The sequence below is a fragment of the Ursus americanus genome, unplaced genomic scaffold (assembly GCF_024610735.1).
Source record: "Ursus americanus isolate L20-20 unplaced genomic scaffold, mUrsAme1.1.p SCAF_93, whole genome shotgun sequence".
NCBI classification, from domain to species: domain Eukaryota; kingdom Metazoa; phylum Chordata; class Mammalia; order Carnivora; family Ursidae; genus Ursus; species Ursus americanus.
In genome coordinates this window covers 375,906-656,584 of record NW_028273675.1, presented here as the reverse complement: position 1 = coordinate 656,584, position 280,679 = coordinate 375,906, and positions in this window count along the sequence as shown.

The following is a 280,679-nucleotide window of genomic DNA, read 5'->3' as shown; positions in this document are numbered from 1 at the left end:
GGTAACAGCACTGCATGAAAAATTCTAGCTTTTTGTTTTTTTTAAGCTTGAGTTCATGCATGATTGCATACCAACTGGAAACATTATGCAGAACTAGTACTGCAAATACAGCCTAGGCCCTGCATATGGTCTTTTGACATGCTACCTTCTGTTATTCTGCTGAATTCATGACTCTGGAAGGCCCTAGATGCACTTTTAAGGAATTAGTGATCATAATGAAAATCACAGCCCTTATTCTCTGCTGCATGGGTTGAAATAAGCATGTATGGCCAAATGTAACAGGGCTGGGAGGAAAAATAATGCTTTGCCCTCAGGAATTTGACCCTATTTGAATTTTACTCATGCTTTAGAGGTCTATGGACTTTCCTACTGTTGAAAGAGTACAAATTCTAAATGATGGCTTCAGATAGAAAAACAGAAAAGCAGGCACTGCTTGGGTCAGCATTTTGAATGAACACTTGTTCTCTTCTTTGATTATTGAGAAGCTCAGCATCTTCTAAGTTCACAGGCAGAAGCTGTCATAATAATACATGAAGTGACTATAACCAATTAACCAGCACACAGTATGTATGTTTCCTATCAGGGTTTCATGCTTTACTAGCTATCCGTTTTCCTCTCCAATTTAAAAATCTATTTATGATTATAAGTAATCCTAAATCATGTGATCATGTGATTATTTTTCTTCTAGAAATCTGTACAAATCTTAATGAACTAAATATATGGCCTAAATACACACACAAACACACACACACACACACACACACACACACACACACACACAGTCTCCTGGAAGAATAAAATATTTATATCTTCTCTGATATCCCTTATGTAAGCAAAAGTAATTTAAAGAAACAGACAAGAAAATCTATTAAAAAATAATCTTGGAGATGTTATAAGAATATCTTCCAAATACAAGGGCATCTAGCTAAATTAAAGAAGTACAATGAGCAAAAACATTACCTTCCAGACCCTGAGAAGAATTTCTCTAAGAATTACAATGTCCTGAGAGCCTAAAGAAAAATCTCTAATTAGACGAGCGAGGTCTAGGGAGTATTTGAATGTCCTGGGAGAAGTGGAGAACATCCCTTTTGAAAACTCAGCTCCTCAAGGGTTTATTTCTGGGCCGTCTATTCTGTTCTATTAATCTATATGTCTTTTTTTGTATCAGTACCATACTGTTTTGATTACTACAACTTTGTAGTAGATCTTGAAATCTGGGATTGTGATGCCTCTAGGTTGTCATTCTTTTTCAAGATCTCTTTAGTTATTCTGGATCTTTTGTGGTTCCATACAAATTTTAGGATTATTTGTTCTAGTGAGAAATACTGTTGCTATTTTGATGGGGATTGCATTAAATATGTAGATTGCTTTGGGTAGTATGGATTTTTTAACAATATTTATTCTTCCAGTCCAAGAGAATGGAGTATCTTTCCATTTGTGTTGTCTGTGACTTTTTTCATCAAAATTGTATGATTTTCAGTCAGGTCTTTCACTTTGTTTACATTTATTCCTAGGTATTTTATTATTTTTGGTGCACGTGTAAATGGGATTTTTGTCTTAATTTCTCTTTCTGCTACTTCATTATCAGTATAGAAAAATGCCACAGATTTCTGTACTTTTTTTTTTTTTTGTATCCTGCAACCTTTCTGAATCTGTTTATCAGTATTAGTAGTATTTTGGTAGCATCTTAGGTTTTCTATACATAATATGCCATCTACAAATAGTGAAAGTTTTACTTCTTCCTTACCAATCTGGAAGTTTTTTTATTTCTTGCCTGATTGTTGTGGCTAAGACTTCCAATACTAGAATGAATAAAAATGGTGAGAGTGGACATTCTCATCTTGTTCCTGAACTAGGGGGAAAGCTCTCACCATTTTTCACCATTGAGTATGATATTAGCAGTGGGGTTTTCATGTCTAGCCTTTATTATGTTGAAATATATTTCCACTAAACTTAGTTTGTTTGAGGATTTTTATCATGAAGGGGGCTTTTTTTTTCATTCAGTATTTCTCTATTCTGTTCAAGAATATTTCCAGCACTCAATTCTCTTTATATTTCATGTTCTTAAAAAATTTTGAGAAGGCATCATTAAAAATTGTCATCTTTCACATTCATAATTTTTAATCTGATGTCAAACGTTGATTAAACAAGGATATATTAATATTTAGATCACTTACTTCTATTTAAAAAGCAGATGTGACTTAATTTGGTTAATATGTAAGTAATAAAAGTGATAAATCTTACCATTTTTAGATGACAACATTCTTTCACTTGAAATATTTTACTAAAAAAATAACTTAACAGATAAATTTATATTTCTTATAATCTGTGAATTTGGAGCCAATTATAAACCTGTTTCCTTATTTTCCCAGGGTAGAAATGCCCAAAACAAACAAAAATACAGAGCTAGACCAGTATTTGAATCTTAGTATAATAATGTTGAGTATCTATGAAATCATATAATTTCAATAGAAATTAATTCATGAAAAAGTACTGTTTCAAATTAAAATATGTGGTTTTATTATTCATATTACTATTATTACTTTGTAATAATGTTCCGTGCAGCGCTGTGAGTTGGCAACAGAAGGGAATCACATGAACGTCCTGCATCTGTGAAGGGCTCAATGGGCCTTCTGGAATGTTGTGCAGCACAAGGAGGCGCCTGCTCCAGACCCTGGAGGGGCCCCAGGGATGTGTTCCTTCACAACCAAAGGGCAGAGCAATAGGCATAGTACCATAAGCCCCATGCCCCTTTGGGGAAAAGTCTCCCAGCTCACCAGGATTTCGAGCAATGGATGAGAGGTGGTTTAAGGTCGCTTTTCTGATATTCATACAGATATGTGGATAAGGACTGTGCATCGGGCCAAGGCCGTTGGCAGGGCTCTGAGGGCAGTTTTGGGGAGGAGATGGGGATCCAGGTTCACATGGGAGCAGGAGTCTAGGAGGGAGCCCCGAGGAGCCCAGAGGCTGGTTTCTGGGATCTGGGTCCCTTTGTGCCACATCGGTGCCCTGGGTGCTGGGTCCCTGTGGCACCTGCGCTCACCCTGAGACAGCGCTGGACTTTGTTGGCAGTAGGGAACTCCTTCCTGTCCTTCAAGGAGGTGGGGCAGGGGATCCCATCGTTCAGCTCCTGCCCTGTCTCCCATGTGGAGCTCTGTAAAGACAGTGCCTGGCAGCCAGGCGGGAGGCCTCAGAGGTCTGTCTGGCTGCCTTTGCTGATCCTCAGACCCAGGGGACACCCTTGCAGACACACCACAGGCCAGGATGCACGCAGCTCCACCATGGAGAGAAAAGTGACCCAGCTCAAGGGCCTTGGATTCACTCTGGCCCTGGTGAGAGGCACCTCAGGAATCGTCTTTCCACCCTGCCCACCGTGGCATCGGTGTGAACATGAAGGCATCCCCAGGGTATCCACTGCCCTGCAACCTCCTCCAGCCCAGGGCGGGACCTCCCCCACATATCCCTCTTTCCCTGAAACTGGGGGAATGGGGCTGTCCAGGGATGGCTCGGAGAGGTGGCCTGGCCTGGCCTAGGTCGCTCGGTATTACCTTCCGGCCCCTCCTGGCAAAGGCCCTGCGGCGTCGGGGGCGCGGGTTGAGCCAGTGTCTGCAGCATGTGAAAAGTCCCTCACCCTGGGGTTTCTGGAAGCCAGAGCCCCGGACAATGGGCACGCAGCAAGAGAACATCTTTCACTATCGACTGTCTCCAGCCAAGTGAGCCTGATACGGGACTGCACTATGATGTGGTTGCCTGGTGACCGGGGTTCCAAGTTCTGTTGGGGTCAGTTATCAGGGAAGTGACTTCACTTCCTGGGGTCCCCTCCCTGAGTCCACACCTGGACTAGCACCTACACAAACAGTGCTCTGGGCTGCCGACTGCTCATCCCCTTTCTGCATGCCATGCCACATGCGTACCCAGTGACACCAACACACCCCTCTCCACAAGCCCCACGGAAGGTCTGGGTGCAGCAGGGCCCCAGCTTAGAAACACCCCGGGCTCTGACGCAAGTCTCCATCTTCCCTGTTTTGGATCCCAGAGAAGGCGTTGTGCCTGTCAGGGATGGTCTGTGTCTTGCCTGTGCGATAGGGATTATTCCAGCATGTACTTCTTGCAGAAGTCCACAGGCATAGGTGGGATACCATCTAAGAAATTGGGGGAGTGGTGTCGTACGTAGGGAATAACTGCCACCACATTTTCTTCCTTTCTCACCTTCTCTGAGTCTGTAGCTCTTCCGATCCCACCCACAGTCCCTATTGTGTTGTGTGTGTAACTGTGCACATGTGTGTGCCCCAATACTCCTATTGTGCAGGCCCAGAAGATGACACCCTAGGTGGGCCTAGGGTTTATGGGAAATAGCTTTCCCAGGTCTTAGGCTTTCTGATTTCCAAGGCCAATCCTGCAGAAGGCATTGGAACCTTGGCTTAGAGGGGCTGAGCCCACCCTTACCCCTAGACGCTGCCAGTTGTGTGTCACGAGCCATCCCTTCTTTCCTCTGGGTGTCATGCGGGCAGGGGTGCCGTCAGTGGGTTGCCCTGGCCTGGGCTCCTCCTCAGACAGGTACATGCTGGGAAGCCTCCTGCCTGGGATGTCGATGTTTCTTCTCACCCCCATACCACCTCCAGGTCTACAGCCAGTTCCAAAACACAACTTCTTCCCGAGCTCCCAGTGAGTAGCTAGGTTCAGCCAGGGCCCCAACGTTGAGGACACTCGGAGAGCTGGGTTCAGGCCTGGTTCTGCCTTCTTACCAGTCTGTGATTCTGGGCAAGGCACGGACCCTGCTGGGGTCTTCCCCTCGTTGCAGAGGCTGCCTGTTACGTAACTGATTTTATTTCATTTGAAAGATTTTCTATGTTGGTTTGAGAGACAGAATGTGGGGGGTGGGGAGGATAGAGGGAGAGGGGAGACAGAATCTCAAGCCGACTCTGTGCTGAGTGTGATGCCCAATGCTGGTCTTGATCCCAAGACCCTGAGTTCGTGACCTGAGTCCAGATCACGAGTAGGAGGCTTAAGCAACTGAGCCACCCAGGCACCCTGGCAAAAGAACACTGTCGATATATTTCCAGGCAATGCAGGGAAGTGACTAGTGCAAGAGGGAAGACAAACATGGGGGACTCTGTATTTCCCTAACTTACTGCCTAAAGAGATTTCATTTCTAGTCTACGGGTCAGGGATGAAGAATACAGGTGAAGCTTAGCCATTTCCATGAGTTGGAGACAGAAAGATGGAAGTTTGGAGAAGTCAATATAGCTGTGGTTTACAGTACAGAATACTGAGGAGAGCTGCACAGAGAAAGAGGACTTCAGAAAGCCATCTAGGATCACTTTTGAGTTTTCATGGAATTCCTCAGTAGGGCACGTGTGTGAGGAACCTATGTGGTGTGGGGAAAATCATAGCCCAGGGGAAGCAGAGAGGAAAATGTCACTAGCCTTCACACACAATCAGGAAAAGTCTGTGCTACCAGCAGCAGGCAGAGTGGAAAACCTCGTAATTCGTGGGACATTGCAAAGAGAGCTCAGAATACCAACAGAACAATAGCAAAATACATTGAAGACTACTGTGATACCACCTAACAAACCTTTGGAAAGTTAGTCTGGAAGGATAAAATCGTCTTCCAGGAACCTACCTCACCATCAGAACAATCCTCAAGAGTATGTGTAGAAATATAAGCCATAGTTAATATCTAACAATTAAAATTCACAATACCTGTCTTCCAACAAAAGATTACCAGGATGCAAAGAAGGAGAAGAGTTCACTTCGTACTGAGGAGAAAGATTAAACAATAGAAACCTACCCAGAAATGAAAAAGACGATGGAAGTATTGCACATGGACATTCAAACAACTGTTAGAAAGACGTTTTATATACGTAAGAATGTACACAAAGGATGAAGTGAAACAGAGATATAGGAAATATGAAAACAAGGAAAACCCAACTTCTGGAGCTGAACAGTGGCACGTCTAAGATGAAAAATGTAGTAGATGGGCTTTCTTTCCCGTTAGACACTAAATAGCAAAAAGAGAGCGAGAGACAGAGAGAGAGAGAGAACTTGAATGTATGATCATAGCAGTTGTCCAGAATAAAGCAGAGAAAAGGAAGGGTGCAAACCACGCCCTGCACACAAACACTAGAGTATGTGTGAGCTTTGTAGCAATTTCAAGTGGCCTGGTAGATACGAAATTGGCTGAGGTACAGAAAAAAACTGTTTGAAGAAGTAATTCTGATTGTTATCTGAATTGTATGAACCCTCTACACCCATATTTTTAAGAATTCAGGAATCCAGGCAACAAAAACCCCAAACATAAGGATCATGAAAAAAAACCTCCTTATCAACCTACATCCCAATAAAATTGCTTAAGACCAATGATAAAGAAAAAATCTAAAAAGCAGATGGAGATGAGTCCATTGCATTACCTGTCACGTCCCTAATTCTGTAGATGGTCTCTGTTTCTTTCTGGTCTGTGTTACTCTTGGAGTCTGTCTTCAATTACAGGATCCCCCTTCCTATTCTTGCAGGGTGGTTTAGCGGCCAAATCCTTTGAGTTTCTTTCTGTCCTGGAAGCTCTTTATCTCTGCTCCTATTCGGAATGACTCCTTGCTGGGTAAAGCGTTCTTGGCTGCATGTTTTTCTCACTTAGTACCATGACTCAATCACACCAGCCCTTTCTGGTGTGCCAGGACTCTGTGGATAGGTATGTGGCTAGTCTAACGTGCTTACCCCTGTCGGTGAAGATCCTCTTGTCTCAAACTGCTTTCAGGATTTTCTCTTTCTGTCTGAAATTGCAAACGTCACTAGTATATGTTAGGGTATTCCTCTATTCTTATGGATTTGGGGAAGAGTCCTCTCTACCTCTTGGACTTGAATGCCTGTTTCCCTCCCAGATTAGGGAAGTTCTCAGCTATGATCTACACAGATAGATCTTCTGTCCCTCTGTGTCTTCTCCCTCGGGGCCAGAAGTAATTCCAATATTGTTTCCTTTTGTGGCATCACTGATTTTTTGACTCCTCCACCCATGGTCCATTCGTTGGCTTTCTCTCTTTTCCTCAGCTTCCTTCCTTTCCATCAGCTTGTCTTTGGTGTCACTGACTCTGTCTTCTCCTCATTGACCCTAGCCGTTAGAGCATGCACATCCAATGTAGACTGCATCTCAGTTAGAGCCTTTGGAATTTGGGCCTGATTCGATTTCATTTCTGCACTATGAGAGTCTCTCGTGTCATTTATACTTTTTTCAAGCCCAGCTAGCAACTTTGTAATTGTCATCCTGAGTTCCAGCTGTGACTTCTTACTTAAAACCCTATGCATTAGATCAGTGGCAGAGAGTGTTACCTCTGGCTCTTTTTTTTTTTTTTTTTTGCTGTGAATCCCTCCCTCTAGTCACTTTTCCCAGAGAAGAATGGATGGGGGAGAGAGAGATTAGGATCTCACGGGGTGGACAAAACAGGGTGAGCCACATGGTCCCGAGTATCTTTTGGTCTGTGTGTTGGAAGTCACTAAATCCCAAAATTGTAAAGAAAGCCAAACTCATATTATACAGAAATCAAATTGAATGTAGCGACAGGAATCCAAAAATGAAGAAAATATGTATAAAATGTCAATGTAAAAAATGAAAGTTAAGAAAAGATTGAAAATTGAAGTGTTGCTAAAATTAAAAAAGGTAGTTGGAAAGGGAAAAAAGAAAAAAAAACGAAATGGAAAATTTTGAATGGAGAGAGAAATGAATCATGAGAAAAAGCCTCGAGCTCTAGGTGCTATTTTCCCCTAGCGCTGGAGTTTGGCCGTCCTCTTTGGTCTGTAAACTTGCTGTTCACTTGTTCTTTCACCTCGTTTTCGGGGGGCAGGGGCCCAGTGCGCTGATTCTCAGGTGGTTTTGCCTGGACGGGGATGCACTGCCCCCGTCAGGGGGCCCGGTGGGGCTCAGGGTCAGCTGGTTGTTCTGTGTGCCTTGTGTGCCCAGAGGGCTTTCCTCACCTCTTGAGAGGGTGAGAATAAAAACGGCTGCCCGCATCTGTAGGCGTGGAGGTGTGATGCTGTTGTGCGCCAAGTTCTGTAGACTTCTGCGGTGCTCCCCACACCAAAGCTCCTTGGAGAAGGCGGAGGGTCACAGCATTCCTGTCCTTTGCAGGGCTCCCAGATGGAGAGCTTCTGATCAAGTGGACTCCCCGTCAAGTGACTTCGTGCAAGGAGAGGGATCTCTCCCTTCTCCTCACTTGTGTCTGCAGCAGGAAGCGTAGGCACTGCTGTCACAACAACTGAACTGGAGGGTTATTAAGAATTGGGGCTGGCAGGGGCAGGGGGTCACTGCTGGAGGAGCCTGAGTGGTGTGGAGGGGCTATGCCCAGTGCCAAAGCCGCCGGTTGAGGCTCTGTCCATCCTGCAGCTTCCATGAGCACCCAGTGTGCTTTGGAAATGAGGAGGTTGTGGAATATAGGTGAGGTTCAGTGGGGTGGAATCCGCAGCCGACGACCAGGAAGGAATTCTCGAGACGTCTTTGGTGCAAAATTGGTGGTTTATGACAGGACAGGTGGCAGAAAGAGCTGCTGCCCTGGCTTGTGAGGGCTGGCTGATGATAGACTATGGGGTTGGGGGAAGGTAAGGAAAAAGGGAGGTTGAGATAATACTTGCATATGTTAAAGAAGACTCACAAGGTACAGAGGCCCTGCCATTGTCTAGGGAAGGTGGTTTTGCCCTCTAGCAAGGCATGAACATTAAGACGGTTGGGAACTTCCTGGAGGCTGCAGATTATAAGGACATTTCGTTGTATCTGCTTTCCCTTCAGGAAGCTAAGTTATTGATAGAAATGCTTGGTTCTTGTAAACTGCTAAGACATTGGGAAACTGAGGGAGACTTAAGTCTTGCAGGATTGTGGTGTCTATAGGTTAACTCTTTCTTTGTCCTTTAGGGCAGCCAGGAGTGCCTGAGGAATGTCACGTACACCCCATGGTGGGGGGTGGGGGTGGGGTGTCAGTTCCAGCTTTTTCCTCAGCTAGCCTTCTCTTCCCTCCTCAGTAAAGGTCCCTCCTGTTCACAGAGGTTCAAGCAGTTCTTGCTGTTGCCACCTAGTGGACATATGGATGAACACATTCAGGTCATGTCTGTGACTCACTGACCTGAGCTGCCATGAGAGGTTGGTTCCTTCCTGGGAGGAGAGGGCCCAAAAAGGATGGACCCGGAGCAAGCAGACAAGTGTGGCCCGGCCGACGCCCCTCTGCTGGCCTGGAAGCAGGACCTGGTTGCTCTACTTAGAAGCTGAGTTCTAGAGCAGGAGGGGCTGGAGTGGCTGGGGTGTGTCCTGGGACGGGGTCTGGATGAGGGGTGTTCCAGGGCGGGGTGTGTGTGTGTGTGTGTGTGTGTGTGTGTGTGTGTGTGTGTGGTGGGGCAGGGATGCTTGTGGAGGGAGGATCCATGAGGGCGGTATGGACAGGCTCTTCCCTGCTTCACGGGTCCCGCCCAGGTAGCCTGATGGCCTCACTGCTGGCTTGTCTTCCTCATGATTTCAGGGTTCCTCTCTAGTCTCCGGGGACCCTCCTTTCCCGAGCAAGACTCCACGGAAAGAAAGAGAGTATAGATAGAGGACCCTGCAGCCAATACTGCAACAATGGGACTAAAGTGTGTTCCAGAAATTGTGCTTTTAGGAAACAGTCCTAAAGCCAAAGAGATTTACGGCACATTGTACCCTTCACTTTAAGGATGAGACTCAAAGAATTGGAGAGGTCTCAATTGTTCGGCAGGTGGTGCTGCTGAGTAAATGATGTGTAGCCCCTGAAAATGCAGAAGGGGACAGGAGAGGAGTAGCAGTGCCTGTCCACTGTGGGGACCTCAGGCCGAACAAGAGCCCAGCTGTGAAACCCTCCCTGCCCCACCCTGTCCCACACACAGGCAAACCCCTCCCCCGCACACACTCACCCATACACTCCGAGAGAAAGGACTGGAAGAGGGACGCCATGCGTTATGGGCTATCATGGTAGAAGGTAGAAGGAATGTGTCTTCCTTTCTTCATATTTACATCACTATTTTACTAACAAAACGTAATCTGGCTAAAACCTTAGAGAACCTTTTAATTACCTGATATGTTTGTAATAAAGAGGAAGATTTAATATGCAGTCTCAATATTTTTATAATATGCACATTAGAATCATTGAAACCTGGCCTATCCTGGAAAATGAAAGATTTTGCAGGTGTCTCATGGACCCAGGTATTTCTGGCTCTTGGGTCACACTTACAAAAGGGAAGCCTATCCCAGATCATGAAAACATTTCATTTTGGGGCTTCACCTGCGCAGTATTGTATCAGGAATATTCCTTTGTAGTAAAATGGTGGGGTTTTTTTTGTTTCTGTTTTTGTGTGTTTGTTTGTTTGTTAAGAGAAAGAAACCTGAAAAAAAATAAATGAATCACTCATAGGTTACGTAGCTAGATAGAAAAAGGCCACACTGTCTGATCCCACACACATGAAAACCCAGAAGAAGTAACTCACAGAGGCAGAGAGGGGAGCTGTGGCTGCAGGGACTGTGCTGAGAGAATGAGCAGTATCTGACGAGTGGCACGGGAGTCTCCTGGAGGGAAATATTGTAGAAGGACAAGGTTGTGAAACACTCTGTATCGAATGACACCTGGATGTACAATTTAAAAGGATCAGAGTAAAATTCCATGAAAACTCAATTTATCTTTATTTATAGACCAGAATATATTAAGCTATGAAATAGGTGCATGAACAACGCAAAAATTAGAAACACTGGAATGACAGGGGAGGGAAAGCCATCCTTTGGGGATTCAGCGAGCAGGAACTGCTGCTCCGGGGCCGAGGCCAGTTGCTCCACTGAGAGAAATGGTTGCCAGCACCCTCCGGCAACCCCGATAATTGGTGCTGTAGCCTGCTTGGACTCCGGGGCTGCCAAAGGTGCAGGTGGCTCTTGAAGCTGCTGACAGGGAGTGAGAGCTCTGTGTATATCCTCCGCTGGCTCTGACAGGGCAAGGGGCATCAGGGGCCCTTCAGGGACCTCCATAGCTAGTGCTGCAGCATGCGCGGGCGCCCAGGCTGCCATAGATGCCAGTGGCTCTTGCAGCGCATGACCGTTCATCAGGGCTGTGAGTGTAACCTCCGTTGGCTCTGACAGGGCAGGTGGCATCAGGGGCCCTTCAGGGACCTCCATAGCTAGTGCTGCAGCGTGCGCGGGCGCCCAGGCTGCCATAGATGCCAGTGGCTCTTGCAGCTCATGACCGTTCGTCAGAGCTGTGAGTGTAACCTCCATTGGCTCTGACAGGACAGGTGGCATCAGGGGCCCTTCAGGGACCTCCATAGCTAGTGTTGCAGTGTGCGCGGGCACCGAGGCTGCACAAGGTGCAGGGGGGTCTTCAAGCTCCCGACAGGGAGTCAGAGCTGTGAGTATATCCTGCCGTGGCTCTGAAATGGGAGGTGTCATCACGGGTTCTTCAGGGACCTCCATGGCTGGTGCTGGGGCCTGCTGAGGCTCCTGGCTTTCCAAAGGCGCAGGTGACTCTTGCACGTCCTCACGGTGGATCAGAGCTCTGACCACCAGCTGCACTGGGCCCGACATGGCAGGTGACGTCCCTGCTCTTTTGAGTTGCTGAGCTCCAGCAACAGTGTTGGGATTTTCCAGCTCAGGCTCTGAAGCTGCAGCAGGCACCACAGTGGGAGCTGGGACTAGCTTTCGGCGCGGTTCCGGATCTCGCTCTGGAGCTGCTGCTGTTGCTCCAAGAAGAGAAAGTATGGTCATCATGATTGTCTTTCCATGTCCCTTCCAAATGAAGGCAACTTTGCCCACCACTCAATATTGTTTGAGTCTAAGAACCCGTCCCTGGGTGGTCTCCCCAAACTGTAGCCCATGGGGACAGTGATCTGAGACCACTCCTTGCTCCCAGCCACACTGTAGTCTGTGGAGGCTTGCTCTGTGTGGCCCACTCTCTCCCCTCCACAGCCCTCCATCAGTCACCCCCAGTCCTCCTCACCCCCAGCCTCCGGCTCAGCGGGCTCGAGGTGTCGCAGCCGAGAGAGGAGGAGCCAGGCACGTTGCTCCAGGTCTGAGCCTGGCACGTTGAGCCCTACGTATGCCAGTAGTGTCTTTAGGCAGGGAAATTCTGGGGGCTGGAAGAAATCTTCAGGGTAGTGGCCCAGCCAGGTGCCCAGGATGGAGGAGATGGCCCTGGGGACAGACAGGTGGGCAGAGGAGTCAGAGGACAGGGCACCTCCCACACGGATGCCCCAGGGAACCCCTGTGGGAACCTGGGCCCCTGGGTCCCCGGCTCCTGGCTGTCAGAGCCCATTCCTACTCCATGTCCACCTTTGGGCTGACCCAAAGCCTCTGTGAGTGGGAGCCCTTGACCCCTGGTGTGACCATTTTTGTCCTCCAAGCGGAAGCTGGACGCCCTGCTCAGTCTCCCTGCCCACTTGCCGTGTGACTTCCACTGCATGTGGGCAGGGAGGGGTGGCGTGTCTGCCGTGGTGTTTGCCCTCAGGGCACACTAGTGCTCTGTGACTGTCCAACCAAGGAGGGAACAAAGGGACTCTGTCCCATCCCTGGCCTTCCCAGGACCCTCCCGATACCTCCCACTTCCCCTCCCGTGCCTACGTGCTGCCTCGTTCAGTAGGTGCCGGGAGAGGGTGTCCTTCCGTGGACGCTAATCTCCCACTGGGTGGGGGACGTCCAGTTCCCGAGCTCTCCCTGGGTCTCCTGAGTACCTGCTGAGCACCCAGTGTCGACGTTCCACCAGATGTGTGGAAGCCATGCCCTTTGTTCTGGGTCCCAGGATTGGGGTAGAGACAGGGCTGGGAGGCGGCGGGGATGGGGAATGACTCTGTTAGGGGCTGAGGCTGCCCTCCAGCCCCCTCTGCTCTCCCACAGTGCCCACAGCCCACCCAGGGCTCCTCAGGACCCCTTTCCTCTTCTGCAGAAGCAGCCCTCAGACCTGGACCCTCTCACAGGAATTGCAGATGTGTGGGATGAGGGTCCAGCAGCCCCCAGAACACAGTCCCCTCACTGCCCTCTCGAAGAAGGAAGGGCCCTCTGCATTAGCCAAAGCTCACTCACATGCCCCGCTGCTCGCGGGCTCCGCCGATCTCGTCCCAGTAAGAGAGGACGCATCCGTAGCTAGAGGAGGCCAGAGGGGTGGGGGGGCGATCAGATGAAATGCCGTTACCCCCTCCCTCTCATCATACCTAGGGGTCACTGTCTGCCGACTAGAATGGAGCGCTAACCGTAACCCTAGATCGGCCACCAAGGGGCCCCTCCCAAGGGGTCTGGCGCCGCAACGCCAGGGATTGGGGACCCCCGAGCCCCATTGCCGCACTCACACTGCCACCCCGCCACCACCTGGGCCGCTAGGGGCGCCACCGGTCATTCAGGGCGGGAGAAGGGGCAGGGCCCTCCGAGCCCCCTTCGACCTTCGAAGGCCCCTCTCCCCAAAACGCTTGGGCCCATGCTCCCGCTCACCAGCGCCCTCACCTCGGCCCGCTCCTCCGCTCACCGTGCAGCTGGAGAAGCAGGAATGCTGGCCTCCTGGGGGCTAACCCTAACCCTAGGTAGGCCCTCGAGGGGCCTATTCAAGGGGCCTGGCGCCGCAACACCGGGGATTGGGGACCCCCGAGCCCCAGCGCCGGACTCACCCTGCTGCCCCACCGCCACTTGGGCCGCTAGGGGTGTGGCTGGTCATTCAGGGCGGGAGAACGGGCAGGGTCCTCCGAGCCCCCGATTACCTTCGAAGGCCCCCTGGGCCAAAACGCTTGGGCTCACGCTCCGCCTCGACAGTGCCCTCACCTCGACCCGCCCCTCCACTCGACGCAGAGCAGGCGGATCAGGCCTGCTGGCCTCCTTGGTGCTAACCCTCACTCTAGGTCGGCCCCCGGGGGGCCCCTCCCAAGGGGCCTGGCGCCCAAATGCCTACGATTGAAGACCCCCGAGCCCCAGCGCCGAGCTCTCCGTGCCGCCCCGCCGCCACCCGGGCCACTAGTGGTACCGCTGGTCATTCAGGGCCGGAGAACGGGCAGGGCCCTCCGAGCCTCCTGGGACCTTCGAAGGCCCCTGGAGCCAAAACGCTAGGGCCCACGCTCCCCCTCGTGAGCGCAAGCACCTCGGCCCGCCCCTCCGCTCGCCGCACCGCTGGCGGATCGTGCCTGCCGGCCTCCTTGGGGCTAACACTAACCCTAGGTCGGTCCCCGAGGGGCACCTCACAACTGGTCTGGCGTAGCAACACCGGGGATTGGGGACCCCGGAGCTCCAGCGCCGGAATCACGCTGCTGCCCCGCCGCCACCCTGCGCTCGGGGCCCCGCCGCCACCCTGCGCTCGGGGCGCCGCCGGTCATTCAGGGCGGGAGTACGGGCAGGGCCCTCCGAGCCCCCGAAGACCTTCGAAGGCCCCCCCCCCCGCGCCAAAACGCTTGGGCCCACGCTCCCGCTCTCCAGAGCCCTCACCTCGGCCCACCCCTCCACTCACTGCACAGCCGGCGGATCAGGGCTGCCGGCCTCATAGGGGCTAACCCTAACCCTAGGTTGGCCCCGGAGGGTCCTATCCCAAGGGGTTTCGCACCAAAACGCCAGGGATTGGGGACCCTTGAGCTCCAGCGCCAGATTCACCGTGCCGCCCCGCCGCCACCCGGGCTGCTAGGGGCGCCCCCGGTCATTCAGGGCGGGAGAACGGGCAGGGCCCTCTGAGCCCACAGCAAACTTCGAAGGCCCCCCGCGCAAAAACGCTTGGGCCCAAGCTCGCTCGCCAGCACCTTCAGGTCGGCCCGCCCCTCTGCTTGCGGCACACCCGGCGGATCCGGCCTGCCGTCCTCCTGGGGCTAACCCTCACTCTAGGTCGGCCCCCGGGGGGCCCCTCCCAAGGGGCCTGGCGCCCAAACGCCAGGGATTGGGGAACCGAGACGGAGCGCCGGACTTTACCCGCAGCCCCATGGGGTCTTGGGCCGCCATGCCGGGGATCCTGGATGTCGTAGCCGCAGGGCCAGACTCACCCTGCAGCCCCCTGGCACCCGGGCTGCTAGGGGCGCCGCCGGTCATTCAGGCAGGAGAAGGGGCAGGGCCCTCTGAGCCCCCGACCTCCTTCGAAGGCCCCCGCGCCAAAACCTGTGGGCCCGCGGTCCCGCTCGCCAGCTCCGTCCCCTCAGCCCGCCCCACTGCGCACCAAACAGCTAGGGGATTGGGCCTGACGGCCTCCTGGGGGCTAACGCAAACCCTAGGTGGGTCCCCAAGGGGCCCATCCCAAGGGGCTTGGCGCCCCAACGCCGGGGATTGGGAGCCTCCAAAGCCCAGCGCTGGACTCACCCTGCAGCCCCCCGCCACCCGGGCCGCTTGGGGCGCCGCCGGTCATTCAGGGCGGGAGAACAGGTAGGGCCCTCCGAGGCCCCAGCGAGCTTCAAAGGCCCCCTGCGCCAAAACACATGGGCCCACGCTCCCGCTCTCCAGCGCCCTCCCCTCGGCCCGCCCCCCTGCTCCCCACAGCGCCGATGGATCCTGCCTGCCGGCCTCCTGGGGGCTAATCCTAACCCTAGTTCGGCCCCCAAGGGGCCCCTCCCAAGGGGCCTGGCACCGCAACCCCGGGGATTGGGACCCCCGAGCCCCAGCGCTGGACTCACCCTCCGCCCCACCGCCTCCCAGGCCGTTATTGGCGCTGCCGACCATTCAGAGCGGGAGAACGTGCAGGGCACTCCGAGCCCATGACGACATTCGAAGGCCCCCCGCACCAAAATGCTTGGGCCCACGCTCCAACTCCTCAGCGCCCTCAGCTAGGCCTGCCCCTCCGCTCGCCTCACATCCAGCAGATAGGGCTTGCCGGCCTCCTGGGGGCTAACCCTAACTCTAGGTAGGCTCCTTAGGGGCCCCTCTCAAGGGGCCTGGCGCCCCAACGCCTGGGATTGGGGACCCAAGACCCAGCGCTGGACTCACCCTCCGCCCCACCGCCACCCGGGCCCTTATTGGCGCTGCCGGTCATTCAGGCGGTAAAAGGGGCAGGGCCCTACAAGCCCCTGACGACCTTCGAAGGCCCCTCCCGCGCCAAAACCTGTGGGCCCACGGTCCTGCTTGCCAGCTCCCTCCCCTGGCCCGCCGCAACAGGCGCTACACAGCCAGGGGATTGGGCCTGATGTCCTCCTGGGGGCTAACCCAAACCCTAGGTGGGTCCCCGAGGGGCCCATCCCAAGGTGCTTGGCATCCCAACGCCAGGGACTGGGGACCCGAGACCCAGCGCCGGATTCACCCTGCAGCCCCCCACCCCCTGGGCCGTTAGGGGGCCCGCCGGTTATTCAGGGGGGGAGAACGGGCAGGGCCCTCTGAGCCCCCAGCGACCTTCGAAGGCCCCCTGCGCCAAAATGTTTGGGCCCAGGCTTCTGCTCGCCAGCGCCCTCACTCCGCCCGCCCCTCCACACGCCGCACAGCCGGCATTTCGGGCCTGCCGGCATCCTGCTTGCTAACCCTAACCCTAGGTCAGTCCCCGAGAGGCCCCTGACAAGGGGCCTGGGGCTGCAACGCTGGGGATTGGGGACCCACGAGCCCCAGGGCCAAACTAACACTGCTGCCCCTCCACCACCTGGGCCACTAGGGGCGCTGCCGCTCATTCAGGGCAGGAAAACTTACAGGGCACTCCCAGCCCCCCCGACTGTCCATGCACCCGCTCCCCAAAGCGCTTGGGCCCACGTTGCCACTAGTCAGCGCCCTCACCTCAACCCGCCCCTCCGCTCGAAACACAGCAGGCGGATCGGACCTGCCTTACTCCTGGAGGCTAATCCTAACCCTAGGTCGGTCTCCGAAGGGCCCATCCCAAGGGGCTTGGCGCCCCAACGCTGGGGATTGGGAACCTCCGAACCCCAGCGCTGGACTCACCCTGCAGCCCCCGCCACCTGGACCGCTAGGGGCGCCGCTAGTCATTCAGGCTCGAGAATGGGTAGGGCCCTCCAAGCCTCTGGCGAGCTTCGAAGGCTCCCTGCGCCAAAACACTTGTGCCCACGCTCCCACTCACCAGCGCCCTCCCCTCGGCCCTCCCCTCCCCCGCCACACCTCCCATGGATCCTCCCTGCCCGCCTCGTCAGGGCTAATCCTAACCCTAGGTCGGCCCCCAAGGGGCTCCTCCCAAGGGGCCTGGCACCACAATGCCAGAGATTGGGGACCCCCGCCCCAGCGCTGGACTCACCCTCCGCCACACCGCCACCCGGGCCTTTATTGGCGCCGCTGCTCATTCAGGGCAGGAGAATGTGCAGGGCACACCGAGCCCCTGGCGCATTTCGAAGGCCCACGCGCCAAACTCTGGGGCCCCCGCTCCCACTCCTCAACGCCCTCAGCTCGGCCTGCCCCTCCGCTCAAAACACAGCAGGTGGATCGGACCTGCCGGGCTCCTGGGGGCTAACCCTAATCTTAGGTCGGTCCCCGAGGGGCCCCTCCCAAGGGGCCTTGCGCAGCCACGCCCCGGGATCCTGGACGTCCTAGCCCCAGGGCCGGACACACCCTGCAGCCCCCGCCACCGGGGTCGCTAGGGGCGCCGCCGGTCATTCAGGTGGGAGAAGAGGCAGGGCCCTACTAGCCCCTGAGGATCTTCGAAGGCCCCCACGCAAAAACCTGTGGGCCCACGGTCCCGCTCGCCAGCTCTGTCCCCTCGGCCCTCCCCACCGCGTGTCACTAGGCCAGGGGATTGGGCCTGACCGGCTCCTGGGGGCTAACGTAATCCCTAGGTGGGTCCCCGAGGGGCCCATCCCAAGGGGCTTGGCGCCCCAACGCCAGGGATTGGGAACCTGCAAACCCCAGCGCTGGACTCACCCTGCAGCCCCCTGCCACCCGGGCCGCTTCAGCCGCCGCCGGTCATTCAGGGGGGGAGACCGGACAGGGCCCTCTGAGCCCCCAGCGACCTTCGAAGGCCGCCCACGCCAAAATGTTTGGGCCCAGGCTTCTGCTTGCCAGCGCCCTCACTCCGCCCGCCACTCCATTCGCCGCACAGCCGGCATTTCGGGCCTGCTGGCATCCTGCTTGCTAACCCTAACCCTAGGTCAGTCCCCGAGAGTCCACTGACAAGGGGCCTGGGGCTGCAACGCTGGGGATTGGGGACCCCCGAACCCCAGGGCCAAACTAACACTGCTGCCGTCCACCACCTGGGCCACTAGGGGCGCTGTCTCTCATTCAGGGCTGGAGAAGGGGCAGGGCCTTCCAAGCCCCCTTCGACATTCGATGGACCCCTGCCCTAAAGCGCTTGGGCCCACGTTCCCACTAGTCAGCGCCCTCACCTCAACCCGCCCCCCTGCTCGAAACACAGCAGCCGGATCGAACCTGCCGGCCTCCTGGAGGCTAATCCTAAACTAGGTTGGTCCCCGAAGGGCCCATCCCAAGGGGCTTGGTGCCCCAAAGCTGGGGATTGGGAACCTAAGAACCCCAGCGCTTGACTCACCCTGCAGACCCCCGCCACCCAGGCCGCTAGGGGCGCCGCCAGTCATTCAGGTTCGAGAACGGGTAGGGCCCTCCGAGCCCCTGGCGAGTTTCGAAGGCCGCTTGCGCCAAAACACTTGTGCCCACGCTCCCACTCACCAGCGCCCTCCCCTCGGCCCGCCCACCCCCCTCGCCACACCGCCCATGGATCCTGCCTGCCGGCCTCCTCGGGGCTAATCCTAACCCTAGGTCGGCCACCAAGGGGCTCCTCCCAAGGGGCCTGGCACCGCAATGCCAGGGATTGGGGACCCCCGCCCCAGCGCTGGACTCACCCTCCACCCCACCGCCACCCGGGCCTTTATTGGCGCCACTGGTCATTCAGGGCGGGAGAATGTGCAGGGCACACCGAGCCCCTGGCGCATTTTGAAGGCCCCCGCGCCAAACTCTTGGGCCCCCGCTCCCACTCCTCAACGCCCTCAGCTCGGCCTGCCCCTCCGCTCGCTGCACATCCAGCAGATCGGGCTTGCAGGCCTCCTGGGGGCTAACCCTAACCCTAGGTGGGCTCCTTAGGGGCCCCTCGCAAGGGGCCTGGCGCCCCAACGCCTGAGATTGGGGACCCGAGACCCAGCGCTGGACTCACCCTCCGCCCCACCGCCACCCGGGCCTTATTGGCGCCGCCTGTCATCAGGGCGGCAGAACGGGCAGGGCCCTCTGAGCCACCAGCGACCTTGGAAGGCCCCAGGCGCCAAAATGTTTGGGCCCAGGCTCCTGCTCGCCAGTGCCCTCACTCAGCCCGCCCCTCCACTCGCCACAGAGCAGGCATTTTGGGCCTGCCGGCATCCTGCTTGCTAACCCTAACCCTAGGTCAGTCCCTGAGAGCCCCCTGACAAGGGGCCTGGGGCTGCAACGCTGGGGATTGGGGACACCAGTGCCCGAGGGCCAAACTAACACTGCTGCCCCTCCACCACCTGGGCCACTAGGTACGCTGCCGCTCATTCAGGGCTGGAGAAAGGGCAGGGCCCTCCCAGCCCCCCCGACCCTCGATGCACCCGCTCCCCCAAGCTCTTGGGCCCACGTTCCCACTAGTCAGCGCCCTCACCTCAACCCGCCCCTCCGCTCGAAACACAGCAGGCAGATCGGACCTGCCGTACTCCTGGAGGCTAATCCTAACCCTAGGTCGGTCCCCGAAGGGCCCATCCCAAGGGGCTTGGCGCCCCAAAGCTGGGGATTGGGAACCTCCGAACCCCAGCGCTGGACTCACCCTGCAGACCCCCGCCACCCAGGCCGCTAGGGGCGCCGCCAGTCATTCAGGTTCGAGAACGGGTAGGGCCCTCCGAGCCCCTGGCGAGTTTCGAAGGCCGCTTGCGCCAAAACACTTGTGCCCACGCTCCCACTCACCAGCGCCCTCCCCTCGGCCCGCCCACCCCCCTCGCCACACCGCCCATGGATCCTGCCTGCCGGCCTCCTCGGGGCTAATCCTAACCCTAGGTCGGCCACCAAGGGGCTCCTCCCAAGGGGCCTGGCACCGCAATGCCAGGGATTGGGGACCCCCGCCCCAGCGCTGGACTCACCCTCCACCCCACCGCCACCCGGGCCTTTATTGGCGCCACTGGTCATTCAGGGCGGGAGAATGTGCAGGGCACACCGAGCCCCTGGCGCATTTTGAAGGCCCCCGCGCCAAACTCTTGGGCCCCCGCTCCCACTCCTCAACGCCCTCAGCTCGGCCTGCCCCTCCGCTCGCTGCACATCCAGCAGATCGGGCTTGCAGGCCTCCTGGGGGCTAACCCTAACTCTAGGTGGGCTCCTTAGGGGCCCCTCGCAAGGGGCCTGGCGCCCCAACGCCTGAGATTGGGGACCCGAGACCCAGCGCTGGACTCACCCTCCGCCCCACCGCCACCCGGGCCGTTATTAACGCCGCCTGTCATCAGGGCGGCAGAACGGGCAGGGCCCTCTGAGACCCCAGCGACCTTGGAAGGCCCCAGGCGCCAAAATGTTTGGGCCCAGGCTGCTTTTCGCCAGCGCCCTCACTCCGCCCGCCCCTCCACTCGCCGCACAGCCGGCATTTCGGGCCTGCCGGCATCCTGCTTGCTAACCCTAACCCTAGGTCAGTCCTCGAGAGGCCCCTGACAAGGGGCCCGGGGATGCAACGGTGGGGATTGGGGACCCCAGTGCCCCAGGGCCGGACTAACACTGTTACCCCTCCACCACCTGGGCCACTAGGGGTGCTGCCGCTCATTCCCAGCAGGAGAACGGGCAGGGCCCTCCAAGCCCCCTTCGACATTCGATGGCCCCCTGCCCCACAGCGATTGGGCCCACGTTCCCACTAGTCAGCGCCCTCACCTCAACCCGCCCCTCCGCTCGAAACACAGCAGCCGGATCGGACCTGCCGGCCTCCTGGGGGCTAACCATACCCCTTGGTCGGTTCCCGAGGGGCCCCTCCCAAGGGGCCATGCGCCGCCATGCCTGGGATCCTAGACGTCCTACCCCAGGGCCGGACTCACCCTGCAGCCACCCGCCACCCGGGCCGCTAGGAGCGCCGCCGGTCATTCAGGCGGTAGAAGGGGCAGGGCCCTACAAGCCCCTGACGACCTTCGAAGGCCCCCCCGCGCCAAAACCTGTGGGCCCACGGTCCCGCTCGCCAGCTCCCTCCCCAGGCCCGAAGGAATGCGCGCTACACAGCCAGGAGATTGGGCCTGATGGCCTCCTGGGGGCTAAGCCAAATCCTAGGTGGGTCCCCGAGGGGCCCATCCCAAGGTGCCTGGCGTCCCAACGCCAGGGACTGGGGACCCGAGACCCAGCGCCGGATTCACCCTGCAGCCCCCCACCCCCTGGGCCGCTAGGGGGCCCGCCGGTTATTCAGGGGGGGAGAACGGGCAGGGCCCTCTGAGCCCCCAGCGACCTTTGAAGACCCCCGTGCCAAAATGTTTGGGCCCAGGCTTCTGCTCGCCAGCGCCCTCACTCCGCCCGCCCCTCCACTCGCCGCACAGCCGGCATTTCGGGCCTGCCGGCATCCTGCTTGCTAACCCTAACCCTAGGTCAGTCCCCAAGAGGCCCCTTACAAGGGGCCTGGGGCTGCAACGCTGGGGATTGGGGACCCCCAAGCCCCAGGGCCAAACTAACACTGCTGCCCCTCCACCACCTGGGCCACTAGGGGCGCTGCCGCTCATTCGGGGCAGGAGAACTCACAGGGCCCTCCCAGCCCCCCCGACCGTCCATGCACCCGCTCCCCAAAGCGCCTGTGCCCACGTTGCCACTAGTCAGCGCCCTCACCTCAACCCGCCCCTCCGCTCGAAACACAGCAGGCGGATCGGACCTGCCATACTCCTGGAGGCTAATCCTAACCCTAGGTCGGTCTCCGAAGGGCCCATCCCAAGGGGCTTGGCGCCCCAACGCTGGGGATTGGGAACCTCCGAACCCCAGCACTGGACTCACCCTGCAGCCCCCCGCCACCCGGGCCGCTAGCGGCACCGCCAGTCATTCAGGGTCAAACGGGTAGGGCCCTCCGAGCCCCTGATGACATTCGAAGGCCCCCAGCACCAAAACGCTTGTGCCCACGCTCCCACTCCTCAGCGCCCTCAGCTCGGCCTGCCCCTCAGTTCGCCGCACATCCTGCAGATCGGGCTTGCCGGCCTCCTGGGGGCTAACCCTAACTCTAGGTGGGCTCCTGAGGGGCACCTCCCAAAGGGCCTGGCGCCCAAACTCCGGGGATTGGGGACCCGAGACGGAGCGCCGGACTGTACCCGCAGCCCCCCGCCACCTGGGCCGCTAGGGGCGCCGCCGGTCATTCAGGTGGGAGAACGGGCAGGGCCCTCCGAGCCCCTGCCTACCTTCGATGCCCCCCCCCCCCGCCCCAAAGCGCTTGGGCCCAAGTTCCCACTAGTCAGCGCCCTCATCTCAACCCGCCCCTCCGCTCGAAACACAGCAAGCGGATTGGACCTGCCGGCCGCATGGGGGCTAAGCTGAACCCTAGGTGGGTCCCCGAGGGGCCCCTCCAAGGGGCTTGGAGACCCAACGCCGGGGATTGGGAACCACTGAACCCCAGCGGTGGAATCAGCCTGCAGCCCCCCGCCACTCTGGCCGCTAGGGGCGCCGCCGGTCATTCAGGCGGGAGAAGGAGCAGGGCCCTCCTAGCCCCTGATGACCTTCGAAGGCCCCCGCGCCAAAACGGTTGGGCCCACGCTCCCACTCCTCAGCGCCCTCAGCTCGGCCTACCCCTCTGCTCGCCGCACATCCAGCAGGTCGGGCTTGCCGGCCTCACGGGGGCTAACACTAAGTCTAGGTGGGCTCCTGAGGGGCCCCACCCAAGGGGCCCGGCGCCTCAGCGCCAGAGATTGGGGACCCGAGACCCAGCGCCGGACTCACCCTGCAGCCCCCCGCCACCTGAGCCTCTAGGGGGCCCACCGGTCATACACGGCGGGAGAACGGGCAGGGCCCTCCGAGCTCCCGGCTACCTTCGAAGGACCCCCCGCCAAATGTTTGAGCCCAGGCTCCCGCTCGCCAGGGCCCTGATTCGGCCCGCCCCTCCACTCGCTGCACAGCGGGCATTTCGGGCCTGCTGGCATCCTGCTTGGTAACCCTGACCCTAGGTCAGTCCCTGAGAGGCCCCTTTCAAAGGGCCTGGGGCTGCAACACTGGGGATTGGGGACCCCCGAGCCCCAGGGCCAGACTAACACTGCTGCCCCTCCACCACCTGGGCACTAGGGGCGCTGCCGCTCATTCAGGGCGGCAGAAGGGGCAGGGACCTCTGAGCCCCCGCTGCCCTCGACGGCCCCCCGCCCCAAAGCGCTTGGGCCCACGTTCCCACTAGTCAGCGCCCTCACCTCAACCTGCCCCTCCGCTCGAAACACAGCAGGCGGATCGGACCTGCCGGCCTCCTGGGTGCTAACCCTAACCCTAGGTCGGTCCTCGAGGGGCCCCTCCCAAGGGGCCTTGCGTAGCCACGCCGGGGATCCTGGACGTCCTAGCCCCAGGGCCGGACACACCCTGCAGCCACCGCCACCGGGGCCGCTAGGGGCGCCGCCGGTCATTCAGGTGGGAGAAGGGGCAGGGCCCTCCTAGCCCCTGAGGATCTTCGAAGGCCCCCATGCCAAAACCTGTGGGCCCATGGTCCCGCTCGCCAGCTCCGTCCCCTCGGCCCACCCCACCTTGCGCCACACAGCCAGGGGATTGGGCCTGACGGGCTCCTGGGGGCTAACGCAAACCCTAGGTGGGTCCCCGAGGGGCCCATCCAAAGGGGCTTGGCGCCCCAACGCCGGGGATTGGGAACCTCCAAAGCCCAGCGCTGGACTCACCCTGCAGCCACCCGCCACCCACCTGGGCCGCTTCAGGTGCCGCCGGTTATTCAGGGCGGGAGAACAGGTAGGGCCCTCCGAGCCCCCGGCGAGCTTCGAAGGCCCCCTTTGCCAAAACACTTGGGCCCTCGCTCCCGCTCTCCAGCGAACTCCCCTCGGCCAGCCCCCCTGCTCGCCACAGCGCTGGTGGATCCTGCCTGCCGGCCTCCTGGGGGCTAATCCTAACCCTAGTTCGGCCCCCAAGGGGCCCCTCCCAAGGGGCCTGGCACTGCAACACTGGGGATTGGGACCCCCGAGCCCCAGCGCTGGACTCACCCTCCGCCCCACCGCCACCCAGGCCGTTATTGGCGCCGCCGATCATTCAGAGCGGGAGAACGTGCAGGGCATTCCGAGCCCCTGACGACACTGGAAGGCCCCCCGCGCCAAAACGCTTGGGCCCACGCTCCCACTCCTCAGCACCCTCAGCTCGGCCTGCCCCTCCGCTCGCCGCACATCCAGCAGATAGGGCTTGCCGGCCTCCTGGGGGCTAACCCTAATTCTAGGTGGGCTCCTGAGGGGCCCCTCCCAAAGGGCCTGGCGCCCAAACGACGGGGATTGGGGACCCGAGACGGAGCGCCGGACTTTACCCGTAGCCCCCCGCCACCTGGGCCGCTAGGGGCGCCGCCGGTCATTCAGGCGGGAGAAGGGGCAGGGCCCTCCAAGCCCCCGCCCACCTTCGATGGCCCCCCCGCCCCAAAGCGCTGGGGCCCACGTTCCCACTTGTCAGCGCCCTCACCTCAACCCGCCCCTCCACTGGAAACACAGCAGGCGGATTGGACCTGCCGGCCGCATGGGGGCTAAGCTGAACCCTAGGTGGGTCCCCGAGGGGCCCCTCCCAAGGGGCTTGGCGACCCAACGCCCGGGATTGGGAACCACTGAACCCCAGCGGTGGAATCAGCCTGCAGCCCCCCGCCACTCTGGCCGCTAGGGGCGCCGCCGGTCATTCAGGCGGGAGAAGGAGCAGGGCCCTCCTAGCCCCTGATGACCTTCGAAGGCCCCCGCGCCAAAACGGTTGGGCCCACGCTCCCACTCCTCAGCGCCCTCAGCTCGGCCTACCCCTCTGCTCGCTGCACATCCAGCAGGTCGGGCTTGCCGGCCTCACGGGGGCTAACACTAAGTCTAGGTGGGCTCCTAAGGGGCCCCACCCAAGGGGCCCGGCGCCTCAGCGCCAGAGATTGGGGACCCGAGACCCAGCGCCGGACTCACCCTGCAGCCCCCCGCCACCTGGGCCTCTAGGGGGCCCACCGGTCATACAGGGCGGGAGAATGGGCAGGGCCCTCCGAGCTCCCGGCTACCTTCGAAGGACCCCCCGCCAAATGTTTGAGCCCAGGCTCCCGCTCGCCAGCGCCCTGATTCGGCCCGCCCCTCCACTCGCTGCACAGCGGGCATTTCGGGCCTGCCGGCATCCTGCTTGGTAACCCTGACCCTAGGTCAGTCCCTGAGAGGCCCCTTTCAAAGGGCCTGGGGCTGCAACACTGGGGATTGGGGACCCCCGAGCCCCAGGGCCAGACTAACACTGCTGCCCCTCCACCACCTGGGCACTAGGGGCGCTGCCGCTCATTCAGGGCGGCAGAAGGGGCAGGGACCTCTGAGCCCCCGCTGCCTTCGACGGCCCCCCGCCCCAAAGCGCTTGGGCCCACGTTCCCACTAGTCAGCGCCCTCACCTCAACCTGCCCCTCCGCTCGAAACACAGCAGGCGGATCGGACCTGCCGGCCTCCTGGGGGCTAACCCTAACCCTAGGTCGGTCCTCGAGGGGCCCCTCCCAAGGGGCCTTGCGCAGCCACGCCAGGGATCCTGGACGTCCTAGCCCCAGGGTCGGACAGACCCTGCAGCCCCCACAACCGGGGCCGCTAGGGGCGCCGCCGGTCATTCAGGCGGGAGAAGGGGCAGGGCCCTCCGAGCCCCCGCCTGCCTTAGATGGCCCCCCCGCCCCAAAGCGCTTGGGCCCACGTTCCCACTAGTCAGCGCCCTCACCTCAACCCGCCCCTCCGCTCGAAACACAGCAGGCGGATTGGACCTGGCGGCCTCCTGGGGGCTAAGCTGAACCCTAGGTGGGTCCCCGAGGGGCCCCTCCCAAGGGGCTTGGCGACCCAACGCCAGGGACTGGGAACCATTGAACCCCAGCGGTGGAATCAGCCTGCAGACCCCCGCCATCCGGCCGCTAGGGGCGCCGCCGGTCATTCAGGCGGGAGAAGGGACAGAGCCCTCCTAGCCCCTGAGGATCTTCGAATGCCCCCACGCCAAAACTTGTGGGTCCACGGTCCCGCTCGCCAGCTCTGTCTCATTGGCCTGCCCCACCGCGTGCCACACAGTCAGGGGATTGGGCCTGACGGCCTCCTGGGGGCTAACGCAAACCCTAGGTGGGTCCCCGAGGGGCCCATCCCAAGGGGCTTGGCGCCCCAACGTCAGGGATTGGGAACCTCCAAACCCCAGCGCTGGACTCACCCTGCAGCCCCCCGCCACCCGGGCCGCTTCAGCCGCCGCCGGTCATTCAGGGGGGGAGAATGGGCAGGGCCCTCTGAGCCCCCAGCGACCTTCGAAGGCCCCCCGCGCCAAAATGTTTGGGCCCAGGCTTCTGCTTGCCAGCGCCCTCACTCCGCCGGCCCCTCACTCGCCACACAGCAGGCGTTTCGGGCCTGCCGGCATCCTGCTTGCTAATCCTAACCCTAGGTCGGTCCCCGAGAGGCCCCTGACAAGGGGCCTGGGGCTGCAATGCTGGGGATTGGGGACCCCCGAACCCCAGGGCCAAACTAACACTACTGCCGTCCACCACCTAGGCCACTAGGGGCGCTGTCTCTCATTCAGGGCTGGAGAAGGGGCAGGGCCTTCCAATCCCCCTTCGACATTCAATGGACCCCTGCCCCACAGCGCTTGGGCCCACGTTCCCACTAGTCAGCGCCCTCACCTCAACCCGCCCCTCCGCTGGAAACACAGCAGTCGGATCGGACCTGCCGGCCTCCTGGGGGCTAACATTTACCCTAGGTCGGTTCCTGAGGGGCCCCTCCCAAGGGGCCTTGCGCTGCCATGTCCCGGATCCTGGACGTCCTAGCTCCAGGGCCGGACTCACCCTGCAGCCACCCGCCACCCGGGGGCGCTAGGAGCGCCGCCGGTCATTCAGGCGGTAGAAGGGCCAGGGTCCTACAAGCCCCTGACGACCTTCGAAGGCCGCCCCAGCGCCAAAACCTGTGGGCCCACGGTCCCGCTCGCCAGCTCCCTCCCCTGGCCCGCCGCAATGCGCGCTACACAGCCAGGGGATTGGGCCTGATGGCCTCCTGGGGACTAAGCCAAACGCTAGGTGGGTCCCCGAGGGGCCCATCCCAAGGTGCTTGGCGCCCCAACGCCAGGGATTGGGGACCCGAGACCCAGCGCCGGTTTCACCCTGCAGTCCCCCACACCTGGGCTGCTAGGGGGCCTGCCGGTTATTCAGGGGGGGAGAACAGGCAGGGCCCTCTGAGACCCCAGCGACCTTCGAAAGCCCCCCGTGCCAAAATGTTTGGGCCCAGGCTTCTGCTCGCCAGCGCCCTCACTCCGCCCGCCCCTCACTCGCCACACAGCAGGCATTTCGGGCCTGCCGGCATCCTGCTTGCTAACCCTAACCCTAGGTCGGTCCCCGAGAGGCCCCTGACAAGGGGCCTGGGGCTGCAATGCTGGGGATTGGGGACCCCAGTGCCCCAGGGCCAAACTAACACTGCTGCCCCTCCACCACCTGGGCCACTAGGGGCGCTGCCGCTCATTCAGGGCAGGAGAACATGCAGGGCCCTCCCAGCCCCCCCTGACCCTCGATGCACCCGCTCCCCAAGCGCTTGGGCCCATGTTCCCACTAGTCAGCGCCCTCACCGCAACCCGCCCCTCCGCTCGAAACACAGCAGGCGGATCGGACCTGCCGTACTCCTGGAGGCTAATCCTAACCCTAGGTCGGTCCCCGAAGGGCCCATCCCAAGGGGCTTGGCGCCCCAACGCTGGGGATTGGGAACCTCCGAACCCCAGCGCTGGACTCACCCTGCAGCCCCCCGCCACCCGGGCCGCTAGGGGCGCCGGCAGTCATTCAGGCTCGAGAACGGGTAGGGCCCTCTGAGACCCTGGCGAGCTTCGAAGGCCGCCTGAGCCAAAACACTTGGGCCCAACTCCTACTCACCAGCGCCCTCCCCTCGGCCCGCCCCCCCCCTAGCCACACCGCCCATGGATCCTGCCTGTCGGCCTCCTCGGGGCTAATCCTAACCCTAGGTCGGCCCCCAAGGGGCTCCTCCCAAGAGGCCTGGCACGGCAATGCCAGAGATTGGGGACCCCCGCCCCAGCGCTGGACTCACCCTCCGCCACACCGCCACCCGGGCCTTTATTGGCGCCGCTGCTCATTCAGGGCAGGAGAATGTGCAGGGCACACCGAGCCCCTGGCGCATTTCGAAGGCCCACGCGCCAAACTCTGGGGCCCCCGCTCCCACTCCTCAACGCCCTCAGCTCGGCCTGCCCCTCCGCTCGCTGCACATCCAGCAGATTGGGCTTGCAGGCCTCCTGGGGGCTAACCCTAACTCTAGGTGGGCTCCTTAGGGGCCCCTCGCAAGGGGCCTGGCGCCCCAACGCCTGGGATTGGGGACCCGAGACCCAGCGCTGGACTCACCCTCCGCCCCACCGCCACCCGGGCCGTTATTGGCGCCGCCTGTCATCAGGGCGGCAGAACGGGCAGGGACCTCTGAGCCACCAGCGACCTTGGAAGGCCCCAGGCACCAAAATGTTTGGGCCCAGGGTCCTGCTCGCCAGCGCCCTCACTCTGCCCGCCCCTCCACTCGCCGCACAGCCGGCATTTCAGGCCTGCCGGCATCCTGCTTGCTAACCCTAACCCTAAGTCAGTCCCCTAGAGGCCCCTGACAAGGGGCCTGGGGCTGCAACGCTGGGGATTGGGGACCCTCGAGCCCCAGGGCCAAACTTACACTACTCCCCCTCCACCACCTGGGCCACTAGGGGCGCTGCCGCTCATTCAGGGCAGGAGAACATACAGGGCCCTCCCAGCTCCCCCGACTGACGATGCACAAGCTCCCCATAGCGCTTGGGCCCACGTTCCCACTAGTCAGCGCCCTCACCTCAACCCGCCCCTCCGCTCGAAACACAGCAGCCAGATCGGACCTGTCGGCCTCCTGGGGGCTAACCATACCCCTTGGTCGGTTCCCGAGGGGCCCCTCCCATGGGGCCTTGCGCCGCCATGCCCGGGATCCTGGAAGTCCTACCCCAGGGCCGGACTCACCCTGCAGCCACCCGCCACCCGGGCCGCTAGGAGCGCCGTCGGTCATTCAGGCGGTAGAAGGGCCAGGGTCCTACAAGCCCCTGACGACCTTCGAAGGCCGCCCCAGCGCCAAAACCTGTGGGCCCACGGTCCCGCTCGCCAGCTCCCTCCCCTGGCCCGCCGCAATGCGCCCTACACAGCCAGGGGTTTGGGCCTGATGGTCTCCTGGGGGCTAAGCCTAACCCTAGGTGGGTCCCCGAGGGGCCCATCCCAAGTTGCTTGGCGCCCCAACGCCAGGGATTGGGGACCCGAGACCCAGCACCCGATTCACCCTGCAGCCCCCCACCACTGGGGCCGCTAGGGGGCCCGCCGGTTAATCAGGGGGGGAGATCGGGCAGGGCCCTCTGAGCCCCCAGCGACCTTCGAAGGCCCCCGTGCCAAAATGTTTGGGCCCAGGCTTCCGCTCGCCAGCGCCCTCACTCCGTCCACCCCTACACTCACAGCACAGCCGGCATTTCGGGCCTGCCGGCATCCTGCTTGCTAACCCTAACCCTAGGTCAGTCCACAAGAGGCCCATGACAAGGGGCCTGGGGCTGCAACGCTGGGGACTGGGGACTCCTGAGCCCCAGGACCAAACTAACACTGCTGCCCCTCCACCACCTGGGCCACTAGGGGCGCTGCAGCTCATTCAGGGCAGGAGAACATACAGGGCCCTCCCAGCCCCCCCGACTGTCCATGCACCCGCTCCCCAAAGCGCTTGGGCCCACGTTCCCACTAGTCAGCGCCCTCTCCTGAACCGGCCCCTCCGCTCAAAACACAGCAGGCGGATCGGACCTGCCGTACTCCTGGAGGCTAATCCTAACCCTAGGTCGGTCCCCGAAGGGCCCATCCCAAGGGGCTTGGCGCCCCAACGCTGGGGATTGGGAACCTCCGAACCCCAGCGCTGGACTCACCCTGCAGCCCCCCACCACCCGGGCCGCTAGGGGCGCCGCCAGTCATTCAGGCTCGAGAACGGGTAGGGCCCTCCCAGCCCCTGGCGAGTTTCGAAGGCCGCCTGCGCTAAAACACTTGGGCCCAGGCTCCAACCCACCAGCACCCTCCCATCGGCCCGCCCCCCCCTCGCCACACCGCCCATGGATCCTGCCTGCCGGCCTCCTTGGGGCTAATCCTAACCCTAGGTCGGCCCCCAAGGGGCTCCTCCTGGGGGCCTGGCACCGCAATGCCAGGGATTGGGGACCCCCGCCCCCGCGCTGGACTCACCCTCCGCCCCACCGCCACCGGGCCTTTATTGGCGGCGCTGCTCATTCAAGGCGGAAGAATGTGCAGGGCACACCGAGCCCCTGGCGCACTTCGAAGGCCCCTGCGCCAAACTCTTGGGCCCCCGCTCCCAGTCCTCAATGCCCTCAGCTCGGCCTGCCCCTCCCCTCGCTGCACATCCAGCAGATCGGGCTTGCAGGCCTCCTGGGGGCTAACCCTAACTCTAGGTGGGCTCCTTAGGGGCCCCTCGCAAGGGGCCTGGCGCCCCAACGCCTGGGATTGGGGACCCGAGACCCAGCGCTGGACTCACCCTCCGCCCCACCGCCACCCAGGCCGTTATTGGCGCCGCCTGTCATCAGGGCGGCAGAATGGGCAGGGCCCTCTGAGCCACCAGCGACCTTGGAAGGCCCCAGGCACCAAAATGTTTGGGCCCAGGCTGCTTTTCGCCAGCGCCCTCACTCCGCCCGCCCCTCCACTAGCCGCACAGACAGCATTTCAGGCCTGCCGGCATCCTGCTTGCTAACCCTAACCCTAGGTCAGTCCCGGAGAGGCCCCTGACAAAGGGCCCGGGGATGCAACGGTGGGGATTGGGGACCCCAGTGCCCCAGGGCCGGACTAACACTGTTGCCCCTCCACCACCTGGGCCCGTAGGGGCGCTGCCGCTCATTCACAGCGGGAGAAAGGGCAGGGCCCTCCAAGCCCCCTTCCACATTCGATGGCCCCCTGCCCCACAGCGCTTGGGCCCACGTTCCCACTAGTCAGCGCCCTCACCTCAACCCGCCCCTCCGCTCGAAACACAGCAGCCGGATCGGACCTGCCGGCCTCCTGGGGGCTAACCCTAACCCTAGGTCGGGTCCCAAGGGACCCTCCCAAGGGGTCATGCGCTGCCATGCCCGGGATCCTGGACGTCCTAGCCCCAGGGCCGGACTCACCCTGCAGCCCCCCGCCACCCGGGCCGCTAGGAGCGCCGCCGGTCATTCAGGCGGTAGAAGGGGCCGGGCCCTACAAGCCCCTGAGGACCTTCGAAGGCCCCCCCCCCCCCCCCGCGCCAAAACCTGTGGGCCCACGGTCCAGCTCGCCAGCTCCCTCCCCTGGCCTGCCACAATGCGGGCTACACAGCCAGAGGATTGGGCCTGATGGCCTCCTGGGGGCTAAGCCAAACCCTAGGTGGGTCCCCGAGGGGCCTATCCCAAGGTGCTTGGTGCCCCAACGCCAGGGATTGGGGACCCGAGACCCAGCGCCGGATTCACCCTGCAGCCCCCCACACCCTGGGCCGCTAGGGGCCCGCCGGTTATTCAGGGGGGGAGAACGGGCAGGGCCCTCTGAGCCCCCAGCGACTTTCGAAGGCCCCCTGCGCCAAAATGTTTGGGCCCAGGCTCCTGTTCGCCAGCGCCCTCACTCCGCCCGCCCCTCCACTCGCCGCACATCCAGCATTTCGGGCCTGCTGGCATCCTGCTTGCTAACCCTAACCCTAGGTCAGTCCCTGAGAGGCCCCTGACAAGGGGCCTGGGGCTGCAACGCTGGGGATTGGGGACCCCCAAGCCCCAGGGCCAAAGGAACACTGCTTCCCCTCCACCACCTGGGCCACTAGGGGCGCTGCCGATCATTCAGGGCTGGAGAAAGGGCAGGGCCCCTGAGCCCCCGCCAACCTTCGATGGCCCCCCGCCCCAAAGCGCTTGGGCCCACGTTGCCACTAGTCAGCGCCCTCACCTCAACCCACCCCTCCGCTCGAAACACAGCAGGCGGATTGCACCTGCCGGCCGCATGGGGGCTAACGTGAACCCTAGGTTGGTCCCCGATGGGACCCTCCCAAGGGGCTTGGCGACCCAACGCCGGGGATTGGGAACCACTGAACCCCAGCGGTGGAATCACCCTGCAGGCCCCCGCCACTCCGGCCGCTAGGGGCGCCGCCGTTCATTCAAGCGGGAGAGGGAGCAGGGCCCTCCTAGACCCTGATGACCTTCGAAGGCCCCTGCGCCAAAACGGTTGGGCCCTCGCTCCCACTCCTCAGCGCCCTCAGCTCGGCCTACCCCTCTGATCGCCGCACATCCAGCAGGTCGGGCTTGCCGGCCTCCCGGGGGCTAACACTAACTCTAGGTGAGCTCCTGAGGGGCCCCACCCAAGGGCCCGGCGCCGCAGCGGCGGAGGTTGGGGACCCGAGACCCAGCGCCGGACTCACCCTGCAGCCCCCCGCCACCTGGGTCTCTAGGGGGCCCACCGGTCATGTGGGGCGGGAGAACGGGCAGGGCCCTCTGAGCTCCTGGCTACCTTCGAAGGACCCCCCGCCAAATGTTTGGACCCAGGCTTCCGCTCGCCGGCGCCCTCATTCGGCCCGCCCCTCCACTCGCTGCACAGCGTTCATTTCGGGCCTGACGGCATCCTGCTTGCTAACCCTGACCCTAGGTAGTCCCCGAGAGGCCCCAGACAAGGGGCCTGGGGCTGCAACACTGGGGATTGGGGACCCCAGAGCCCCAGGGCCAGACTAACACTGCTGCCCCTCCACCACCTGGGCACTAGGGGCGCTGCCGCTCATTCCCGGCGGGAGAACGGGCAGGGCCCTCCGGCACCCGCCGACCTTCGATGGCCCCCCCGCCCCAAAGCGCTTGGGCCCACGTTTCCTCTAGTCAGCGCCCTCACCTCGACCTGCCCCTCCGCTCCAAACACAGCAGGCGGATCGGACCTACCGGCCTCCTGGGGGCTAACCCTAACCCCAGGTCAGTCCCCGAGGGTCCCCTCCGAAGGGGCCTTGCGCAGCCACGCCCGGGATCCTGGACGTCCTAGCCCCAGGGCCGGACACACCCTGAAGCCCCCGCCACCGGGGCCGCTAGGGGCGCCGCCGGTCATTCAGGCGGGAGAACGGGCAGGGCCCTACTAGCCCCTGAGGCTCTTCGAAGGCCCCCACGCCAAAACCTGTGGGCCCACGGTCCCGCTCGCCAGCTCCGTCCCCTCGGCCCGCCCCTCCGCGCGCCACACAGCCAGGGGATTGGGCCTGACGGCCTCCTGGGGGCTCACGCAAACCCTAGGTGGGTCCCCAAGGGGACCATCCCAAGGGTTTTGGCGCCCCAACGCCGGGAATTGGGAACCTCCAAACCCCAGCGCTGGACTCACCCTACAGCCCCACGCCACCAGGGCCACTAGGAGCGCTGCCGGTCATTAAGGGGGGGAGAACGGGTAAGGCCCTTCGAATTCCCGGGGAGCTTGGAAGGCCCCTGCGCCTAAACACTTGGGCCCAAGCTCCGCTCTCCAGCGCCCTCCCCTCCGGCCGCCCCCCCCCCCCCCGCTCGCCACACCGCCCCTGGATCCTTCCATGCCGGCCTCCTGGGGGCTAATCCTAACCCTTGTTCGGCACCCGAGGGGCCACTCCCAAGGGGCCTGGCACCGCAACGCCGGGGATTGGGACCCCCGAGCCCCAGCGCTGGACTCACCCTCTGCCCCACCGCCACCCAGGCCGTTATTGGCGCCGCCGGTCATTCAGAGTGGGAGAACGTGCAGGCACTCCGAGCCCCTGAGGACTTTCGAAGGCCCCCCGCGCCAAAATGCTTGGGCCCACGTTCCCACTCTTCAGCGCCCTCAGCTCGGCCTGCCCCTCCGTTCGCCGCACCTCCAGCAGATCGGGCTTGCGGGAGTCCTGGGGGCTAACCCTAACTCTAGGTGGGCTCCTGAGGGGCCCCACCCAAGGGGCCTGGCGCCCACACGCCGGGGATTGAGGACCTGAGACCAAGCGCCGGACTTTACCCGCAGCCCCCCGCCACCTGGGCCGCTAGGGGGCCCGCCGGTCATTCAGGGCGTGAGAACGGGCAGGGCCCTCTGTGCCCCAGGCAACCTTCGAAGGCCCCCCCACGCCAAAACGGTTGGGCCTACACTCCCACTCCTCAGCGCCCTCAGCTCGGCCTACCCCTCTGCTGGCCGCATATCCAGCAGGTCCGGCATGCCGGCCTCCCGGGGGCTAACACTAACTCTAGGTGGGCTCCTGAGGGGCCCCACACAAGGTGCCTGGCGCCGCAGCGGCCAAGGTTGGGGACCCGAGACCCAGCGCTGGACTCACCCTGCAGCCCCCCGCCACCTGGGCCTCTAGGGGGCCCACCGGTCATACGGGGTGGGAGAAGGGGCAGGGCCCTCCGAGCCCCTGAGGATCTTCGAAGTCCCCCACGCCAAAACCTGTGGGCCCACGGTCCCGCTCGCCAGCTCCGTCCCCTCGGCCCGCCCCACCGCGTGCCACACAGCCAGGGGATTGGGCCTGACGGGCTCCTGGGGGCTAACCCTAACCCTTGTTGGTCCCCGTGGGCCCCTGCCAAGGGGCCTTGCGCTGCCACGCCCGGGATCCTGGACGTCCTAGCCCCAGGGCCGGACACACCCTGAAGCCCCCGCCACCAGGGCCGCTAGGGGCGCCGCCGGATCATTCAGGCGGGAGAAGGGGCAGGGCCCTCCTAGCCCCTGAGGATCTTCGAAGGCCCCCACGACAAAACCTGTGGGCCCACGGTCCCGCTCGCCAGCTCCGTCCCCTCGGCCCGCCCCACCGCGCGCCACACAGCTAGGGGATTGGGCCTGACGGCCTCCTGGGGGCTAACGCAAACCCTAGGTGGGTCCCCGAGGGGCCCATCCCAAGGATCTTGGCACCCCAACGCTGGGGATTGGGAACCTCCAAACCCCAGCGCTGGACTCACCCTGCAGCCCCCCGCCAACCGGGCCGCTAGGGGCGCCGCCGGTCATTCAGGGGGGAGAACGGGTAGGGCCCTCCGAGCCCCCGGGGAGCTTCGAAGACCCCCTGTGCCAAAACACTTGGGCCCACGCTCCTGCTCTCCAGCGCCCTCCCCTTGGCCCGCCCCCCAGCTCGCCACACCGCCGGTGGATCCTGCCTGCCGGCGTCCTGGGGGCTAATCCTAACCCTAGGTGGGCCCCCGAGGGGCCCCTCCCAAGGGTCCTGGCACCGCAACTCCGGGCATTGGGGACCCCCGAGCCCCAGGGCAAGACTAACACTGCTGCCTCTCCACCACCTGGGCCACTAGGGGCGCTGCCGCTCATTCAGGGCTGGAGAAAGGGCAGGGCCCTCTGAGCCCCCGCCGACCTTCGATGGCCCCCCGCCCCAAAGCGCTTGGGCCCATGTTCCCACTAGTCAGCGCCCTCACCTCAACCGGCCCATCCGCTCGAAAGACAGCAGGCGGATCGGACCTGCCGGCCACCTGGGGGTAACCTTAACCTTAGGGCGGTCCCGGAGTGGCCCCTCCCAAGGGGTCTTGTGCGGCCATGCCGGGGATCCTGGACGTCCTAGCCCCAGGGCCGGACTCACCCTGCAGCCCCCTGGCACCCGGGGTGCTAGGGGCGCCGCCGGTTATTCAGGCGGGAGAAGGGGCAGGGCCCTCCGAGCCCCCGACCTCCTTAGAAGGCCCCGCTCCAAAACCTGTGGGCCCACGGTCCCGCTCACCAGCTCCCTCCCCTCGGTCCACCCCACCGCGAGCCACACAGCCAGGGGATTGGGCCTGAAGGCCTCCTGGGGGCTAACCCAAACCCTAGGTGGGTCCCCGAGGGGCCCATCCCAAGGGGCTTGGCGCCCCAACGCTGGGGATTGGGAACCTCCAAACCCCAGCGCTGGACTCACCCTGCAGCCCCCCGCCAACCGGGCCGCTAGGGGCGCCGCCGGTCATTCAGGGGGGAACGGGTAGGGCCCTCCGATCCCCGGGCGAGCTTCCAAGGCCCCCGCGCCAAAACACTTGGGCCCAAGCTCCACTCTCCAGCGCCCTCCCCTCCGCCCCCCCCCCCCCGCTAGCCACACCGCCGGTGGATCTTACCTGCCTGGCCTCCTGGGGGCTAATCCTAACCCTAGTTCGGCCCGCAAGGGGCCCCTCCCAAGTGGCCTGGCACTGCAACGCGGGGGATTGGGACCCCTGAGCCCCAGCGCTGGACTCACCCTCCGCCCCACCGCCACCCAGGCCGTTATTGGCGCCGCCGGTCATTCAGAGCGGGAGAACGTGCAGGGCATTCCGAGCCCCTGACGACATTGGAAGGCCCCCCGCGCCAAAACGCTTGGGCCCACGCTCCCACTCCTCAGCCCCCTCAGCTCAGCCTGCCCCTCCGCTCGCGGCACATCCAGCAGATAGGGCTTGCCAGCCTCCTGGGGGCTAACCCTAACTCTAGGTGGGCTCCTGAGGGGCCCATCCCCAGGGGCCTGGCGCCCCAACGCAGGGGATTGGGGACCAGAGACCCAGCGCCGGACTCACCCTGCAGCCCCCCGCCACCTGGGTCGCTAGGGAGCCCGCTGGTCATTCAGGGCGTGAGAACGGGCAGGGCCCTCTGTGCCCCAGGCAACCTTTGAAGGTCCGCCGCCCCGCTCCAAAATGTTTGGGCCCAGGCTCCAGCTTGCCAGCGTCCTCACTCTGCCCGCCCCTCCACTCGCTGCACAGCGGGCATTTCGGCCCTGCCGGCATCCTTCTTGGTAACCCTAACCCTAGATCAGTCCCCGAGAGGCCTCTGACAAGGGGCCTGGGGCTGCAACGCTGGGGATTGGGGACCCCCGAGCCCGAAGGCCAGACTAACACTGCTGCCGTCCACCACCTGGGCCACTAGGGGCGCTGTCTCTCATTCAGGGCTGGAGAAGGGGCAGGGCCCTCTGAGCCCCCGCGGACCTTCGATAGCCCCCAGCCCCAAAGCGCTTGGGCCCACGTTCCCACTCCTCAGCGCCCTCAGCTCGGCCTACCCCTCTGCTCGCCGCACATCCAGCAGATAGGGCTTGCCGGCATCCTGGGGGCTAACCCTAACTCTAGGTGGGCTACTGAGGGGCCTCTCCCAAGGGGCCTGGGGCCCCAACGCCAGGGATTGGGGACCCGAGACCCAGCGCCAGACTCACCCTGCAGCCCGCCGCCACCTGGGCCGCTAGGGGGCCCGCCGGTCATTCGGGGCGTGAGAACGGGCAGGGCCCTCTGTGCCCCAGGTAACTTTCGAAGGCCCCCCCGCTCAAAAATGTTTGGGCCAAGGCTCCAGCTCGCCAGCGCCCTCACTCCGCCCGCCCCTCCACTCGCTGCACAGCAGGCATTTCGGGCCTGCCGGCATCCTTCTTGCTAACCCTGACCCTAGGTCAGTCCCCGAGAGGCCCCTGACAAGGGGCCTGGGGCTGCAATGCTGGGGATTGGGGACCCCCGAGCCCCAGGGCCAGACTAACACTGCTGCCGTCCACCACCTGGGCCACTAGGTGCGCTGTCTCTCATTCAGGCCTGGAGAAGGGGCAGGGCCCTCCGCGCCCCCGCGGACCTTCGATGGCCCCCCGCCCCAAAGCGCTTGGGCCCACGTTCCCACTAGTCAGCGCCCTCACCTCAACCTGCCCCTCCGCTCGAAACACAGCAGGCAGATCATACCTGCCGGCCTCCTGGGGGCTAACCCTAACCCTCGATGGTTCCTGAGGGGCCCCTCCCAAGGGGCCTTGCGCTGCCACGCCCGGGATCCTGGACGTCCTAGCCCCAGGGCCGGACACACCCTGAAGCCCCCGCCACCAGGGCCGCTAGGGGCGCCGCCGGTCATTCAGGCGGGAGAAGGGGCAGGGCCCTCCTAGCCCCTGAGGATCTTCGAAGGCCCCCACGCCAAAACCTGTGGGCCCACGGTCTCGCTCGCCAGCTCCGTCCCCTCGGCCCGCCCCACCGCGCGCCACACAGCCAGGAGATTGGGCCTAACGGCCTCCTGATGGCTAACCCAAACCCTAGGTGGGTCCCCAAGGGGACCATCCCAAGGTGCTTGGCGCCCCAACGCCGGGGATTGGGAACCTCCAACCCCAGCGCTGGACTCACCCTGCAGCCCCCCGCCACCTGGGCCGCTTCAGGCGCCGCCGGTCATTCAGGGCGGGAGAACAGGTAGGGCCCTCCGAGCCCCCAGCGAGCTTCGAAGGCCCCCTGCGCCAAAACACGTGGACCCAGGCTCCTGCTCTCCAGCGCCCTCCCCTCGGCCCGCCCCCCGGCTCGCCACACCGCCGGTGGATCCTGCCTGCCGGCGTCCTGGGGGCTAATCCTAACCCTAGGTGGGCCCCCGAGGGGCCCCTCCCAAGGGTCCTGGCACCGCAACTCCGGGCATTGGGGACCCCCGAGCCCCAGGGCAAGACTAACACTGCTGCCTCTCCACCACCTGGGCCACTAGGGGCGCTGCCGCTCATTCAGGGCTGGAGAAAGGGCAGGGCCCTCTGAGCCCCCGCCGACCTTCGATGGCCCCCCGCCCCAAAGCGCTTGGGCCCATGTTCTCACTAGTCAGCGCCCTCACCTCAACCGGCCCCTCCGCTCGAAAGACAGCAGGCGGATCGAACCTGCCGGCCACCTGGGGGTAACCTTAACCCTAGGGCGGTCCCGGAGTGGCCCCTCCCAAGGGGTCTTGCGCGGCCATGCCCGGAATCCTGGACGTCCTAGCCCCAGGGCCGGACTCACCCTGCAGCCCCCTGGCACCCGGGCTGCTAGGGGCGCCGCTGGTCATTCAGGCGGGAGAAGGGGCAGGGCCCTCCGAGCCCCGACCTCCTTAGAAGGCCCCGCGCCAAAACCTGTGGGCCCACGGTCCCGCTCGCCAGCTCCCTCCCCTCGGTCCGCCCCACCGCGAGCCACACAGCCAGGGGATTGGGCCTGAAGGCCTCCTGGGGGCTAACCCAAACCCTAGGTGGGTCCCCGAGGGGCCCATCCCAAGGGGCTTGGCGCCCCAACGCCAGGGATTGGGAACCTCCAAACCCCAGCGGTGGACTCACCCTGCATCCCCCCGCCACCCAGGCTGCTAGGGGCGCCACCGGTCATTCAGCAGGGGTGAAAGGGTAGGGCCCTCGGAGCCCCCGGGGAGTTTCGAAGGCCCCCTGCGCCAAAACACTTGGGGCCACGCTCCGCTCTCCAGCGCCCTCCCCTCCGGCCGCACACACCCCCCCACCACAAACCCCCCCCCAGCCACACCGCCAGTGGATCCTTCCTGCCTGCCTCCTGGGGGCTACTCCTAACCCTTGTTCTGCCCCGAGGGGCCCCTCCCAAGGAGCCTGGCACCGCAACGCCGGGGGGATTGGGACCCCGGAGCCCCAGCGCTGGATTCACTCTTCGCCCCACCACCACACAGGCCATTATTAGCGCCGCCGGTCATTCAGAGCGGGAGAACGTGCAGGGCACTCTGAGCCCCTGAGGACTTTTGAAGGCCCCCCCACGCCAAAACGCTTGGGCCCACGCTCCCAGTCCTCAGCGCCCGCATCTTGGGCTGCCCCTCTGCTCGCTGCACATCCAGCAGGTCGGGCTTGCGGGCCTCCCTGGGGCTAACACTAACTCTAGGTGGGCTCCTGAGGGCCCCACCCAAGGTGCCTGGCACCACAGCGGCTGAGGTTGGGGACGCAAGACCCAGCGCCATACTCACCCTGCAGCCCCATGCCACCTGGGCCTCTAGGGGGCCCACCGGTCATACGGGGCAGGAGAAGGGGCAGGGCCCTCCTAGCCCCTGAGGATCTTCAAAGTCCCCCACGCCAAAACCTGTGGGCCCATGGTCCTGCTCGCCAGCTCAGTCCCCTCAGCCCGCCCCACCACGCGCCACACAGCCAGAGGATTGGGCCTAACGGCCTCCTGGGGACTAACGCAAACCCTAGGAGGGTCTGCACCTCAGGAAAACAGCTTCTGTTGGAAGCCGGCTGTTTGCCAAAGGGGTCTCAGGGCCGTGGGCCTCAGGTGTCCCTCAGGCTCCCAAAAGCACAGGGACGAGGTGAGGGGCTTAGACCATGCCTGGGCAATGTTGTCTCTTACACCTGGGTGTGTCGCATTTTGTTTACCTGGCTACCCCCACTTGGGATAGGTTTTCCACAGCAAGAGCATATTGCTCCTCCGAAGCCATTTTTGCCCCAGGGGGTCTCCGGGCTGTGTTCCTTGGGGTTAAACTCCTGCTAACAAAACCGCCAGGATGAGGGAAGGGCTCAGACGGTGCCTGGGCACTGTGGTCTCTTACAGGTCAGTGTATGGCATTTCCTTCCCCTTGCCACAGGCATCTGGGAGCATGTCTGCACGTGGAGAAAGACTTTCCCATGGGAAGCCGGTTTTTGTCAAACGGGTCCCAGTGCTCTGCTCCTCTCTTTTCACTCCTGCTGCCAGAAGCCCAGGGAAGAGGGGAGGGCTTAGAACATCCCTGGGCACTGGGGTTTCTTTCAGAGAAGGGGATGGCATTTGCTTTCCCTTGCCACCACCCCTTGGGATAGGGGCTGCACCTCAGGAAAGCTGTTTCCGTGGGAAGCCGGCTTTCTGCCCAACGGGCCTCAGGGCCGTGGGCCTCGGGGGTCCCTCCGGCTCCCCAAAGCACAGAGACGAGGTGAGGGACTTAGACCATGCCTGGGCCATGTTGTTTCTTCCGCCTGGGTGTGTGGCATTTTGTTCACCTGGCTACTCACATTTGCATATGTTTTCCAGAGCAAGCACCTATTGTTCCTCAGAAGCAGTTTTTGCCCCAGGGGTCTCCGGGCAGTGTTCCTTGGGCTTGAACTCCTGCTAGCTAAACTGCAGGGATGAGGGAAGGGCTCAGACTGTGCCTGGGCCCTGTGGTCTCTTCCAGGTCAGTGTATGGTATTTCCTTCACCTTGCCACAGGCACTGGGGAGCATGTCTGCACGTGGATAAGGACTTCCCCCTGGGAAACCGGTTTCTGTAAAATGGTCCCAATGCTGTGCTCCTCTCTTTTCACTCCTGCAGCCAGAAGTCCAGGGAGGAGGGGAGGGCTTAGAACATGGCTGGGCACTGGGGTTTCTTCCAGAGAAGGGGATGGCATTTGCTTTCATTGCCACCACCCCTTGGGATAGAGTCTGCACCTCAGGAAAGCTGTTTCCTTGGGAAGCCGGCTTTCTGCCAAACGGGCCTCAGGGCCGTGGGCTTCGGGGGTCCCTCCGGCTCCCCAAAGCACAGGGACGAGGTGAGGGGCTTTGACCATGCCTGAGCCATGTTCTTTCTTCCACCTGGGTGTATGGCATTTTGTTGACCAGGCTACCCCCACTTGGGATAGGTTTTCCACAGCAAGAGCATATTGTTCGTCGGAAGCCCTTTGGGCCCCAGGGGGTCTCCGGGCTGTGTTCCTTGTGGTGGAACTCCTGCTAGCAAAACCGCCGGGATGAGGGAAGGGCTCAGACTGTGCCTGGGCCCTGTGGTCTCTTCCAGGTCAGTGTATGGTATTTCCTTCACCTTGCCACAGGCACTGGGGAGCATGTCTGCACGTGGAGAAGGACTTCCTCGTGGAAGACGGTTTCTGTCAAAGCGTCCCAGTGCTGTCCTCCTCTCTTTTCACTCCTGTTGCTAGAAGCCCAGAGAGGAGGGGAGGGCTTAGAACATGGCTGGGCACTGGGGTTTATTGCAGAGGAGGAGATGGCATTTGCTTTCCCTTACCACCACCCCTTGGGATAAGGTCTGCAATTCAGGAAAGCTGTTTCCGTGGGAGGCCGGCTTTCTGCCAAACGGGTCTCAGGGCCGTGGGCTTCGGGGGTCCCTCCGGCTCCCCAAAGCACAGAGAGGAGGTGAGGGGTTAGACCATGCCTGGGCCTAGTTGTCTCTTCCACCTGAGTGTGTGCCATTTTGTTGACCTGGCTACCCCCTCTTGGGATAGGTTTTCCACAGCAAGAGCATATTGTTCGTCGGAAGCCGTTTGGGCGCCAGGGGGTCTCCGGGCTGTGTTCCTTGTGGTGGAACTCCTGCTAGCAAAACCGCCGGGATGAGGGAAGGGCTCAGACTGTGCCTGGGCCCTGTGGTCTCTTCCAGGTCAGTGTATGGTATTTCCTTCACCTTCCCACAGGCACTGGGGAGCATGTCTGCACGTGGAGAAGGACTTCCTCGTGGAAGCCGGTTTCTGTCAAAGCGTCCCAGTGCTGTCCTCCTCTCTTTTCACTCCTGCTGCTAGAAGCCCAGGGAGGAGGGGAGGGCTTAGAACATGGCTGGGCACTGGGGTTTCTTCCAGAGAAGGAGATGGCATTTTTTTCCCTTGCCTCCACCCCTTGGGATAGGGTCTGCACCTCAGGAAAGCTGTTTCCGTGGGAAGCCGGCTTTTTGCAAAGGGTTTTCAGGGACGTGGGCCTCGGCTGTCCCTCCGGCTCCCCAAAGCACAGGGACGAGGTGAGGGGCTTAGACCATGCCTGGGCAATGTTGTTTCTTACACCTGGGTGTGTGACATTTTATTGACCTGGCTACCCCCATTGGGATAGGTTTTCAACAGCAAGCGCCTTTGTTCCTCGGAAGCCGTTTTTGCCTCAGGGGTCTCCGGGCTGTGTTCGTTGGGGTTGAACTCCTGCTAGCAAAACCGCCGGGATGAGGGAAGGGTTCAGACTGTGCCTGGGCCCTGTGGTCTCTTCCAGGTCAGTGTATGGCATTTCCTTCCCCTTGCCACAGGCACCTGGGAGCATGTCTGCACGTGGAGAAAGACTTTCCCGTGGGAAGCCGGTTTTTGTCAAACGGGTCCCAGTGCTCTGCTCCTCTCTTTTCACTCCTGCTGCCAGAAGCCCAGGGAGGATGGGAGGGCTTAGAACATGGCTGGGCACTGTGGTTTCTTCCAGAGAAGTGGAGGGCATTTGCTTTACCTTGCCACAACCACTTGGGAGAGGGTCTGCACCTCAGGAAAACTGTTTCCGTGGGAAGCCGGCTTTTTGCAAAGGGGTCTCAGGGCCGTGGGCCTCGGCTGTCCCTCCGGCTCCCCAAAGCACAGGGACGAGGTGAGGGCCTTAGACCATGCCTGGGCCATGTTGTTTCTTCCACCTGGTTGTGTGGCATTTTGTTGACCTGGCTACCCCCACTTGGGATAGGTTTTCCACAGCAAGAGCATATTGTTTGTCGGAAGCCGTTTGGGCCCCAGGGGGTCTCTGGGCTGTGTTCGTTGGGGTTGAACTCCTGCTAGCAAAACTGCCAGGATGAGGGAAGGGCTCAGACTGTGCCTGGGCCCTGTGGTCTCTTCCAGTTCAGTGCATGGCATTTCATTCACCTTGCCACAGGCACTGGGAAACATGTCTGCACGTGGAGAAGGACTTCCTCGTGGGAAGCCCGTTTCTGTCAAAGGGTCCCAGTGCTGTGCTCCTCTCTTTTCTCTCCTGCTGCCAGAAGCCCAGGGAGGAGGGGAGGGCTTAGAACATGGCTGGGCACTGGGGTTTCTTCCAGAGAAGGGGATGGCATTTGCTTTCCCTTGCCACCACCCCTTAGGATAGGGTCTGCACCTCAGGAAAGCTGTTTCCGTGGGAAGACGGCTTTCTGCCCAACGGGCCTCAGGGCTGTGGGCCTCGGGGGTCCCTCCGGCTCCCCACAGCACAGGGACGAGGTGAGGGGCTTTGACCGTGCCTGGGCAATGTTGTTTCTTACACCTGGGTGTGTGGCATTTCGTTGACCTGGCTACCCCCACTTGGGATAGGTTTTCCACAGCAAGCACCTCTTGTTCGTCGGAAGCCGTTTTTGCCTCAGGGGTCTCCGGGCTGTGTTCGTTGGGGTTGAACTCCTGCTAGCAAAACCGCCAGGATGAGGGAAGGGTTCAGACTGTGCCTGGGCCCTGTGGTCTCTTCCAGGTCAGTGTATGGCGTTTCCTTCCCCTTGCCACAGGCACCTGGGAGCATGTCTGCACGTGGAGAAAGACTTTCCCGTGGGAAGCCGGTTTTTGTCAAACGGGTCCCATTGCTCCGCTCCGCTCTTTTCACTCCTGCTGCCAGAAGCCCAGGGAGGATGGGAGGGCTTAGAACATGGCTGGGCACTGTGGTTTCTTCCAGAGAAGTGGAGGGCATTTGCATTACCTTGCCACAACCACTTGGGATAGGGTGTGCACCTCAGGAGAACTGTTTCCGTGGGAAGCCGGCTTTTTGCAAAGGGTTTTCAGGGCCGTGGGCCTCGGCTGTCCCTCCGGCTCCCCAAAGCACAGGGACGAGGTGAGGGGCTTAGACCATGCCTGGGCAATGTTGTTTCTTACACCTGGGTGTGTGGCATTTTGTTGACCTGGCTACCCCCACTTGGGATAGGTTTTCCACAGCAAGAACCTCTTGTTCGTCGGAAGCCGTTTTTGCCTCAGGGGTCTCCGGGCTTTGTTCGTTGGGGTTGAACTCCTGCTAGCAAAACCGCCGGGATGAGGGAAGGGTTCAGACTGTGCCTGGGCCCTGTGGTCTCTTCCAGGTCAGTGTATGGCGTTTCCTTCCCCTTGCCACAGGCACCTGGGAGCATGTCTGCACGTGGAGAAAGACTTTCCCGTAGGAAGCCGGTTTTTGTCAAACGGGTCCCAGTGCTGTGCTCCTCTCTTTTCACTCCTGCTCCCAGAAGCCCAGGGAGGATGGGAGGGCTTAGAACATGGCTATGCACTGTGGTTTCTTACAGAGAAGTGGAGGGCATTTGCATTACATTGCCACAACCAGTTGGGATAGGGTCTGCACCTCAGGAAAACTCTTTTCGTCGGAAGCCGGCTTTTGCCAAAGGGGTCTCAGGGCAGTGGGCCTCGGGTGTTCCTCCGGCTCCCCAAAGCACAGGGACGAGGTGAGGGGCTTAGACCGTGCCTGGGCAATGTTTCTTACACCTGGGTGTGTGGCATTTCGTTGACCTGGCTACCCCCACTTGGGATAGGTTTTCCACAGCAAGCACCTCTTGTTCGGCGGAAGCCGTTTTTGCCCCAGGGTCTCCGGGCTGTGTTCGTTGGGGTTGAACTCCTGCTAGCAAAACTGCCGGGATGATGGAAGGGTTCAGACTGTGCCTGGGCCCTGTGGTCTCTTCCAGGTCAGTGTATGGCATTTCCTTCCCCTTGCCACAGGCACCTGGGAGCATGTCTGCACGTGGAGAAAGTCTTTCCCGTGGGAAGCCGGTTTTTGTCAAACTGTCCCAGTGCCCAGCTACTCTCTATTCACTCCAGCTGTCAGAAGCCCAGGGAGGATGGGAGGGCTTAGAACATGGCTGGGCACTGTGGTTTCTTCCAGAGAAGTGGAGGGCATTTGCTTTACCTTGCCACAACCACTTGGGAGAGGGTCTGTACCTCAGGAAAACTGTTTCCGTGGGAAGCCTGCTTTTTGCAAAGGGGTCTCAGGGCCGTGGGCCTCGGGTGTCCCTCCGGCTCCCCAAAGCACAGGGACGAGGTGAGGAGCTTAGACCGTGCCTGGGCAATGTTGTTTCTTACACCTGGGTGTGTGGCATTTTGTTGACCTGGCTACCCCCACTTGGGATAGGTTTTCCAGTCAAGCACCTCTTGTTCCTCGGAAGCCGTTTTTGCCTCAGGGTCTCCGGGCTGTGTTCGTTGGGGTTGAACTCCTGCTAGCAAACTGCCGGGATGATGGAAGGTTTCAGACTGTGCCTGGGCCCTGTGGTCTCTTCCAGGTCAGTGTATGGCATTTCCTTCCCCTTGCCACAGGCACCTGGGAGCATGTCTGCCCGTGGAGAAAGTCTTTCGCGTGGGAAGCCGGTTTTTGTCAAACTGTCCCAGTGCCCTGCTCCTCTCTTTTCACTCCTGCTGCCAGAAGCCCAGGGAGGATGGGAGGGCTTAGAACATGGCTGGGCACTGTGGTTTCTTCCAGAGAAGTGGAGGGCATTTGCTTTACCTTGCCACAACCACTTGGGAGTGGGTCTGTACCTCAGGAAAAGTGTTTCCGAGGGAAGCCGGCTTTTTGCAAAGGGGTCTCAGGGCCGTGGGGCTCGGCTGTCCCTCCGGCTCCCCAAAGCACAGGGACGAGGTGAGGGGCTTAGACCGTGCCTGGGCAATGTTGTTTCTTACACCTGGGTGTGTTGCATTTTGTTGACCTGGCTACCCCCACTTGGGATAGGTTTTCCAGTCAAGCATCTCTTGTTCGTCGGAAGCCGTTTTTGCCTCAAGGGTCTCCGGGCTGTGTTCATTGGGGTTGAACTCCTGCTAGCAAAACTACCGGGATGAGGGAAGGGATCAGACTGTGCCTGGGCCCTGTGGTCTCTTCCAGGTCAGTGTATGGCATTTCCTTCCCCTTGCCACAGGCACCTGGGAGCATGTCTGCACGTGGAGAAAGACTTTCCCGTGGGAAGCCGGTTTTTGTCAAACGGGTCCCAGTGCTCTGCTCCTCTCTTTTCACTCCTGCTGCCAGAAGCCCAGGGAGGATGGGAGGGCTTAGAACATGGCTGGGCACTGTGGTTTCTTCCAGAGAAGTGGAGGGCATTTGCTTTACCTTGCCACAACCACTTGGGAGAGGGTCTGCACCTCAGGAAAACTGTTTCCGTGGGAAGCCGGCTTTTTGCAAAGGGGTCTCAGGGACGTGGGCCTCGGCTGTCCCTCCGGCTCCCCAAAGCACAGGGACGAGGTGAGGGGCTTAGACCATGCCTGGGCCATGTTGTTTCTTCCACCTGTTGTGTGGCATTTTGTTGACCTGGCTACCCCCACTTGGGATAGGTTTTCCACAGCAAGAGCATATTGTTTGTCGGAAGCCGTTTGGGCCCCAGGGGGTCTCTGGGCTGTGTTCCTTGGGGTTGAACTCCTGCTAGCAAAACCGCTGGGATGAGGGAAGGGCTCAGACTGTGCCTCGGCCCTGTGGTCTCTTCCAGGTCAGTGCATGGCATTTCCTTCACCTTGCCACAGGCACTGGGAAGCATGTCAGCACGTGGAGAAGGACTTCCTCGTGGGAAGCCGGTTTTTGTCAAACGGGTCCCAGTGCTGTGCTCCTCTCTTTTCTCTCCTGCTGCCAGAAGCCCAGGGCGGAGGGGAGGGCTTAGAACATGGCTGGGCACTGGGGTTTCTTCCAGAGAAGGGGATGGCATTTGCTTTCCCTTGCCACCACCTCTTGGGATAGGGTCTGCACCTCAGGAAAACTGTTTCTGTGGGAAGCCGGCTTTTCGCCAAACGGGTCTCAGGCCCGTTGGCCTCGGGTGTCCCTCCGGCTCCCCAAAGCACAGGGACGAGGTGAGGTGCTTAGAACATGCCTGGGCAATGTTGTTTCTTACACCTGGGTGTGTTGCATTTTGTTTACCTGGCTACCCCTATTTGGGATAGGTTTTCCACAGCAAGAGCATACTGCTCATCGGAAGCCGTTTTTGCTCCAGGGGTCTCCGGGCTGTGTTCGTTGGGGTTGACTCCTGCTAGCAAAACCGCCGGGTTGAGGGAAGGGCTCAGACTGTGCCTGGGCACTGTGGTCTATTCCAGGTCAGTGTATGGCATTTCCTTCACCTTGCCACAGGCACTTGGGAGCATGTCTGCACGTGGAGAAAGACTTTCCCGTGGGAAGCCGGTTTTTGTCAAACGGGTCCCAGGGCTGTGCTCCTCTCTTTTCACTCCGGCTGTCAGAAGCCCAGTGAAGATGGGAGGGCTTAGAACATGGATGGGCACTGTGGTTTCTTCCAGAGACGTGGATGGCATTTTCTTTACCTTGCCACAACTACTTGGGAGAGGGTCTGCACCTCAGGAAAACTGTTTCCGTGGAAAGCCGGCTTTTGGCCAAACAGGTCTCAGGCCCGTGGGCCTCGGGTGTCCCTCCAGCTCCCGAAAGCACAGGGACGAGGTGAGGGGCTTAGACTATGCCTGGGCAATGTTGTTTCTCACCCCTGGGTGTGTGGCATTTTGTTTACCTGGCTACCCCCACTGGGATAGGTTTTCCACAGCAAGAGCATATTGCTCGACGGAAGCCGTTTTTGCCCCAGGGGTCTCCGGGCTGTGTTCGTTGGGGTTGAACTTCTGCTAGCAAAACCGCCGGGATGAGGGAAGGGCTCAGACTGTGCCTGGGCCCTGTGGTCTCTTACAGGTCAGTGTATGGCATTTCCTTCACCTTGCGACAAGCACTTGGGAGCATGTCTGCACGTGGAGAAAGACTTTCCCGTGGGAAGCCGGTTTTTGTCAAACGGGTCCCAGTGCTCTGCTCCTCTCTTTTCACTCCTGCTGCTAGAAGCCCAGGGAGGATGGGAGGGCTTAGAACATAGCTGGGCACTGTGGTTTCTTCCAGAGAAGTGGAGGGCATATGCTTTACCTTGCCACAACCACTTGTGAGAGGGTCTGCACCTCAGGAAAACTGTTTCCGTGGGAAGCCGGCTTTTTGCAAAGGGGTCTCAGGGCCGTGGGCCTCGGGTGTCCCTCCGGCTCCCCAAAGCACAGGGACGAAGTGAGGGGCTTAGACCATGCCTGGGCAATGTTGTTTCTTACACCTGGGTGTGTGGCATTTCGTTGACCTGGCTACCCCCACTTGGGAAACGTTTTCCACAGCAAGCACCTCTACTCGCCAGAAGCCGTTTTTGCCTCAAGGGTCTCCGGGCTGTGTTCGTTGGGGTTGAACTCCTGCTAGCAAAACCGCCGGGATGAGGGAAGGGTTCAGACTGTGCCTGGGCCCTGTGGTCTCTTCCAGGTCAGTGTATGGCGTTTCCTTCCCCTTGCCACAGGCACCTGGGAGCATGTCAGCACCTGGAGAAAGACTTTCCCATGGGAAGCCGGTTTTTGTCAAACGGGTCCCAGTGCTCTGCTCCTCTCTTTTCACTCCTGCTGCCAGAAGCCCAGGGAGGATGGGTGGGCTTAGAACATGGCTGGGCACTGTGGTTTCTTCCAGAGAAGTGGAGGGCATTTGCATTAACTTGCCACAACCACTTGGGATAGGGTCTGCACCTCAGGAGAACTGTTTCCGTGGGAAGCCGGCTTTTTGCAAAGGGGTCTCAGGGCCGTGGGCCTCGGCTGTCCCTCCGGCTCCCCAAAGCACAGGGACGAGGTGAGGGGCTTAGACCATGCCTGGGCAATGTTGTTTCTTACACCTGGGTGTGTGGCATTTTGTTGACTTGGCTACCCCCACTTGGGATAGGTTTTCCACAGCAAGCACCTCTTGTTTGTCGGAAGCCGTTTTTGCCTCAGGGTCTCCGGGCTGTGTTCGTTGGGGTTGAACTCCCGCTAGCAAAACCGCCGGGATGAGGGAAGGGCTCAGACTGTGACTGGGCCCTGTGGTCTCTTCCACGTCAGTGTATGGCATTTCTTTCACCTTGCCACAGGTAGTGGGGAGCATGTCTGCACGTGGAGAAGGACTTTCTCGTGGGAAGCCGGTTTCTGTCAAACGGGTCCCAGTGCTCTGCTCCTCCCTTTTCACTCCTGCTGCCAGAAGCCCAGCGAGGATGGGAGGGCTTAGAACATAGCTGGGCACTGTGGTTTCTTCCAGAGAAGTGGAGGGCATTTGCTTTACCTTGCCACAACCACTTGTGAGAGGGTCTGCACCTCAGGAATACTGTTTCCGTGGGAAGCCGGCTTTTTGCAAAGGGGTCTCAGGGCCGTGGGCCTCGGCTGTCCCTCCGGCTCCCCAAAGCACAGGGACGAGATGAGGGGCTTAGACCATGCCAGGGCAATGTTGTTTCTTACACCTGGGTGTGTGGCATTTTGTTGACCTGGCTACGCCCACTTGGGATAGGTTTTCCACAGCAAGCACCTATTGTTCGTCGGAAGCCTTTTTTGCCCCAGGGGTCTCTGGGCTGTGTTCCTTGGGGTTGAACTCCTGCTAGCAAAACCGCCGGGATGAGGGAAGGGTTCAGACTGTGCCTGGGCCCTGTGGTCTCTTCCAGGTCAGTGTATGGCATTTCCTTCCCCTTGCCACAGGCACCTGGGAGCATGTCTGCACGTGGAGAAAGACTTTCCCGAGGGAAGCCGGTTTTTGTCAAACGGGTCCTAGTGCTCTGCTCCTCTCTTTTCACTCCTGCTGCCAGAAGCCCAGGGAGGAGGGGAGGGCTTAGAACATGGCTGGGCACTGTGGTTTCTTCCACAGAAGTGGAGGGCATTTGCATTACCTTGCCACAACCACTTGGGATAGGGTCTGCACCTCAAGAAAACTGTTTCCGTGGGAAGCCGGCTTTTTGCAAAGGGGTCTCAGGGCCGTGGGCCTCGGGTGTCCCTCCGGCTCCCCAAAGCACAGGGACGAGGTGAGGGGCTTAGACCATGCCTGGGTAATGTTGTTTCTTACACCTGGGTGTGTGGCATTTTGTTGACCTGGCTACCCCCACTTGGGATAGGTTTTCCACAGCAAGCGCCTATTGTTCCTCGGAAGCCGTTTTTGCCTCAGGGGTGTCCGGGCTGTGTTCCTTGGGGTTGAACTCCTGCTAGGAAAACCGCCGGGATGAGGGAAAGGCTCAGACTGTGTCTGGGCCCTGTGGCCTCTTCCAGGTCAGTGTATGGCATTTCCTTCACCTTGCCACAGGCACTGGGGATCATGTGTGCACGTGGTGAAGGACTTCCTCGTGGGAAGCCGGTTTCTGTCAAAGGGTCCCAGTGCTGTGTTCCTCTCTTTTCACTCCTGCTGCAGAAGCCCAGGGAGGAGGGGAGGGCTTAGAACATGGCTGGGCACTGTGGTTTCTTCCAGAGAAGTGGATGGCATTTCTTTACCTTGCCACAACCACTTGTGAGAGGGTCTGCACCTCAGGAAAACTGTTTACGTGGGAAGCCGGCTTTTGGCCAAACGGGTCTCAGGCCCGTGGGCCTCGGGTGTCCCTCCGGCTCCCCAAAGCACAGGGACGAGGTGAGGGGCTTAGACCCTGCCTGAGCAATGTTGTTTCTTACCCCTGGGTGTGTGGCATTTTGTTTACCTGGCTACCCCCACTGGGATAGGTTTTCCACAGCAAGAGCATATTGTTCGTCAGAATCCGTTTTTGCCCCAGGGGTCTCCGTGCTGTGTTCGTTGGGGTTGAACTTCTGCTAGCAAAACCGCCGGGATGAGGGAAGAGCTCAGACGGTGCCTGGGCACTGTGGTCTCTTACCTGACCCGTACCCTAACTGGAACCCAAACCCTATACCCTGACCGAGACCCTTAGCCTGATCCTGACCATTACCCTGACCCTAACCCTAACCCTAACCCTAACCAGAACCCTAGCCCTAACCCGAACCCTAACACTAATCCTAACCCTAACCCGAAACCTAACCCTAACCCTAAACCTAACCCTACCACGAAAACTAACCCTAACCCTAAACCTAACCCTAAGCGTAACGTGAACTCTAACCCTAACCCTAACCCTAAACCAAACCCTTACCCTAACCCTAACCCTAACCCTAACACTAACCCGAAACCTAACCATAAACCTAACCCTAACCTTAACCCGAAACCGAACCCTAACCCGAACCCTAACCCTACCGAATCCTAACCCGAACCCTAACCCTAACCCTAACCCTAACCCCTAACCTGACCCAAACTCGAACCCCTAACCCTAACCCTAACCCTAACCCTAACCCTAACAGTAACCCTAACCCTAACCCTAACCCTAACCCTAACCTAACCCTAACCCTAACCCTAACCCTAACCCGAACCTGACCCGAACCCTAATCACGAAACCTAACCCTTACCCTGACCATGACCCTGACCCTAACCCTCACCCTAAACCCTCAAACCTGACCCTGAACCTAACCTTATACCTGACCCTGACCCTGACCCTAAACCCTAAACCCTGACACTGACCCTGACCCTCACCCTAACCCGAACCCTAACCCGAACCCTAACCCTAACCCTAACCCTAACCCTATCCGAACCCTAACCCTAACCCAAACCCTAACCGTAACCCTAACACTAATCCGAACACTAACCTTAACCCTAACCCTAACCCTAACCCTAACCCTAACCGTAACCCTAACCCTAACCCTAACCCTAACCCTAACCATAATCGGAACCCGAACACTAACCCTAACCCGAACCCTAACCCTAACCCTAACGTGAACCCGAACCCGAATCCAAAACCTCACCCTAACCCGAACCCTAACCCGAACTCTAACCCTAACCCTAACCCTAACCCTAACCTAACCCTAACCCTAACCCGAACCCTAACCCTAACCCTAACCCGAACGCTAACCCTAAACCGAATCGTAACCCTAACCCTAACCGTAACCCTAACCCTAACCCTAACCATAACCCGAACCCGAAACCTAACCCTAAACCTAACCCTAACCCTAACCCTAACGCTACCCGAACCCTAACCCTAAACCAAACCCTAACCCTAAGCCTAACCCTAACCCTAACCCTAACCCTAACTCAAACCCTAACCCGAACCCGAACCCGAACCCTAACCCTAACCCTAACTTAACCCTAACCCGAACCCGAACGCTAACCCTAACCCTAACCCTAACTCGTACCCTAACCCGAACCCGAACCCTTACCCGAACCCTAACCCTAAACTGAACCGTAACCCTAACCCGAACCCTAGTCCTAAACCGAACGCTAACCCTAACCTGAACCCTAAAAGGACCCTAAACCTAACCCTAACCCTCAGCCTAACCCAAATCCGAATTCTAACCCTAACTTAACCCTTACCCTAACCCTAACCCGAACACTAACCCTGACGTGAACTTGAACCCGAACCCTAACCTTAAACCAAACCCTAACCCTAACACTAACCGTCAGCCTAACCCGAACCCTAACCCTAACCATAACCCTAACCCTAAACCTCAGCCTAACCCTAACCCTAAACCTAACCCTAACCCGAACACAAACCCTAACCCTAAGCCTAAACCGAACCCGAACCCTAACCCTAACCCTAACCCTAATCCTAACCCTGAACCTAACCCTAACCCCAAACCCTAAAACCTGACCCTGACCCTAACCCTAACCATGACCCTCACCCTAAACCTAACGCTGACCCTGACACTGACCCTAATCCCTAAACCCTGACCCTGATCCTAACCCTAACCCGAACCCTAACCCTAACCAGAACCCTAACCCTAAGCTGAAACCTAACCCTAACCCGAACCCTAACCGTAACCCTAACCCTAACCCTAACCCTAAAACTAACCCGACCCTAACCCTAACCCTAACCCGAACCCGACCCCTAACCCGAAACCGAACCCGAACCCTAACCCGAACCCTAAACCTAACCCGAAACCTAACCCGAACCCGAACCCTAACCCGAACCCGAACCCTAACCCTAACCCGACCCCCAACCCGAAACCGAACCCGAACCCTAACCCTAACCCTAACCCGAAACCTAACCCGAACCCGAACCCTAACCCGAACCCTAACCCTAACCCTAACCCTAACCCTAACCCTAACCCAAACCGAACCCTAACCCTAACCGTAACCCGAACCCTAACCCGAACCCGAACCCGAACCCTAACCCGAACCCTTACCCTAACCCTAACCCGAAACCTAACCCGAGCCTGAACCCGAACCCGAACCCGAACCCTAATCCTAACCCGAACCCGAACCCTAATCCGAACCCGAACCCGAACCCGAATCCATACTCGAAAGCGAAACCAATACCGAACCAGAACCCGAACCCGAACCCTAACCCCTAACCCGAACCCGAACCCGAATCCATAACTGAAAGCGAAACCGATACCGAACCCGAACCGTAACTGAAACCGAACCCTACCCGAACCCGAACCCGAACCCTACCCGAACCCGAACCTGAAACCTACCCGAACCAGAACCAGAACCAGAACCCAAACCCCTAACCCGAACCCGAACCCGAAACCCATAATTGTTTGTGCCAATGTAAAGAAAATGCCATACGCTTATCTGTAAGAAACAACAGTGCCCTGGAACAGTCTGAGCCTTAATATCAGCACTGTGCTTTTGGGAGCGGGAGTTAAAGCGGAGGCAAACAGCACTAAGACACATTTGGCAAAAATCGCGTTCCAATGAATAATATTTTCTTCCCTTTCAAACCCAAACGTAAGTGGTTGTGGCCAGATAAATAAATGCCACACCCTTATGTGTAAGAAACAACAGTGCCCAGGAACGGGTTTCTACGTGAAGAAAATATTTCTCGTTGGAACTCCGCTTTTTTACTTTACCTTCCACAACCCCTTGTGATAGGGTTTCCACGTTAAGAAAATCGTTTTCATTGGAAGCCGGTTTTTCCCAAATGTGTCTAAGTGCTGTATTCCTCGGGTTTCCCTCATGCTACCAAAAGCACAGTGATGATGTTAGGGCTTAGACTGTTCCTGGGTAATGTTGTTTCTTACACATAAGGGTGTGGCATTTTCTTTACATTGCCACAACCACATATGATAGGGTTTCAACATGAACAAAATATTTTTCGTTGGAAGCGGTTTTTTGTCAAATGTGTCTCAATACCGTGTTGTTTGGGATTAACTAATGCTACCGAAATCACTATGATGATGTGAGGGCTCAGACCGATCCTGGAAACTTGTTTCTTACAGATAAGCGTATGGCATTTTCTTTACATTGGCACAAACAATTATGATAGAGTTTGCAAAAGAGAAAATTTATTTCATTGAAAGGCGGTTTTTGCCAAATTTTCTCAGCTGTTTGCCTCGGTTTTAACTCATGATACCAAAAGAACAGTGATGATCTTAGGGCTCAGACCGTCCATGGGACCAGTTATTTCTTACAAATAAGCATATGGCACATCCTTTACCTTGCCACAACAAATTAAGATAGAGTTTGCACATCAAGAAATATTTTTCATTTGAACCCGTTTCTGCCAAATATGTCTCAGTACTATGTCCTCAGCACTTGGGAGGATGTCTGCACGTGGAGAAAGGCTTTTTCGTGGGAAGCCGGCTTTTGTCAAACGGGTCCCAGTGCTGTGCTCCTCTCTTTTCACTCCTGCTGCCAGAAGCCCAGTGAGGATGGGAGGGCTTAGAACATGGCTGGGCACTGCGGTTTCTTCCAGAGTCGTGGATGGCATTTGCTTTACCTTGCCACAACCACTTGTGAGAGGGTCTGCACCTCAGGAAAACTGTTTCCGTGGGAAGCCGGCTTTTTGCAAAGGGGTCTCAGGGCCGTGGGCCTCGGCTGTCCCTCCGGCTCCCCAAAGCACAGGGACGAGGTGAGGGGCTTAGACCTTGCCTGGGCCATGTTGTTTCTTCCACCTGGTTGTGTGGCATTTTGTTGACCTGGCTACCCCCACTTGGGATAGGTTTTCCACAGCAAGAGCATATTGTTTGTCGGAAGCCGTTTGGGCCCCAGGGGGTCTCCGGGCTGTGTTCCTTGGGGTTGAACTCCTGCTAGCAAAACCACTGGGATGAGGGAAGGGCTCAGACTGTGCCTGGGCCCTGTGGTCTCTTCCAGGTCAGTGCATGGCATTTCCTTCACCTTGCCACAGGCACTGGGAAGCATGTCAGCACGTGGAGAAGGACTTCCTCGTGGGAAGCCGGTTTCTGTCAAAGAGTCCCAGTGCTGTGTTCCTCTCTTTTCACTCCTGCTGCCAGAAGCCCAGGGAGGATGGGAGGGCTTAGAACATGGCTGGGCACTGGGGTTTCTTCCAGAGAAGGGGATGGCATTGGCTTTCCCTTGCCACCACCCCTTGGGATAGGGTCTGCACCTCAGGAAAGCTGTTTCCTTGGGAAGCCGGCTTTGTGCCCAACAGGCCTCAGGGCCGTGGGCCTCGGGGGTCCCTTCGGCTCCCCACAGCACAGGGACGAGGTGAGGGGCTTAGACCATGCCTGGGCCATGTTGTTTCTTCCACCTGGGTGTGTGGCATTTTGTTGACCTTGCTACCCCCACTTGGGTTAGGTTTTCCACAGCAAGAGCATATTGTTCGTCGGAAGCCGTTTGGGCTCCAGCGGGTGTCCGGGCTGTGTTCGTTGGGGTTGAACTCCTGCTAGCAAAACCGCCGGGATGAGGGAAAGGCTCAGACTGTGCCTGGTCCCTGTGGCCTCTTCCAGGTCAGTGTATGGCATTTCCTTCACCTTGCCACAGGCACTGGGGAGCATGTCTGCCCGTGGTGAAGGACTTCCTCGTGGGAAGACGGTTTCTGTCAAACGGGTCCCAGTGCTGTGCTCCTCTCTTTTCACACCTGTTGCCAGAAGCCCAGGGAGGAGGGGAGGGCTTAGAACATGGCTGGGCACTGGGGTTTCTTCCAGAGAAGGAGATGGCATTTTTTTCCCTTGCCACCACCCCTTGGGATAGGGTCTGCACCTCAGGAACGTTTTTCCGTGGTAGGACGGCTTTCTGCCCAACGCGCCTCAGGGCCGTGTGCCTCGGGGTTCCCTCCGGCTCCCCAAAGCACAGAGATGAGGTAGGGGCTTAGACCATGCTTGGGCCATGTTGTCTCTTCCACCTTGGTGTGTGGCATTTTGTTGACCTGGCTACACCCACTTGGGATAGGTTTTCCAGAGCAAGAGCATATTGTTCGTCGGAAGCCGTTTGGGCCCCTGCGGGTCTCCGGGCTGTTTTCGTTGGGGTTGAACTCCTGCTAGCAAAACCGCCGGGATGAGGGAAAGGCTCAGACTGTGCCTGGGCCCTGTGGCCTCTTCCAGGTCAGTGTATGGCATTTCCTTCACCTTGCCACAGGCACTGGGGAGCATGCGTGCACGTGGTGAAGCACTTCCTCGTGGGAAGCCGGTTTCTGTCAAAGGGTCCCAGTGCTGTGTTCCTCTCTTTTCACTCCTGCTGCCAGAAGCCCACGGAGGAGGGGAGGGCTTAGAACATGGCTGGGCACTGTGGTTTCTTCCAGAGAAGTGGATGGCATTTCTTTACCTTGCCACAACCACTTGTGAGAGGGTCTGCACCTCAGGAAAACTGTTTCCGTGGGAAGCCAGCTTTTGGCCAAACGGGTCTCAGGCCCGTGGGCCTCGGGTGTCCCTCCGGCTCCCCAAAGCACAGGGACGAGGTGAGGGGCTTAGACCATGCCTGGGCAATGTTGTTTCTTACCCCTGGGTGTGTGGTATTTTGTTTACCTGGCCACCCCCACTGGGATAGGTTTTCCACAGCAAGAGCATACTGCTCATCGGAAGCCGTTTTTGCCCCAGGGTTCTCCGGGCTGTGTTCGTTGGGGTTGACCTTCTGCTAGCAAAACCGCCGGGATGAGGGAAGAGCTCAGACGGTGCCTGGGCACTGTGGTCTCTTACCTGACCCGTACCCTAACTGGAACCCAAACCCTATACCCTGACCCAGACACTTAGCCTGATCCTGACCATTACCCTGACCCTAACCCTAACCCTAACCCTAACCAGAACCCTAGCCCTAACCCGAACCCTAACACTAATCCTAACCCTAATCTGAAAACGAACCCTAACCCTAACCCTACCACGAAAACTAACCCTAACCCTAAACCTAACCCTAAGCGTAACGTGAACCCTAACCCTAACCCTAACCCTAAACCAAACCCTTACCCTAACCCTAACCCTAACCCTAACGCTAACCCGAAACCTAACCATAAACCTAACCCTAACCTTAACCCGAAACCGAACCCTAACCCGAACCCTAACCCTATACCGAATCCTAACCCGAACCCTAACCCTAACCCTAACCCTAACCCTAACCCTAACCCTAAACCTAACCCTAACCCGAACCCTAACCCGAACACCAATTCTAACCCTAACCCTAACCCTAACCCTAACCCTAACCCTCAGCCTAACCCGAACCCTAACACTAACCCTAACCCTAACCCTAACCCAAACCCTAACCGTAACCCTAACCCGAACACTAACCCTAACCCTAACCCTAACCCTAACCCTATCCGAACCCTAACCCTAACCCTAACCCTAACCATAACCCCAACCCGAAACCTAACCCTAACAGTAACCCTAACCCGAAACCTAACCCTAACCCGAACACTAACCCTAACCCTAATCCTCAGCCTAACCCGAACCGGAACCCTAACGCTAACCCTACCTGAAGCCTAATCCTAAACCAAACCCTAACCCTAAACCTAACCCTAACCCTAACCCGAACCTTAACCATAACCCTAACCCTAACCTTAACCCGAAACCGAACGCTAACCGAAACCTGACCCGAACCAGAACACTAAACCTGACGCGAATTTGAACCCAAAACCTAACCCGAACCCGAACCCCGAACCCGAACCCCTAACCCTAACCCTAACCCTAACCCTAACTCAAACCCTAACCCGAACCCTAACCCTAACCCGAACCCGAACCCTTCCCTAACCCTAACCCATACCCGAACCCTAACCCTAACCCTAACCCGAACCCTAACCGTAACCCTAACCCTAACCCGTACCCTCACCCTAACCCTAATCCCTAAACACTGACCTTGACCCTAACCCTAACCCTGACACTGACCCTGACCCTAACCCTAACCCGAACCCTGACCGGAATCTGAAGCCTAACCCTGACGCGAACCTGACCCCGAACCCAAACCCCGAACCTGAACCCGAAACCAAACCCCTAACCCTAAGCCTAACCCTAACCCGAACCCTTACATGAACCCAAACCCTAATGCGAACCCTCACCCGAACCCTAACCCGAACCCTATCCCTAAACCGAACCCGAACCTGACCCGAACCCTAATCACGAAACCTAACCCTGACCCTGATCATGACCCTTCCCTAACCCTCACCCTATACCCTTAAACCTGACCAAGAACCTAACCTTAAACCTGACACTGACCCTGACCCTAAACCCTAAACCCTGACACTGACCCTGACCCTCACCCTAACCCGAACCCTGACCCGAACCTGAACACTAACCCTGACGCGAACATCAACCCGAAACCTAACCCGAATCGTAACCCGAACCCTAACCCTAACCCTAACCCTAACCCTAACCCTCACCCGAACCCTAACACGAACGCTAATCCTAACCCTGACTCTAACACTAACATTAAACTTAACCCTAACCCGAATCTGAGCCCTAACTCTAACCCTAACCCTATCCGAACCCTAACCCTAACCCAAACCCTAACCGTAACCCTAATCCGAAAACTAACCCTAACCCTAACCCTAACCCTAACCCTAACCCAACCCCGAACCCAAATCGTAACCCTAACCCTAACCGTAACCCTAACCCTAACCCTAACCATAATCGGAATCCGAACCCTAACCCTAACCCGAACCCTAACCCTAACCCTAACACGAACCCGAACCCGAATCCAAACCCTAACCCTAACCCGAACCCTAACCCGAACTCTAACCCTAACCCTAACCCTAACCCTAACCCTAAACTACCCTAACCCGAACCCGAACCCTAACCCTAACCCGAATCGTAACCTTAACCCTAACCGTAACCCTAACACTAACCCTAACCCTAACCCGAACCCGAAACTTAACCCTAACCCGAACCCTAAACCTAACCCGACCCTAACCATAACCCTATCCCTAACCGGAAACCTAACCCTAACCCTAACCCGAACCCGAAACCGAACCCTAAACCTAACACTAACCCTAACCCTAGCCCGACCCTAACCATAACCCTATCCCTAACCAGAAACCTGACCCTAACCCGAACCCGAACCCGAAACCGAACCCTAACCCTAACCCTAACCCTAAACCGAACCCGAAACCTAACCCTAACCCTAACCCTAACCCTGATCCGAACCCTAACCCTAACCCTAACATGAACCCTAACTCTAAACCTAACCCGAACCCGAAGCCAAACACTAACCATAACCCAAACGATACCCGAACCCGAACCCTAAACCAAAACCGATCCCGCACCCTAACCCTAACCCGATACCTAACCCTAACCCTAACCATAACCGGAACCCTAACCCTGACTCGAACCCTAACGCTAACCCTATCCCTAACCTGAAAACTAATCGTAACCCTAACCCGAACCCTAACCCTAACCCTAACCGTACCCCTAACCCGAATGCTAACCCTAACCCGAACCCTAACCCTAAGCCGACCCTAACCCTAACCCTATCCCTAACCGGAAACCTAACCCTAACCCTAACCCGAACCCTAACCCTAACCCTAACCCTAACCCTAACCCTAATCCGAACACTAACCCTAAACCTAACCCTAACCCTAACCCTAACCCTAACCCTAACCCGAACCCGAAGCCAAACACTAACCATAACCCAAACGATACCCGAACCCGAACCCTAAACCAAAACCGATCCCGCAACCTAACCCTAACCCAAAACCTAACCCTAACCCTAACCCTAACCCTATCCCTAACCGGAAACCTAACCCTAACCCTAACCCGAACCCTAACCCTAAACCTAACACAAAACCGAACCCGAACCCTAACCCTAACCCTAACCCTAACCGTACCCCTAACCCGAATGCTAACCCTAACCCGAACACTAAACCTAACCCGACCCTAACCCTAACCCTATCCCTAACCTGAAACCTAACCCTAACCCGAACCCGAACCCGAACAATAACCCTAACCCTAACCCTAACCCTAACACGAACCCAAACCCGAACCCGAACCCAAAATCTAACCCTAACCCGAACGCTAACCCAAACCCGAACCCTAACCCAAATCCTAACCCTAAACTTAACCCTAAAACGAACCCGAACCCTAAACCGAACCCTAACCCTAACCCTAACCCTAACCCTAAACCTAACCCAAAACCGAACCCGAACCCTAACCCTAACCGTAACCCTAAGCCGAACACTAAACCTAACCCGACCTTAACCCTAACCCTATGCCTAACCTGAAACCTAACCTTAACCCTAACCCGAACCCGAACACTAAGCCTAACCCTAAAACATAACCCGAACCCTAACCCTAACCCGAACCCTAACCCTAACCCTAACCCTAATGAGAACCCGAACCTGAATCCAAACCCTAACCCTAACCCGAACCCTAACCCTAAGCCTAACCCGAACCCTAACCCGACCCGAACCCGAACCGTAACCCTAACCCTAACCCTAACCCTAACCTGAACCTAACCCTAACCCTAACTCTTACCCTAAGCCTAACCCGAACCCGAACCCTAACCCTACCCGTAACCCTAACCCGAACACTAAACCTAACCTGACCCTAACCCTAACCCTATCCCTAACCTGAAACCTAACCCTAACCCTAACCCTAACCCGAACCCGAACCCTAACCCTAACCCTAACCCTAACACGAACCCTAACCCTAACCCTAACCCGAACCCTAACCCGAAACCGAACCCGAACCCTAACCCTAACCCTAACCCTAACCAGAACCCTAACCCTAACCCTAACCCTTACCCTAACCCGAACCCGAACCCTAACCCTAACCCTAACCCTTACCCTAATCTTACCCGAACCCGAACCCGACCCCTAACCCGAAACCGAACCCGAACCCTAACCCTAACCCTAACCCGAACCCTAAACCTAACCCGAAACCTAACCCGAACCCGAACCCGAACCCTAACCCTAACCCGACCCCTAACCCGAAACCGAACCCGAACCCTAACCCTAACCCTAACCCGAAACCTAACCCGAACCCGAACCCTAACCCGAACCCTAACCCTAACCCTAACCCTAACCCTAACCCTAACCCTAAACCGAACCCTAACCCTAACCGTAACCCGAACCCTAACCCTAAACCGAACCCTAACCCGAACCCGAACCCGAACCCTAATTCGAACCCTTACCCTAACCCTAACCCGAACCCTAACCCGAGCCTGAACCCGAACCCGAACCCGAACCCTAATCCTAACCCGAACCCGAACCCTAATCCTAACCCGAACCCGAACCCGAATCCATACTCGAAAGCGAAACCAATACCGAACCAGAACCCGAACCCGAACCCTAACCCCTAACCCGAACCCGAACCCGAATCCATAACTGAAAGCGAAACCGATACCGAACCCGAACCGTAACTGAAACCGAACCCTACCCGAACCCGAACCCGAACCCTACCCGAACCCGAACCTGAAACCTACCCGAACCAGAACCAGAACCAGAACCCAAACCCCTAACCCGAACCCGAACCCGAAACCCATAATTGTTTGTGCCAATGTAAAGAAAATGCCATACGCTTATCTGTAAGAAACAACAGTGCCCTGGAACAGTCTGAGCCTTAATATCAGCACTGTGCTTTTGGGAGCGGGAGTTAAAGCGGAGGCAAACAGCACTAAGACACATTTGGCAAAAATCGCGTTCCAATGAATAATATTTTCTTCCCTTTCAAACCCAAACGTAAGTGGTTGTGGCCAGATAAATAAATGCCACACCCTTATGTGTAAGAAACAACAGTGCCCAGGAACGGGTTTCTACGTGAAGAAAATATTTCTCGTTGGAACTCCGCTTTTTTACTTTACCTTCCACAACCCCTTGTGATAGGGTTTCCACGTTAAGAAAATCGTTTTCATTGGAAGCCGGTTTTTCCCAAATGTGTCTAAGTGCTGTATTCCTCGGGTTTCCCTCATGCTACCAAAAGCACAGTGATGATGTTAGGGCTTAGACTGTTCCTGGGTAATGTTGTTTCTTACACATAAGGGTGTGGCATTTTCTTTACATTGCCACAACCACATATGATAGGGTTTCAACATGAACAAAATATTTTTCGTTGGAAGCGGTTTTTTGTCAAATGTGTCTCAATACCGTGTTGTTTGGGATTAACTAATGCTACCGAAATCACTATGATGATGTGAGGGCTCAGACCGATCCTGGAAACTTGTTTCTTACAGATAAGCGTATGGCATTTTCTTTACATTGGCACAAACAATTATGATAGAGTTTGCAAAAGAGAAAATTTATTTCATTGAAAGGCGGTTTTTGTCAAATTTTCTCAGCTGTTTGCCTCGGTTTTAACTCATGATACCAAAAGAACAGTGATGATCTTAGGGCTCAGACCGTCCATGGGACCAGTTATTTCTTACAAATAAGCATATGGCACATCCTTTACCTTGCCACAACAAATTAAGATAGAGTTTGCACATCAAGAAATATTTTTCATTTGAACCCGTTTCTGCCAAATATGTCTCAGTACTATGTCCTCAGCACTTGGGAGGATGTCTGCACGTGGAGAAAGACTTTTTCGTGGGAAGCCGGCTTTTGTCAAACGGGTCCCAGTGCTGTGCTCCTCTCTTTTCACTCCTGCTGCCAGAAGCCCAGTGAGGATGGGAGGGCTTAGAACATGGCTGGGCACTATGGTTTCTTCCAGAGTCGTGGATGGCATTTGCTTTACCTTGCCACACCACTTGTGAGAGGGTCTGCACCTCAGGAAAACTGTTTCCGTGGGAAGCCGGCTTTTGGCCAAACGGGTCTCAGGGCCATGGGCCTCGGGTGTCCCTCCGGCTCCCCAAAGCACAGAGACGAGGTGAGGGGCTTAGACCATGCCTGGGCCATGTTGTCTCTTCCACCTTGGTGTGTGGCATTTTGTTGACCTGGCTACCCCCACTTGGGATAGGTTTTCCACAGCAAGAGCATATTGTTCGTCGGAAGCCGTTTGGGCCCCAGGGGTCTCCGGGCTGTGTTCGTTGGGGTTGAACTCCTGCTAGCAAAACCGCCGGGATGAGGGAAAGGGTCAGACTGTGCCTGGGCCCTGTGGTCTCTTCCAGGTCAGTGTATGGCATTTCCTTCACCTTGCCACAGACACTGGGGAGCATGTCTGCACGTGGAGAAGGACTTCCTCGTGGAAGCCGGTTTCTGTCAAAGCGTCCCAGTGCTGTCCTCCTCTCTTTTCACTCCTGCTGCTAGAAGCCCAGGGAGGAGGGGAGGGCTTAGAACATGGCTGGGCACTGGGGTTTCTTCCAGAGAAGGAGATGGCATTTTTTTCCCTTGCCACCACCCCTTGGGATAGGGTCTGCACCTTAGGAAAGCTGTTTCCGTGGGAAGCCGGCTTTTCGCAAAGGGTTCTCAGGGCCGTGGGCCTCGGCTGTCCCTCCGGCTCCCCAAAGCACAGGGACGAGGTGAGGGGCTTAGACCATGCCTGGGCAATGTTGTTTCTTACACCTGGGTGTGTGGCATTTTATTGACCTGGCTACCCCCACTTGGGATAGGTTTTCCACAGCAAGCGCCTTCGTTCGTCGGAAGCCGTTTTTGCCTCAGGGGTCTCCGGGCTGTGTTCCTTGGGGTTGAACTCCTGCTAGCAAAACCGCTGGGATGAGGGAAGGGTTCAGACTGTGCCTGGGCCCTGTGGTCTCTTCCAGGTCAGTGTATGGCATTTCCTTCCCCTTGCCACAGGCACCTGGGAGCATGTCTGCACGTGGAGAAAGACTTTCCCGTGGGAAGCCGGTTTTTGTCAAACGGGTCCCAGTGCTCTGCTCCTCTCTTTTCACTCCTGCTGCCAGAAGCCCAGGGAGGATGGGAGGGCTTAGAACATGGCTGGGCACTGTGGTTTCTTCCAGAGAAGTGGAGGGCATTTGCTTTACCTTGCCACAACCACTTGGGAGAGGGTCTGCACCTCAGGAAAACTGTTTCCGTGGGAAGCCGGCTTTTTGCAAAGGGGTCTCAGGGCCGTGGGCCTCGGCTGTCCCTCCGGCTCCCCAAAGCACAGGGACGAGGTGAGGGGCTTAGACCATGCCTGGGCAATGTTGTTTCTTACACCTGGGTGTGTGGCATTTTATTGACCTGGCTACCCCCACTTGGGATAGGTTTTCCACAGCAAGAGCATATTGTTTGTCGGAAGCCGTTTGGGCCCCAGGGGGTCTCCGGGCTGTGTTCGTTGGGGTTGAACTCCTGCTAGCAAAACCGCCGGGATGAGGGAAGGGCTCAGACTGTGCCTGGGCCCTGTGGTCTCTTCCAGGTCAGTGCATGGCATTTCCTTCACCTTGCCACAGGCACTGGGAAGCATGTCTGCACGTGGAGAAGGACTTCCTCGTGGGAAGCCCGTTTCTGTCAAAGGGTCGCAGTGCTGTGATCCTCTCTTTTCTCTCCTGCTGCCAGAAGCCCAGGGAGGAGGGGAGGGCTTAGAACATGGCTGGGCACTGGGGTTTCTTCCAGAGAAGGGGATGGCATTTGCTTTCCCTTGCCACCAGCCCTTGGGATAGGGTCTGCACCTCAGGAAAGCTGTTTCCTTGGGAAGCCGGCTTTCTGCCCAACAGGCCACAGGGCCGTGGGCCTCGGGGGTCCCTCCGGCTCCCCAAAGCACAGGGACGAGGTGAGGGGCTTAGACCATGCCTGGGCCATGTTGTTTCTTCCACCTGGGTGTGTGGCATTTTGTTGACCTGGCTACCCCCACTTGGGATAGGTTTTCCACAGCAAGAGCATATTGTTCCTCGGAAGCCGTTTGGGCCCCAGGGTGTCTCCGGGATGTGTTCGTTGGGGTTGAACTCCTGCTAGCAAAACCACTGGGATGAGGGAAAGGCTCAGACTGTGCCTGGGCCCTGTGGTCTCTTCCAGGTCAGTGTATGGCATTTCCTTCCCCTTGCCACAGGCACTGGGGAGCATGTCTGCACGTGGAGAAGAACTTCCTCGTGGGAAGCCGGTTTCTGTCAAACGGGTCCCAGTGCTGTGCTCCTCTCTTTTCACTCCTGCTGCCAGAAGCCCAGGGAGGAGGGGAGGGCTTAGAACATGGCTGGGCACTGGGGTTTCTTCCAGAGAAGGAGAGGGCATTTTTTTCCCTTGCCACCACCCATTGGGATAGGGTCTGCACCTCAGGAAAGCTTTTCCGTGGTAGGCCGGCTTTCTGCCCAACGGGCCTCAGGGCCGTGTGCCTCGGGAGTCCCTCCTGCTCCCCAAAGCACAGAGACGAGGTAGGGGCTTAGACCATGCTTGGGCCATGTTGTCTCTTCCACCTTGGTGTGTGGCATTTTGTTGACCTGGCTACACCCACTTGGGATAGGTTTTCCACAGCAAGAGCATATTGTTCGTCGGAAGCCGTTTGGGCCCCAGCGGGTCTCCGGGCTGTGTTCGTTGGGGTTGAACTCCTGCTAGCAAAACCGCCGGGATGAGGGAAAGGCTCAGACTGTGCCTGGGCCCTGTGGCCTCTTCCAGGTCAGTGTATGGCATTTCCTTCACCTTGCCACAGGCACTGGGGAGCATGTCTGCACGTGGAGAAGGACTTCCTCGGGGGAAGCCGGTTTCTGTCAAAGGGTCCCAGTGCTGTCCTTCTCTCTTTTCACTCCTGGTGCTAGAAGCCCAGGGAGGAGGGGAGGGCTTAGAACATGGCTGGGCACTGGGGTTTCTTCCAGAGAAGGAGATGGCATTTTTTTCCCTTGCCACCACCCATTGGGATAGGGTCTGCACCTCAGGAAAGCTGTTTCCGTGGGAAGCCGGCTTTTCGCAAAGGGTTCTCAGGGCCGTGGGCCTCGGCTGTCCCTCCGGCTCCCCAAAGCACAGGGACGAGGTGAGGGGCTTAGACCATGCCTGGGCAATGTTGTTTCTTACACCTTGGTGTGTGGCATTTTGTTGACCTGGCTACCCCCACTTGGGATAGGTTTTCCACAGCAAGCGCCTTCGTTCGTCGGAAGCCGTTTTTGCCTCAGGGGTCTCCGGGCTGTGTTCCTTGGGGTTGAACTCCTGCTAGCAAAACCGCCGGGATGAGGGAAGGGTTCAGACTGTGCCTGGGCCCTGTGGTCTCTTCCAGGTCAGTGTATGGCATTTCCTTCCCCTTGCCACAGGCACCTGGGAGCATGTCTGCACGTGGAGAAAGACTTTCCCGTGGGAAGCCGGTTTTTGTCAAACGGGTCCGAGTGCTCTGCTCCTCTCTTTTCACTCCTGCTGCCAGAAGCCCAGGGAGGATGGGAGGGCTTAGAACATGGCTGGGCACTGTGGTTTCTTCCAGAGAAGTGGAGGGCATTTGCTTTACCTTGCCACAACCACTTGGGAGAGGGTCTGCACCTCAGGAAAACTGTTTCCGTGGGAAGCCGGCTTTTTGCAAAGGGGTCTCAGGGCCGTGGGCCTCGGCTGTCCCTCCGGCTCCCCAAAGCACAGGGACGAGGTGAGGGGCTTAGACCATGCCTGGGCCATGTTGTTTCTTCCACCTGGTTGTGTGGCATTTTGTTGACCTGGCTACCCCCACTTGGGATAGGTTTTCCACAGCAAGAGCATATTGTTTGTCGGAAGCCCTTTGGGCCCCAGGGGGTCTCCGGGCTGTGTTCTTTGGGGTTGAACTCCTGCTAGCAAAACCGCTGGGATGAGGGAAGGGCTCAGACTGTGCCTGGGCCCTGTGGTCTCTTCCAGGTCAGTGCATGGCATTTCCTTCACCTTGCCACAGGCACTGGGAAGCATGTCTGCACGTGGAGAAGGACTTCCTCGTGGGAAGCCCGTTTCTGTCAAAGGGTCCCAGTGCTGTGCTCCTTTCTTTTCTCTCCTGCTGCCAGAAGCCCAGGGAGGATGGGAGGGCTTAGAACATGGCTGGGCACTGTGGTTTCTTCCAGAGAAGTGGAGGGCATTTGCATTACCTTGCCACAACCACTTGGGATAGGGTCTGCACGTCAAGAAAACTGTTTCCGTGGGAAGCCGGCTTTTTGCAAAGGAGTCTCAGGGCCGTGGGCCTCGGGTGTCCCTCCGGCTCCCCAAATTACAGGGACGAGGTGACGGGCTTAGACCATGCCTGAGCAATGTTGTTTCTTACACCTGGGTGTGTGGCATTTTGTTGACCTGGCTACCCCCACTTGGGATAGGTTTTCCACAGCAAGCGCCTATTGTTTCTCGGAAGCCGTTTTTGCCCCAGGGGTCTCCGGGCTGTGTTCGTTGGGGTTGAACTCCTGCTAGCAAAACCGCCGGGATGAGGGAAGGGTTCAGACTGTGCCTGGGCCCTGTGGTCTCTTCCAGGTCAGTGTATGGCATTTCCTTCCCCTTGCCACAGGCACCTGGGGGCATGTCTGCACGTGGAGAAAGACTTTCCCGTGGGAAGCCGGTTTTTGTCAAACGGGTCCCAGTGCTCTGCTCCTCTCTTTCCACTCCTGCTGCCAGAAGCCCAGGGAGGATGGGAGGGCTTAGAACATGCCTGGGCACTGTGGTTTCTTCCAGAGAAGTGGAGGGCATTTGCATTACCTTGCCACAACCACTTGGGATAGGGTGTGCACCTCAGGAAAACTGTTTCCTTGGGAAGCCAGCTTTCTGACCAACGGGCCTCAGGTCCGTGGGCCTTGGGGGTCCCTCCGGCTCCCCAAAGCACAGGGACGAAGTGAGGGGCTTATACCATGCCTGGGCCATGTTGTTTCTTCCACCTGGGTGTGTGGCATTTTGTTGACCTGGCTACCCCCACTTGGGATAGGTTTTCCCCAGCAAGAGCATATTGTTCGTCGGAAGCCGTTTGGGCTCCAGCGGGTGTCCGCGCTGTGTTCGTTGGGGTTGAACTCCTGCTAGCAAAACCGCCGGGATGAGGGAAAGGCTCAGACTGTGCGTGGGCCCTGTGGCCTCTTCCAGGTCAGTGTATGGCATTTCCTTCACCTTGCCACAGGCACTGGGGAGCATGTCTGCCCGTGGTGAAGGACTTCCTCGTGGGAAGACGGTTTCTGTCAAACGGGTCCCAGTGCTGTGCTCCTCTCTTTTTACTCCTGCTGCCAGAAGCCCAGGGAGGAGGGGAGGGCTTAGAACATGGCTGGGCACTGGGGTTTCTTCCAGAGAAGGAGATGGCATTTTTTTCCCTTGCCACCACCCCTTGGGATAGGGTCTGCACCTCAGGAAAGATTTTCCATGGTAGGCCGGCTTTCTGCCCATCGGGCCTCAGGGCCGTGTGCCTCGGGGGTCCCTCCGGCTTCCCAAAGCACAGAGACGAGGTAGGGGCGTAGACCATGCTTGGGCAATGTTGTTTCTTACCCCTGGGTGTGTGGCATTTTGTTTACCTGGCTACCCCCACTGGGATAGGTTTTCCACAGCAAGAGCATATTGCTCGTCGGAAGCCATTTTTGCCCCAGGGGTCTCCGGGCTGTGTTCGTTGGGGTTGAACTTCTGCTAGCAAAACCGCCGGGATGAGGGAAGGGATCAGACTGTGCCTGGGCCCTGTGGTCTCTTACAGGTCAGTGTATGGCATTTCCTTCCCCTTGCCACAGGCACCTGGGAGCATGTCTGCACGTGGAGAAAGACTTTCCCGTGAGAAGCCTGTTTTTGTCAAACGGGTCCCAGTGCTGTGCTCCTCTCTTTTCATTCCTGCTGCCAGAAGCCCAGGGAGGATGGGAGGGCTTAGAACATGGTTGGGCACTGTGGTTTCTTCCAGAGAAGTGGAGGGCATTTGCATTACCTTGCCACAACCACTTGGGATAGGGTGTGCACCTCAGGAAAACTGTTTCCGTGGGAAGCCAGCTTTCTGACCAACGGGCCTCAGGTCCGTGGGCCTTGGGGGTCCCTCCGGCTCCCCAAAGCACAGGGACGAAGTGAGGGGCTTATACCATGCCTGGGCCATGTTGTTTCTTCCACCTGGGTGTGTGGCATTTTGTTGACCTGGCTACCCCCACTTGGGATAGGTTTTCCCCAGCAAGAGCATATTGTTCGTCGGAAGCCGTTTGGGCTCCAGCGGGTGTCCGCGCTGTGTTCGTTGGGGTTGAACTCCTGCTAGCAAAACCGCCGGGATGAGGGAAAGGCTCAGACTTGCGTGGGCCCTGTGGCCTCTTCCAGGTCAGTGTATGGCATTTCCTTCACCTTGCCACAGGCACTGGGGAGCATGTCTGCCCGTGGTGAAGGACTTCCTCGTGGGAAGACGGTTTCTGTCAAACGGGTCCCAGTGCTGTGCTCCTCTCTTTTTACTCCTGCTGCCAGAAGCCCAGGGAGGAGGGGAGGGCTTAGAACATGGCTGGGCACTGGGGTTTCTTCCAGAGAAGGAGATGGCATTTTTTTCCCTTGCCACCACCCCTTGGGATAGGGTCTGCACCTCAGGAAAGATTTTCCATGGTAGGCCGGCTTTCTGCCCATCGGGCCTCAGGGCCGTGTGCCTCGGGGGTCCCTCCGGCTTCCCAAAGCACAGAGACGAGGTAGGGGCGTAGACCATGCTTGGGCAATGTTGTTTCTTACCCCTGGGTGTGTGGCATTTTGTTTACCTGGCTACCCCCACTGGGATAGGTTTTCCACAGCAAGAGCATATTGCTCGTCGGAAGCCATTTTTGCCCCAGGGGTCTCCGGGCTGTGTTCGTTGGGGTTGAACTTCTGCTAGCAAAACCGCCGGGATGAGGGAAGGGATCAGACTGTGCCTGGGCCCTGTGGTCTCTTACAGGTCAGTGTATGGCATTTCCTTCCCCTTGCCACAGGCACCTGGGAGCATGTCTGCACGTGGAGAAAGACTTTCCCGTGAGAAGCCTGTTTTTGTCAAACGGGTCCCAGTGCTGTGCTCCTCTCTTTTCATTCCTGCTGCCAGAAGCCCAGGGAGGATGGGAGGGCTTAGAACATGGTTGGGCACTGTGGTTTCTTCCAGAGAAGTGGAGGGCATTTGCATTACCTTGCCACAACCACTTGGGATAGGGTCTGCACCTCAAGAAAACTGTTTCCGTGGGAAGCCGGCTTTTTGCAAAGGGGTCTCAGGGCCGTGGGCCTCGGGTGTCCCTCCAGCTCCCCAAAGCACAGGGACGAGGTGAGGGGCTTAGACCATGCCTGGGCAATGTTGTTTCTTACACCTGGGTGTGTGGCATTTTGTTGACCTGGCTACCCCCACTTGGGATAGGTTTTCCACAGCAAGCACCTCTTGTTCGTCGGAAGCCGTTTTTGCCCCAGGGGTCTCCGGGCTGTGTTCCTTGGGGTTGAACTCCTGCTAGCAAAACCGCCGGGATGAGGGAAGGGTTCAGACTGTGCCTGGGCCCTGTGGTCTCTTCCAGGTCAGTGTATGGCATTTTCTTCCCCTTGCCACAGGCACCTGGGAGCATGTCTGCACGTGGAGAAAGACTTTCTCGTGGGAAGCCGGTTTCTGTCAAACGGGTCCCAGTGCTCTGCTCCTCTCTTTTCACTGCTGCTGCCAGAAGCCCAGGGAGGATGGGAGGGCTTAGAACATGGCTGGGCACTGTGGTTTCTTCCAGAGAAGTGGAGGGCATTTGCATTACCTTGCCACAACCACTTGGGATAGGGTGTGCACCTCAGGAAAACTGTTTCCGTGGGAAGCCGGGTTTTGGTAAAGGGGTCTCAGGGCCGTGGGGCTCGGCTGTCCCTCTGGCTCCCCAAAGCACAGGGACGAGGTGAGGGGCTTAGACCGTGCCTGGGCAATGTTGTTTCTTACACCTGGGTGTGTGGCATTTCGTTGACCTGGCTACCCCCACTTGGGATAGGTTTTCCACAGCAAGCACCTCTTGTTCGGCGGAAGCCGTTTTTGCCTCAGGGTCTCCGGGCTGTGTTCGTTGGGGTTGAACTCCCGCTAGCAAAACCGTCGGGATGAGGGAAGGGTTCAGACTGTGCCTGGGCCCTGTGGTCTCTTCCAGGTCAGTGTATGGCATTTCTTTCACCTTGCCACAGGCACTGGGGAGCATGTCTACACGTGGAGAAGGACTTTCTCGTGGGAAGCCGGTTTCTGTCAAACGGGTCCCAGTGCTCTGCTCCTCTCTTTTCACTCCTACTGCCAGAAGCCCAGAGAGGATGGGAGGGCTTAGAACATGGCTGGGCACTGTGGTTTCTTCCAGAGAAGTGGAGGGCATTTGCATTATCTTGCCACAACCACTTGGGATAGGGTCTGCACCTGAAGAAAACTGTTTCCGTGGGAAGCCGGCTTTTTGCAAAGGGGTCTCAGGGCCGTGGTCCTCGGGTGTCCCTCCGGCTCCCCAAAGCTCAGGGACGAGGAGGGGGGCTTAGACCGTGCCTGGGCGCGATGTTGTTTCTTACACCTGGGTGTGTGGCATTTCGTTGACCTGGCTACTCCCACTTGGGATAGGTTTTCCATAGCAAGCACCTCTTGTTCGTCGGAAGCCGTTTTTGCCCCAGGGGTCTCCGGCTGTGTTCGTTGGGGTTGAACTCCTGCTAGCAAAACTGCTGGGATGAGGGAAGGGTTCAGACGGTGCCTGGGCCCTGTGGTCTCTTCCAGGTCAGTGTATGGCATTTCCTTCCCCTTGCCCCAGGCACCTGGGTGCATGTCTGCACGTGGAGAAAGACTTTCCCGTGGGAAGCCGGTTTTGGTCAAACGGGTCCCAGTGCTCTGCTCCTCTCTTTTCACTCCTGCTGCCAGAAGCCCAGGGAGGATGGGAGGGCTTAGAACATGGTTGGGCACTGTGGTTTCTTCCAGAGAAGTGGAGGGCATTTGCTTTACCTTGCCACAACCACTTGGGATAGGGTGTGCACCTCAGGAAAACTCTTTCCGTGGGAAGCCGGCTTTTTGCAAAGGGGTCTCAGGGCCGTGGGGCTCAGCTGCCCTCAGGCTCCCCAAAGCACAGGGACGAGGTGAGGGGCTTAGACCGAGCCTGGGCAATGTTGTTTCTTAAACCTGGGTGTGTGGCATTTCGTTCACCTGGCTACTCCCACTTGGGATAGGTTTTCCACAGAAAGCACCTCTTGTTCGACTGAAGCCGTTTTTGCCTCAGGGTCTCCGGGCTGTGTTCGTTGGGGTTGAACTCCTGCTAGCAAAACTGCCGGGATGAGGGAAGGGTTCAGACTGTGCCTGGGCCCTGTGGTGTCTTCCAGGTCAGTGTATGGCATTTCCTTCCCCTTGCCACAGGCACCTGGGAGCATGTCTGCACGTGGAGCAAGACTTTCCCGTGGGAAGCCGGTTTTTGTCAAACGGGTCCCAGTGCCCTGCTCCTCTCTTTTCACTCCTGCTGCCAGAAGCCCAGGGAGGATGGGAGGGCTTAGAACATGGCTGGGCACTGTGGTTTCTTCCAGAGAAGTGGAGGGCATTTGCTTTACCTTGCCACAACCACTTGGGAGAGGGTCTGTACCTCAGGAAAACTGTTTCCGTGGGAAGCTGCCTTTTTGCAAAGGGGTCTCAGGGCCGTGGGCCTCGGGTGTCCCTCCGGCTCCCCAAAGCACAGGGACGAGGTGAGGGGCTTAGACCGTGCCTGGGCAATGTTGTTTCTTACACCTGGGTGTGTGGCATTTTGTTGACCTGGCTACCCCCACTTGGGATAGGTTTTCCACAGCAAGCACCTCTTGTTCGTCGGAAGCCGTTTTTGCCTCAGGGTCTCCGAGCTGTGTTCGTTGGGGTTGAACTCCTGCTAGCAAAACTGCCGGGATGAGGGAAGGGTTCAGACTGTGCCTGGGCCCTGTGGTCTCTTCCAGGTCAGTGTATGGCATTTCCTTCCCCTTGCCACAGGAACCTGGGAGCATGTCTGCACGTGGAGAAAGACTTTCCCGTGGGAAGCCGGTTTTTGTCAAACGGGTCCCAGTGCTCTGCTCCTCTCTTTTCACTCCTGCTGCCAGAAGCCCAGGGAGGATGGGAGGGCTTAGAACATGCCTGGGCACTGTGGTTTTTTCCAGAGAGGTGGAGGGATTTGCTTTACCTTGCCACAACCACTTGGGATAGGGTGTGCACCTCAGGAAAACTGTTTCCGTGGGAAGCCGGCTTTTTGCAAAGGGGTCTCAGGGCCGTGGGGCTCGGCTCTCCCTCCGGCTCCCCAAAGCTCAGGGACGAGGAGGGGGGCTTAGATCGTGCCTGGGCAATGTTGTTTCTTACACCTGGGTTTGTGGCATTTCGTTGACCTGGCTACTCCCACTTGGGATAGGTTTTCCATAGCAAGCACCTCTTGTTCGTCGGAAGCCGTTTTTGCCCCAGGGGTCTCCGGCTGTGTTCGTTGGGGTTGAACTCCTGCTAGCAAAACTGCCGGGATGAGGGAAGGGTTCAGACTGTGCCTGGGCCCTGTGGTCTCTTCCAGGTCAGTGTATGGCATTTCCTTCCCCTTGCCACAGGCACCTGGGAGCATGTCTGCACGTGGAGCAAGAATTTCCCGTGGGAAGCCGGTTTTCGTCAAACGGGTCCCAGTGCTCTGCTCCTCTCTTTTCACTCCTGCTGCCAGAAGCCCAGGGAGGATGGGAGGGCTTAGAACATGGCTGGGCACTGTGGTTTCTTCCAGAGAAGTGGAGGGCATTTGCTTTACCTTGCCACAACCACTTGGGATAGGGTGTGCACCTCAGGAAAACTGTTTCCGTGGGAAGCCGGCTTTTTGCAAAGGGGTCTCAGGGCCGTGGGGCTCGGCTGCCCTCAGGCTCCCCAAAGCACAGGGACGAGGTGAGGGGCTTAGACCGAGCCTGGGCAATGTTGTTTCTTAAACCTGGGTGTGTGGCATTTCGTTGACCTGGCTACTCCCACTTGGGATAGGTTTTCCACAGAAAGCACCTCTTGCTCGACTGAAGCCGTTTTTGCCTCAGGGTCTCCGGGCTGTGTTCGTTTGGGTTGAACTCCTGCTAGCAATACCGCCGGGATGAGGAAAGGGTTCAGACTGTGCCTGGGCCCTGTGGTCTGTTCCAGGTCAGTGTATGGCATTTCCTTCCCCTTGCCACAGACACCTGGGAGCATGTCTGCACGTGGAGAAAGACTTTCCCGTGGGAAGCCGGTTTTTGTCAAACGGGTCCCAGTGCTCTGCTCCTCTCTTTTCACTCCTGCTGCCAGAAGCCCAGGGAGGATGGGTGGGCTTAGAACATGGCTGGGCACTGTGGTTTTTTCCAGAGAAGTGGAGGGCATTTGCTTTACCTTGCCACAACCACTTGGGATAGGGTGTGCACCTCAGGAAAACTCTTTCCGTGGGAAGCCGGCTTTTTGCAAAGGGGTCTCAGGGCCGTGGGGCTCGGCTCTCCCTCCGGCTCCCCAAAGCTCAGGGACGAGGAGGGGGGCTTAGATCGTGCCTGGGCAATGTTGTTTCTTACACCTGGGTGTGTGGCATTTCGTTGACCTGGCTACTCCCACTTGGGATAGGTTTTCCATAGCAAGCACCTCTTGTTCGTCGGATGCCGTTTTTGCCCCAGGGGTCTCCGGCTGTGTTCGTTGGGGTTGAACTCCTGCTAGCAAAACTGCCGGGATGAGGGAAGGGTTCAGACTGTGCCTGGGCCCTGTGGTCTCTTCCAGGTCAGTGTATGGCATTTCCTTCCCCTTGCCACAGGCACCTGGGAGCATGTCTGCACGTGGAGAAAGACTTTCCCGTGGGAAGCCGGTTTTGGTCAAACGGGTCCCAGTGCTCTGCTCCTCTCTTTTCACTCCTGCTGCCAGAAGCCCAGGGAGGATGGGAGGGCTTAGAACATGGCTGGGCACTGTGGTTTCTTCCAGAGAAGTGGAGGGCATTTGCTTTACCTTGCCACAACCACTTGGGATAGGGTGTGCACCTCAGGAAAACTGTTTCCGTGGGAAGCCGGCTTTTTGCAAAGGGGTCTCAGGGCCGTGGGGCTCGGCTGCCCTCAGGCTCCCCAAAGCACAGGGACGAGGTGAGGGGCTTAGACCGAGCCTGGGCAATGTTGTTTCTTAAACCTGGGTGTGTGGCATTTCGTTCACCTGGCTACTCCCACTTGCGATAGGTTTTCCACAGAAAGCACCTCTTGTTCGACTGAAGCCGTTTTTGCCTCAGGGTCTCCGGGCTGTGTTCGTTGGGGTTGAACTCCTGCTAGCAAAACTGCCGGGATGAGGGAAGGGTTCAGACTCTGCCTGGGCCCTGTGGTGTCTTCCAGGTCAGTGTATGGCATTTCCTTCCCCTTGTCACAGGCACCTGGGAGCATGTCTGCACGTGGAGCAAGACTTTCCCGTGGGAAGCCGGTTTTTGTCAAACGGGTCCCAGTGCCCTGCTCCTCTCTTTTCACTCCTGCTGCCAGAAGCCCAGGGAGGATGGGAGGGCTTAGAACATGGCTGGGCACTGTGGTTTCTTCCAGAGAAGTGGAGGGCATTTGCTTTACCTTGCCACAACCACTTGGGAGAGGGTCTGTACCTCAGGAAAACTGTTTCCGTGGGAAGCTGCCTTTTTGCAAAGGGGTCTCAGGGCCGTGGGCCTCGGGTGTCCCTCCGGCTCCCCAAAGCACAGGGACGAGGTGAGGGGCTTAGACCGTGCCTGGGCAATGTTGTTTCTTACACCTGGGTGTGTGGCATTTTGTTGACCTGGCTACCCCCACTTGGGATAGGTTTTCCACAGCAAGCACCTCTTGTTCGTCGGAAGCCGTTTTTGCCTCAGGGTCTCCGAGCTGTGTTCATTGGGGTTGAACTCCTGCTAGCAAAACTGCCGGGATGAGGGAAGGGTTCAGACTGTGCCTGGGCCCTGTGGTCTCTTCCAGGTCAGTGTATGGCATTTCCTTCCCCTTGCCACAGGCACCTGGGAGCATGTCTGCACGTGGAGAAAGACTTTCCCGTGGGAAGCCGGTTTTTGTCAAAGGGGTCCCAGTGCTCTGCTCCTCTCTTTTCACTCCTGCTGCCAGAAGCCCAGGGAGGATGGGAGGGCTTAGAACATGGCTGGGCACTGTGGTTTCTTCCAGAGAAGTGGAGGGCATTTGCTTTACCTTGCCACAACCACTTGTGAGAGGGTCTGCACCTCAGGAAAACTCTTTCCGTGGGAAGCCGGCTTTTTGCAAAGGGGTCTCAGGGCCGTGGGGCTCGGCTGTCCCTCCGGCTCCCCAAACACAGGGACGAGGTGAGGGGCTTAGACCGTGCCTGGGCAATGTTGTTTCTTACACCTGGGTGTGTGGCATTTTGTTGACCTGGCTACTCCCTCTTGGGATAGGTTTTCCACAGAAATCACCTCTTGTTCGAATGAAGCCGTTTTTGCCTCAGGGTCTCCGGGCTGTGTTCGTTGGGGTTGAACTCCTGCTAGCAAAACCGCAGGTGTGAGGGAAGGGTTCAGACTGTGCCTGGGCCCTGTGGTCTCTTCCAGGTCAGTGTATGGCATTTCCTTCCCCTTGCCACAGGCACCTGGGAGCATGTCTGCACATGGAGAAAGACTTTCCCGTGGGAAGCCGGTTTTTGTCAAACGGGTCCCAGTGCTCTGCTCCTCTATTTTCACTCCTGCTGCCAGAAGCCCAGGGAAGATGGGTGGGCTTAGAACATGGCTGGGCACTGTGGTTTTTTCCAGAGAGGTGGAGGGCATTTGCTTTACCTTGCCACAACCACTTGCGATAGGGTGTGCACCTCAGGAAAACTGTTTCCGTGGGAAGCCGGCTTTTTGCAAAGGGGTCTCAGGGCAGTGGGGCTCGGCTGTCCCTCCGGCTCCCCAAAGCTCAGGGACGAGGAGGGGGGCTTAGATCGTACCTGGGCAATGTTGTTTCTTACACTTGGGTGTGTGGCATTTCGTTGACCTGGCTAATCCCACTTGGGATAGGTTTTCCATAGCAAGCACCTCTTGTTCGTCGGTGGCCGTTTTTGCCCCAGGGGTCTCCGGCTGTGTTCGTTGGGGTTGAACTCCTGCTAGCAAAACTGCCGGGATGAGGGAAGGGTTCAGACTGTGCCTGGGCCCTGTGGTCTCTTCCAGGTCAGTGTATGGCATTTCCTTCCCCTTGCCACAGGCACCTGGGAGCATGTCTGCACGTGGAGAAAGACTTTCCCGTGGGAAGCCGGTTTTGGTCAAACGGGTCCCAGTGCTCTGCTCCTCTCTTTTCACTCCTGCTGCCAGAAGCCCAGGGAGGATGGGAGGGCTTAGAACATGGCTGGGCAGTGTGGTTTCTTCCAGAGAAGTGGAGGGCATTTGCTTTACCTTGCCACAACCACTTGGGATAGGGTGTGCACCTCAGGAAAACTCTTTCCGTGGGAAGCCGGCTTTTTGCAAAGGGGTCTCAGGGCCGTGGGGCTCGGCTGCCCTCCGGCTCCCCAAAGCACAGGGACGAGGTGAGGGGCTTAGACCGAGCTTGGGCAATGTTGTTTCTTAAACCTGGGTGTGTGGCATTTCGTTGACCTGGCTACTCCCACTTGCGATAGGTTTTCCACAGAAAGCACCTCTTGTTCGACTGAAGCCGTTTTTGCCTCAGGGTCTCCGGGCTGTGTTCGTTGGGGTTGAACTCCTGCTAGCAAAACTGCCAGGATGAGGGAAGGATTCAGACTGTGCCTGGGCCCTGTGGTATCTTCCAGGTCAGTGTATGGCATTTCCTTCCCCTTGCCTCAGGCACCTGGGAGCATGTCTGCACGTGGAGAAAGACTTTCCCGTGGGAAGCCGGATTTTGTCAAACGGGTCCCAGTGCTCTGCTCCTCTCTTTTCACTCCTGCTGCCAGAAGCCCAGGGAGGATGGGAGGGCTTAGAACATGGCTGGGCACTGTGGTTTCTTCCAGAGAAGTGGAGGGCATTTGCATTACATTGCCACAACCAGTTGGGATAGGGTCTGCACCTCAGGAAAACTCTTTTCGTAGGAAGCCGGCTTTTGCCAAAGGGGTCTCAGGGCAGTGGGGCTCAGCTGTCCCTCCGGCTCCCCAAAGCACAGGGACGAGGTGACGGGCTTAGACCGTGCCTGGGCAATGTTGTTTCTTACAACTGGGTGTGTGGCATTTCGTTGACCTCGCTACCCCCACTTGGGATAGGTTTTCCACAGCAAGCACCTCTTGTTCGTCGGAAGCCGTTTTTGCCCCAGTGGTCTCCGGCCTGTGTTCGTTGGGGTTGAACTCCTGCTAGCAAAACCGCCTGGATGAGGGAAGGGTTCAGACTGTGCCTGGGCCCTGTGGTCTCCTCCAGGTCAGTGTATGGCATTTCCTTCCCCTTGCCCCAGGCACCTGGGAGCATGTCTGCACGTGGAGAAAGACTTTCCCGTGGGAAGCCGGTTTTGGTCAAACGGGTCCCAGTGCTCTGCTCCTCTCTTTTCACTCCTGCTGCCAGAAGCCCAGGGAGGATGAGAGGGCTTAGAACATGCCTGGGCACTGTGGTTTTTTCCAGAGAGGTGGAGGGATTTGCTTTACCTTGCCACAACCACTTGGGATAGGGTGTGCACCTCAGGAAAACTGTTTCCGTGGGAAGCCGGCTTTTTGCAAAGGGGTCTCAGGGCCGTGGGGCTCGGCTGTCCCTCCGGCTCCCCAAAGCTCAGGGACGAGGAGGGGGGCTTAGATCGTGCCTGGGCAATGTTGTTTCTTACACCTGGGTTTGTGGCATTTCGTTGACCTGGCTACTCCCACTTGGGATAGGTTTTCCATAGCAAGCACCTCTTGTTCGTCGGAAGCCGTTTTTGCCCCAGGGGTCTCCGGCTGTGTTCGTTGGGGTTGAACTCCTGCTAGCAAAACTGCTGGGATGAGGGAAGGGTTCAGACTGTGCCTGGGCCCTGTGGTCTCTTCCAGGTCAGTGTATGGCATTTCCTTCCCCTTGCCACAGGCACCTGGGAGCATGTCTGCACGTGGAGCAAGAATTTCCCGTGGGAAGCCGGTTTTGGTCAAACGGGTCCCAGTGCTCTGCTCCTCTCTTTTCACTCCTGCTGCCAGAAGCCCAGGGAGGATGGGAGGGCTTAGAACATGGCTGGGCACTGTGGTTTCTTCCAGAGAAGTGGAGGGCATTTGCTTTACCTTGCCACAACCACTTGGGATAGGGTGTGCACCTCAGGAAAACTGTTTCCGTGGGAAGCCGGCTTTTTGCAAAGGGGTCTCAGGGCCGTGGGGCTCGGCTGCCCTCAGGCTCCCCAAAGCACAGGGACGAGGTGAGGGGCTTAGACCGAGCCTGGGCAATGTTGTTTCTTAAACCTGGGTGTGTGGCATTTCGTTGACCTGGCTACCCCCGCTTGGGATAGGTTTTCCACAGCAAGAGCATATTGTTCGTCGGAAGCCCTTTGGGCCCCAGGGGGTCTCCCGGCTGTGTTCCTTGTGGTGGAACTCCTGCTAGCAAAACCGCCGGGATGAGGGAAGGGCTCAGACTGTGCCTGGGCCCTGTGGTCTCTTCCAGGTCAGTGTATGGTATTTCCTTCACCTTGCCACAGGAACTGGGGAGCATGTCTGCACGTGGAGAAGGACTTCCTCGTGGAAGCCGGTTTCTGTCAAAGCGTCCCAGCTGTCCTCCTCTCTTTTCACTCCTGCTGCTAGAAGCCCAGGGAGGAGGGGAGGGCTTAGAACGTGGCTGGGCACTGGGGTTTCTTCCAGAGAAGGAGATGGCTTTTTTTTCCCTTGCCACCACCCCTTGGGATAGGGTCTGCACCTCAGGAAAGCTGTTTCCGTGGGAAGCCGGCTTTTTGCCAAGGGTTCTCAGGGCCGTGGGCCTTGGCTGTCCCTCCGGCTCCCCAAAGCACAGGGACGAGGTGAGGGGCTTAGACCATGCCTGGGCCATGTTGTTTCTTCCACCTGGTTGTGTGGCATTTTGTTGACCTGACTACCCCCACTTGGTATAGGTTTTCCACAGCAAGAGCATATTGTTTGTCGGAAGCCGTTTGGGCCCCAGGGGGTCTCTGGGCTGTGTTCGTTGGGGTTGTACTCCTGCTAGCAAAACCGCCGGGATGAGGGAAGGGCTCAGACTGTGCCTGGGCCCTGTGGTCTCTTCCAGTTCAGTGCATGGCCTTTCCTTCACCTTGCCACAGGCACTGGGAAGCATGTCTGCACGTGGAGAAGGACTTCCTCGTGGGAAGCCCGTTTCTGTCAAAGGGTCCCAGTGCTGTGCTCCTCTCTTTTCTCTCCTGCTGCCAGAAGCCCAGGGAGGAGGGGAGGGCTTAGAACATGGCTGGGCACTGGGGTTTCTTCCACAGAAGAGGATGGCATTTGCTTTCCCTTGCCACCACCCCTTGGGATAGGGTCTGTACCTCAGGAAAGCTGTTTCCGTGGGAAGCAGGCTTTCTGCCCAACGGGCCTCAGGGCCGTGGGCCTCGGGGGTCCGTACGGCTCCGCAGAGCACAGGGACGAAGTGAGGGGCTTAGACCATGCTTGGGCCATGTTGTTTCTTCCACCTGGGTGTGTGGTATTTTGTTGACCTGGCTACCCCCACTTGGGATAGGTTTTCCACAACAAGAGCATATTGTTCTTCCGAAGCCGTTTGGGCCCCAGGGGGTCTCCGGGCTGTGTTCCTTGTGGTGGAATTCCTGCTAACAAAACCGCCGGGATGAGGCAAGTGCTCAGACTGTGCCTGGGCCCTGTGGTCTCTTCCTGGTCAGTGTATGGCATTTCCTTCACCTTGCCACAGGCACTGGGAAGCATGTCTGCACGTGGAGAAGGACTTCCTCGTGGGAAGCCGGTTTCTGTCAAAGAGTCCCATTGCTGTGCTCCTCTCTTTTCTCTCCTGCTGCCAGAAGCCCAGTGAGGAGGGGAGGGCTTAGAACATGGCTGGGCACTGGGGTTTCTTCCAGAGAAGGGGATGGCATTTGCTTTCCCTTGCCACCACCCCTTGGGATAGGGTCTGCACCTCAGGAAAGCTGTTTCCTTGGGAAGCCGGCTTTCTGCCCAACGGGCCTCAGGGCCGTGGGCCTCGGGGGTCCCTCCAGATCCCCAAAGCACAGGGACGAGTTGAGGGGCTTAGACCATGCCTGGGCAATGTTGTTTCATCCACCTGGGTGTGTGGCATTTTGTTGACCTGGCTACCCCCACTTGGGATAGGTTTTCCACAGCAAGAGCATATTGTTTGTCGGAAGCCGTTTGGGCCCCAGGGGGTCTCCGGGCTGTGTTCCTTGGGGTTGAACTCCTGCTAGCAAAACCGCCAGGATGAGGGAAGGGCTCAGACTGTTCCTGGGCCCTGTGGTCTCTTCCAGGTCAGTGTATGGCATTTCTTTCACCTTGCCACAGGCACTGGGGAGAATTTCTGCACGTGGAGAAGGACTTCCTTGTGGGAAGCCGGTTTTTGTCAACGGGTCCCAGTGCTGTGCTCCTCTCTTTTCTCTCCTGCTGCCAGAAGCCCAGGGAGGAGGGGAGGGCTTAGAACATGGCTGGGCACTGGGGTTTCTTCCAGAGAAGGGGATGGCATTTGCTTTCCCTTGCCACCACCCCTTGGGATAGGGTCTGCACCTCAGGAAAGCTGTTTCCGTGGGAAGCCGGCTTTTTGCAAAGGGTTCTCAGGGCCGTGGGCCTCGGCTGTCCCTCCAGCTCCCCAAAGCACAGGGACGAGGTGAGGGGCTTAGACCGTGCCTGGGCAATGTTGTTTCTTACACCTGGTGGTGTGGCATTTCGTTGACCTGGCTACCCCCACTTGGGATAGGTTTTCCACAGGAAGCACCTATTGTTCGTCGGAAGCCGGTTTTGCCCCAGGGGTCTCTGGGCTGTGTTCGTTGGGGTTGAACTCCTGCTAGCAAAACCGCCGGGATGAGGGAAGTGTTCAGACTGTGCCTGGGCCCTGTGGTCTCTTCCAGGTCAGTGTATGGCATTTCTTTCACCTTGCCACAGGCACTGGGGAGAATTTCTGCACGTGGAGAAGGACTTCCTTGTGGGAAGCCGGTTTCTGTCAACGGGTCCCAGTGCTGTGCTCCTCTCTTTTCTCTCCTGCTGCCAGAAGCCCAGGGAGGAGGGGAGGGCTTAGAACATGGGTGGGCACTGGGGTTTCTTCCAGAGAAGGGGATGGCATTTGCTTTCCCTTGCCACCACCCCTTGGGATAGGGTCTGCACCTCAGGAAAGCTGTTTCCGTGGGAAGCCGGCTTTTTGCAAAGGGTTCTCAGGGCCGTGGGCCTCGGCTGTCCCTCCGGCTCCCCAAAGCATAGGGACAAGGTGAGGGGCTTAGACCATGCCTGGGCAATGTTTTTTCTTACATCTGGGTGTGTGGCATTTTATTGACCTGGCTACCCCCACTTGGGATAGGTTTTCAACAGCAAGCGCCTTTGTTCGTCGGAAGCCGTTTTTGCTTCAGGGGTCTCCGGGCTGTGTTCCTTGGGGTTGAACTCCTGCTAGCAAAACCGCGGGGATGAGGGAAGGGTTCAGACTGTGCCTGGGCCCTGTGGTCTCTTCCAGGTCAGTGTATGGCATTTCCTTCCCCTTGCCACAGGCACCTGGGAGCATGTCTGCACGTGGAGAAAGACTTTCCCGTGGGAAGCCGGTTTTTGTCAAACGGGTCCCAGTGCTCTGCTCCTCTCTTTTCACTCCTGCTGCCAGAAGCCCAGGGAGGATGGGAGGGCTTAGAACATGGCTGGGCACTGTGGTTTCTTCCAGAGAAGTGGAGGGCATTTGCTTTACCTTGCCACAACCACTTGGGAGAGGGTCTGCACCTCAGGAAAACTGTTTCCGTGGGAAGCCGGCTTTTTGCAAAGGGGTCTCAGGGCCGTGGGGCTCGGCTGTCCCTCCGGCTCCCCAAAGCACAGGGACGAGGTGAGGGGCTTAGACCATGCCTGGGCCATGTTGTTTCTTCCACCTGGTTGTGTGGCATTTTGTTGACCTGGCTACCCTCACTTGGGATAGGTTTTCTACAGCAAGAGCATATTGTTTGTCGGAAGCCATTTGGGCCCCAGGGGGTCTCCGGGCTGTGTTCGTTGTGGTAGAACTCCTGCTAGCAAAACCGCCGGGATGAGGGAAGGGCTCAGACTGTGCCTGGGCTCTGTGGTCTCTTCCAGGTCAGTGTATGGTATTTCCTTGACCTTGCCATAGGCACTGGGGAGCATGTCTGCACGTGGAGAAGGACTTCCTCGTGGAAGCCGGTGTCTGTCAAAGCGTCCCAGTGCTGTCCTCCTCTCTTTTCACCCCTGTTGCTAGAAGCCCAGGGAGGAGGGGAGGGCTTAGAACATGGCTGGGCACTGGGGTTTATTGCAGAGGAGGAGATGGAATTTGCTTTCCCTTACCACCACCCCTTGGGATAGGGTCTGCAACTCACGAAAGCTGTTCCCGTGGGACGACGGCTTTCTGCCAAACGGGTCTCAGGGCCGTGGGCTTCGGGGGTCCCTCCGGCTCCCGAAAGCACAGAGAGGAGGTGAGGGGTTAGACCATGCCTGGGCCTAGTTGTCTCTTCCACCTGGGTGTGTGCCATTTTGTTGACCTGGCTACCCCCGCTTGGGATAGGTTTTCCACAGCAAGAGCATATTGTTCGTCGGAAGCCCTTTGGGCCCCAGGGGGTCTCCCGGCTGTGTTCCTTGTGGTGGAACTCCTGCTAGCAAAACCGCCGGGATGAGGGAAGGGCTCAGACTGTGCCTGGGCCCTGTGGTCTCTTCCAGGTCAGTGTATGGTATTTCCTTCACCTTGCCACAGGAACTGGGGAGCATGTCTGCACGTGGAGAAGGACTTCCTCGTGGAAGCCGGTTTCTGTCAAAGCGTCCCAGCTGTCCTCCTCTCTTTTCACTCCTGCTGCTAGAAGCCCAGGGAGGAGGGGAGGGCTTAGAACGTGGCTGGGCACTGGGGTTTCTTCTAGAGAAGGAGATGGCATTTTTTTCCCTTGCCACCACCCCTTGGGATAGGGTCTGCACCTCAGGAAAGCTGTTTCCGTGGGAAGCCGGCTTTTTGCAAAGGGTTCTCATGGCCGTGGGCCTCGGCTGTCCCTCCGGCTCCCCAAAGCACAGGGACGAGGTGAGGGGCTTAGACCATGCCTGGGCCATGTTGTTTCTTCCACCTGGTTGTGTGGCATTTTGTTGACCTGACTACCCCCACTTGGTATAGGTTTTCCACAGCAAGAGCATATTGTTTGTCGGAAGCCGTTTGGGCCCCAGGGGGTCTCTGGGCTGTGTTCGTTGGGGTTGTACTCCTGCTAGCAAAACAGCCGGGATGAGGGAAGGGCTCAGACTGTGCCTGGGCCCTGTGGTCTCTTCCAGTTCAGTGCATGGCCTTTCCTTCACCTTGCCACAGGCACTGGGAAGCATGTCTGCACGTGGAGAAGGACTTCCTCGTGGGAAGCCCGTTTCTGTCAAAGGGTCCCAGTGCTGTGCTCCTCTCTTTTCTCTCCTGCTGCCAGAAGCCCAGGGAGGAGCGGAGGGCTTAGAACATGGCTGGGCACTGGGGTTTCTTCCAGAGAAGGGGATGGCATTTGCTTTCCCTTGCCACCACCCTTTGGGATAGGGTCTGCACCTCAGGAAAGCTGTTTCCTTGGGAAGCCGGCTTTCTGCCCAACGGGCCTCAGGGCCGTGGGCCTCGGGGGTCCCTCCGGCTCCCCACAGCACAGGGACGAGGTGAGGGGCTTTGACCGTGCCTGGGCAATGTTGTTTCTTACACCTGGGTGTGTGGCATTTCGGTCACCTGGCTACCCCCACTTGGGATAGGTTTTCCACAGCAAGCACCTCTTGTTCGTCGGAAGCCGTTTTTGCCTCAGGGGTCTCCGGGCTGTGTTCGTTGGGGTGGAACTCCTGCTAGCAAAACCGCCAGGATGAGGGAAGTGTTAAGACTGTGCCTGGCCCCTGTGGTCTCTTCCAGGTCAGTGTATGGCGTTTCCTTCCCCTTGCCACAGGCACCTGGGAGCATGTCTGCACGTGGAGAAAGACTTTCCCGTGGGAAGCCGGTTTTTGTCAAACGGGTCCGATTGCTCTGCTCCTCTCTTTTCACTCCTGCTGCCAGAAGCCCAGGGATGATGGGAGGGCTTAGAACATGGCTTGGCACTGTGGTTTCTTCCAGAGAAGTGGAGGGCGTTTGCATTACCTTGCCACAACCACTTGGGATAGGGTGTGCACCTCAGGAGAACTGTTTCCGAAGGAAGCTGGCTTTTTGCAAAGGGGTCTCAGGGCCGTGGGCCTCGGCTGTCCCTCCGGCTCCCCAAAGCACAGGGCCGAGGTGAGGGGCTTAGACCATGCCTGGGCAATGTTGTTTCTTACATCTGGTGTGTGGCATTTTGTTGACCTGGCTACCCCCACTTGGGATAGGTTTTCCACAGCAAGCACCTCTTGTTCGTCGGAAGCCGTTTTTGCCCCAGGGGTCTCCGGGCTGTGTTCGTTGGGATTGAACTCCTGCTAGCAAAACTACCGGGATGAGGGAAGGGTTCAGACTGTGCCTGGGCCCTGTGGTCTGTTCCAGGTCAGTTTATGGCATTTCCTTCCCCTTGCCACAGGCACCTGGGAGCATGTCTGCACGTGGGGAAAGACTTTCCCGTGGGAAGCTGGTTTTTGTCCAACGGGTCCCAGTGCTCTGCTCCTCTCTTTTCACTCCTGCTGCCAGAAGCCCAGGGAGGATGGGAGGGCTTAGAACATGGCTGGGCACTGTGGTTTCTTCCAGAGAAGTGGAGGGCATTTGCTTTACCTTTTCACAACTACTTGTGAGAGGGTCTGCACCTCAGGAAAACTGTTTCCGTGGGAAGGCGGCTTTTTGCAAAGGGGTCTCAGGGCCGTGGGCCTCGGGTGTCCCTCCGGTTCCCCAAAGCACAGGGACGAGGTGAGGGGCTTAGACCATGAATGGGCAATGTTGTTTCTTACACCTGGGTGTGTGGCATTTTGTTGACCTGGCTACCCCCACTTGGGATATGTTTTCCACAGCAAGCACCTATTGTTCGTCGGAAGCCGTTTTTGCCCCAGGGGTCTCCGGGCTGTGTTCGTTGGGGTTGAACTCCTGCTAGCAAAACCGCCGGGATGAGGGAAGTGTTCAGACTGTGCCTGGGCCCTGTGGTCTCTTCCATGTCAGTGTATGGCATTTCCTTCCCCTTGCCACAGGCACCTGGGGGCATGTCTGCACGTGGAGAAAGACTTTCCCGTGGGAAGCCGGTTTTTGTCAAAAGGGTCCCAGTGCTCTGCTCCTCTCTTTTCACTCCTGCTGCCAGAAGCCCAGGGAGGATGGGAGGACTTAGAACATGGCTGGGCACTGTGGTTTCTTCCAGAGAAGTGGAGGGCATTTGCATTACGTTGCCACAACCACTTGGGATAGGGTCTGCACCTCAGGAAAACTGTTTCCGTGGGAAGCCGGCTTTTTGCAAAGGGGTCTCAGGGCCGGGGGGATCGGCTTTCCCTCCGGCTCCACAAAGCACAGGGACGAGGTGAGGGGCTTAGACCGTGCCTGGGCAATGTTGTTTCTTACACCTGGGTGTGTGGCATTTTGTTGACCTGGCTACCCCCACTTGGGATAGGTTTTCCAGTCAAGCACCTCTTGTTCGTCGGAAGCTGTTTTTGCCTCAGGGTCTCCGGGCTGTGTTCGTTGGGTTTGAACTCCTGCTAGCAAAACTGCCGGGATGAGGGAAGTGTTCAGACTGTGCCTGGGCCCTGTGGTCTCTTCCATGTCAGTGTATGGCATTTACTTCCCCTTGCCACAGGCACCTGGGAGCATGTCTGCACGTGGAGAAAGACTTTCGCATGGGAAGCCGGTTTTTCTCAAACGGGTCCCAGTGCCCTACTCCTCTCTTTTCACTCCTGCTGCCAGAAGCCCAGGGAGGATGGGAGGGCTTAGAACATGGCTGGGCACTGTGGTTTCTTCCAGAGAAGTGGAGGGCATTTGCATTACGTTGCCACAACCACTTGGGATAGGGTCTGCACCTCAGGAAAACTGTTTCCGTGGGAAGCCGGCTTTTTGCAAAGGGGTCTCAGGGCCGTGGGCCTCGGGTGTCCCTCCGGCTCCCCAAAGCACAGGGACGAGGTGAGGGGCTTGGACCGTCCCTGGGCAATGTTGTTTCTTACACCTGGGTGTGTGGCATTTCGTTGACCTGGCTACTCCCACTTGGGATAGGTTTTCCACAGCAAGCACCTCTTGTTCGTCGGAAGCCGTTTTTGCCCCAGGGGTCTCCGGGCTGTGGTCGTTGGGGTTGAACTCCTGCTAGCAAAACCGCCGGGATGAGGGAAGGGTTCAGACTGTGCCTGGGCCCTGTGGTCTCTTCCAGGTGATTGTATGGCATTTCCTTCCCCTTGCCACAGGCACCTGGGAGCATGTCTGCACGTGGAGAAAGACTTTCGCATGGGAAGCCGGTTTTTGTTAAACGGGTCCCAGTGCTCTGCTCCTCTCTTTTCACTCCTGCTGCCAGAAGCCCAGGGAGGATGGGAGGGCTTAGAACATGGCTGAGCACTGTGGTTTCTTCCAGAGAAGGGGATGGCATTTGCTTTACCTTGCCACAAACACTTGTGAGAAGGTCTGCACCTCAGGAAAACTGTTTCCGTGGGAAGCCGGCTTTTGGCCAAACGGGTCTCAGGGCCGTGGGGCTCGGCTGTCCCTCCGGCTCCCCAAAGCACAGGGACGAGGTGAGTGGCTGAGACCATGCTTGGGCAATGTTGTTTCTTACACCTGAGAGTTTGGCATTTTGTTGACCTGGCTACCCCCACTTGGGATAGGTTTTCCACAGCAAGCACCTATTGTTCGTCGGAAGCCGTTTTTGCCCCAGGGGTCTCCGGGCTGTGTTCGTTGGGCTTGAACTCCTGCTAGCAAAACCGCTGGGATGAGGGAAGGGCTCAGACTGTGCCTGGGCCCTGTGGTCTCTTCCAGGTCAGTGTATGGCATTTCCTTCACCTTGCCACAGGCACTGGGAAGCATGTCTGCACGTGGAGAAGGACTTCCTCGTGGGAAGCCGGTTTCTGTCAAAGAGTCCCATTGCTGTGCTCCTCTCTTTTCTCTCCTGCTGCCAGAAGCCCAGTGAGGAGGGGAGGGCTTAGAACATGGCTGGGCACTGGGGTTTCTTCCAGAGAAGGGGATGGCATTTGCTTTCCCTTGCCACCACCCCTTGGGATAGGGTCTGCACCTCAGGAAAGCTGTTTCCTTGGGAAGCCGGCTTTCTGCCCAACGGGCCTCAGGGCCGTGGGCCTCGGGGGTCCCTCCAGATCCCCAAAGCACAGGGACGAGGTGAGGGGCTTAGACCGAGCCTGGGCAATGTTGTTTCTTAAACCTGGGTGTGTGGCATTTCGTTCACCTGGCTACTCCCACTTGGGATAGGTTTTCCACAGAAAGCACCTCTTGTTCGACTGAAGCCGTTTTTGCCTCAGGGTCTCCGGGCTGTGTTCGTTGGGGTTGAACTCCTGCTAGCAAAACTGCCGGGATGAGGGAAGGGTTCAGACTGTGCCTGGGCCCTGTGGTGTCTTCCAGGTCAGTGTATGGCATTTCCTTCCCCTTGCCACAGGCACCTGGGAGCATGTCTGCACGTGGAGCAAGACTTTCCCGTGGGAAGCCGGTTTTTGTCAAACGGGTCCCAGTGCCCTGCTCCTCTCTTTTCACTCCTGCTGCCAGAAGCCCAGGGAGGATGGGAGGGCTTAGAACATGGCTGGGCACTGTGGTTTCTTCCAGAGAAGTGGAGGGCATTTGCTTTACCTTGCCACAACCACTTGGGAGAGGGTCTGTACCTCAGGAAAACTGTTTCCGTGGGAAGCTGCCTTTTTGCAAAGGGGTCTCAGGGCCGTGGGCCTCGGGTGTCCCTCCGGCTCCCCAAAGCACAGGGACGAGGTGAGGGGCTTAGACCGTGCCTGGGCAATGTTGTTTCTTACACCTGGGTGTGTGGCATTTTGTTGACCTGGCTACCCCCACTTGGGATAGGTTTTCCACAGCAAGCACCTCTTGTTCGTCGGAAGCCGTTTTTGCCTCAGGGTCTCCGAGCTGTGTTCATTGGGGTTGAACTCCTGCTAGCAAAACTGCCGGGATGAGGGAAGGGTTCAGACTGTGCCTGGGCCCTGTGGTCTCTTCCAGGTCAGTGTATGGCATTTCCTTCCCCTTGCCACAGGCACCTGGGAGCATGTCTGCACGTGGAGAAAGACTTTCCCGTGGGAAGCCGGTTTTTGTCAAAGGGGTCCCAGTGCTCTGCTCCTCTCTTTTCACTCCTGCTGCCAGAAGCCCAGGGAGGATGGGAGGGCTTAGAACATGGCTGGGCACTGTGGTTTCTTCCAGAGAAGTGGAGGGCATTTGCTTTACCTTGCCACAACCACTTGTGAGAGGGTCTGCACCTCAGGAAAACTCTTTCCGTGGGAAGCCGGCTTTTTGCAAAGGGGTCTCAGGGCCGTGGGGCTCGGCTGTCCCTCCGGCTCCCCAAACACAGGGACGAGGTGAGGGGCTTAGACCGTGCCTGGGCAATGTTGTTTCTTACACCTGGGTGTGTGGCATTTTGTTGACCTGGCTACTCCCTCTTGGGATAGGTTTTCCACAGAAATCACCTCTTGTTCGAATGAAGCCGTTTTTGCCTCAGGGTCTCCGGGCTGTGTTCGTTGGGGTTGAACTCCTGCTAGCAAAACCGCAGGTGTGAGGGAAGGGTTCAGACTGTGCCTGGGCCCTGTGGTCTCTTCCAGGTCAGTGTATGGCATTTCCTTCCCCTTGCCACAGGCACCTGGGAGCATGTCTGCACATGGAGAAAGACTTTCCCGTGGGAAGCCGGTTTTTGTCAAACGGGTCCCAGTGCTCTGCTCCTCTATTTTCACTCCTGCTGCCAGAAGCCCAGGGAGGATGGGTGGGCTTAGAACATGGCTGGGCACTGTGGTTTTTTCCAGAGAGGTGGAGGGCATTTGCTTTACCTTGCCACAACCACTTGCGATAGGGTGTGCACCTCAGGAAAACTGTTTCCGTGGGAAGCCGGCTTTTTGCAAAGGGGTCTCAGGGCAGTGGGGCTCGGCTGTCCCTCCGGCTCCCCAAAGCTCAGGGACGAGGAGGGGGGCTTAGATCGTACCTGGGCAATGTTGTTTCTTACACTTGGGTGTGTGGCATTTCGTTGACCTGGCTAATCCCACTTGGGATAGGTTTTCCATAGCAAGCACCTCTTGTTCGTCGGTGGCCGTTTTTGCCCCAGGGGTCTCCGGCTGTGTTCGTTGGGGTTGAACTCCTGCTAGCAAAACTGCCGGGATGAGGGAAGGGTTCAGACTGTGCCTGGGCCCTGTGGTCTCTTCCAGGTCAGTGTATGGCATTTCCTTCCCCTTGCCACAGGCACCTGGGAGCATGTCTGCACGTGGAGAAAGACTTTCCCGTGGGAAGCCGGTTTTGGTCAAACGGGTCCCAGTGCTCTGCTCCTCTCTTTTCACTCCTGCTGCCAGAAGCCCAGGGAGGATGGGAGGGCTTAGAACATGGCTGGGCAGTGTGGTTTCTTCCAGAGAAGTGGAGGGCATTTGCTTTACCTTGCCACAACCACTTGGGATAGGGTGTGCACCTCAGGAAAACTCTTTCCGTGGGAAGCCGGCTTTTTGCAAAGGGGTCTCAGGGCCGTGGGGCTCGGCTGCCCTCCGGCTCCCCAAAGCACAGGGACGAGGTGAGGGGCTTAGACCGAGCTTGGGCAATGTTGTTTCTTAAACCTGGGTGTGTGGCATTTCGTTGACCTGGCTACTCCCACTTGCGATAGGTTTTCCACAGAAAGCACCTCTTGTTCGACTGAAGCCGTTTTTGCCTCAGGGTCTCCGGGCTGTGTTCGTTGGGGTTGAACTCCTGCTAGCAAAACTGCCAGGATGAGGGAAGGATTCAGACTGTGCCTGGGCCCTGTGGTATCTTCCAGGTCAGTGTATGGCATTTCCTTCCCCTTGCCTCAGGCACCTGGGAGCATGTCTGCACGTGGAGAAAGACTTTCCCGTGGGAAGCCGGATTTTGTCAAACGGGTCCCAGTGCTCTGCTCCTCTCTTTTCACTCCTGCTGCCAGAAGCCCAGGGAGGATGGGAGGGCTTAGAACATGGCTGGGCACTGTGGTTTCTTCCAGAGAAGTGGAGGGCATTTGCATTACATTGCCACAACCAGTTGGGATAGGGTCTGCACCTCAGGAAAACTCTTTTCGTAGGAAGCCGGCTTTTGCCAAAGGGGTCTCAGGGCAGTGGGGCTCAGCTGTCCCTCCGGCTCCCCAAAGCACAGGGACGAGGTGACGGGCTTAGACCGTGCCTGGGCAATGTTGTTTCTTACAACTGGGTGTGTGGCATTTCGTTGACCTCGCTACCCCCACTTGGGATAGGTTTTCCACAGCAAGCACCTCTTGTTCGTCGGAAGCCGTTTTTGCCCCAGTGGTCTCCGGCCTGTGTTCGTTGGGGTTGAACTCCTGCTAGCAAAACCGCCTGGATGAGGGAAGGGTTCAGACTGTGCCTGGGCCCTGTGGTCTCCTCCAGGTCAGTGTATGGCATTTCCTTCCCCTTGCCCCAGGCACCTGGGAGCATGTCTGCACGTGGAGAAAGACTTTCCCGTGGGAAGCCGGTTTTGGTCAAACGGGTCCCAGTGCTCTGCTCCTCTCTTTTCACTCCTGCTGCCAGAAGCCCAGGGAGGATGAGAGGGCTTAGAACATGCCTGGGCACTGTGGTTTTTTCCAGAGAGGTGGAGGGATTTGCTTTACCTTGCCACAACCACTTGGGATAGGGTGTGCACCTCAGGAAAACTGTTTCCGTGGGAAGCCGGCTTTTTGCAAAGGGGTCTCAGGGCCGTGGGGCTCGGCTGTCCCTCCGGCTCCCCAAAGCTCAGGGACGAGGAGGGGGGCTTAGATCGTGCCTGGGCAATGTTGTTTCTTACACCTGGGTTTGTGGCATTTCGTTGACCTGGCTACTCCCACTTGGGATAGGTTTTCCATAGCAAGCACCTCTTGTTCGTCGGAAGCCGTTTTTGCCCCAGGGGTCTCCGGCTGTGTTCGTTGGGGTTGAACTCCTGCTAGCAAAACTGCTGGGATGAGGGAAGGGTTCAGACTGTGCCTGGGCCCTGTGGTCTCTTCCAGGTCAGTGTATGGCATTTCCTTCCCCTTGCCACAGGCACCTGGGAGCATGTCTGCACGTGGAGCAAGAATTTCCCGTGGGAAGCCGGTTTTGGTCAAACGGGTCCCAGTGCTCTGCTCCTCTCTTTTCACTCCTGCTGCCAGAAGCCCAGGGAGGATGGGAGGGCTTAGAACATGGCTGGGCACTGTGGTTTCTTCCAGAGAAGTGGAGGGCATTTGCTTTACCTTGCCACAACCACTTGGGATAGGGTGTGCACCTCAGGAAAACTGTTTCCGTGGGAAGCCGGCTTTTTGCAAAGGGGTCTCAGGGCCGTGGGGCTCGGCTGCCCTCAGGCTCCCCAAAGCACAGGGACGAGGTGAGGGGCTTAGACCGAGCCTGGGCAATGTTGTTTCTTAAACCTGGGTGTGTGGCATTTCGTTGACCTGGCTACCCCCGCTTGGGATAGGTTTTCCACAGCAAGAGCATATTGTTCGTCGGAAGCCCTTTGGGCCCCAGGGGGTCTCCCGGCTGTGTTCCTTGTGGTGGAACTCCTGCTAGCAAAACCGCCGGGATGAGGGAAGGGCTCAGACTGTGCCTGGGCCCTGTGGTCTCTTCCAGGTCAGTGTATGGTATTTCCTTCACCTTGCCACAGGAACTGGGGAGCATGTCTGCACGTGGAGAAGGACTTCCTCGTGGAAGCCGGTTTCTGTCAAAGCGTCCCAGCTGTCCTCCTCTCTTTTCACTCCTGCTGCTAGAAGCCCAGGGAGGAGGGGAGGGCTTAGAACGTGGCTGGGCACTGGGGTTTCTTCCAGAGAAGGAGATGGCTTTTTTTTCCCTTGCCACCACCCCTTGGGATAGGGTCTGCACCTCAGGAAAGCTGTTTCCGTGGGAAGCCGGCTTTTTGCCAAGGGTTCTCAGGGCCGTGGGCCTTGGCTGTCCCTCCGGCTCCCCAAAGCACAGGGACGAGGTGAGGGGCTTAGACCATGCCTGGGCCATGTTGTTTCTTCCACCTGGTTGTGTGGCATTTTGTTGACCTGACTACCCCCACTTGGTATAGGTTTTCCACAGCAAGAGCATATTGTTTGTCGGAAGCCGTTTGGGCCCCAGGGGGTCTCTGGGCTGTGTTCGTTGGGGTTGTACTCCTGCTAGCAAAACCGCCGGGATGAGGGAAGGGCTCAGACTGTGCCTGGGCCCTGTGGTCTCTTCCAGTTCAGTGCATGGCCTTTCCTTCACCTTGCCACAGGCACTGGGAAGCATGTCTGCACGTGGAGAAGGACTTCCTCGTGGGAAGCCCGTTTCTGTCAAAGGGTCCCAGTGCTGTGCTCCTCTCTTTTCTCTCCTGCTGCCAGAAGCCCAGGGAGGAGGGGAGGGCTTAGAACATGGCTGGGCACTGGGGTTTCTTCCACAGAAGAGGATGGCATTTGCTTTCCCTTGCCACCACCCCTTGGGATAGGGTCTGTACCTCAGGAAAGCTGTTTCCGTGGGAAGCAGGCTTTCTGCCCAACGGGCCTCAGGGCCGTGGGCCTCGGGGGTCCGTACGGCTCCGCAGAGCACAGGGACGAAGTGAGGGGCTTAGACCATGCTTGGGCCATGTTGTTTCTTCCACCTGGGTGTGTGGTATTTTGTTGACCTGGCTACCCCCACTTGGGATAGGTTTTCCACAACAAGAGCATATTGTTCTTCCGAAGCCGTTTGGGCCCCAGGGGGTCTCCGGGCTGTGTTCCTTGTGGTGGAATTCCTGCTAACAAAACCGCCGGGATGAGGCAAGTGCTCAGACTGTGCCTGGGCCCTGTGGTCTCTTCCTGGTCAGTGTATGGCATTTCCTTCACCTTGCCACAGGCACTGGGAAGCATGTCTGCACGTGGAGAAGGACTTCCTCGTGGGAAGCCGGTTTCTGTCAAAGAGTCCCATTGCTGTGCTCCTCTCTTTTCTCTCCTGCTGCCAGAAGCCCAGTGAGGAGGGGAGGGCTTAGAACATGGCTGGGCACTGGGGTTTCTTCCAGAGAAGGGGATGGCATTTGCTTTCCCTTGCCACCACCCCTTGGGATAGGGTCTGCACCTCAGGAAAGCTGTTTCCTTGGGAAGCCGGCTTTCTGCCCAACGGGCCTCAGGGCCGTGGGCCTCGGGGGTCCCTCCAGATCCCCAAAGCACAGGGACGAGTTGAGGGGCTTAGACCATGCCTGGGCAATGTTGTTTCATCCACCTGGGTGTGTGGCATTTTGTTGACCTGGCTACCCCCACTTGGGATAGGTTTTCCACAGCAAGAGCATATTGTTTGTCGGAAGCCGTTTGGGCCCCAGGGGGTCTCCGGGCTGTGTTCCTTGGGGTTGAACTCCTGCTAGCAAAACCGCCAGGATGAGGGAAGGGCTCAGACTGTTCCTGGGCCCTGTGGTCTCTTCCAGGTCAGTGTATGGCATTTCTTTCACCTTGCCACAGGCACTGGGGAGAATTTCTGCACGTGGAGAAGGACTTCCTTGTGGGAAGCCGGTTTTTGTCAACGGGTCCCAGTGCTGTGCTCCTCTCTTTTCTCTCCTGCTGCCAGAAGCCCAGGGAGGAGGGGAGGGCTTAGAACATGGCTGGGCACTGGGGTTTCTTCCAGAGAAGGGGATGGCATTTGCTTTCCCTTGCCACCACCCCTTGGGATAGGGTCTGCACCTCAGGAAAGCTGTTTCCGTGGGAAGCCGGCTTTTTGCAAAGGGTTCTCAGGGCCGTGGGCCTCGGCTGTCCCTCCAGCTCCCCAAAGCACAGGGACGAGGTGAGGGGCTTAGACCGTGCCTGGGCAATGTTGTTTCTTACACCTGGTGGTGTGGCATTTCGTTGACCTGGCTACCCCCACTTGGGATAGGTTTTCCACAGGAAGCACCTATTGTTCGTCGGAAGCCGGTTTTGCCCCAGGGGTCTCTGGGCTGTGTTCGTTGGGGTTGAACTCCTGCTAGCAAAACCGCCGGGATGAGGGAAGTGTTCAGACTGTGCCTGGGCCCTGTGGTCTCTTCCAGGTCAGTGTATGGCATTTCTTTCACCTTGCCACAGGCACTGGGGAGAATTTCTGCACGTGGAGAAGGACTTCCTTGTGGGAAGCCGGTTTCTGTCAACGGGTCCCAGTGCTGTGCTCCTCTCTTTTCTCTCCTGCTGCCAGAAGCCCAGGGAGGAGGGGAGGGCTTAGAACATGGGTGGGCACTGGGGTTTCTTCCAGAGAAGGGGATGGCATTTGCTTTCCCTTGCCACCACCCCTTGGGATAGGGTCTGCACCTCAGGAAAGCTGTTTCCGTGGGAAGCCGGCTTTTTGCAAAGGGTTCTCAGGGCCGTGGGCCTCGGCTGTCCCTCCGGCTCCCCAAAGCATAGGGACAAGGTGAGGGGCTTAGACCATGCCTGGGCAATGTTTTTTCTTACATCTGGGTGTGTGGCATTTTATTGACCTGGCTACCCCCACTTGGGATAGGTTTTCAACAGCAAGCGCCTTTGTTCGTCGGAAGCCGTTTTTGCTTCAGGGGTCTCCGGGCTGTGTTCCTTGGGGTTGAACTCCTGCTAGCAAAACCGCGGGGATGAGGGAAGGGTTCAGACTGTGCCTGGGCCCTGTGGTCTCTTCCAGGTCAGTGTATGGCATTTCCTTCCCCTTGCCACAGGCACCTGGGAGCATGTCTGCACGTGGAGAAAGACTTTCCCGTGGGAAGCCGGTTTTTGTCAAACGGGTCCCAGTGCTCTGCTCCTCTCTTTTCACTCCTGCTGCCAGAAGCCCAGGGAGGATGGGAGGGCTTAGAACATGGCTGGGCACTGTGGTTTCTTCCAGAGAAGTGGAGGGCATTTGCTTTACCTTGCCACAACCACTTGGGAGAGGGTCTGCACCTCAGGAAAACTGTTTCCGTGGGAAGCCGGCTTTTTGCAAAGGGGTCTCAGGGCCGTGGGGCTCGGCTGTCCCTCCGGCTCCCCAAAGCACAGGGACGAGGTGAGGGGCTTAGACCATGCCTGGGCCATGTTGTTTCTTCCACCTGGTTGTGTGGCATTTTGTTGACCTGGCTACCCTCACTTGGGATAGGTTTTCTACAGCAAGAGCATATTGTTTGTCGGAAGCCATTTGGGCCCCAGGGGGTCTCCGGGCTGTGTTCGTTGTGGTAGAACTCCTGCTAGCAAAACCGCCGGGATGAGGGAAGGGCTCAGACTGTGCCTGGGCTCTGTGGTCTCTTCCAGGTCAGTGTATGGTATTTCCTTGACCTTGCCATAGGCACTGGGGAGCATGTCTGCACGTGGAGAAGGACTTCCTCGTGGAAGCCGGTGTCTGTCAAAGCGTCCCAGTGCTGTCCTCCTCTCTTTTCACCCCTGTTGCTAGAAGCCCAGGGAGGAGGGGAGGGCTTAGAACATGGCTGGGCACTGGGGTTTATTGCAGAGGAGGAGATGGAATTTGCTTTCCCTTACCACCACCCCTTGGGATAGGGTCTGCAACTCACGAAAGCTGTTCCCGTGGGACGACGGCTTTCTGCCAAACGGGTCTCAGGGCCGTGGGCTTCGGGGGTCCCTCCGGCTCCCGAAAGCACAGAGAGGAGGTGAGGGGTTAGACCATGCCTGGGCCTAGTTGTCTCTTCCACCTGGGTGTGTGCCATTTTGTTGACCTGGCTACCCCCGCTTGGGATAGGTTTTCCACAGCAAGAGCATATTGTTCGTCGGAAGCCCTTTGGGCCCCAGGGGGTCTCCCGGCTGTGTTCCTTGTGGTGGAACTCCTGCTAGCAAAACCGCCGGGATGAGGGAAGGGCTCAGACTGTGCCTGGGCCCTGTGGTCTCTTCCAGGTCAGTGTATGGTATTTCCTTCACCTTGCCACAGGAACTGGGGAGCATGTCTGCACGTGGAGAAGGACTTCCTCGTGGAAGCCGGTTTCTGTCAAAGCGTCCCAGCTGTCCTCCTCTCTTTTCACTCCTGCTGCTAGAAGCCCAGGGAGGAGGGGAGGGCTTAGAACGTGGCTGGGCACTGGGGTTTCTTCTAGAGAAGGAGATGGCATTTTTTTCCCTTGCCACCACCCCTTGGGATAGGGTCTGCACCTCAGGAAAGCTGTTTCCGTGGGAAGCCGGCTTTTTGCAAAGGGTTCTCATGGCCGTGGGCCTCGGCTGTCCCTCCGGCTCCCCAAAGCACAGGGACGAGGTGAGGGGCTTAGACCATGCCTGGGCCATGTTGTTTCTTCCACCTGGTTGTGTGGCATTTTGTTGACCTGACTACCCCCACTTGGTATAGGTTTTCCACAGCAAGAGCATATTGTTTGTCGGAAGCCGTTTGGGCCCCAGGGGGTCTCTGGGCTGTGTTCGTTGGGGTTGTACTCCTGCTAGCAAAACCGCCGGGATGAGGGAAGGGCTCAGACTGTGCCTGGGCCCTGTGGTCTCTTCCAGTTCAGTGCATGGCCTTTCCTTCACCTTGCCACAGGCACTGGGAAGCATGTCTGCACGTGGAGAAGGACTTCCTCGTGGGAAGCCCGTTTCTGTCAAAGGGTCCCAGTGCTGTGCTCCTCTCTTTTCTCTCCTGCTGCCAGAAGCCCAGGGAGGAGCGGAGGGCTTAGAACATGGCTGGGCACTGGGGTTTCTTCCAGAGAAGGGGATGGCATTTGCTTTCCCTTGCCACCACCCTTTGGGATAGGGTCTGCACCTCAGGAAAGCTGTTTCCTTGGGAAGCCGGCTTTCTGCCCAACGGGCCTCAGGGCCGTGGGCCTCGGGGGTCCCTCCGGCTCCCCACAGCACAGGGACGAGGTGAGGGGCTTTGACCGTGCCTGGGCAATGTTGTTTCTTACACCTGGGTGTGTGGCATTTCGGTCACCTGGCTACCCCCACTTGGGATAGGTTTTCCACAGCAAGCACCTCTTGTTCGTCGGAAGCCGTTTTTGCCTCAGGGGTCTCCGGGCTGTGTTCGTTGGGGTGGAACTCCTGCTAGCAAAACCGCCAGGATGAGGGAAGTGTTAAGACTGTGCCTGGCCCCTGTGGTCTCTTCCAGGTCAGTGTATGGCGTTTCCTTCCCCTTGCCACAGGCACCTGGGAGCATGTCTGCACGTGGAGAAAGACTTTCCCGTGGGAAGCCGGTTTTTGTCAAACGGGTCCGATTGCTCTGCTCCTCTCTTTTCACTCCTGCTGCCAGAAGCCCAGGGATGATGGGAGGGCTTAGAACATGGCTTGGCACTGTGGTTTCTTCCAGAGAAGTGGAGGGCGTTTGCATTACCTTGCCACAACCACTTGGGATAGGGTGTGCACCTCAGGAGAACTGTTTCCGAAGGAAGCTGGCTTTTTGCAAAGGGGTCTCAGGGCCGTGGGCCTCGGCTGTCCCTCCGGCTCCCCAAAGCACAGGGCCGAGGTGAGGGGCTTAGACCATGCCTGGGCAATGTTGTTTCTTACATCTGGTGTGTGGCATTTTGTTGACCTGGCTACCCCCACTTGGGATAGGTTTTCCACAGCAAGCACCTCTTGTTCGTCGGAAGCCGTTTTTGCCCCAGGGGTCTCCGGGCTGTGTTCGTTGGGATTGAACTCCTGCTAGCAAAACTACCGGGATGAGGGAAGGGTTCAGACTGTGCCTGGGCCCTGTGGTCTGTTCCAGGTCAGTGTATGGCATTTCCTTCCCCTTGCCACAGGCACCTGGGAGCATGTCTGCACGTGGGGAAAGACTTTCCCGTGGGAAGCTGGTTTTTGTCCAACGGGTCCCAGTGCTCTGCTCCTCTCTTTTCACTCCTGCTGCCAGAAGCCCAGGGAGGATGGGAGGGCTTAGAACATGGCTGGGCACTGTGGTTTCTTCCAGAGAAGTGGAGGGCATTTGCTTTACCTTTTCACAACTACTTGTGAGAGGGTCTGCACCTCAGGAAAACTGTTTCCGTGGGAAGGCGGCTTTTTGCAAAGGGGTCTCAGGGCCGTGGGCCTCGGGTGTCCCTCCGGTTCCCCAAAGCACAGGGACGAGGTGAGGGGCTTAGACCATGAATGGGCAATGTTGTTTCTTACACCTGGGTGTGTGGCATTTTGTTGACCTGGCTACCCCCACTTGGGATATGTTTTCCACAGCAAGCACCTATTGTTCGTCGGAAGCCGTTTTTGCCCCAGGGGTCTCCGGGCTGTGTTCGTTGGGGTTGAACTCCTGCTAGCAAAACCGCCGGGATGAGGGAAGTGTTCAGACTGTGCCTGGGCCCTGTGGTCTCTTCCATGTCAGTGTATGGCATTTCCTTCCCCTTGCCACAGGCACCTGGGGGCATGTCTGCACGTGGAGAAAGACTTTCGCATGGGAAGCCGGTTTTTCTCAAACGGGTCCCAGTGCCCTACTCCTCTCTTTTCACTCCTGCTGCCAGAAGCCCAGGGAGGATGGGAGGGCTTAGAACATGGCTGGGCACTGTGGTTTCTTCCAGAGAAGTGGAGGGCATTTGCATTACGTTGCCACAACCACTTGGGATAGGGTCTGCACCTCAGGAAAACTGTTTCCGTGGGAAGCCGGCTTTTTGCAAAGGGGTCTCAGGGCCGTGGGCCTCGGGTGTCCCTCCGGCTCCCCAAAGCACAGGGACGAGGTGAGGGGCTTGGACCGTCCCTGGGCAATGTTGTTTCTTACACCTGGGTGTGTGGCATTTCGTTGACCTGGCTACTCCCACTTGGGATAGGTTTTCCACAGCAAGCACCTCTTGTTCGTCGGAAGCCGTTTTTGCCCCAGGGGTCTCCGGGCTGTGGTCGTTGGGGTTGAACTCCTGCTAGCAAAACCGCCGGGATGAGGGAAGGGTTCAGACTGTGCCTGGGCCCTGTGGTCTCTTCCAGGTGATTGTATGGCATTTCCTTCCCCTTGCCACAGGCACCTGGGAGCATGTCTGCACGTGGAGAAAGACTTTCGCATGGGAAGCCGGTTTTTGTTAAACGGGTCCCAGTGCTCTGCTCCTCTCTTTTCACTCCTGCTGCCAGAAGCCCAGGGAGGATGGGAGGGCTTAGAACATGGCTGAGCACTGTGGTTTCTTCCAGAGAAGGGGATGGCATTTGCTTTACCTTGCCACAAACACTTGTGAGAAGGTCTGCACCTCAGGAAAACTGTTTCCGTGGGAAGCCGGCTTTTGGCCAAACGGGTCTCAGGGCCGTGGGGCTCGGCTGTCCCTCCGGCTCCCCAAAGCACAGGGACGAGGTGAGTGGCTGAGACCATGCTTGGGCAATGTTGTTTCTTACACCTGAGAGTTTGGCATTTTGTTGACCTGGCTACCCCCACTTGGGATAGGTTTTCCACAGCAAGCACCTATTGTTCGTCGGAAGCCGTTTTTGCCCCAGGGGTCTCCGGGCTGTGTTCGTTGGGCTTGAACTCCTGCTAGCAAAACCGCTGGGATGAGGGAAGGGCTCAGACTGTGCCTGGGCCCTGTGGTCTCTTCCAGGTCAGTGTATGGCATTTCCTTCACCTTGCCACAGGCACTGGGAAGCATGTCTGCACGTGGAGAAGGACTTCCTCGTGGGAAGCCGGTTCCTGTCAAAGAGTCCCATTGCTGTGCTCCTCTCTTTTCTCTCCTGCTGCCAGAAGCCCAGTGAGGAGGGGAGGGCTTAGAACATGGCTGGGCACTGGGGTTTCTTCCAGAGAAGGGGATGGCATTTGCTTTCCCTTGCCACCACCCCTTGGGATAGGGTCTGCACCTCAGGAAAGCTGTTTCCTTGGGAAGCCGGCTTTCTGCCCAACGGGCCTCAGGGCCGTGGGCCTCGGGGGTCCCTCCAGATCCCCAAAGCACAGGGACGAGGTGAGGGGCTTAGACCATGCCTGGGCAATGTTGTTTCATCCACCTGGGTGTGTGGCATTTTGTTGACCTGGCTACCCCCACTTGGGATAGGTTTTCACAGCAAGAGCATATTGTTTGTCGGAAGCCGTTTGGGCCCCAGGGGGTCTCCCGGCTGTGTTCCTTGGGGTTGAACTCCTGCTAGAAAACCGCCAGGATGAGGGAAGGGCTCAGACTGTGCCTGGGCCCTGTGGTCTCTTCCAGGTCAGTGTATGGCATTTCTTTCACCTTGCCACAGGCACTGGGGAGAATTTCTGCACGTGGAGAAGGACTTCCTTGTGGGAAGCCGGTTTTTGTCAACGGGTCCCAGTGCTGTGCTCCTCTCTTTTCTCTCCTGCTGCCAGAAGCCCAGGGAGGAGGGGAGGGCTTAGAACATGGCTGGGCACTGGGGTTTCTTCCAGAGAAGGGGATGGCATTTGCTTTCCCTTGCCACCACCCCTTGGGATAGGGTCTGCACCTCAGGAAAGCTGTTTCCGTGAGAAGCCGGCTTTTTGCAAAGGGTTCTCAGGGCCGTGGGCCTCGGCTGTCCCTCCGGCTCCCCAAAGCACAGGGACGAGGTGAGGGGCTTAGACCGTGCCTGGGCAATGTTGTTTCTTACACCTGGTGGTGTGGCATTTCGTTGACCTGGCTACCCCCACTTGGGATAGGTTTTCCACAGGAAGCACCTATTGTTCGTCGGAAGCCGGTTTTGCCCCAGGGGTCTCTGGGCTGTGTTCGTTGGGGTTGAACTCCTGCTAGCAAAACCGCCGGGATGAGGGAAGTGTTCAGACTGTGCCTGGGCCCTGTGGTCTCTTCCATGTCAGTGTATGGCATTTCCTTCCCATAGCCACAGGCACCTGGGAGCATGTCTGCACCTGGAGAAAGTCTTTCCCGTGGGAAGCCGGTTTTTGTCAAACGGGTCCCAGTGCCCTGCTCCTCTCTTTTCACTCCTGCAGCCAGAAGCCCAGGGAGGATGGGAGGGCTTAGAACATGGCTGGGCACTGTGGTTTCTTACAGAGAAGTGGAGGGCATTTGCATTACGTTGCCACAACCACTTGGGATAGGGTGTGCACCTCAGGAAAAGTATTTCCGTGGGAAGCCGGCTTTTTGCAAAGGGGTCTCAGGGCCGTGGGGCTCAGCTGTCCCTCCGGCTCCCCAAAGCACAGGGACGAGGTGACGGGCTTAGACCGTGCCTGGGCAATGTTGTTTCTTACAACTGGGTGTGTGGCATTTCGTTGACCTCGCTACCCCCACTTGGGATAGGTTTTCCACAGCAAGCACCTATTGTTCGTCGGAAGCCGTTTTTGCCACAGGGGTCTCTGGGCTGTGTTCGTTGGGGAACTCCTGCTAGCAAAACCGCCGAGATGAGGGAAGGGTTCAGACTGTGCCTGGGCCCTGTGGTCTCTTCCAGGTCAGTGTATGGCATTTCCTTCCCCTTGCCACAGACACCTGGGAGCATGTCTGCACGTGGAGAAAGACTTTTCCGTGGGAAGCCAGTTTTTCTCAAACGGGTCCCAGTGCTCTGCTCCTCTATTTTCACTCCTACTGCCAGAAGCCCAGGGAGGATGGGAGGGCTTACAACATGGCTGGGCACTGTGGTTTCTTCCAGAGAAGTGGAGGACATTTGCTTTACCTTTCCGCAACTACTTGAGAGAGGGTCTGCACCTCAGGAAAACTGTTTCCGTGGGAAGCCGGCTTTTTGCAAAGGGGTCTCAGGGCCGTGGGCCTCGGGTGTCCGTCCGGCTCCCCAAAGCACAGGGAGGAGGTGAGGGGCTTAGACCATGCCTGGGCAATGTTGTTTCTTACACCTGGGTGTGTGGCATTTTGTTGACCTGGCTAACCCCACTTGGGATAGGTTTTCCACAGCAAGCACCTCTTGTTCGTCGGAAGCCATTTTTGCCCCAGTGGTCTCCGGCCTGTGTTCGTTGGGGTTGAACTCCTGCTAGCAAAACCGCCTGGATGAGGGAAGGGTTCAGACTGTGCCTGGGCCCTGTGGTCTCTTCCAGGTCAGTGTATGGCATTTCCTTCCCCTTGCCACAGGCACCTTGGAGCATGTCTGTACGTGGAGAAAGACTTTCCCGTGGAAGCCGGTTTTTGTCAAACGGGTCCCAGTGCTCTGCTCCTCTCTTTTCACTCCTGCTGCCAGAAGCCCAGGGAGGATGGAAGGGCTTAGAACATGGCTGGGCACTGTGGTTTCTTCCAGAGAAGTGGAGGGCATTTGCATTACCTTGCCACAACCACTTGGGATAGGGTGTGCACCTCAGGAAAACTGTTTCCGTGGGAAGCCGGCATTTTGCAAAGGGGTCTCAGTGCCGTGGGCCTCGGGTGTCCCTCCGGCTCCCCAAAGCACAGGGACGAGGTGAGGGGCTTAGACCATGCCTGGGCAATGTTGTTTCTTACACCTTGGAGTGTGGCATTTCGTTGACCTGGCTACCCCCACTTGGGATAGGTTTTCCACAGGAAGCACCTATTGTTCGTCGGAAGCCGGTTTTGCCCCAGGGGTCTCTGGGCTGTGTTCGTTGGGGTTGAACTCCTGCTAGCAAAACCGCCGGGATGAGGGAAGGGTTCAGACTGTGCCTGGGCCCTGTGGTCTCTTCCAGGTCAGTGTATGGCATTTCCTTCCCCTTGCCACAGGCACCTGGGAGCATGTCTGCACCTGGAGAAAGACTTTCCAGTGGGAAGTCGGTTTTTGTCAAACGGGTCCCAGTGCTCTGCTCCTCTCTTTTCACTCCTGCTGCCAGAAGCCCAGGGAGGATGGGAGGGCTTAGAACATGGCTGGGCAGTGTGGTTTCTTCCAGAGAAGTGGAGGGCATTTGCTTTACCTTGCCACAACCACTTGGGATAGGGTGTGCACCTCAGGAAAACTCTTTCCGTGGGAAGCCGGCTTTTGCAAAGGGGTCTCAGGGCCGTGGGGCTCGGCTGTCCCTCCGGCTCCCCAAAGCACAGGGACGAGGTGAGGGGCTTAGACCGTGCCTGGGCAATGTTGTTTCTTACACCTGGGTGTGTGGCATTTTGTTGACCTGGCTACCCCCACTTGGGATAGGTTTTCCACAGAAAGCACCTCTTGTTCGACTGAAGCCGTTTTTGCCTCAGGGTCTCCGGGCTGTGTTCATTGGGGTGGAACTCCTGCTAGCAAAACTACCGGGATGAGGGAAGGGTTCAGACTGTGCCTGGGCCCTGTGGTCTCTTCCATGTCAGTGTATGGCATTTCCTTCCCCTTGCCACAGGCACCTGGGAGCATGTCTGCATGTGGAGAAAGACTTTCCCGTGGGAAGCCGGTTTTTGTCAAACGGGTCCCAGTGCTCTGCTCCTCTCTTTTCACTCCTGCAGCCAGAAGCCCAGGGAGGATGGGAGGGCTTAGAACATGGCTGGGCACTGTGGTTTCTTCCAGAGAAGTGAAGGGCATTTGCATTACCTTGCCACAACCACTTGGGATAGGGTCTGCACCTCAGGAAAACTGTTTCCGTGGGAAGCCGGCTTTTTGCAAAGGGGTCTCAGGGCCGTGGGCCTCGGGTGTCCCTTCGGCTCCCCAAAGCACAGGGACGAGGTGAGGGGCTTGGACCGTGCTAGGGCAATGTTGTTTGTTACACCTGGGTTTGTGGCATTTTGTTGACCCTGCTACCCCCACTTGGGATAGGTTTTCCACTGCAAGCACCTCTTGTTCGTCGGAAGCCGTTTTTGCCCCAGGGGTCTCCGGGCTGTGTTCGTTGGGGTTGAACGCCTGCTAGCAAATCCACCGGGATGAGGGAAGGGTTCATACTGTGCCTGGGCCCTGTGGTCTCTTCCAGGTCAGTGTATGGCATTTCCTTCCCCTTGCCACAGGCACCTGGGAGCATGTCTGCACGTGGAGAAAGACTTTCCCGTGGGAAGCCGGTTTTTGTCAAACGGGTCCCAGTGCTCTTCTCCTCTCTTTTCACTCCTGCTGCCAGAAGCCCAAGGAGGATGGGAGGGCTTAGAACATGGCTATGCACTGTGGTTTCTTCCAGAGAAGTGGAGGGCATTTGCATTACCTTGCCACAACCACTTGGGATAGGGTGTGCACCTCAGGAAAACTGTTTCCGTGGGAAGCCGGCTTTTTGCAAAGGGGTCTCAGGGCCGTGGGCCTCGGGTGTCCCTCCGGCTCCCCAAAGCACAGGGACGAGGTGAGGGGCTTAGACCATGCCTGGGCAATGTTGTTTCTTACACCTGGGTGTGTGGCATTTTGTTGACCTGGCTACCCCCACTTGGGATATGTTTTCCACAGCAAGCACCTATTGTTCCTCGGAAGCCGTTTTTGCCCGAGGGGTCTCCGGGCTGTGTTCGTTGGTGTTGAACTCCTGCTAGCAAAACTGCCGGGATGAGGGAAGGGTTCAGACTGTGCCTGGGCCCTGTGGTCTCTTCCAGGTCAGTGTATGGCATTTCCTTCCCCTTGCCACAGGCACCTGGGAGCATGTCTGCACGTGGAGAAAGTCTTTCCCGTGGGAAACCGGTTTTTGTCAAACGGGTCCCAGTGCCCTGCTCCTCTCTTTTCACTCCTGCTGCCAGAAGCCCAGGGAGGATGGGAGGGCTTAGAACATGGATGGGCACTGTGGTTTCTTCCAGAGAAGTGGAGGGCATTTGCATTACCTTGCCACAACCACTTGGGATAGGGTCTACACCTCAGGAAAACTGTTTCCGTGGGAAGCCGGCTTTTTGCAAAGGGGTTTCAGGGCCGTGGGGCTCGGCTGTCCCTCCGGCTCCCCAAAGCACAGGGACGAGGTGAGGGGCTTAGACCGTGCCTGGGCAATGTTGTTTCTTACAACTGGGTGTGTGGCATTTCGTTGACCTCGCTACCGCCACTTGGGATAGGTTTTCCACAGCAAGCACCTCTTGTTCGTCCGAAGCCGTTTTTGCCCCAGGGGATTCCGGGCTGTGTTCCTTGGGGAACTCCTGCTAGCAAAACCGCCGGGATGAGGGAAGGGTTCAGACTGTGCCTGGGCCCTGTGGTCTCTGTCAGGTCAGTGTATGGCATTTCCTTCCCCTTGCCACAGGCACCTGGGAGCATGTCTGCACGTGGAGAAAGACTTTCCCGTGGGAAGCCGGTTTTTGTCAAACGGGTCCGAGTGCTCTGCTCCTCTCTTTTCACTCCTGCAGCCAGAAGCCCAGGGAGGATGGGAGGTCTTAGAACATGGCTGGGCATTGTGGTTTCTTCCAGAGAAGTGGAGGGCATTTGCTTTACCTTGCCACAACCACTTGTGAGAGAGTCTGCACCTCAGGAAAACTGTTTCCGTGGGAAGCCGGCTTTTGGCCAAACGGGTCTCAGGGCCGTGGGCCTCGGGGGTCCCTCCGGCTCCCCAAAGCACAGGGACGAGGTGAGGGGCTTAGACCATACCTGGGCAATGTTGTTTCTTACACCTGGGTGTGTGGCATTTTGTTGACCTGGCTACCCCTACTTGGGATAGGTTTTCCACAACAAGCACCTATTGTTCATCGGAAGCCGTTTTTGCCCCAGGGCTCTCCGGGCGGTGTTCCTTGGGGTTGAACTCCTGCTAGCAAACCCGCCGGGATGAGGGAAGGGTTCAGACTGTGCCTGCGCCCTGTGGTCTCTTCCAGGTCAGTGTATGGCATTTCCTTCCCCTTGCCACAGGCACCTAGGAGCATGTCTGCACGTGCAGAAAGACTTTCGCGTGGGTAGCCGGTTTTTGTCAAACGGGTCCCAGTGCTCTGCTCCTTTCTTTTCACTCCTGCTGCCAGAAGCCCAGGGAGGATGGGAGGGCTTAGAACATGGCTATGCACTGTGGTTTCTTCCAGAGAAGTGGAGGGCATTTGCATTACCTTGCCACAACCACTTGGGATAGGGTGTGCACCTCAGGAAAACTGTTTCCGTGGGAAGCCGGCTTTTTGCAAAGGGGTCTCAGGGCCGTGGGGCTCGGCTGTCCGTCCGGCTCCCCAAAGCGCAGGGACGAGGTGAGGGGCTTAGACCGTGCCTGGGCAATGTTGTTTCTTACACCTGGGTGTGTGGCATTTTGTTGACCTGGCTACCCCCACTTGGGATAGGTTTTCCAGTCAAGCACCTCTTGTTCGTCGGAAGCCGTTTTTGCCTCAGGTTCTCCGGGCTGTGTTCGTTAGGGTTGAACTCCTGCTAGCAAAACTGCCGGGATGAGGGAAGGGTTCAGACTGTGCCTGGGCCCTGTGGTCTCTTCCAGGTCAGTGTATGGCATTTCCTTCCTCTTGCCACAGGCATCTTGGAGCATGTCTGCACGTGGAGAAAGACTTTCCCGTGGGAAGCCGGTTTTTGTCAAACGGGTCCCAGTGCTCTGCTCCTCTCTTTTCACTCCTGCTGCCAGAAGCCCAGGGAGGATGGACGGGCTTAGAACATGGCTGGGCACTGTGGTTTCTTCCAGAGAAGTGGATGGCATTTGCTTTCCCTTGCCACCACCCCTTGGAATAGGGGCTGCACCTCAGGACAGCTGTTTCCGTGGGAAGCCGGCTTTCTGCCCAACGGGCCTCAGGGCCGTGGGCCTCGGGGGTCCCTCCGGCTCCCCAAAGCACAGAGAGGAGGTGAGGGACTTAGACCATGCCTGGGCCATGTTGTTTCTTCCGCCTGGGTGTGTGGCATTTTGTTGACCTGGCTACTCACATTTGCATATGTTTTCCAGAGCAAGCACCTATTGTTCCTCAGAAGCAGTTTTTGCCCCAGGGGTCTCCGGGCAGTGTTCCTTGGGCTTGAACTCCTGCTAGCTAAACTGCTGGGATGAGGGAAGTGCTCAGACTGTGCCTGGGCCCTGTGGTCTCTTCCAGGTCAGTGTATGGTATTTCCTTCACCTTGCCACAGGCACTGGGGAGCATGTCTTCACGTGGATAAGGACTTCCCCCTGGGAAACCGGTTTCTGTAAAATGGTCCCAATGCTGTGCTCCTCTCTTTTCACTCCTGCAGCCAGAAGTCCAGGGAGGAGGGGAGGGCTTAGAACATGGCTGGGCACTGGGGTTTCTTCCAGAGAAGGGGATGGCATTTCCTTTCATTGCCACCACCCCTTGGGATAGAGTCTGCACCTCAGGAAATCTGTTTCCTTGGGAAGCCGGCTTTCTGCCAAACGGGCCTCAGGGCCGTGGGCTTCGGGGGTCCCTCTGGTTCCTCAAAGCACAGGGACGAGGTGAGGGGCTTTGACCATGCCTGAGCCATGTTGTTTCTTCCACCTGGGTGTGTGGCATTTTGTTGACCTGGCTACCCCCACTTGGGATAGGTTTTCCACAGCAAGAGCATATTGTTTGTCGGAAGCCGTTTGGGCCCCAGGGGGTCTCCGGGCTGTGTTCCTTGGGGTTGAACTCCTGCTAGCAAAACCGCCGGGATGAGGGAAGGGCTCAGACTGTTCCTGGGCCCTGTGGTCTCTTCCAGGTCAGTGTATGGCATTTCTTTCACCTTGCCACAGGCACTGGGGAGAATTTCTGCACGTGGAGAAGGACTTCCTTGTGGGAAGCCGGTTTTTGTCAACGGGTCCCAGTGCTGTGCTCCTCTCTTTTCTCTCCTGCTGCCAGAAGCCCAGGGATTAGGGTAGGGCTTAGAACATGGCTGGGCACTGGGGTTTCTTCCAGAGAAGGGGATGGCATTTGCTTTCCCTTGCCACCACCCCTTGGGATAGGGTCTGCACCTCAGGAAAGCTTTTTCCGTGGGAAGCCGGCTTTCTGCCCAACGGGCTTCAGGGCCGTGGGCCTCGGGTGTCCCTCCGGCTCTCCAAAGCACAGAGACGAGGTGAGGTGCTTAGACCATGCCTGGGCCATGTTGTATCTTCCACCTGGTTGTGTGGCATTTTGTTGACCTGGCTACCCCCACTTGGGATAGGTTTTCCACAGCAAGAGCATATTGTTTGTCGGAAGCCCTTTGGGCCCCAGGGGGTCTCCGGGCTGTGTTCCTTGGGGTTGAACTCCTGCTAGCAAAACCGCCGGGATGAGGGAAGGGCTCAGACTGTGCCTGGGCCCTGTGGTCTCTTCCAGGTCAGTGTATGGCATTTCCTTCCCCTTGCCACAGACACCTGGGAGCATGTCTGCACGTGGAGAAAGACTTTTCCGTGGGAAGCCAGTTTTTCTCAAACGGGTCCCAGTGCTCTGCTCCTCTATTTTCACTCCTACTGCCAGAAGCCCAGGGAGGATGGGAGGGCTTACAACATGGCTGGGCACTGTGGTTTCTTCCAGAGAAGTGGAGGACATTTGCTTTACCTTTCCGCAACTACTTGAGAGAGGGTCTGCACCTCAGGAAAACTGTTTCCGTGGGAAGCCGGCTTTTTGCAAAGGGGTCTCAGGGCCGTGGGCCTCGGGTGTCCGTCCGGCTCCCCAAAGCACAGGGAGGAGGTGAGGGGCTTAGACCATGCCTGGGCAATGTTGTTTCTTACACCTGGGTGTGTGGCATTTTGTTGACCTGGCTAACCCCACTTGGGATAGGTTTTCCACAGCAAGCACCTCTTGTTCGTCGGAAGCCATTTTTGCCCCAGTGGTCTCCGGCCTGTGTTCGTTGGGGTTGAACTCCTGCTAGCAAAACCGCCTGGATGAGGGAAGGGTTCAGACTGTGCCTGGGCCCTGTGGTCTCTTCCAGGTCAGTGTATGGCATTTCCTTCCCCTTGCCACAGGCACCTTGGAGCATGTCTGTACGTGGAGAAAGACTTTCCCGTGGAAGCCGGTTTTTGTCAAACGGGTCCCAGTGCTCTGCTCCTCTCTTTTCACTCCTGCTGCCAGAAGCCCAGGGAGGATGGAAGGGCTTAGAACATGGCTGGGCACTGTGGTTTCTTCCAGAGAAGTGGAGGGCATTTGCATTACCTTGCCACAACCACTTGGGATAGGGTGTGCACCTCAGGAAAACTGTTTCCGTGGGAAGCCGGCATCTTGCAAAGGGGTCTCAGTGCCGTGGGCCTCGGGTGTCCCTCCGGCTCCCCAAAGCACAGGGACGAGGTGAGGGGCTTAGACCATGCCTGGGCAATGTTGTTTCTTACACCTTGGAGTGTGGCATTTCGTTGACCTGGCTACCCCCACTTGGGATAGGTTTTCCACAGGAAGCACCTATTGTTCGTCCGAAGCCGGTTTTGCCCCAGGGGTCTCTGGGCTGTGTTCGTTGGGGTTGAACTCCTGCTAGCAAAACCGCCGGGATGAGGGAAGGGTTCAGACTGTGCCTGGGCCCTGTGGTCTCTTCCAGGTCAGTGTATGGCATTTCCTTCCCCTTGCCACAGGCACCTGGGAGCATGTCTGCACCTGGAGAAAGACTTTCCAGTGGGAAGTCGGTTTCTGTCAAACGGGTCCCAGTGCTCTGCTCCTCTCTTTTCACTCCTGCTGCCAGAAGCCCAGGGAGGATGGGAGGGCTTAGAACATGGCTGGGCAGTGTGGTTTCTTCCAGAGAAGTGGAGGGCATTTGCTTTACCTTGCCACAACCACTTGGGATAGGGTGTGCACCTCAGGAAAACTCTTTCCGTGGGAAGCCGGCTTTTGCAAAGGGGTCTCAGGGCCGTGGGGCTCGGCTGTCCCTCCGGCTCCCCAAAGCACAGGGACGAGGTGAGGGGCTTAGACCGTGCCTGGGCAATGTTGTTTCTTACACCTGGGTGTGTGGCATTTTGTTGACCTGGCTACCCCCACTTGGGATAGGTTTTCCACAGAAAGCACCTCTTGTTCGACTGAAGCCGTTTTTGCCTCAGGGTCTCCGGGCTGTGTTCATTGGGGTGGAACTCCTGCTAGCAAAACTACCGGGATGAGGGAAGGGTTCAGACTGTGCCTGGGCCCTGTGGTCTCTTCCATGTCAGTGTATGGCATTTCCTTCCCCTTGCCACAGGCACCTGGGAGCATGTCTGCATGTGGAGAAAGACTTTCCCGTGGGAAGCCGGTTTTTGTCAAACGGGTCCCAGTGCTCTGCTCCTCTCTTTTCACTCCTGCAGCCAGAAGCCCAGGGAGGATGGGAGGGCTTAGAACATGGCTGGGCACTGTGGTTTCTTCCAGAGAAGTGAAGGGCATTTGCATTACCTTGCCACAACCACTTGGGATAGGGTCTGCACCTCAGGAAAACTGTTTCCGTGGGAAGCCGGCTTTTTGCAAAGGGGTCTCAGGGCCGTGGGCCTCGGGTGTCCCTTCGGCTCCCCAAAGCACAGGGACGAGGTGAGGGGCTTGGACCGTGCTAGGGCAATGTTGTTTGTTACACCTGGGTTTGTGGCATTTTGTTGACCCTGCTACCCCCACTTGGGATAGGTTTTCCACTGCAAGCACCTCTTGTTCGTCGGAAGCCGTTTTTGCCCCAGGGGTCTCCGGGCTATGTTCGTTGGGGTTGAACTCCTGCTAGCAAATCCACCGGGATGAGGGAAGGGTTCAGACTGTGCCTGGGCCCTGTGGTCTCTTCCAGGTCAGTGTATGGCATTTCCTTCCCCTTGCCACAGGCACCTGGGAGCATGTCTGCACGTGGAGAAAGACTTTCCCGTGGGAAGCCGGTTTTTGTCAAACGGGTCCCAGTGCTCTGCTCCTCTCTTTTCACTCCTGCTGCCAGAAGCCCAGGGAGGATGGGAGGGCTTAGAACATGGCTATGCACTGTGGTTTCTTCCAGAGAAGTGGAGGGCATTTGCATTACCTTGCCACAACCACTTGGGATAGGGTGTGCACCTCAGGAAAACTGTTTCCGTGGGAAGCCGGCTTTTTGCAAAGGGGTCTCAGGGCCGTGGGCCTCGGGTGTCCCTCTGGCTCCCCAAAGCACAGGGACGAGGTGAGGGGCTTAGACCATGCCTGGGCAATGTTGTTTCTTACACCTGGGTGTGTGGCATTTTGTTGACCTGGCTACCCCCACTTGGGATATGTTTTCCACAGCAAGCACCTATTGTTCCTCGGAAGCCGTTTTTGCCCGAGGGGTCTCCGGGCTGTGTTCGTTGGGGTTGAACTCCTGCTAGCAAAACTGCCGGGATGAGGGAAGGGTTCAGACTGTGCCTGGGCCCTGTGGTCTCTTCCAGGTCAGTGTATGGCATTTCCTTCCCCTTGCCACAGGCACCTGGGAGCATGTCTGCACGTGGAGAAAGTCTTTCCCGTGGGAAACCGGTTTTTGTCAAACGGGTCCCAGTGCCCTGCTCCTCTCTTTTCACTCCTGCTGCCAGAAGCCCAGGGAGGATGGGAGGGCTTAGAACATGGATGGGCACTGTGGTTTCTTCCAGAGAAGTGGAGGGCATTTGCATTACCTTGCCACAACCACTTGGGATAGGGTCTGCACCTCAGGAAAACTGTTTCCGTGGGAAGCCGGCTTTTTGCAAAGGGGTTTCAGGGCCGTGGATCTCGGCTGTCCCTCCGGCTCCCCAAAGCACAGGGACGAGGTGAGGGGCTTAGACCGTGCCTGGGCAATGTTGTTTCTTACAACTGGGTGTGTGGCATTTCGTTGACCTCGCTACCGCCACTTGGGATAGGTTTTCCACAGCAAGCACCTCTTGTTCGTCGGAAGCCGTTTTTGCCCCAGGGGATTCCGGGCTGTGTTCCTTGGGGAACTCCTGCTAGCAAAACCGCCGAGATGAGGGAAGGGTTCAGACTGTGCCTGGGCCCTGTGGTCTCTGTCAGGTCAGTGTATGGCATTTCCTTCCCCTTGCCACAGGCACCTGGGAGCATGTCTGCACGTGGAGAAAGACTTTCCCGTGGGAAGCCGGTTTTTGTCAAACGGGTCCGAGTGCTCTGCTCCTCTCTTTTCACTCCTGCAGCCAGAAGCCCAGGGAGGATGGGAGGTCTTAGAACATGGCTGGGCATTGTGGTTTCTTCCAGAGAAGTGGAGGGCATTTGCTTTACCTTGCCACAACCACTTGTGAGAGAGTCTGCACCTCAGGAAAACTGTTTCCGTGGGAAGCCGGCTTTTGGCCAAACGGGTCACAGGGCCGTGGGCCTCGGGGGTCCCTCCGGCTCCCCAAAGCACAGGGACGAGGTGAGGGGCTTAGACCATACCTGGGCAATGTTGTTTCTTACACCTGGGTGTGTGGCATTTTGTTGACCTGGCTACCCCTACTTGGGATAGGTTTTCCACAACAAGCACCTATTGTTCATCGGAAGCCGTTTTTGCCCCAGGGCTCTCCGGGCGGTGTTCCTTGGGGTTGAACTCCTGCTAGCAAACCCGCCGGGATGAGGGAAGGGTTCAGACTGTGCCTGCGCCCTGTGGTCTCTTCCAGGTCAGTGTATGGCATTTCCTTCCCCTTGCCACAGGCACCTAGGAGCATGTCTGCACGTGCAGAAAGACTTTCGCGTGGGTAGCCGGTTTTTGTCAAACGGGTCCCAGTGCTCTGCTCCTTTCTTTTCACTCCTGCTGCCAGAAGCCCAGGGAGGATGGGAGGGCTTAGAACATGGCTATGCACTGTGGTTTCTTACAGAGAAGTGGAGGGCATTTGCATTACCTTGCCACAACCACTTGGGATAGGGTGTGCACCTCAGGAAAACTGTTTCCGTGGGAAGCCGGCTTTTTGCAAAGGGGTCTCAGGGCCGTGGGGCTCGGCTGTCCGTCCGGCTCCCCAAAGCGCAGGGACGAGGTGAGGGGCTTAGACCGTGCCTGGGCAATGTTGTTTCTTACACCTGGGTGTGTGGCATTTTGTTGACCTGGCTACCCCCACTTGGGATAGGTTTTCCAGTCAAGCACCTCTTGTTCGTCGGAAGCCGTTTTTGCCTCAGGTTCTCCGGGCTGTGTTCGTTAGGGTTGAACTCCTGCTAGCAAAACTGCCGGGATGAGGGAAGGGTTCAGACTGTGCCTGGGCCCTGTGGTCTCTTCCAGGTCAGTGTATGGCATTTCCTTCCTCTTGCCACAGGCATCTTGGAGCATGTCTGCACGTGGAGAAAGACTTTCCCGTGGGAAGCCGGTTTTTGTCAAACGGGTCCCAGTGCTCTGCTCCTCTCTTTTCACTCCTGCTGCCAGAAGGCCAGGGAAGAGGGAAGGGCTTAGAACATGGCTGGGCACTGTGGTTTCTTCCAGAGAAGTGGATGGCATTTGCTTTCCCTTGCCACCACCCCTTGGAATAGGGGCTGCACCTCAGGACAGCTGTTTCCGTGGGAAGCCGGCTTTCTGCCCAACGGGCCTCAGGGCCGTGGGCCTCGGGGGTCCCTCCGGCTCCCCAAAGCACAGAGAGGAGGTGAGGGACTTAGACCATGCCTGGGCCATGTTGTTTCTTCCGCCTGGGTGTGTGGCATTTTGTTGACCTGGCTACTCACATTTGCATATGTTTTCCAGAGCAAGCACCTATTGTTCCTCAGAAGCAGTTTTTGCCCCAGGGGTCTCCGGGCAGTGTTCCTTGGGCTTGAACTCCTGCTAGCTAAACTGCTGGGATGAGGGAAGTGCTCAGACTGTGCCTGGGCCCTGTGGTCTCTTCCAGGTCAGTGTATGGTATTTCCTTCACCTTGCCACAGGCACTGGGGAGCATGTCTTCACGTGGATAAGGACTTCCCCCTGGGAAACCGGTTTCTGTAAAATGGTCCCAATGCTGTGCTCCTCTCTTTTCACTCCTGCAGCCAGAAGTCCAGGGAGGAGGGGAGGGCTTAGAACATGGCTGGGCACTGGGGTTTCTTCCAGAGAAGGGGATGGCATTTCCTTTCATTGCCACCACCCCTTGGGATAGAGTCTGCACCTCAGGAAATCTGTTTCCTTGGGAAGCCGGCTTTCTGCCAAACGGGCCTCAGGGCCGTGGGCTTCGGGGGTCCCTCTGGCTCCTCAAAGCACAGGGACGAGGTGAGGGGCTTTGACCATGCCTGAGCCATGTTGTTTCTTCCACCTGGGTGTGTGGCATTTTGTTGACCTGGCTACCCCCACTTGGGATAGGTTTTCCACAGCAAGAGCATATTGTTTGTCGGAAGCCGTTTGGGCCCCAGGGGGTCTCCGGGCTGTGTTCCTTGGGGTTGAACTCCTGCTAGCAAAACCGCCGGGATGAGGGAAGGGCTCAGACTGTTCCTGGGCCCTGTGGTCTCTTCCAGGTCAGTGTATGGCATTTCTTTCACCTTGCCACAGGCACTGGGGAGAATTTCTGCACGTGGAGAAGGACTTCCTTGTGGGAAGCCGGTTTTTGTCAACGGGTCCCAGTGCTGTGCTCCTCTCTTTTCTCTCCTGCTGCCAGAAGCCCAGGGATTAGGGTAGGGCTTAGAACATGGCTGGGCACTGGGGTTTCTTCCAGAGAAGGGGATGGCATTTGCTTTCCCTTGCCACCACCCCTTGGGATAGGGTCTGCACCTCAGGAAAGCTTTTTCCGTGGGAAGCCGGCTTTCTGCCCAACGGGCTTCAGGGCCGTGGGCCTCGGGTGTCCCTCCGGCTCTCCAAAGCACAGAGACGAGGTGAGGTGCTTAGACCATGCCTGGGCCATGTTGTATCTTCCACCTGGTTGTGTGGCATTTTGTTGACCTGGCTACCCCCACTTGGGATAGGTTTTCCACAGCAAGAGCATATTGTTTGTCGGAAGCCCTTTGGGCCCCAGGGGGTCTCCGGGCTGTGTTCCTTGGGGTTGAACTCCTGCTAGCAAAACCGCCGGGATGAGGGAAGGGCTCAGACTGTGCCTGGGCCCTGTGGTCTCTTCCAGGTCAGTGTATGGCATTTCCTTCCCCTTGCCACAGGCACCTGGGAGCATGTCTACACGTGGGGAAGGACTTCCCCCTGGGAAGCCGGTTTCTGTCAAACGGATCCCAGTACTGTGCTCCTCTCTTTTCACTCCTGCTGCCAGAAGCCCAGGGAGGATGGGAGGGCTTAGAACATGGCTGGGCACTGGGGTTTCTTCCAGAGAAGGGGATGGCATTGGCTTTCCCTTGCCACCACCCCTTGGAATAGGGTCTGCACCTCAGGAATGCTGTTTCCGTGGGAAGCCGGCTTTCTGCCCAACGGGCCTCAGGGCCGTGGGCCTCGGGGGTCCCTCCGGCTCCCCAAAGCACAGGGACGAGGTGAGGGGCTTAGACCATGCCTGGGCCATGTTGTTTCTTCCACCTGGGTGTGTGGCATTTTGTTGACCTTGCTACCCCCACTTGGGTTAGGTTTTCCACAGCAAGCACCTATTGTTCGTCGGAAGCCGTTTTTGCCACAGGGGTCTCTGGGCTGTGTTCGTTGGGGAACTCCTGCTAGCAAAACCGCCGAGATGAGGGAAGGGTTCAGACTGTGCCTGGGCCCTGTGGTCTCTTCCAGGTCAGTGTATGGCATTTCCTTCCCCTTGCCACAGACACCTGGGAGCATGTCTGCACGTGGAGAAAGACTTTTCCGTGGGAAGCCAGTTTTTCTCAAACGGGTCCCAGTGCTCTGCTCCTCTATTTTCACTCCTACTGCCAGAAGCCCAGGGAGGATGGGAGGGCTTACAACATGGCTGGGCACTGTGGTTTCTTCCAGAGAAGTGGAGGACATTTGCTTTACCTTTCCGCAACTACTTGAGAGAGGGTCTGCACCTCAGGAAAACTGTTTCCGTGGGAAGCCGGCTTTTTGCAAAGGGGTCTCAGGGCCGTGGGCCTCGGGTGTCCGTCCGGCTCCCCAAAGCACAGGGAGGAGGTGAGGGGCTTAGACCATGCCTGGGCAATGTTGTTTCTTACACCTGGGTGTGTGGCATTTTGTTGACCTGGCTAACCCCACTTGGGATAGGTTTTCCACAGCAAGCACCTCTTGTTCGTCGGAAGCCATTTTTGCCCCAGTGGTCTCCGGCCTGTGTTCGTTGGGGTTGAACTCCTGCTAGCAAAACCGCCTGGATGAGGGAAGGGTTCAGACTGTGCCTGGGCCCTGTGGTCTCTTCCAGGTCAGTGTATGGCATTTCCTTCCCCTTGCCACAGGCACCTTGGAGCATGTCTGTACGTGGAGAAAGACTTTCCCGTGGAAGCCGGTTTTTGTCAAACGGGTCCCAGTGCTCTGCTCCTCTCTTTTCACTCCTGCTGCCAGAAGCCCAGGGAGGATGGAAGGGCTTAGAACATGGCTGGGCACTGTGGTTTCTTCCAGAGAAGTGGAGGGCATTTGCATTACCTTGCCACAACCACTTGGGATAGGGTGTGCACCTCAGGAAAACTGTTTCCGTGGGAAGCCGGCATTTTGCAAAGGGGTCTCAGTGCCGTGGGCCTCGGGTGTCCCTCCGGCTCCCCAAAGCACAGGGACGAGGTGAGGGGCTTAGACCATGCCTGGGCAATGTTGTTTCTTACACCTTGGAGTGTGGCATTTCGTTGACCTGGCTACCCCCACTTGGGATAGGTTTTCCACAGGAAGCACCTATTGTTCGTCGGAAGCCTGTTTTGCCCCAGGGGTCTCTGGGCTGTGTTCGTTGGGGTTGAACTCCTGCTAGCAAAACCGCCGGGATGAGGGAAGGGTTCAGACTGTGCCTGGGCCCTGTGGTCTCTTCCAGGTCAGTGTATGGCATTTCCTTCCCCTTGCCACAGGCACCTGGGAGCATGTCTGCACCTGGAGAAAGACTTTCCAGTGGGAAGTCGGTTTTTGTCAAACGGGTCCCAGTGCTCTGCTCCTCTCTTTTCACTCCTGCTGCCAGAAGCCCAGGGAGGATGGGAGGGCTTAGAACATGGCTGGGCAGTGTGGTTTCTTCCAGAGAAGTGGAGGGCATTTGCTTTACCTTGCCACAACCACTTGGGATAGGGTGTGCACCTCAGGAAAACTCTTTCCGTGGGAAGCCGGCTTTTGCAAAGGGGTCTCAGGGCCGTGGGGCTCGGCTGTCCCTCCGGCTCCCCAAAGCACAGGGACGAGGTGAGGGGCTTAGACCGTGCCTGGGCAATGTTGTTTCTTACACCTGGGTGTGTGGCATTTTGTTGACCTGGCTACCCCCACTTGGGATAGGTTTTCCACAGAAAGCACCTCTTGTTCGACTGAAGCCGTTTTTGCCTCAGGGTCTCCGGGCTGTGTTCATTGGGGTGGAACTCCTGCTAGCAAAACTACCGGGATGAGGGAAGGGTTCAGACTGTGCCTGGGCCCTGTGGTCTCTTCCATGTCAGTGTATGGCATTTCCTTCCCCTTGCCACAGGCACCTGGGAGCATGTCTGCATGTGGAGAAAGACTTTCCCGTGGGAAGCCGGTTTTTGTCAAACGGGTCCCAGTGCTCTGCTCCTCTCTTTTCACTCCTGCAGCCAGAAGCCCAGGGAGGATGGGAGGGCTTAGAACATGGCTGGGCACTGTGGTTTCTTCCAGAGAAGTGAAGGGCATTTGCATTACCTTGCCACAACCACTTGGGATAGGGTCTGCACCTCAGGAAAACTGTTTCCGTGGGAAGCCGGCTTTTTGCAAAGGGGTCTCAGGGCCGTGGGCCTCGGGTGTCCCTTCGGCTCCCCAAAGCACAGGGACGAGGTGAGGGGCTTGGACCGTGCTAGGGCAATGTTGTTTGTTACACCTGGGTTTGTGGCATTTTGTTGACCCTGCTACCCCCACTTGGGATAGGTTTTCCACTGCAAGCACCTCTTGTTCGTCGGAAGCCGTTTTTGCCCCAGGGGTCTCCGGGCTGTGTTCGTTGGGGTTGAACTCCTGCTAGCAAATCCACCGGGATGAGGGAAGGGTTCAGACTGTGCCTGGGCCCTGTGGTCTCTTCCAGGTCAGTGTATGGCATTTCCTTCCCCTTGCCACAGGCACCTGGGAGCATGTCTGCACGTGGAGAAAGACTTTCCCGTGGGAAGCCGGTTTTTGTCAAACGGGTCCCAGTGCTCTGCTCCTCTCTTTTCACTCCTGCTGCCAGAAGCCCAGGGAGGATGGGAGGGCTTAGAACATGGCTATGCACTTTGGTTTCTTCCAGAGAAGTGGAGGGCATTTGCATTACCTTGCCACAACCACTTGGGATAGGGTGTGCACCTCAGGAAAACTGTTTCCGTGGGAAGCCGGCTTTTTGCAAAGGGGTCTCAGGGCCGTGGGCCTCGGGTGTCCCTCCGGCTCCCCAAAGCACAGGGACGAGGTGAGGGGCTTAGACCATGCCTGGGCAATGTTGTTTCTTACACCTGGGTGTGTGGCATTTTGTTGACCTGGCTACCCCCACTTGGGATATGTTTTCCACAGCAAGCACCTATTGTTCCTCGGAAGCCGTTTTTGCCCGAGGGGTCTCCGGGCTGTGTTCGTTGGTGTTGAACTCCTGCTAGCAAAACTGCCGGGATGAGGGAAGGGTTCAGACTGTGCCTGGGCCCTGTGGTCTCTTCCAGGTCAGTGTATGGCATTTCCTTCCCCTTGCCACAGGCACCTGGGAGCATGTCTGCACGTGGAGAAAGTCTTTCCCGTGGGAAACCGGTTTTTGTCAAACGGGTCCCAGTGCCCTGCTCCTCTCTTTTCACTCCTGCTGCCAGAAGCCCAGGGAGGATGGGAGGGCTTAGAACATGGATGGGCACTGTGGTTTCTTCCAGAGAAGTGGAGGGCATTTGCATTACCTTGCCACAACCACTTGGGATAGGGTCTGCACCTCAGGAAAACTGTTTCCGTGGGAAGCCGGCTTTTTGCAAAGGGGTCTCAGGGCCGTGGGGCTCGGCTGTCCCTCCGGCTCCCCAAAGCACAGGGACGAGGTGAGGGGCTTAGACCGTGCCTGGGCAATGTTGTTTCTTACAACTGGGTGTGTGGCATTTCGTTGACCTCGCTACCGCCACTTGGGATAGGTTTTCCACAGCAAGCACCTCTTGTTCGTCGGAAGCCGTTTTTGCCCCAGGGGATTCCGGGCTGTGTTCCTTGGGGAACTCCTGCTAGCAAAACCGCCGGGATGAGGGAAGGGTTCAGACTGTGCCTGGGCCCTGTGGTCTCTGTCAGGTCAGTGTATGGCATTTCCTTCCCCTTGCCACAGGCACCTGGGAGCATGTCTGCACGTGGAGAAAGACTTTCCCGTGGGAAGCCGGTTTTTGTCAAACGGGTCCGAGTGCTCTGCTCCTCTCTTTTCACTCCTGCAGCCAGAAGCCCAGGGAGGATGGGAGGTCTTAGAACATGGCTGGGCATTGTGGTTTCTTCCAGAGAAGTGGAGGGCATTTGCTTTACCTTGCCACAACCACTTGTGAGAGAGTCTGCACCTCAGGAAAACTGTTTCCGTGGGAAGCCAGCTTTTTGCAAAGGGGTCTCAGGGCCGTGGGCCTCGGGGGTCCCTCCGGCTCCCCAAAGCACAGGGACGAGGTGAGGGGCTTAGACCATACCTGGGCAATGTTGTTTCTTACACCTGGGTGTGTGGCATTTTGTTGACCTGGCTACCCCTACTTGGGATAGGTTTTCCACAACAAGCACCTATTGTTCATCGGAAGCCGTTTTTGCCCCAGGGCTCTCCGGGCTGTGTTCCTTGGGGTTGAACTCCTGCTAGCAAACCCGCCGGGATGAGGGAAGGGTTCAGACTGTGCCTGCGCCCTGTGGTCTCTTCCAGGTCAGTGTATGGCATTTCCTTCCCCTTGCCACAGGCACCTAGGAGCATGTCTGCACGTGGAGAAAGACTTTCGCGTGGGTAGCCGGTTTTTGTCAAACGGGTCCCAGTGCTCTGCTCCTTTCTTTTCACTCCTGCTGCCAGAAGCCCAGGGAGGATGGGAGGGCTTAGAACATGGCTATGCACTGTGGTTTCTTCCAGAGAAGTGGAGGGCATTTGCATTACCTTGCCACAACCACTTGGGATAGGGTGTGCACCTCAGGAAAACTGTTTCCGTGGGAAGCCGGCTTTTTGCAAAGGGGTCTCAGGGCCGTGGGGCTCGGCTGTCCGTCCGGCTCCCCAAAGCGCAGGGACGAGGTGAGGGGCTTAGACCGTGCCTGGGCAATGTTGTTTCTTACACCTGGGTGTGTGGCATTTTGTTGACCTGGCTACCCCCACTTGGGATAGGTTTTCCAGTCAAGCACCTCTTGTTCGTCGGAAGCCGTTTTTGCCTCAGGTTCTCCGGGCTGTGTTCGTTAGGGTTGAACTCCTGCTAGCAAAACTGCCGGGATGAGGGAAGGGTTCAGACTGTGCCTGGGCCCTGTGGTCTCTTCCAGGTCAGTGTATGGCATTTACTTCCTCTTGCCACAGGCACCTTGGAGCATGTCTGCACGTGGAGAAAGACTTTCCCGTGGGAAGCCGGTTTTTGTCAAACGGGTCCCAGTGCTCTGCTCCTGTCTTTTCACTCCTGCTGCCAGAAGGCCAGGGAAGAGGGAAGGGCTTAGAACATGGCTGGGCACTGTGGTTTCTTCCAGAGAAGTGGATGGCATTTGCTTTCCCTTGCCACCACCCCTTGAAATAGGGGCTGCACCTCAGGACAGCTGTTTCCGTGGGAAGCCGGCTTTCTGCCCAACGGGCCTCAGGGCCGTGGGCCTCGGGGGTCCCTCCGGCTCCCCAAAGCACAGAGAGGAGGTGAGGGACTTAGACCATGCCTGGGCCATGTTGTTTCTTCCGCCTGGGTGTGTGGCATTTTGTTGACCTGGCTACTCACATTTGCATATGTTTTCCAGAGCAAGCACCTATTGTTCCTCAGAAGCAGTTTTTGCCCCAGGGGTCTCCGGGCAGTGTTCCTTGGGCTTGAACTCCTGCTAGCTAAACTGCTGGGATGAGGGAAGTGCTCAGACTGTGCCTGGGCCCTGTGGTCTCTTCCAGGTCAGTGTATGGTATTTCCTTCACCTTGCCACAGGCACTGGGGAGCATGTCTTCACGTGGATAAGGACTTCCCCCTGGGAAACCGGTTTCTGGAAAATGGTCCCAATGCTGTGCTCCTCTCTTTTCACTCCTGCAGCCAGAAGTCCAGGGAGGAGGGGAGGGCTTAGAACATGGCTGGGCACTGGGGTTTCTTCCAGAGAAGGGGATGGCATTTCCTTTCATTGCCACCACCCCTTGGGATAGAGTCTGCACCTCAGGAAATCTGTTTCCTTGGGAAGCCGGCTTTCTGCCAAACGGGCCTCAGGGCCGTGGGCTTCGGGGGTCCCTCTGGCTCCTCAAAGCACAGGGACGAGGTGAGGGGCTTTGACCATGCCTGAGCCATGTTGTTTCTTCCACCTGGGTGTATGGCATTTTGTTGACCAGGCTACCCACTGTTGAGATAGGTTTTCCACAGCAAGAGCATATTGTTCATCGGAAGCCGTTTGGGCCCCAGGGGGTCTCCGGGCTGTGTTCCTTGGGGTTGAACTACTGCTAGCAAAACCGCCCGGATGAGGGAAGGGCTCAGACTGTGCCTGGGCCCTGTGGTCTCTTCCAGGTCAGTGTATGGCATTTCCTTCCCCTTGCCACAGGCACTGGGGAGCATGTCTGCACGTGGAGAAGGACTTCCTCGTGGGAAGCCGGTTTCCCGTCAAAGGATCCCAGTGCTGTGGTCCTCTCTTTTCACTCCTGCTGCCAGAAGCCCAGGGAGGAGGGGAGGGCTTAGAACATGGCTGGGCACTGGGGTTTATTGCAGAGGAGGAGATGACATTTGCTTTCCCTTGCCACCAGCCCTTGGGATAGGGTCTGCACCTCAGGAAAGCTGTTTCCGTGGGAAGCCGGCTTTCTGCCTAACGGGCCTCAGGGCCGTGGGCTTCGGGGGTCCCTCCGGCTCCCCAAAAACAGAGAGGAGGTGAGGGGTTAGACCATGCATGGGCCAAGTTGTCTCTTCCACCTGGGTGTGTGGCATTTTGTTGACCTGGCTACCCCCTCTTGGGATAGGTTTTCCACAGCAAGAGCATATTGTTCGTCGGTAGCCCTTTGGGCCCCAGGGGGTCTCCGCGCTCTGTTCCTTGTGGTGGAACTCCTGCTAGCAAAACCGCCGGGATGAGGGAAGGGCTCAGACTGTGCCTGGGCCCTGTGGTCTCTTCCAGGTCAGTGTATGGTATTTCCTTCACCTTGCCACAGGCACTGGGGAGCTTGTCTGCATGTGGAGAAGGACTTCCTCGTGGAAGCCGGTTTCTGTCAAAGCGTCCCAGTGCTGTCCTCCTCTCTTTTCACTCCTGTTGCTAGAAGCCCAGGGAGGAGGGGAGGGCTTAGAACATGGCTGGGCACTGGGGTTTATTGCAGAGGAGGAGATGGCATTTGCTTTCCCTTACCACCACCCCTTGGGATAGTGTCTGCAACTCAGGAAAGCTGTTTCCGTGGGAGGCCGGCTTTCTGCCAAACGGGTCTCAGGGCCGTGGGCTTCGGGGGTCCCTCCGGCTCCCCAAAGCACAGAGAGGAGGTCAGGGGTTAGACCATGCCTGGGCCTGTTGTCTCTTCCACCTGGGTGTGTGCCATTTTGTTGACCTGGCTACCCCCTCTTGGGATAGGTTTTCCACAGCAAGAGCATATTGTTCGTCGGAAGCCGTTTGGGCGCCAGGGGGTCTCCGGGCTGTGTTCCTTGTGGTGGAACTCCTGCTAGCAAAACCGCCTGGATGAGGGAAGGGCTCAGACTGTGCCTGGGCCCTGTGGTCTCTTCCAGGTCAGTGTATGGTATTTCCTTCACCTTGCCACAGGCACTGGGGAGCATGTCTGCATGTGGAGAAGGACTTCCTCGTGGAAGCCGGTTTCTGTCAAAGCGTCCCAGTGCTGTCCTCCTCTCTTTTCGGTCCTGCTACTAGAAGCCCAGGGAGGAGGGGAGGGCTTAGAACATGGCTGGGCACTGGGGTTCCTTCCAGAGAAGGAGATGGCATTTTTTTCCCTTGCCTCCACCCCTTGGGATAGGGTCTGCACCTCAGGAAAGCTGTTTCTGTGGGAAGCCAGCTTTTTGCAAAGGGTTCTCAGGGCCGTGGGCCTCGGGTGTCCCTCCGGTTCCCCAAAGCACAGGGACGAGGTGAGGGGCTTACACCATGCCTGGGCAATGTTGTTTCTTACACCTGGCTGTGTGGCATTTTATTGACCTGGCTACCCCCACTTGGGATAGGTTTTCAACAGCAAGCGCCTTTGTTCGTCGGAAGCCGTTTTTGCCTCAGGGGTCTCCGGGCTGTGTTCCTTGGGGTTGAACTCCTGCTAGCAAAACTACCGGGATGAGGGAAGGGTTTAGACTGTGCCTGGGCCCTGTGGTCTCTTCCAGGTCAGTGTATGGCATTTCCTTCCCCTTGCCACAGGCACCTGGGAGCATGTCTGCACGTGGAGAAAGACTTTCCCGTGGGAAGCCGGTTTTTGTCAAACAGGTCCCAGTGCTCTGCTCTTCTCTTTTCACTCCTGCTGCCAGAAGCCCAGGGAGGATCGGAAGTCTTAGAACATGGCTGGGCATTCTGGTTTCTTCCAGAGAAGTGGAGGGCATTTGCTTTACCTTGCCACAACCACTTGTGAGAGAGTCTGCACCTCAGGAAAACTGTTTCCGTGGGAAGCCGGATTTTTGCAAAGGGGTCTCAGGGCCGTGGGCCTCGGGAGTCCCTCCGGCTCCCCAAAGCACAGGGACGAGGTGAGGGGCTTAGACCATACCTGGGCAATGTTGTTTCTTACACCTGGGTGTGTGGCAGTTTGTTGACCTGGCTACCCCCACTTGGGATAGGTTTTCCACAGCAAGCACCTATTGTTCGTCGGAAGCCGTTTTTGCCCCAGGGGTCTCCGGGCTGTGTTCCTGGGGTTGAACTCCTGCTAGCAAAACCGCCGGGATGAGGGAAGGGTTCAGACTGTGCCTGGGCCCTGTGGTCTCTTCCAGGTCAGTGTATGGCATTTCCTTCCCCTTGCCACAGGCACCTGGGAGCATGTCTGCACGTGGAGAAAGACTTTCCCGTGCGAAGCCGGTTTTTGTCAAATGGGTTCCATTGCTCCGCTCCTCTCTTTTCACTCCTGCTGCCGGAAGCCCAGGGCGGATGGGAGGGCTTAGAACATGGCTGGGCACTGTGGTTTCTTCCAGAGAAGTGGAGGGCATTTGCTTTACCTTGCCACAACCACTTGGGATAGGGTGTGCACCTCAGGAAAACTGTTTCCGTGGGAAGCCAGCTTTTTGCAAAGGGGTGTCAGGGCCGTGGGCCTCGGGTGTCCCTCCGGCTCCCCAAAGCACAGGGAGGAGGTGAGGGGCTTAGACCATGCCTGGGCAATGTTGTTTCTTACACCTGGGTGTGTGGCATTTTGTTGACCTGGCTAACCCCACTTGGGATAGGTTTTCCACAGCAAGCACCTCTTGTTCGTCAGAAGCTGTTTTTGCCCCAGTGGTCTCCGGACTGTGTTCGTTGGGGTTGAACTCCTGCTAGCAAAACCGCCTGGATGAGGGAAGGGTTCAGACTGTGCCTGGGCCCTGTGGTCTCTTCCAGGTCAGTGTATGGCATTTCCTTCCCCTTGCCACAGGCACCTGGGAGCATGTCTGCACGTGGAGAAAGACTTTCCCGTGGGAAACCGGTTTTTGTCAAACGGGTCCCAGTGCTCTGCTCCTCTCTTTTCACTCCTGCTGCCAGAAGCCCAGGGAGGATGGAAGGGCTTAGAACATGGCTGGGCACTGTGGTTTCTTCCAGAGAAGTGGAGGGCATTTGCATTACCTTGCCACAACGACTTGGGATAGGGTGTGCACCTCAGGAAAACTGTTTCCGTGGGAAGCCGGCTTTTTGCAAAGGGGTCTCAGTGCCGTGGGCCTCGGGTGTCCCTCCGGCTCCCCAAAGCACAGGGACGAGGTGAGGGGCTTAGACCATGCCTGGGCAATGCTGTTTCTTACATTTGGAGTGTTGCATTTCGTTGACCTGGCTACCCCCACTTGGGATAGGTTTTCCACAGGAAGCACCTATTGTTCCTCGGAAGCCGGTTTTGCCCCAGGGGTCTCTGGGCTGTGTTCGTTGGGGTTGAACTCCTGCTAGCAAAACTGCCGGGATGAGGGAAGTGTTCCGACTGTGCCTGGGCCCTGTGGTCTCTTCCATGTCAGTGTATGGCATTTCCTTCCCCTTCCCACAGGCACCTGGGAGCATGTCTGCACCTGGAGAAAGACTTTCCCGAGGGAAGTCGGTTTTTGTTAAACGGGTCCCAGTGCTCTGCTCCTCTCTTTTCACTCCTGCTGCCAGAAGCCCAGGGAGGATGGGAGGGCTTAGAACATGGCTGGGCAGTGTGGTTTCTTCCAGAGAAGTGGAGGGCATTTGCTTTACCTTGCCACAACCACTTGGGATAGGGTGTGCACCTCAGGAAAACTCTTTCCGTGGGAAGCCGGCTTTTTGCAAAGGGGTCTCAGGGCCGTGGGGCTCGGCTGTCCCTCCGGCTGCCCAAAGCACAGGGACGAGGTGAGGGGCTTAGACCGTGCCTGGGCAATGTTGTTTCTTACACCTGGGTGTGTGGCATTTTGTTGACCTGGCTACCCCCACTTGGGATAGGTTTTCCACAGAAAGCACCTCTTGTTCCCCTGAAGCCGTTTTTGCCTCAGGGTCTCCGGGCTGTGTTCTTTGGGGTTGAACTCCTGCTAGCAAATCTACCGGGATGAGGGAAGGGTTTAGACTGTGCCGGGGCCCTGTGGTCTCTTCCAGTTCAGTGCATGGCATTTCCTTCACCTTGCCACAGGCACTGGGAAGCATGTCTGCACGTGGAGAAGTACTTCCTCGTGGGAAGCCCGTTTCTGTCAAAGGGTTCCAGTGCTGTGCTCCTCTCTTTTCTCTCCTGCTGCCAGAAGCCCAGGGAGGAGGGGAGGGCTTAGAACATGGCTGGGCACTGGGGTTTCTTCCAGAGAAGGGGATGGCATTTGCTTTCCCTTGCCACCACCCCTTAGGATAGGGTCTGCACCTCAGGAAAGCTGTTTCCGTGGGAGGCCGGCTTTCTGCCCAACGGGCCTCAGGGCCGTGGGCCTCGGGCGTCCCTCCGGCTCCCCACAGCACAGGGACGAGGTGAGGGGCTTTGACCGTTCCTGGGCAATGTTGTTTCTTACACCTGGGACTGTGGCATTTCGTTGACCTGGCTACCCCCACTTGGGATAGGTTTTCCACAGCAAGCACCTCTTGTTCGTCGGAAGACGTTTTTGCCTCAGGGGTCTCCGGGCTGTGTTCGTTGGGGTTGAACTCCTGCTAGCAAAACCGCCAGGATGAGGGAAGGGTTCAGACTGTGCCTGGGCCCTGTGGTCTCTTCCAGGTCAGTGTATGGCGTTTCCTTCCCCTTGCCACAGGCACCTGGGAGCATGTCTGCACGTGGAGAAAGTCTTTCCCGTGGGAAACCGGTTTTTGTCAAACGGGTCCCAGTGCCCTGCTCCTCTCTTTTCACTCCTGCTGCCAGAAGCCCAGGGAGGATGGGAGGGCTTAGAACATGGATGGGCACTGTGCTTTCTTCCAGAGAAGTGGAGGGCATTTGCATTACCTTGCCACAACCACTTGGGATAGGGTCTGCACCTCAGGAAAACTGTTTCCGTGGGAAGCCGGCTTTTTGCAAAGGGGTCTCAGGGCCGTGGGGCTCGGCTGTCCCTCCGGCTCCCCAAAGCACAGGGACGAGGTGAGGGGCTTAGACAGTGCCTGGGCAATGTTGTTTCTTACAACTGGGTGTGTGGCATTTCGTTGACCTCGCTACTCCCACTTGGGATAGGTTTTCCACAGCAAGCACCTATTGTTCATCGGAAGCCGTTTTTGCCCCAGGGGACTCCGGGGTGTGTTCGTTGCAGAACTCCTGCTAGCAAAACCGCCGGGATGAGGGAAGGGTTCAGACTGTGCCTGGGCCCTGTGGTCTCTTCCAGGTCAGTGTATGGCGTTTCCTTCCCCTTGCCACAGGCACCTGGGAGCATGTCTGCACGTGGAGAAAGACTTTCCCGTAGGAAGCCGGTTTTTGTCAAACGGGTCCCAGTGCTATGCTCCTCTCTTTTCACTCCTGCTGCCACAAGTCCAGGCAGGATGGGAGGGCTTAGAATATGGCTGGGCACTGTGGTTTCTTCCAGAGAAGTGGAGGGCATTTGCTTTACCTTGCCACAACCACTTGGGATAGGGTCTCCACCTCAGGAAAACTGTTTTGGTGGGAAGCCTGCTTTTTGCAAAGGGGTCTCAGTGCCGTGGGGCTCGGCTGTCCCTCCAGCTCCCCAAAGCACAGGGACGAGGTGAGGGGCTTAGACCATGCCTGGGCAATGTTGTTTCTTACACCTTGGTGTGTGGCATTTCGTTGACCTGGCTACCCCCACTTGGGATAGGTTTTCCACAGCAAGCACCTCTTGTTCGTCGGAAGCCGTTTTTGCCCCAGGGGTCTCCGGGCTGTGTTCGTTGGGGTTGAACTCCTGCTAGCAAAACTACCGGGATGAGGGAAGGGTTCAGACTGTGCCTGGGCCCTGTGTTCTCTTCCAGGTCAGTGTATGGCATTTCCTTCCCCTTGCCACAGGCACCTGGGAGCATGTCTGCACGTGGGGAAAGACTTTCCCGTGGGAAGCTGGTTTTTGTCAAACGGGTCCCAGTGCTCTGCTCCTCTCTTTTCACTCCTGCTGCCAGAAGCCCAGGGAGGATGGGAGGGCTTAGAACATGGCTGGGCACTGTGGTTTCTTCCAGAGAAGTGGAGGGCATTTGCTTTACCTTGTCACAACTACTTGTGAGAGGGTCTGCACCTCAGGAAAATTGTTTCCGTGGGAAGGCGGCTTTTTGCAAAGGGGTCTCAGGGCCGTGGGCCTCGGGTGTCCCTCCGGTTCCCCAAAGCACAGGGACGAGGTGAGGGGCTTAGACCATGAATGGGCAATGTTGTTTCTTACACCTGGGTGTGTGGCATTTTGTTGACCTGGCTACCCCCACTTGGGATATGTTTTCCACAGCAAGCACCTATTGTTCGTCGGAAGCCGTTTTTGCCCCAGGGGTCTCCGGGCTGTGTTCGTTGGGGTTGAACTCCTGCTAGCAAAACTGCCGGGATGAGGGAAGTGTTCAGACTGTGCCTGGGCCCTGTGGTCTCTTCCATGTCAGTGTATGGCATTTCCTTCCCCTTGCCACAGGCACCTGGGAGCATGTCTGCACGTGGAGAAAGACTTTCGCGTGGGAAGCCGGTTTTTCTCAAACGGGTCCCAGTGCCCTACTCCTCTCTTTTCACTCCTGCTGCCAGAAGCCCAGGGAGGATGGGAGGGCTTAGAACATGGCTGGGCACTGTGGTTTCTTCCAGAGAAGTGGAGGGCTTTTGCATTACGTTGCCACAACCACTTGGGATAGGGTCTGCACCTCAGGAAAACTGTTTCCGTGGGAAGCCGGCTTTTTGCAAAGGGGTCTCAGGGCCGTGGGCCTCGGGTGTCCCTCCGGCTCCCCAAAGCACAGGGACGAGGTGAGGGGCTTGGACCGTGCCTGGGCAATGTTGTTTCTTACACGTGGGTGTGTGGCATTTCGTTGACCTGGCTACTCCCACTTGGGATAGGTTTTCCACAGCAAGCACCTCTTGTTCGTCGGAAGCCGTTTTTGCCCCAGGGGTCTCCGGGCTGTGTTCGTTGGGGTTGAATTCCTGCTAGCAAAACCGCCGGGATGAGGGAAGGGTTCAGACTGTGCCTGGGCCCTGTGGTCTCTTCCAGGTGAGTGTATGGCATTTCCTTCCCCTTGCCACAGGCACCTGGGAGCATGTCTGCACGTGGAGAAAGACTTTCGCATGGGAAGCCGGTTTTTGTTAAACGGGTCCCAGTGCTCTGCTCCTCTCTTTTCACTCCTGCTGCCAGAAGCCCAGAGAGGATGGGAGGGCTTAGAACATGGCTGAGCACTGTGGTTTCTTCCAGAGAAGGGGATGGCATTTGCTTGACCTTGCCACAAACACTTGTGAGAAGGTCTGCACCTCAGGAAAACTGTTTCCGTGGGAAGCCGGCTTTTGGCCAAACGGGTCTCAGGGCCGTGGGGCTCGGCTGTCCCTCCGGCTCCCCAAAGCACAGGGACGAGGTGAGTGGCTTAGACCATGCTTGGGCAATGTTGTTTCTTCACCTGGGTGTTTGGCATTTTGTTGACCTGGCTACCCCCACTTGGGATAGGTTTTCCACAGCAAGCACCTATTGTTCGTCGGAAGCCGTTTTTGCCCCAGGGGTCTCCGGGCTGTGTTCCTTGGGGTTGAACTCCTGCTAGCAAAGCCGCCGGGATGAGGGAAGGGCTCAGACTGTTCCTGGGCCCTGTGGTCTCTTCCAGGTCAGTGTATGGCATTTCTTTCACCTTGCCACAGGCACTGGGGAGAATTTCTGCACGTGGAGAAGGACTTCCTTGTGGGAAGCCGGTTTTTGTCAACGGGTCCCAGTGCTGTGCTCCTCTCTTTTCTCTCCTGCTGCCAGAAGCCCAGGGAGGAGGGGAGGGCTTAGAACATGGCTGGGCACTGGGGTTTCTTCCAGAGAAGGGGATGGCATTTGCTTTCCTTTGCCACCACCCCTTGGGATAGGGTCTGCACCTCAGGAAAGCTTTTTCCGTGGGAAGCCGGCTTTCTGCCCAACGGGCTTCAGGGCCGTGGGCCTCGGGTGTCCCTCCGGCTCTCCAAAGCACAGAGACGAGGTGAGGTGCTTAGACCATGCCTGGGCCATGTTGTATCTTCCACCTGGTTGTGTGGCATTTTGTTGACCTGGCTACCCCCACTTGGGATAGGTTTTCCACAGCAAGAGCATATTGTTTGTCGGAAGCCGTTTGGGCCCCAGGGGGTCTCCGGGCTGTGTTCGTTGGGGTTGAACTCCTGCTAGCAAAACCGCCGGGATGAGGGAAGGGCTCAGACTGTGCCTGGGCCCTGTGGTCTCTTCCAGGTCAGTGTATGTCATTTCCTTCCCCTTGCCACAGGCACCTGGGAGCATGTCTACACGTGGGGAAGGACTTCCCCCTGGGAAGCCGGTTTCTGTCAAACGGATCCCAGTACTGTGCTCCTCTCTTTTCACTCCTGCTGCCAGAAGCCCAGGGAGGATGGGAGGGCTTAGAACATGGCTGGGCACTGGGGTTTCTTCCAGAGAAGGGGATGGCATTGGCTTTCCCTTGCCACCACCCCTTGGAATAGGGTCTGCACCTCAGGAATGCTGTTTCCGTGGGAAGCCGGCTTTCTGCCCAACGGGCCTCAGGGCCGTGGGCCTCGGGGGTCCCTCCGGCTCCCCAAAGCACAGGGACGAGGTGAGGGGCTTAGACCATGCTTGGGCCATGTTGTTTCTTCCACCTGGGTGTGTGGCATTTTGTTGACCTTGCTACCCCCACTTGGGTTAGGTTTTCCACAGCAAGAGCACATTGTTCGTCGGAAGCCGTTTGGGCCCCGGGGGGTGTCCGGGCTGTGTTCCTTCGGGTTGAACTCCTGCTAGCAAAACCGCCGGGATGAGGGAAGGGCTCAGACTGTGCCTGGGCCCTGTGGTCTCTTCCAGGTCAGTGTATGGCATTTCCTTCACCTTGCCACAGGCACTGGGGAGCATGTCTGCACGTGGAGAAGGACTTCCTCGTGGGAAGCCCGTTTCTCTCAAAGGGTCCCAGTGCTGTGCTCCTCTCTTTTTGCTCCTGCTCCCAGAAGCCCAGGGAGGATGGGAGAGCTTAGAACATGGCTGGGCACTGGGGTTTCTTCCAGAGAAGGGGATGGCATTTGCTTTCCCTTGCCACCACCCCTTAGGATAGTGTCTGCACCTCAGGAAAGCTGTTTCCGTGGGAAGCCGGCTTTCTGCCCAACGGGCCTCAGGGCCGTGGGCCTCGGGCGTCCCTCCGGCTCCCCACAGCACAGGGACGAGGTGAGGGGCTTTGACCGTGCCTGGGCAATGTTGTTTCTTACACCTGGGTCTGTGGCATTTCGTTGACCTGGCTACCCCCACTTGGGATAGGTTTTCCACAGCAAGCACCTCTTGTTCGTCGGAAGCCGTTTTTGCCTCAGGGGTCTCCGGGCTGTGTTCGTTGGGGTTGAACTCCTGCTAGCAAAACCGCCAGGATGAGGGAAGGGTTCAGACTGTGCCTGGGCCCTGTGGTCTCTTCCAGGTCAGTGTATGGCGTTTCCTTCCCCTTGCCACAGGCACCTGGGAGCATGTCTGCACGTGGAGAAAGTCTTTCCCGTGGGAAACCGGTTTTTGTCAAACGGGTCCCAGTGCCCTGCTCCTCTCTTTTCACTCCTGCTGCCAGAAGCCCAGGGAGGATGGGAGGGCTTAGAACATGGATGGGCACTGTGCTTTCTTCCAGAGAAGTGGAGGGCATTTGCATTACCTTGCCACAACCACTTGGGATAGGGTCTGCACCTCAGGAAAACTGTTTCCGTGGGAAGCCGGCTTTTTGCAAAGGGGTCTCAGGGCCGTGGGGCTCGGCTGTCCCTCCGGCTCCCCAAAGCACAGGGACGAGGTGAGGGGCTTAGACCGTGCCTGGGCAATGTTGTTTCTTACAACTGGGTGTGTGGCATTTCGTTGACCTCGCTACTCCCACTTGGGATAGGTTTTCCACAGCAAGCACCTATTGTTCATCGGAAGCCGTTTTTGCCCCAGGGGACTCCGGGGTGTGTTTGTTGGGGAACTCCTGCTAGCAAAACCGCCAGGATGAGGGAAGGTTTCAGACTGTGCCTGGGCCCTGTGGTCTCTTCCAGGTCAGTGTATGGCATTTCCTTTCCCTTGCCACAGGCACCTGGGAGCATGTCTGCACGTGGAGAAAGACTTTCCTGTGGGAAGCCGGTTTTTGTCAAACGGGTCCCAGTGCTCTGCTCCTCTCTTTTCACTCCTGCTGCCAGAAGCCCAGGGAGGATGGGAGGGCTTAGAACATGGCTGGGCACTGTAGTTTCTTCCAGAGAAGTGGAGGGCATTTGCATTACCTTGCCACAACCACTTGGGATAGGGTGTGCACCTCAGGAAAACTGTTTCCTTGGGAAGCCGGCTTTTTGCAAAGGGGTCTCAGGGCCGTGGGCCTCGGGTGTCCCTCCAGCTCCCCAAAGCACAGGGACGAGGTGAGGGGCTTAGACCATGCCTGGGCAATGTTGTTTCTTACACCTTGGTGTGTGGCATTTCGTTGACCTGGCTACCCCCACTTGGGATAGGTTTTCCACAGGAAGCACCTATTGTTCGTCGGAATCCGGTTTTGCCCCAGGGGTCTCTGGGCTGTGTTCGTTGGGGTTGAACTCCTGCTAGCAAAACCGCCGGGATGAGGGAAGTGTTCAGACTGTGCCTGGGCCCTGTGGTCTCTTCCATGTCAGTGTATGGCATTTCCTTCCCCTTGCCACAGGCACCTGGGAGCATGTCTGCACCTGGAGAAAGACTTTCCCGTGGGAAGCCGGTTTTTGTCAAACGGGTCCCAGTGCTCTGCTCCTCTCTTTTCACTCCTGCTGCCAGAAGCCCAGGGAGGATGGGAGGGCTTAGAACATGGCTGGGCACTGTGGTTTCTTCCAGAGAAGTGGAGGGCATTTGCATTACGTTGCCACAACCACTTGGGATAGGGTCTGCACCTCAGGAAAACTGTTTCCTTGGGAAGCCGGCTTTTTGCAAAGGGGTCTCAGGGCCGGGGGGATAGGCTTTCCCTCCGTCTCCACAAAGCACAGGGACGAGGTGAGGGGCTTAGACCGTGCCTGGGCAATGTTGTTTCTTACACCTGGGTGTGTGGTATTTTGTTGACCTGGCTACCCCCATTTGGGATAGGTTTTCCAGTCAAGCACCTCTTGTTCGTCGGAAGCTGTTTTTGCCCCAGGGGTCTCCGGGCTGTGTTCCTTGGGGTTGAACTCCTGCTAGCAAAACCGCCGGAATGAGGGAAGGGTTCAGACTGTGCCTGGGCCCTGTGGTCTCTTCCAGGTCAGTGTATGGCATTTCCTTCCCCTTGCCACAGGCACCTGGGAGCAGGTCTGCACGTGGAGAAAGTCTTTTCCGTGGGAAACCGGTTTTTGTCAAACGGGTCCCAGTGCCCTGCTCCTCTCTTTTCACTCCTGCTGCCAGAAGCCAAGGGAGGATGGGAGGGCTTAGAACATGGATGGGCACTGTGGTTTCTTCCAGAGAAGTGGAGGGCATTTGCATTACCTTGCCACAACCACTTGGGATAGGGTGTGCACCTCAGGAAAACTGTTTCCTTGGGAAGCCGGCTTTTTGCAAAGGGGTCTCAGTGCCGTGGGCCTCGGGTGTCCCTCCGGCTCCCCAAAGCACAGGGACGAGGTGAGGGGCTTAGACCATGCCTGGGCAATGTTGTTTCTTACACCTTGGTGTGTGGCATTTCGTTGACCTGGCTACCCCCACTTGGGATAGGTTTTCCAGTCAAGCACCTCTTGTTCCTCGGAAGCCGTTTTTGCCTCAGGGTCTCCGGGCTGTGTTCGTTGGGGTTGAACTCCTGCTAGCAAAACTGCCGGGAAGAGGGAAGGGTTCAGACTGTGCCTGGGCGCTGTGGTCTCTTCCAGGTCAGTGTATGGCATTTCCTTCCCCTTGCCACAGGCACCTGGGAGCATGTCTGCACGTGGGGAAAGACTTTCCCGTGGGAAGTTGGTTTTTGTCAAACGGGTCCCAGTGCTCTGCTCCTCTCTTTTCACTCCTGCTGCCAGAAGCCCAGGGAGGATGGGAGGGCTTAGAACATGGCTGGGCACTGTGGTTTCTTCCAGAGAAGTGGAGGGCATTTGCTTTACCTTGCCACAACCACTTGTGAGAGGGTCTGCACCTCAGGAAAACTGTTTCCGTGGGAAGCTGGCTTTTTGCAAAGGGGTCTCAGGGCCGTGGGCCTCGGGTGTCCCTCCGGCTCCCCAAAGCACAGGGACGAGGTGAGGGGCTTAGACCATGCCTGGGCCATGTTGTTTCTTCCGCCTGGGTGTGTGGCATTTTGTTGACCTGGCTACTCACATTTGCATATGTTTTCCAGAGCAAGCACCTATTGTTCCTCAGAAGCAGTTTTTGCCCCAGGGGTCTCCGGGCAGTGTTCCTTGGGCTTGAACTCCTGCTAGCTAAAGTGCTGGAATGAGGGAAGGGCTCAGACTGTGCCTGGGCCCTGTGGTCTCTTCCAGGTCAGTGTATGGTATTTCCTTCATCTTGCCACAGGCACTGGGGAGCATGTCTGCACGTGGATAAGGACTTCACCCTGGGAAACCGGTTTCTGTAAAATGGTCCCAATGCTGTGCTCCTCTCTTTTTACTCCTGCAGCCAGAAGTCCAGGGAGGAGGGGAGGGCTTAGAACATGGCTGGGCACTGGGGTTTCTTCCAGAGAAGGGGATGGCATTTGCTTTCATTGCCACCACCCCTTGGGATAGAGTCTGCACCTCAGGAAATCTGTTTCCTTGGGAAGCCGGCTTTCTGCCAAACGGGCCTCAGGGCCGTGGGCTTCGGGGGTCCCTCCGGCTCCCCAAAGCACAGGCACGAGGTGAGGGGCTTTGACCATGCCTGAGCCATGTTCTTTCTTCCACCTGGGTGTATGGCATTTTGTTGACCAGGCTACCCCCAGTTGGGATAGGTTTTCAACAGCAAGCGCCTTTGTTCGTCGGAAGCCGTTTTTGCCCCAGGGGTCTCCGGGCTGTGTTCCTTGCGGTTGAACTCCTGCTAGCAAAACCGCCGGGATGAGGGAAGGGTTCAGACTGTGCCTGGGCCCTGTGGTCTCTTCCAGGTCAGTGTATGGCATTTCCTTCCCCTTGCCACAGGCACCTGGGAGCATGTCTGCACGTGGGGAAAGACTTTCCCGTGGGAAGCTGGTTTTTGTCAAACGGGTCCCAGTGCTCTGCTCCTCTCTTTTCACTCCTGCTGCCAGAAGCCCAGGGAGGATGGGAGGGCTTAGAACATGGCTGGGCACTGTGGTTTCTTCCAGAGAAGTGGAGGGCATTTGCTTTACCTTGTCACAACTACTTGTGAGAGGGTCTGCACCTCAGGAAAACTGTTTCCGTGGGAAGGCGGCTTTTTGCAAAGGGGTCTCAGGGCCGTGGGCCTCGGGTGTCCCTCCGGTTCCCCAAAGCACAGGGACGAGGTGAGGGGCTTAGACCATGAATGGGCAATGTTGTTTCTTACACCTGGGTGTGTGGCATTTTGTTGACCTGGCTACCCCCACTTGGGATATGTTTTCCACAGCAAGCACCTATTGTTCGTCGGAAGCCGTTTTTGCCCCAGGGGTCTCCGGGCTGTGTTCGTTGGGGTTGAACTCCTGCTAGCAAAACTGCCGGGATGAGGGAAGTGTTCAGACTGTGCCTGGGCCCTGTGGTCTCTTCCATGTCAGTGTATGGCATTTCCTTCCCCTTGCCACAGGCACCTGGGAGCATGTCTGCACGTGGAGAAAGACTTTCGCGTGGGAAGCCGGTTTTTCTCAAACGGGTCCCAGTGCCCTACTCCTCTCTTTTCACTCCTGCTGCCAGAAGCCCAGGGAGGATGGGAGGGCTTAGAACATGGCTGGGCACTGTGGTTTCTTCCAGAGAAGTGGAGGGCTTTTGCATTACGTTGCCACAACCACTTGGGATAGGGTCTGCACCTCAGGAAAACTTTCCGTGGGAAGCCGGCTTTTTGCAAAGGGGTCTCAGGGCCGTGGGCCTCGGGTGTCCGTACGGCTCCCCAAAGCACAGGGACGAGGTGAGGGGCTTAGACCATGGCTGGTCAATGTTGTTTCTTACACCTGGGTGTGTGGCATTTTGTTGACCTGGCTACCCCCACTTGGGATATGTTTTCCACAGCAAGCACCTATTGTTCGTCGGAAGCCGTTTTTGCCCCAGGGGTCTCCGGGCTGTGTTCGTTGGGCTTGAACTCCTGCTAGCAAAACCGCTGGGATGAGGGAAGGGCTCAGACTGTGCCTGGGCCCTGTGGTCTCTTCCAGGTCAGTGTATGGCATTTCCTTCACCTTGACACAGGCATTGGGAAGCATGTCTGCACGTGGAGAAGGACTTCCTCGTGGGAAGCCGGTTTCTGTCAAAGGGTCCCAGTGCTGTGCTCCTCTCTTTTCTCTCCTGCTGCCAGAAGCCCAGGGAGGAGGGGAGGGCTTAGAACATGGCTGGGCACTGGGGTTTCTTCCACAGAAGAGGATGGCATTTGCTTTCCCTTGCCACCAGCCCTTGGGATAGGGTCTGTACCTCAGGAAAGCTGTTTCCGTGGGAAGCAGGCTTTCTGCCCAACGGGCCTCAGGGCCGTGGGCCTCGGGGGTCCGTACGGCTCCCCAGAGCACAGGGACGAAGTGAGGGGCTTAGACCATGCCTGGGCCATGTTGTTTCTTCCACCTGGGTGTGTGGTATTTTGTTGACCTGGCTACCCCCACTTGGGATAGGTTTTCCACAACAAGAGCATATTGTTCTTCCGAAGCCGTTTGGGCCCCAGGGGGTCTCCGGGCTGTGTTCCTTGTGGTGGAATTCCTGCTAACAAAACCGCCGGGATGAGGCAAGTGCTCAGACTGTGCCTGGGCCCTGTGGTCTCTTCCTGGTCAGTGTATGGCATTTCCTTCACCTTGCCACAGGCACTGGGAAGCATGTCTGCACGTGGAGAAGGACTTCCTCGTGGGAAGCCGGTTTCTGTCAAAGAGTCCCATTGCTGTGCTCCTCTCTTTTCTCTCCTGCTGCCAGAAGCCCAGTGAGGAGGGGAGGGCTTAGAACATGGCTGGGCACTGGGGTTTCTTCCAGAGAAGGGGATGGCATTTGCTTTCCCTTGCCACCACCCCTTGGGATAGGGTCTGCACCTCAGGAAAGCTTTTTCCGTGGGAAGCCGGCTTTCTGCCCAACGGGCTTCAGGGCCGTGGGCCTCGGGTGTCCCTCCGGCTCTCCAAAGCACAGAGACGAGGTGAGGTGCTTAGACCATGCCTGGGCCATGTTGTATCTTCCACCTGGTTGTGTGGCATTTTGTTGACCTGGCTACCCCCACTTGGGATAGGTTTTCCACAGCAAGAGCATATTGTTTGTCGGAAGCCCTTTGGGCCCCAGGGGGTCTCCGGGCTGTGTTCCTTGGGGTTGAACTCCTGCTAGCAAAACCGCCGGGATGAGGGAAGGGCTCAGACTGTGCCTGGGCCCTGTGGTCTCTTCCAGGTCAGTGTATGGCATTTCCTTCCCCTTGCCACAGGCACCTGGGAGCATGTCTACACGTGGGGAAGGACTTCCCCCTGGGAAGCCGGTTTCTGTCAAACGGATCCCAGTACTGTGCTCCTCTCTTTTCACTCCTGCTGCCAGAAGCCCAGGGAGGATGGGAGGGCTTAGAACATGGCTGGGCACTGGGGTTTCTTCCAGAGAAGGGGATGGCATTGGCTTTCCCTTGCCACCACCCCTTGGAATAGGGTCTGCACCTCAGGAATGCTGTTTCCGTGGGAAGCCGGCTTTCTGCCCAACGGGCCTCAGGGCCGTGGGCCTCGGGGGTCCCTCCGGCTCCCCAAAGCACAGGGACGAGGTGAGGGGCTTAGACCATGCTTGGGCCATGTTGTTTCTTCCACCTGGGTGTGTGGCATTTTGTTGACCTTGCTACCCCCACTTGGGTTAGGTTTTCCACAGCAAGAGCACATTGTTCGTCGGAAGCCGTTTGGGCCCCGGGGGGTGTCCGGGCTGTGTTCCTTCGGGTTGAACTCCTGCTAGCAAAACCGCCGGGATGAGGGAAGGGCTCAGACTGTGCCTGGGCCCTGTGGTCTCTTCCAGGTCAGTGTATGGCATTTCCTTCACCTTGCCACAGGCACTGGGGAGCATGTCTGCACGTGGAGAAGGACTTCCTCGTGGGAAGCCCGTTTCTCTCAAAGGGTCCCAGTGCTGTGCTCCTCTCTTTTTGCTCCTGCTCCCAGAAGCCCAGGGAGGATGGGAGGGCTTAGAACATGGCTGGGCACTGGGGTTTCTTCCAGAGAAGTGGAGGGCATTTGCATTACCTTGCCACAACCACTTGGGATAGGGTCTGCACCTCAGGAAAACTGTTTCCGTGGGAAGCCGGGTTTTTGCAAAGGCGTCTCAGGGCCGTGGGGCTCGGCTGTCCCTCCGGCTCCGCAAAGCACAGGGACGAGGTGAGGGGCTTAGACCGTGCCTGGGCAATGTTGTTTCTTACAACTGGGTGTGTGGCATTTCGTTGACCTCGCTACTCCCACTTGGGATAGGTTTTCCACAGCAAACACCTATTGTTCATCGGAAGCCGTTTTTGCCCCAGGGGACTCCGGGGTGTGTTCGTTGGGGAACTCCTGCTAGCAAAACCGCCAGGATGAGGGAAGGTTTCAGACTGTGCCTGGGCCCTGTGGTCTCTTCCAGGTCAATGTATGGCATTTCCTTTCCCTTGCCACAGGCACCTGGGAGCATGTCTGCACGTGGAGAAAGACTTTCCTGTGGGAAGCCGGTTTTTGTCAAACGGGTCCCAGTGCTCTGCTCCTCTCTTTTCACTCCTGCTGCCAGAAGCCCAGGGAGGATGGGAGGGCTTAGAACATGGCTGGGCACTGTGGTTTCTTCCAGAGAAGTGGAGGGCATTTGCATTACCTTGCCACAACCACTTGGGATAGGGTGTGCACCTCAGGAAAACTGTTTCCTTGGGAAGCCGGCTTTTTGCAAAGGGGTCTCAGGGCCGTGGGCCTCGGGTGTCCCTCCAGCTCCCCAAAGCACAGGGACGAGGTGAGGGGCTTAGACCATGCCTGGGCAATGTTGTTTCTTACACCTTGGTGTGTGGCATTTCGTTGACCTGGCTACCCCCACTTGGGATAGGTTTTCCACAGGAAGCACCTATTGTTCGTCGGAATCCGGTTTTGCCCCAGGGGTCTCTGGGCTGTGTTCGTTGGGGTTGAACTCCTGCTAGCAAAACCGCCGGGATGAGGGAAGTGTTCAGACTGTGCCTGGGCCCTGTGGTCTCTTCCATGTCAGTGTATGGCATTTCCTTCCCCTTGCCACAGGCACCTGGGAGCATGTCTGCACCTGGAGAAAGACTTTCCCGGGGGAAGCCAGTTTTTGTCAAACGGGTCCCAGTGCTCTGCTCCTCTCTTTTCACTCCTGCTGCCAGAAGCCCAGGGAGGATGGGAGGGCTTAGAACATGGCTGGGCACTGTGGTTTCTTCCAGAGAAGTGGAGGGCATTTGCATTACGTTGCCACAACCACTTGGGATAGGGTCTGCACCTCAGGAAAACTGTTTCCTTGGGAAGCTGGCTTTTTGCAAAGGGGTCTCAGGGCCGGGGGGATCGGCTTTCCCTCCGTCTCCACAAAGCACAGGGACGAGGTGAGGGGCTTAGACCGTGCCTGGGCAATGTTGTTTCTTACACCTGGGTGTGTGGTATTTTGTTGACCTGGCTACCCCCATTTGGGATAGGTTTTCCAGTCAAGCACCTCTTGTTCGTCGGAAGCTGTTTTTGCCTCAGGGTCTCTGGGCTGTGTTCCTTGGGGTTGAACTCCTGCTAGCAAAACTGCCGGGATGAGGGAAGTGTTCAGACTGTGCCTGGGCCCTGTGGTCTCTTCCATGTCAGTGTATGGCATTTCCTTCCCCTTGCCACAGGCACCTGGGAGCATGTCTGCACGTGGAGAAAGACTTTCCCGTGGGAAGCCGGTTTTTGTCAAACGGGTCCCAGTGCCCTGCTCCTCATTTTCACTCCTGCTGCCAGAAGCCCAGGGAGGATGGGAGGGCTTAGAACATGGCTATGCACTGTGGTTTCTTCCAGAGAAGTGGAGGGCATTTGCATTACCTTGCCACAACCACTTGGGATAGGGTGTGCACCTCAGGAAAACTGTTTCCGTGGGAAGCCGGCTTTTTGCAAAGGGGTCTCAGGGCCGTGGGGCTCGGCTGTCCGTCCGGCTCCCCAAAGCACAGGGACGAGGTGAGGGGCTTAGACCGTGCCTGGGCAATGTTGTTTCTTACACCTGGGTGTGTGGCATTTTGTTGACCTGGCTACCCCCACTTGGGATATGTTTTCCACAGCAAGCACCTCTTGTTCGTCGGAAGCCGTTTTTGCCCCAGGGGTCTCCGGGCTGTGTTCCTTGGGGTTGAACTCCTGCTAGCAAAACCGCCGGAATGAGGGAAGGGTTCAGACTGTGCCTGGGCCCTGTGGTCTCTTCCAGGTCAGTGTATGGCATTTCCTTCCCCTTGCCACAGGCACCTGGGAGCAGGTCTGCACGTGGAGAAAGTCTTTTCCGTGGGAAACCGGTTTTTGTCAAACGGGTCCCAGTGCCCTGCTCCTCTCTTTTCACTCCTGCTGCCAGAAGCCCAGGGAGGATGGGAGGGCTTAGAACATGGCTGGGCACTGTGGTTTCTTCCAGAGAAGTGGAGGGCATTTGCTTTACCTTGCCACAACCACTTGTGAGAGGGTCTGCACCTCAGGAAAACTGTTTCCGTGGGAAGCCGGCTTTTTGCAAAGGGGTCTCAGGGCCGTGGGCCTCGGGTGTCCCTCCGGCTCCCCAAAGCACAGGGACGAGGTGAGGGGCTTAGACCATGCCTGGGCCATGTTGTTTCTTCCGCCTGGGTGTGTGGCATTTTGTTGACCTGGCTACTCACATTTGCATATGTTTTCCAGAGCAAGCACCTATTGTTCCTCAGAAGCAGTTTTTGCCCCAGGGGTCTCCGGGCAGTGTTCCTTGGGCTTGAATTCCTGCTAGCTAAACTGCTGGGATGAGGGAAGGGCTCAGACTGTGCCTGGGCCCTGTGGTCTCTTCCAGGTCAGTGTATGGTATTTCCTTCATCTTGCCACAGGCACTGGGGAGCATGTCTGCACGTGGATAAGGACTTCCCCCTGGGAAACCGGTTTCTGTAAAATGGTCCCAATGCTGTGCTCCTCTCTTTTCACTCCTGCAGCCAGAAGTCCAGGGAGGAGGGGAGGGCTTAGAACATGGCTGGGCACTGGGGTTTCTTCCAGAGAAGGGGATGGCATTTGCTTTCATTGCCACCACCCCTTGGGATAGAGTCTGCACCTCAGGAAATCTGTTTCCTTGGGAAGCCGGCTTTCTGCCAAACGGGCCTCAGGGCCGTGGGCTTCGGGGGTCCCTCCGGCTCCCCAAAGCACAGGGACGAGGTGAGGGGCTTTGACCATGCCTGAGCCATGTTCTTTCTTCCACCTGGGTGTATGGCATTTTGTTGACCAGGCTACCCCCAGTTGGGATAGGTTTTCAACAGCAAGCGCCTTTGTTTGTCGGAAGCCGTTTTTGCCTCAGGGGTCTCCGGGCTGTGTTCGTTATGGTTGAACTCCTGCTAGCAAAACCGCCGGGATGAGGGAAGGGTTCAGACTGTGCCTGGGCCCTGTGGTCTCTTCCAGGTCAGTGTATGGCATTTCCTTCCCCTTGCCACAGGCACCTGGGAGCATGTCTGCACGTGGAGAAAGACTTTCCCGTGGGAAGCCGGTTTTTGTCAAACGGGTCCCAGTGCTCTGCTCCTCTCTTTTCACTCCTGCTGCCAGAAGCCCAGGGAGGATGGGAGGGCTTAGAACATGGCTGGGCACTGTGGTTTCTTCCAGAGGACTGGATGGCATTTGCTTTACATTGCCACAACCACTTGGGAGAGGGTCTGCACCTCAGGAAAACTGTTTCCGTGGGAAGCCGGCCTTTTGCAAAGGGGTCTCAGGGCCGTGAGCCTCGGCTGTCCCTCCGGCTCCCCAAAGCACAGGGACGAGGTGAGGGGCTTAGACCATGCCTGGGCCATGTTGTTTCTTCCACCTGGTTGTGTGGCATTTTGTTGACCTGGCTACCCCCGCTTGGGATAGGTTTTCCACAGCAAGAGCATATTGTTTGTCGGAAGCCGTTTGGGCCCCAGGGGGTCTCTGGGCTTTCCTTGGGGTTGAACTCCTGCTAGCAAAACCGCCGGGATGAGGGAAGGGCTCAGACTGTGCCTGGGCCCTGTGGTCTCTTCCAGTTCAGTTCATGGCATTTCCTTCACCTTGCCACAGGCTCTGGGAAGCATGTCTGCACGTGGAGAAGGACTTCTTCGTGGGAAGCCCGTTTTTGTCAAAGGGTCCCAGTGCTGTGCTCCTCTCTTTTCTCTCCTGCTGCCAGAAGCCCAGGGAGGAGGGGAGGGCTTAGAACATGGCTGGGCACTGTGGTTTCTTCCAGAGAAGTGGAGGGCATTTGCTTTACCTTGCCACAACCACTTGGGATAGGGTGTGCACCTCAGGAAAACTGTTTCCGTGGGAAGCCGGCTTTTTGCAAAGGGTTCTCAGGGCCGTGGGGCTCAGCTGTCCCTCCGGCTCCCCAAAGCACAGGGACGAGGTGAGGGGCTTAGACCGTGCCTGGGCAATGTTGTTTCTTACAACTGGGTGTGTGGCATTTCGTTGACCTCGCTACCCCCACTTGGGATAGGTTTTCCACAGCAAGCACCTATTGTTCGTCGGAAGCCGTTTTTGCCCCAGGGGTCTCCGGGCTGTGTTCCTTGGGGAACTCCTGCTAGCAAAACCGCCGGGATGAGGGAAGGGTTCAGACTGTGCCTGGGCCCTGTGGTCTCTTCCAGGTCAGTGTATGGCATTTCCTTCCCCTTGCCACAGGCACCTGGGAGCATGTCTGCACGTGGAGAAAGACTTTCGCGTGGGAAGCCGGTTTTCCTCAAACGGGTCCCAGTGCCCTACTCCTCTCTTTTCACTCCTGCTGCCAGAAGCCCAGGGAGGATGGGAGGGCTTAGAACATGGCTGGGCACTCTGGTTTATTCCAGAGAAGGGAGGGCTTTTGCATTACGTTGCCACAACCACTTGGGATAGGGTCTGCACCTCAGGAAAACTGTTTCCGTGGGAAGCCGGCTTTTTGCAAAGGGGTCTCAGGGCCGTGGGCCTCGGGTGTCCCTCCGGCTCCCCAAAGCACAGGGACGAGGTGAGGGGCTTGGACCGTGCCTGGGCAATGTTGTTTCTTACACCTGGGTGTTTGGCATTTTGTTGACCTGGCTAACCCCACTTAGGATAGGTTTTCCACAGCAAGCACCTATTGTTCGTCGGAAGCCGTTTTTGCCCCAGGGGTCTCCGGGCTGTGTTCGTTGGGCTTGAACTCCTGCTAGCAAAACCGCTGGGATAGGGAAGGGCTCAGACTGTGCCTGGGCCCTGTGGTCTCTTCCAGGTCAGTGTATGGCATTTCCTTCACCTTGCCACAGGCACTGGGAAGCATGTCTGCACGTGGAGAAGGACTTCCTCGTGGGAAGCCGGTTTCTGTCAAAGAGTCCCATTGCTGTGCTCCTCTCTTTTCTCTCCTGCTGCCAGAAGCCCAGTGAGGAGGGGAGGGCTTAGAACATGGCTGGGCACTGGGGTTTCTTCCAGAGAAGGGGATGGCATTTGCTTTCCCTTGCCACCACCCCTTGGGATAGGGTCTGCACCTCAGGAAAGCTGTTTCCTTGGGAAGCCGGCTTTCTGCCCAACGGGCCTCAGGCCCGTGGGCCTCGGGGGTCCCTCCAGATCCCCAAAGCACAGGGACGAGGTGAGGGGCTTAGACCATGCCTGGGCAATGTTGTTTCATCCACCTGGGTGTGTGGCATTTTGTTGACCTGGCTACCCGCACTTCGGATAGGTTTTCCACAGCAAGAGCATATTGTTTGTTGGAAGCCGTTTGGGCCCCAGGGGGTCTCCGGGCTGTGTTCCTTGGGGTTGAACTCCTGCTAGCAAAACCACCGGGATGAGGGAAGGGCTCAGACTGTGCCTGGGCCCTGTGGTCTCTTCCAGGTCAGTGTATGGCATTTCTTTCACCTTGCCACAGGCACTGGGGAGAATTTCTGCACGTGGAGAAGGACTTCCTTGTGGGAAGCCGGTTTCTGTCAACGGGTCCCAGTGCTGTGCTCCTCTCTTTTCTCTCCTGCTGCCAGAAGCCCAGGGAGGAGGGGAGGGCTTAGAACATGGCTGGGCACTGGGGTTTCTTCCAGAGAAGGGGATGGCATTTGCTTTCCCTTGCCACCACCCCTTGGGATAGGGTCTGCACCTCAGGAAAGCTGTTTCCGTGGGAAGCCGGCTTTTTGCAAAGGGTTCTCAGGGCCGTGGGCCTCGGCTGTCCCTCCGGCTCCCCAAAGCACAGGGACGAGGTGAGGGGCTTAGACCGTGCCTGGGCAATGTTGTTTCTTACAACTGGGTGTGTGGCATTTCGTTGACCTCGCTACCCCCACTTGGGATAGGTTTTCCACAGCAAGCACCTATTGTTCGTCGGAAGCCGTTTTTGCCCCAGGGGTCTCCGGGCTGTGGTCGTTGGGGTTGAACTCCTGCTAGCAAAACCACCGGGATGAGGGAAGGGTTCAGACTGTGCCTGGGCCCTGTGGTCTCTTCCAGGTGAGTGTATGGCATTTCCTTCCCCTTGCCACAGGCACCTGGGAGCATGTCTGCACGTGGAGAAAGACTTTCCCGTGGGAAGCCGGTTTTTGTTAAACGGGTCCCAGTGCTCTGCTCCTCTCTTTTCACTCCTGCTGCCAGAAGCCCAGAGAGGATGGGAGGGCTTAGAACATGGCTGAGCACTGTGGTTTCTTCCAGAGAAGGGGATGGCATTTGCTTGACCTTGCCACAAACACTTGTGAGAAGGTCTGCACCTCAGGAAAACTGTTTCCGTGGGAAGCCGGCTTTTGGCCAAACGGGTCTCAGGGCCGTGGGGCTCGGCTGTCCCTCCGGCTCCCCAAAGCACAGGGACGAGGTGAGTGGCTTAGACCATGCTTGGGCAATGTTGTTTCTTACACCTGGGTGTTTGGCATTTTGTTGACCTGGCTACCCCCACTTGGGATAGGTTTTCCAAAGCAAGCACCTATTGTTCGTCGGAAGCCGTTTTTGCCCCAGGGGTCTCCGGGTTGTGTTCGTTGGGCTTGAACTCCTGCTAGCAAAACCGCTGGGATGAGGGAAGGGCTCAGACTGTGCCTGGGCCCTGTGGTCTCTTCCAGGTCAGTGTATGGCATTTCCTTCACCTTGACACAGGCATTGGGAAGCATGTCTGCACGTGCAGAAGGACTTCCTCGTGGGAAGCCGGTTTCTGTCAAAGGGTCCCAGTGCTGTGCTCCTCTCTTTTCTCTCCTGTTGCCAGAAGCCCAGGGAGGAGGGGAGGGCTTAGAACATGTCTGGGCACTGGGGTTTCTTCCAGAGAAGAGGATGGCATTTGCTTTCCCTTGCCACCACCCCTTGGGATAGGGTCTGTACCTCAGGAAAGCTGTTTCCGTGGGAAGCAGGCTTTCTGCCCAACGGGCCTCAGGGCCGTGGGCCTCGGGGGTCCGTACGGCTCCCCAGAGCACAGGGACGAAGTGAGGGGCTTAGACCATGCTTGGGCCATGTTGTTTCTTCCACCTGGGTGTGTGGTATTTTGTTGACCTGGCTACCCCCACTTGGGATAGGTTTTCCACAGCAAGAGCATATTGTTCTTCCGAAGCCGTTTGGGCCCCAGGGGGTCTCCGGGCTGTGTTTCTTGTGGTGGAATTCCTGCTAACAAAACCGCCGGGATGAGGCAACTGCTCAGACTGTGCCTGGGCCCTGTGGTCTCTTCCAGGTCAGTGTATGGCATTTCCTTCACCTTGCCACAGGCACTGGGAAGCATGTCTGCACGTGGAGAAGGACTTCCTCGTGGGAAGCCGGTTTCTGTCAAAGAGTCCCATTGCTGTGCTCCTCTCTTTTCTCTCCTGCTGCCAGAAGCCCAGTGAGGAGTGGAGGGCTTAGAACACGGCTGGGCACTGGGGTTTCTTCCAGAGAAGGGGATGGCATTTGCTTTCCCTTGCCACCACCCCTTGGGATAGGGTCTGCACCTCAGGAAAGCTGTTTCCTTGGAAAGCCGGCTTTCTGCCCAACGGGCCTCAGGGCCGTGGGCCTAGGGGTCCCTCCAGATCCCCAAAGCACAGGGACGAGGTGAGGGGCTCAGACCATGCCTGGGCAATGTTGTTTCATCCACCTGGGTGTGTGGCATTTTGTTGACCTGGCTACCCCCACTTGGGATAGGTTTTCCACAGCAAGAGCATATTGTTTGTCGGAAGCCGTTTGGGCCCCAGGGGGTCTCCGGGCTGTGTTCCTTGGGGTTGAACTCCTGCTAGCAAAACCGCCGGGATGAGGGAAGGGCTCAGACTGTGCCTGGGCCCTGTGGTCTCTTCCAGGTCAGTGTATGGCATTTCTTTCACCTTGCCACAGGCACTGGGGAGAATTTCTGCACGTGGAGAAGGACTTCCTTGTGGGAAGCCGGTTTTTGTCAACGGGTCCCAGTGCTGTGCTCCTCTCTTTTCTCTCCTGCTGCCAGAAGCCCAGGGAGGAGGGGAGGGCTTAGAACATGGCTGGGCACTGGGGTTTCTTCCAGAGAAGGGGATGGCATTTGCTTTCCCTTGCCACCACCCCTTGGGATAGGGTCTGCACCTCAGGAAAACTGTTTCTGTGGGAAGCCGGCTTTTTACAAAGGGGTCTCAGGGCCGGGGGGATCGGCTTTCCCTCCGGCTCCCCAAAGCACAGGGACGAGGTGAGGGGCTTAGACCGTGCCTGGGCAATGTTGTTTCTTACACCTGGGTGTGTGGCATTTTGTTGACCTGGCTACCCCCACTTGGGATAGGTTTTCCAGTCAAGCACCTCTTGTTCGTCGGAAGCCGTTTTTGCCTCAGGGTCTCCGGGCTGTGTTCCTTGGGGTTGAAGTCCTGCTAGCAAAACTGCCGGGATGATGGAAGGGTTCAGACTGTGCCTGGGCCCTGTGGTCTCTTCCAGGTCAGTGTATGGCATTTCCTTCCCCTTGCCACAGACACCTGGGAGCATGTCTGCACGTGGAGAAAGACTTTCCCGTGGGAAGCCAGTTTTTCTCAAACGGGTCCCAGTGCTCTGCTCCTCTCTTTTCACTCCTGCTGCCAGAAGTCCAGGGAGGATGGGAGGGCTTACAACATGGCTGGGCACTGTGGTTTCTTCCAGAGAAGTGGAGGGCATTTGCTTTACCTTTCCGCAACTACTTGAGAGAGGGTCTGCACCTCAGGGAAACTGTTTCCGTGGGAAGCCGGCTTTTTGCAAAGGGGTCTCAGGGCCGTGGGCCTCGGCTGTCCCTCCGGCTCCCCAAAGCACAGGGAGGAGGTGAGGGGCTTAGACCATGCCTGGGCAATGTTGTTTCTTACACCTGGGTGTGTGGCTTTTGTTGACCTGGCTAACCCCACTTGGGATAGGTTTTCCACAGCAAGCACCTCTTGTTCGTCAGAAGCCGTTTTTGCCCCAGTGGTCTCCGGACTGTGTTCGTTGGGGTTGAACTCCTGCTAGCCAAACCGCCGGGATGAGGGAAGGGTTCAGACTGTGCCTGGGCCCTGTGGTCTCTTCCAGGTCAGTGTATGGCATTTCCTTCCCCTTGCCACAGGCACTGGGGAGCATGTCTGCACGTGGAGAAGGACTTTCTCGTGGGAAGCCGGTTTCTGTCAAACGGGTCCCAGTGCTCTGCTCCTCTCTTTTCACTCCTGCTGCCAGAAGCCCAGGGAGGATGGGAGGGCTTAGAACATGGCTGGGCACTGTGGTTTCTTCCAGAGAAGTGGAGGGCATTTGCTTTACCTTTCCACAACCACTTGGGAGAGGGTGTGCACCTCAGGAAAACTGTTTCCGTGGGAAGCCGGCTTTTTGCAAAGGGGTCTCAGGGCCGTGGGCCTCGGGTGTCCCTCCGGCTCCCCAAAGCACAGGGACGAGGTGAGGGGCTTAGACCATGCCTGGGCAATGTTGTTTCTTACACCTGGGTGTGTGGCATTTTGTTGACCTGGCTACCCCCACTTGGGATAGGTTTTCCGCAGCAAGAGCATATTGTTCGTCGGAAGCCGTTTCGGCCCCAGGGGGTCTCCGGGCTCTGTTCGTTGCGGTGGACCTCCTGCAAGCAAAACCGCCGGGATGAGGGAAGGGCTCAGATTGTGCCTGGGCCCTGTGGTCTCTTCCAGGTCAGTGTATGGCATTTCCTTCACCTTGCAACAGGCACTGGGGAGCATGTCTGCACGTGGAGAAGGACTTCCTCGGGGGAAGCCGGTTTCTGTCAAACGGGTCCCAGTGCTGTGCTCCTCTCTTTTCACTCCTGCTGCCAGAAGCCCAGGGAGGAGGGGAGGGCTTAGAACATGGCTGGGCACTGGGGTTTCTTCCAGAGAAGGAGATGGCATTTTTTTCCCTTGCCACCACCCCTTGGGATAGGGTCTGCACCTCCGGAAAGTTTTTCCATGGTAGGCCGGCTCTCTGCCCAACCCGCCTCAGGGCCGTGTGCCTCGGGGGTCCCTTCGGCTCCCCAAAGCACAGAGACGAGGTAGGGTTTAGACCATGCTTGGGCCATGTTGTCTCTTCCACCTTGGTGTGTGGCATTTTGTTGACCTGGCTACACCCACTTGGGATAGGTTTTCCACAGCAAGAGCATATTGTTCGTCGGAAGCCGTTTGGGCCCCTGCGGGTCTCCGGGCTGTTTTCGTTGGGGTTGAACTCCTGCTAGGAAAACCGCCGGGATGAGGGAAGAGCTCAGACGGTGCCTGGGCACTGTGGTCTCTTACCTGACCCGTACCCTAACTGGAACCCAAACCCTACACCCTGACCCAGACACTTAGCCTGAACCTGACCATTACCCTGACCCTAACCCTAACCCTAACCCTAACCAGAACCCTAGCCCTAACCCGAACCCTAACACTAATCCTAACCCTAACCCGAAACCGAACCCTAACCCTAACCCTACCTCGAAAACTAACCCTAACCCTAAACCTAACCCTAAGCGTAACGTGAACCCTAACCCTAACCCTAATCCGAAACCAAACCCTTACCCTAACCCTAACCCTAACCCTAACGCTAACCCGAAACCTAACCATAAACCCTACCCTAACCTTAACCCGAAACCGAACCCTAACCCGAACCCTAACCCTATACCGAATCCTAACCCGAACCCTAACCCTAACCCTAACCCTAACCCTAACCCCTAACCTGACCCCAAACTCGAACCCCTAACCCTAACCCTAACCCTAAACCTAACCCTAACCCGAACCCTAACCCGAACACCAATTCTAACCCTAACCCTAACCCTAACCCTAACCCTCAGCCTAATCCGAACCCTAACACTAACCATAACCCTAACCCTAAACCTCAGCCTAACCGTAACCCTACCCGAACCCTAACCCTAAAACAAACCCTAACCGTAAACCTAACCCTAACCTGAAGCCGAACCCTAACCCTAACCCTACCCGAACCCTAACCCTAAACCAAACCCTAAACCTAACCCTAACCCTACCCGAACCCTAACCCTAAACCAAACCCTAACCCTAACCCTAACCCTAACAATAACGTGAACCCTAACCCTAACCCTAACCCTAACCCTAACCCTAACCGAACCCGAACCTGACCCGAACCCTAATCACGAAACCTAACCCTGACCCTGACCTAGACCCTGACCCTAACCCTCACCCTAAACCCTCAAACCTGACCCTGAACCTAACCTTAAACCTGACCCTGACCCTGACCCTAAACCCTAAACCCTGACACTGACCCTGACCCTCACCCTAACCCGAACCCTGACCCGAACCTGAACACTAACCCTGACGCGAACATCAACCCGAAACCTAACCCGAACCCTAACCCTAACCCTAACCCTCACCCGAACCCTAACACGAACGCTAACCCTAACCCTGACTCTAACACTAACATTAAACTTAACCCTAACCCGAATCTGAGCCCTAACTCTAACCCTAACCCTATCCGAACCCTAACCCTAACCCAAACCCTAACCGTAACCCTAACCGTAACCCTAACCCTAACCCTAACCCTAACCGTAACCCTAACCCGAACACTAACCCTAATCCTAACCCTAACCCTAACCCTAACCTATCCGAACCCTAACCCTAACCCAAACCCTAACCCTAACCCTAACCCTAACCCTAACCCTAACCCTAACCCGAACACTAACCCTAACCCTAACCCTAACCCTAACCCTAACCCCTAACCCTAACCCTAACCCTAACCCTAACCCTAACCATAATCGGAACCCGAACACTAACCCTAACCCGAACCCTAACCCTAACCCTAACATGAACCCGAACCCGAATCCAAAACCTAGCCCTAACCCGAACCCTAACCCGAACTCTAACCCTAACCCTAACCCTAACCCTAACCTAACCCTAACCCTAACCCGAACCCTAACCCTAACCCTAACCCTAACCCTACCCGAACCCTAACCCTAAACCAAACCCTAAACCTAACCCTAACCCTACCCGAACCCTAACCCTAAACCAAACCCTAAACCTAAACCTAACCCGAACCCTAACCCTAACCCTCACCCGAATCCTAACCTAAACCCTAACCCTAACCCTAACCCTAACATGAACAGAAACCCGAAACCTAACCCTAACCCTAACCCTAACACGAACACTAAACCTAACCCTAACCCTAACCATAACGTGAAACCTAACCCTAACCCTAACCCTAACCCGAACCCTAACCCTAAGCCAAACCCTCACCCTAACCCGAACTCTAACCCTAACCATAACCCCAACCCAAAACCTAACCCTAACAGTAACCCTAACCCGAAACCTAACCCTAACCCGAACACTAACCCTAACCCTAATCTTCAGCCTAACCCGAACCCGAACCCTAACGCTAACCCTCCTCGAACCCTAATCCTAAACCAAACCCTAACCCTAAACCTAACCCTAACCCTAACCCGAACCGTAACCATAACCCTAACCCTAACCTTAACCCGAAACCGAACGCTAACCGAAACCTGACCCGAACCAGAACACTAAACCTGACGCGAATTTGAACCCAAAACCTAACCCGAACCCGAACCCCGAACCCGAACCCTAACCCTAACCCTACAAGAACCCTAACCCTAACCCTAAAACTAACCCGAACCCTGGCCCTAACTCAAACCCTAACCCGAACCCTAACCCTAACCCTAACCCTAACTCAAACCCTAACCCGAACCCTAACCCTAACCCGAACCCGAACCCTTCCCTAACCCTAACCCATACCCGAACCCTAACCCTAACCCTCCCCGAACCCTAACCCTAACCCAAACCCTAACCCTAACCCGAACCCTAACCGTAACCCTAACCCTAACCCGTACCCTCACCCTAACCCTAATCCCTAAACACTGACCTTGACCCTAACCCTAACCCTGACACTGACCCTGACCCTAACCCTAACCCGAACCCTGACCGGAACCTGAAGCCTAACCCTGACGCGAACCTGAACCCGAACCCAAACCCCGAACCTGAACCCGAAACCAAACCCCTAACCCTAAGCCTAACCCTAACCCGAACCCTTACATGAACCCAAACCCTAATGCGAACCCTCACCCGAACCCTAACCTGAACCCTATCCCTAAACCGAACCCGAACCTGACCCGAACCCTAATCACGAAACCTAACCCTGACCCTGACCATGACCCTGACCCTAACCCTCACCCTAAACCCTCAAACCTGACCCTGAACCTAACCTTAAACCTGACCCTGACCCTGACCCTAAACCCTAAACCCTGACACTGACCCTGACCCTCACCCTAACCCGAACCCTGACCCGAACCTGAACACTAACCCTGACGCGAACATCAACCCGAAACCTAACCCGAACCCTAACCCGAACCCTAACCCTAACCCTAACCCTCACCCGAACCCTAACATGAACGCTAACCCTAACCCTGACTCTAACACTAACATTAAACTTAACCCTAACCCGAATCTGAGCCCTAACTCTAACCCTAACCCTATCCGAACCCTAACCCTAACCCAAACCCTAACCGTAACCCTAACCCGAACACTAACCCTAACCCTAACCCTAACCCTAACCCTATCCGAACCCTAACCCTAACCCAAACCCTAACCGTAACCCTAACCCTAACCCGAACACTAACCCTTATCCTAACCCTAACCCTAACCCTAACCGTAACCCTAACCCTAACCCTAACCCTAACCCTAACCATAATCAGAACCCGAACACTAACCCTAACCCGAACCCTAACCCTAACCCTAACGTGAACCCGAACCCGAATCCAAAACCTAACCCTAACCCGAACCTTAACCCGAACTCTAACCCTAACCCTAACCCTAACCCTAACCTAACCCTAACTCTAACCCGAACCCTAACCCTAACCCTAACCGTAACCCTAACCCGAACGCTAACCCTAAACCGAATCGTAACCCTAACCCTAACCGTAACCCTAACCCTAACCCTACCCATAACCCGAACCCGAAACCTAACCCTAACCCTAACCCTAACCCTAACCCTAACGCTACCCGAACCCTAACCCTAAACCAAACCCTAACCCTAAGCCTAACCCTAACCCTAACCCTGACCCTAACCCTAACTCAAACCCTAACCCGAACCCTAACCCGAACCCTAACCCTAACCATAACCCTAACTTAACCCTAACCCGAACCCGAACGCTAACCCTAAACCTAACCCTAACCCGTACCCTAACCCGAACCCGAACCCTTACCCGAACCCTAACCCTATACTGAACCGTAACCCTAACCCGAACCCTAGTCCTAAACCGAACGCTAACCCTAACCTGAACCCTAAAAGGACCCTAAACCTAACCCTAACCCTCAGCCTAACCCGAATCCGAATTCTAACCCTAACTTAACCCTTACCCTAACCCTAACCCGAACACTAACCCTGAAGTGAACTTGAACCCGAACCCTAACCTTAAACCAAACCCTAACCCTAACACTAACCATCAGCCTAACCCGAACCCTAACCCTAACCATAACCCTAACCCTAAACCTCAGCCTAACCCTAACCCTAAACCTAACCCTAACCCGAACACAAACCCTAACCCTAAGCCTAAACCGAATCCGAACCCTAACCCTAACCCTAACCCTAACCCTAATCCTAACCCTGAACCTAACCCTAACCCCAAACCCTAAAACCTGACCCTGACCCTAACCCTAACCATGACCCTCACCCTAAACCTAACGCTGACCCTGACACTGACCCTAAACCCTAAACCCTGACCCTGATCCTAACCCTAACCCGAACCCTAACCCTAACCAGAACCCTAACCCTAAGCTGAAACCTAACCCTAACCCGAACCCTAACCGTAACCCTAACCCTAACCCTAACCCTAAAACTAACCCGACCCTAACCCTAACCCTAACCCGAACCCTAACCATAACCCGTACCGTAACCCGAACCCGAACCCGAACCCTTACCCGAAACCTAACCGTAAGTCAAACCCTAACCCTAACCCGAACACTAACCCTAACCCCATCCCTAACCCGAACCGGAACCCGACGCGAACTGTCAACCGAACACGAACCCTAACCCTGACACTGACCCTGACCCTGATCCTGACCATGACCCTGACCCTAATCCTAACCCTAAACCCTAATACCTGACCCTGACCCCAAACCTAACCCTGACCCTGACCCTGACTCTAAACCCTAAACCCTGACCCTGACCCTGACCCTACCCTAACCCGAACCCTGACCGGAACCCGAACCCTAACCCTGACATGAATCTGAACCCGAACCCTAACCCTAACCCGAACCCGAATCCCTAACACGAACCCAAACCCGAACCCCTAACCCGAACCCTAACCCTAACCCGAACCCTAGCCCTAACCCGAACCCTAACCCGAACCCGAATCCTAACCAGAACTCTAACCCTAACCCTAACCATACCCGAAATATAACCCTAAACCTAACCCTAACCCGAACCCTAACCCTAACCCGTACCCTAACACGAACCCTAACCCAAAACCTAACCCTAACAGTAACCCTAACCCTAACCCTCTCCTAATCCTAACCCTTACCCTAACCCTTACTCGAACCCGAACCTGAAACGTAACCCGAACCCTAAACCTAACACTAACCCTAACCCTCAGCCTAACACGAACCTGAACCCGAATCCTAACCGTAACCCTACCCGAAACAGAACCCTAACCCAAACCCTAACCCTAAACCGAACCATAACCCTAACCAGAACCCTAGCCCTAACCCGAACCCTAACCTTAATCCTAACCCTAACACGAAACCTAACCCTAACCCTAACCCGAACCCTAACCTTAACATGAACCTGAACCCGAAACCTAACCCTAACCCTAACCCTAACACGAAAACTAACCCTAACCCTAAACCTAACCCTAAAGTGAACCCTAACCCTAACCCTAACCCTAAACCAAACCCTAACCCTAACCCTAACCCTAACCCTAACGCTAACGCGAACCCTAAGCATAACCCTAACCCTAACCTTAACCCGAAACCGAACCCTAACCCGAACCCTAACCCTAACCCGAACCCTAACCCGAACCATGACCCTAACCCTAACCCTAAACCTGACCCTGACCCTTACCCTGACCCTAAACCCTAAACCCTGACCCTGACCCTGACCCTAACCCTAAACCGAACCCTGACCCGAACCTGAACACTAACCGTGATGCGAACTTGAACCCGAACCTGAACGCGAACCCCTAACTTGACCCCAAACCCGAACCCCTAACCCTAACCCTAACCCTAAACCTAACCCTAACCCGAACCCTAACCCGAACACCAATTCTAACCCTAACACTAACCCTAACACTAACCGAAAACGAACCCGAACCCGAACCATAACCCAAACGCGAACCCTAACCCTAACCCGAACCCGAACCCTATCCCTAACCCTAAACTTAAACCCTAAAACCTCACCGTGACCCTAACACTAACCCTGATCCTGACCATGAACCTGACCCTGACCCTAGACCCTAAACCCTGATGCTGACCCTGACCCTAACCCAAACCCAAAACCTGACCTGAACCCTAACCCTAACCCTAACCCTAACCCTACCCGAACCCTAACCCTAAAACAAACCCTAACCGTAAACCTAACCCTAACCTGAAGCCGAACCCTAACCCTAACACTACCCGAACCCTAACCCTAAACCAAACCCTAAACCTAACCCTAACCCTACCCGAACCCTAACCCTAAACCAAACCCTAACCCTAAACCTAACCCGAACCCTAACCCTAACCCTCACCCGAATCCTAACCTAAACCCTAACCCTAACCCTAACCCTAACATGAACAGAAACCCAAAACCTAACCCTAACCCTAACCGTAACACGAACACTAAACCTAACCCTAACCCTAACCATAACGTGAACCCTAACCCTAACCCTAACCCTAACCCGAACCCTAACCCTAAGCCAAACCCTCACCCTAACCCGAACTCTAACCCTAACCCTAACCCCAACCCAAAACCTAACCCTAAAAGTAACCCTAACCCGAAACCTAACCCTAACCCGAACACTAACCCTAACCCTAATCTTCAGCGTAACCCGACCCGAACCCTAACGCTAACCCTCCCCGAACCCTAATCCTAAACCAAACCCTAACCCTAAACCTAACCCTAACCCTAACCCGAACCGTAACCATAACCCTAACCCTAACCTTAACCCGAAACCGAACGCTAACCGAAACCTGACCCGAACCAGAACACTAAACCTGACGCGAATTTGAACCCAAAACCTAACCCGAACCCGAACCCCGAACCCAAACCCTAACCCTAACCCTACAAGAACCCTAACCCTAACCCTAAAACTAACCCGAACCCTGGCCCTAACTCAAACCCTAACCCGAACCCTAACCCTAACCCTAACTCAAACCCTAACCCGAACCCTAACCCTAACCCTAACCCTAACCCTTCCCTAAACCTAACCCATACCCGAACCCTAACCCTAACCCTACCCGAACCCTAACCCTAACCCAAACCCTAACCCTAACCCTAACCCGAACCCTAACCGTAACCCTAACCCTAACCCGTACCCTCACCCTAACCCTAATCCCTAAACACTGACCTTGACCCTAACCCTAACCATGACACTGACCCTGACCCTAACCCTAACCCGAACCCTGACCGGAACCTGAAGCCTAACCCTGACGCGAACCTGAACCCGAACCCAAACCCCGAACCTGAACCCGAAACCAAACCCCTAACCCTAAGCCTAACCCTAACCCGAACCCTTACATGAACCCAAACCCTAATGCGAACCCTCACCCGAACCCTAACCCGAACCCTATCCCAAAACCGAACCCGAACCTGACCCGAACCCTAATCACGAAACCTAACCCTGACCCTGACCATGACCCAGACCCTAACCCTCACCCTAAACCATCAAACCTGACCCTGAACCTAACCTTAAACCTGACCCTGACCCTGACCCTAAACCCTAAACCCTGACACTGACCCTGACCCTCACCCTAACCTGAACCCTGACCCGAACCTGAACACTAACCCTGACGCGAACATCAACCCGAAACCTAACCCGAACCCTAACCCTAACCCTAACCCTAACCCTAACCCTCACCCGAACCCTAACACGAACGCTAACCCTAACCCTGACTCTAACACTAACATTAAACTTAACCCTAACCCGAATCTGAGCCCTAACTCTATCCCTAACCCTATCCGAACCCTAACCCTAACCCAAACCCTAACCGCAACCCTAACCCGAACACTAACCCTAATCCTAACCCTAACCCTAACCCTAACCCTAACCCTAACCCTAACCCTATCCGAACCCTAACCCTAACCCAAACCCTAACCGTAACCCTAACCCTAACCCGAACACTAACCCTAACCCTAACCCTAACCCTAACCCTAACCATAATCGGAACCCGAACACTAACCCTAACCCGAACCCTACCCTAACCCTAACGTGAACCCGAACCAGAATCCAAAACCTAACCCTAACCCGAACCCTAACCCGAACTCTAACCCTAACACTAACCCTAACCCTAACCCTAACCCTAACCTAACGCTAACTCTAACCCGAACCCTAACCCTAACCCTAACCGTAACCCTAACCCGAACGCTAACCCTAAACCGAATCGTAACCCTAACCCTAACCGTAACCCTAACCCTAACACTAACCATAACCCGAACCCGAAACCTAACCCTAACCCTAACCCTAACCCTAACCCTAACCCTAACGCTACCTGAACCCTAACCCTAAACCAAACCCTAACCCTAAGCCTAACCCTAACCCTAACCCTAACCCTAACTCAAACCCTAACCCAAACCCTAACCCTAACCCTAACCCTAACCCTAACCCTAACTTAACCCTAACCCGAACCCTAACCCTAACCCTAACCCTAACCCGTACCCTAACCCGAACCCGAACCCTTACCCGAACCCTAACCCTAAACTGAACCGTAACCCTAACCCGAACCCTAGTCCTAAACCGAACGCTAACCCTAACCTGAACCCTAAAAGGACCCTAAACCTAACCCTAACCCTCAGCCTAACCCGAATCCGAATTCTAACCCTAACTTAACCCTTACCCTAACCCTAACCCGAACACTAACCCTGAAGTGAACTTGAACCCGAACCCTAACCTTAAACCAAACCCTAACCCTAACACTAACCCTCAGCCTAACCCGAACCCTAACCCTAACCATAACCCTAACCCTAAACCTCAGCCTAACCCTAACCCTAAACCTAACCCTAACCCGAACACAAACCCTAACCCTAAGCCTAAACCGAACCCGAACCCTAACCCTAACCCTAATCCTAACCCTGAACCTAACCCTAACCCCAAACCCTAAAACCTGACCCTGACCCTAACCCTAACCATGACCCTCACCCTAAACCTAACGCTGACCCTGACACTGACCCTAATCCCTAAACCCTGACCCTGATCCTAACCCTAACCCGAACCCTAACCCTAACCAGAACCCTAACCCTAAGCTGAAACCTAACCCTAACCCGAACCCTAACCGTAACCCTAACCCTAACCCTAACCCTAAAACTAACCCGACCCTAACCCTAACCCTAACCCGAACCCTAACCATAACCCGTACCGTAACCCGAACCCGAACCCGAACCCTTACCCGAAACCTAACCGTAAGTCAAACCCTAACCCTAACCCGAACACTAACCCTAACCCCATCCCTAACCCGAACCGGAACCCGACGCGAACTGTCAACCGAACACGAACCCTAACCCTAACCCTGACACTGACCCTGACCCTGATCCTGACCATGACCCTGACCCTAATCCTAACCCTAAACCCTAATACCTGACCCTGATCCAAACCTAACCCTGACCCTGACCCTGACTCTAAACCCTAAACCCTGACCCTGACCCTGACCCTACCCTAACCCGAACCCTGACCGGAACCCGAACCCTAACCCTGACATGAATCTGAACCCGAACCCTAACCCTAACCCGAACCCGAATCCCTAACACGAACCCAAACCCGAACCCCTAACCCGAACCCTAACCCTAACCCGAACCCTAGCCCTAACCCGAACCCTAACCCGAACCCGAATCCTAACCAGAACTCTAACCCTAACCCTAACCATACCCGAAATATAACCCTAAACCTAACCCTAACCCGAACCCTAACCCTAACCCGTACCCTAACACGAACCCTAACCCAAAACCTAACCCTAACAGTAACCCTAACCCTAACCCTCTCCTAATCCTAACCCTTACCCTAACCCTTACTCGAACCCGAACCTGAAACGTAACCCGAACCCTAAACCTAACACTAACCCTAACCCTCAGCCTAACACGAACCTGAACCCGAATCCTAACCGTAACCCTACCCGAAACAGAACCCTAACCCAAACCCTAACCCTAAACCGAACCATAACCCTAACCAGAACCCTAGCCCTAACCCGAACCCTAACCTTAATCCTAACCCTAACACGAAACCTAACCCTAACCCTAACCCGAACCCTAACCTTAACATGAACCTGAACCCGAAACCTAACCCTAACCCTAACCCTAACACGAAAACTAACCCTAACCCTAACCCTAACGCTAACGCGAACCCTAACCATAACCCTAACCCTAACCTTAACCCGAAACCGAACCCTAACCCGAACCCTAACCCTAACCCGAACCCTAACCCGAACCATAACCCTAACCCTAACCCTAAACCTGACCCTGACCCTTACCCTGACCCTAAACCCTAAACCCTGACCCTGACCCTGACCCTAACCCTAAACCGAACCCTGACCCGAACCTGAACACTAACCGTGATGCGAACTTGAACCCGAACCTGAACGCGAACCCCTAACCTGACCCCAAACCCGAACCTCTAACCCTAACCCTAACCCTAAACCTAACCCTAACCCGAACCCTAACCCGAACACCAATTCTAACCCTAACCCTAACCCTAACCCTAACCGAAAACGAACCCGAACCCGAACCATAACCCAAACGCGAACCCTAACCCTAACCCGAACCCGAACCCTATCCCTAACCCTAAACTTAAACCCTAAAACCTCACCGTGAACCAAACACTAACCCTGATCCTGACCATAAACCTGACCCTGACCCTAGACCCTAAACCCTGACGCTGACCCTGACCCTAACCCAAACCCAAAACCTGACCTGAACCCTAACCCTAACCCTAACCCTAACCCTACCCGAACCCTAACCCTAAAACAAACCCTAACCGTAAACCTAACCCTAACCTGAAGCCGAACCCTAACCCTAACCCTACCCGAACCCTAACCCTAAACCAAACCCTAAACCTAACCCTAAACCTACCCGAACCCTAACCCTAAACCAAACCCTAACCCTAAACCTAACCCGAACCCTAACCCTAACCCTCACCCGAATCCTAACCTAAACCCTAACCCTAACCCTAACCCTAACATGAACAGAAACCCGAAACCTAACCCTAACCCTAACCCTAACACGAACACTAAACCTAACCCTAACCCTAACCCTAACCCTAACCCTAACCCGAACCCTAACACTAACCCAAACCCTCACCCTAACCGAACTCTAACCCTAACCATAACCCCAACCCGAAACCTAACCCTAACCCGAACACTAACCCTAACCCTAATCTTCAGCCTAACCCGAACCCGAACCCTAACGCTAACCCTACCTGAAGCCTAATCCTAAACCAAACCCTAACCCTAAACATAACCCTAACCCTAACCCGAACCGTAACCATAACCCTAACCCTAACCTTAACCCGAAACCGAACGCTAACCGAAACCTGACCCGAACCAGAACACTAAACCTGACGCGAATTTGAACCCAAAACCTAACCCGAACCCGAACCCCGAACCCGAACCCCTAACCCTAACCCTAACCCTAACCCTACAAGAACCCTAACCCTAACCCTAAAACTAACCCGAACCCTGGCCCTAACTCAAACCCTAACCCGAACCCTAACCCTAACCCTAACCCTAACTCAAACCCTAACCCGAACCCTAACCCTAACCCGAACCCGAACCCTTCCCTAACCCTAACCCATACCCGAACCCTAACCCTAACCCTCCCCGAACCCTAACCCTAACCCAAACCCTAACCCTAACCCGAACCCTAACCGTAACCCTAACCCTAACCCGTACCTCACCCTAACCCTAATCTCTAAACACTGACCTTGACCCTAACCCTAACCCTGACACTGACCCTGACCCTAACCCTAACCCGAACCCTGACCGGAACCTGAAGCCTAACCCTGACGCGAACCTGAACCCGAACCCAAACCCCGAACCTGAACCCGAAACCAAACCCCTAACCCTAAGCCTAACCCTAACCCGAACCCTTACATGAACCCAAACCCTAATGTGAACCCTCACCCGAAACCTAACCCGAACCCTATCCCTAAACCGAACCCGAACCTGACCCGAACCCTAATCACGAAACCTAACACTGACCCTGATCATGACCCTTCCCTAACCCTCACCCTAAACCCTTAAACCTGACCCTGAACCTAACCTTAAACCTGACCCTGACCCTGACCCTAAAACCTAAACCCTGACACTGACCCTGACCCTCACCCTAACCCGAACCCTGACCCGAACCTGAACACTAACCCTGACGCGAACATCAACCCGAAACCTAACCCGAATCCTAACACGAACCCTAACCCTAACCCTAACCCTAACCCTAACCCTAACCCTAACACGAACGCTAACCCTAACCCTGACTCTAACACTAACATTAAACTTAACCCTAACCCGAATCTGAGCCCTAACTCTAACCCTAACCCTATCCGAACCCTAACCCTAACCCAAACCCTAACCGTAACCCTAACCCGAAAACTAACCCTAACCCTAACCCTAACCCTAACCCTAACCCAACCAGGAACCCAAATCGTAACCCTAACACTAACCGTAACCCTAACCCTAACCCTAACCATAATCGGAATCCGAACCCTAACCCTAACCCGAACCCTAACCCTAACCCTAACACAAACCCGAACCCGAATCCAAACCCTAACCCTAACCCGAACCCTAACCCGAACTCTAATCCTAACCCTAACCCTAACCCTAACCCTAAACTACCCTAACCCTAACCCGAACCCTAACCCTAACCCTAACCGTAACCCTAACCCAAACGCTAACCCTAAGCCGAATCGTAACCTTAACCCTAACCGTAACCCTAACCCTAACCCTAACCCGACCCTAACCATAACCCTATCCCTAACCAGAAACCTAACCCTAACCCTAACCCGAACCCGAAACCGAACCCTAACCCTAACCCTAACCCTAACCCTAAACCGAACCCGAAACCTAACCGTAACCCTAACCCTAACCCTGATCCGAACCCTAACCCTAACCCTAACCCTAACCCTAACCCGAACCCTAAACCAAAACCGATCCCGCAACCTAACCCTAACCCGAAACCTAACCCTAACCCTAACCCTAACCCTAAGCCGACCCTAACCCTAACCCTATCCCTAACCGGAAACCTAACCCTAACCCTAACCCGAACCCTAACCCTAACCCTAACCCTAACCCTAACCCTAATCCGAACACTAACCCTAAATCTAACCCTAACCCTAACTCTAAACCTAACCCGAACCCGAAGCCAAACACTAACCATAACCCAAACGATACCCGAACCCGAACCCTAAACCAAAACCGATCCCGCAACCTAACCCTAACCCGAAACCTAACCCTAACCCTAACCCTAACCCTATCCCTAACCCTAACCCTAACCCTAACCCTAACCCTAACCCGAACCCAAAATCTAACCCTAACCCGAACGCTAACCCAAACCCGAACCCTAACCCAAATCCTAACCCTAAACTTAACCCTAAAACGAACCCGAACCCTAAACCGAACCCTAACCCTAACCCTAACCCTAACCCTAACCCTAAACCTAACCCAAAACCGAACCCGAACCCTAACCCTAACCGTAACCCTAAGCCGAACACTAAACCTAACCCGACCCTAACCCTAACCCTATGCCTAACCTGAAACCTAACCCTAACCCTAACCCGAACCCGAACACTAATCCTAACCCTAAAACATAACCCGAACCCTAACCCTAACCCGAACCCTAACCCTAACCCTAACCCTAATGAGAACCCGAACCTGAATCCAAACCCTAACCCTAACCCAAACCCTAACCCGAACCGTAACCCTAACCCTAACCCTAACGCTAACCTGAACCCTAACCCTAACCCTAACTCTTACCCTAAGCCTAACCCGAACCCGAACCCTAACCCTAACCTAACCCAAAACCGAACCCGAACCCTAACCCTAACCGTAACCCTACGCCGAACACTAAACCTAACCCGACCCTAACCCTAACCCTATGCCTAACCTGAAACCTAACCCTAACCCTAACCCGAACCCGAACACTAATCCTAACCCTAAACCATAACCCGAACCCTAACCCTAACCCGAACCCTAACCCTAACCCTAACCCTAATGAGAACCCGAACCTGAATCCAAACCCTAACCCTAACCCAAACCCTAACCCGAACCCTAACCCTAAGCCTAACCCGAACCCTAACCCGACCCGAACCAGAACCGTAACCCTAACCCTAACCCTAACCCTAACCTGAACCCTAACCCTAACCCTAACTCTTACCCTAAGCCTAACCCGAACCCGAACCCTAACCCTACCCGTAACCCTAACCCAAAACCGAACCCGAACCCTAACCCTAACCCTAACTCTTACCCTAAGCCTAACCCTAACCCTAACCCTAACCCGAACCCTAACCCGAAACCGAACCCGAACCCTAACCCTAACCCTAACCCGAACCCTAAACCTAAACCGAAACCTAACCCGAACCCGAACCCGAACCCTAACCCTAACCCTAACCCGAACACTAACCCTAACCTGACCCAAACCCTAACCCTATCCCTAACCTGAAACCTAACCCGAACCCTAACCCGAAACCGAACCCGAATCCTAACCCTAACCCGAACCCGAACCCTAACCCTAACCCGAACCCTAACACGAACCCTAACCCTAACCCGAACCCTTACCCTAACCCTAACCCGAACCCGAACCCGACCCCTAACCCGAAACCGAACCCGAACCCTAACCCTAACCCTAACCCGAACCCTAAACCTAACCCGAAACCTAACCCGAACCCGAACCCTAACCCGAACCCGAACCCTAACCCTAACCCGACCCCTAACCCGAAACCGAACCCGAACCCTAACCCTAACCCTAACCCGAAACCTAACCCGAACCTGAACCCTAACCCGAACCCTAACCCTAACCCTAACCCTAATCCTAACCCTAACCCTAAACCGAACCCGAACCCTAACCCTAACCCGAACCCTAACCCTAAACCGAACCCTAACCCAAACCCGAACCCGAACCCTAACCCGAACCCTTACCCTAACCCTAACCCGAGCCTGAACCCGAACCCGAACCCGAACCCTAATCCTAACCCGAACCCGAACCCTAATCCTAACCCGAACCCGAACCCGAATCCATACTCGAAAGCGAAACCAATATCGAACCAGAACCCGAACCCGAACCCTAACCCCTAACCCGAACCCGAACCCGAATCCATAACTGAAAGCGAAACCGATACCGAACCCGAACCGTAACTGAAACCGAACCCTACCCGAACCCGAACCCGAACCCTACCCGACCCGAACCTGAAACCTACCCGAACCAGAACCAGAACCAGAACCCAAACCCCTAACCCGAACCCGAACCCGAAACCCATAATTGTTTGTGCCAATGTAAAGAAAATGCCATACGCTTATCTGTAAGAAACAACAGTGCCCTGGAACAGTCTGAGCCTTAATATCAGCACTGTGCTTTTGGGAGCGGGAGTTAAAGCGGAGGCAAACAGCACTAAGACACATTTGGCAAAAATCGCGTTCCAATGAATAATATTTTCTTCCCTTTCAAACCCAAACGTAAGTGGTTGTGGCCAGATAAATAAATGCCACACCCTTATGTGTAAGAAACAACAGTGCCCAGGAACGGGTTTCTACGTGAAGAAAATATTTCTCGTTGGAACTCCGCTTTTTTACTTTACCTTCCACAACCCCTTGTGATAGGGTTTCCACGTTAAGAAAATCGTTTTCATTGGAAGCCGGTTTTTCCCAAATGTGTCTAAGTGCTGTATTCCTCGGGTTTCCCTCATGCTACCAAAAGCACAGTGATGATGTTAGGGCTTAGACTGTTCCTGGGTAATGTTGTTTCTTACACATAAGGGTGTGGCATTTTCTTTACATTGCCACAACCACATATGATAGGGTTTCAACATGAACAAAATATTTTTCGTTGGAAGCGGTTTTTTGTCAAATGTGTCTCAATACCGTGTTGTTTGGGATTAACTAATGCTACCGAAATCACTATGATGATGTGAGGGCTCAGACCGATCCTGGAAACTTGTTTCTTACAGATAAGCGTATGGCATTTTCTTTACATTGGCACAAACAATTATGATAGAGTTTGCAAAAGAGAAAATTTATTTCATTGAAAGGCGGTTTTTGCCAAATTTTCTCAGCTGTTTGCCTCGGTTTTAACTCATGATACCAAAAGAACAGTGATGATCTTAGGGCTCAGACCGTCCATGGGACCAGTTATTTCTTACAAATAAGCATATGGCACATCCTTTACCTTGCCGCAACAAATTAAGATAGAGTTTGCACATCAAGAAATATTTTTCATTTGAACCCGTTTCTGCCAAATATGTCTCAGTACTATGTCCTCAGCACTTGGGAGGATGTCTGCACGTGGAGAAAGGCTTTTTCGTGGGAAGCCGGCTTTTGTCAAACGGGTCCCAGTGCTGTGCTCCTCTCTTTTCACTCCTGCTGCCAGAAGCCCAGTGAGGATGGGAGGGCTTAGAACATGGCTGGGCACTACGGTTTCTTCCAGAGTCGTGGATGGCATTTGCTTTACCTTGCCACAACCACTTGTGAGAGGGTCTGCACCTCAGGAAAACTGTTTCCGTGGGAAGCCGGCTTTTGGCCAAACGGGTCTCAGGGCCGTGGGCCTCGGGTGTCCCTCCGGCTCCCCAAAGCACAGAGACGAGGTGAGGGGCTAAGACCATGCCTGGGCCATGTTGTCTCTTCCACCTTGGTGTGTGGCATTTTGTTGACCTGGCTACCCCCACTTGGGATAGGTTTTCCACAGCAAGAGCATATTGTTCGTCGGAAGCCGTTTGGGCCCCAGGGGTCTCCGGGCTGTGTTCGTTGGGGTTGAACTCCTGCTAGCAAAACCGCCGGGATGAGGGAAGGGCTCAGACTGTGCCTGGGCCCTGTGGTCTCTTCCAGGTCAGTGTATGGCATTTCCTTCACCTTGCCACAGGCACTGGGGAGCATGTCTGGACGGGGAGAAGGACTTCCTCGTTGGAAGCCGGTTTCTGTCAAAGAGTCCCAGTGCTGTGTTCCTCTCTTTTCACTCCTGCTGCCAGAAGCCCAGGGAGGATGGGAGGGCTTAGAACATGGCTGGGCACTGGGGTTTCTTCCAGAGAAGGAGATGGCATTGGCTTTCCCTTGCCACCACCCCTTGGGATAGGGTCTGCACCTCAGGAAAACTGTTTCCGTGGGAAGCCGGCTTTCTGCCCAACGGGCCTCAGGGCCGTGGGCCTCGGGGGTCCCTCCGGCTCCCCAAAGCACAGGGACGAGGTGAGGGGCTTAGACCATGCCTGGGCCATGTTGTTTCTTCTACCTGGGTGTGTGGCATTTTGTTGACCTTGCTACCCCCACTTGGGTTAGGTTTTCCACAGCAAGAGCACATTGTTCGTCGGAAGCCGTTTGGGCCCCGGGGGGTGTCCGGGCTGTGTTCCTTGGGGTTGAACTCCTGCTAGCAAAACCGCCGGGATGAGGGAAGGGCTCAGACTGTGCCTGGGCCCTGTGGTCTCTTCCAGGTCAGTGTATGGCATTTCCTTCACCTTGCCACAGGCACTAGGGAGCATGTCTGCACGTGGAGAAGGACTTCCTCATGGGAAGCCGGTTTCTCTCAAAGGGTCCCAGTGCTGTGCTCCTCTCTTTTCGCTCCTGCTGCCAGAAGCCCAGGGAGGATGGGAGGGCTTAGAACATGGCTGGGCACTGGGGTTTCTTCCAGAGAAGGGGATGGCATTTGCTTTCCCTTGCCACCACCCCTTGGGATAGGGTCTGCACCTCAGGAAAGCTTTTTCCGTGGGAAGCCGGCTTTCTGCCCAACGGGCTTCAGGGCCGTGGGCCTCGGGTGTCCCTCCGGCTCTCCAAAGCACAGAGACGAGGTGAGTTGCTTAGACCATGCCTGGGCCATGTTGTATCTTCCACCTGGTTGTGTGGCATTTTGTTGACCTGGCTACCCCCACTTGGGATAGGTTTTCCACAGCAAGAGCATATTGTTTGTCGGAAGCCGTTTGGGCCCCAGGGGGTCTCCGGGCTGTGTTCGTTGGGGTTGAACTCCTGCTAGCAAAACCGCCGGGATGAGGGAAGGGCTCAGACTGTGCCTGGGCCCTGTGGTCTCTTCCAGGTCAGTGTATGGCATTTCCTTCCCCTTGCCACAGGCACCTGGGAGCATGTCTACACGTGGGGAAGGACTTCCCCCTGGGAAGCCGGTTTCTGTCAAACGGATCCCAGTACTGTGCTCCTCTCTTTTCACTCCTGCTGCCAGAAGCCCAGGGAGGATGGGAGGGCTTAGAACATGGCTGGGCACTGGGGTTTCTTCCAGAGAAGGGGATGGCATTGGCTTTCCCTTGCCACCACCCCTTGGGATAGGGTCTGCACCTCAGGAATGCTGTTTCCGTGGGAAGCCGGCTTTCTGCCCAACGGGCCTCAGGGCCGTGGGCCTCGGGGGTCCCTCCGGCTCCCCAAAGCACAGGGACGAGGTGAGGGGATTAGACCATGCCTGGGCCATGTTGTTTCTTCCACCTGGGTGTGTGGCATTTTGTTGACCTTGCTACCCCCACTTGGGTTAGGTTTTCCACAGCAAGAGCACATTGTTCGTCGGAAGCCGTTTGGGCCCCGGGGGGTGTCCGGGCTGTGTTCCTTCGGGTTGAACTCCTGCTAGCAAAACCGCCGGGATGAGGGAAGGGCTCAGACTGTGCCTGGGCCCTGTGGTCTCTTCCAGGTCAGTGTATGGCATTTCCTTCACCTTGCCACAGGCACTGGGGAGCATGTCTGCACGTGGAGAAGGACTTCCTCGTGGGAAGCCGGTTTCTCTCAAAGGGTCCCAGTGCTGTGCTCCTCTCTTTTTGCTCCTGCTCCCAGAAGCCCAGGGAGGATGGGAGGGCTTAGAACATGGCTGGGCACTGGGGTTTCTTCCAGAGAAGGGGATGGCATTTGCTTTCCCTTGCCACCACCCCTTGGGATAGGGTCTGCACCTCAGGAAAGCTGTTTCCTTGGGAAGCCGGCTTTCTGCCCAACGGGCCTCAGGGCCGTGGGCCTCGGGGGTCCCTCCAGATCCCCAAAGCACAGGGACGAGGTGAGGGGCTTAGACCATGCCTGGGCAATGTTGTTTCATCCACCTGGGTGTGTGTCATTTTGTTGACCTGGCTACCCCCACTTGGGATAGGTTTTCCACAGCAAGAGCATATTGTTTGTCGGAAGCCGTTTGGGCCCCAGGGGGTCTCCGGGCTGTGTTCGTTGGGGTTGAACTCCTGCTAGAAAACCGCCGGGATGAGGGAAGGGCTCAGACTGTGCCTGGGCCCTGTGGTCTCTTCCAGGTCAGTGTATGGCATTTCTTTCACCTTGCCACAGGCACTGGGGAGAATTTCTGCACGTGGAGAAGGACTTCCTTGTGGGAAGCCGGTTTTTGTCAACGGGTCCCAGTGCTGTGCTCCTCTCTTTTCTCTCCTGCTGCCAGAAGCCCAGGGAGGAGGGGAGGGCTTAGAACATGGCTGGGCACTGGGGTTTCTTCCAGAGAAGGGGATGGCATTTGCTTTCCCTTGCCACCACCCCTTGGGATAGGGTCTGCACCTCAGGAAAGCTGTTTCCGTGGGAAGCCGGCTTTTTGCAAAGGGTTCTCAGGGCCGTGGGCCTCGGCTGTCCCTCCGGCTCCCCAAAGCACAGGGACGAGGTGAGGGGCTTAGACCGTGCCTGGGCAATGTTGTTTCTTACACCTGGTGGTGTGGCATTTCGTTGACCTGGCTACCCCCACTTGGGATAGGTTTTCCACAGGAAGCACCTATTGTTCGTCGGAAGCCGGTTTTGCCCCAGGGGTCTCTGGGCTGTGTTCGTTGGGGTTGAACTCCTGCTAGCAAAACCGCCGGGATGAGGGAAGTGTTCAGACTGTGCCTGGGCCCTGTGGTCTCTTCCATGTCAGTGTATGGCATTTCCTTCCCATAGCCACAGGCACCTGGGAGCATGTCTGCACGTGGAGAAAGACTTTCCCGTGGGAAGCCGGTTTTTGTCAAACGGGTCCCAGTGCTCTGCTCCTCTCTTTTCACTCCTGCTGCCAGAAGCCCAGGGAGGATGGGAGGGCTTAGAACATGGCTGGGCACTGTGGTTTCTTCCAGAGAAGTGGAGGGCATTTGCATTACGTTGCCACAACCACTTGGGATAGGGTCTGCACCTCAGGAAAACTGTTTCTGTGGGAAGCCGGCTTTTTGCAAAGGGGTCTCAGGGCCGGGGGGATCGGCTTTCCCTCCGGCTCCCCAAAGCACAGGGACGAGGTGAGGGGCTTAGACCGTGCCTGGGCAATGTTGTTTCTTACACCTGTGTGTGTGGCATTTTGTTGACCTGGCTACCCCCACTTGGGATAGGTTTTCCAGTCAAGCACCTCTTGTTCGTCGGAAGCCGTTTTTGCCTCAGGGTCTCCGGGCTGTGTTCGTTGGGGTTGAACTCCTGCTAGAAAACTGCCGGGATGATGGAAGGGTTCAGACTGTGCCTGGGCCCTGTGGTCTCTTCCAGGTCAGTGTATGGCATTTCCTTCCTCTTGCCACAGGCACCTGGGAGCATGTCTGCACGTGGAGAAAGTCTTTCCCGTGGGAAGCCGGTTTTTGTCAAACGGGTCCCAGTGCCCTGCTCCTCTCTTTTCACTCCTGCAGCCAGAAGTCCAGGGAGGATGGGAGGGCTTAGAACATGGCTGGGCACTGTGGTTTCTTACAGAGAAGTGGAGGGCATTTGCATTACGTTGCCACAACCACTTGGGATAGGGTGTGCACCTCAGGAAAAGTGTTTCCGTGGGAAGCCGGCTTTTTGCAAAGGGGTCTCAGGGCCGTGGGGCTCAGCTGTCCCTCCGGCTCCCCAAAGCACAGGGACGAGGTGACGGGCTTAGACCGTGCCTGGGCAATGTTGTTTCTTACAACTGGGTGTGTGGCATTTCGTTGACCTCGCTACCCCCACTTGGGATAGGTTTTCCACAGCAAGCACCTATTGTTCGTCGGAAGCCGTTTTTGCCACAGGGGTCTCTGGGCTGTGTTCGTTGGGGAACTCCTGCTAGCAAAACCGCCGAGATGAGGGAAGGGTTCAGACTGTGCCTGGGCCCTGTGGTCTCTTCCAGGTCAGTGTATGGCATTTCCTTCCCCTTGCCACAGACACCTGGGAGCATGTCTGCACGTGGAGAAAGACTTTTCCGTGGGAAGCCAGTTTTTCTCAAACGGGTCCCAGTGCTCTGCTCCTCTATTTTCACTCCTACTGCCAGAAGCCCAGGGAGGATGGGAGGGCTTACAACATGGCTGGGCACTGTGGTTTCTTCCAGAGAAGTGGAGGACATTTGCTTTACCTTTCCGCAACTACTTGAGAGAGGGTCTGCACCTCAGGAAAACTGTTTCCGTGGGAAGCCGGCTTTTTGCAAAGGGGTCTCAGGGCCGTGGGCCTCGGCTGTCCCCCCGGCTCCCCAAAGCACAGGGACGAGGTGAGGGGCTTAGACCATGCCTGGGCAATGTTGTTTCTTACACCTGGGTGTGTGGCATTTTGTTGAGCTGGCAACCCCCACTTGGGATTGGTTTTCCACAGCAAGCGCCTATTGTTCCTCGGAAGCCGTTTTTGCCTCAAAGGTCTCCGGGCTGTGTTCGTTGGGGTTGAACTCCTGCTAGCAAAACCGCCGGGTTGAGGGAAAGGTTCAGTCTGTGCTTGGGCCTTGTGGTCTCTTCCAGGTCAGTGTATGGCATTTCCTTCCCCTTGCCACAGGCACCTGGGAGTATGTCTGCACGTGGAGAAAGACTTTCCCGTGGGAAGCCGGGTTTTCTCAAACGGGCCCCAGTGCTCTGCTCCTCTCTTTTCACTCCTGCTGCCAGAAGCCCAGGGAGGATGGGAGGGCTTAGAACATGGCTGGGCACTGTGGTTTCTTCCAGAGAAGTGGAGGGCATTTGCTTTACCTTGCCACAACCACTTGGGATAGGGTCTGCACCTCAGGAAAACTGTTTCCGTGGGAAGCCGGCTTTTTGCAAAGGGGTCTCAGGGCCGTGGGCCTCGGCTGTCCCTCCGGCTCCCCAAAGCACAGGGACGAGGTGAGGGGCTTAGACCATGCCTGGGCAATGTTGTTTCTTACTCCTGGGTGTGTGGCATTTTGTTGAGCTGGCTACCCCCACTTGGGATAGGTGTTCCACAGCAAGCACCTATTGTTCGTGGAAGCCGTTTTTGCCCCAGGGGTCTCCAGGCTGTGTTCGTTGGGGTTGAACTCCTGCTAGCAAAACCGCCGGGTTGAGGGAAGGGTTCAGACTGTGCCTGGGCCCTGTGGTCTCTTCCAGGTCAGTGTATGGCATTTCCTTCCCCTTCCACAGGCACCTGGGAGCATGTCTGCACGTGGAGAAAGACTTTCCCATGGGAAGCCGGGTTTTGTCAAACGGGCCCCAGTGCTCTGCTCCTCTCTTTTCACTCCTGCTGCCAGAAGCCCAGGGAGGATGGGAGGGCTTAGAACATGGCTGGGCACTGTAGTTTCTTCCAGAGAAGTGGAGGGCATTTGCTTTACCTTGCCACAACCACTTGGGATAGGGTCTGCACCTCAGGAAAACTGTTTCCGTGGGAAGCCGGCTTTTTGCAAAGGGGTCTCAGGGCCGTGGGCCTCGGCTCTCCCTCCGGCTCCCCAAAGCACAGGGACGAGGTGAGGGGCTTAGACCATGGCTGGACAATGTTGTTTCTTACACCTGGGTGTGTGGCATCTTGTTGAGCTGGCTACCCCCACTTGGGATAGGTGTTCCACAGCAAGCGCCTATTGTTCGTCGGAAGCCGTTTTTGCCCCAGGGGTCTCCGGGCTGTGTTCGTTGGGGTTGAACTCCTGCTAGCAAAACCGCCGGGTTGAGGGAAGGGTTCAGACTGTGCTTGGGCTCTGTGGTCTCTTCCAGGTCAGTGTATGGCATTTCCTTCCCCTTGCCACAGGCACCTGGGAGCATGTCTGCACGTGGAGAAAGACTTTCCCGTGGGAAGCCGGGTTTTGTCCAACGGGTCCCAGTGCTCTGCTCCTCTCTTTTCACTCCTGCTGCCAGAAGCCCGGGGAGGATGGGAGGGCTTAGAACATGGCTGGGCACTGTGGTTTCTTCCAGAGAAGTGGAGGGCATTTGCTTTACCTTGCCACAACCACTTGGGATAGGGTCTGCACCTCAGGAAAACTGTTTCCGTGGGAAGCCGGCTTTTTGCAAAGGGGTCTCAGGGCCGTGGGCCTCGGCTGTCCCTCCGGCTCCCCAAAGCACAGGGACGAGGTGAGGGGCTTAGACCATGCCTGGGCAATGTTGTTTCTTACTCCTGGGTGTGTGGCATTTTGTTGAGCTGGCTACCCCCGCTTGGGATAGGTGTTCCACAGCAAGCACCTATTTTTCCTCGGCAGCCGTTTTTTGCCCCAGGGGTCTCCGGGCTATGTTCCTTGGGGTTGAACTCCTGCTAGCAAAACCGCCGGGTTGAGGAAAGGGTTCAGACTGTGCTTGGGCCCTGTGGTCTCTTCCAGGTCAGTGTATGGCATTTCCTTCCCCTTGCCCCAGGCACCTGGGAGCATGTCTGCACGTGGAGAAAGACTTTCCCGTGGGAAGCTGGTTTTTGTCAAACGGTCCCAGTGCTCTGCTCCTCTCTTTTCACTCCTGCTGCCAGAAGCCCAGGGAGGATGGGAGGGCTTAGAACATGGCTGGGCACTTTGGTTTCTTCCAGAGAAGTGGAGGGCATTTGCTTTACCTTGCCACAACCACTTGGGATGTGGTCTGCACCTCAGGAAAACTGTTTCCGTGGGAAGCTGGCTTTTTGCAAAGGGGTCTCAGGGCCGTGTGCCTCGGCTGTCCCTCCGGCTCCCCAAAGCACAGGGACGAGGTGAGGGGCTTAGACCATGCCTGGGCAATGTTGTTTCTTACACCTGGGTGTGTGGCATTTTGTTGAGCTGGCTACCCCCACTTGGGATAGGTGTTCCACAGCAAGCACCTATTGTTCGTCGGAAGCCGTTTTTGCCCCAGGGGTCTCCGGGCTGTGTTCGTTGGGGTTGAACTCCTGCTAGCAAAACCGCCGGGTTGAGGGAAGGGTTCAGACTGTGCCTGGGCCCTGTGGTCTCTTCCAGGTCAGTGTATGGCATTTCCTTCCCCTTGCCACAGGCACCTGGGAGCATGTCTGCACGTGGAGAAAGACTTTCCCGTGGGAAGCCGGGTTTTGTCCAACGGGTCCCAGTGCTCTGCTCCTCTCTTTTCACTCCTGCTGCCAGAAGCCCAGGGAGGATGGGAGGGCTTAGAACATGTCTGGGCAATGTGGTTTCTTCCAGAAAAGTGGAGGGCATTTGCTTTACCTTGCCACAACCACTTGGGATAGGGTCTGCACCTCAGGAAAACTGTTTCCGTGGGAAGCCGGCTTTTTGCAAAGGGGTCTCAGGGCCGTGGGCCTCGGCTGTCCCTCCGGCTCCCCAAAGCACAGGGACGAGGTGAGGGGCTTAGACCATGGCTGGGCAATGTTGTTTCTTACACCTGGGTGTGTGGCATTTTGTTGAGCTGGCTACCCCCACTTGGGATAGGTGTTCCACAGCAAGCCCCTATTGTTCGTCGGAAGCCGTTTTTGCCCCAGGGGTCTCCGGGCTGTGTTCGTTGGGGTTGAACTCCTGCTAGCAAAACCGCCGGGTTGAGGGAAGGGTTCAGACTGTGCCTGGGCCCTGTGGTCTCTTCCAGGTCAGTGTATGGCATTTCCTTCCCCTTGCCCCAGGCACCTGGGAGCATGTCTGCACGTGGAGAAAGACTTTCCCGTGGGAAGCCGGTTTTTGTCCAACGGGTCCCAGTGCTCTGCTCCTCTCTTTTCACTCCTGCTGCCAGAAGCCCAGGGAGGATGGGAGGGCTTAGAACATGGCTGGGCACTGTGGTTTCTTCCAGAGAAGTGGAGGGCATTTGCTTTACCTTGCCACAACCACTTGGGATAGGGTCTGCACCTCAGGAAAACTGTTTCCGTGTGAAGCCGGCTTTTTGCAAAGGGGTCTCAGGGCCATGTGCCTCGGGTGTCCCTCCGGCTCCCCAAAGCACAGGGACGAGGTGAGGGGCTTAGACCATGCCTCGGCAATGTTGTTTCTTACACCTGGGTGTGTGGCATTTTGTTGAGCTGGCTACCCCCAGTTGGGATAGGTGTTCCACAGCAAGCACCTATTGTTCGTGGAAGCCGTTTTTGCCCCAGGGGTCTCCAGGCTGTGTTCGTTGGGGTTGAACTCCTGCTAGCAAAACCGCCGGGTTGAGGGAAGGGTTCAGACTGTGCCTGGGCCCTGTGGTCTCTTCCAGGTCAGTGTATGGCATTTCCTTCCCCTTGCCACAGGCACCTGGGAGCATGTCTGCACGTGGAGAAAGACTTTCCCGTGGGAAGCCGGTTTTTGTCAAACGGGTCCCAGTGCTCTGCTCCTCTCTTTTCACTCCTGCTGCCAGAAGCCCAGGGAGGATGGGAGGGCTTAGAACATGTCTGGGCACTGTGGTTTCTTCCAGAGAAGTGGAGGGCATTTGCTATACCTTGCCACAACCACTTGGGATAGGGTCTGCACCTCAGGAAAACTGTTTCCGTGGGAAGCCGGCTTTTTGCAAAGGGGTCTCAGGGCCGTGGGCCTCGGCTGTCCCTCCGGCTCCCCAAAGCACAGGAACGAGGTGAGGGGCTTAGACCATGCCTGGGCAATGTTGTTTCTTACACCTGGGTGTGTGGCATTTTGTTGAGCTGGCTACCCCCACTTGGGATAGGTGTTCGACAGCAAGCACTTATTGTTCGTCGGAAGCCGTTTTTGCCCCAGGGGTCTCCGGGCTGTGTTCGTTGGGGTTGAACTCCTGCTAGCAAAACCGCCGGGTTGAGGGAAGGGTTCAGACTGTGCCTGGGCCCTGTGGTCTCTTCCAGGTCAGTGTATGGCATTTCCTTCCCTTTGCCCCAGGCACCTGGGAGCATGTCTGCAGGTGGAGAAAGACTTTCCCGTGGGAAGCCGGGTTTTGTCAAACGGGTCCCAGTGCTCTGCTCCTCTCTTTTCACTCCTGCTGCCAGAAGCCCAGGGAGTATGGGAGGGCTTAGAACATGGCTGGGCACTGTGGTTTCTTCCAGAGAAGTGGAGGGCATTTGCTTTACCTTGCCACAACCACTTGGGATAGGGTCTGCACCTCAGGAAAACTGTTTCCGTGGGAAGCCGGCTTTTTGCAAAGGGGTCTCAGGGCCGTGGGCCTCGGCTGTCCCTCCGGCTCCCCAAAGCACAGGGACGAGGTGAGGGGCTTAGACCATGGCTGGACAATGTTGTTTCTTACACCTGGGTGTGTGGCATCTTGTTGAGCTGGCTACCCCCACTTGGGATAGGTGTTCCACAGCAAGCGCCTATTGTTCGTCGGAAGCCGTTTTTGCCCCAGGGGTCTCCGGGCTGTGTTCTTTGGGGTTGAACTCCTCCTAGCAAAACCGCCGGGTTGAGGGAAGGGTTCAGACTGTGCTTGGGCTCTGTGGTCTCTTCCAGGTCAGTGTATGGCATTTCCTTCCCCTTGCCACAGGCACCTGGGAGCATGTCTGCACGTGGAGAAAGACTTTCCCGTGGGAAGCCGGGTTTTGTCAAACGGGCCCCAGTGCTCTGCTCCTCTCTTTTCACTCCTGCTGCCAGAAGCCCAGGGAGGATGGGAGGGCTTAGAACATGGCTGGGCACTGTGGTTTCTTCCAGAGAAGTGGAGGGCATTTGCTTTACCTTGCCACAACCACTTGTGAGAGGGTCTGCACCTCAGGAAAACTGTTTCCGTGGGAAGCCGGCTTTTTGCAAAGGGGTCTCAGGGCCGTGGGCCTCGGCTGTCCCTCCGGCTCCCCAAAGCACAGGGACGAGGTGAGGGGCTTAGACCATGCCTGGGCAATGTTGTTTCTTACACCTGGGTGTGTGGCATTTTGTTGAGCTGGCTACCCCCACTTGGGATAGGTGTTCCACAGCAAGCACCTATTGTTCGTCGGAAGCCGTTTTTGCCCCAGGGGTCTCCGGGCTGTGTTCGTTGGGGTTGAACTCCTGCTAGCAAAACCTCCGGGTTGAGGGAAGGGTTCAGACTGTGCCTGGGCCCTGTGGTCTCTTCCAGGACAATGTATGGCATTTCCTTCCCCTTGCCCCAGGCACCTGGGAGCATGTCTGCACGTGGAGAAAGACTTTCCCGTGGGAAGCCGGGTTTTGTCAAACGGGTCCCAGTGCTCTGCTCCTCTCTTTTCACTCCTGCTCTCAGAAGCCCAGGGAGGATGGGAGGGCTTAGAACATGGCTGGGCACTGTGGTTTCTTCCAGAGAAGTGGAGGGCATTTGCTTTACCTTGCCACAACCACTTGTGAGAGGGTCTGCACCTCAGGAAAACTGTTTCCGTGGGAAGCCGGCTTTTTGCAAAGGGGTCTCAGGGCCGTGGGCCTCGGCTGTCCCTCCGGCTCCCCAAAGCACAGGGACGAGGTGAGGGGCTTAGACCATGCCTGGGCAATGTTGTTTCTTACACCTGGGTGTGTGGCATTTTGTTGAGCTGGCTACCCCCACTTGGGATAGGTGTTCCACAGCAAGCACCTATTGTTCCTCCGAAGCCGTTTTTGCCCCAGGGGTCTCCGGGCTGTGTTCGTTGGGGTTGAACTCCTGCTAGCAAAACCGCCGGGTTGAGGGAAGGGTTCAGACTGTGCCTGGGCCCTGTGGTCTCTTCCAGGTCAGTGTATGGCATTTCCTTCCCCTTGCCACAGGCACCTGGGAGCATGTCTGCACGTGGAGAAAGACTTTCCCGTGGGAAGCCGGGTTTTGTCAAACGGGCCCCAGTGCTCTGCTCCTCTCTTTTCACTCCTGCTGCCAGAAGCCCAGGGAGGATGGGAGGGCTTAGAACATGTCTGGGCACTGTGGTTTCTTCCAGAGAAGTGGAGGGCATTTGCTTTACCTTGCCACAACCACTTGGGATAGGGTCTGCACCTCAGGAAAACTGTTTCCGTGGGAAGCCGGCTTTTTGCAAAGGGGTCTCAGGGCCGTGGGCCTCGGCTGTCCCTCCGGCTCCCCAAAGCACAGGGACGAGGTGAGGGGCTTAGACCATGGCTGGGCAATGTTGTTTCTTACACCTGGGTGTGTGGCATTTTGTTGAGCTGGCTACCCCCACTTGGGATAGGTGTTCCACAGCAAGCACCTATTGTTCGTCGGAAGCCGTTTTTGCCCCAGGGGTCTCCGGGCTGTGTTCGTTGGGGTTGAACTCCTGCTAGCAAAACCGCCGGGTTAAGGAAGGGTTCAGACTGTGCCTGGCCCCTGTGGTCTCTTCCAGGTCAGTGTATGGCATTTCCTTCCCCTTGCCCCAGGCACCTGGGAGCATGTCTGCACGTGGAGAAAGACTTTCCCGTGGGAAGCCGGGTTTTGTCAAACGGGTCCCAGTGCTCTGCTCCTCTCTTTTCACTCCTGCTGCCAGAAGCCCAGGGAGGATGGGAGGGCTTAGAACATGGCTGGGCACTGTGGTTTCTTCCAGAGAAGTGGAGGGCATTTGCTTTACCTTGCCACAACCACTTGGGACAGGGTCTGCACCTCAGGAAAACTGTTTCCGTGGGAAGCCGGCTTTTTACAAACGGGTCTCAGGGCCGTGGGCCTCGGGTGTCCGTCCGGCTCCCCAAAGCACAGGGACGAGGTGAGGGGCTTAGACCATGCCTGGGCAATGTTGTTTCTTACACCTGGGTGTGTGGCATTTCGTTGAGCTGGCTACCCCCGCTTGGGATAGGTGTTCCACAGCAAGCACCTATTGTTCCTCGGAAGCCGTTTTTTACCCCAGAGGTCTCCGGGCTATGTTCGTTGGGGTTGAACTCCTGCTAGCAAAACCGCCGGGTTGAGGAAAGGGTTCAGACTGTGCTTGGGCCCTGTGGTCTCTTCCAGGTCAGTGTATGGCATTTCCTTCCCCTTGCCACAGGCACCTGGGAGCATGTCTGCACGTGGAGAAAGACTTTCCCGTGGGAAGCTGGTTTTTGTCAAACGGTCCCAGTGCTCTGCTCCTCTCTTTTCACTCCTGCTGCCAGAAGCCCAGGGAGGATGGGAGGGCTTAGAACATGGCTGGGCACTTTGGTTTCTTCCAGAGAAGTGGAGGGCATTTGCTTTACCTTGCCACAACCACTTGGGATGTGGTCTGCACCTCAGGAAAACTGTTTCCGTGGGAAGCCGGCTTTTTGCAAAGGGGTCTCAGGGCCGTGTGCCTCGGCTGTCCCTCCGGCTCCCCAAAGCACAGGGACGAGGTGAGGGGCTTAGACCATGCCTGGGCAATGTTGTTTCTTACACCTGGGTGTCTGGCATTTTGTTGAGCTGGCTACCTCCACTTGGGATAGGTGTTCCACAGCAAGCACCTATTGTTCGTAGGAAGCCGTTTTTGCCCCAGGGGTCTCCGGACTGTGTTCGTTGGGGTTGAACTCCTGCTAGCAAAACCGCCGGGATGAGGGAAGGGTTCAGACTGTGCCTGGGCCCTGTGGTCTCTTCCAGGTCAGTGTATGGCATTTCCTTCCCCTTGCCACAGGCACCTGGGAGCATGTCTGCACGTGGAGAAAGACTTTCCCGTGGGAAGCCGGGTTTTGTCAAACGGGTCCCAGTGCTCTGCTCCTCTCTTTTCACTCCTGCTCTCAGAAGCCCAGGGAGGATGGGAGGGCTTAGAACATGTCTGGGCAATGTGGTTTCTTCCAGAAAAGTGGAGGGCATTTGCTTTACCTTGCCACAACCACTTGGGATAGGGTCTGCACCTCAGGAAAACTGTTTCCGTGGGAAGCCGGCTTTTTGCAAAGGGGTCTCAGGGCCATGTGCCTCGGGTGTCCCTCCGGCTCCCCAAAGCACAGGGACGAGGTGAGGGGCTTAGACCATGGCTGGGCAATGTTGTTTCTTACACCTGGGTGTGTGGCATTTTGTTGAGCTGGCTACCCCCACTTGGGATAGGTGTTCCACAGCAAGCACCTATTGTTCGTCGGAAGCCGTTTTTGCCCCAGGGGTCTCCGGGCTGTGTTCGTTGGGGTTGAACTCCTGCTAGCAAAACCGCCGGGTTGAGGGAAGGGTTCAGACTGTGCCTGGGCCCTGTGGTCTCTTCCAGGTCAGTGTATGGCATTTCCTTCCCCTTGCCCCAGGCACCTGGGAGCATGTCTGCACGTGGAGAAAGACTTTCCCGTGGGAAGCCGGTTTTTGTCCAACGGGTCCCAGTGCTCTGCTCCTCTCTTTTCACTCCTGCTGCCAGAAGCCCAGGGAGGATGGGAGGGCTTAGAGCATGGCTGGGCACTGTGGTTTCTTCCAGAGAAGTGGAGGGCATTTGCTTTACCTTGCCACAACCACTTGGGATAGGGTCTGCACCTCAGGAAAACTGTATCCGTGGGAAGCCGGCTTTTTGCAAAGGGGTCTCAGGGCCATGTGCCTCGGGTGTCCCTCCGGCTCCCCAAAGCACAGGGACGAGGTGAGGGGCTTAGACCATGCCTGGGCAATGTTGTTTCTTACACCTGGGTGTGTGGCATTTTGTTGAGCTGGCTACCCCCAGTTGGGATAGGTGTTCCACAGCAAGCACCTATTGTTCGTCCGAAGCCGTTTTTGCCCCAGGGGTCTCCAGGCTGTGTTCGTTGGGGTTGAACTCCTGCTAGCAAAACCGCCGGGTTGAGGGAAGGGTTCAGACTGTGCCTGGGCCCTGTGGTCTCTTCCAGGTCAGTGTATGGCATTTCCTTCCCCTTGCCACAGGCACCTGGGAGCATGTCTGCACGTGGAGAAAGACTTTCCCGTGGGAAGCCGGGTTTTGTCAAACGGGTCCCAGTGCTCTGCTCCTCTCTTTTCACTCCTGCTGCCAGAAGCCCAGGGAGGATGGGAGGGCTTAGAATATGTCTGGGCACTGTGGTTTCTTCCAGAGAAGTGGAGGGCATTTGCTTTACCTTGCCACAACCACTTGGGATAGGGTCTGCACCTCAGGAAAACTGTTTCCGTGGGAAGCCGGCTTTTTGCAAAGGGGTCTCAGGGCCGTGGGCCTCGGCTGTCCCTCCGGCTCCCCAAAGCACAGGAACGAGGTGAGGGGCTTAGACCATGGCTGGGCAATGTTGTTTCTTACACCTGGGTGTGTGGCATTTTGTTGAGCTGGCTACCCCCACTTGGGATAGGTGTTCCACAGCAAGCACTTATTGTTCGTCGGAAGCCGTTTTTGCCCCAGGGGTCTCCGGGCTGTGTTCGTTGGGGCTGAACTCCTGCTAGCAAAACCGCCGGGTTGAGGGAAGGGTTCAGACTGTGCCTGGGCCCTGTGGTCTCTTCCAGGTCAGTGTATGGCATTTCCTTCCCCTTGCCACAGGCACCTGGGAGCATGTCTGCACGTGGAGAAAGACTTTCCCGTGGGAAGCCGGGTTTTGTCAAACGGGTCCCAGTGCTCTGCTCCTCTCTTTTCACTCCTGCTGCCAGAAGCCCAGGGAGGATGGGAGGGCTTAGAACATGGCTGGGCACTGTGGTTTCTTCCAGAGAAGTGGAGGGTATTTGCTTTACCTTGCCACAACCACTTGGGATAGGGTCTGCACCTCAGGAAAACTGTTTCCGTGGGAAGCCGGCTTTTTGCAAAGGGGTCTCAGGGCCGTGGGCCTCGGCTGTCCCTCCGGCTCCCCAAAGCAGAGGGACGAGGTGAGGGGCTTAGACCATGCCTGGGCAATGTTGTTTCTTACACCTGGGTGTGTGGCATTTTGTTGAGCTGGCTACCCCCACTTGGGATAGGTGTTCCACAGCAAGCACCTATTGTTCGTGGAAGCCGTTTTTGCCCCAGGGGTCTCCAGGCTGTGTTCGTTGGGGTTGAACTCCTGCTAGCAAAACCGCCGGGTTGAGGGAAGGGTTCAGACTGTGCCTGGGCCCTGTGGTCTCTTCCAGGTCAGTGTATGGCATTTCCTTCCCCTTGCCACAGGCACCTGGGAGCATGTCTGCACGTGGAGAAAGACTTTCCCGTGGGAAGCCGGGTTTTGTCAAACGGGCCCCAGTGCTCTGCTCCTCTCTTTTCACTCCTGCTGCCAGAAGCCCAGGGAGGATGGGAGGGCTTAGAACATGGCTGGGCACTGTGGTTTCTTCCAGAGAAGTGGAGGGCATTTGCTTTACCTTGCCACAACCACTTGTGAGAGGGTCTGCACCTCAGGAAAACTCTTTCCGTGGGAAGCCGGCTTTTTGCAAAGGGGTCTCAGGGCCGTGGGCCTCGGCTCTCCCTCCGGCTCCCCAAAGCACAGGGACGAGGTGAGGGGCTTAGACCATGCCTGGGCAATGTTGTTTCTTACTCCTGGGTGTGTGGCATTCTGTTGAGCTGGGTACCCCCACTTGGGATAGGTGTTCCACAGCAAGCACCTATTGTTCGTCGGAAGCCGTTTTTGCCCCAGGGGTCTCCGGACTGTGTTCGTTGGGGTTGAACTCCTGCTAGCAAAACCGCCGGGTTGAGGGAAGGGTTCAGACTGTGCCTGGGCCCTGTGGTCTCTTCCAGGTCAGTGTATGGCATTTCCTTCCCCTTGCCACAGGCACCTGGGAGCATGTCTGCACGTGGAGAAAGACTTTCCCGTGGGAAGCCGGGTTTTGTCAAACGGGTCCCAGTGCTCTGCTCCTCTCTTTTCACTCCTGCTGCCAGAAGCCCAGGGAGGATGGGAGGGCTTCGAACATGGCTGGGCACTGTGGTTTCTTCCAGAGAAGTGGAGAGCATTTGCTTTACCTTGCCACAACCACTTGGGATAGGGTCTGCACCTCAGGAAAACTGTTTCCGTGGGAAGCCGGCTTTTTGCAAAGGGGTCTCAGGGCCGTGGGCCTCGGCTGTCCCTCCGGCTCCCCAAAGCACAGGGACGAGGTGAGGGGCTTAGACCATGCCTGGGCAATGTTGTTTCTTACACCTGGGTGTGTGGCATTTTGTTGAGCTGGCTACCCCCACTTGGGATAGGTGTTCCACAGCAAGCGCCTATTGTTCGTGGGAAGTCGTTTTTGCCACAGGGGTCTCCGGGCTATGTTCGTTGGGGTTGAACTCCTGCTAGGAAAACCGCCGGTTTGAGGGAAGGGTTCAGACTGTGCTTGGGCCCTGTGGTCTCTTCCAGGTCAGTGTATGGCATTTCCTTCCCCTTGCCACAGGCACCTGGGAGCATGTCTGCACGTGGAGAAAGACTTTCCTGTGGGAAGCCGGGTTTTGTCAAACGGGCCCCAGTGCTCTGCTCCTCTCTTTTCATTCCTGCTGCCAGAAGCCCAGGGAGGATGGGAGGGCTTAGAACATGGCTGGGCACTGTGGTTTCTTCCAGAGAAGTGGAGGGCATTTGCTTTACCTTGCCACAACCACTTGTGTGAGGGTCTGCACCTCAGGAAAACTGTATCCGTGGGAAGCCGGCTTTTTGCAAAGGGGTCTCAGGGCCGTGGGCCTCGGGTGTCCCTCCGGCTCCCCAAAGCACAGGGACGAGGTGAGGGGCTTAGACCATGCCTGGGCAATGTTGTTTCTTACTCCTGGGTGTGTGGCATTTTGTTGAGCTGGCTACCCCCAGTTGGGATAGGTGTTCCACAGCAAGCACCTATTGTTCGTGGAAGCCGTTTTTGCCCCAGGGGTCTCCAGGCTGTGTTCGTTGGGGTTGAACTCCTGCTAGCAAAACCGCCGGGTTGAGGGAAGGGTTCAGACTGTGCCTGGGCCCTGTGGTCTCTTCCAGGTCAGTGTATGGCATTTCCTTCCCCTTGCCACAGGCACCTGGGAGCATGTCTGCACGTGGAGAAAGACTTTCCCGTGGGAAGCCGGTTTTTGTCAAACGGGTCCCAGTGCTCTGCTCCTCTCTTTTCACTCCTGCTGCCAGAAGCCCAGGGAGGATGGGAGGGCTTAGAACATGTCTGGGCACTGTGGTTTCTTCCAGAGAAGTGGAGGGCATTTGCTTTACCTTGCCACAACCACTTGGGATAGGGTCTGCACCTCAGGAAAACTGTTTCCGTGGGAAGCCGGCTTTTTGCAAAGGGGTCTCAGTGCCGTGGGCCTCGGCTGTCCCTCCGGCTCCCCAAAGCACAGGGACGAGGTGAGGGGCTTAGACCATGCCTGGGCAATGTTGTTTCTTACACCTGGGTGTGTGGCATTTTGTTGAGCTGGCTACCCCCACTTGGGATAGGTGTTCCACAGCAAGCACCTATTGTTCGTCGGAAGCCGTTTTTGCCCCAGGGGTCTCCGGGCTATGTTCGTTGGGGTTGAACTCCTGCTAGCAAAACCGCCGGGTTGAGGGAAGGGTTCAGACTGTGCTTGGGCCCTGTGGTCTCTTCCAGGTCAGTGTATGGCATTTCCTTCCCCTTGCCACAGGCACCTGGGAGCATGTCTGCACGTGGAGAAAGACTTTCCCGTGGGAAGCCGGGTTTTGTCAAACGGGCCCCAGTGCTCTGCTCCTCTCTTTTCACTCCTGCTGCCAGAAGCCCAGGGAGGATGGGAGGGCTTAGAACATGGCTGGGCACTGTGGTTTCTTCCAGAGAAGTGGAGGGCATTTGCTTTACCTTGCCACAACCACTTGGGATAGGGTCTGCACCTCAGGAAAACTGTTTCCGTGGGAAGCCGGCTTTTTGCAAAGGGGTCTCAGGGCCGTGGGCCTCGGCTGTCCCTCCGGCTCCCCAAAGCACAGGGACGAGGTGAGGGGCTTAGACCATGCCTGGGCAATGTTGTTTCTTACTCCTGGGTGTGTGGCATTTTGTTGAGCTGGCTACCCCCACTTGGGATAGGTGTTCCACAGCAAGCACCTATTGTTCGTGGAAGCCGTTTTTGCCCCAGGGGTCTCCGGGCTGTGTTCGTTGGGGTTGAACTCCTGCTAGCAAAACCGCCGGGTTGAGGGAAGGGTTCAGACTGTGCCTGGGCCCTGTGGTCTCTTCCAGGTCAGTGTATGGCATTTCCTTCCCCTTGCCACAGGCACCTGGGAGCATGTCTGCACGTGGAGAAAGACTTTCCCGTGGGAAGCCGGGTTTTGTCAAACGGGCCCCAGTGCTCTGCTCCTCTCTTTTCACTCCTGCTGCCAGAAGCCCAGGGAGGATGGGAGGGCTTAGAACATGTCTGGGCACTGTGGTTTCTTCCAGAGAAGTGGAGGGCATTTGCTTTACCTTTCCACAACCACTTGTCAGAGGGTCTGCACCTCAGGAAAACTGTTTCCGTGGGAAGCCGGCTTTTTGCAAAGGGGTCTCAGGGCCGTGGGCCTCGGCTGTCCCTCCGGCTCCCCAAAGCACAGGGACGAGGTGAGGGGCTTAGACCACGGCTGGACAATGTTGTTTCTTACACCTGGGTGTGTGGCATCTTGTTGAGCTGGCTACCCCCACTTGGGATAGGTGTTCCACAGCAAGCGCCTATTGTTCGTCGGAAGCCGTTTTTGCCCCAGGGGTCTCCGGGCTGTGTTCGTTGGGGTTGAACTCCTGCTAGCAAAATCGCCGGGTTGAGGGAAGGGTTCAGACTGTGCTTGGGCTCTGTGGTCTCTTCCAGGTCAGTGTATGGCATTTCCTTCCCCTTGCCACAGGCACCTGGGAGCATGTCTGCACGTGGAGAAAGACTTTCCCGTGGGAAGCCGGGTTTTGTCAAACGGGTCCCAGTGCTCTGCTCCTCTCTTTTCACTCCTGCTGCCAGAAGCCCAGGGAGGATGGGAGGGCTTAGAACATGGCTGGGCACTGTGGTTTCTTCCAGAGAAGTGGAGGGCATTTGCTTTACCTTGCCACAACCACTTGGGATAGGGTGTGCACCTCAGGAAAACTGTATCATTGGGAAACAGGCTTTTTGCAAAGGGGTCTCAGGGCCATGTGCCTCGGGTGTCCGTCCGGCTCCCCAGAGCACCGGGACGAGGTGAGGGGCTTAGACCATGCCTGGGCAATGTTGTTTCTTACACCTGGGTGTGTGGCATTTTGTTGAGCTGGCTTCCCCCACTTGGGATAGGTGTTCCACAGCAAGCACCTATTGATCGTCGGAAGCCTTTTTTGCCCCAAGGGTCTCTGGGCTGTGTTCGTTGGGGTTGAACTCCTGCTAGCAAAACCGCCGGGTTGAGGGAAGGGTTCAGACTGTGCCTGGGCCCTGTGGTCTCTTCCAGGTCAGTGTATGGCATTTCCTTCCCCTTGCCACAGGCACCTGGGAGCATGTCTGCACGTGGAGAAAGACTTTCCCGTGGGAAGCCGGGTTTTGTCAAACGGGCCCCAGTGCTCTGCTCCTCTCTTTTCACTCCTGCTGCCAGAAGCCCAGGGAGGATGGGAGGGCTTAGAACATGTCTGGGCACTGTGGTTTCTTCCAGAGAAGTGGAGGGCATTTGCTTTACCTTTCCACAACCACTTGTCAGAGGGTCTGCACCTCAGGAAAACTGTTTCCGTGGGAAGCCGGCTTTTTGCAAAGGGGTCTCAGGGCCGTGGGCCTCGGCTGTCCCTCCGGCTCCCCAAAGCACAGGGACGAGGTGAGGGGCTTAGACCACGGCTGGACAATGTTGTTTCTTACACCTGGGTGTGTGGCATCTTGTTGAGCTGGCTACCCCCACTTGGGATAGGTGTTCCACAGCAAGCGCCTATTGTTCGTCGGAAGCCGTTTTTGCCCCAGGGGTCTCCGGGCTGTGTTCGTTGGGGTTGAACTCCTGCTAGCAAAATCGCCGGGTTGAGGGAAGGGTTCAGACTGTGCTTGGGCTCTGTGGTCTCTTCCAGGTCAGTGTATGGCATTTCCTTCCCCTTGCCACAGGCACCTGGGAGCATGTCTGCACGTGGAGAAAGACTTTCCCGTGGGAAGCCGGGTTTTGTCAAACGGGTCCCAGTGCTCTGCTCCTCTCTTTTCACTCCTGCTGCCAGAAGCCCAGGGAGGATGGGAGGGCTTAGAACATGGCTGGGCACTGTGGTTTCTTCCAGAGAAGTGGAGGGCATTTGCTTTACCTTGCCACAACCACTTGGGATAGGGTGTGCACCTCAGGAAAACTGTATCATTGGGAAACAGGCTTTTTGCAAAGGGGTCTCAGGGCCATGTGCCTCGGGTGTCCGTCCGGCTCCCCAGAGCACCGGGACGAGGTGAGGGGCTTAGACCATGCCTGGGCAATGTTGTTTCTTACACCTGGGTGTGTGGCATTTTGTTGAGCTGGCTTCCCCCACTTGGGATAGGTGTTCCACAGCAAGCACCTATTGATCGTCGGAAGCCTTTTTTGCCCCAAGGGTCTCTGGGCTGTGTTCGTTGGGGTTGAACTCCTGCTAGCAATACCGCCGGGTTGAGGGAAGGGTTCAGACTGTGCTTGGGCCCTGTGGTCTCTTCCAGGTCAGTGTATGGCATTTCCTTCCCCTTGCCACAGGCACCTGGGAGCATGTCTGCACGTGGAGAAAGACTTTCCCGTGGGAAGCCGGTTTTTGTCAAACGGGTCCCAGTGCTCTGCTCCTCTCTTTTCACTCCTGCTGCCAGAAGCCCAGGGAGGAGGGGAGGGCTTAGAACATGGCTGGGCACTGTGGTTTCTTCCAGAGAAGTGGAGGGCATTTGCTTTATCTTGCCACAACCACTTGGGATAGGGTCTGCACCTCAGGAAAACTGTTTCCGTGGGAAGCCGGCTTTTTACAAACGGGTCTCAGGGCCGTGGGCCTCGGGTGTCCGTCCGGCTCCCCAAAGCACAGGGACGAGGTGCGGGGCTTAGACCATGCCTGGGCAATGTTGTTTCTTACACCTGGGTGTGTGGCATTTCGTTGAGCTGGCTACCCCCGCTTGGGATAGGTGTTCCACAGCAAGCACCTATTTTTCCTCGGCAGCCGTTTTTTGCCCCAGGGGTCTCCGGGCTATGTTCCTTGGGGTTGAACTCCTGCTAGCAAAACCGCCGGGTTGAGGAAAGGGTTCAGACTGTGCTTGGGCCCTGTGGTCTCTTCCAGGTCAGTGTATGGCATTTCCTTCCCCTTGCCACAGGCACCTGGGAGCATGTCTGCACGTGGAGAAAGACTTTCCCGTGGGAAGCCGGGTTTTGTCAAACGGGCCCCAGTGCTCTGCTCCTCTCTTTTCACTCCTGCTGCCAGAAGCCCAGGGAGGATGGGAGGGCGTAGAACATGTCTGGGCACTGTGGTTTCTTCCAGAGAAGTGGAGGGCATTTGCTTTACCTTGCCACAAGCACTTGGGATAGGGTCTGCACCTCAGGAAAACTGTATCCGTGGGAAGCCGGCTTTTTGCAAAGGGGTCTCAGGGCCATGTGCCTCGGCTCTCCCTCCGGCTCCCCAAAGCACAGGGACGAGGTGAGGGGCTTAGACCATGCCTGGGCAATGTTGTTTCTTACTCCTGGGTGTGTGGCATTTTGTTGAGCTGGCTACCCCCACTTGGGATAGGTGTTCCACAGCAAGCACCTATTGTTCGTGGAAGCCGTTTTTGCCCCAGGGGTCTCCAGGCTGTGTTCGTTGGGGTTGAACTCCTGCTAGCAAAACCGCCGGGTTGAGGGAAGGGTTCAGACTGTGCCTGGGCCCTGTGGTCTCTTCCAGGTCAGTGTATGGCATTTCCTTCCCCTTGCCACAGGCACCTGGGAGCATGTCTGCACATGGAGAAAGACTTTCCCGTGGGAAGCCGGGTTTTGTCAAACGGGCCCCAGTGCTCTGCTCCTCTCTTTTCACTCCTGCTGCCAGAAGCCCAGGGAGGATGGGAGGGCTTAGAACATGGCTGGGCACTGTGGTTTCTTCCAGAGAAGTGGAGGGCATTTGCTTTACCTTTCCACAACCACTTGTCAGAGGGTCTGCAACTCAGGAAAACTCTTTCCGTGGGAAGCCGGCTTTTTGCAAAGGGGTCTCAGGGCCGTGGGCCTCGGCTGTCCCTCCGGCTCCCCAAAGCACAGGGACGAGGTGAGGGGCTTAGACCATGCCTGGGCAATGTTGTTTCTTACTCCTGGGTGTGTGGCTATTTGTTGAGCTGGCTACCCCCACTTGGGATAGGTGTTCCACAGCAAGCACCTATTGTTCGTCGGAAGCCGTTTTTGCCCCAGGGGTCTCCGGGCTGTGTTAGTTGGGGTTGAACTCCTGCTAGCAAAACCGCCGGGTTGAGGGAAGGGTTCAGACTGTGCCTGGGCCCTGTGGTCTCTTCCAGGTCAGTGTATGGCATTTCCTTCCCCTTGCCACAGGCACCTGGGAGCATGTCTGCACGTGGAGAAAGACTTTCCCGTGGGAAGCCGGGTTTTGTCAAACGGGTCCCAGTGCTCTGCTCCTCTCTTTTCACTCCTGCTGCCAGAAGCCCAGGGAGGATGGGAGGGCTTAGAACATGGCTGGGCACTGTGGTTTCTTCCAGAGAAGTGGAGGGCATTTGCTTTACCTTGCCACAACCACTTGGGATAGGGTCTGCACCTCAGGAAAACTGTTTCCGTGGGAAGCCGGCTTTTTGCAAAGGGGTCTCAGGGCCGTGGGCCTCGGCTGTCCCTCCGGCTCCCCAAAGCACAGGGACGAGGTGAGGGGCTTAGACCATGCCTGGGCAATGTTGTTTCTTACTCCTGGGTGTGTGGCTATTTGTTGAGCTGGCTACCCCCACTTGGGATAGGTGTTCCACAGCAAGCACCTATTGTTCGTCGGAAGCCGTTTTTGCCCCAGGGGTCTCCGGGCTGTGTTCGTTGGGGTTGAACTCCTGCTAGCAATACCGCCGGGTTGAGGGAAGGGTTCAGACTGTGCTTGGGCCCTGTGGTCTCTTCCAGGTCAGTGTATGGCATTTCCTTCCCCTTGCCACAGGCACCTGGGAGCATGTCTGCACGTGGAGAAAGACTTTCCCGTGGGAAGCCGGTTTTTGTCAAACGGGTCCCAGTGCTCTGCTCCTCTCTTTTCACTCCTGCTGCCAGAAGCCCAGGGAGGAGGGGAGGGCTTAGAACATGGCTGGGCACTGTGGTTTCTTCCAGAGAAGTGGAGGGCATTTGCTTTATCTTGCCACAACCACTTGGGATAGGGTCTGCACCTCAGGAAAACTGTTTCCGTGGGAAGCTGGCTTTTTGCAAAGGGGTCTCAGGGCCGTGGGCCTCGGCTGTCCCTCCGGCTCCCCAAAGCACAGGGACGAGGTGAGGGGCTTAGACCATGCCTGGGCAATGTTGTTTCTTACACCTGGGTGTGTGGCATTTTGTTGAGCTGGCTACCCCCACTTGGGATAGGTGTTCCACAGCAAGCACCTATTGTTCCTCGGAAGCCGTTTTTGCCCCAGGGGTCTCCGGGCTGTGTTCGTTGGGGTTGAACTCCTGCTAGCAAAACCGCCGGGTTGAGGGAAGGGTTCAGACTGTGCCTGGGCCCTGTGGTCTCTTCCAGGTCAGTGTATGGCATTTCCTTCCCCTTGCCACAGGCACCTGGGAGCATGTCTGCACGTGGAGAAAGACTTTCCCGTGGGAAGCCGGGTTTTGTCAAACGGGTCCCAGTGCTCTGCTCCTCTCTTTTCACTCCTGCTGCCAGAAGCCCAGGGAGGATGGGAGGGCTTAGAACATGGCTGGGCACTGTGGTTTCTTCCAGAGAAGTGGAGGGCATTTGCTTTACCTTGCCACAACCACTTGGGACAGGGTCTGCACCTCAGGAAAACTGTTTCCGTGGGAAGCCGGCTTTTTACAAACGGGTCTCAGGGCCGTGGGCCTCGGGTGTCCGTCCGGCTCCCCAAAGCACAGGGACGAGGTGAGGGGCTTAGACCATGCCTGGGCAATGTTGTTTCTTACACCTGGGTGTGTGGCATTTCGTTGAGCTGGCTACCCCCGCTTGGGATAGGTGTTCCACAGCAAGCACCTATTGTTCCTCGGAAGCCGTTTTTTGCCCCAGGGGTCTCCGGGCTATGTTCGTTGGGGTTGAACTCCTGCTAGCAAAACCGCCGGGTTGAGGAAAGGGTTCAGACTGTGCTTGGGCCCTGTGGTCTCTTCCAGGTCAGTGTATGGCATTTCCTTCCCCTTGCCCCAGGCACCTGGGAGCATGTCTGCACGTGGAGAAAGACTTTCCCGTGGGAAGCTGGTTTTTGTCAAACGGTCCCAGTGCTCTGCTCCTCTCTTTTCACTCCTGCTGCCAGAAGCCCAGGGAGGATGGGAGGGCTTAGAACATGGCTGGGCACTTTGGTTTCTTCCAGAGAAGTGGAGGGCATTTGCTTTACCTTGCCACAACCACTTGGGATGTGGTCTGCACCTCAGGAAAAATGTTTCCGTGGGAAGCCGGCTTTTTGCAAAGGGGTCTCAGGGCCGTGTGCCTCGGCTGTCCCTCCGGCTCCCCAAAGCACAGGGACGAGGTGAGGGGCTTAGACCATGCCTGGGCAATGTTGTTTCTTACACCTGGGTGTGTGGCATTTTGTTGAGCTGGCTACCCCCAGTTGGGATAGGTGTTCCACAGCAAGCACCTATTGTTCGTGGAAGCCGTTTTTGCCCCAGGGGTCTCCAGGCTGTGTTCGTTGGGGTTGAACTCCTGCTAGCAAAACCGCCGGGTTGAGGGAAGGGTTCAGACTGTGCCTGGGCCCTGTGGTCTCTTCCAGGTCAGTGTATGGCATTTCCTTCTCCTTGCCACAGGCACCTGGGAGCATGTCTGCACGTGGAGAAAGACTTTCCCGTGGGAAGCCGGGTTTTGTCAAACGGGTCCCAGTGCTCTGCTCCTCTCTTTTCACTCCTGCTGCCAGAAGCCCAGGGAGGATGGGAGGGCTTAGAACATGTCTGGGCACTGTGGTTTCTTCCAGAGAAGTGGAGGGCATTTGCTATACCTTGCCACAACCACTTGGGATAGGGTCTGCACCTCAGGAAAACTGTTTCCGTGGGAAGCCGGCTTTTTGCAAAGGGGTCTCAGGGCCGTGGGCCTCGGCTGTCCCTCCGGCTCCCCAAAGCACAGGAACGAGGTGAGGGGCTTAGACCATGGCTGGGCAATGTTGTTTCTTACACCTGGGTGTGTGGCATTTTGTTGAGCTGGCTACCCCCACTTGGGATAGGTGTTCCACAGCAAGCACTTATTGTTCGTCGGAAGCCGTTTTTGCCCCAGGGGTCTCCGGGCTGTGTTCGTTGGGGCTGAACTCCTGCTAGCAAAACCGCCGGTTTGAGGGAAGGGTTCAGACTGTGCCTGGGCCCTGTGGTCTCTTCCAGGTCAGTGTATGGCATTTCCTTCCCCTTGCCACAGGCACCTGGGAGCATGTCTGCACGTGGAGAAAGACTTTCCCGTGGGAAGCCGGGTTTTGTCAAACGGGTCCCAGTGCTCTGCTCCTCTCTTTTCACTCCTGCTGCCAGAAGCCCAGGGAGGATGGGAGGGCTTAGAACATGGCTGGGCACTGTGGTTTCTTCCAGAGAAGTGGAGGGTATTTGCTTTACCTTGCCACAACCACTTGGGATAGGGTCTGCACCTCAGGAAAACTGTTTCCGTGGGAAGCCGGCTTTTTGCAAAGGGGTCTCAGGGCCGTGGGCCTCGGCTGTCCCTCCGGCTCCCCAAAGCACAGGGACGAGGTGAGGGGCTTAGACCATGCCTGGGCAATGTTGTTTCTTACACCTGGGTGTGTGGCATTTTGTTGAGCTGGCTACCCCCACTTGGGATAGGTGTTCCACAGCAAGCACCTATTGTTCGTCGGAAGCCGTTTTTGCCCCAGGGGTCTCCGGGCTATGTTCGTTGGGGTTGAACTCCTGCTAGCAAAACCGCCGGTTTGAGGGAAGGGTTCAGACTGTGCTTGGGCCCTGTGGTCTCTTCCAGGTCAGTGTATGGCATTTCCTTCCCCTTGCCACAGGCACCTGGGAGCATGTCTGCACGTGGAGAAAGACTTTCCCGTGGGAAGCCGGGTTTTGTCAAACGGGCCCCAGTGCTCTGCTCCTCTCTTTTCACTCCTGCTGCCAGAAGCCCAGGGAGGATGGGAGGGCTTAGAACATGGCTGGGCACTGTGGTTTCTTCCAGAGAAGTGGAGGGCATTTGCTTTACCTTGCCACAACCACTTGTGAGAGGGTCTGCACCTCAGGAAAACTCTTTCCGTGGGAAGCCGGCTTTTTGCAAAGGGGTCTCAGGGCCGTGGGCCTCGGCTCTCCCTCCGGCTCCCCAAAGCACAGGGACGAGGTGACGGGCTTAGACCGTGCCTGGGCAATGTTGTTTCTTACAACTGGGTGTGTGGCATTTCGTTGACCTCGCTACCCCCACTTGGGATAGGTTTTCCACAGCAAGCACCTATTGTTCGTCGGAAGCCGTTTTTGCCACAGGGGTCTCTGGGCTGTGTTCGTTGGGGAACTCCTGCTAGCAAAACCGCCGAGATGAGGGAAGGGTTCAGACTGTGCCTGGGCCCTGTGGTCTCTTCCAGGTCAGTGTATGGCATTTCCTTCCCCTTGCCACAGACACCTGGGAGCATGTCTGCACGTGGAGAAAGACTTTTCCGTGGGAAGCCAGTTTTTCTCAAACGGGTCCCAGTGCTCTGCTCCTCTATTTTCACTCCTACTGCCAGAAGCCCAGGGAGGATGGGAGGGCTTACAACATGGCTGGGCACTGTGGTTTCTTCCAGAGAAGTGGAGGGCATTTGCTTTACCTTTCCGCAACTACTTGAGAGAGGGTCTGCACCTCAGGAAAACTGTTTCCGTGGGAAGCCGGCTTTTTGCAAAGGGGTCTCAGGGCCGTGGGCCTCGGGTGTCCCTCCGGCTCCTCAAAGCACAGGGACAAGGTGAGGGGCTTAGACCATGCCTGGGCAATGTTGTTTCTTACACCTGGGTGTGTGGCATTTTGTTGAGCTGGCTACCCCCACTTGGGATAGGTGTTCCACAGCAAGCACCTATTGTTCGTCCGAAGCCGTTTTTGCCTCAGGGGTCTCCGGGATGTGTTCGTTGGGGTTGAACTCCTGCTAGCAAAACCGCCGGGTTGAGGGAAGGGTTCAGACTGTGCCTGGGCCCTGTGGTCTCTTCCAGGTCAGTGTATGGCATTTCCTTCCCCTTGCCACAGGCACCTGGGAGCATGTCTGCACGTGGAGAAAGACTTTCCCGTGGGAAGCCGGGTTTTGTCAAACGGGTCCCAGTGCTCTGCTCCTCTCTTTTCACTCCTGCTGCCAGAAGCCCAGGGAGGATGGGAGGGCTTAGAACATGGCTGGGCACTGTGGTTTCTTCCAGAGAAGTGGAGGGCATTTGCTTTACCTTGCCACAACCCCTTGGGATAGGGTCTGCACCTCAGGAAAACTCTTTCCGTGGGAAGCCGGCTTTTTGCAAAGGGGTCTCAGGGCCGTGGGCCTCGGCTGTCCCCCCGGCTCCCCAAAGCACAGGGACGAGGTGAGGGGCTTAGACCATGCCTGGGCAATGTTGTTTCTTACACCTGGGTGTGTGGCATTTTGTTGAGCTGGCAACCCCCACTTGGGATTGGTTTTCCACAGCAAGCGCCTATTGTTCCTCGGAAGCCGTTTTTGCCTCAAAGGTCTCCGGGCTGTGTTCGTTGGGGTTGAACTCCTGCTAGCAAAACCGCCGGGTTGAGGGAAAGGTTCAGTCTGTGCTTGGGCCTTGTGGTCTCTTCCAGGTCAGTGTATGGCATTTCCTTCCCCTTGCCACAGGCACCTGGGAGTATGTCTGCACGTGGAGAAAGACTTTCCCGTGGGAAGCCGGGTTTTCTCAAACGGGCCCCAGTGCTCTGCTCCTCTCTTTTCACTCCTGCTGCCAGAAGCCCAGGGAGGATGGGAGGGCTTAGAACATGGCTGGGCACTGTGGTTTCTTCCAGAGAAGTGGAGGGCATTTGCTTTACCTTGCCACAACCACTTGGGATAGGGTCTGCACCTCAGGAAAACTGTTTCCGTGGGAAGCCGGCTTTTTGCAAAGGGGTCTCAGGGCCGTGGGCCTCGGCTGTCCCCCCGGCTCCCCAAAGCACAGGGACGAGGTGAGGGGCTTAGACCATGCCTGGGCAATGTTGTTTCTTACTCCTGGGTGTGTGGCATTTTGTTGAGCTGGCTACCCCCACTTGGGATAGGTGTTCCACAGCAAGCACCTATTGTTCGTGGAAGCCGTTTTTGCCCCAGGGGTCTCCAGGCTGTGTTCGTTGGGGTTGAACTCCTGCTAGCAAAACCACCGGGTTGAGGGAAGGGTTCAGACTGTGCCTGGGCCCTGTGGTCTCTTCCAGGTCAGTGTATGGCATTTCCTTCCCCTTCCACAGGCACCTGGGAGCATGTCTGCACGTGGAGAAAGACTTTCCCGTGGGAAGCCGGGTTTTGTCAAACGGGCCCCAGTGCTCTGCTCCTCTCTTTTCACTCCTGCTGCCAGAAGCCCAGGGAGGATGGGAGGGCTTAGAACATGGCTGGGCACTGTGGTTTCTTCCAGAGAAGTGGAGGGCATTTGCTTTACCTTGCCACAACCACTTGGGATAGGGTCTGCACCTCAGGAAAACTGTTTCCGTGGGAAGCCGGCTTTTTGCAAAGGGGTCTCAGGGCCGTGGGCCTCGGCTGTCCCTCCGGCTCCCCAAAGCACAGGGACGAGGTGAGGGGCTTAGACCATGGCTGGACAATGTTGTTTCTTACACCTGGGTGTGTGGCATCTTGTTGAGCTGGCTACCCCCACTTGGGATAGGTGTTCCACAGCAAGCGCCTATTGTTCGTCGGAAGCCGTTTTTGCCCCAGGGGTCTCCGGGCTGTGTTCGTTGGGGTTGAACTCCTGCTAGCAAAACCGCCGGGTTGAGGGAAGGGTTCAGACTGTGCTTGGGCTCTGTGGTCTCTTCCAGGTCAGTGTATGGCATTTCCTTCCCCTTGCCACAGGCACCTGGGAGCATGTCTGCACGTGGAGAAAGACTTTCCCGTGGGAAGCCGGGTTTTGTCCAACGGGTCCCAGTGCTCTGCTCCTCTCTTTTCACTCCTGCTGCCAGAAGCCCAGGGAGGATGGGAGGGCTTAGAACATGGCTGGGCACTGTGGTTTCTTCCAGAGAAGTGGAGGGCATTTGCTTTACCTTGCCACAACCACTTGGGATAGGGTCTGCACCTCAGGAAAACTGTTTCCGTGGGAAGCCGGCTTTTTGCAAAGGGGTCTCAGGGCCGTGGGCCTCGGCTGTCCCTCCGGCTCCCCAAAGCACAGGGACGAGGTGAGGGGCTTAGACCATGCCTGGGCAATGTTGTTTCTTACTCCTGGGTGTGTGGCATTTTGTTGAGCTGGCTACCCCCACTTGGGATAGGTGTTCCACAGCAAGCACCTATTGTTCGTGGAAGCCGTTTTTGCCCCAGGGGTCTCCAGGCTGTGTTCGTTGGGGTTGAACTCCTGCTAGCAAAACCGCCGGGTTGAGGGAAGGTTTCAGACTGTGCCTGGGCCCTGTGGTCTCTTCCAGGTCAGTGTATGGCATTTCCTTCCCCTTGCCATAGGCACCTGGGAGCATGTCTGCACGTGGAGAAAGACTTTCCCGTGGGAAGCCGGGTTTTGTCAAACGGGCCCCAGTGCTCTGCTCCTCTCTTTTCACTCCTGCTGCCAGAAGCCCAGGGAGGATGGGAGGGCTTAGAACATGGCTGGGCACTGTGGTTTCTTCCAGAGAAGTGGAGGGCATTTGCTTTACCTTGCCACAACCACTTGTCAGAGGGTCTGCACCTCAGGAAAACTCTTTCCGTGGGAAGCCGGCTTTTTTCAAAGGGGTCTCAGGGCCGTGGGCCTCGGGTGTCCCTCCGGCTCCCCAAAGCACAGGGACGAGGTGAGGGGCTTAGACCATGCCTGGGCAATGTTGTTTCTTACTCCTGGGTGTGTGGCTATTTGTTGAGCTGGCTACGCCCACTGGGGATAGGTGTTCCACAGCAAGCACCTATTGTTCGTCGGAAGCCGTTTTTGCCCCAGGGGTCTCCGGGCTGTGTTAGTTGGGGTTGAACTCCTGCTAGCAAAACCGCCGGGTTGAGGGAAGGGTTCAGACTGTGCCTGGGCCCTGTGGTCTCTTCCAGGTCAGTGTATGGCATTTCCTTCCCCTTGCCACAGGCACCTGGGAGCATGTCTGCACGTGGAGAAAGACTTTCCCGTGGGAAGCCGTGTTTTGTCAAACGGGTCCCAGTGCTCTGCTCCTCTCTTTTCACTCCTGCTGCCAGAAGCCCAGGGAGGATGTGAGGGCTTAGAACATGTCTGGGCAATGTGGTTTCTTCCAGAGAAGTGGAGGGCATTTGCTTTACCTTGCCACAACCACTTGGGATAGGGTCTGCACCTCAGGAAAACTGTTTCCGTGGGAAGCCGGCTTTTTGCAAAGGGGTCTCAGGGCCGTGGGCCTCGGCTGTCCCTCCGGCTCCCCAAAGCACAGGGACGAGGTGAGGGGCTTAGACCATGGCTGGACAATGTTGTTTCTTACACCTGGGTGTGTGGCATCTTGTTGAGCTGGCTACCCCCACTTGGGATAGGTGTTCCACAGCAAGCGCCTATTGTTCGTCGGAAGCCGTTTTTGCCCCAGGGGTCTCCGGGCTGTGTTCGTTGGGGTTGAACTCCTGCTAGCAAAACCGCCGGGTTGAGGGAAGGGTTCAGACTGTGCTTGGGCTCTGTGGTCTCTTCCAGGTCAGTGTATGGCATTTCCTTCCCCTTGCCACAGGCACCTGGGAGCATGTCTGCACGTGGAGAAAGACTTTCCCGTGGGAAGCCGGGTTTTGTCCAACGGGTCCCAGTGCTCTGCTCCTCTCTTTTCACTCCTGCTGCCAGAAGCCCAGGGAGGATGGGAGGGCTTAGAACATGGCTGGGCACTGTGGTTTCTTCCAGAGAAGTGGAGGGCATTTGCTTTACCTTGCCACAACCACTTGGGATAGGGTGTGCACCTCAGGAAAACTGTATCATTGGGAAACAGGCTTTTTGCAAAGGGGTCTCAGGGCCATGTGCCTCGGGTGTCCGTCCGGCTCCCCAGAGCACCGGGACGAGGTGAGGGGCTTAGACCATGCCTGGGCAATGTTGTTTCTTACACCTGGGTGTGTGGCATTTTGTTGAGCTGGCTTCCCCCACTTGGGATAGGTGTTCCACAGCCAGCACCTATTGATCGTCGGAAGCCTTTTTTGCCCCAAGGGTCTCCGGGCCGTGTTCGTTGGGGTTGAACTCCTGCTAGCAATACCGCCGGGTTGAGGGAAGGGTTCAGACTGTGCTTGGGCCCTGTGGTCTCTTCCAGGTCAGTGTATGGCATTTCCTTCCCCTTGCCACAGGCACCTGGGAGCATGTCTGCACGTGGAGAAAGACTTTCCCGTGGGAAGCCGGTTTTTGTCAAACGGGTCCCAGTGCTCTGCTCCTCTCTTTTCACTCCAGCTGCCAGAAGCCCAGGGAGGAGGGGAGGGCTTAGAACATGGCTGGGCACTGTGGTTTCTTCCAGAGAAGTGGAGGGCATTTGCTTTATCTTGCCACAACCACTTGGGATAGGGTCTGCACCTCAGGAAAACTGTTTCCGTGCGAAGCCGGCTTTTTACAAACGGGTCTCAGGGCCATGGGCCTCGGGTGTCCGTCCGGCTCCCCAAAGCACAGGGACGAGGTGCGGGGCTTAGACCATGCCTGGGCAATGTTGTTTCTTACACCTGGGTGTGTGGCATTTCGTTGAGCTGGCTACCCCCGCTTGGGATAGGTGTTCCACAGCAAGCACCTATTTTTCCTCGGCAGCCGTTTTTTTGCCCCAGGGGTCTCCGGGCTATGTTCCTTGGGGTTGAACTCCTGCTAGCAAAACCGCCGGGTTGAGGAAAGGGTTCAGACTGTGCTTGGGCCCTGTGGTCTCTTCCAGGTCAGTGTATGGCATTTCCTTCCCCTTGCCCCAGGCACCTGGGAGCATGTCTGCACGTGGAGAAAGACTTTCCCGTGGGAAGCTGGTTTTTGTCAAACGGTCCCAGTGCTCTGCTCCTCTCTTTTCACTCCTGCTGCCAGAAGCCCAGGGAGGATGGGAGGGCTTAGAACATGGCTGGGCACTTTGGTTTCTTCCAGAGAAGTGGAGGGCATTTGCTTTACCTTGCCACAACCACTTGGGATGTGGTCTGCACCTCAGGAAAACTGTTTCCGTGGGAAGCTGGCTTTTTGCAAAGGGGTCTCAGGGCCGTGTGCCTCGGCTGTCCCTCCGGCTCCCCAAAGCACAGGGACGAGGTGAGGGGCTTAGACCATGCCTGGGCAATGTTGTTTCTTACACCTGGGTGTGTGGCATTTTGTTGAGCTGGCTACCCCCACTTGGGATAGGTGTTCCACAGCAAGCACCTATTGTTCGTCGGAAGCCGTTTTTGCCCCAGGGGTCTCCGGGCTGTGTTCCTTGGGGTTGAACTCCTGCTAGCAAAACCGCCGGGTTGAGGGAAGGGTTCAGACTGTGCCTGGGCCCTGTGGTCTCTTCCAGGTCAGTGTATGGCATTTCCTTCCCCTTGCCACAGGCACCTGGGAGCATGTCTGCACGTGGAGAAAGACTTTCCCGTGGGAAGCCGGGTTTTGTCCAACGGGTCCCAGTGCTCTGCTCCTCTCTTTTCACTCCTGCTGCCAGAAGCCCAGGGAGGATGGGAGGGCTTAGAACATGTCTGGGCAATGTGGTTTCTTCCAGAAAAGTGGAGGGCATTTGCTTTACCTTGCCACAACCACTTGGGATAGGGTCTGCACCTCAGGAAAACTGTTTCCGTGGGAAGCCGGCTTTTTGCAAAGGGGTCTCAGGGCCGTGGGCCTCGGCTGTCCCTCCGGCTCCCCAAAGCACAGGGACGAGGTGAGGGGCTTAGACCATGGCTGGGCAATGTTGTTTCTTACACCTGGGTGTGTGGCATTTTGTTGAGCTGGCTACCCCCACTTGGGATAGGTGTTCCACAGCAAGCCCCTATTGTTCGTCGGAAGCCGTTTTTGCCCCAGGGGTCTCCGGGCTGTGTTCGTTGGGGTTGAACTCCTGCTAGCAAAACCGCCGGGTTGAGGGAAGGGTTCAGACTGTGCCTGGGCCCTGTGGTCTCTTCCAGGTCAGTGTATGGCATTTCCTTCCCCTTGCCCCAGGCACCTGGGAGCATGTCTGCACGTGGAGAAAGACTTTCCCGTGGGAAGCCGGTTTTTGTCCAACGGGTCCCAGTGCTCTGCTCCTCTCTTTTCACTCCTGCTGCCAGAAGCCCAGGGAGGATGGGAGGGCTTAGAACATGGGTGGGCACTGTGGTTTCTTCCAGAGAAGTGGAGGGCATTTGCTTTACCTTGCCACAACCACTTGGGATAGGGTCTGCACCTCAGGAAAACTGTTTCCGTGTGAAGCCGGCTTTTTGCAAAGGGGTCTCAGGGCCATGTGCCTCGGGTGTCCCTCCGGCTCCCCAAAGCACAGGGACGAGGTGAGGGGCTTAGACCATGCCTCGGCAATGTTGTTTCTTACACCTGGGTGTGTGGCATTTTGTTGAGCTGGCTACCCCCAGTTGGGATAGGTGTTCCACAGCAAGCACCTATTGTTCGTGGAAGCCGTTTTTGCCCCAGGGGTCTCCAGGCTGTGTTCGTTGGGGTTGAACTCCTGCTAGCAAAACCGCCGGGTTGAGGGAAGGGTTCAGACTGTGCCTGGGCCCTGTGGTCTCTTCCAGGTCAGTGTATGGCATTTCCTTCCCCTTGCCACAGGCACCTGGGAGCATGTCTGCACGTGGAGAAAGACTTTCCCGTGGGAAGCCGGGTTTTGTCAAACGGGTCCCAGTGCTCTGCTCCTCTCTTTTCACTCCTGCTGCCAGAAGCCCAGGGAGGATGGGAGGGCTTAGAACATGTCTGGGCACTGTGGTTTCTTCCAGAGAAGTGGAGGGCATTTGCTATACCTTGCCACAACCACTTGGGATAGGGTCTGCACCTCAGGAAAACTGTTTCCGTGGGAAGCCGGCTTTTTGCAAAGGGGTCTCAGGGCCGTGGGCCTCGGCTGTCCCTCCGGCTCCCCAAAGCACAGGAACGAGGTGAGGGGCTTAGACCATGCCTGGGCAATGTTGTTTCTTACACCTGGGTGTGTGGCATTTTGTTGAGCTGGCTACCCCCACTTGGGATAGGTGTTCCACAGCAAGCACTTATTGTTCGTCGGAAGCCGTTTTTGCCCCAGGGGTCTCCGGGCTGTGTTCGTTGGGGTTGAACTCCTGCTAGCAAAACCGCCGGGTTGAGGGAAGGGTTCAGACTGTGCCTGGGCCCTGTGGTCTCTTCCAGGTCAGTGTATGGCATTTCCTTCCCTTTGCCCCAGGCACCTGGGAGCATGTCTGCAGGTGGAGAAAGACTTTCCCGTGGGAAGCCGGGTTTTGTCAAACGGGTCCCAGTGCTCTGCTCCTCTCTTTTCACTCCTGCTGCCAGAAGCCCAGGGAGTATGGGAGGGCTTAGAACATGGCTGGGCACTGTGGTTTCTTCCAGAGAAGTGGAGGGCATTTGCTTTACCTTGCCACAACCACTTGGGATAGGGTCTGCACCTCAGGAAAACTGTTTCCGTGGGAAGCCGGCTTTTTGCAAAGGGGTCTCAGGGCCGTGGGCCTCGGCTGTCCCTCCGGCTCCCCAAAGCACAGGGACGAGGTGAGGGGCTTAGACCATGGCTGGACAATGTTGTTTCTTACACCTGGGTGTGTGGCATCTTGTTGAGCTGGCTACCCCCACTTGGGATAGGTGTTCCACAGCAAGCGCCTATTGTTCGTCGGAAGCCGTTTTTGCCCCAGGGGTCTCCGGGCTGTGTTCTTTGGGGTTGAACTCCTGCTAGCAAAACCGCCGGGTTGAGGGAAGGGTTCAGACTGTGCTTGGGCTCTGTGGTCTCTTCCAGGTCAGTGTATGGCATTTCCTTCCCCTTGCCACAGGCACCTGGGAGCATGTCTGCACGTGGAGAAAGACTTTCCCGTGGGAAGCCGGGTTTTGTCAAACGGGCCCCAGTGCTCTGCTCCTCTCTTTTCACTCCTGCTGCCAGAAGCCCAGGGAGGATGGGAGGGCTTAGAACATGGCTGGGCACTGTGGTTTCTTCCAGAGAAGTGGAGGGCATTTGCTTTACCTTGCCACAACCACTTGTGAGAGGGTCTGCACCTCAGGAAAACTGTTTCCGTGGGAAGCCGGCTTTTTGCAAAGGGGTCTCAGGGCCGTGGGCCTCGGCTGTCCCTCCGGCTCCCCAAAGCACAGGGACGAGGTGAGGGGCTTAGACCATGCCTGGGCAATGTTGTTTCTTACACCTGGGTGTGTGGCATTTTGTTGAGCTGGCTACCCCCACTTGGGATAGGTGTTCCACAGCAAGCACCTATTGTTCGTCGGAAGCCGTTTTTGCCCCAGGGGTCTCCGGGCTATGTTCGTTGGGGTTGAACTCCTGCTAGCAAAAGCTCCGGGTTGAGGGAAGGGTTCAGACTGTGCCTGGGCCCTGTGGTCTCTTCCAGGACAATGTATGGCATTTCCTTCCCCTTGCCCCAGCACCTGGGAGCATGTCTGCACGTGGAGAAAGACTTTCCCGTGGGAAGCCGGGTTTTGTCAAACGGGTCCCAGTGCTCTGCTCCTCTCTTTTCACTCCTGCTCTCAGAAGCCCAGGGAGGATGGGAGGGCTTAGAACATGGCTGGGCACTGTGGTTTCTTCCAGAGAAGTGGAGGGCATTTGCTTTACCTTGCCACAACCACTTGGGATAGGGTCTGCACCTCAGGAAAACTGTTTCCGTGGGAAGCCGGCTTTTTGCAAAGGGGTCTCAGGGCCGTGGGCCTCGGCTGTCCCTCCGGCTCCCCAAAGCACAGGGACGAGGTGAGGGGCTTAGACCATGCCTGGGCAATGTTGTTTCTTACACCTGGTTGTGTGGCATTTTGTTGAGCTGGCTACCCCCACTTGGGATAGGTGTTCCACAGCAAGCACCTATTGTTCGTCGGAAGCCGTTTTTGCCCCAGGGGTCTCCGGGCTGTGTTCATTGGGGTTGAACTCCTGCTAGCAAAACCGCCGGTTTAAGGAAGGGTTCAGACTGTGCCTGGGCCCTGTGGTCTCTTCCAGGTCAGTGTATGGCATTTCCTTCCCCTTGCCCCAGGCACCTGGGAGCATGTCTGCACGTGGAGAAAGACTTTCCCGTGGGAAGCCGGGTTTTGTCCAACGGGTCCCAGTGCTCTGCTCCTCTCTTTTCACTCCTGTTGCCAGAAGCCCAGGGAGGATGGGAGGGCTAACACATGGCTGGGCACTGTGGTTTCTTCCAGAGAAGTGGAGGGCATTTGCTTTACCTTGCCACAACCACTTGGGATAGGGTCTGCACCTCAGGAAAACTGTTTCCGTGGGAAGCCGGCTTTTTGCAAAGGGGTCTCAGGGCGTGGGCCTCGGCTGTCCCTCCGGCTCCCCAAAGCACAGGGACGAGGTGAGGGGCTTAGACCATGCCTGGGCAATGTTCTTTCTTACACCTGGGTGTGTGGCATTTTGTTGAGCTGGCTACCCCCACTTGGGATAGGTGTTCCACAGCAAGCACCTATTGTTCGTCCGAAGCCGTTTTTGCCCCAGGGGTCTCCGGGCTATGTTCGTTGGGGTTGAACTCCTGCTAGCAAAACCGCCGGGTTGAGGGAAGGGTTCAGACTGTGCTTGGGCCCTGTGGTCTCTTCCAGGTCAGTGTATGGCATTTCCTTCCCCTTGCCACAGGCACCTGGGAGCATGTCTGCACGTGGAGAAAGACTTTCCCGTGGGAAGCCGGGTTTTGTCAAACGGGCCCCAGTGCTCTGCTCCTCTCTTTTCACTCCTGCTGCCAGAAGCCCAGGGAGGATGGGAGGGCTTAGAACATGGCTGGGCACTGTGGTTTCTTCCAGAGAAGTGGAGAGCATTTGCTTTACCTTGCCACAACCACTTGGGATAGGGTCTGCACCTCAGGAAAACTCTTTCCGTGGGAAGCCGGCTTTTTGCAAAGGGGTCTCAGGGCCGTGGGCCTCGGCTGTCCCTCCGGCTCCCCAAAGCACAGGGACGAGGTGAGGGGCTTAGACCATGCCTGGGCAATGTTGTTTCTTACACCTGGGTGTGTGGCATTTTGTTGAGCTGGCTACCCCCACTTGGGATAGGTGTTCCACAGCAAGCACCTATTGTTCCTCCGAAGCCGTTTTTGCCCCAGGGGTCTCCGGGCTGTGTTCGTTGGGGTTGAACTCCTGCTAGCAAAACCGCCGGGTTAAGGAAGGGTTCAGACTGTGCCTGGCCCCTGTGGTCTCTTCCAGGTCAGTGTATGGCATTTCCTTCCCCTTGCCCCAGGCACCTGGGAGCATGTCTGCACGTGGAGAAAGACTTTCCCGTGGGAAGCCGGGTTTTGTCAAACGGGTCCCAGTGCTCTGCTCCTCTCTTTTCACTCCTGCTGCCAGAAGCCCAGGGAGGATGGGAGGGCTTAGAACATGGCTGGGCACTGTGGTTTCTTCCAGAGAAGTGGAGGGCATTTGCTTTACCTTGCCACAACCACTTGGGACAGGGTCTGCACCTCAGGAAAACTGTTTCCGTGGGAAGCCGGCTTTTTACAAACGGGTCTCAGGGCCGTGGGCCTCGGGTGTCCGTCCGGCTCCCCAAAGCACAGGGACGAGGTGAGGGGCTTAGACCATGCCTGGGCAATGTTGTTTCTTACACCTGGGTGTGTGGCATTTCGTTGAGCTGGCTACCCCCGCTTGGGATAGGTGTTCCACAGCAAGCACCTATTGTTCCTCGGAAGCCGTTTTTTACCCCAGAGGTCTCCGGGCTATGTTCGTTGGGGTTGAACTCCTGCTAGCAAAACCGCCGGGTTGAGGAAAGGGTTCAGACTGTGCTTGGGCCCTGTGGTCTCTTCCAGGTCAGTGTATGGCATTTCCTTCCCCTTGCCACAGGCACCTGGGAGCATGTCTGCACGTGGAGAAAGACTTTCCCGTGGGAAGCTGGTTTTTGTCAAACGGTCCCAGTGCTCTGCTCCTCTCTTTTCACTCCTGCTGCCAGAAGCCCAGGGAGGATGGGAGGGCTTAGAACATGGCTGGGCACTTTGGTTTCTTCCAGAGAAGTGGAGGGCATTTGCTTTACCTTGCCACAACCACTTGGGATGTGGTCTGCACCTCAGGAAAACTGTTTCCGTGGGAAGCCGGCTTTTTGCAAAGGGGTCTCAGGGCCGTGTGCCTCGGCTGTCCCTCCGGCTCCCCAAAGCACAGGGACGAGGTGAGGGGCTTAGACCATGCCTGGGCAATGTTGTTTCTTACACCTGGGTGTCTGGCATTTTGTTGAGCTGGCTACCTCCACTTGGGATAGGTGTTCCACAGCAAGCACCTATTGTTCGTAGGAAGCCGTTTTTGCCCCAGGGGTCTCCGGACTGTGTTCGTTGGGGTTGAACTCCTGCTAGCAAAACCGCCGGGATGAGGGAAGGGTTCAGACTGTGCCTGGGCCCTGTGGTCTCTTCCAGGTCAGTGTATGGCATTTCCTTCCCCTTGCCACAGGCACCTGGGAGCATGTCTGCACGTGGAGAAAGACTTTCCCGTGGGAAGCCGGGTTTTGTCAAACGGGTCCCAGTGCTCTGCTCCTCTCTTTTCACTCCTGCTCTCAGAAGCCCAGGGAGGATGGGAGGGCTTAGAACATGTCTGGGCAATGTGGTTTCTTCCAGAAAAGTGGAGGGCATTTGCTTTACCTTGCCACAACCACTTGGGATAGGGTCTGCACCTCAGGAAAACTGTTTCCGTGGGAAGCCGGCTTTTTGCAAAGGGGTCTCAGGGCCATGTGCCTCGGGTGTCCCTCCGGCTCCCCAAAGCACAGGGACGAGGTGAGGGGCTTAGACCATGGCTGGGCAATGTTGTTTCTTACACCTGGGTGTGTGGCATTTTGTTGAGCTGGCTACCCCCACTTGGGATAGGTGTTCCACAGCAAGCACCTATTGTTCGTCGGAAGCCGTTTTTGCCCCAGGGGTCTCCGGGCTGTGTTCGTTGGGGTTGAACTCCTGCTAGCAAAACCGCCGGGTTGAGGGAAGGGTTCAGACTGTGCCTGGGCCCTGTGGTCTCTTCCAGGTCAGTGTATGGCATTTCCTTCCCCTTGCCCCAGGCACCTGGGAGCATGTCTGCACGTGGAGAAAGACTTTCCCGTGGGAAGCCGGTTTTTGTCCAACGGGTCCCAGTGCTCTGCTCCTCTCTTTTCACTCCTGCTGCCAGAAGCCCAGGGAGGATGGGAGGGCTTAGAGCATGGCTGGGCACTGTGGTTTCTTCCAGAGAAGTGGAGGGCATTTGCTTTACCTTGCCACAACCACTTGGGATAGGGTCTGCACCTCAGGAAAACTGTTTCCGTGGGAAGCCGGCTTTTTGCAAAGGGGTCTCAGGGCCGTGGGCCTCGGCTGTCCCTCCGGCTCCCCAAAGCACAGGGACGAGGTGCGGGGCTTAGACCATGCCTGGGCAATGTTGTTTCTTACACCTGGGTGTGTGGCATTTTGTTGAGCTGGCTTCCCCCACTTGGGATAGGTGTTCCACAGCAAGCACCTATTGATCGTCGGAAGCCTTTTTTGCCCCAAGGGTCTCTGGGCTGTGTTCGTTGGGGTTGAACTCCTGCTAGCAATACCGCCGGGTTGAGGGAAGGGTTCAGACTGTGCTTGGGCCCTGTGGTCTCTTCCAGGTCAGTGTATGGCATTTCCTTCCCCTTGCCACAGGCACCTGGGAGCATGTCTGCACGTGGAGAAAGACTTTCCCGTGGGAAGCCGGTTTTTGTCAAACGGGTCCCAGTGCTCTGCTCCTCTCTTTTCACTCCTGCTGCCAGAAGCCCAGGGAGGAGGGGAGGGCTTAGAACATGGCTGGGCACTGTGGTTTCTTCCAGAGAAGTGGAGGGCATTTGCTTTATCTTGCCACAACCACTTGGGATAGGGTCTGCACCTCAGGAAAACTGTTTCCGTGGGAAGCCGGCTTTTTACAAACGGGTCTCAGGGCCGTGGGCCTCGGGTGTCCGTCCGGCTCCCCAAAGCACAGGGACGAGGTGCGGGGCTTAGACCATGCCTGGGCAATGTTGTTTCTTACACCTGGGTGTGTGGCATTTCGTTGAGCTGGCTACCCCCGCTTGGGATAGGTGTTCCACAGCAAGCACCTATTTTTCCTCGGCAGCCGTTTTTTGCCCCAGGGGTCTCCGGGCTATGTTCCTTGGGGTTGAACTCCTGCTAGCAAAACCGCCGGGTTGAGGAAAGGGTTCAGACTGTGCTTGGGCCCTGTGGTCTCTTCCAGGTCAGTGTATGGCATTTCCTTCCCCTTGCCACAGGCACCTGGGAGCATGTCTGCACGTGGAGAAAGACTTTCCCGTGGGAAGCCGGGTTTTGTCAAACGGGCCCCAGTGCTCTGCTCCTCTCTTTTCACTCCTGCTGCCAGAAGCCCAGGGAGGATGGGAGGGCGTAGAACATGTCTGGGCACTGTGGTTTCTTCCAGAGAAGTGGAGGGCATTTGCTTTACCTTGCCACAAGCACTTGGGATAGGGTCTGCACCTCAGGAAAACTGTATCCGTGGGAAGCCGGCTTTTTGCAAAGGGGTCTCAGGGCCATGTGCCTCGGCTCTCCCTCCGGCTCCCCAAAGCACAGGGACGAGGTGAGGGGCTTAGACCATGCCTGGGCAATGTTGTTTCTTACACCTGGGTGTGTGGCATTTTGTTGAGCTGGCTACCCCCACTTGGGATAGGTGTTCCACAGCATGCGCCTATTGTTCGTGGGAAGTCGTTTTTGCCCCAGGGGTCTCCGGGCTATGTTCGTTGGGGTTGAACTCCTGCTAGGAAAACCGCCGGTTTGAGGGAAGGTTTCAGACTGTGCTTGGGCCCTGTGGTCTCTTCCAGGTCAGTGTATGGCATTTCCTTCCCCTTGCCACAGGCACCTGGGAGCATGTCTGCACGTGGAGAAAGACTTTCCCGTGGGAAGCCGGGTTTTGTCAAACGGGCCGCAGTGCTCTGCTCCTCTCTTTTCATTCCTGCTGCCAGAAGCCCAGGGAGGATGGGAGGGCTTAGAACATGGCTGGGCACTGTGGTTTCTTCCAGAGAAGTGGAGGGCATTTGCTTTACCTTGCCACAACCACTTGTGTGAGGGTCTGCACCTCAGGAAAACTGTATCCGTGGGAAGCCGGCTTTTTGCAAAGGGGTCTCAGGGCCGTGGGCCTCGGGTGTCCCTCCGGCTCCCCAAAGCACAGGGACGAGGTGAGGGGCTTAGACCATGCCTGGGCAATGTTGTTTCTTACTCCTGGGTGTGTGGCATTTTGTTGAGCTGGCTACCCCCAGTTGGGATAGGTGTTCCACAGCAAGCACCTATTGTTCGTGGAAGCCGTTTTTGCCCCAGGGGTCTCCAGGCTGTGTTCGTTGGGGTTGAACTCCTGCTAGCAAAACCGCCGGGTTGAGGGAAGGGTTCAGACTGTGCCTGGGCCCTGTGGTCTCTTCCAGGTCAGTGTATGGCATTTCCTTCCCCTTGCCACAGGCACCTGGGAGCATGTCTGCACGTGGAGAAAGACTTTCCCGTGGGAAGCCGGTTTTTGTCAAACGGGTCCCAGTGCTCTGCTCCTCTCTTTTCACTCCTGCTGCCAGAAGCCCAGGGAGGATGGGAGGGCTTAGAACATGTCTGGGCACTGTGGTTTCTTCCAGAGAAGTGGAGGGCATTTGCTTTACCTTGCCACAACCACTTGGGATAGGGTCTGCACCTCAGGAAAACTGTTTCCGTGGGAAGCCGGCTTTTTGCAAAGGGGTCTCAGTGCCGTGGGCCTCGGCTGTCCCTCCGGCTCCCCAAAGCACAGGGACGAGGTGAGGGGCTTAGACCATGCCTGGGCAATGTTGTTTCTTACACCTGGGTGTGTGGCATTTTGTTGAGCTGGCTACCCCCACTTGGGATAGGTGTTCCACAGCAAGCATCTATTGTTCCTCGGAAGCCGTTTTTGCCCCAGGGGTCTCCGGGCTATGTTCGTTGGGGTTGAACTCCTGCTAGCAAAACCGCCGGTTTGAGGGAAGGGTTCAGACTGTGCTTGGGCCCTGTGGTCTCTTCCAGGTCAGTGTATGGCATTTCCTTCCCCTTGCCACAGGCACCTGGGAGCATGTCTGCACGTGGAGAAAGACTTTCCCGTGGGAAGCCGGGTTTTGTCAAACGGGCCCCAGTGCTCTGCTCCTCTCTTTTCACTCCTGCTGCCAGAAGCCCAGGGAGGATGGGAGGGCTTAGAACATGGCTGGGCACTGTGGTTTCTTCCAGAGAAGTGGAGGGCATTTGCTTTACCTTTCCACAACCACTTGTCAGAGGGTCTGCAACTCAGGAAAACTCTTTCCGTGGGAAGCCGGCTTTTTGCAAAGGGGTCTCAGGGCCGTGGGCCTCGGCTGTCCCTCCGGCTCCCCAAAGCACAGGGACGAGGTGAGGGGCTTAGACCATGCCTGGGCAATGTTGTTTCTTACTCCTGGGTGTGTGGCATTTTGTTGAGCTGGCTACCCCCACTTGGGATAGGTGTTCCACAGCAAGCACCTATTGTTCGTGGAAGCCGTTTTTGCCCCAGGGGTCTCCAGGCTGTGTTCGTTGGGGTTGAACTCCTGCTAGCAAAACCGCCGGGTTGAGGGAAGGGTTCAGACTGTGCCTGGGCCCTGTGGTCTCTTCCAGGTCAGTGTATGGCATTTCCTTCCCCTTGCCACAGGCACCTGGGAGCATGTCTGCACATGGAGAAAGACTTTCCCGTGGGAAGCCGGGTTTTGTCAAACGGGCCCCAGTGCTCTGCTCCTCTCTTTTCACTCCTGCTGCCAGAAGCCCAGGGAGGATGGGAGGGCTTAGAACATGGCTGGGCACTGTGGTTTCTTCCAGAGAAGTGGAGGGCATTTGCTTTACCTTTCCACAACCACTTGTCAGAGGGTCTGCAACTCAGGAAAACTCTTTCCGTGGGAAGCCGGCTTTTTGCAAAGGGGTCTCAGGGCCGTGGGCCTCGGCTGTCCCTCCGGCTCCCCAAAGCACAGGGACGAGGTGAGGGGCTTAGACCATGCCTGGGCAATGTTGTTTCTTACTCCTGGGTGTGTGGCTATTTGTTGAGCTGGCTACCCCCACTTGGGATAGGTGTTCCACAGCAAGCGCCTATTGTTCGTCGGAAGCCGTTTTTGCCCCAGGGGTCTCCGGGCTGTGTTAGTTGGGGTTGAACTCCTGCTAGCAAAACCGCCGGGTTGAGGGAAGGGTTCAGACTGTGCCTGGGCCCTGTGGTCTCTTCCAGGTCAGTGTATGGCATTTCCTTCCCCTTGCCACAGGCACCTGGGAGCATGTCTGCACGTGGAGAAAGACTTTCCCGTGGGAAGCCGGGTTTTGTCAAACGGGTCCCAGTGCTCTGCTCCTCTCTTTTCACTCCTGCTGCCAGAAGCCCAGGGAGGATGGGAGGGCTTAGAACATGGCTGGGCACTGTGGTTTCTTCCAGAGAAGTGGAGGGCATTTGCTTTACCTTGCCACAACCACTTGGGATAGGGTCTGCACCTCAGGAAAACTGTTTCCGTGGGAAGCCGGCTTTTTGCAAAGGGGTCTCAGGGCCGTGGGCCTCGGCTGTCCCTCCGGCTCCCCAAAGCACAGGGACGAGGTGAGGGGCTTAGACCACGGCTGGACAATGTTGTTTCTTACACCTGGGTGTGTGGCATCTTGTTGAGCTGGCTACCCCCACTTGGGATAGGTGTTCCACAGCAAGCGCCTATTGTTCGTCGGAAGCCGTTTTTGCCCCAGGGGTCTCCGGGCTGTGTTCGTTGGGGTTGAACTCCTGCTAGCAAAACCGCCGGGTTGAGGGAAGGGTTCAGACTGTGCTTGGGCCCTGTGGTCTCTTCCAGGTCAGTGTATGGCATTTCCTTCCCCTTGCCACAGGCACCTGGGAGCATGTCTGCACGTGGAGAAAGACTTTCCCGTGGGAAGCCGGGTTTTGTCAAACGGGCCCCAGTGCTCTGCTCCTCTCTTTTCATTCCTGCTGCCAGAAGCCCAGGGAGGATGGGAGGGCTTAGAACATGGCTGGGCACTGTGGTTTCTTCCAGAGAAGTGGAGGGCATTTGCTTTACCTTGCCACAACCACTTGTGTGAGGGTCTGCACCTCAGGAAAACTGTATCCGTGGGAAGCCGGCTTTTTGCAAAGGGGTCTCAGGGCCGTGGGCCTCGGGTGTCCCTCCGGCTCCCCAAAGCACAGGGACGAGGTGAGGGGCTTAGACCATGCCTGGGCAATGTTGTTTCTTACTCCTGGGTGTGTGGCATTTTGTTGAGCTGGCTACCCCCAGTTGGGATAGGTGTTCCACAGCAAGCACCTATTGTTCGTGGAAGCCGTTTTTGCCCCAGGGGTCTCCAGGCTGTGTTCGTTGGGGTTGAACTCCTGCTAGCAAAACCGCCGGGTTGAGGGAAGGGTTCAGACTGTGCCTGGGCCCTGTGGTCTCTTCCAGGTCAGTGTATGGCATTTCCTTCCCCTTGCCACAGGCACCTGGGAGCATGTCTGCACGTGGAGAAAGACTTTCCCGTGGGAAGCCGGTTTTTGTCAAACGGGTCCCAGTGCTCTGCTCCTCTCTTTTCACTCCTGCTGCCAGAAGCCCAGGGAGGATGGGAGGGCTTAGAACATGTCTGGGCACTGTGGTTTCTTCCAGAGAAGTGGAGGGCATTTGCTTTACCTTGCCACAACCACTTGGGATAGGGTCTGCACCCCAGGAAAACTGTTTCCGTGGGAAGCCGGCTTTTTGCAAAGGGGTCTCAGTGCCGTGGGCCTCGGCTGTCCCTCCGGCTCCCCAAAGCACAGGGACGAGGTGAGGGGCTTAGACCATGCCTGGGCAATGTTGTTTCTTACACCTGGGTGTGTGGCATTTTGTTGAGCTGGCTACCCCCACTTGGGATAGGTGTTCCACAGCAAGCACCTATTGTTCGTCGGAAGCCGTTTTTGCCCCAGGGGTCTCCGGGCTATGTTCGTTGGGGTTGAACTCCTGCTAGCAAAACCGCCGGTTTGAGGGAAGGGTTCAGACTGTGCTTGGGCCCTGTGGTCTCTTCCAGGTCAGTGTATGGCATTTCCTTCCCCTTGCCACAGGCACCTGGGAGCATGTCTGCACGTGGAGAAAGACTTTCCCGTGGGAAGCCGGGTTTTGTCAAACGGGCCCCAGTGCTCTGCTCCTCTCTTTTCACTCCTGCTGCCAGAAGCCCAGGGAGGATGGGAGGGCTTAGAACATGGCTGGGCACTGTGGTTTCTTCCAGAGAAGTGGAGGGCATTTGCTTTACCTTTCCACAACCACTTGTCAGAGGGTCTGCAACTCAGGAAAACTCTTTCCGTGGGAAGCCGGCTTTTTGCAAAGGGGTCTCAGGGCCGTGGGCCTCGGCTGTCCCTCCGGCTCCCCAAAGCACATGGACGAGGTGAGGGGCTTAGATCATGCCTGGGCAATGTTGTTTCTTACTCCTGGGTGTGTGGCATTTTGTTGAGCTGGCTACCCCCACTTGGGATAGGTGTTCCACAGCAAGCACCTATTGTTCGTGGAAGCCGTTTTTGCCCCAGGGGTCTCCAGGCTGTGTTCGTTGGGGTTGAACTCCTGCTAGCAAAACCGCCGGGTTGAGGGAAGGGTTCAGACTGTGCCTGGGCCCTGTGGTCTCTTCCAGGTCAGTGTATGGCATTTCCTTCCCCTTGCCACAGGCACCTGGGAGCATGTCTGCACATGGAGAAAGACTTTCCCGTGGGAAGCCGGGTTTTGTCAAACGGGCCCCAGTGCTCTGCTCCTCTCTTTTCACTCCTGCTGCCAGAAGCCCAGGGAGGATGGGAGGGCTTAGAACATGGCTGGGCACTGTGGTTTCTTCCAGAGAAGTGGAGGGCATTTGCTTTACCTTTCCACAACCACTTGTCAGAGGGTCTGCAACTCAGGAAAACTCTTTCCGTGGGAAGCCGGCTTTTTGCAAAGGGGTCTCAGGGCCGTGGGCCTCGGCTGTCCCTCCGGCTCCCCAAAGCACAGGGACGAGGTGAGGGGCTTAGACCATGCCTGGGCAATGTTGTTTCTTACTCCTGGGTGTGTGGCTATTTGTTGAGCTGGCTACCCCCACTTGGGATAGGTGTTCCACAGCAAGCACCTATTGTTCGTCGGAAGCCGTTTTTGCCCCAGGGGTCTCCGGGCTGTGTTAGTTGGGGTTGAACTCCTGCTAGCAAAACCGCCGGGTTGAGGGAAGGGTTCAGACTGTGCCTGGGCCCTGTGGTCTCTTCCAGGTCAGTGTATGGCATTTCCTTCCCCTTGCCACAGGCACCTGGGAGCATGTCTGCACGTGGAGAAAGACTTTCCCGTGGGAAGCCGGGTTTTGTCAAACGGGTCCCAGTGCTCTGCTCCTCTCTTTTCACTCCTGCTGCCAGAAGCCCAGGGAGGATGGGAGGGCTTAGAACATGTCTGGGCACTGTGGTTTCTTCCAGAGAAGTGGAGGGCATTTGCTTTACCTTGCCACAACCACTTGGGATAGGGTCTGCACCTCAGGAAAACTGTTTCCGTGGGAAGCCGGCTTTTTGCAAAGGGGTCTCAGGGCCGTGGGCCTCGGCTGTCCCTCCGGCTCCCCAAAGCACAGGGACGAGGTGAGGGGCTTAGACCACGGCTGGACAATGTTGTTTCTTACACCTGGGTGTGTGGCATCTTGTTGAGCTGGCTACCCCCACTTGGGATAGGTGTTCCACAGCAAGCGCCTATTGTTCGTCGGAAGCCGTTTTTGCCCCAGGGGTCTCCGGGCTGTGTTCGTTGGGGTTGAACTCCTGCTAGCAAAACCGCCGGGTTGAGGGAAGGGTTCAGACTGTGCTTGGGCCCTGTGGTCTCTTCCAGGTCAGTGTATGGCATTTCCTTCCCCTTGCCACAGGCACCTGGGAGCATGTCTGCACGTGGAGAAAGACTTTCCCGTGGGAAGCCGGGTTTTGTCAAACGGGTCCCAGTGCTCTGCTCCTCTCTTTTCACTCCTGCTGCCAGAAGCCCAGGGAGGATGGGAGGGCTTAGAACATGGCTGGGCACTGTGGTTTCTTCCAGAGAAGTGGAGGGCATTTGCTTTACCTTGCCACAACCACTTGGGATAGGGTGTGCACCTCAGGAAAACTGTATCATTGGGAAACAGGCTTTTTGCAAAGGGGTCTCAGGGCCATGTGCTTCGGGTGTCCGTCCGGCTCCCCAGAGCACCGGGACGAGGTGAGGGGCTTAGACCATGCCTGGGCAATGTTGTTTCTTACACCTGGGTGTGTGGCATTTTGTTGAGCTGGCTACCCCCACTTGGGATAGGTGTTCCACAGCAAGCACCTATTGTTCGTGGAAGCCGTTTTTGCCCCAGGGGTCTCCAGGCTGTGTTCGTTGGGGTTGAACTCCTGCTAGCAAAACCGCCGGGTTGAGGGAAGGGTTCAGACTGTGCCTGGGCCCTGTGGTCTCTTCCAGGTCAGTGTATGGCATTTCCTTCCCCTTGCCACAGGCACCTGGGAGCATGTCTGCACGTGGAGAAAGACTTTCCCGTGGGAAGCCGGGTTTTGTCAAACGGGTCCCAGTGCTCTGCTCCTCTCTTTTCACTCCTGCTGCCAGAAGCCCAGGGAGGATGGGAGGGCTTAGAACATGTCTGGGCACTGTGGTTTCTTCCAGAGAAGTGGAGGGCATTTGCTATACCTTGCCACAACCACTTGGGATAGGGTCTGCACCTCAGGAAAACTGTTTCCGTGGGAAGCCGGCTTTTTGCAAAGGGGTCTCAGGGCCGTGGGCCTCGGCTGTCCCTCCGGCTCCCCAAAGCACAGGAACGAGGTGAGGGGCTTAGACCATGGCTGGGCAATGTTGTTTCTTACACCTGGGTGTGTGGCATTTTGTTGAGCTGGCTACCCCCACTTGGGATAGGTGTTCCACAGCAAGCACTTATTGTTCGTCGGAAGCCGTTTTTGCCCCAGGGGTCTCCGGGCTGTGTTCGTTGGGGCTGAACTCCTGCTAGCAAAACCGCCGGTTTGAGGGAAGGGTTCAGACTGTGCCTGGGCCCTGTGGTCTCTTCCAGGTCAGTGTATGGCATTTCCTTCCCCTTGCCACAGGCACCTGGGAGCATGTCTGCACGTGGAGAAAGACTTTCCCGTGGGAAGCCGGGTTTTGTCAAACGGGTCCCAGTGCTCTGCTCCTCTCTTTTCACTCCTGCTGCCAGAAGCCCAGGGAGGATGGGAGGGCTTAGAACATGGCTGGGCACTGTGGTTTCTTCCAGAGAAGTGGAGGGTATTTGCTTTACCTTGCCACAACCACTTGGGATAGGGTCTGCACCTCAGGAAAACTGTTTCCGTGGGAAGCCGGCTTTTTGCAAAGGGGTCTCAGGGCCGTGGGCCTCGGCTGTCCCTCCGGCTCCCCAAAGCACAGGGACGAGGTGAGGGGCTTAGACCATGCCTGGGCAATGTTGTTTCTTACACCTGGGTGTGTGGCATTTTGTTGAGCTGGCTACCCCCACTTGGGATAGGTGTTCCACAGCAAGCACCTATTGTTCGTCGGAAGCCGTTTTTGCCCCAGGGGTCTCCGGGCTATGTTCGTTGGGGTTGAACTCCTGCTAGCAAAACCGCCGGTTTGAGGGAAGGGTTCAGACTGTGCTTGGGCCCTGTGGTCTCTTCCAGGTCAGTGTATGGCATTTCCTTCCCCTTGCCACAGGCACCTGGGAGCATGTCTGCACGTGGAGAAAGACTTTCCCGTGGGAAGCCGGGTTTTGTCAAACGGGCCCCAGTGCTCTGCTCCTCTCTTTTCACTCCTGCTGCCAGAAGCCCAGGGAGGATGGGAGGGCTTAGAACATGGCTGGGCACTGTGGTTTCTTCCAGAGAAGTGGAGGGCATTTGCTTTACCTTGCCACAACCACTTGTGAGAGGGTCTGCACCTCAGGAAAACTCTTTCCGTGGGAAGCCGGCTTTTTGCAAAGGGGTCTCAGGGCCGTGGGCCTCGGCTCTCCCTCCGGCTCCCCAAAGCACAGGGACGAGGTGAGGGGCTTAGACCATGCCTGGGCAATGTTGTTTCTTACTCCTGGGTGTGTGGCATTCTGTTGAGCTGGCTACCCCCACTTGGGATAGGTGTTCCACAGCAAGCACCTATTGTTCGTCGGAAGCCGTTTTTGCCCCAGGGGTCTCCGGACTGTGTTCGTTGGGGTTGAACTCCTGCTAGCAAAACCGCCGGGTTGAGGGCAGGGTTCAGACTGTGCCTGGGCCCTGTGGTCTCTTCCAGGTCAGTGTATGGCATTTCCTTCCCCTTGCCACAGGCACCTGGGAGCATGTCTGCACGTGGAGAAAGACTTTCCCGTGGGAAGCCGGGTTTTGTCAAACGGGTCCCAGTGCTCTGCTCCTCTCTTTTCACTCCTGCTGCCAGAAGCCCAGGGAGGATGGGAGGGCTTAGAACATGGCTGGGCACTGTGGTTTCTTCCAGAGAAGTGGAGAGCATTTGCTTTACCTTGCCACAACCACTTGGGATAGGGTCTGCACCTCAGGAAAACTGTTTCCGTGGGAAGCCGGCTTTTTGCAAAGGGGTCTCAGGGCCGTGGGCCTTGGCTGTCCCTCCGGCTCCCCAAAGCACAGGGACGAGGTGAGGGGCTTAGACCATGCCTGGGCAATGTTGTTTCTTACACCTGGGTGTGTGCCATTTTGTTGAGCTGGCTACCCCCACTTGGGATAGGTGTTCCACAGCAAGCACCTATTGTTCGTCGGAAGCCGTTTTTGCCCCAGGGGTCTCCAGGCTATGTTCGTTGGGGTTGAACTCCTGCTAGCAAAACCGCCGGTTTGAGGGAAGGGTTCAGACTGTGCTTGGGCCCTGTGGTCTCTTCCAGGTCAGTGTATGGCATTTCCTTCCCCTTGCCACAGGCACCTGGGAGTATGTCTGCACGTGGAGAAAGACTTTCCCGTGGGAAGCCGGGTTTTGTCAAACGGGCCCCAGTGCTCTGCTCCTCTCTTTTCACTCCTGCTGCCAGAAGCCCAGGGAGGATGGGAGGGCTTAGAACATGTCTGGGCACTGTGGTTTCTTCCAGAGAAGTGGAGGGCATTTGCTTTACCTTGCCACAACCACTTGGGATAGGGTCTGCACCTCAGGTAAACTGTATCCGTGGGAAGCCGGCTTTTTGCAAAGGGGTCTCAGGGCCATGTGCCTCGGCTCTCCCTCCGGCTCCCCAAAGCACAGGGACGAGGTGAGGGGCTTAGACCATGCCTGGGCAATGTTGTTTCTTACACCTGGGTGTGTGGCATTTTGTTGAGCTGGCTACCCCCACTTGGGATAGGTGTTCCACAGCAAGCGCCTATGTTCGAGGGAAGTCTTTTTTGCCCCAGGGGTCTCCGGGCTATGTTCGTTGGGGTTGAACTCCTGCTAGGAAAACCGCCGGTTTGAGGGAAGGGTTCAGACTGTGCTTGGGCCCTGTGGTCTCTTCCAGGTCAGTGTATGGCATTTCCTTCCCCTTGCCACAGGCACCTGGGAGCATGTCTGCACGTGGAGAAAGACTTTCCCGTGGGAAGCCGGGTTTTGTCAAACGGGCCCCAGTGCTCTGCTCCTCTCTTTTCATTCCTGCTGCCAGAAGCCCAGGGAGGATGGGAGGGCTTAGAACATGGCTGGGCACTGTGGTTTCTTCCAGAGAAGTGGAGGGCATTTGCTTTACCTTGCCACAACCACTTGTGTGAGTGTCTGCACCTCAGGAAAACTGTATCCGTGGGAAGCCGGCTTTTTGCAAAGGGGTCTCAGGGCCGTGGGCCTCGGGTGTCCCTCCGGCTCCCCAAAGCACAGGGACGAGGTGAGGGGCTTAGACCATGCCTGGGCAATGTTGTTTCTTACTCCTGGGTGTGTGGCATTTTGTTGAGCTGGCTACCCCCACTTGGGATAGGTGTTCCACAGCAAGCACCTATTGTTCGTGGAAGCCGTTTTTGCCCCAGGGGTCTCCAGGCTGTGTTCGTTGGGGTTGAACTCCTGCTAGCAAAACCGCCGGGTTGAGGGAAGGGTTCAGACTGTGCCTGGGCCCTGTGGTCTCTTCCAGGTCAGTGTATGGCATTTCCTTCCCCTTGCCACAGGCACCTGGGAGCATGTCTGCACGTGGAGAAAGACTTTCCCGTGGGAAGCCGGGTTTTGTCAAACGGGTCCCAGTGCTCTGCTCCTCTCTTTTCACTCCTGCTGCCAGAAGCCCAGGGAGGATGGGAGGGCTTAGAACATGTCTGGGCACTGTGGTTTCTTCCAGAGAAGTGGAGGGCATTTGCTTTACCTTGCCACAACCACTTGGGATAGGGTCTGCACCTCAGGAAAACTGTTTCCGTGGGAAGCCGGCTTTTTGCAAAGGGGTCTCAGGGCCGTGGGCCTCGGCTGTCCCTCCGGCTCCCCAAAGCACAGGGACGAGGTGAGGGGCTTAGACCATGCCTGGGCAATGTTGTTTCTTACTCCTGGGTGTGTGGCTATTTGTTGAGCTGGCTACCCCCACTTGGGATGGGTGTTCCACAGCAAGCACCTATTGTTCGTCGGAAGCCGTTTTTGCCCCAGGGGTCTCCGGGCTGTGTTCGTTGGGGTTGAACTCCTGCTAGCAAAACCGCCGGGTTGAGGGAAGGGTTCAGACTGTGCCTGGGCCCTGTGGTCTCTTCCAGGTCAGTGTATGGCATTTCCTTCCCCTTGCCACAGGCACCTGGGAGCATGTCTGCACGTGGAGAAAGACTTTCCCGTGGGAAGCCGGGTTTTGTCAAACGGGCCCCAGTGCTCTGCTCCTCTCTTTTCACTCCTGCTGCCAGAAGCCCAGGGAGGATGGGAGGGCTTAGAACATGTCTGGGCACTGTGGTTTCTTCCAGAGAAGTGGAGGGCATTTGCTTTACCTTGCCACAACCACTTGGGATAGGGTCTGCACCTCAGGAAAACTGTTTCCGTGGGAAGCCGGCTTTTTGCAAAGGGGTCTCAGGGCCGTGGGCCTCGGCTGTCCCTCCGGCTCCCCAAAGCACAGGGACGAGGTGAGGGGCTTAGACCATGGCTGGGCAATGTTGTTTCTTACACCTGGGTGTGTGGCATTTTGTTGAGCTGGCTACCCCCACTTGGGATAGGTGTTCCACAGCAAGCACCTATTGTTCGTCGGAAGCCGTTTTTGCCCCAGGGGTCTCCGGGCTGTGTTCGTTGGGGTTGAACTCCTGCTAGCAAAACCGCCGGGTTAAGGAAGGGTTCAGACTGTGCCTGGCCCCTGTGGTCTCTTCCAGGTCAGTGTATGGCATTTCCTTCCCCTTGCCCCAGGCACCTGGGAGCATGTCTGCACGTGGAGAAAGACTTTCCCGTGGGAAGCCGGGTTTTGTCCAACGGGTCCCAGTGCTCTGCTCCTCTCTTTTCACTCCTGTTGCCAGAAGCCCAGGGAGGATGGGAGGGCTAAAACATGGCTGGGCACTGTGGATTCTTCCAGAGAAGTGGAGGGCATTTGCTTTACCTTGCCACAACAACTTGGGATAGGGTCTGCACCTCAGGAAAACTGTTTCCGTGGGAAGCCGGCTTTTTGCAAAGGGGTCTCAGGGCGTGGGCCTCGGCTGTCCCTCCGGCTCCCCAAAGCACAGGGACGAGGTGAGGGGCTTAGACCATGCCTGGGCAATGTTCTTTCTTACACCTGGGTGTGTGGCATTTCGTTGAGCTGGCTACCCCCACTTGGGATAGGTGTTCCACAGCAAGCACCTATTGTTCCTCGGAAGCCGTTTTTGCCCCAGGGGTCTCCGGGCTATGTTCGTTGGGGTTGAACTCCTGCTAGCAAAACCGCCGGTTTGAGGGAAGGGTTCAGACTGTGCTTGGGCCCTGTGGTCTCTTCCAGGTCAGTGTATGGCATTTCCTTCTCCTTGCCACAGGCACCTGGGAGCATGTCTGCACGTGGAGAAAGACTTTCCCGTGGGAAGCCGGGTTTTGTCAAACGGGCCCCAGTGCTCTGCTCCTCTCTTTTCACTCCTGCTGCCAGAAGCCCAGGGAGGATGGGAGGGCTTAGAACATGGCTGGGCACTGTGGTTTCTTCCAGAGAAGTGGAGGGCATTTGCTTTACCTTTCCACAACCACTTGTGAGAGGGTCTGCACCTCAGGAAAACTGTTTCCGTGGGAAGCCGGCTTTTTGCAAAGGGGTCTCAGGGCCGTGTGCCTCGGCTGTCCCTCCGGCTCCCCAAAGCACAGGGACGAGGTGAGGGGCTTAGACCATGCCTGGGCAATGTTGTTTCTTACACCTGGGTGTGTGGCATTTTGTTGAGCTGGCTACCCCCACTTGGGATAGGTGTTCCACAGCAAGCACCTATTGTTCGTCGGAAGCCGTTTTTGCCCCAGGGGTCTCCGGGCTGTGTTCGTTGGGGTTGAACTCCTGCTAGCAATACCGCTGGGTTGAGGGAAGGGTTCAGACTGTGCTTGGGCCCTCTGGTCTCTTCCAGGTCAGTGTATGGCATTTCCTTCCCCTTGCCACAGGCACCTGGGAGCATGTCTGCACGTGGAGAAAGACTTTCCCGTGGGAAGCCGGTTTTTGTCAAACGGGTCCCAGTGCTCTGCTCCTCTCTTTTCACTCCTGCTGCCAGAAGCCCAGGGAGGATGGGAGGGCTTAGAACATGGCTGGGCACTGTGGTTTCTTCCAGAGAAGTGGAGGGCATTTGCTTTACCTTGCCACAACCACTTGGGACAGGGTCTGCACCTCAGGAAAACTGTTTCCGTGGGAAGCGGGCTTTTTGCAAAGGGGTCTCAGGGCCGTGGGCGTCGGGTGTCCGTCCGGCTCCCCAAAGCACAGGGACGAGGTGAGGGGCTTAGACCATGCCTGGGCAATGTTGTTTCTTACACCTGGGTGTGTGGCATTTCGTTGAGCTGGCTACCCCCGCTTGGGATAGGTGTTCCACAGCAAGCACCTATTGTTCCTCGGAAGCCGTTTTTTACCCCAGAGGTCTCCGGGCTATGTTCGTTGGGGTTGAACTCCTGCTAGCAAAACCGCCGGTTTGAGGGAAGGGTTCAGACTGTGCCTGGGCCCTGTGGTCTCTTCCAGGTCAGTGTATGGCATTTCCTTCCCCTTGCCACAGGCACCTGGGAGCATGTCTGCACGTGGAGAAAGACTTTCCCGTGGGAAGCCGGGTTTTCTCAAACGGGTCCCAGTGCTCTGCTCCTCTCTTTTCACTCCTGCTGCCAGAAGCCCAGGGAGGATGGGAGGGCTTAGAATATGTCTGGGCACTGTGGTTTCTTCCAGAGAAGTGGAGGGCATTTGCTTTACCTTGCCACAACCACTTGGGATAGGGTCTGCACCTCAGGAAAACTGTTTCCGTGGGAAGCCGGCTTTTTGCAAAGGGGTCTCAGGGCCGTGGGCCTCGGCTGTCCCTCCGGCTCCCCAAAGCACAGGAACGAGGTGAGGGGCTTAGACCATGGCTGGGCAATGTTGTTTCTTACACCTGGGTGTGTGGCATTTTGTTGAGCTGGCTACCCCCACTTGGGATAGGTGTTCCACAGCAAGCACTTATTGTTCGTCGGAAGCCGTTTTTGCCCCAGGGGTCTCCGGGCTGTGTTCGTTGGGGCTGAACTCCTGCTAGCAAAACCGCCGGGTTGAGGGAAGGGTTCAGACTGTGCCTGGGCCCTGTGGTCTCTTCCAGGTCAGTGTATGGCATTTCCTTCCCCTTGCCACAGGCACCTGGGAGCATGTCTGCACGTGGAGAAAGACTTTCCCGTGGGAAGCCGGGTTTTGTCAAACGGGTCCCAGTGCTCTGCTCCTCTCTTTTCACTCCTGCTGCCAGAAGCCCAGGGAGGATGGGAGGGCTTAGAACATGGCTGGGCACTGTGGTTTCTTCCAGAGAAGTGGAGGGTATTTGCTTTACCTTGCCACAACCACTTGGGATAGGGTCTGCACCTCAGGAAAACTGTTTCCGTGGGAAGCCGGCTTTTTGCAAAGGGGTCTCAGGGCCGAGGGCCTCGGCTGTCCCTCCGGCTCCCCAAAGCACAGGGACGAGGTGAGGGGCTTAGACCATGCCTGGGCAATGTTGTTTCTTACACCTGGGTGTGTGGCATTTTGTTGAGCTGGCTACCCCCACTTGGGATAGGTGTTCCACAGCAAGCACCTATTGTTCGTCGGAAGCCGTTTTTGCCCCAGGGGTCTCCGGGCTATGTTCGTTGGGGTTGAACTCCTGCTAGCAAAACCGCCGGTTTGAGGGAAGGGTTCAGACTGTGCTTGGGCCCTGTGGTCTCTTCCAGGTCAGTGTATGGCATTTCCTTCCCCTTGCCACAGGCACCTGGGAGCATGTCTGCACGTGGAGAAAGACTTTCCCGTGGGAAGCCGGGTTTTGTCAAACGGGCCCCAGTGCTCTGCTCCTCTCTTTTCACTCCTGCTGCCAGAAGCCCAGGGAGGATGGGAGGGCTTAGAACATGTCTGGGCACTGTGGTTTCTTCCAGAGAAGTGGAGGGCATTTGCTTTACCTTGCCACAACCACTTGGGATAGGGTCTGCACCTCAGGAAAACTGTTTCCGTGGGAAGCCGGCTTTTTGCAAAGGGGTCTCAGGGCCGTGGGCCTCGGCTGTCCCTCCGGCTCCCCAAAGCACAGGGACGAGGTGAGGGGCTTAGACCATGGCTGGGCAATGTTGTTTCTTACACCTGGGTGTGTGGCATTTTGTTGAGCTGGCTACCCCCACTTGGGATAGGTGTTCCACAGCAAGCACCTATTGTTCGTCGGAAGCCGTTTTTGCCCCAGGGGTCTCCGGGCTGTGTTCGTTGGGGTTGAACTCCTGCTAGCAAAACCGCCGGGTTAAGGAAGGGTTCAGACTGTGCCTGGCCCCTGTGGTCTCTTCCAGGTCAGTGTATGGCATTTCCTTCCCCTTGCCCCAGGCACCTGGGAGCATGTCTGCACGTGGAGAAAGACTTTCCCGTGGGAAGCCGGGTTTTGTCCAACGGGTCCCAGTGCTCTGCTCCTCTCTTTTCACTCCTGTTGCCAGAAGCCCAGGGAGGATGGGAGGGCTAAAACATGGCTGGGCACTGTGGATTCTTCCAGAGAAGTGGAGGGCATTTGCTTTACCTTGCCACAACAACTTGGGATAGGGTCTGCACCTCAGGAAAACTGTTTCCGTGGGAAGCCGGCTTTTTGCAAAGGGGTCTCAGGGCGTAGGCCTCGGCTGTCCCTCCGGCTCCCCAAAGCACAGGGACGAGGTGAGGGGCTTAGACCATGCCTGGGCAATGTTCTTTCTTACACCTGGGTGTGTGGCATTTCGTTGAGCTGGCTACCCCCACTTGGGATAGGTGTTCCACAGCAAGCACCTATTGTTCCTCGGAAGCCGTTTTTGCCCCAGGGGTCTCCGGGCTATGTTCGTTGGGGTTGAACTCCTGCTAGCAAAACCGCCGGTTTGAGGGAAGGGTTCAGACTGTGCTTGGGCCCTGTGGTCTCTTCCAGGTCAGTGTATGGCTTTTCCTTCTCCTTGCCACAGGCACCTGGGAGCATGTCTGCACGTGGAGAAAGACTTTCCCGTGGGAAGCCGGGTTTTGTCAAACGGGCCCCAGTGCTCTGCTCCTCTCTTTTCACTCCTGCTGCCAGAAGCCCAGGGAGGATGGGAGGGCTTAGAACATGGCTGGGCACTGTGGTTTCTTCCAGAGAAGTGGAGGGCATTTGCTTTACCTTTCCACAACCACTTGTGAGAGGGTCTGCACCTCAGGAAAACTGTTTCCGTGGGAAGCCGGCTTTTTGCAAAGGGGTCTCAGGGCCGTGTGCCTCGGCTGTCCCTCCGGCTCCCCAAAGCACAGGGACGAGGTGAGGGGCTTAGACCATGCCTGGGCAATGTTGTTTCTTACACCTGGGTGTGTGGCATTTTGTTGAGCTGGCTACCCCCACTTGGGATAGGTGTTCCACAGCAAGCACCTATTGTTCGTCGGAAGCCGTTTTTGCCCCAGGGGTCTCCGGGCTGTGTTCGTTGGGGTTGAACTCCTGCTAGCAATACCGCTGGGTTGAGGGAAGGGTTCAGACTGTGCTTGGGCCCTCTGGTCTCTTCCAGGTCAGTGTATGGCATTTCCTTCCCCTTGCCACAGGCACCTGGGAGCATGTCTGCACGTGGAGAAAGACTTTCCCGTGGGAAGCCGGTTTTTGTCAAACGGGTCCCAGTGCTCTGCTCCTCTCTTTTCACTCCTGCTGCCAGAAGCCCAGGGAGGATGGGAGGGCTTAGAACATGGCTGGGCACTGTGGTTTCTTCCAGAGAAGTGGAGGGCATTTGCTTTACCTTGCCACAACCACTTGGGACAGGGTCTGCACCTCAGGAAAACTGTTTCCGTGGGAAGCGGGCTTTTTGCAAAGGGGTCTCAGGGCCGTGGGCGTCGGGTGTCCGTCCGGCTCCCCAAAGCACAGGGACGAGGTGAGGGGCTTAGACCATGCCTGGGCAATGTTGTTTCTTACACCTGGGTGTGTGGCATTTCGTTGAGCTGGCTACCCCCGCTTGGGATAGGTGTTCCACAGCAAGCACCTATTGTTCCTCGGAAGCCGTTTTTGCCCCAGGGGTCTCCGGGCTGTGTTCGTTGGGGTTGAACTCCTGCTAGCAAAACCGCCGGGTTGAGGGAAGGGTTCAGACTGTGCCTGGGCCCTGTGGTCTCTTCCAGGTCAGTGTATGGCATTTCCTTCCCCTTGCCACAGGCACCTGGGAGCATGTCTGCACGTGGAGAAAGACTTTCCCGTGGGAAGCCGGGTTTTGTCAAACGGGTCCCAGTGCTCTGCTCCTCTCTTTTCACTCCTGCTGCCAGAAGCCCAGGGAGGATGGGAGGGCTTAGAATATGTCTGGGCACTGTGGTTTCTTCCAGAGAAGTGGAGGGCATTTGCTTTACCTTGCCACAACCACTTGGGATAGGGTCTGCACCTTAGGAAAACTGTTTCCGTGGGAAGCCGGCTTTTTGCAAAGGGGTCTCAGGGCCGTGGGCCTCGGCTGTCCCTCCGGCTCCCCAAAGCACAGGAACGAGGTGAGGGGCTTAGACCATGGCTGGGCAATGTTGTTTCTTACACCTGGGTGTGTGGCATTTTGTTGAGCTGGCTACCCCCACTTGGGATAGGTGTTCCACAGCAAGCACTTATTGTTCGTCGGAAGCCGTTTTTGCCCCAGGGGTCTCCGGGCTGTGTTCGTTGGGGCTGAACTCCTGCTAGCAAAACCGCCGGGTTGAGGGAAGGGTTCAGACTGTGCCTGGGCCCTGTGGTCTCTTCCAGGTCAGTGTATGGCATTTCCTTCCCCTTGCCACAGGCACCTGGGAGCATGTCTGCACGTGGAGAAAGACTTTCCCGTGGGAAGCCGGGTTTTGTCAAACGGGCCCCAGTGCTCTGCTCCTCTCTTTTCACTCCTGCTGCCAGAAGCCCAGGGAGGATGGGAGGGCTTAGAACATGTCTGGGCACTGTGGTTTCTTCCAGAGAAGTGGAGGGCATTTGCTTTACCTTGCCACAACCACTTGTGTGAGGGTCTGCACCTCAGGAAAACTGTTTCCGTGGGAAGCCGGCTTTTTGCAAAGGGGTCTCAGGGCCGTGGGCCTCGGGTGTCCCTCCGGCTCCCCAAAGCACAGGGACGAGGTGAGGGGTTTAGACCATGCCTGGGCAATGTTGTTTCTTACACCTGGGTGTGTGCCATTTTGTTGAGCTGGCTACCCCCACTTGGGATAGGTGTTCCACAGCAAGCACCTATTGTTCGTCGGAAGCCGTTTTTGCCCCAGGGGTCTCCAGGCTATGTTCGTTGGGGTTGAACTCCTGCTAGCAAAACCGCCGGTTTGAGGGAAGGGTTCAGACTGTGCTTGGGCCCTGTGGTCTCTTCCAGGTCAGTGTATGGCATTTCCTTCCCCTTGCCACAGGCACCTGGGAGCATGTCTGCACGTGGAGAAAGACTTTCCCGTGGGAAGCCGGGTTTTGTCAAACGGGCCCCAGTGCTCTGCTCCTCTCTTTTCACTCCTGCTGCCAGAAGCCCAGGGAGGATGGGAGGGCTTAGAACATGTCTGGGCACTGTGGTTTCTTCCAGAGAAGTGGAGGGCATTTGTATTACCTTGCCACAACCACTTGGGATAGGGTCTGCACCTCAGGTAAACTGTATCCGTGGGAAGCCGGCTTTTTGCAAAGGGGTCTCAGGGCCATGTGCCTCGGCTCTCCCTCCGGCTCCCCAAAGCACAGGGACGAGGTGAGGGGCTTAGACCATGCCTGGGCAATGTTGTTTCTTACACCTGGGTGTGTGGCATTTTGTTGAGCTGGCTACCCCCACTTGGGATAGGTGTTCCACAGCAAGCGCCTATGTTCGAGGGAAGTCGTTTTTGCCCCAGGGGTCTCCGGGCTATGTTCGTTGGGGTTGAACTCCTGCTAGGAAAACCGCCGGTTTGAGGGAAGGGTTCAGACTGTGCTTGGGCCCTGTGGTCTCTTCCAGGTCAGTGTATGGCATTTCCTTCCCCTTGCCACAGGCACCTGGGAGCATGTCTGCACGTGGAGAAAGACTTTCCCGTGGGAAGCCGGGTTTTGTCAAACGGGCCCCAGTGCTCTGCTCCTCTCTTTTCATTCCTGCTGCCAGAAGCCCAGGGAGGATGGGAGGGCTTAGAACATGGCTGGGCACTGTGGTTTCTTCCAGAGAAGTGGAGGGCATTTGCTTTACCTTGCCACAACCACTTGTGTGAGTGTCTGCACCTCAGGAAAACTGTATCCGTGGGAAGCCGGCTTTTTGCAAAGGGGTCTCAGGGCCGTGGGCCTCGGGTGTCCCTCCGGCTCCCCAAAGCACAGGGACGAGGTGAGAGGCTTAGACCATGCCTGGGCAATGTTGTTTCTTACTCCTGGGTGTGTGGCATTTTGTTGAGCTGGCTACCCCCACTTGGGATAGGTGTTCCACAGCAAGCACCTATTGTTTGTGGAAGCCGTTTTTGCCCCAGGGGTCTCCAGGCTGTGTTCGTTGGGGTTGAACTCCTGCTAGCAAAACCGCCGGGTTGAGGGAAGGGTTCAGACTGTGCCTGGGCCCTGTGGTCTCTTCCAGGTCAGTGTATGGCATTTCCTTCCCCTTGCCACAGGCACCTGGGAGCATGTCTGCACGTGGAGAAAGACTTTCCCGTGGGAAGCCGGGTTTTGTCAAACGGGTCCCAGTGCTCTGCTCCTCTCTTTTCACTCCTGCTGCCAGAAGCCCAGGGAGGATGGGAGGGCTTAGAACATGTCTGGGCACTGTGGTTTCTTCCAGAGAAGTGGAGGGCATTTGCTTTACCTTGCCACAACCACTTGGGATAGGGTCTGCACCTCAGGAAAACTGTTTCCGTGGGAAGCCGGCTTTTTACAAACGGGTCTCAGTGCCGTGGGCCTCGGGTGTCCGTCCGGCTCCCCAAAGCACAGGGACGAGGTGCGGGGCTTAGACCATGCCTGGGCAATGTTGTTTCTTACACCTGGGTGTGTGGCATTTTGTTGAGCTGGCTACCCCCACTTGGGATAGGTGTTCCACAGCAAGCACCTATTGTTCCTCGGAAGCCGTTTTTGCCCCAGGGGTCTCCGGGCTATGTTCGTTGGGGTTGAACTCCTGCTAGCAAAACCGCCGGTTTGAGGGAAGGGTTCAGACTGTGCTTGGGCCCTGTGGTCTCTTCCAGGTCAGTGTATGGCATTTCCTTCCCCTTGCCACAGGCACCTGGGAGCATGTCTGCACGTGGAGAAAGACTTTCCCGTGGGAAGCCGGGTTTTGTCAAACGGGCCCCAGTGCTCTGCTCCTCTCTTTTCACTCCTGCTGCCAGAAGCCCAGGGAGGATGGGAGGGCTTAGAACATGGCTGGGCACTGTGGTTTCTTCCAGAGAAGTGGAGGGCATTTGCTTTACCTTGCCACAACCACTTGGGATAGGGTCTGCACCTCAGGAAAACTGTTTCCGTGGGAAGCCGGCTTTTTGCAAAGGGGTCTCAGGGCCGTGGGCCTCGGCTGTCCCTCCGGCTCCCCAAAGCACAGGGACGAGGTGAGGGGCTTAGACCATGCCTGGGCAATGTTGTTTCTTACTCCTGGGTGTGTGGCTATTTGTTGAGCTGGCTACCCCCACTTGGGATAGGTGTTCCACAGCAAGCACCTATTGTTCGTCGGAAGCCGTTTTTGCCCCAGGGGTCTCCGGGCTGTGTTAGTTGGGGTTGAACTCCTGCTAGCAAAACCGCCGGGTTGAGGGAAGGGTTCAGACTGTGCCTGGGCCCTGTGGTCTCTTCCAGGTCAGTGTATGGCATTTCCTTCCCCTTGCCACAGGCACCTGGGAGCATGTCTGCACGTGGAGAAAGACTTTCCCGTGGGAAGCCGGGTTTTGTCCAACGGGTCCCAGTGCTCTGCTCCTCTCTTTTCACTCCTGCTGCCAGAAGCCCAGGGAGGATGGGAGGGCTTAGAACATGTCTGGGCACTGTGGTTTCTTCCAGAGAAGTGGAGGGCATTTGCTTTACCTTGCCACAACCACTTGGGATAGGGTCTGCACCTCAGGAAAACTGTTTCCGTGGGAAGCCGGCTTTTTGCAAAGGGGTCTCAGGGCCGTGGGCCTCGGCTGTCCCTCCGGCTCCCCAAAGCACAGGGACGAGGTGAGGGGCTTAGACCATGGCTGGACAATGTTGTTTCTTACACCTGGGTGTGTGGCATCTTGTTGAGCTGGCTACCCCCACTTGGGATAGGTGTTCCACAGCAAGCACCTATTGTTCGTCGGAAGCCGTTTTTGCCCCAGGGGTCTCCGGGCTGTGTTCATTGGGGTTGAACTCCTGCTAGCAAAACCGCCGGTTTAAGGAAGGGTTCAGACTGTGCCTGGGCCCTGTGGTCTCTTCCAGGTCAGTGTATGGCATTTCCTTCCCCTTGCCCCAGGCACCTGGGAGCATGTCTGCACGTGGAGAAAGACTTTCCCGTGGGAAGCCGGGTTTTGTCAAACGGGTCCCAGTGCTCTGCTCCTCTCTTTTCACTCCTGTTGCCAGAAGCCCAGGGAGGATGGGAGGGCTAACACATGGCTGGGCACTGTGGTTTCTTCCAGAGAAGTGGAGGGCATTTGCTTTACCTTTCCACAACCACTTGTGAGAGGGTCTGCACCTCAGGAAAACTCTTTCCGTGGGAAGCCGGCTTTTTGCAAAGGGGTCTCAGGGCCGTGGGCCTCGGCTGTCCCTCCGGCTCCCCAAAGCACAGGGACGAGGTGAGGGGCTTAGACCATGCCTGGGCAATGTTGTTTCTTACACCTGGGTGTGTGGCATTTTGTTGAGCTGGCTACCCCCACTTGGGATAGGTGTTCCACAGCAAGCACCTATTGTTCCTCCGAAGCCGTTTTTGCCCCAGGGGTCTCCGGGCTGTGTTCGTTGGGGTTGAACTCCTGCTAGCAAAACCGCCGGGTTGAGGGAAGGGTTCAGACTGTGCCTGGGCCCTGTGGTCTCTTCCAGGTCAGTGTATGGCATTTCCTTCCCCTTGCCACAGGCACCTGGGAGCATGTCTGCACGTGGAGAAAGACTTTCCCGTGGGAAGCCGGGTTTTGTCAAACGGGCCCCAGTGCTCTGCTCCTCTCTTTTCACTCCTGCTGCCAGAAGCCCAGGGAGGATGGGAGGGCTTAGAACATGTCTGGGCACTGTGGTTTCTTCCAGAGAAGTGGAGGGCATTTGCTTTACCTTGCCACAACCACTTGGGATAGGGTCTGCACCTCAGGAAAACTGTTTCCGTGGGAAGCCGGCTTTTTGCAAAGGGGTCTCAGGGCCGTGGGCCTCGGCTGTCCCTCCGGCTCCCCAAAGCACAGGGACGAGGTGAGGGGCTTAGACCATGGCTGGGCAATGTTGTTTCTTACACCTGGGTGTGTGGCATTTTGTTGAGCTGGCTACCCCCACTTGGGATAGGTGTTCCACAGCAAGCACCTATTGTTCGTCGGAAGCCGTTTTTGCCCCAGGGGTCTCCGGGCTGTGTTCGTTGGGGTTGAACTCCTGCTAGCAAAACCGCCGGGTTAAGGAAGGGTTCAGACTGTGCCTGGCCCCTGTGGTCTCTTCCAGGTCAGTGTATGGCATTTCCTTCCCCTTGCCCCAGGCACCTGGGAGCATGTCTGCACGTGGAGAAAGACTTTCCCGTGGGAAGCCGGGTTTTGTCCAACGGGTCCCAGTGCTCTGCTCCTCTCTTTTCACTCCTGTTGCCAGAAGCCCAGGGAGGATGGGAGGGCTAAAACATGGCTGGGCACTGTGGATTCTTCCAGAGAAGTGGAGGGCATTTGCTTTACCTTGCCACAACAACTTGGGATAGGGTCTGCACCTCAGGAAAACTGTTTCCGTGGGAAGCCGGCTTTTTGCAAAGGGGTCTCAGGGCGTGGGCCTCGGCTGTCCCTCCGGCTCCCCAAAGCACAGGGACGAGGTGAGGGGCTTAGACCATGCCTGGGCAATGTTCTTTCTTACACCTGGGTGTGTGGCATTTCGTTGAGCTGGCTACCCCCACTTGGGATAGGTGTTCCACAGCAAGCACCTATTGTTCCTCGGAAGCCGTTTTTGCCCCAGGGGTCTCCGGGCTATGTTCGTTGGGGTTGAACTCCTGCTAGCAAAACCGCCGGTTTGAGGGAAGGGTTCAGACTGTGCTTGGGCCCTGTGGTCTCTTCCAGGTCAGTGTATGGCATTTCCTTCTCCTTGCCACAGGCACCTGGGAGCATGTCTGCACGTGGAGAAAGACTTTCCCGTGGGAAGCCGGGTTTTGTCAAACGGGCCCCAGTGCTCTGCTCCTCTCTTTTCACTCCTGCTGCCAGAAGCCCAGGGAGGATGGGAGGGCTTAGAACATGGCTGGGCACTGTGGTTTCTTCCAGAGAAGTGGAGGGCATTTGCTTTACCTTTCCACAACCACTTGTGAGAGGGTCTGCACCTCAGGAAAACTGTTTCCGTGGGAAGCCGGCTTTTTGCAAAGGGGTCTCAGGGCCGTGTGCCTCGGCTGTCCCTCCGGCTCCCCAAAGCACAGGGACGAGGTGAGGGGCTTAGACCATGCCTGGGCAATGTTGTTTCTTACACCTGGGTGTGTGGCATTTTGTTGAGCTGGCTACCCCCACTTGGGATAGGTGTTCCACAGCAAGCACCTATTGTTCGTCGGAAGCCGTTTTTGCCCCAGGGGTCTCCGGGCTGTGTTCGTTGGGGTTGAACTCCTGCTAGCAATACCGCTGGGTTGAGGGAAGGGTTCAGACTGTGCTTGGGCCCTCTGGTCTCTTCCAGGTCAGTGTATGGCATTTCCTTCCCCTTGCCACAGGCACCTGGGAGCATGTCTGCACGTGGAGAAAGACTTTCCCGTGGGAAGCCGGTTTTTGTCAAACGGGTCCCAGTGCTCTGCTCCTCTCTTTTCACTCCTGCTGCCAGAAGCCCAGGGAGGATGGGAGGGCTTAGAACATGGCTGGGCACTGTGGTTTCTTCCAGAGAAGTGGAGGGCATTTGCTTTACCTTGCCACAACCACTTGGGACAGGGTCTGCACCTCAGGAAAACTGTTTCCGTGGGAAGCGGGCTTTTTGCAAAGGGGTCTCAGGGCCGTGGGCGTCGGGTGTCCGTCCGGCTCCCCAAAGCACAGGGACGAGGTGAGGGGCTTAGACCATGCCTGGGCAATGTTGTTTCTTACACCTGGGTGTGTGGCATTTCGTTGAGCTGGCTACCCCCGCTTGGGATAGGTGTTCCACAGCAAGCACCTATTGTTCCTCGGAAGCCGTTTTTTACCCCAGAGGTCTCCGGGCTATGTTCGTTGGGGTTGAACTCCTGCTAGCAAAACCGCCGGTTTGAGGGAAGGGTTCAGACTGTGCCTGGGCCCTGTGGTCTCTTCCAGGTCAGTGTATGGCATTTCCTTCCCCTTGCCACAGGCACCTGGGAGCATGTCTGCACGTGGAGAAAGACTTTCCCGTGGGAAGCCGGGTTTTGTCAAACGGGTCCCAGTGCTCTGCTCCTCTCTTTTCACTCCTGCTGCCAGAAGCCCAGGGAGGATGGGAGGGCTTAGAATATGTCTGGGCACTGTGGTTTCTTCCAGAGAAGTGGAGGGCATTTGCTTTACCTTGCCACAACCACTTGGGATAGGGTCTGCACCTCAGGAAAACTGTTTCCGTGGGAAGCCGGCTTTTTGCAAAGGGGTCTCAGGGCCGTGGGCCTCGGCTGTCCCTCCGGCTCCCCAAAGCACAGGAACGAGGTGAGGGGCTTAGACCATGGCTGGGCAATGTTGTTTCTTACACCTGGGTGTGTGGCATTTTGTTGAGCTGGCTACCCCCACTTGGGATAGGTGTTCCACAGCAAGCACTTATTGTTCGTCGGAAGCCGTTTTTGCCCCAGGGGTCTCCGGGCTGTGTTCGTTGGGGCTGAACTCCTGCTAGCAAAACCGCCGGGTTGAGGGAAGGGTTCAGACTGTGCCTGGGCCCTGTGGTCTCTTCCAGGTCAGTGTATGGCATTTCCTTCCCCTTGCCACAGGCACCTGGGAGCATGTCTGCACGTGGAGAAAGACTTTCCCGTGGGAAGCCGGGTTTTGTCAAACGGGTCCCAGTGCTCTGCTCCTCTCTTTTCACTCCTGCTGCCAGAAGCCCAGGGAGGATGGGAGGGCTTAGAACATGGCTGGGCACTGTGGTTTCTTCCAGAGAAGTGGAGGGTATTTGCTTTACCTTGCCACAACCACTTGGGATAGGGTCTGCACCTCAGGAAAACTGTTTCCGTGGGAAGCCGGCTTTTTGCAAAGGGGTCTCAGGGCCGAGGGCCTCGGCTGTCCCTCCGGCTCCCCAAAGCACAGGGACGAGGTGAGGGGCTTAGACCATGCCTGGGCAATGTTGTTTCTTACACCTGGGTGTGTGGCATTTTGTTGAGCTGGCTACCCCCACTTGGGATAGGTGTTCCACAGCAAGCACCTATTGTTCGTCGGAAGCCGTTTTTGCCCCAGGGGTCTCCGGGCTATGTTCGTTGGGGTTGAACTCCTGCTAGCAAAACCGCCGGTTTGAGGGAAGGGTTCAGACTGTGCTTGGGCCCTGTGGTCTCTTCCAGGTCAGTGTATGGCATTTCCTTCCCCTTGCCACAGGCACCTGGGAGCATGTCTGCACGTGGAGAAAGACTTTCCCGTGGGAAGCCGGGTTTTGTCAAACGGGCCCCAGTGCTCTGCTCCTCTCTTTTCACTCCTGCTGCCAGAAGCCCAGGGAGGATGGGAGGGCTTAGAACATGTCTGGGCACTGTGGTTTCTTCCAGAGAAGTGGAGGGCATTTGCTTTACCTTGCCACAACCACTTGGGATAGGGTCTGCACCTCAGGAAAACTGTTTCCGTGGGAAGCCGGCTTTTTGCAAAGGGGTCTCAGGGCCGTGGGCCTCGGCTGTCCCTCCGGCTCCCCAAAGCACAGGGACGAGGTGAGGGGCTTAGACCATGCCTGGGCAATGTTGTTTCTTACACCTGGGTGTGTGGCATTTTGTTGAGCTGGCTACCCCCACTTGGGATAGGTGTTCCACAGCAAGCACCTATTGTTCGTCGGAAGCCGTTTTTGCCCCAGGGGTCTCCGGGCTGTGTTCGTTGGGGTTGAACTCCTGCTAGCAAAACCGCCGGGTTAAGGAAGGGTTCAGACTGTGCCTGGCCCCTGTGGTCTCTTCCAGGTCAGTGTATGGCATTTCCTTCCCCTTGCCCCAGGCACCTGGGAGCATGTCTGCACGTGGAGAAAGACTTTCCCGTGGGAAGCCGGGTTTTGTCCAACGGGTCCCAGTGCTCTGCTCCTCTCTTTTCACTCCTGTTGCCAGAAGCCCAGGGAGGATGGGAGGGCTAAAACATGGCTGGGCACTGTGGATTCTTCCAGAGAAGTGGAGGGCATTTGCTTTACCTTGCCACAACAACTTGGGATAGGGTCTGCACCTCAGGAAAACTGTTTCCGTGGGAAGCCGGCTTTTTGCAAAGGGGTCTCAGGGCGTGGGCCTCGGCTGTCCCTCCGGCTCCCCAAAGCACAGGGACGAGGTGAGGGGCTTAGACCATGCCTGGGCAATGTTCTTTCTTACACCTGGGTGTGTGGCATTTCGTTGAGCTGGCTACCCCCACTTGGGATAGGTGTTCCACAGCAAGCACCTATTGTTCCTCGGAAGCCGTTTTTGCCCCAGGGGTCTCCGGGCTATGTTCGTTGGGGTTGAACTCCTGCTAGCAAAACCGCCGGTTTGAGGGAAGGGTTCAGACTGTGCTTGGGCCCTGTGGTCTCTTCCAGGTCAGTGTATGGCATTTCCTTCTCCTTGCCACAGGCACCTGGGAGCATGTCTGCACGTGGAGAAAGACTTTCCCGTGGGAAGCCGGGTTTTGTCAAACGGGCCCCAGTGCTCTGCTCCTCTCTTTTCACTCCTGCTGCCAGAAGCCCAGGGAGGATGGGAGGGCTTAGAACATGGCTGGGCACTGTGGTTTCTTCCAGAGAAGTGGAGGGCATTTGCTTTACCTTTCCACAACCACTTGTGAGAGGGTCTGCACCTCAGGAAAACTGTTTCCGTGGGAAGCCGGCTTTTTGCAAAGGGGTCTCAGGGCCGTGTGCCTCGGCTGTCCCTCCGGCTCCCCAAAGCACAGGGACGAGGTGAGGGGCTTAGACCATGCCTGGGCAATGTTGTTTCTTACACCTGGGTGTGTGGCATTTTGTTGAGCTGGCTACCCCCACTTGGGATAGGTGTTCCACAGCAAGCACCTATTGTTCGTCGGAAGCCGTTTTTGCCCCAGGGGTCTCCGGGCTGTGTTCGTTGGGGTTGAACTCCTGCTAGCAATACCGCTGGGTTGAGGGAAGGGTTCAGACTGTGCTTGGGCCCTCTGGTCTCTTCCAGGTCAGTGTATGGCATTTCCTTCCCCTTGCCACAGGCACCTGGGAGCATGTCTGCACGTGGAGAAAGACTTTCCCGTGGGAAGCCGGTTTTTGTCAAACGGGTCCCAGTGCTCTGCTCCTCTCTTTTCACTCCTGCTGCCAGAAGCCCAGGGAGGATGGGAGGGCTTAGAACATAGCTGGGCACTGTGGTTTCTTCCAGAGAAGTGGAGGGCATTTGCTTTACCTTGCCACAACCACTTCGGACAGGGTCTGCACCTCAGGAAAACTGTTTCCGTGGGAAGCGGGCTTTTTGCAAAGGGGTCTCAGGGCCGTGGGCGTCGGGTGTCCGTCCGGCTCCCCAAAGCACAGGGACGAGGTGAGGGGCTTAGACCATGCCTGGGCAATGTTGTTTCTTACACCTGGGTGTGTGGCATTTCGTTGAGCTGGCTACCCCCGCTTGGGATAGGTGTTCCACAGCAAGCACCTATTGTTCCTCGGAAGCCGTTTTTTACCCCAGAGGTCTCCGGGCTATGTTCGTTGGGGTTGAACTCCTGCTAGCAAAACCGCCGGTTTGAGGGAAGGGTTCAGACTGTGCCTGGGCCCTGTGGTCTCTTCCAGGTCAGTGTATGGCATTTCCTTCCCCTTGCCACAGGCACCTGGGAGCATGTCTGCACGTGGAGAAAGACTTTCCCGTGGGAAGCCGGGTTTTGTCAAACGGGTCCCAGTGCTCTGCTCCTCTCTTTTCACTCCTGCTGCCAGAAGCCCAGGGAGGATGGGAGGGCTTAGAATATGTCTGGGCACTGTGGTTTCTTCCAGAGAAGTGGAGGGCATTTGCTTTACCTTGCCACAACCACTTGGGATAGGGTCTGCACCTCAGGAAAACTGTTTCCGTGGGAAGCCGGCTTTTTGCAAAGGGGTCTCAGGGCCGTGGGCCTCGGCTGTCCCTCCGGCTCCCCAAAGCACAGGAACGAGGTGAGGGGCTTAGACCATGGCTGGGCAATGTTGTTTCTTACACCTGGGTGTGTGGCATTTTGTTGAGCTGGCTACCCCCACTTGGGATAGGTGTTCCACAGCAAGCACTTATTGTTCGTCGGAAGCCGTTTTTGCCCCAGGGGTCTCCGGGCTGTGTTCGTTGGGGCTGAACTCCTGCTAGCAAAACCGCCGGGTTGAGGGAAGGGTTCAGACTGTGCCTGGGCCCTGTGGTCTCTTCCAGGTCAGTGTATGGCATTTCCTTCCCCTTGCCACAGGCACCTGGGAGCATGTCTGCACGTGGAGAAAGACTTTCCCGTGGGAAGCCGGGTTTTGTCAAACGGGCCCCAGTGCTCTGCTCCTCTCTTTTCACTCCTGCTGCCAGAAGCCCAGGGAGGATGGGAGGGCTTAGAACATGTCTGGGCACTGTGGTTTCTTCCAGAGAAGTGGAGGGCATTTGCTTTACCTTGCCACAACCACTTGGGATAGGGTCTGCACCTCAGGAAAACTGTTTCCGTGGGAAGCCGGCTTTTTGCAAAGGGGTCTCAGGGCCGTGGGCCTCGGCTGTCCCTCCGGCTCCCCAAAGCACAGGGACGAGGTGAGGGGCTTAGACCATGGCTGGGCAATGTTGTTTCTTACACCTGGGTGTGTGGCATTTTGTTGAGCTGGCTACCCCCACTTGGGATAGGTGTTCCACAGCAAGCACCTATTGTTCGTCGGAAGCCGTTTTTGCCCCAGGGGTCTCCGGGCTGTGTTCGTTGGGGTTGAACTCCTGCTAGCAAAACCGCCAGGTTAAGGAAGGGTTCAGACTGTGCCTGGCCCCTGTGGTCTCTTCCAGGTCAGTGTATGGCATTTCCTTCCCCTTGCCCCAGGCACCTGGGAGCATGTCTGCACGTGGAGAAAGACTTTCCCGTGGGAAGCCGGGTTTTGTCCAACGGGTCCCAGTGCTCTGCTCCTCTCTTTTCACTCCTGTTGCCAGAAGCCCAGGGAGGATGGGAGGGCTAAAACATGGCTGGGCACTGTGGATTCTTCCAGAGAAGTGGAGGGCATTTGCTTTACCTTGCCACAACAACTTGGGATAGGGTCTGCACCTCAGGAAAACTGTTTCCGTGGGAAGCCGGCTTTTTGCAAAGGGGTCTCAGGGCGTGGGCCTCGGCTGTCCCTCCGGCTCCCCAAAGCACAGGGACGAGGTGAGGGGCTTAGACCATGCCTGGGCAATGTTCTTTCTTACACCTGGGTGTGTGGCATTTCGTTGAGCTGGCTACCCCCACTTGGGATAGGTGTTCCACAGCAAGCACCTATTGTTCCTCGGAAGCCGTTTTTGCCCCAGGGGTCTCCGGGCTATGTTCCTTGGGGTTGAACTCCTGCTAGCAAAACCGCCGGTTTGAGGGAAGGGTTCAGACTGTGCTTGGGCCCTGTGGTCTCTTCCAGGTCAGTGTATGGCATTTCCTTCTCCTTGCCACAGGCACCTGGGAGCATGTCTGCACGTGGAGAAAGACTTTCCCGTGGGAAGCCGGGTTTTGTCAAACGGGCCCCAGTGCTCTGCTCCTCTCTTTTCACTCCTGCTGCCAGAAGCCCAGGGAGGATGGGAGGGCTTAGAACATGGCTGGGCACTGTGGTTTCTTCCAGAGAAGTGGAGGGCATTTGCTTTACCTTTCCACAACCACTTGTGAGAGGGTCTGCACCTCAGGAAAACTGTTTCCGTGGGAAGCCGGCTTTTTGCAAAGGGGTCTCAGGGCCGTGTGCCTCGGCTGTCCCTCCGGCTCCCCAAAGCACAGGGACGAGGTGAGGGGCTTAGACCATGCCTGGGCAATGTTGTTTCTTACACCTGGGTGTGTGGCATTTTGTTGAGCTGGCTACCCCCACTTGGGATAGGTGTTCCACAGCAAGCACCTATTGTTCGTCGGAAGCCGTTTTTGCCCCAGGGGTCTCCGGGCTGTGTTCGTTGGGGTTGAACTCCTGCTAGCAATACCGCTGGGTTGAGGGAAGGGTTCAGACTGTGCTTGGGCCCTCTGGTCTCTTCCAGGTCAGTGTATGGCATTTCCTTCCCCTTGCCACAGGCACCTGGGAGCATGTCTGCACGTGGAGAAAGACTTTCCCGTGGGAAGCCGGTTTTTGTCAAACGGGTCCCAGTGCTCTGCTCCTCTCTTTTCACTCCTGCTGCCAGAAGCCCAGGGAGGATGGGAGGGCTTAGAACATAGCTGGGCACTGTGGTTTCTTCCAGAGAAGTGGAGGGCATTTGCTTTACCTTGCCACAACCACTTCGGACAGGGTCTGCACCTCAGGAAAACTGTTTCCGTGGGAAGCGGGCTTTTTGCAAAGGGGTCTCAGGGCCGTGGGCGTCGGGTGTCCGTCCGGCTCCCCAAAGCACAGGGACGAGGTGAGGGGCTTAGACCATGCCTGGGCAATGTTGTTTCTTACACCTGGGTGTGTGGCATTTCGTTGAGCTGGCTACCCCCGCTTGGGATAGGTGTTCCACAGCAAGCACCTATTGTTCCTCGGAAGCCGTTTTTTACCCCAGAGGTCTCCGGGCTATGTTCGTTGGGGTTGAACTCCTGCTAGCAAAACCGCCGGTTTGAGGGAAGGGTTCAGACTGTGCCTGGGCCCTGTGGTCTCTTCCAGGTCAGTGTATGGCATTTCCTTCCCCTTGCCACAGGCACCTGGGAGCATGTCTGCACGTGGAGAAAGACTTTCCCGTGGGAAGCCGGGTTTTGTCAAACGGGTCCCAGTGCTCTGCTCCTCTCTTTTCACTCCTGCTGCCAGAAGCCCAGGGAGGATGGGAGGGCTTAGAATATGTCTGGGCACTGTGGTTTCTTCCAGAGAAGTGGAGGGCATTTGCTTTACCTTGCCACAACCACTTGGGATAGGGTCTGCACCTCAGGAAAACTGTTTCCGTGGGAAGCCGGCTTTTTGCAAAGGGGTCTCAGGGCCGTGGGCCTCGGCTGTCCCTCCGGCTCCCCAAAGCACAGGAACGAGGTGAGGGGCTTAGACCATGGCTGGGCAATGTTGTTTCTTACACCTGGGTGTGTGGCATTTTGTTGAGCTGGCTACCCCCACTTGGGATAGGTGTTCCACAGCAAGCACTTATTGTTCGTCGGAAGCCGTTTTTGCCCCAGGGGTCTCCGGGCTGTGTTCGTTGGGGCTGAACTCCTGCTAGCAAAACCGCCGGGTTGAGGGAAGGGTTCAGACTGTGCCTGGGCCCTGTGGTCTCTTCCAGGTCAGTGTATGGCATTTCCTTCCCCTTGCCACAGGCACCTGGGAGCATGTCTGCACGTGGAGAAAGACTTTCCCGTGGGAAGCCGGGTTTTGTCAAACGGGCCCCAGTGCTCTGCTCCTCTCTTTTCACTCCTGCTGCCAGAAGCCCAGGGAGGATGGGAGGGCTTAGAACATGTCTGGGCACTGTGGTTTCTTCCAGAGAAGTGGAGGGCATTTGCTTTACCTTGCCACAACCACTTGTGTGAGGGTCTGCACCTCAGGAAAACTGTTTCCGTGGGAAGCCGGCTTTTTGCAAAGGGGTCTCAGGGCCGTGGGCCTCGGGTGTCCCTCCGGCTCCCCAAAGCACAGGGACGAGGTGAGGGGCTTAGACCATGCCTGGGCAATGTTGTTTCTTACTCCTGGGTGTGTGGCATTTTGTTGAGCTGGCTACCCCCACTTGGGATAGGTGTTCCACAGCAAGCGCCTATGTTCGAGGGAAGTCGTTTTTGCCCCAGGGGTCTCCGGGCTATGTTCGTTGGGGTTGAACTCCTGCTAGGAAAACCGCCGGTTTGAGGGAAGGGTTCAGACTGTGCTTGGGCCCTGTGGTCTCTTCCAGGTCAGTGTATGGCATTTCCTTCCCCTTGCCACAGGCACCTGGGAGCATGTCTGCACGTGGAGAAAGACTTTCCCGTGGGAAGCCGGGTTTTGTCAAACGGGCCCCAGTGCTCTGCTCCTCTCTTTTCATTCCTGCTGCCAGAAGCCCAGGGAGGATGGGAGGGCTTAGAACATGGCTGGGCACTGTGGTTTCTTCCAGAGAAGTGGAGGGCATTTGCTTTACCTTGCCACAACCACTTGTGTGAGTGTCTGCACCTCAGGAAAACTGTATCCGTGGGAAGCCGGCTTTTTGCAAAGGGGTCTCAGGGCCGTGGGCCTCGGGTGTCCCTCCGGCTCCCCAAAGCACAGGGACGAGGTGAGAGGCTTAGACCATGCCTGGGCAATGTTGTTTCTTACTCCTGGGTGTGTGGCATTTTGTTGAGCTGGCTACCCCCACTTGGGATAGGTGTTCCACAGCAAGCACCTATTGTTTGTGGAAGCCGTTTTTGCCCCAGGGGTCTCCAGGCTGTGTTCGTTGGGGTTGAACTCCTGCTAGCAAAACCGCCGGGTTGAGGGAAGGGTTCAGACTGTGCCTGGGCCCTGTGGTCTCTTCCAGGTCAGTGTATGGCATTTCCTTCCCCTTGCCACAGGCACCTGGGAGCATGTCTGCACGTGGAGAAAGACTTTCCCGTGGGAAGCCGGGTTTTGTCAAACGGGTCCCAGTGCTCTGCTCCTCTCTTTTCACTCCTGCTGCCAGAAGCCCAGGGAGGATGGGAGGGCTTAGAACATGTCTGGGCACTGTGGTTTCTTCCAGAGAAGTGGAGGGCATTTGCTTTACCTTGCCACAACCACTTGGGATAGGGTCTGCACCTCAGGAAAACTGTTTCCGTGGGAAGCCGGCTTTTTACAAACGGGTCTCAGTGCCGTGGGCCTCGGGTGTCCGTCCGGCTCCCCAAAGCACAGGGACGAGGTGCGGGGCTTAGACCATGCCTGGGCAATGTTGTTTCTTACACCTGGGTGTGTGGCATTTTGTTGAGCTGGCTACCCCCACTTGGGATAGGTGTTCCACAGCAAGCACCTATTGTTCCTCGGAAGCCGTTTTTGCCCCAGGGGTCTCCGGGCTATGTTCGTTGGGGTTGAACTCCTGCTAGCAAAACCGCCGGTTTGAGGGAAGGGTTCAGACTGTGCTTGGGCCCTGTGGTCTCTTCCAGGTCAGTGTATGGCATTTCCTTCCCCTTGCCACAGGCACCTGGGAGCATGTCTGCACGTGGAGAAAGACTTTCCCGTGGGAAGCCGGGTTTTGTCAAACGGGCCCCAGTGCTCTGCTCCTCTCTTTTCACTCCTGCTGCCAGAAGCCCAGGGAGGATGGGAGGGCTTAGAACATGGCTGGGCACTGTGGTTTCTTCCAGAGAAGTGGAGGGCATTTGCTTTACCTTGCCACAACCACTTGGGATAGGGTCTGCACCTCAGGAAAACTGTTTCCGTGGGAAGCCGGCTTTTTGCAAAGGGGTCTCAGGGCCGTGGGCCTCGGCTGTCCCTCCGGCTCCCCAAAGCACAGGGACGAGGTGAGGGGCTTAGACCATGCCTGGGCAATGTTGTTTCTTACTCCTGGGTGTGTGGCTATTTGTTGAGCTGGCTACCCCCACTTGGGATAGGTGTTCCACAGCAAGCACCTATTGTTCGTCGGAAGCCGTTTTTGCCCCAGGGGTCTCCGGGCTGTGTTAGTTGGGGTTGAACTCCTGCTAGCAAAACCGCCGGGTTGAGGGAAGGGTTCAGACTGTGCCTGGGCCCTGTGGTCTCTTCCAGGTCAGTGTATGGCATTTCCTTCCCCTTGCCACAGGCACCTGGGAGCATGTCTGCACGTGGAGAAAGACTTTCCCGTGGGAAGCCGGGTTTTGTCCAACGGGTCCCAGTGCTCTGCTCCTCTCTTTTCACTCCTGCTGCCAGAAGCCCAGGGAGGATGGGAGGGCTTAGAACATGTCTGGGCACTGTGGTTTCTTCCAGAGAAGTGGAGGGCATTTGCTTTACCTTGCCACAACCACTTGGGATAGGGTCTGCACCTCAGGAAAACTGTTTCCGTGGGAAGCCGGCTTTTTGCAAAGGGGTCTCAGGGCCGTGGGCCTCGGCTGTCCCTCCGGCTCCCCAAAGCACAGGGACGAGGTGAGGGGCTTAGACCATGGCTGGACAATGTTGTTTCTTACACCTGGGTGTGTGGCATCTTGTTGAGCTGGCTACCCCCACTTGGGATAGGTGTTCCACAGCAAGCACCTATTGTTCGTCGGAAGCCGTTTTTGCCCCAGGGGTCTCCGGGCTGTGTTCATTGGGGTTGAACTCCTGCTAGCAAAACCGCCGGTTTAAGGAAGGGTTCAGACTGTGCCTGGGCCCTGTGGTCTCTTCCAGGTCAGTGTATGGCATTTCCTTCCCCTTGCCCCAGGCACCTGGGAGCATGTCTGCACGTGGAGAAAGACTTTCCCGTGGGAAGCCGGGTTTTGTCAAACGGGTCCCAGTGCTCTGCTCCTCTCTTTTCACTCCTGTTGCCAGAAGCCCAGGGAGGATGGGAGGGCTAACACATGGCTGGGCACTGTGGTTTCTTCCAGAGAAGTGGAGGGCATTTGCTTTACCTTTCCACAACCACTTGTGAGAGGGTCTGCACCTCAGGAAAACTCTTTCCGTGGGAAGCCGGCTTTTTGCAAAGGGGTCTCAGGGCCGTGGGCCTCGGCTGTCCCTCCGGCTCCCCAAAGCACAGGGACGAGGTGAGGGGCTTAGACCATGCCTGGGCAATGTTGTTTCTTACACCTGGGTGTGTGGCATTTTGTTGAGCTGGCTACCCCCACTTGGGATAGGTGTTCCACAGCAAGCACCTATTGTTCCTCCGAAGCCGTTTTTGCCCCAGGGGTCTCCGGGCTGTGTTCGTTGGGGTTGAACTCCTGCTAGCAAAACCGCCGGGTTGAGGGAAGGGTTCAGACTGTGCCTGGGCCCTGTGGTCTCTTCCAGGTCAGTGTATGGCATTTCCTTCCCCTTGCCACAGGCACCTGGGAGCATGTCTGCACGTGGAGAAAGACTTTCCCGTGGGAAGCCGGGTTTTGTCAAACGGGCCCCAGTGCTCTGCTCCTCTCTTTTCACTCCTGCTGCCAGAAGCCCAGGGAGGATGGGAGGGCTTAGAACATGTCTGGGCACTGTGGTTTCTTCCAGAGAAGTGGAGGGCATTTGCTTTACCTTGCCACAACCACTTGGGATAGGGTCTGCACCTCAGGAAAACTGTTTCCGTGGGAAGCCGGCTTTTTGCAAAGGGGTCTCAGGGCCGTGGGCCTCGGCTGTCCCTCCGGCTCCCCAAAGCACAGGGACGAGGTGAGGGGCTTAGACCATGGCTGGGCAATGTTGTTTCTTACACCTGGGTGTGTGGCATTTTGTTGAGCTGGCTACCCCCACTTGGGATAGGTGTTCCACAGCAAGCACCTATTGTTCGTCGGAAGCCGTTTTTGCCCCAGGGGTCTCCGGGCTGTGTTCGTTGGGGTTGAACTCCTGCTAGCAAAACCGCCGGGTTAAGGAAGGGTTCAGACTGTGCCTGGCCCCTGTGGTCTCTTCCAGGTCAGTGTATGGCATTTCCTTCCCCTTGCCCCAGGCACCTGGGAGCATGTCTGCACGTGGAGAAAGACTTTCCCGTGGGAAGCCGGGTTTTGTCCAACGGGTCCCAGTGCTCTGCTCCTCTCTTTTCACTCCTGTTGCCAGAAGCCCAGGGAGGATGGGAGGGCTAAAACATGGCTGGGCACTGTGGATTCTTCCAGAGAAGTGGAGGGCATTTGCTTTACCTTGCCACAACAACTTGGGATAGGGTCTGCACCTCAGGAAAACTGTTTCCGTGGGAAGCCGGCTTTTTGCAAAGGGGTCTCAGGGCGTGGGCCTCGGCTGTCCCTCCGGCTCCCCAAAGCACAGGGACGAGGTGAGGGGCTTAGACCATGCCTGGGCAATGTTCTTTCTTACACCTGGGTGTGTGGCATTTCGTTGAGCTGGCTACCCCCACTTGGGATAGGTGTTCCACAGCAAGCACCTATTGTTCCTCGGAAGCCGTTTTTGCCCCAGGGGTCTCCGGGCTATGTTCGTTGGGGTTGAACTCCTGCTAGCAAAACCGCCGGTTTGAGGGAAGGGTTCAGACTGTGCTTGGGCCCTGTGGTCTCTTCCAGGTCAGTGTATGGCATTTCCTTCTCCTTGCCACAGGCACCTGGGAGCATGTCTGCACGTGGAGAAAGACTTTCCCGTGGGAAGCCGGGTTTTGTCAAACGGGCCCCAGTGCTCTGCTCCTCTCTTTTCACTCCTGCTGCCAGAAGCCCAGGGAGGATGGGAGGGCTTAGAACATGGCTGGGCACTGTGGTTTCTTCCAGAGAAGTGGAGGGCATTTGCTTTACCTTTCCACAACCACTTGTGAGAGGGTCTGCACCTCAGGAAAACTGTTTCCGTGGGAAGCCGGCTTTTTGCAAAGGGGTCTCAGGGCCGTGTGCCTCGGCTGTCCCTCCGGCTCCCCAAAGCACAGGGACGAGGTGAGGGGCTTAGACCATGCCTGGGCAATGTTGTTTCTTACACCTGGGTGTGTGGCATTTTGTTGAGCTGGCTACCCCCACTTGGGATAGGTGTTCCACAGCAAGCACCTATTGTTCGTCGGAAGCCGTTTTTGCCCCAGGGGTCTCCGGGCTGTGTTCGTTGGGGTTGAACTCCTGCTAGCAATACCGCTGGGTTGAGGGAAGGGTTCAGACTGTGCTTGGGCCCTCTGGTCTCTTCCAGGTCAGTGTATGGCATTTCCTTCCCCTTGCCACAGGCACCTGGGAGCATGTCTGCACGTGGAGAAAGACTTTCCCGTGGGAAGCCGGTTTTTGTCAAACGGGTCCCAGTGCTCTGCTCCTCTCTTTTCACTCCTGCTGCCAGAAGCCCAGGGAGGATGGGAGGGCTTAGAACATGGCTGGGCACTGTGGTTTCTTCCAGAGAAGTGGAGGGCATTTGCTTTACCTTGCCACAACCACTTGGGACAGGGTCTGCACCTCAGGAAAACTGTTTCCGTGGGAAGCGGGCTTTTTGCAAAGGGGTCTCAGGGCCGTGGGCGTCGGGTGTCCGTCCGGCTCCCCAAAGCACAGGGACGAGGTGAGGGGCTTAGACCATGCCTGGGCAATGTTGTTTCTTACACCTGGGTGTGTGGCATTTCGTTGAGCTGGCTACCCCCGCTTGGGATAGGTGTTCCACAGCAAGCACCTATTGTTCCTCGGAAGCCGTTTTTTACCCCAGAGGTCTCCGGGCTATGTTCGTTGGGGTTGAACTCCTGCTAGCAAAACCGCCGGTTTGAGGGAAGGGTTCAGACTGTGCCTGGGCCCTGTGGTCTCTTCCAGGTCAGTGTATGGCATTTCCTTCCCCTTGCCACAGGCACCTGGGAGCATGTCTGCACGTGGAGAAAGACTTTCCCGTGGGAAGCCGGGTTTTGTCAAACGGGTCCCAGTGCTCTGCTCCTCTCTTTTCACTCCTGCTGCCAGAAGCCCAGGGAGGATGGGAGGGCTTAGAATATGTCTGGGCACTGTGGTTTCTTCCAGAGAAGTGGAGGGCATTTGCTTTACCTTGCCACAACCACTTGGGATAGGGTCTGCACCTCAGGAAAACTGTTTCCGTGGGAAGCCGGCTTTTTGCAAAGGGGTCTCAGGGCCGTGGGCCTCGGCTGTCCCTCCGGCTCCCCAAAGCACAGGAACGAGGTGAGGGGCTTAGACCATGGCTGGGCAATGTTGTTTCTTACACCTGGGTGTGTGGCATTTTGTTGAGCTGGCTACCCCCACTTGGGATAGGTGTTCCACAGCAAGCACTTATTGTTCGTCGGAAGCCGTTTTTGCCCCAGGGGTCTCCGGGCTGTGTTCGTTGGGGCTGAACTCCTGCTAGCAAAACCGCCGGGTTGAGGGAAGGGTTCAGACTGTGCCTGGGCCCTGTGGTCTCTTCCAGGTCAGTGTATGGCATTTCCTTCCCCTTGCCACAGGCACCTGGGAGCATGTCTGCACGTGGAGAAAGACTTTCCCGTGGGAAGCCGGGTTTTGTCAAACGGGTCCCAGTGCTCTGCTCCTCTCTTTTCACTCCTGCTGCCAGAAGCCCAGGGAGGATGGGAGGGCTTAGAACATGGCTGGGCACTGTGGTTTCTTCCAGAGAAGTGGAGGGTATTTGCTTTACCTTGCCACAACCACTTGGGATAGGGTCTGCACCTCAGGAAAACTGTTTCCGTGGGAAGCCGGCTTTTTGCAAAGGGGTCTCAGGGCCGAGGGCCTCGGCTGTCCCTCCGGCTCCCCAAAGCACAGGGACGAGGTGAGGGGCTTAGACCATGCCTGGGCAATGTTGTTTCTTACACCTGGGTGTGTGGCATTTTGTTGAGCTGGCTACCCCCACTTGGGATAGGTGTTCCACAGCAAGCACCTATTGTTCGTCGGAAGCCGTTTTTGCCCCAGGGGTCTCCGGGCTATGTTCGTTGGGGTTGAACTCCTGCTAGCAAAACCGCCGGTTTGAGGGAAGGGTTCAGACTGTGCTTGGGCCCTGTGGTCTCTTCCAGGTCAGTGTATGGCATTTCCTTCCCCTTGCCACAGGCACCTGGGAGCATGTCTGCACGTGGAGAAAGACTTTCCCGTGGGAAGCCGGGTTTTGTCAAACGGGCCCCAGTGCTCTGCTCCTCTCTTTTCACTCCTGCTGCCAGAAGCCCAGGGAGGATGGGAGGGCTTAGAACATGTCTGGGCACTGTGGTTTCTTCCAGAGAAGTGGAGGGCATTTGCTTTACCTTGCCACAACCACTTGGGATAGGGTCTGCACCTCAGGAAAACTGTTTCCGTGGGAAGCCGGCTTTTTGCAAAGGGGTCTCAGGGCCGTGGGCCTCGGCTGTCCCTCCGGCTCCCCAAAGCACAGGGACGAGGTGAGGGGCTTAGACCATGCCTGGGCAATGTTGTTTCTTACACCTGGGTGTGTGGCATTTTGTTGAGCTGGCTACCCCCACTTGGGATAGGTGTTCCACAGCAAGCACCTATTGTTCGTCGGAAGCCGTTTTTGCCCCAGGGGTCTCCGGGCTGTGTTCGTTGGGGTTGAACTCCTGCTAGCAAAACCGCCGGGTTAAGGAAGGGTTCAGACTGTGCCTGGCCCCTGTGGTCTCTTCCAGGTCAGTGTATGGCATTTCCTTCCCCTTGCCCCAGGCACCTGGGAGCATGTCTGCACGTGGAGAAAGACTTTCCCGTGGGAAGCCGGGTTTTGTCCAACGGGTCCCAGTGCTCTGCTCCTCTCTTTTCACTCCTGTTGCCAGAAGCCCAGGGAGGATGGGAGGGCTAAAACATGGCTGGGCACTGTGGATTCTTCCAGAGAAGTGGAGGGCATTTGCTTTACCTTGCCACAACAACTTGGGATAGGGTCTGCACCTCAGGAAAACTGTTTCCGTGGGAAGCCGGCTTTTTGCAAAGGGGTCTCAGGGCGTGGGCCTCGGCTGTCCCTCCGGCTCCCCAAAGCACAGGGACGAGGTGAGGGGCTTAGACCATGCCTGGGCAATGTTCTTTCTTACACCTGGGTGTGTGGCATTTCGTTGAGCTGGCTACCCCCACTTGGGATAGGTGTTCCACAGCAAGCACCTATTGTTCCTCGGAAGCCGTTTTTGCCCCAGGGGTCTCCGGGCTATGTTCGTTGGGGTTGAACTCCTGCTAGCAAAACCGCCGGTTTGAGGGAAGGGTTCAGACTGTGCTTGGGCCCTGTGGTCTCTTCCAGGTCAGTGTATGGCATTTCCTTCTCCTTGCCACAGGCACCTGGGAGCATGTCTGCACGTGGAGAAAGACTTTCCCGTGGGAAGCCGGGTTTTGTCAAACGGGCCCCAGTGCTCTGCTCCTCTCTTTTCACTCCTGCTGCCAGAAGCCCAGGGAGGATGGGAGGGCTTAGAACATGGCTGGGCACTGTGGTTTCTTCCAGAGAAGTGGAGGGCATTTGCTTTACCTTTCCACAACCACTTGTGAGAGGGTCTGCACCTCAGGAAAACTGTTTCCGTGGGAAGCCGGCTTTTTGCAAAGGGGTCTCAGGGCCGTGTGCCTCGGCTGTCCCTCCGGCTCCCCAAAGCACAGGGACGAGGTGAGGGGCTTAGACCATGCCTGGGCAATGTTGTTTCTTACACCTGGGTGTGTGGCATTTTGTTGAGCTGGCTACCCCCACTTGGGATAGGTGTTCCACAGCAAGCACCTATTGTTCGTCGGAAGCCGTTTTTGCCCCAGGGGTCTCCGGGCTGTGTTCGTTGGGGTTGAACTCCTGCTAGCAATACCGCTGGGTTGAGGGAAGGGTTCAGACTGTGCTTGGGCCCTCTGGTCTCTTCCAGGTCAGTGTATGGCATTTCCTTCCCCTTGCCACAGGCACCTGGGAGCATGTCTGCACGTGGAGAAAGACTTTCCCGTGGGAAGCCGGTTTTTGTCAAACGGGTCCCAGTGCTCTGCTCCTCTCTTTTCACTCCTGCTGCCAGAAGCCCAGGGAGGATGGGAGGGCTTAGAACATAGCTGGGCACTGTGGTTTCTTCCAGAGAAGTGGAGGGCATTTGCTTTACCTTGCCACAACCACTTCGGACAGGGTCTGCACCTCAGGAAAACTGTTTCCGTGGGAAGCGGGCTTTTTGCAAAGGGGTCTCAGGGCCGTGGGCGTCGGGTGTCCGTCCGGCTCCCCAAAGCACAGGGACGAGGTGAGGGGCTTAGACCATGCCTGGGCAATGTTGTTTCTTACACCTGGGTGTGTGGCATTTCGTTGAGCTGGCTACCCCCGCTTGGGATAGGTGTTCCACAGCAAGCACCTATTGTTCCTCGGAAGCCGTTTTTTACCCCAGAGGTCTCCGGGCTATGTTCGTTGGGGTTGAACTCCTGCTAGCAAAACCGCCGGTTTGAGGGAAGGGTTCAGACTGTGCCTGGGCCCTGTGGTCTCTTCCAGGTCAGTGTATGGCATTTCCTTCCCCTTGCCACAGGCACCTGGGAGCATGTCTGCACGTGGAGAAAGACTTTCCCGTGGGAAGCCGGGTTTTGTCAAACGGGTCCCAGTGCTCTGCTCCTCTCTTTTCACTCCTGCTGCCAGAAGCCCAGGGAGGATGGGAGGGCTTAGAATATGTCTGGGCACTGTGGTTTCTTCCAGAGAAGTGGAGGGCATTTGCTTTACCTTGCCACAACCACTTGGGATAGGGTCTGCACCTCAGGAAAACTGTTTCCGTGGGAAGCCGGCTTTTTGCAAAGGGGTCTCAGGGCCGTGGGCCTCGGCTGTCCCTCCGGCTCCCCAAAGCACAGGAACGAGGTGAGGGGCTTAGACCATGGCTGGGCAATGTTGTTTCTTACACCTGGGTGTGTGGCATTTTGTTGAGCTGGCTACCCCCACTTGGGATAGGTGTTCCACAGCAAGCACTTATTGTTCGTCGGAAGCCGTTTTTGCCCCAGGGGTCTCCGGGCTGTGTTCGTTGGGGCTGAACTCCTGCTAGCAAAACCGCCGGGTTGAGGGAAGGGTTCAGACTGTGCCTGGGCCCTGTGGTCTCTTCCAGGTCAGTGTATGGCATTTCCTTCCCCTTGCCACAGGCACCTGGGAGCATGTCTGCACGTGGAGAAAGACTTTCCCGTGGGAAGCCGGGTTTTGTCAAACGGGCCCCAGTGCTCTGCTCCTCTCTTTTCACTCCTGCTGCCAGAAGCCCAGGGAGGATGGGAGGGCTTAGAACATGTCTGGGCACTGTGGTTTCTTCCAGAGAAGTGGAGGGCATTTGCTTTACCTTGCCACAACCACTTGGGATAGGGTCTGCACCTCAGGAAAACTGTTTCCGTGGGAAGCCGGCTTTTTGCAAAGGGGTCTCAGGGCCGTGGGCCTCGGCTGTCCCTCCGGCTCCCCAAAGCACAGGGACGAGGTGAGGGGCTTAGACCATGGCTGGGCAATGTTGTTTCTTACACCTGGGTGTGTGGCATTTTGTTGAGCTGGCTACCCCCACTTGGGATAGGTGTTCCACAGCAAGCACCTATTGTTCGTCGGAAGCCGTTTTTGCCCCAGGGGTCTCCGGGCTGTGTTCGTTGGGGTTGAACTCCTGCTAGCAAAACCGCCGGGTTAAGGAAGGGTTCAGACTGTGCCTGGCCCCTGTGGTCTCTTCCAGGTCAGTGTATGGCATTTCCTTCCCCTTGCCCCAGGCACCTGGGAGCATGTCTGCACGTGGAGAAAGACTTTCCCGTGGGAAGCCGGGTTTTGTCCAACGGGTCCCAGTGCTCTGCTCCTCTCTTTTCACTCCTGTTGCCAGAAGCCCAGGGAGGATGGGAGGGCTAAAACATGGCTGGGCACTGTGGATTCTTCCAGAGAAGTGGAGGGCATTTGCTTTACCTTGCCACAACAACTTGGGATAGGGTCTGCACCTCAGGAAAACTGTTTCCGTGGGAAGCCGGCTTTTTGCAAAGGGGTCTCAGGGCGTGGGCCTCGGCTGTCCCTCCGGCTCCCCAAAGCACAGGGACGAGGTGAGGGGCTTAGACCATGCCTGGGCAATGTTCTTTCTTACACCTGGGTGTGTGGCATTTCGTTGAGCTGGCTACCCCCACTTGGGATAGGTGTTCCACAGCAAGCACCTATTGTTCCTCGGAAGCCGTTTTTGCCCCAGGGGTCTCCGGGCTATGTTCCTTGGGGTTGAACTCCTGCTAGCAAAACCGCCGGTTTGAGGGAAGGGTTCAGACTGTGCTTGGGCCCTGTGGTCTCTTCCAGGTCAGTGTATGGCATTTCCTTCTCCTTGCCACAGGCACCTGGGAGCATGTCTGCACGTGGAGAAAGACTTTCCCGTGGGAAGCCGGGTTTTGTCAAACGGGCCCCAGTGCTCTGCTCCTCTCTTTTCACTCCTGCTGCCAGAAGCCCAGGGAGGATGGGAGGGCTTAGAACATGGCTGGGCACTGTGGTTTCTTCCAGAGAAGTGGAGGGCATTTGCTTTACCTTTCCACAACCACTTGTGAGAGGGTCTGCACCTCAGGAAAACTGTTTCCGTGGGAAGCCGGCTTTTTGCAAAGGGGTCTCAGGGCCGTGTGCCTCGGCTGTCCCTCCGGCTCCCCAAAGCACAGGGACGAGGTGAGGGGCTTAGACCATGCCTGGGCAATGTTGTTTCTTACACCTGGGTGTGTGGCATTTTGTTGAGCTGGCTACCCCCACTTGGGATAGGTGTTCCACAGCAAGCACCTATTGTTCGTCGGAAGCCGTTTTTGCCCCAGGGGTCTCCGGGCTGTGTTCGTTGGGGTTGAACTCCTGCTAGCAATACCGCTGGGTTGAGGGAAGGGTTCAGACTGTGCTTGGGCCCTCTGGTCTCTTCCAGGTCAGTGTATGGCATTTCCTTCCCCTTGCCACAGGCACCTGGGAGCATGTCTGCACGTGGAGAAAGACTTTCCCGTGGGAAGCCGGTTTTTGTCAAACGGGTCCCAGTGCTCTGCTCCTCTCTTTTCACTCCTGCTGCCAGAAGCCCAGGGAGGATGGGAGGGCTTAGAACATAGCTGGGCACTGTGGTTTCTTCCAGAGAAGTGGAGGGCATTTGCTTTACCTTGCCACAACCACTTCGGACAGGGTCTGCACCTCAGGAAAACTGTTTCCGTGGGAAGCGGGCTTTTTGCAAAGGGGTCTCAGGGCCGTGGGCGTCGGGTGTCCGTCCGGCTCCCCAAAGCACAGGGACGAGGTGAGGGGCTTAGACCATGCCTGGGCAATGTTGTTTCTTACACCTGGGTGTGTGGCATTTCGTTGAGCTGGCTACCCCCGCTTGGGATAGGTGTTCCACAGCAAGCACCTATTGTTCCTCGGAAGCCGTTTTTTACCCCAGAGGTCTCCGGGCTATGTTCGTTGGGGTTGAACTCCTGCTAGCAAAACCGCCGGTTTGAGGGAAGGGTTCAGACTGTGCCTGGGCCCTGTGGTCTCTTCCAGGTCAGTGTATGGCATTTCCTTCCCCTTGCCACAGGCACCTGGGAGCATGTCTGCACGTGGAGAAAGACTTTCCCGTGGGAAGCCGGGTTTTGTCAAACGGGTCCCAGTGCTCTGCTCCTCTCTTTTCACTCCTGCTGCCAGAAGCCCAGGGAGGATGGGAGGGCTTAGAATATGTCTGGGCACTGTGGTTTCTTCCAGAGAAGTGGAGGGCATTTGCTTTACCTTGCCACAACCACTTGGGATAGGGTCTGCACCTCAGGAAAACTGTTTCCGTGGGAAGCCGGCTTTTTGCAAAGGGGTCTCAGGGCCGTGGGCCTCGGCTGTCCCTCCGGCTCCCCAAAGCACAGGAACGAGGTGAGGGGCTTAGACCATGGCTGGGCAATGTTGTTTCTTACACCTGGGTGTGTGGCATTTTGTTGAGCTGGCTACCCCCACTTGGGATAGGTGTTCCACAGCAAGCACTTATTGTTCGTCGGAAGCCGTTTTTGCCCCAGGGGTCTCCGGGCTGTGTTCGTTGGGGCTGAACTCCTGCTAGCAAAACCGCCGGGTTGAGGGAAGGGTTCAGACTGTGCCTGGGCCCTGTGGTCTCTTCCAGGTCAGTGTATGGCATTTCCTTCCCCTTGCCACAGGCACCTGGGAGCATGTCTGCACGTGGAGAAAGACTTTCCCGTGGGAAGCCGGGTTTTGTCAAACGGGCCCCAGTGCTCTGCTCCTCTCTTTTCACTCCTGCTGCCAGAAGCCCAGGGAGGATGGGAGGGCTTAGAACATGTCTGGGCACTGTGGTTTCTTCCAGAGAAGTGGAGGGCATTTGCTTTACCTTGCCACAACCACTTGTGTGAGGGTCTGCACCTCAGGAAAACTGTTTCCGTGGGAAGCCGGCTTTTTGCAAAGGGGTCTCAGGGCCGTGGGCCTCGGGTGTCCCTCCGGCTCCCCAAAGCACAGGGACGAGGTGAGGGGCTTAGACCATGCCTGGGCAATGTTGTTTCTTACTCCTGGGTGTGTGGCATTTTGTTGAGCTGGCTACCCCCAGTTGGGATAGGTGTTCCACAGCAAGCACCTATTGTTCGTGGAAGCCGTTTTTGCCCCAGGGGTCTCCAGGCTGTGTTCGTTGGGGTTGAACTCCTGCTAGCAAAACCGCCGGGTTGAGGGAAGGGTTCAGACTGTGCCTGGGCCCTGTGGTCTCTTCCAGGTCAGTGTATGGCATTTCCTTCCCCTTGCCACAGGCATCTGGGAGCATGTCTGCACGTGGAGAAAGACTTTCCCGTGGGAAGCCGGTTTTTGTCAAACGGGTCCCAGTGCTCTGCTCCTCTCTTTTCACTCCTGCTGCCAGAAGCCCAGGGAGGATGGGAGGGCTTAGAACATGTCTGGGCACTGTGGTTTCTTCCAGAGAAGTGGAGGGCATTTGCTTTACCTTGCCACAAGCACTTGGGATAGGGTCTGCACCTCAGGAAAACTGTTTCCGTGGGAAGCCGGCTTTTTGCAAAGGGGTCTCAGTGCCGTGGGCCTCGGCTGTCCCTCCGGCTCCCCAAAGCACAGGGACGAGGTGAGGGGCTTAGACCATGGCTGGGCAATGTTGTTTCTTACACCTGGGTGTGTGGCATTTTGTTGAGCTGGCTACCCCCACTTGGGATAGGTGTTCCACAGCAAGCACCTATTGTTCGTCGGAAGCCGTTTTTGCCCCAGGGGTCTCCGGGCTATGTTCGTTGGGGTTGAACTCCTGCTAGCAAAACCGCCGGGTTGAGGGAAGGGTTCAGACTGTGCTTGGGCCCTGTGGTCTCTTCCAGGTCAGTGTATGGCATTTCCTTCCCCTTGCCACAGGCACCTGGGAGCATGTCTGCACGTGGAGAAAGACTTTCCCGTGGGAAGTCGGGTTTTGTCAAACGGGCCCCAGTGCTCTGCTCCTCTCTTTTCACTCCTGCTGCCAGAAGCCCAGGGAGGATGGGAGGGCTTAGAACATGGCTGGGCACTGTGGTTTCTTCCAGAGAAGTGGAGGGCATTTGCTTTACCTTGCCACAACCACTTGGGATAGGGTCTGCACCTCAGGAAAACTGTTTCCGTGGGAAGCCGGCTTTTTGCAAAGGGGTCTCAGGGCCGTGGGCCTCTGCTGTCCCTCCGGCTCCCCAAAGCACAGGGACGAGGTGAGGGGCTTAGACCATGCCTGGGCAATGTTGTTTCTTACTCCTGGGTGTGTGGCATTTTGTTGAGCTGGCTACCCCCACTTGGGATAGGTGTTCCACAGCAAGCACCTATTGTTCGTGGAAGCCGTTTTTGCCCCAGGGGTCTCCAGGCTGTGTTCGTTGGGGTTGAACTCCTGCTAGCAAAACCGCCGGGTTGAGGGAAGGGTTCAGACTGTGCCTGGGCCCTGTGGTCTCTTCCAGGTCAGTGTATGGCATTTCCTTCCCCTTGCCACAGGCACCTGGGAGCATGTCTGCACGTGGAGAAAGACTTTCCCGTGGGAAGCCGGGTTTTGTCAAACGGGCCCCAGTGCTCTGCTCCTCTCTTTTCACTCCTGCTGCCAGAAGCCCAGGGAGGATGGGAGGGCTTAGAACATGGCTGGGCACTGTGGTTTCTTCCAGAGAAGTGGAGGGCATTTGCTTTACCTTGCCACAACCACTTGGGATAGGGTCTGCACCTCAGGAAAACTGTTTCCGTGGGAAGCCGGCTTTTTGCAAAGGGGTCTCAGGGCCGTGGGCCTCGGTTGTCCCTCCGGCTCCCCAAAGCACAGGAACGAGGTGAGGGGCTTAGACCATGGCTGGGCAATGTTGTTTCTTACACCTGGGTGTGTGGCATTTTGTTGAGCTGGCTACCCCCACTTGGGATAGGTGTTCCACAGCAAGCACCTATTGTTCGTCGGAAGCCGTTTTTGCCCCAGGGGTCTCCGGGCTGTGTTCGTTGGGGTTGAACTCCTGCTAGCAAAACCGCCGGGTTGAGGGAAGGGTTCAGACTGTGCCTGGGCCCTGTGGTCTCTTCCAGGTCAGTGTATGGCATTTCCTTCCCTTTGCCCCAGGCACCTGGGAGCATGTCTGCACGTGGAGAAAGACTTTCCCGTGGGAAGCCGGGTTTTGTCAAACGGGTCCCAGTGCTCTGCTCCTCTCTTTTCACTCCTGCTGCCAGAAGCCCAGGGAGGATGGGAGGGCTTAGAACATGGCTGGGCACTGTGGTTTCTTCCAGAGAAGTGGAGGGCATTTGCTTTACCTTGCCACAACCACTTGGGATAGGGTCTGCACCTCAGGAAAACTGTTTCCGTGGGAAGCCGGCTTTTTGCAAAGGGGTCTCAGGGCCGTGGGCCTCGGCTGTCCCTCCGGCTCCCCAAAGCACAGGGACGAGGTGAGGGGCTTAGACCATGGCTGGGCAATGTTGTTTCTTACACCTGGGTGTGTGGCATTTTGTTGAGCTGGCTACCCCCACTTGGGATAGGTGTTCCACAGCAAGCACCTATTGTTCGTCGGAAGCCGTTTTTGCCCCAGGGGTCTCCGGGCTGTGTTCATTGGGGTTGAACTCCTGCTAGCAAAACCGCCGGTTTAAGGAAGGGTTCAGACTGTGCCTGGGCCCTGTGGTCTCTTCCAGGTCAGTGTATGGCATTTCCTTCCCCTTGCCCCAGGCACCTGGGAGCATGTCTGCACGTGGAGAAAGACTTTCCCGTGGGAAGCCGGGTTTTGTCAAACGGGTCCCAGTGCTCTGCTCCTCTCTTTTCACTCCTGTTGCCAAAAGCCCAGGGAGGATGGGAGGGCTAACACATGGCTGGGCACTGTGGTTTCTTCCAGAGAAGTGGAGGGCATTTGCTTTACCTTGCCACAACCACTTGGGATAGGGTCTGCACCTCAGGAAAACTGTTTCCGTGGGAAGCCGGCTTTTTGCAAAGGGGTCTCAGGGCGTGGGCCTCGGCTGTCCCTCCGGCTCCCCAAAGCACAGGGACGAGGTGAGGGGCTTAGACCATGCCTGGGCAATGTTCTTTCTTACACCTGGGTGTGTGTCATTTTGTTGAGCTGGCTACCCCCACTTGGGATAGGTGTTCCACAGCAAGCACGTATTGTTCGTCCGAAGCCGTTTTTGCCCCAGGGGTCTCCGGGCTATGTTCGTTGGGGTTGAACTCCTGCTAGCAAAACCGCCGGTTTGAGGGAAGGGTTCAGACTGTGCTTGGGCCCTGTGGTCTCTTCCAGGTCAGTGTATGGCATTTCCTTCCCCTTGCCACAGGCACCTGGGAGCATGTCTGCACGTGGAGAAAGACTTTCCCGTGGGAAGCCGGGTTTTGTCAAACGGGCCCCAGTGCTCTGCTCCTCTCTTTTCACTCCTGCTGCCAGAAGCCCAGGGAGGATGGGAGGGCTTAGAACATGGCTGGGCACTGTGGTTTCTTCCAGAGAAGTGGAGGGCATTTGCTTTACCTTGCCACAACCACTTGGGATAGGGTCTGCACCTCAGGAAAACTGTTTCCGTGGGAAGCCGGCTTTTTGCAAAGGGGTCTCAGGGCCGTGGGCCTCGGCTGTCCCTCCGGCTCCCCAAAGCACAGGGACGAGGTGAGGGGCTTAGACCATGCCTGGGCAATGTTGTTTCTTACACCTGGGTGTGTGGCATTTTGTTGAGCTGGCTACCCCCACTTGGGATAGGTGTTCCACAGCAAGCACCTATTGTTCGTCGGAAGCCGTTTTTGCCCCAGGGGTCTCCGGGCTGTGTTCGTTGGGGTTGAACTCCTGCTAGCAAAACCGCCGGGTCAAGGAAGGGTTCAGACTGTGCCTGGGCCCTGTGGTCTCTTCCAGGTCAGTGTATGGCATTTCCTTCCCCTTGCCCCAGGCACCTGGGAGCATGTCTGCACGTGGAGAAAGACTTTCCCGTGGGAAGCCGGGTTTTGTCAAACGGGTCCCAGTGCTCTGCTCCTCTCTTTTCACTCCTGCTGCCAGAAGCCCAGGGAGGATGGGAGGGCTTAGAACATGTCTTGGCACTGTGGTTTCTTCCAGAGAAGTGGAGGGCATTTGCTTTACCTTGCCACAACCACTTGGGATAGGGTCTGCACCTCAGGAAAACTGTTTCCGTGGGAAGCCGGCTTTTTGCAAAGGGGTCTCAGGGCGTGGGCTTCGGCTGTCCCTCCGGCTCCCCAAAGCACAGGGACGAGGTGAGGGGCTTAGACCATGCCTGGGCAATGTTCTTTCTTACACCTGGGTGTGTGGCATTTTGTTGAGCTGGCTACCCCCACTTGGGATAGGTGTTCCACAGCAAGCACCTATTGTTCGTCCGAAGCCGTTTTTGCCCCAGGGGTCTCCGGGCTATGTTCGTTGGGGTTGAACTCCTGCTAGCAAAACCGCCGGTTTGAGGGAAGGGTTCAGACTGTGCTTGGGCCCTGTGGTCTCTTCCAGGTCAGTGTATGGCATTTCCTTCCCCTTGCCACAGGCACCTGGGAGCATGTCTGCACGTGGAGAAAGACTTTCCCGTGGGAAGCCGGGTTTTGTCAAACGGGCCCCAGTGCTCTGCTCCTCTCTTTTCACTCCTGCTGCCAGAAGCCCAGGGAGGATGGGAGGGCTTAGAACATGGCTGGGCACTGTGGTTTCTTCCAGAGAAGTGGAGGGCATTTGCTTTACCTTGCCACAACCACTTGTGAGAGGGTCTGCACCTCAGGAAAACTCTTTCCGTGGGAAGCCGGCTTTTTGCAAAGGGGTCTCAGGGCCGTGGGCCTCGGCTCTCCCTCCGGCTCCCCAAAGCACAGGGACGAGGTGAGGGGCTTAGACCATGCCTGGGCAATGTTGTTTCTTACACCTGGGTGTGTGGCATTTTGTTGAGCTGGCTACCCCCACTTGGGATAGGTGTTCCACAGCAAGCACCTATTGTTCGTCCGAAGCCGTTTTTGCCCCAGGGGTCTCCGGGCTGTGTTCGTTGGGGTTGAACTCCTGCTAGCAAAACCGCCGGGTTGAGGGAAGGGTTCAGACTGTGCCTGGGCCCTGTGGTCTCTTCCAGGTCAGTGTATGGCATTTCCTTCCCCTTGCCACAGGCACCTGGGAGCATGTCTGCACGTGGAGAAAGACTTTCCCGTGGGAAGCCGGGTTTTGTCAAACGGGCCCCAGTGCTCTGCTCCTCTCTTTTCACTCCTGCTGCCAGAAGCCCAGGGAGGATGGGAGGGCTTAGAACATGTCTGGGCACTGTGGTTTCTTCCAGAGAAGTGGAGGGCATTTGCTTTACCTTGCCACAACCACTTGGGATAGGGTCTGCACCTCAGGAAAACTGTTTCCGTGGGAAGCCGGCTTTTTGCAAAGGGGTCTCAGGGCCGTGGGCCTCGGCTGTCCCTCCGGCTCCCCAAAGCACAGGGACGAGGTGAGGGGCTTAGACCATGCCTGGGCAATGTTGTTTCTTACACCTGGGTGTGTGGCATTTTGTTGAGCTGGCTACCCCCACTTGGGATAGGTGTTCCACAGCAAGCACCTATTGTTCGTCGGAAGCCGTTTTTGCCCCAGGGGTCTCCGGGCTGTGTTCGTTGGGGTTGAACTCCTGCTAGCAAAACCGCCGGGTCAAGGAAGGGTTCAGACTGTGCCTGGCCCCTGTGGTCTCTTCCAGGTCAGTGTATGGCATTTCCTTCCCCTTGCCACAGGCACCTGGGAGCATGTCTGCACGTGGAGAAAGACTTTCCCGTGGGAAGCCGCGTTTTGTCCAACGGGTCCCAGTGCTCTGCTCCTCTCTTTTCACTCCTGTTGCCAGAAGCCCAGGGAGGATGGGAGGGCTAAAACATGGCTGGGCACTGTGGATTCTTCCAGAGAAGTGGAGGGCATTTGCTTTACCTTGCCACAACAACTTGGGATAGGGTCTGCACCTCAGGAAAACTGTTTCCGTGGGAAGCCGGCTTTTTGCAAAGGGGTCTCAGGGCGTGGGCCTCGGCTGTCCCTCCGGCTCCCCAAAGCACAGGGACGAGGTGAGGGGCTTAGACCATGCCTGGGCAATGTTCTTTCTTACACCTGGGTGTGTGGCATTTCGTTGAGCTGGCTACCCCCACTTGGGATAGGTGTTCCACAGCAAGCACCTATTGTTCGTCGGAAGCCGTTTTTGCCCCAGGGGTCTCCGGGCTATGTTCGTTGGGGTTGAACTCCTGCTAGCAAAACCGCCGGTTTGAGGGAAGTGTTCAGACTGTGCTTGGGCCCTGTGGTCTCTTCCAGGTCAGTGTATGGCATTTCCTTCTCCTTGCCACAGGCACCTGGGAGCATGTCTGCACGTGGAGAAAGACTTTCCCGTGGGAAGCCGGGTTTTGTCAAACGGGCCCCAGTGCTCTGCTCCTCTCTTTTCACTCCTGCTGCCAGAAGCCCAGGGAGGATGGGAGGGCTTAGAACATGGCTGGGCACTGTGGTTTCTTCCAGAGAAGTGGAGGGCATTTGCTTTACCTTTCCACAACCACTTGTCAGAGGGTCTGCACCTCAGGAAAACTCTTTCCGTGGGAAGCCGGCTTTTTGCAAAGGGGTCTCAGGGCCGTGGGCCTCGGCTGTCCCTCCGGCTCCCCAAAGCACAGGGACGAGGTGAGGGGCTTAGACCATGCCTGGGCAATGTTGTTTCTTACACCTGGGTGTGTGGCATTTTGTTGAGCTGGCTACCCCCACTTGGGATAGGTGTTCCACAGCAAGCACCTATTGTTCGTCGGAAGCCGTTTTTGCCCCAGGGGTCTCCGGGCTGTGTTCGTTGGGGTTGAACTCCTGCTAGCAATACCGCTGGGTTGAGGGAAGGGTTCAGACTGTGCTTGGGCCCTGTGGTCTCTTCCAGGTCAGTGTATGGCATTTCCTTCCCCTTGCCACAGGCACCTGGGAGCATGTCTGCACGTGGAGAAAGACTTTCCCGTGGGAAGCCGGTTTTTGTCAAACGGGTCCCAGTGCTCTGCTCCTCTCTTTTCACTCCTGCTGCCAGAAGCCCAGGGAGGATGGGAGGGCTTAGAACATGGCTGGGCACTGTGGTTTCTTCCAGAGAAGTGGAGGGCATTTGCTTTACCTTGCCACAACCACTTGGGACAGGGTCTGCACCTCAGGAAAACTGTTTCCGTGGGAAGCCGGCTTTTTACAAACGGGTCTCAGGGCCGTGGGCCTCGGGTGTCCGTCCGGCTCCCCAAAGCACAGGGACGAGGTGAGGGGCTTAGACCATGCCTGGGCAATGTTGTTTCTTACACCTGGGTGTGTGGCATTTCGTTGAGCTGGCTACCCCCGCTTGGGATAGGTGTTCCACAGCAAGCACCTATTGTTCCTCGGAAGCCGTTTTTTGCCCCAGAGGTCTCCGGGCTATGTTCGTTGGGGTTGAACTCCTGCTAGCAAAACCGCCGGGTTGAGGAAAGGGTTCAGACTGTGCTTGGGCCCTGTGGTCTCTTCCAGGTCAGTGTATGGCATTTCCTTCCCCTTGCCCCAGGCACCTGGGAGCATGTCTGCACGTGGAGAAAGACTTTCCCGTGGGAAGCTGGTTTTTGTGAAACGGTCCCAGTGCTCTGCTCCTCTCTTTTCACTCCTGCTGCCAGAAGCCCAGGGAGGATGGGAGGGCTTAGAACATGGCTGGGCACTTTGGTTTCTTCCAGAGAAGTGGAGGGCATTTGCTTTACCTTGCCACAACCACTTGGGATGTGGTCTGCACCTCAGGAAAACTGTTCCCGTGGGAAGCCGGCTTTTTGCAAAGGGGTCTCAGGGCCGTGTGCCTCGGCTGTCCCTCCGGCTCCCCAAAGCACAGGGACGAGGTGAGGGGCTTAGACCATGCCTGGGCAATGTTGTTTCTTACACCTGGGTGTGTGGCATTTTGTTGAGCTGGCTACCCCCAGTTGGGATAGGTGTTCCACAGCAAGCACCTATTGTTCGTGGAAGCCGTTTTTGCCCCAGGGGTCTCCAGGCTGTGTTCGTTGGGGTTGAACTCCTGCTAGCAAAACCGCCGGGTTGAGGGAAGGGTTCAGACTGTGCCTGGGCCCTGTGGTCTCTTCCAGGTCAGTGTATGGCATTTCCTTCCCCTTGCCACAGGCACCTGGGAGCATGTCTGCACGTGGAGAAAGACTTTCCCGTGGGAAGCCGGGTTTTGTCAAACGGGTCCCAGTGCTCTGCTCCTCTCTTTTCACTCCTGCTGCCAGAAGCCCAGGGAGGATGGGAGGGCTTAGAATATGTCTGGACACTGTGGTTTCTTCCAGAGAAGTGGAGGGCATTTGCTTTACCTTGCCACAACCACTTGGGATAGGGTCTGCACCTCAGGAAAACTGTTTCCGTGGGAAGCCGGCTTTTTGCAAAGGGGTCTCAGGGCCGTGGGCCTCGGCTGTCCCTCCGGCTCCCCAAAGCACAGGGACGAGGTGAGGGGCTTAGACCATGCCTGGGCAATGTTGTTTCTTACACCTGGGTGTGTGGCATTTTGTTGAGCTGGCTACCCCCACTTGGGATAGGTGTTCCACAGCAAGCACTTGTGTTCGTCGGAAGCCGTTTTTGCCCCAGGGGTCTCCGGGCTGTGTTCGTTGGGGCTGAACTCCTGCTAGCAAAACCGCCGGGTTGAGGGAAGGGTTCAGACTGTGCCTGGGCCCTGTGGTCTCTTCCAGGTCAGTGTATGGCATTTCCTTCCCCTTGCCACAGGCACCTGGGAGCATGTCTGCACGTGGAGAAAGACTTTCCCTTGGGAAGCCGGGTTTTGTCAAACGGGCCCCAGTGCTCTGCTCCTCTCTTTTCACTCCTGCTGCCAGAAGCCCAGGGAGGATGGGAGGGCTTAGAACATGGCTGGGCACTGTGGTTTCTTCCAGAGAAGTGGAGGGTATTTGCTTTACCTTGCCACAACCACTTGGGATAGGGTCTGCACCTCAGGAAAACTGTTTCCGTGGGAAGCCGGCTTTTTGCAAAGGGGTCTCAGGGCCGTGGGCCTCGGCTGTCCCTCCGGCTCCCCAAAGCACAGGGACGAGGTGAGGGGCTTAGACCATGCCTGGGCAATGTTGTTTCTTACACCTGGGTGTGTGGCATTTTGTTGAGCTGGCTACCCCCACTTGGGATAGGTGTTCCACAGCAAGCACCTATTGTTCGTCGGAAGCCGTTTTTGCCCCAGGGGTCTCCGGGCTATGTTCCTGGGGTTGAACTCCTGCTAGCAAAACCGCCGGTTTGAGGGAAGGGTTCAGACTGTGCTTGGGCCCTGTGGTCTCTTCCAGGTCAGTGTATGGCATTTCCTTCCCCTTGCCACAGGCACCTGGGAGCATGTCTGCACGTGGAGAAAGACTTTCCCGTGGGAAGCCGGGTTTTGTCAAACGGGCCCCAGTGCTCTGCTCCTCTCTTTTCACTCCTGCTGCCAGAAGCCCAGGGAGGATGGGAGGGCTTAGAACATGGCTGGGCACTGTGGTTTCTTCCAGAGAAGTGGAGGGCATTTGCTTTACCTTTCCACAACCACTTGTCAGAGGGTCTGCACCTCAGGAAAACTCTTTCCGTGGGAAGCCGGCTTTTTGCAAAGGGGTCTCAGGGCCGTGGGCCTCGGCTGTCCCTCCGGCTCCCCAAAGCACAGGGACGAGGTGAGGGGCTTAGACCATGCCTGGGCAATGTTGTTTCTTACACCTGGGTGTGTGGCATTTTGTTGAGCTGGCTACCCCCACTTGGGATAGGTGTTCCACAGCAAGCACCTATTGTTCGTCGGAAGCCGTTTTTGCCCCAGGGGTCTCCGGGCTGTGTTCGTTGGGGTTGAACTCCTGCTAGCAATACCGCTGGGTTGAGGGAAGGGTTCAGACTGTGCTTGGGCCCTGTGGTCTCTTCCAGGTCAGTGTATGGCATTTCCTTCCCCTTGCCACAGGCACCTGGGAGCATGTCTGCACGTGGAGAAAGACTTTCCCGTGGGAAGCCGGTTTTTGTCAAACGGGTCCCAGTGCTCTGCTCCTCTCTTTTCACTCCTGCTGCCAGAAGCCCAGGGAGGATGGGAGGGCTTAGAACATGGCTGGGCACTGTGGTTTCTTCCAGAGAAGTGGAGGGCATTTGCTTTACCTTGCCACAACCACTTGGGACAGGGTCTGCACCTCAGGAAAACTGTTTCCGTGGGAAGCCGGCTTTTTACAAACGGGTCTCAGGGCCGTGGGCCTCGGGTGTCCGTCCGGCTCCCCAAAGCACAGGGACGAGGTGAGGGGCTTAGACCATGCCTGGGCAATGTTGTTTCTTACACCTGGGTGTGTGGCATTTCGTTGAGCTGGCTACCCCCGCTTGGGATAGGTGTTCCACAGCAAGCACCTATTGTTCCTCGGAAGCCGTTTTTTGCCCCAGAGGTCTCCGGGCTATGTTCGTTGGGGTTGAACTCCTGCTAGCAAAACCGCCGGGTTGAGGAAAGGGTTCAGACTGTGCTTGGGCCCTGTGGTCTCTTCCAGGTCAGTGTATGGCATTTCCTTCCCCTTGCCCCAGGCACCTGGGAGCATGTCTGCACGTGGAGAAAGACTTTCCCGTGGGAAGCTGGTTTTTGTGAAACGGTCCCAGTGCTCTGCTCCTCTCTTTTCACTCCTGCTGCCAGAAGCCCAGGGAGGATGGGAGGGCTTAGAACATGGCTGGGCACTTTGGTTTCTTCCAGAGAAGTGGAGGGCATTTGCTTTACCTTGCCACAACCACTTGGGATGTGGTCTGCACCTCAGGAAAACTGTTCCCGTGGGAAGCCGGCTTTTTGCAAAGGGGTCTCAGGGCCGTGTGCCTCGGCTGTCCCTCCGGCTCCCCAAAGCACAGGGACGAGGTGAGGGGCTTAGACCATGCCTGGGCAATGTTGTTTCTTACACCTGGGTGTGTGGCATTTTGTTGAGCTGGCTACCCCCAGTTGGGATAGGTGTTCCACAGCAAGCACCTATTGTTCGTGGAAGCCGTTTTTGCCCCAGGGGTCTCCAGGCTGTGTTCGTTGGGGTTGAACTCCTGCTAGCAAAACCGCCGGGTTGAGGGAAGGGTTCAGACTGTGCCTGGGCCCTGTGGTCTCTTCCAGGTCAGTGTATGGCATTTCCTTCCCCTTGCCACAGGCACCTGGGAGCATGTCTGCACGTGGAGAAAGACTTTCCCGTGGGAAGCCGGGTTTTGTCAAACGGGTCCCAGTGCTCTGCTCCTCTCTTTTCACTCCTGCTGCCAGAAGCCCAGGGAGGATGGGAGGGCTTAGAATATGTCTGGACACTGTGGTTTCTTCCAGAGAAGTGGAGGGCATTTGCTTTACCTTGCCACAACCACTTGGGATAGGGTCTGCACCTCAGGAAAACTGTTTCCGTGGGAAGCCGGCTTTTTGCAAAGGGGTCTCAGGGCCGTGGGCCTCGGCTGTCCCTCCGGCTCCCCAAAGCACAGGGACGAGGTGAGGGGCTTAGACCATGCCTGGGCAATGTTGTTTCTTACACCTGGGTGTGTGGCATTTTGTTGAGCTGGCTACCCCCACTTGGGATAGGTGTTCCACAGCAAGCACTTGTGTTCGTCGGAAGCCGTTTTTGCCCCAGGGGTCTCCGGGCTGTGTTCGTTGGGGCTGAACTCCTGCTAGCAAAACCGCCGGGTTGAGGGAAGGGTTCAGACTGTGCCTGGGCCCTGTGGTCTCTTCCAGGTCAGTGTATGGCATTTCCTTCCCCTTGCCACAGGCACCTGGGAGCATGTCTGCACGTGGAGAAAGACTTTCCCTTGGGAAGCCGGGTTTTGTCAAACGGGCCCCAGTGCTCTGCTCCTCTCTTTTCACTCCTGCTGCCAGAAGCCCAGGGAGGATGGGAGGGCTTAGAACATGGCTGGGCACTGTGGTTTCTTCCAGAGAAGTGGAGGGTATTTGCTTTACCTTGCCACAACCACTTGGGATAGGGTCTGCACCTCAGGAAAACTGTTTCCGTGGGAAGCCGGCTTTTTGCAAAGGGGTCTCAGGGCCGTGGGCCTCGGCTGTCCCTCCGGCTCCCCAAAGCACAGGGACGAGGTGAGGGGCTTAGACCATGCCTGGGCAATGTTGTTTCTTACACCTGGGTGTGTGGCATTTTGTTGAGCTGGCTACCCCCACTTGGGATAGGTGTTCCACAGCAAGCACCTATTGTTCGTCGGAAGCCGTTTTTGCCCCAGGGGTCTCCGGGCTATGTTCCTGGGGTTGAACTCCTGCTAGCAAAACCGCCGGTTTGAGGGAAGGGTTCAGACTGTGCTTGGGCCCTGTGGTCTCTTCCAGGTCAGTGTATGGCATTTCCTTCCCCTTGCCACAGGCACCTGGGAGCATGTCTGCACGTGGAGAAAGACTTTCCCGTGGGAAGCCGGGTTTTGTCAAACGGGCCCCAGTGCTCTGCTCCTCTCTTTTCACTCCTGCTGCCAGAAGCCCAGGGAGGATGGGAGGGCTTAGAACATGGCTGGGCACTGTGGTTTCTTCCAGAGAAGTGGAGGGCATTTGCTTTACCTTGCCACAACCACTTGTGAGAGGGTCTGCACCTCAGGAAAACTCTTTCCGTGGGAAGCCGGCTTTTTGCAAAGGGGTCTCAGGGCCGTGGGCCTCGGCTCTCCCTCCGGCTCCCCAAAGCACAGGGACGAGGTGAGGGGCTTAGACCATGCCTGGGCAATGTTGTTTCTTACTCCTGGGTGTGTGGCATTCTGTTGAGCTGGCTACCCCCACTTGGGATAGGTGTTCCACAGCAAGCACCTATTGTTCGTCGGAAGCCGTTTTTGCCCCAGGGGTCTCCGGACTGTGTTCGTTGGGGTTGAACTCCTGCTAGCAAAACCGCCGGGTTGAGGGAAGGGTTCAGACTGTGCCTGGGCCCTGTGGTCTCTTCCAGGTCAGTGTATGGCATTTCCTTCGCCTTGCCACAGGCACCTGGGAGCATGTCTGCACGTGGAGAAAGACTTTCCCGTGGGAAGCCGGGTTTTGTCAAACGGGTCCCAGTGCTCTGCTCCTCTCTTTTCACTCCTGCTGCCAGAAGCCCAGGGAGGATGGGAGGGCTTAGAACATGGCTGGGCACTGTGGTTTCTTCCAGAGAAGTGGAGAGCATTTGCTTTACCTTGCCACAACCACTTGGGATAGGGTCTGCACGTCAGGAAAAGTGTTTCCGTGGGAAGCCGGCTTTTTGCAAAGGGGTCTCAGGGCGTGGGCCTCGGCTGTCCCTCCGCCTCCCCAAAGCACAGGGACGAGGTGAGGGGCTTAGACCATGCCTGGGCAATGTTCTTTCTTACACCTGGGTGTGTGGCATTTTGTTGAGCTGGCTACCCCCACTTGGGATAGGTGTTCCACAGCAAGCACCTATTGTTCGTCCGAAGCCGTTTTTGCCCCAGGGGTCTCCGGGCTATGTTCGTTGGGGTTGAACTCCTGCTAGCAAAACCGCCGGTTTGAGGGAAGGGTTCAGACTGTGCTTGGGCCCTGTGGTCTCTTCCAGGTCAGTGTATGGCATTTCCTTCCCCTTGCCACAGGCACCTGGGAGCATGTCTGCACGTGGAGAAAGACTTTCCCGTGGGAAGCCGGGTTTTGTCAAACGGGCCCCAGTGCTCTGCTCCTCTCTTTTCACTCCTGCTGCCAGAAGCCCAGGGAGGATGGGAGGGCTTAGAACATGGCTGGGCACTGTGGTTTCTTCCAGAGAAGTGGAGGGCATTTGCTTTACCTTTCCACAACCACTTGTCAGAGGGTCTGCACCTCAGGAAAACTCTTTCCGTGGGAAGCCGGCTTTTTGCAAAGGGGTCTCATGGCCGTGGGCCTCGGCTGTCCCTCCGGCTCCCCAAAGCACAGGGACGAGGTGAGGGGCTTAGACCATGCCTGGGCAATGTTGTTTCTTACACCTGGGTGTGTGGCATTTTGTTGAGCTGGCTACCCCCACTTGGGATAGGTGTTCCACAGCAAGCACCTATTGTTCGTCCGAAGCCGTTTTTGCCCCAGGGGTCTCCGGGCTGTGTTCGTTGGGGTTGAACTCCTGCTAGCAAAACCGCCGGGTTGAGGGAAGGGTTCAGACTGTGCCTGGGCCCTGTGGTCTCTTCCAGGTCAGTGTATGGCATTTCCTTCCCCTTGCCACAGGCACCTGGGAGCATGTCTGCACGTGGAGAAAGACTTTCCCGTGGGAAGCCGGGTTTTGTCAAACGGGCCCCAGTGCTCTGCTCCTCTCTTTTCACTCCTGCTGCCAGAAGCCCAGGGAGGATGGGAGGGCTTAGAACATGTCTGGGCACTGTGGTTTCTTCCAGAGAAGTGGAGGGCATTTGCTTTACCTTGCCACAACCACTTGGGATAGGGTCTGCACCTCAGGAAAACTGTTTCCGTGGGAAGCCGGCTTTTTGCAAAGGGGTCTCAGGGCCGTGGGCCTCGGCTGTCCCTCCGGCTCCCCAAAGCACAGGGACGAGGTGAGGGGCTTAGACCATGGCTGGGCAATGTTGTTTCTTACACCTGGGTGTGTGGCATTTTGTTGAGCTGGCTACCCCCACTTGGGATAGGTGTTCCACAGCAAGCACCTATTGTTCGTCGGAAGCCGTTTTTGCCCCAGGGGTCTCTGGGCTGTGTTCGTTGGGGTTGAACTCCTGCTAGCAAAACCGCCGGGTTAAGGAAGGGTTCAGACTGTGCCTGGCCCCTGTGGTCTCTTCCAGGTCAGTGTATGGCATTTCCTTCCCCTTGCCACAGGCACCTGGGAGCATGTCTGCACGTGGAGAAAGACTTTCCCGTGGGAAGCCGGGTTTTGTCAAACGGGTCCCAGTGCTCTGCTCCTCTCTTTTCACTCCTGCTGCCAGAAGCCCAGGGAGGATGGGAGGGCTTAGAACATGGCTGGGCACTGTGGTTTCTTCCAGAGAAGTGGAGAGCATTTGCTTTACCTTGCCACAACCACTTGGGATAGGGTCTGCACCTCAGGAAAACTGTTTCCGTGGGAAGCCGGCTTTTTGCAAAGGGGTCTCAGGGCCGTGGGCCTCGGCTGTCCCTCCGGCTCCCCAAAGCACAGGGACGAGGTGAGGGGCTTAGACCATGCCTGGGCAATGTTGTTTCTTACACCTGGGTGTGTGCCATTTTGTTGAGCTGGCTACCCCCACTTGGGATAGGTGTTCCACAGCAAGCACCTATTGTTCGTCGGAAGCCGTTTTTGCCCCAGGGGTCTCCGGGCTATGTTCCTTGGGGTTGAACTCCTGCTAGCAAAACCGCCGGTTTGAGGGAAGGGTTCAGACTGTGCTTGGGCCCTGTGGTCTCTTCCAGGTCAGTGTATGGCATTTCCTTCCCCTTGCCACAGGCACCTGGGAGCATGTCTGCACGTGGAGAAAGACTTTCCCGTGGGAAGCCGGGTTTTGTCAAACGGGCCCCAGTGCTCTGCTCCTCTCTTTTCACTCCTGCTGCCAGAAGCCCAGGGAGGATGGGAGGGCTTAGAACATGTCTGGGCACTGTGGTTTCTTCCAGAGAAGTGGAGGGCATTTGCTTTACCTTGCCACAACCACTTGGGATAGGGTCTGCACCTCAGGAAAACTGTATCCGTGGGAAGCCGGCTTTTTGCAAAGGGGTCTCAGGGCCATGTGCCTCGGCTCTCCCTCCGGCTCCCCAAAGCACAGGGACGAGGTGAGGGGCTTAGACCATGCCTGGGCAATGTTGTTTCTTACTCCTGGGTGTGTGGCATTTTGTTGAGCTGGCTACCCCCAGTTGGGATAGGTGTTCCACAGCAAGCACCTATTGTTCGTGGAAGCCGTTTTTGCCCCAGGGGTCTCCAGGCTGTGTTCGTTGGGGTTGAACTCCTGCTAGCAAAACCGCCGGGTTGAGGGAAGGGTTCAGACTGTGCCTGGGCCCTGTGGTCTCTTCCAGGTCAGTGTATGGCATTTCCTTCCCCTTGCCACAGGCACCTGGGAGCATGTCTGCACGTGGAGAAAGACTTTCCCGTGGGAAGCCGGTTTTTGTCAAACGGGTCCCAGTGCTCTGCTCCTCTCTTTTCACTCCTGCTGCCAGAAGCCCAGGGAGGATGGGAGGGCTTAGAACATGTCTGGGCACTGTGGTTTCTTCCAGAGAAGTGGAGGGCATTTGCTTTACCTTGCCACAACCACTTGGGATAGGGTCTGCACCTCAGGAAAACTGTTTCCGTGGGAAGCCGGCTTTTTACAAACGGGTCTCAGTGCCGTGGGCCTCGGCTCTCCCTCCGGCTCCCCAAAGCACAGGGACGAGGTGAGGGGCTTAGACCATGCCTGGGCAATGTTGTTTCTTACACCTGGGTGTGTGGCATTTTGTTGAGCTGGCTACCCCCACTTGGGATAGGTGTTCCACAGCAAGCACCTATTGTTCGTCCGAAGCCGTTTTTGCCCCAGGGGTCTCCGGGCTATGTTCGTTGGGGTTGAACTCCTGCTAGCAAAACCTCCGGTTTGAGGGAAGGGTTCAGACTGTGCTTGGGCCCTGTGGTCTCTTCCAGGTCAGTGTATGGCATTTCCTTCCCCTTGCCACAGGCACCTGGGAGCATGTCTGCACGTGGAGAAAGACTTTCCCGTGGGAAGCCGGGTTTTGTCAAACGGGCCCCAGTGCTCTGCTCCTCTCTTTTCACTCCTGCTGCCAGAAGCCCAGGGAGGATGGGAGGGCTTAGAACATGGCTGGGCACTGTGGTTTCTTCCAGAGAAGTGGAGGGCATTTGCTTTACCTTTCCACAACCACTTGTGAGAGGGTCTGCACCTCAGGAAAACTCTTTCCGTGGGAAGCCGGCTTTTTGCAAAGGGGTCTCATGGCCGTGGGCCTCGGCTGTCCCTCCGGCTCCCCAAAGCACAGGGACGAGGTGAGGGGCTTAGACCATGCCTGGGCAATGTTGTTTCTTACACCTGGGTGTGTGGCATTTTGTTGAGCTGGCTACCCCCACTTGGGATAGGTGTTCCACAGCAAGCACCTATTGTTCGTCCGAAGCCGTTTTTGCCCCAGGGGTCTCCGGGCTGTGTTCGTTGGGGTTGAACTCCTGCTAGCAAAACCGCCGGGTTGAGGGAAGGGTTCAGACTGTGCCTGGGCCCTGTGGTCTCTTCCAGGTCAGTGTATGGCATTTCCTTCCCCTTGCCACAGGCACCTGGGAGCATGTCTGCACGTGGAGAAAGACTTTCCCGTGGGAAGCCGGGTTTTGTCAAACGGGCCCCAGTGCTCTGCTCCTCTCTTTTCACTCCTGCTGCCAGAAGCCCAGGGAGGATGGGAGGGCTTAGAACATGTCTGGGCACTGTGGTTTCTTCCAGAGAAGTGGAGGGCATTTGCTTTACCTTGCCACAACCACTTGGGATAGGGTCTGCACCTCAGGAAAACTGTTTCCGTGGGAAGCCGGCTTTTTGCAAAGGGGTCTCAGGGCCGTGGGCCTCGGCTGTCCCTCCGGCTCCCCAAAGCACAGGGACGAGGTGAGGGGCTTAGACCATGGCTGGGCAATGTTGTTTCTTACACCTGGGTGTGTGGCATTTTGTTGAGCTGGCTACCCCCACTTGGGATAGGTGTTCCACAGCAAGCACCTATTGTTCGTCGGAAGCCGTTTTTGCCCCAGGGGTCTCCGGGCTGTGTTCCTTGGGGTTGAACTCCTGCTAGCAAAACCGCCGGGTTAAGGAAGGGTTCAGACTGTGCCTGGCCCCTGTGGTCTCTTCCAGGTCAGTGTATGGCATTTCCTTCCCCTTGCCACAGGCACCTGGGAGCATGTCTGCACGTGGAGAAAGACTTTCCCGTGGGAAGCCGGGTTTTGTCAAACGGGTCCCAGTGCTCTGCTCCTCTCTTTTCACTCCTGCTGCCAGAAGCCCAGGGAGGATGGGAGGGCTTAGAACATGGCTGGGCACTGTGGTTTCTTCCAGAGAAGTGGAGAGCATTTGCTTTACCTTGCCACAACCACTTGGGATAGGGTCTGCACCTCAGGAAAACTGTTTCCGTGGGAAGCCGGCTTTTTGCAAAGGGGTCTCAGGGCCGTGGGCCTCGGCTGTCCCTCCGGCTCCCCAAAGCACAGGGACGAGGTGAGGGGCTTAGACCATGCCTGGGCAATGTTGTTTCTTACACCTGGGTGTGTGCCATTTTGTTGAGCTGGCTACCCCCACTTGGGATAGGTGTTCCACAGCAAGCACCTATTGTTCGTCGGAAGCCGTTTTTGCCCCAGGGGTCTCCGGGCTATGTTCGTTGGGGTTGAACTCCTGCTAGCAAAACCGCCGGTTTGAGGGAAGGGTTCAGACTGTGCTTGGGCCCTGTGGTCTCTTCCAGGTCAGTGTATGGCATTTCCTTCCCCTTGCCACAGGCACCTGGGAGCATGTCTGCACGTGGAGAAAGACTTTCCCGTGGGAAGCCGGGTTTTGTCAAACGGGCCCCAGTGCTCTGCTCCTCTCTTTTCACTCCTGCTGCCAGAAGCCCAGGGAGGATGGGAGGGCTTAGAACATGTCTGGGCACTGTGGTTTCTTCCAGAGAAGTGGAGGGCATTTGCTTTACCTTGCCACAACCACTTGGGATAGGGTCTGCACCTCAGGAAAACTGTATCCGTGGGAAGCCGGCTTTTTGCAAAGGGGTCTCAGGGCCATGTGCCTCGGCTCTCCCTCCGGCTCCCCAAAGCACAGGGACGAGGTGAGGGGCTTAGACCATGCCTGGGCAATGTTGTTTCTTACACCTGGGTGTGTGGCATTTTGTTGAGCTGGCTACCCCCACTTGGGATAGGTGTTCCACAGCAAGCGCCTATTGTTCGTGGGAAGTCGTTTTTGCCCCAGGGGTCTCCGGGCTATGTTCGTTGGGGTTGAACTCCTGCTAGGAAAACCGCCGGTTTGAGGGAAGGGTTCAGACTGTGCTTGGGCCCTGTGGTCTCTTCCAGGTCAGTGTATGGCATTTCCTTCCCCTTGCCACAGGCACCTGGGAGCATGTCTGCACGTGGAGAAAGACTTTCCCGTGGGAAGCCGGGTTTTGTCAAACGGGCCCCAGTGCTCTGCTCCTCTCTTTTCATTCCTGCTGCCAGAAGCCCAGGGAGGATGGGAGGGCTTAGAACATGGCTGGGCACTGTGGTTTCTTCCAGAGAAGTGGAGGGCATTTGCTTTACCTTGCCACAACCACTTGTGTGAGGGTCTGCACCTCAGGAAAACTGTATCCGTGGGAAGCCGGCTTTTTGCAAAGGGGTCTCAGGGCCGTGGGCCTCGGGTGTCCCTCCGGCTCCCCAAAGCACAGGGACGAGGTGAGGGGCTTAGACCATGCCTGGGCAATGTTGTTTCTTACTCCTGGGTGTGTGGCATTTTGTTGAGCTGGCTACCCCCAGTTGGGATAGGTGTTCCACAGCAAGCACCTATTGTTCGTGGAAGCCGTTTTTGCCCCAGGGGTCTCCAGGCTGTGTTCGTTGGGGTTGAACTCCTGCTAGCAAAACCGCCGGGTTGAGGGAAGGGTTCAGACTGTGCCTGGGCCCTGTGGTCTCTTCCAGGTCAGTGTATGGCATTTCCTTCCCCTTGCCACAGGCACCTGGGAGCATGTCTGCACGTGGAGAAAGACTTTCCCGTGGGAAGCCGGGTTTTGTCAAACGGGCCCCAGTGCTCTGCTCCTCTCTTTTCACTCCTGCTGCCAGAAGCCCAGGGAGGATGGGAGGGCTTAGAACATGGCTGGGCACTGTGGTTTCTTCCAGAGAAGTGGAGGGCATTTGCTTTACCTTTCCACAACCACTTGTGAGAGGGTCTGCACCTCAGGAAAACTCTTTCCGTGGGAAGCCGGCTTTTTGCAAAGGGGTCTCATGGCCGTGGGCCTCGGCTGTCCCTCCGGCTCCCCAAAGCACAGGGACGAGGTGAGGGGCTTAGACCATGCCTGGGCAATGTTGTTTCTTACACCTGGGTGTGTGGCATTTTGTTGAGCTGGCTACCCCCACTTGGGATAGGTGTTCCACAGCAAGCACCTATTGTTCGTCCGAAGCCGTTTTTGCCCCAGGGGTCTCCGGGCTGTGTTCGTTGGGGTTGAACTCCTGCTAGCAAAACCGCCGGGTTGAGGGAAGGGTTCAGACTGTGCCTGGGCCCTGTGGTCTCTTCCAGGTCAGTGTATGGCATTTCCTTCCCCTTGCCACAGGCACCTGGGAGCATGTCTGCACGTGGAGAAAGACTTTCCCGTGGGAAGCCGGGTTTTGTCAAACGGGCCCCAGTGCTCTGCTCCTCTCTTTTCACTCCTGCTGCCAGAAGCCCAGGGAGGATGGGAGGGCTTAGAACATGTCTGGGCACTGTGGTTTCTTCCAGAGAAGTGGAGGGCATTTGCTTTACCTTGCCACAACCACTTGGGATAGGGTCTGCACCTCAGGAAAACTGTTTCCGTGGGAAGCCGGCTTTTTGCAAAGGGGTCTCAGGGCCGTGGGCCTCGGCTGTCCCTCCGGCTCCCCAAAGCACAGGGACGAGGTGAGGGGCTTAGACCATGGCTGGGCAATGTTGTTTCTTACACCTGGGTGTGTGGCATTTTGTTGAGCTGGCTACCCCCACTTGGGATAGGTGTTCCACAGCAAGCACCTATTGTTCGTCGGAAGCCGTTTTTGCCCCAGGGGTCTCCGGGCTGTGTTCCTTGGGGTTGAACTCCTGCTAGCAAAACCGCCGGGTTAAGGAAGGGTTCAGACTGTGCCTGGCCCCTGTGGTCTCTTCCAGGTCAGTGTATGGCATTTCCTTCCCCTTGCCACAGGCACCTGGGAGCATGTCTGCACGTGGAGAAAGACTTTCCCGTGGGAAGCCGGGTTTTGTCAAACGGGTCCCAGTGCTCTGCTCCTCTCTTTTCACTCCTGCTGCCAGAAGCCCAGGGAGGATGGGAGGGCTTAGAACATGGCTGGGCACTGTGGTTTCTTCCAGAGAAGTGGAGAGCATTTGCTTTACCTTGCCACAACCACTTGGGATAGGGTCTGCACCTCAGGAAAACTGTTTCCGTGGGAAGCCGGCTTTTTGCAAAGGGGTCTCAGGGCCGTGGGCCTCGGCTGTCCCTCCGGCTCCCCAAAGCACAGGGACGAGGTGAGGGGCTTAGACCATGCCTGGGCAATGTTGTTTCTTACACCTGGGTGTGTGCCATTTTGTTGAGCTGGCTACCCCCACTTGGGATAGGTGTTCCACAGCAAGCACCTATTGTTCGTCGGAAGCCGTTTTTGCCCCAGGGGTCTCCGGGCTATGTTCGTTGGGGTTGAACTCCTGCTAGCAAAACCGCCGGTTTGAGGGAAGGGTTCAGACTGTGCTTGGGCCCTGTGGTCTCTTCCAGGTCAGTGTATGGCATTTCCTTCCCCTTGCCACAGGCACCTGGGAGCATGTCTGCACGTGGAGAAAGACTTTCCCGTGGGAAGCCGGGTTTTGTCAAACGGGCCCCAGTGCTCTGCTCCTCTCTTTTCACTCCTGCTGCCAGAAGCCCAGGGAGGATGGGAGGGCTTAGAACATGTCTGGGCACTGTGGTTTCTTCCAGAGAAGTGGAGGGCATTTGCTTTACCTTGCCACAACCACTTGGGATAGGGTCTGCACCTCAGGAAAACTGTATCCGTGGGAAGCCGGCTTTTTGCAAAGGGGTCTCAGGGCCATGTGCCTCGGCTCTCCCTCCGGCTCCCCAAAGCACAGGGACGAGGTGAGGGGCTTAGACCATGCCTGGGCAATGTTGTTTCTTACACCTGGGTGTGTGGCATTTTGTTGAGCTGGCTACCCCCACTTGGGATAGGTGTTCCACAGCAAGCGCCTATTGTTCGTGGGAAGTCGTTTTTGCCCCAGGGGTCTCCGGGCTATGTTCGTTGGGGTTGAACTCCTGCTAGGAAAACCGCCGGTTTGAGGGAAGGGTTCAGACTGTGCTTGGGCCCTGTGGTCTCTTCCAGGTCAGTGTATGGCATTTCCTTCCCCTTGCCACAGGCACCTGGGAGCATGTCTGCACGTGGAGAAAGACTTTCCCGTGGGAAGCCGGGTTTTGTCAAACGGGCCCCAGTGCTCTGCTCCTCTCTTTTCATTCCTGCTGCCAGAAGCCCAGGGAGGATGGGAGGGCTTAGAACATGGCTGGGCACTGTGGTTTCTTCCAGAGAAGTGGAGGGCATTTGCTTTACCTTGCCACAACCACTTGTGTGAGGGTCTGCACCTCAGGAAAACTGTATCCGTGGGAAGCCGGCTTTTTGCAAAGGGGTCTCAGGGCCGTGGGCCTCGGGTGTCCCTCCGGCTCCCCAAAGCACAGGGACGAGGTGAGGGGCTTAGACCATGCCTGGGCAATGTTGTTTCTTACTCCTGGGTGTGTGGCATTTTGTTGAGCTGGCTACCCCCAGTTGGGATAGGTGTTCCACAGCAAGCACCTATTGTTCGTGGAAGCCGTTTTTGCCCCAGGGGTCTCCAGGCTGTGTTCGTTGGGGTTGAACTCCTGCTAGCAAAACCGCCGGGTTGAGGGAAGGGTTCAGACTGTGCCTGGGCCCTGTGGTCTCTTCCAGGTCAGTGTATGGCATTTCCTTCCCCTTGCCACAGGCACCTGGGAGCATGTCTGCACGTGGAGAAAGACTTTCCCGTGGGAAGCCGGTTTTTGTCAAACGGGTCCCAGTGCTCTGCTCCTCTCTTTTCACTCCTGCTGCCAGAAGCCCAGGGAGGATGGGAGGGCTTAGAACATGTCTGGGCACTGTGGTTTCTTCCAGAGAAGTGGAGGGCATTTGCTTTACCTTGCCACAACCACTTGGGATAGGGTCTGCACCTCAGGAAAACTGTTTCCGTGGGAAGCCGGCTTTTTACAAACGGGTCTCAGTGCCGTGGGCCTCGGCTGTCCCTCCGGCTCCCCAAAGCACAGGGACGAGGTGAGGGGCTTAGACCATGCCTGGGCAATGTTGTTTCTTACACCTGGGTGTGTGGCATTTTGTTGAGCTGGCTACCCCCACTTGGGATAGGTGTTCCACAGCAAGCACCTATTGTTCGTCCGAAGCCGTTTTTGCCCCAGGGGTCTCCGGGCTATGTTCGTTGGGGTTGAACTCCTGCTAGCAAAACCGCCGGTTTGAGGGAAGGGTTCAGACTGTGCTTGGGCCCTGTGGTCTCTTCCAGGTCAGTGTATGGCATTTCCTTCCCCTTGCCACAGGCACCTGGGAGCATGTCTGCACGTGGAGAAAGACTTTCCCGTGGGAAGCCGGGTTTTGTCAAACGGGCCCCAGTGCTCTGCTCCTCTCTTTTCACTCCTGCTGCCAGAAGCCCAGGGAGGATGGGAGGGCTTAGAACATGGCTGGGCACTGTGGTTTCTTCCAGAGAAGTGGAGGGCATTTGCTTTACCTTTCCACAACCACTTGTGAGAGGGTCTGCACCTCAGGAAAACTGTTTCCGTGGGAAGCCGGCTTTTTGCAAAGGGGTCTCATGGCCGTGGGCCTCGGCTGTCCCTCCGGCTCCCCAAAGCACAGGGACGAGGTGAGGGGCTTAGACCATGCCTGGGCAATGTTGTTTCTTACACCTGGGTGTGTGGCATTTTGTTGAGCTGGCTACCCCCACTTGGGATAGGTGTTCCACAGCAAGCACCTATTGTTCGTCCGAAGCCGTTTTTGCCCCAGGGGTCTCCGGGCTGTGTTCGTTGGGGTTGAACTCCTGCTAGCAAAACCGCCGGGTTGAGGGAAGGGTTCAGACTGTGCCTGGGCCCTGTGGTCTCTTCCAGGTCAGTGTATGGCATTTCCTTCCCCTTGCCACAGGCACCTGGGAGCATGTCTGCACGTGGAGAAAGACTTTCCCGTGGGAAGCCGGGTTTTGTCAAACGGGCCCCAGTGCTCTGCTCCTCTCTTTTCACTCCTGCTGCCAGAAGCCCAGGGAGGATGGGAGGGCTTAGAACATGTCTGGGCACTGTGGTTTCTTCCAGAGAAGTGGAGGGCATTTGCTTTACCTTGCCACAACCACTTGGGATAGGGTCTGCACCTCAGGAAAACTGTTTCCGTGGGAAGCCGGCTTTTTGCAAAGGGGTCTCAGGGCCGTGGGCCTCGGCTGTCCCTCCGGCTCCCCAAAGCACAGGGACGAGGTGAGGGGCTTAGACCATGGCTGGGCAATGTTGTTTCTTACACCTGGGTGTGTGGCATTTTGTTGAGCTGGCTACCCCCACTTGGGATAGGTGTTCCACAGCAAGCACCTATTGTTCGTCGGAAGCCGTTTTTGCCCCAGGGGTCTCCGGGCTGTGTTCGTTGGGGTTGAACTCCTGCTAGCAAAACCGCCGGGTTAAGGAAGGGTTCAGACTGTGCCTGGCCCCTGTGGTCTCTTCCAGGTCAGTGTATGGCATTTCCTTCCCCTTGCCACAGGCACCTGGGAGCATGTCTGCACGTGGAGAAAGACTTTCCCGTGGGAAGCCGGGTTTTGTCAAACGGGTCCCAGTGCTCTGCTCCTCTCTTTTCACTCCTGCTGCCAGAAGCCCAGGGAGGATGGGAGGGCTTAGAACATGGCTGGGCACTGTGGTTTCTTCCAGAGAAGTGGAGGGCATTTGCTTTACCTTGCCACAACCACTTGGGATAGGGTCTGCACCTCAGGAAAACTGTTTCCGTGGGAAGCCGGCTTTTTGCAAAGGGGTCTCAGGGCCGTGGGCCTCGGCTGTCCCTCCGGCTCCCCAAAGCACAGGGACGAGGTGAGGGGCTTAGACCATGCCTGGGCAATGTTGTTTCTTACACCTGGGTGTGTGCCATTTTGTTGAGCTGGCTACCCCCACTTGGGATAGGTGTTCCACAGCAAGCACCTATTGTTCGTCGGAAGCCGTTTTTGCCCCAGGGGTCTCCGGGCTATGTTCCTTGGGGTTGAACTCCTGCTAGCAAAACCGCCGGTTTGAGGGAAGGGTTCAGACTGTGCTTGGGCCCTGTGGTCTCTTCCAGGTCAGTGTATGGCATTTCCTTCCCCTTGCCACAGGCACCTGGGAGCATGTCTGCACGTGGAGAAAGACTTTCCCGTGGGAAGCCGGGTTTTGTCAAACGGGCCCCAGTGCTCTGCTCCTCTCTTTTCACTCCTGCTGCCAGAAGCCCAGGGAGGATGGGAGGGCTTAGAACGTGTCTGGGCACTGTGGTTTCTTCCAGAGAAGTGGAGGGCATTTGCTTTACCTTGCCACAACCACTTGGGATAGGGTCTGCACCTCAGGAAAACTGTATCCGTGGGAAGCCGGCTTTTTGCAAAGGGGTCTCAGGGCCATGTGCCTCGGCTCTCCCTCCGGCTCCCCAAAGCACAGGGACGAGGTGAGGGGCTTAGACCATGCCTGGGCAATGTTGTTTCTTACACCTGGGTGTGTGGCATTTTGTTGAGCTGGCTACCCCCACTTGGGATAGGTGTTCCACAGCAAGCGCCTATTGTTCGTGGGAAGTCGTTTTTGCCCCAGGGGTCTCCGGGCTATGTTCGTTGGGGTTGAACTCCTGCTAGGAAAACCGCCGGTTTGAGGGAAGGGTTCAGACTGTGCTTGGGCCCTGTGGTCTCTTCCAGGTCAGTGTATGGCATTTCCTTCCCCTTGCCACAGGCACCTGGGAGCATGTCTGCACGTGGAGAAAGACTTTCCCGTGGGAAGCCGGGTTTTGTCAAACGGGCCCCAGTGCTCTGCTCCTCTCTTTTCATTCCTGCTGCCAGAAGCCCAGGGAGGATGGGAGGGCTTAGAACATGGCTGGGCACTGTGGTTTCTTCCAGAGAAGTGGAGGGCATTTGCTTTACCTTGCCACAACCACTTGTGTGAGGGTCTGCACCTCAGGAAAACTGTATCCGTGGGAAGCCGGCTTTTTGCAAAGGGGTCTCAGGGCCGTGGGCCTCGGGTGTCCCTCCGGCTCCCCAAAGCACAGGGACGAGGTGAGGGGCTTAGACCATGCCTGGGCAATGTTGTTTCTTACTCCTGGGTGTGTGGCATTTTGTTGAGCTGGCTACCCCCAGTTGGGATAGGTGTTCCACAGCAAGCACCTATTGTTCGTGGAAGCCGTTTTTGCCCCAGGGGTCTCCAGGCTGTGTTCGTTGGGGTTGAACTCCTGCTAGCAAAACCGCCGGGTTGAGGGAAGGGTTCAGACTGTGCCTGGGCCCTGTGGTCTCTTCCAGGTCAGTGTATGGCATTTCCTTCCCCTTGCCACAGGCACCTGGGAGCATGTCTGCACGTGGAGAAAGACTTTCCCGTGGGAAGCCGGTTTTTGTCAAACGGGTCCCAGTGCTCTGCTCCTCTCTTTTCACTCCTGCTGCCAGAAGCCCAGGGTGGATGGGAGGCCTTAGAACATGTCTGGGCACTGTGGTTTCTTCCAGAGAAGTGGAGGGCATTTGCTTTACCTTGCCACAACCACTTGGGATAGGGTCTGCACCTCAGGAAAACTGTTTCCGTGGGAAGCCGGCTTTTTACAAACGGGTCTCAGTGCCGTGGGCCTCGGCTGTCCCTCCGGCTCCCCAAAGCACAGGGACGAGGTGAGGGGCTTAGACCATGCCTGGGCAATGTTGTTTCTTACACCTGGGTGTGTGGCATTTTGTTGAGCTGGCTACCCCCACTTGGGATAGGTGTTCCACAGCAAGCACCTATTGTTCGTCGGAAGCCGTTTTTGCCCCAGGGGTCTCCGGGCTATGTTCGTTGGGGTTGAACTCCTGCTAGCAAAACCGCCGGTTTGAGGGAAGGGTTCAGACTGTGCTTGGGCCCTGTGGTCTCTTCCAGGTCAGTGTATGGCATTTCTTTCCCCTTGCCACAGGCACCTGGGAGCATGTCTGCACGTGGAGAAAGACTTTCCCGTGGGAAGCCGGGTTTTGTCAAACGGGCCCCAGTGCTCTGCTCCTCTCTTTTCACTCCTGCTGCCAGAAGCCCAGGGAGGATGGGAGGGCTTAGAACATGGCTGGGCACTGTGGTTTCTTCCAGAGAAGTGGAGGGCATTTGCTTTACCTTGCCACAACCACTTGGGATAGGGTCTGCACCTCAGGAAAACTGTTTCCGTGGGAAGCCGGCTTTTTGCAAAGGGGTCTCAGGGCCGTGGGCCTCGGCTGTCCCTCCGGCTCCCCAAAGCACAGGGACGAGGTGAGGGGCTTAGACCATGCCTGGGCAATGTTGTTTCTTACTCCTGGGTGTGTGGCTATTTGTTGAGCTGGCTACCCCCACTTGGGATAGGTGTTCCACAGCAAGCACCTATTGTTCGTCGGAAGCCGTTTTTGCCCCAGGGGTCTCCGGGCTGTGTTAGTTGGGGTTGAACTCCTGCTAGCAAAACCGCCGGGTTGAGGGAAGGGTTCAGACTGTGCCTGGGCCCTGTGGTCTCTTCCAGGTCAGTGTATGGCATTTCCTTCCCCTTGCCACAGGCACCTGGGAGCATGTCTGCACGTGGAGAAAGACTTTCCCGTGGGAAGCCGGGTTTTGTCAAACGGGTCCCAGTGCTCTGCTCCTCTCTTTTCACTCCTGCTGCCAGAAGCCCAGGGAGGATGGGAGGGCTTAGAACATGGCTGGGCACTGTGGTTTCTTCCAGAGAAGTGGAGGGCATTTGCTTTACCTTGCCACAACCACTTGGGATAGGGTCTGCACCTCAGGAAAACTGTTTCCCTGGGAAGCCGGCTTTTTGCAAAGGGGTCTCAGGGCCGTGGGCCTCGGCTGTCCCTCCGGCTCCCCAAAGCACAGGGACGAGGTGAGGGGCTTAGACCACGGCTGGACAATGTTGTTTCTTACACCTGGGTGTGTGGCATCTTGTTGAGCTGGCTACCCCCACTTGGGATAGGTGTTCCACAGCAAGCGCCTATTGTTCGTCGGAAGCCGTTTTTGCCCCAGGGGTCTCCGGGCTGTGTTCGTTGGGGTTGAACTCCTGCTAGCAAAACCGCCGGGTTGAGGGAAGGGTTCAGACTGTGCTTGGGCTCTGTGGTCTCTTCCAGGTCAGTGTATGGCATTTCCTTCCCCTTGCCACAGGCACCTGGGAGCATGTCTGCACGTGGAGAAAGACTTTCCCGTGGGAAGCCGGGTTTTGTCAAACGGGCCCCAGTGCTCTGCTCCTCTCTTTTCACTCCTGCTGCCAGAAGCCCAGGGAGGATGGGAGGGCTTAGAACATGTCTGGGCACTGTGGTTTCTTCCAGAGAAGTGGAGGGCATTTGCTTTACCTTGCCACAACCACTTGGGATAGGGTCTGCACCTCAGGAAAACTGTATCCGTGGGAAGCCGGCTTTTTGCAAAGGGGTCTCAGGGCCATGTGCCTCGGCTCTCCCTCCGGCTCCCCAAAGCACAGGGACGAGGTGAGGGGCTTAGACCATGCCTGGGCAATGTTGTTTCTTACACCTGGGTGTGTGGCATTTTGTTGAGCTGGCTACCCCCACTTGGGATAGGTGTTCCACAGCAAGCGCCTATTGTTCGTGGGAAGTCGTTTTTGCCCCAGGGGTCTCCGGGCTATGTTCGTTGGGGTTGAACTCCTGCTAGGAAAACCGCCGGTTTGAGGGAAGGGTTCAGACTGTGCTTGGGCCCTGTGGTCTCTTCCAGGTCAGTGTATGGCATTTCCTTCCCCTTGCCACAGGCACCTGGGAGCATGTCTGCACGTGGAGAAAGACTTTCCCGTGGGAAGCCGGGTTTTGTCAAACGGGCCCCAGTGCTCTGCTCCTCTCTTTTCATTCCTGCTGCCAGAAGCCCAGGGAGGATGGGAGGGCTTAGAACATGGCTGGGCACTGTGGTTTCTTCCAGAGAAGTGGAGGGCATTTGCTTTACCTTGCCACAACCACTTGTGTGAGGGTCTGCACCTCAGGAAAACTGTATCCGTGGGAAGCCGGCTTTTTGCAAAGGGGTCTCAGGGCCGTGGGCCTCGGGTGTCCCTCCGGCTCCCCAAAGCACAGGGACGAGGTGAGGGGCTTAGACCATGCCTGGGCAATGTTGTTTCTTACTCCTGGGTGTGTGGCATTTTGTTGAGCTGGCTACCCCCAGTTGGGATAGGTGTTCCACAGCAAGCACCTATTGTTCGTGGAAGCCGTTTTTGCCCCAGGGGTCTCCAGGCTGTGTTCGTTGGGGTTGAACTCCTGCTAGCAAAACCGCCGGGTTGAGGGAAGGGTTCAGACTGTGCCTGGGCCCTGTGGTCTCTTCCAGGTCAGTGTATGGCATTTCCTTCGCCTTGCCACAGGCACCTGGGAGCATGTCTGCACGTGGAGAAAGACTTTCCCGTGGGAAGCCGGGTTTTGTCAAACGGGTCCCAGTGCTCTGCTCCTCTCTTTTCACTCCTGCTGCCAGAAGCCCAGGGAGGATGGGAGGGCTTAGAACATGGCTGGGCACTGTGGTTTCTTCCAGAGAAGTGGAGAGCATTTGCTTTACCTTGCCACAACCACTTGGGATAGGGTCTGCACCTCAGGAAAACTGTTTCCGTGGGAAGCCGGCTTTTTGCAAAGGGGTCTCAGGGCGTGGGCCTCGGCTGTCCCTCCGCCTCCCCAAAGCACAGGGACGAGGTGAGGGGCTTAGACCATGCCTGGGCAATGTTCTTTCTTACACCTGGGTGTGTGGCATTTTGTTGAGCTGGCTACCCCCACTTGGGATAGGTGTTCCACAGCAAGCACCTATTGTTCGTCCGAAGCCGTTTTTGCCCCAGGGGTCTCCGGGCTATGTTCGTTGGGGTTGAACTCCTGCTAGCAAAACCGCCGGTTTGAGGGAAGGGTTCAGACTGTGCTTGGGCCCTGTGGTCTCTTCCAGGTCAGTGTATGGCATTTCCTTCCCCTTGCCACAGGCACCTGGGAGCATGTCTGCACGTGGAGAAAGACTTTCCCGTGGGAAGCCGGGTTTTGTCAAACGGGCCCCAGTGCTCTGCTCCTCTCTTTTCACTCCTGCTGCCAGAAGCCCAGGGAGGATGGGAGGGCTTAGAACATGGCTGGGCACTGTGGTTTCTTCCAGAGAAGTGGAGGGCATTTGCTTTACCTTTCCACAACCACTTGTGAGAGGGTCTGCACCTCAGGAAAACTCTTTCCGTGGGAAGCCGGCTTTTTGCAAAGGGGTCTCATGGCCGTGGGCCTCGGCTGTCCCTCCGGCTCCCCAAAGCACAGGGACGAGGTGAGGGGCTTAGACCATGCCTGGGCAATGTTGTTTCTTACACCTGGGTGTGTGGCATTTTGTTGAGCTGGCTACCCCCACTTGGGATAGGTGTTCCACAGCAAGCACCTATTGTTCGTCCGAAGCCGTTTTTGCCCCAGGGGTCTCCGGGCTGTGTTCGTTGGGGTTGAACTCCTGCTAGCAAAACCGCCGGGTTGAGGGAAGGGTTCAGACTGTGCCTGGGCCCTGTGGTCTCTTCCAGGTCAGTGTATGGCATTTCCTTCCCCTTGCCACAGGCACCTGGGAGCATGTCTGCACGTGGAGAAAGACTTTCCCGTGGGAAGCCGGGTTTTGTCAAACGGGCCCCAGTGCTCTGCTCCTCTCTTTTCACTCCTGCTGCCAGAAGCCCAGGGAGGATGGGAGGGCTTAGAACATGTCTGGGCACTGTGGTTTCTTCCAGAGAAGTGGAGGGCATTTGCTTTACCTTGCCACAACCACTTGGGATAGGGTCTGCACCTCAGGAAAACTGTTTCCGTGGGAAGCCGGCTTTTTGCAAAGGGGTCTCAGGGCCGTGGGCCTCGGCTGTCCCTCCGGCTCCCCAAAGCACAGGGACGAGGTGAGGGGCTTAGACCATGGCTGGGCAATGTTGTTTCTTACACCTGGGTGTGTGGCATTTTGTTGAGCTGGCTACCCCCACTTGGGATAGGTGTTCCACAGCAAGCACCTATTGTTCGTCGGAAGCCGTTTTTGCCCCAGGGGTCTCCGGGCTGTGTTCGTTGGGGTTGAACTCCTGCTAGCAAAACCGCTGGGTTAAGGAAGGGTTCAGACTGTGCCTGGCCCCTGTGGTCTCTTCCAGGTCAGTGTATGGCATTTCCTTCCCCTTGCCACAGGCACCTGGGAGCATGTCTGCACGTGGAGAAAGACTTTCCCGTGGGAAGCCGGGTTTTGTCAAACGGGTCCCAGTGCTCTGCTCCTCTCTTTTCACTCCTGCTGCCAGAAGCCCAGGGAGGATGGGAGGGCTTAGAACATGGCTGGGCACTGTGGTTTCTTCCAGAGAAGTGGAGAGCATTTGCTTTACCTTGCCACAACCACTTGGGATAGGGTCTGCACCTCAGGAAAACTGTTTCCGTGGGAAGCCGGCTTTTTGCAAAGGGGTC